The 282,627-nt window shown below is 44.6% G+C and overlaps 2 protein-coding genes across 2 annotated transcripts; both read left to right on the top strand.

The window, feature by feature from the left end:
* The first annotated feature begins 3,490 nt into the window (after positions 1-3,490).
* Positions 3,491-41,267, top strand: cabcoco1 (ciliary associated calcium binding coiled-coil 1). Its single transcript, XM_065022805.1, has 8 exons — positions 3,491-3,565; positions 3,728-3,822; positions 3,904-4,073; positions 5,191-5,329; positions 5,502-5,574; positions 13,518-13,625; positions 36,227-36,385; positions 41,062-41,267. Exons 1-8 carry the CDS (start codon positions 3,491-3,493, stop codon positions 41,143-41,145), a joined length of 903 nt encoding a protein of 300 aa, XP_064878877.1. The 3' UTR covers positions 41,146-41,267.
* A 65,116-nt stretch (positions 41,268-106,383) lies between these two features.
* On the top strand, positions 106,384-242,018 carry LOC135573631 (AT-rich interactive domain-containing protein 5B-like). Its single transcript, XM_065022913.1, is given in 14 exon segments — positions 106,384-106,427; positions 106,757-107,011; positions 139,146-139,389; positions 188,727-188,957; positions 196,326-196,444; positions 200,274-200,475; positions 207,535-207,587; positions 210,492-210,589; positions 223,004-223,217; positions 238,507-238,955; positions 239,282-239,517; positions 239,520-239,699; positions 239,702-239,839; positions 240,384-242,018. Coding segments are annotated over 14 exon segments (3,690 nt in total). The 5' UTR covers positions 106,384-106,406; the 3' UTR covers positions 241,634-242,018.
* The last annotated feature ends 40,609 nt before the right edge of the window (positions 242,019-282,627 follow it).

Raw genomic sequence — 282,627 nt, 5'->3', positions numbered from 1 at the left:
CGTTATTCCCCGGTCTCTGCGCCCTGAGATGTTGGCACGCGTGCACTCAAGTCACATAGGAGGTGAGGCCTGTTGCAGACAAGCACGTGACACACTGTATTGGCCAGGAATGCAGAGTGAAATCAAAGACTATGTCAGTAAATGCACAGTCTGCAATGAATATGCCATTGAGCAACAGAGAGAGACGATGATGTCCCCCGAGCTACCGATGCGCCCCTGGCAGATAATAAGTCTAGATCTCTTCCAGCACAGTGGCAAAGACTTTCTGCTGGTAGTCGATCATTACTCAGACTTTTGGGAGATCGACCTCCTCCCCGACCTCTCAGCAGAGACAACGATCAAACGCTGCAAGGCTCAGTTTGCCCGCTATGGCCAGCCAGATAGGGTCATTTCAGACAATGGACCCCAATTCTCCGGAGTTGAGTTCCGAAAATTTGTGCAGGATGGGAATTCGAGCACGTCACTTCATCACCATGACACCCAAAAGCTAATGGGAAGGCGGAGTCCGCAGTAAAAATCGCAAAGAACCTCTGCAAAAAGGCTCTGTGAGAGGGCAAAGATGCCTGGAAAGCAACCCTGCAGTGGCGCAATACCCCGACAGAAGGCATGGACAGCAGCCCGGCACAGCGCCTCATGGCACGGCGCTTAAAAGCAGCTCTGAGCTCAGGGTGGGTGAAACGGTGCGAATGAAGCCACTACCAGGTGACCGGACAGGCCTCTGGAGACTCAGATCCTGTGTACAGAAAGACTTACCTGAGCTCTGGGTGGGTGAAACGGTGCGAATGAAGCCACTACCAGGGGACCGGACAGGCCTCTGGAGACTCGGATCCTGTGTACAGAAAGACTTACCTGAGCTCAGGGTGGGTGAAACGGTGCGAATGAAGCCACTACCAGGGGACCGGACAGGCCTCTGGAGACTCGGATCCTGTGTACAGAAAGACTTACCTGAGCTCAGGGTGGGTGAAACGGTGCGAATGAAGCCACTACCAGGGGACCGGACAGGCCTCTGGAGACTCTGATCCTGTGTACAGAAAGTGGCACCACGCTCCTACATGGTCGAAGTGAATGGATCACTGTACCGTCGTAACAGGGTTGACCTTCGGATTGCTGAGCCAGCACCTATTCAGAACCCTGATGGCCAAAGGGGTCGCAAGACAAAAGACAGAACCCCAGCAAGTCACATGGGGCCTGAGGCACTGGGCAAAGAACCAGGGGATCACAGGTCGGCCGCTCCCTCGTCCATCAATTCTCCCCTTAGACATTCAGGTGACACGCCTGTGCAGGAACTCGCAGTCCTCGCAGACAAGCCCCCTGTTTTTTCACGCTGCGGGCGTCTGGGCCAGCCACTAAAAAGACTTAATCTGTATGTTTCCCATCAGGGATTGTTGACAGACAGAGATACAAGTGAAGAGAATATCAAAATGTGTTATTGTTACCTGAGAAAAATAAATAAATGATACTAAACTGTTAATGTTGGAAATTGTTACTAGGTTTGTTTTGTTAGTGAATTGACTCCTCCTGTCCTATTTTATTAAATGGAAGATGTTATGGGTGTAAGATGGCACAGTGATGCCATCTGTTGGTAAATGTTCCTTACTGCAACTCTTGTGTTTTACCGGGGTGCTTGAGATACCCGGATGTGTTGTCATGTACTGAACAAGACTGGTTACTCGCATCAATGTCTCGGTCTCGTCATTTAACGTTCAAACAGCCTCCGCACAACGAATACCCAATGGGTGCTGCCGGTGGCAAAATGCTGCGCTTGACGCGCGACATTGCAAAGCAATTAGTTGAGTAAAATTAAATGTTACATGTTTAAGGGAGTAGCATGTAGGAAGTATTATTATACGGTGCATTCGGAAAGTATTCAGACCCGTTTCTACATTTTGTTACGTTACAGCCTTATTCTAAAATTGATACAATTCTTTTTTTTCTCATCAATCTACACTATACCCCATGATGACAAATCGAAAACAAATGTATAAAAAATGAACACATAAATACCTTATTTACATTAGTATTCAGACCTTTGACTACGAGACTCAAAATTGAGCTCAGGTGCATCCTGTTTCCATTGATCATCCTTGAGATGTTTCTACAACTTGATTGTCCAACTGGTAAATTCAATTGATTGGTCATGATTTGGAAAGGCACACACCTGTCTATATAAGGTTCCACAGTTGACAGTGCAAGTCAGAGCAAACCTCCCCCCAATAATAATTTTAAACTACATTGTTGGCTAGAGGCTCGTAAGTAAGCATTTCACTGTAAGGTTGTATTCGGCGCATGTGACTTATACAATTTGATTTGATGGGGCAGTGTGATGGCGATTGCATTGTCTGTAATGCACGAACACGTCTCATAAAAGTCATGATGTTTTTGTTTGGTTAGCTTTTGGAAATTGTAGAAATAAAAAAATGTCCTTCTTCAGAAGTTCCAACTAGGCAGGCTAACGTTAGTTAATTTGTTAGGTATCATACAGTAGGCGTATATTAATAATGATATAGTTAATATAAGTAGACATGCAATCATAATTGACTGTAGCGTATGTAAAGCACCCATAAACTACCGGTGGATGAAAACACAATCGTCGCGGAACGAACGACTGACACCTTTCCCGGAAAGTCCGGTCCATTTAAAAATCATTCCTGCCTCCTTCGCCCTGCAAGTGTAAACTCGTCAGACGTCAAGAAACGTTATCAGAAGCGTCCACTTAATTTGAGGGCTGAGGGGACAAGGTGTGTCGTTTAAGTGTTTGGAAAACAACCCTAAAGCAAATACATTTGTACGAAGCTGAATCAGGAAATGAATGTCCACTCTTCATTGCAGATCCCGCCTTCATTCTTGTTTGATAATTTTTCTCGAAATCTAAAGGCACAACATAGATTTAAGCTAGTGTCTTAAGTAGCTGAACATGTTATTACTCCAACCAAGTGAAAGAGAGAAATTACACGTTTTAATTTTCATCAAAAACAAATGCCTTTGAGTTGACGGCTTGCGCAGTTCGGTGCGAGACAACCGTTAACCCGAAGACATGTCTCTACCCATGAGTTCAGCCAGACACCATGTCAACGCCTGGTTTTCTATTGGAGAAGCAGCTTCTGCCTGTCTTGATACTGTACTTTCATTGACTTTGTTTTATAGAGGAGACGGTATGCTATTCGGCCAAAATTAGAAGTACCAGTACGGCGCTCCGGACAGCACTGGTTACAGGTTGACTAGACAGATCTAACACAGAGTGTTGCCAACTCCTCAGTATGGAAAGTAGCTATTGGCGGTTCGTTTTTAAATGTATTTTTATTTGTCGCTAGAGGGGTCTGAATACTCGCTAAATATAACGACAAAGTCGCTAAGTTGACAACACTGCGATTCTAGAATCAGCTTTATCCATCTCGATAGACTAGACTGCCCGGAAGCTCATCACCCGGACCGGAAGCTCACCGCCCGTCCACTGTGGACTTGTTGCCATGGTAACGCCGGTGACTAAAACATGTCTGCAAAAGCGAAACAAAGCAACAAGTCAGCGGATAAAAATGCAAACGATAGGAATGACGTTGCGTCCAAAGTAGGAAGATATGTTAAAACCCTATTCATATTTAATATTATTTGAAATATTTACTACATTATTTGTCTGATTATTATTTGACAAACTGTTATCATAGCAAGAGCTAACCTAGTTTAGCCTGCTAACCAAACTCAACTTGTGTTCTGAATCCAATTAATACAGGAAAATGATGCTGAAAAAGCCAACCCTCAATGGAAACTTATTTCCCATGAACAAATCAACATGCTGTTGGATTTGACAGTGGAACAAGTGCAATTGTAAGTAACGAGGATAGATGGGCCTAGTGGCCAGTTTATTTGGAAGTGTTTCATGTATGCCAACCTTTTGTTTTACGACAGCCAGTTTGAAGAAATACTTGGTTTGAAGAACTACCAGACGTGTCTGAAGGAGGCTTCCCTGTTGGACTACTTTGTCTCTGGCTTCTGGTGGACCAGGGAGATGAACTACACCTGTCAACAGATCTCATTCATCATGGCTCTACTGCAATTGTTACTGGACAACATCAGTGGTAAGTCAGAGGATTTATAGGTAACAGACAGTATCCAATCAAATTTTATCGGTCACAGATCGAATCCCCGAGCTGACGAGGTACAAATCTGTCATTCTGCCCCTGAACAAGGCAGTTAACCCACTGTTCCGAGGCCATCATTGAAAATAAGAATTTGTTCTTAACTGACTTGCCTATTTAAATAAAGGTAAAATAAATACAATTAGCAGATGTTATTGCGGGTGTAGCGAAACGCTTGTGCTTCTAGCTCCGACAGTGCACTAATATCTAACAAATTACACAACATAAACCCAATACACACAAATCTAAGTAAAGGACAAGTGACGTCAGAGCGGAACGGACTAAGATAGAATACAGTATGTACATATGAGATGAGAAATGCAAGATGTGTAAACATTATTAGAGATGAGAAATGCAAGATATGTAAACATTATTAAGTGAATGAGATACCGTAGAATAGTATAGAATAAAGTATGAGATGAGTAATTTACTGTGCGACCTATTATTTTTTTATTTTTTGAATTTTACCCCATTTTTCAACCCCAATTTCGTGGTATCCAATTAGCAGTATCTTGTCTCATCGCTACAACTCCCGTACGGGCTCGGGAGAGACGAAGGTTGAAAGTCATGTGTCCTCTGATACACAATCCAAACCAAATTCAGAAGATTGAAATACTGCTAGTTTTTTTTAATGAAACTGCCATTTTGTCAGCATGCTAGGCTAGCTAATGCTATATACAATGCCCATTGAATTCCATTAAAATGCAATGCGTTGTGGTGAGTATCTAACGAAAGTGTTGTCGAATCTAATGGGTTGCTTTAGCATTAGCTAGCCTAGCATGCTGACAAATGGCAGTTTTATTAAAAACTAGCAGTATTTCAATCTTCTCGATTTGTCAGTTGGGATAATTAGGAATACAGCGCCATCTCCCATCCTTGGATTAAGGTATGTTTTCCCGAGACACATCTCACGCTCCTTGCTGTCCTGATCTTGGCATGGCACCGTTCCTGCCTCAGAGAGAGAAGTAATGAACGTCCAGTCAGATTCTTATGGCTAACGTCAATATGGACTGGCTGTGGCTAATATCTGTATTCATATCTGTCCTCAATGTCCCAGAGAAGCAGATGCCGTTTGTTGATAACCTGAATGAGTTTGCCAAGATGATATCAGGAACGCGCCGGTCTCCTTCTCCAGAGGTTGACTCACTGTTTGATGCTGAGCAGGCCATGTCCATCACGGACTACCTGAAGTGCAGGTAGCAAGACTCTTCTCTATTAGCCTTTTTTAGTAAGGCCTACATGATTAATATCACATGAACACTGTCCTTACTTACCTGGTGATAATCCATTCAGAGCAGTGACCCTCATAGGGGATGTTGAAGTTCTGGTCTGTTGGTTACTTATCTTGGTTCACCTGTTTTACGATAGTCTCTTTCAGAACTACCAACTCTATGAGTTTCTCTTCAGCCAACCTAGAGAGGAGCTGCTCCTTGGGAAGAAGGTGAGACTGCCTGCGTCATTGTGTCCCTATGTATGTTGAGGTTTCCTTAAGGAAGCTAGTGAGTAACTTGGAAGGGCAGTGACCATAAAGAGAGTCCTTTCCTGTCATTGTCCCTAACCATTTATCTGTCCTCTCTGTCTAACTCACCATCAGGAGACCATTTATCTGTCCTCTCTGTCTAACTAACTCACCATCAGGAGGCCATTTATCTGTCCTCTCTGTCTTACTAACTCACCATCAGGAGGCCATTTATCTGTCCTCTCTGTCTTACTAACTCACCACCAGGAGACCATTTATCTGTCATCTCTGTCTAACTCACCATCAGGAGGCCATTTATCTGTCATCTCTGTCTAACTAACTCACCATCAGGAGACCATTTATCTGTCATCTCTGTCTAACTAACTCACCATCAGGAGGCCATTTATCTGTCATCTCTGTCTAACTAACTCACCATCAGGAGGCCATTTATCTGTCATCTCTGACTAACTCACCATCAGGAGGCCATTTATCTGTTATCTCTGTCTAACTAACTCACCATCAGGAGGCCATTTATCTGTCATCTCTGTCTAACTAACTCACCACCAGGAGGCCATTTATCTGTCATCTCTGTCTAACTAACTCACCATCAGGAGGCCATTTATCTGTCATCTCTGTCTAACTCACCACCAGGAGACCATTTATCTGTCATCTCTGTCTAACTCACCATCAGGAGGCCATTTATCTGTCATCTCTGTCTAACTAACTCATCATCAGGAGGCCATTTATCTGTCATCTCTGACTAACTCACCATCAGGAGGCCATTTATCTGTCATCTCTGACTAACTAACTCACCATCAGGAGGCCATTTATCTGTCATCTCTGACTAACTAACTCACCATCAGGAGGCCATTTATCTGTCATCTCTGTCTAACTAACTCACCATCAGGAGGCCATTTATCTGTCATCACTGACTAACTCACCATCAGGAGGCCATTTATCTGTCATCTCTGACTAACTCACCATCAGGAGGCCATTTATCTGTCATCACTGACTAACTCACCATCAGGAGGCCATTTATCTGTCATCTCTGTCTAACTAACTCACCATCAGGAGGCCATTTATCTGTCATCACTGACTAACTCACCATCAGGAGGCCATTTATCTGTCATCTCTGACTAACTCACCATCAGGAGGCCATTTATCTGTCATCACTGACTAACTCACCATCAGGAGGCCATTTATCTGTCTGTCACCATCAGGAGACCATTTATCTGTCATCTCTAACTAACTCACCATCAGGAGGCCATTTATCTGTCATCTCTGTCTAACTAACTCACCACCAGGAGGCCATTTATCTGTCATCTCTGTCTAACTAACTCACCATCAGGAGACCATTTATCTGTCCTCTCTGACTAACTCACCATCAGGAGGCCATTTATCTGTCATCTCTGACTAACTCACCATCAGGAGGCCATTTATCTGTCATCACTGACTAACTCACCATCAGTAGGCCATTTATCTGTCATCTCTGTCTAACTAACTCACCATCAGGAGACCATTTATCTGTCATCTCTGTCTAACTAACTCACCATCAGGAGGCCATTTATCTGTCATCTCTGTCTAACTAACTTACCATCAGGAGACCATTTATCTGTCCTCTCTGACTAACTCACCATCAGGAGGCCATTTATCTGTCATCTCTGTCTAACTAACTCACCATCAGGAGGCCATTTATCTGTCATCTCTGTCTAACTCACCATCAGGAGATAATGTATCTGTCCTCTTTGTCTAACTCACCATCAGGAGATGTCAAACTAGTGGAACCACTTTACTGTAAATGTACTGGCCCTATACTGCATGTACTGTGCTGAAACAAAAGTCAATCACAACAGTTCACTCTGTTCCTCTCACAGCATGTATGGAGTCTATAATAACATTAGATCTCATTATCACAGCATGTATGGAGTCTATAATAACATCAGATCTCATTATCACAGCATGTATGGAGCCTATAATAACATTAGATCTCATTATCACAGCATGTATGGAGTCTATAATAACATCAGATCTCATTATCACAGCATGTATGGAGCCTATAATAACATTAGATCTCATTATCACAGCATGTATGGAGCCTATAATAACATCAGATCTCATTATCACAGCATGTATGGAGTCTATAATAACATCAGATCTCATTATCACAGCATGTATGGAGCCTATAATAACATCAGATCTCATTATCACAGCATGTATGGAGTCTATAATAACATTAGATCTCATTATCACAGCATGTATGGAGTCTATAATAAATTAGATCTCATTATCACAACATGTATGGAGCCTATAATAACATCAGATCTCATTATCACAACATGTATGGAGCCTATAATAACATCAGATCTCATTATCACAACATGTATGGAGCCTATAATAACATCAGATCTCATTATCACAACATGTATGGAGCCTATAATAACATTAGATCTCATTATCACAGCATGTATGGAGTCTATAATAACATTAGATCTCATTATCACAGCATGTATGGAGTCTATAATAACATCAGATCTCATTATCACAGCATGTATGGAGCCTATAATAACATCAGATCTCATTATCACAGCATGTATGGAGCCTATAATAACATTAGATCTCATTATCACAGCATGTATGGAGTCTATAATAAATTAGATCTCATTATCACAACATGTATGGAGCCTATAATAACATCAGATCTCATTATCACAACATGTATGGAGTCTATAATAACATCAGATCTCATTATCACAACATGTATGGAGCCTATAATAACATTAGATCTCATTATCACAACATGTATGGAGCCTATAATAACATTAGATCTCATTATCACAGCATGTATGGAGCCTATAATAACATCAGATCTCATTATCACAGCATGTATGGAGTCTAATAACATCAGATCTCATTATCACAGCATGTATGGAGTCTATAATAACATTAGATCTCATTATCACAGCATGTATGGAGTCTATAATAACATTAGATCTCATTATCACAGCATGTATGGAGCCTATAATAACATCAGATCTCATTATCACAACATGTATGGAGCCTATAATAACATCAGATCTCATTATCACAAGAATGTATGGAGTATAATAACAGCCAACATGTATGGAGCCTATAACATAGATCTCATTATCACAGCATGTATGGAGCCTATAATAACATTAGATCTCATTATCACAGCATGTATGGAGTCTATAATAACATTAGATCTCATTATCACAGCATGTATGGAGCCTATAATAAATCAGATCTCATTATCATGTATGGAGCCTATAATAACATTAGATCTCATTATCACAACATGTATGGAGTCTATAATAACATTAGATCTCATTATCACAACATGTATGGAGCCTATAATAACATCAGATCTCATTATCACAACATGTATGGAGCCTATAATAACATCAGATCTCATTATCACAACATGTATGGAGCCTATAATAACATTAGATCTCATTATCACAACATGTATGGAGCCTATAATAACATTAGATCTCATTATCACAGCATGTATGGATCTATAATAACATAACAGATCTCATTATCACAGCATGTATGGAGTCTATAATAACATCAGATCTCATTATCACAGCATGTATGGAGTCTATAATAACATTAGATCTCATTATCACAGCATGTATGGAGTCTATAATAACATCAGATCTCATTATCACAGCATGTATGGAGCCTATAATAACATTAGATCTCATTATCACAGCATGTATGGAGTCTATAATAACATTAGATCTCATTATCACAGCATGTATGGACTATAATAAACATGTATGGAGCCTATAATAACATCAGATCTCATTATCACAGCATGTATGGAGTCTATAATAACATTAGATCTCATTATCACAGCATGTATGGAGCCTATAATAACAGCATCTATGGAGCCTATAATAACATTAGATCTCATTATCACAACATGTATGGAGTCTATAATAACATCAGATCTCATTATCACAGCATGTATGGAGCCTATAATAACAGCATGTATGGAGCCTATAATAACATTAGATCTCATTATCACAGCATGTATGGAGCCTATAATAACATCAGATCTCATTATCACAGCATGTATGGAGTCTATAATAACATCAGATCTCATTATCACAGCATGTATGGAGTCTATAATAACATCAGATCTCATTATCACAGCATGTATGGAGTCTATAATAACATCAGATCTCATTATCACAGCATGTATGGAGCCTATAATAACATTAGATCTCATTATCACAGCATGTATGGAGTCTATAATAACATTAGATCTCATTATCACAACATGTATGGAGCCTATAATAACATTAGATCTCATTATCACAGCATGTATGGAGTCTATAATAACATTAGATCTCATTATCACAGCATGTATGGAGCCTATAATAACAGCATGTATGGAGCCTATAATAACATCAGATCTCATTATCACAGCATGTATGGAGTCTATAATAACATTAGATCTCATTATCACAGCATGTATGGAGCCTATAATAACAGCATCTATGGAGCCTATAATAACATTAGATCTCATTATCACAACATGTATGGAGTCTATAATAACATCAGATCTCATTATCACAGCATGTATGGAGCCTATAATAACAGCATGTATGGAGCCTATAATAACAGATCTCATTATCACAGCATGTATGGAGCCTATAATAACAGCATGTATGGAGCCTATAATAACATCAGATCTCATTATCACAGCATGTATGGAGTCTATAATAACATTAGATCTCATTATCACAGCATGTATGGAGCCTATAATAACAGCATCTATGGAGCCTATAATAACATTAGATCTCATTATCACAACATGTATGGAGTCTATAATAACATCAGATCTCATTATCACAGCATGTATGGAGTCTATAATAACATCAGATCTCATTATCACAGCATGTATGGAGTCTATAATAACATTAGATCTCATTATCACAGCATGTATGGAGTCTAATAACATCAGATCTCATTATCACAACATGTATGGAGCCTATAATAACATCATATCTCATTATCACAGCATGTATGGAGTCTATAATAACATTAGATCTCATTATCACAGCATGTATGGAGCCTATAATAACATTAGATCTCATTATCACAGCATGTATGGAGCCTATAATAACATCAGATCTCATTATCACAGCATGTATGGAGTCTATAATAACATCAGATCTCATCACAGCATGTATGGAGTCTATAATAACATCAGAGCCCATTAAATTGATTTGTTCAACCAGAGGTCTTTTCTAGGAGCTGCAACGTTCCAGGATGTGACGTAATAAACTCCTCATCATTTCCAGATCGAGCTGTAGTATAGTGATTCATCCCTGACAGTTTGGAGCTATAATGAATGAGTCTGATGTGACATATGTCACGAACCGGCTCAAAGCCCGTAACAAAGGGAGACAACGTGGAGATAAGGAGTAGCAAAATATATATTTATTAACTAAAGCAACTAAGGAAAATATACAATGGTGTGTGTAATCAGTAATCAGTAGTGTAAGTGAGTGTTTTGCATGCATGAATGTGATAATGCAGGGTGTTGAAAGGTGCCAAAACAAACAGCCACCAAGAACCACAACACAATCTACAAAGGTGTCTGCATGGAGAGAGTCTCTTCCATGAATGTGGAAGAGGTCTATTTATCCTGGGAGACACCTGGCCCAGGTGTTTCGAATGTAGCTGACGACCCTCTCAACTCCACCCACCGGCATCCTAATAAGGAAACAAGAACAAAGACAGAATACGGCAGACAGAGTGGAGGATCGTCACATTCCCCCCCATAAAACCGGGGACCAACAAGGACCCCGGAACAACATACCAGCCTCCCGCGTCCCAAATTGACACAGGCCTCTGCGTCCCAAATTGACACAGGCCTCTGCGTCCCAAATTGGTGAGGGGTTATGTGTTCACACCTCCACCTGCCCCAACCAACCTCCTCCTCCTCCTCCTACCTCAGCAACCTTTGCGCATAGGAAGCAATATTTAAGAGGAAAGAAGAACACAAGACCAGGAGGGAACAGACAGGAAAGATAGAACATGACAACCCGAAACAATGGTCAGTCACGTAAACATTCAGGAACATGGCACAAAAGACCAACAGCTACAAACTCCAACGAAAAGAACATCAGGGTCCTTCTTAATTTTTACAACTCCCAACGATTCATAGTCACTTCCAACGATTCATAGTCACTTCCAACGATTCATAGTCACTTCCAACGATTCATAGTCATTCTTCCAACATAGTCATTCATAGTCACTTCCAACGAAACAGAATTTCACTAATTTCAATCACTTAAGCTTGTAGTGTTCAGCGATCTTCAACAGCTGTTCTTAAGTACATAATTCTAACAGGTCCTCTGATGGAAAGCGAATGAACTTGTATACATGAAACACCATAGTCATAAGTAAGTAATCTTGCTCAACCCCTCTGCTGAGCACATCAGACCACAACCAGAGAACTGACAATCACCCTGAACACCACAGAAGAGAGATGAGATACGGAGCTTCCCCGAAACCTACAATAACTCAACCCTAGTCTTCGTGCAGATTTGCGGTGGGTATTTACGCACTGTAGCCCGCTGGCAAGGAAATAGAACTCCCCAGCATGCTGGCAAATTCCACCAAGCCACGGACGTGCCCCCGAGACAACTGCTCAGTCCACAGACACCACACAAAAATAACAAACATTTAACCATGCCCAACATGTCCAAAATTGAAACACGTCGCTAAGCCTATCAGGGGAAAAAGGCTATAGCTCCGGGTAGCAAGTTCCACTACCCTACACAAATCTCCTACCGAGGTACACAGCCGATTTACTCACCTCCTCAGACTGACTTCCCAACAGAAAGTAGAACAAGAGTTCAGGCTAGGCAGGGCCTGGAAACTAACCATTATACTCTCTCCAACGCAGCACACAAACCAAACAACAAAGGCAACCAATACTGGGCCGATCACACTCAAACACCATATTCAAACCAAACACGTACCTCCACGGTCTCCCAAACCAATACTGGGCCGATCACACTCAAACACCATATTCAAACCAAACACGTACCTCCACGGTCTCCCAAACCAATACTGGGCCGATCACACTCAAACACCATATTCAAACCAAACACGTACCTCCATGGTCTCCCAAACCAATAGTTCAAATATCCCGGATGAGCCCCCACTTGTCACGGACCTCCACGGTCTGAGATCACACTCAAACACCCCTCCATGGTCTCCCAAACCTAGTTCAAATACGGAACCGGCTCAAAGCCCATAACAAAGGGAGACAACGTGGAGATAAGGAGTAGCAAAATATGTATTTATTAACTAAAGCAACTAAGGAAAATATACAATGGTGTGTGTAATCAGTAATCAGTAGTGTAAGTGAGTGTTGTGCATGCATGAATGTGATAATGCAGGGTGTTGAAAGGTGCCAAAGCAAACAGCCACCAAGAACCACAACACAATCTACAAAGGTGTCTGCATGGAGAGAGTCTCTTCCATGAATGTGGAAGAGGTCTATTTATCCTGGGAGACACCTGGCCCAGGTGTTTCCCATGTAGCTGACGACCCTCTCAACTCCGCCCACCGGCATCCTAATAAGGAAACAAGAACAAAGACAGAATACGGCAGACAGAGTGGGAGGGTCGTCACACATAATAAACTCCTCATCATTTCCAGATCGAGCTGTAGTATAGTGGTTCATCCCTGACAGTTTGGAGCTATAATGAATGAGTCTGTTTGATTTCCCATTGATACCTTAACAAGGTCTGTTACCAGTTAATATGATCCTTTTCTTAATATATTCACAAATGTCAAGGCAAACATTCAACATATTCTACTGTAAGATCACGGGTGAGACTACAACCTCTGTTTCCTGACTTACTGTATTCCAGAGGACCATAGAGGTGATCAGCTCAGCAGACTTTGTAGCCCCGTTGGAAGAAGGAATGAATACTGATGACTACCTCCATTACATGACTCCTGTTGAACAGCAGGAAGAGGTACTGTACTGTAGGACTACTGATGACTACCTCCATTACATGACTCCTGTTGAACAGCAGGAAGAGGTACTGTACTGTAGGACTACTGATGACTACCTCCATTACATGACTCCTGTTGAACAGCAGGAAGAGGTACTGTACTGTAGGACTACTGATGAGGACTACTCCTGAACAGCAGGAAGAGGTACTGTACTGTAGGACTACTGATGACTACCTCATTACATGACTCCTGTTGAACAGCAGGAAGAGGTACTGTACTGTAGGACTACTGATGACTACCTCCATTACTCCTGTTGAACAGCAGGAAGAGGTACTGTACTGTAGGACTACTGATGACTACCTCATTACTCCTGTTGAACAGCAGGAAGAGGTACTGTACTGTAGGACTACTGATGACTACCTCCATTACATGACTCCTGTTGAACAGCAGGAAGAGGTACTGTACTGTAGGACTACTGATGACTACCTCATTACTCCTGTTGAACAGCAGGAAGAGGTACTGTACTGTAGGACTACTGATGACTACCTCATGACTCCTGTTGAACAGCAGGAAGAGGTACTGTACTGTAGGACTACTGATGACTACCTCCATGACTCCTGTTGAACAGCAGGAAGAGGTACTGTACTGTAGGACTACTGATGACTACTACTGATGACTACCTCCATGACTCCTGTTGAACAGCAGGAAGAGGTACTGTACTGTAGGACTACTGATGACTACCTCATTACTCCTGTTGAACAGCAGGAAGAGGTACTGTACTGTAGGACTACTGATGACTACCTCATGACTCCTGTTGAACAGCAGGAAGAGGTACTGTACTGTAGGACTACTGATGACTACCTCATTACTCCTGTTGAACAGCAGGAAGAGGTACTGTACTGTAGGACTACTGATGACTACCTCATTACTCCTGTTGAACAGCAGGAAGAGGTACTGTACTGTAGGACTACTGATGACTACCTCATTACTCCTGTTGAACAGCAGGAAGAGGTACTGTACTGTAGGACTACTGATGACTACCTCCATTACATGACTCCTGTTGAACAGCAGGAAGAGGTACTGTACTGTAGGACTACTGATGACTACCTCATTACTCCTGTTGAACAGCAGGAAGAGGTACTGTACTGTAGGACTACTGATGACTACCTCATTACTCCTGTTGAACAGCAGGAAGAGGTACTGTACTGTAGGACTACTGATGACTACCTCATTACATGACTCCTGTTGAACAGCAGGAAGAGGTACTGTACTGTAGGACTACTGATGACTACCTCATTACTCCTGTTGAACAGCAGGAAGAGGTACTGTACTGTAGGACTACTGATGACTACCTCATTACTCCTGTTGAACAGCAGGAAGAGGTACTGTACTGTAGGACTACTGATGACTACCTCTACTCCTGTTGAACAGCAGGAAGAGGTACTGTACTGGTAGGACTACTGATGACTACCTCATTACTCCTGTTGAACAGCAGGAAGAGGTACTGTACTGTAGGACTACTGATGACTACCTCCATTACATGACTCCTGTTGAACAGCAGGAAGAGGTACTGTACTGTAGGACTACTGATGACTACCTCCATGACTCCTGTTGAACAGCAGGAAGAGGTACTGTACTGTAGGACTACTGATGACTACCTCATTACTCCTGTTGAACAGCAGGAAGAGGTACTGTACTGTAGGACTACTGATGACTACCTCATTACTCCTGTTGAACAGCAGGAAGAGGTACTGTACTGTAGGACTACTGATGACTACCTCATTACTCCTGTTGAACAGCAGGAAGAGGTACTGTACTGTAGGACTACTGATGACTACCATGACTCCTGTTGAACAGCAGGAAGAGGTACTGTGGGACTACTGAAGACAACCTCATTACTCCTGTTGAACAGCAGGAAGAGGTACTGTACTGTAGGACTACTGATGACTACCTCATTACTCCTGTTGAACAGCAGGAAGAGGTACTGTACTGTAGGACTACTGATGACTACCTCCATTACATGACTCCTGTTGAACAGCAGGAAGAGGTACTGTACTGTAGGACTACTGATGACTACCTCATGACTCCTGTTGAACAGCAGGAAGAGGTACTGTACTGTAGGACTACTGATGACTACCTCATTACATGACTCCTGTTGAACAGCAGGAAGAGGTACTGTACTGTAGGACTACTGATGACTACCTCATTACTCCTGTTGAACAGCAGGAAGAGGTACTGTACTGTAGGACTACTGATGACTACCTCATGACTCCTGTTGAACAGCAGGAAGAGGTACTGTACTGTAGGACTACTGATGACTACCTCATTACATGACTCCTGTTGAACAGCAGGAAGAGGTACTGTACTGTACTGTAGGACTACTGATGACTACCTCATTACTCCTGTTGAACAGCAGGAAGAGGTACTGTACTGTAGGACTACTGATGACTACCTCATGACTCCTGTTGAACAGCAGGAAGAGGTACTGTACTGTAGGACTACTGATGACTACCTCATTACTCCTGTTGAACAGCAGGAAGAGGTACTGTACTGTAGGACTACTGATGACTACCTCATTACTCCTGTTGAACAGCAGGAAGAGGTACTGTACTGTAGGACTACTGATGACTACCTCATGACTCCTGTTGAACAGCAGGAAGAGGTACTGTACTGTAGGACTACTGATGACTACCTCATTACATGACTCCTGTTGAACAGCAGGAAGAGGTACTGTACTGTAGGACTACTGATGACTACCTCATTACTCCTGTTGAACAGCAGGAAGAGGTACTGTACTGTAGGACTACTGATGACTACCTCATTACTCCTGTTGAACAGCAGGAAGAGGTACTGTACTGTAGGACTACTGATGACTACCTCATTACATGACTCCTGTTGAACAGCAGGAAGAGGTACTGTACTGTAGGACTACTGATGACTACCTCATTACATGACTCCTGTTGAACAGCAGGAAGAGGTACTGTACTGTAGGACTACTGTCCTGTTGAACACTACTGATGACTGACCTACATTACATGACTCCTGTTGAACAGCAGGAAGAGGTACTGTACTGTAGGACTACTGATGACTACCTCACATACTCCTGTTGAACAGCAGGAAGAGGTACTGTACTGTAGGACTACTGATGACTACCTCATTACATGACTCCTGTTGAACAGCAGGAAGAGGTACTGTACTGTAGGACTACTGATGACTACCTCATTACTCCTGTTGAACAGCAGGAAGAGGTACTGTACTGTAGGACTACTGATGACTACCTCATTACTCCTGTTGAACAGCAGGAAGAGGTACTGTACTGTAGGACTACTGATGACTACCTCCATGACATGACTCCTGTTGAACAGCAGGAAGAGGTACTGTACTGTAGGACTACTGATGACTACCTCATTACTCCTGTTGAACAGCAGGAAGAGGTACTGTACTGTAGGACTACTGATGACTACCTCCATTACATGACTCCTGTTGACCAGCAGGAAGAGGTACTGTACTGTACTGTAGGACTACTGATGACTACCTCATTACTCCTGTTGAACAGCAGGAAGAGGTACTGTACTGTAGGACTACTGATGACTACCTCATTACTCCTGTTGAACAGCAGGAAGAGGTACTGTACTGTAGGACTACTGATGACTACCTCATTACATGACTCCTGTTGAACAGCAGGAAGAGGTACTGTACTGTAGGACTACTGATGACTACCTCATTACTCCTGTTGAACAGCAGGAAGAGGTACTGTACTGTAGGACTACTGATGACTACCTCATTACATGACTCCTGTTGAACAGCAGGAAGAGGTACTGTACTGTAGGACTACTGATGACTACCTCATTACTCCTGTTGAACAGCAGGAAGAGGTACTGTACTGTAGGACTACTGATGACTACCTCCATTACTCCTGTTGAACAGCAGGAAGAGGTACTGTACTGTAGGACTACTGATGACTACCTCCATGACTCCTGTTGAACAGCAGGAAGAGGTACTGTACTGTAGGACTACTGATGACTACCTCATTACATGACTCCTGTTGAACAGCAGGAAGAGGTACTGTACTGTAGGACTACTGATGACTACCTCCATGACTCCTGTTGAACAGCAGGAAGAGGTACTGTACTGTAGGACTACTGATGACTACCTCATTACTCCTGTTGAACAGCAGGAAGAGGTACTGTACTGTAGGACTACTGATGACTACCTCATTACATGACTCCTGTTGAACAGCAGGAAGAGGTACTGTACTGTAGGACTACTGATGACTACCTCATTACATGACTCCTGTTGAACAGCACTGTACTAGGACCTGTTGAACAGCAGGAAGAGGTACTGACTACCTCATTACTGTACTGTAGGACTACTGATGACTACCTCATTACATGACTCCTGTTGAACAGCAGGAAGAGGTACTGTACTGTAGGACTACTGATGACTACCTCATTACTCCTGTTGAACAGCAGGAAGAGGTACTGTACTGTAGGACTACTGATGACTACCTCCATTACTCCTGTTGAACAGCAGGAAGAGGTACTGTACTGTAGGACTACTGATGACTACCTCATTACTCCTGTTGAACAGCAGGAAGAGGTACTGTACTGTAGGACTACTGATGACTACCTCATTACATGACTCCTGTTGAACAGCAGGAAGAGGTACTGTACTGTAGGACTACTGATGACTACCTCATTACTCCTGTTGAACAGCAGGAAGAGGTACTGTACTGTAGGACTACTGATGACTACCTCCATTACATGACTCCTGTTGAACAGCAGGAAGAGGTACTGTACTGTAGGACTACTGATGACTACCTCATTACTCCTGTTGAACAGCAGGAAGAGGTACTGTACTGTACTGTAGGACTACTGATGACTACCTCATTACATGACTCCTGTTGAACAGCAGGAAGAGGTACTGTACTGTAGGACTACTGATGACTACCTCATTACTCCTGTTGAACAGCAGGAAGAGGTACTGTACTGTAGGACTACTGATGACTACCTCCATTACATGACTCCTGTTGAACAGCAGGTTGAACAGAGGAGGTACTGTACTGTAGGACTACTGATGACTACCTCATTACTCCTGTTGAACAGCAGGAAGAGGTACTGTACTGTAGGACTACTGATGACTACCTCATTACTCCTGTTGAACAGCAGGAAGAGGTACTGTACTGTAGGACTACTGATGACTACCTCATTACATGACTCCTGTTGAACAGCAGGAAGAGGTACTGTACTGTAGGACTACTGATGACTACCTCATTACTCCTGTTGAACAGCAGGAAGAGGTACTGTACTGTAGGACTACTGATGACTACCTCCATTACTCCTGTTGAACAGCAGGAAGAGGTACTGTACTGTAGGACTACTGATGACTACCTCCATGACTCCTGTTGAACAGCAGGAAGAGGTACTGTACTGTAGGACTACTGATGACTACCTAGGACTACACTACCTCATTACTCCTGTTGAACAGCAGGAAGAGGTACTGTACTGTAGGACTACTGATGACTACCTCATTACTCCTGTTGAACAGCAGGAAGAGGTACTGTACTGTAGGACTACTGATGACTACCTCATTACATACTCCTGTTGAACAGCAGGAAGAGGTACTGTACTGTAGGACTACTGATGACTACCTCATTACTCCTGTTGAACAGCAGGAAGAGGTACTGTACTGTAGGACTACTGATGACTACCTCATGACTCCTGTTGAACAGCAGGAAGAGGTACTGTACTGTAGGACTACTGATGACTACCTCATACATGACTCCTGTTGAACAGCAGGAAGAGGTACTGTACTGTAGGACTACTGATGACTACCTCATTACTCCTGTTGAACAGCAGGAAGAGGTACTGTACTGTAGGACTACTGATGACTACCTCATGACTGACTCCTGTTGAACAGCAGGAAGACTAGGTACTGTTGAACAGCAGGAAGAGGTACTGTACTGTAGGACTACTGATGACTACCTCATTACTCCTGTTGAACAGCAGGAAGAGGTACTGTACTGTAGGACTACTGATGACTACCTCATTACTCCTGTTGAACAGCAGGAAGAGGTACTGTACTGTAGGACTACTGATGACTACCATTACATGACTCCTGTTGAACAGCAGGAAGAGGTACTGTACTGTAGGACTACTGATGACTACCTCATTACTCCTGTTGAACAGCAGGAAGAGGTAGGTACTGTACTGTAGGACTACTGATGACTACCTCATTACTCCTGTTGAACAGCAGGAAGAGGTACTGTACTGTAGGACTACTGATGACTACCTCATTACATGACTCCTGTTGAACAGCAGGAAGAGGTACTGTACTGTAGGACTACTGATGACTACCTCATTACTCCTGTTGAACAGCAGGAAGAGGTACTGTACTGTAGGACTACTGATGACTACCTCATTACATGACTCCTGTTGAACAGCAGGAAGAGGTACTGTACTGTAGGACTACTGATGACTACCTCATTACTCCTGTTGAACAGCAGGAAGAGGTACTGTACTGTAGGACTACTGATGACTACCTCCATGACTCCTGTTGAACAGCAGGAAGAGGTACTGTACTGTAGGACTACTGATGACTACCTCATTACTCCTGTTGAACAGCAGGAAGAGGTACTGTACTGTAGGACTACTGATGACTACCTCATTACTCCTGTTGAACAGCAGGAAGAGGTACTGTACTGTAGGACTACTGATGACTACCTCCAGCAGGAAGAGGTACATGACTCCTGTTGAACAGCAGGAAGAGGTACTGTACTGTAGGACTACTGATGACTACCTCATTACTCCTGTTGAACAGCAGGAAGAGGTACTGTACTGTAGGACTACTGATGACTACCTCATTACTCCTGTTGAACAGCAGGAAGAGGTACTGTACTGTAGGACTACTGATGACTACCTCATTACTCCTGTTGAACAGCAGGAAGAGGTACTGTACTGTAGGACTACTGATGACTACCTCATTACATGAACACTCCTGTTGAACAGCAGGAAGAGGAAGAGGTACTGTACTGTAGGACTACTGATGACTACCTCATTACTCCTGTTGAACAGCAGGAAGAGGTACTGTACTGTAGGACTACTGATGACTACCTCATTACATGACTCCTGTTGAACAGCAGGAAGAGGTACTGTACTGTAGGACTACTGATGACTACCTCATTACTCCTGTTGAACAGCAGGAAGAGGTACTGTACTGTAGGACTACTGATGACTACCTCATTACATGACTCCTGTTGAACAGCAGGAAGAGGTACTGTACTGTAGGACTACTGATGACTACCTCATTACTCCTGTTGAACAGCAGGAAGAGGTACTGTACTGTAGGACTACTGATGACTACCTCATTACTCCTGTTGAACAGCAGGAAGAGGTACTGTACTGTAGGACTACTGATGACTACCTCATCATTACTCCTGTTGAACAGCAGGAAGAGGTACTGTACTGTAGGACTACTGATGACTACCTCATTACATGACTCCTGTTGAACAGCAGGAAGAGGTACTGTACTGTAGGACTACTGATGACTACCTCATTACACGACTCCTGTTGAACAGCAGGAAGAGGTACTGTACTGTAGGACTACTGATGACTACCTCATTACTCCTGTTGAACAGCAGGAAGAGGTACTGTACTGTAGGACTACTGATGACTACCTCATGACTCCTGTTGAACAGCAGGAAGAGGTACTGTACTGTAGGACTACTGATGACTACCTCATTACATTACTCCTGTTGAACAGCAGGAAAGGTACTGTACTGTACTGTAGGACTACTGATGACTACCTCATTACTCCTGTTGAACAGCAGGAAGAGGTACTGTACTGTAGGACTACTGATGACTACCTCATTACTCCTGTTGAACAGCAGGAAGAGGTACTGTACTGTAGGACTACTGATGACTACCTCCATTACATGACTCCTGTTGACCAGCAGGAAGAGGTACTGTACTGTACTGTAGGACTACTGATGACTACCTCATTACTCCTGTTGAACAGCAGGAAGAGGTACTGTACTGTAGGACTACTGATGACTACCTCATTACTCCTGTTGAACAGCAGGAAGAGGTACTGTACTGTAGGACTACTGATGACTACCTCCATTACTCCTGTTGAACAGCAGGAAGAGGTACTGTACTGTAGGACTACTGATGACTACCTCCATGACTCCTGTTGAACAGCAGGAAGAGGTACTGTACTGTAGGACTACTGATGACTACCTCATTACTCCTGTTGAACAGCAGGAAGAGGTACTGTACTGTAGGACTACTGATGACTACCTCATTACTCCTGTTGAACAGCAGGAAGAGGTACTGTACTGTAGGACTACTGATGACTACCTCATTACTCCTGTTGAACAGCAGGAAGAGGTACTGTACTGTAGGACTACTGATGACTACCTCATTACTCCTGTTGAACAGCAGGAAGAGGTACTGTACTGTAGGACTACTGATGACTACCTCATTACTCCTGTTGAACAGCAGGAAGAGGTACTGTACTGTAGGACTACTGATGACTACCTCATTACTCCTGTTGAACAGCAGGAAGAGGTACTGTACTGTAGGACTACTGATGACTACCTCATTACTCCTGTTGAACAGCAGGAAGAGGTACTGTACTGTAGGACTACTGATGACTACCTCATTACTCCTGTTGAACAGCAGGAAGAGGTACTGTACTGTAGGACTACTGATGACTACCTCATTACATGACTCCTGTTGAACAGCAGGAAGAGGTACTGTACTGTAGGACTACTGATGACTACCTCATTACTCCTGTTGAACAGCAGGAAGAGGTACTGTACTGTAGGACTACTGATGACTACCTCATTACATGACTCCTGTTGAACAGCAGGAAGAGGTACTGTACTGTAGGACTACTGATGACTACCTCATTACTCCTGTTGAACAGCAGGAAGAGGTACTGTACTGTGAACAGCAGGAAGAGGACTACTGATGACTACTGATGACTCCATTACTCCTGTTGAACAGCAGGAAGAGGTACTGTACTGTAGGACTACTGATGACTACCTCATTACTCCTGTTGAACAGCAGGAAGAGGTACTGTACTGTAGGACTACTGATGACTACCTCATTACATGACTCCTGTTGAACAGCAGGAAGAGGTACTGTACTGTAGGACTACTGATGACTACCTCATTACTCCTGTTGAACAGCAGGAAGAGGTACTGTACTGTAGGACTACTGATGACTACCTCATTACTCCTGTTGAACAGCAGGAAGAGGTACTGTACTGTAGGACTACTGATGACTACCTCATTGACTCCTGTTGAACAGCAGGAAGAGGTACTGTACTGTAGGACTACTGATGACTACCTCATTACTCCTGTTGAACAGCAGGAAGAGGTACTGTACTGTAGGACTACTGATGACTACCTCATTACTCCTGTTGAACAGCAGGAAGAGGTACTGTACTGTAGGACTACTGATGACTACCTCATGACTCCTGTTGAACAGCAGGAAGAGGTACTGTACTGTAGGACTACTGATGACTACCTCCATTACATGACTCCTGTTGAACAGCAGCAGGAAAGGACTACTGATGACTACCTCATTACTCCTGTTGAACAGCAGGAAGAGGTACTGTACTGTAGGACTACTGATGACTACCTCATTACTCCTGTTGAACAGCAGGAAGAAGAGGTACTGTACTGTAGGACTACTGATGACTACCTCATTACTCCTGTTGAACAGCAGGAAGAGGTACTGTACTGTAGGACTACTGATGACTACCCTCATTACTCCTGTTGAACAGCAGGAAGAGGTACTGTACTGTAGGACTACTGATGACTACCTCATTACTCCTGTTGAACAGCAGGAAGAGGTACTGTACTGTAGGACTACTGATGACTACCTCATTACTCCTGTTGAACAGCAGGAAGAGGTACTGTACTGTAGGACTACTGATGACTACCTCATTACATGACTCCTGTTGAACAGCAGGAAGAGGTACTGTACTGTAGGACTACTGATGACTACCTCATTACTCCTGTTGAACAGCAGGAAGAGGTACTGTACTGTAGGACTACTGATGACTACCTCCATTACTCCTGTTGAACAGCAGGAAGAGGTACTGTACTGTAGGACTACTGATGACTACCTCATTACTCCTGTTGAACAGCAGGAAGAGGTACTGTACTGTAGGACTACTGATGACTACCTCATGACTCCTGTTGAACAGCAGGAAGAGGTACTGTACTGTAGGACTACTGATGACTACCTCATTACTCCTGTTGAACAGCAGGAAGAGGTACTGTACTGTAGGACTACTGATGACTACCTCATTACTCCTGTTGAACAGCAGGAAGAGGTACTGTACTGTAGGACTACTGATGACTACCTCCATGACATGACTCCTGTTGAACAGCAGGAAGAGGTACTGTACTGTAGGACTACTGATGACTACCTCATTACTCCTGTTGAACAGCAGGAAGAGGTACTGTACTGTACTGTAGGACTACTGATGACTACCTCATTACTCCTGTTGAACAGCAGGAAGAGGTACTGTACTGTAGGACTACTGATGACTACCTCATTACTCCTGTTGAACAGCAGGAAGAGGTACTGTACTGTAGGACTACTGATGACTACCTCCATTACATGACTCCTGTTGACCAGCAGGAAGAGGTACTGTACTGTACTGTAGGACTACTGATGACTACCTCATTACTCCTGTTGAACAGCAGGAAGAGGTACTGTACTGTAGGACTACTGATGACTACCTCATTACTCCTGTTGAACAGCAGGAAGAGGTACTGTACTGTAGGACTACTGATGACTACCTCATTACTCCTGTTGAACAGCAGGAAGAGGTACTGTACTGTAGGACTACTGATGACTACCTCATTACACGACTCCTGTTGAACAGCAGGAAGAGGTACTGTACTGTAGAACTACTGATGACTACCTCATTACTCCTGTTGAACAGCAGGAAGAGGTACTGTACTGTACTGTAGGACTACTGATGACTACCTCATTACATGACTCCTGTTGAACAGCAGGAAGAGGTACTGTACTGTAGGACTACTGATGACTACCTCATTACTCCTGTTGAACAGCAGGAAGAGGTACTGTACTGTAGGACTACTGATGACTACCTCATTACTCCTGTTGAACAGCAGGAAGAGGTACTGTACTGTAGGACTACTGATGACTACCTCATTACTCCTGTTGAACAGCAGGAAGAGGTACTGTACTGTAGGACTACTGATGACTACCTCCATTACATGACTCCTGTTGACCAGCAGGAAGAGGTACTGTACTGTACTGTAGGACTACTGATGACTACCTCATTACTCCTGTTGAACAGCAGGAAGAGGTACTGTACTGTAGGACTACTGATGACTACCTCATTACTCCTGTTGAACAGCAGGAAGAGGTACTGTACTGTAGGACTACTGATGACTACCTCATTACTCCTGTTGAACAGCAGGAAGAGGTACTGTACTGTAGGACTACTGATGACTACCTCATTACTCCTGTTGAACAGCAGGAAGAGGTACTGTACTGTAGGACTACTGATGACTACCTCATTACTCCTGTTGAACAGCAGGAAGAGGTACTGTACTGTAGGACTACTGATGACTACCTCATTACATGACTCCTGTTGAACAGCAGGAAGAGGTACTGTACTGTAGGACTACTGATGACTACCTCATTACTCCTGTTGAACAGCAGGAAGAGGTACTGTACTGTAGGACTACTGATGACTACCTCATTACATGACTCCTGTTGAACAGCAGGAAGAGGTACTGTACTGTAGGACTACTGATGACTACCTCATTACTCCTGTTGAACAGCAGGAAGAGGTACTGTACTGTAGGACTACTGATGACTACCTCATTACATGACTCCTGTTGAACAGCAGGAAGAGGTACTGTACTGTAGGACTACTGATGACTACCTCATGACTCCTGTTGAACAGCAGGAAGAGGTACTGTACTGTAGGACTACTGATGACTACCTCATTACTCCTGTTGAACAGCAGGAAGAGGTACTGTACTGTAGGACTACTGATGACTACCTCATTACTCCTGTTGAACAGCAGGAAGAGGTACTGTACTGTAGGACTACTGATGACTACCTCATTACTCCTGTTGAACAGCAGGAAGAGGTACTGTACTGTAGGACTACTGATGACTACCTCATGACTCCTGTTGAACAGCAGGAAGAGGTACTGTACTGTACTGTAGGACTACTGATGACTACCTCATTACTCCTGTTGAACAGCAGGAAGAGGTACTGTACTGTAGGACTACTGATGACTACCTCCATTACATGACTCCTGTTGAACAGCAGGAAGAGGTACTGTACTGTAGGACTACTGATGACTACCTCATTACTCCTGTTGAACAGCAGGAAGAGGTACTGTACTGTAGGACTACTGATGACTACCTCCATGACTCCTGTTGAACAGCAGGAAGAGGTACTGTACTGTAGGACTACTGATGACTACCTCATGACTCCTGTTGAACAGCAGGAAGAGGTACTGTACTGTAGGACTACTGATGACTACCTCATTACTCCTGTTGAACAGCAGGAAGAGGTACTGTACTGTAGGACTACTGATGACTACCTCCATTACATGACTCCTGTTGAACAGCAGGAAGAGGTACTGTACTGTAGGACTACTGATGACTACCTCTCATGACTCCTGTTGAACAGCAGGAAGAGGTACTGTACTGTAGGACTACTGATGACTACCTCATTACTCCTGTTGAACAGCAGGAAGAGGTACTGTACTGTAGGACTACTGATGACTACCTCATTACTCCTGTTGAACAGCAGGAAGGAAGAGGTACTGTACTGTAGGACTACTGATGACTACCTCATTACTCCTGTTGAACAGCAGGAAGAGGTACTGTACTGTAGGACTACTGATGACTACCTCATTACTCCTGTTGAACAGCAGGAAGAGGTACTGTACTGTAGGACTACTGATGACTACCTCATTACATTACTCCTGTTGAACAGCAGGAAGAGGTACTGTACTGTAGGACTACTGATGACTACCTCATTACTCCTGTTGAACAGCAGGAAGAGGTACTGTACTGTAGGACTACTGATGACTACCTCATTACATGACTCCTGTTGAACAGCAGGAAGAGGTACTGTACTGTAGGACTACTGATGACTACCTCATTACTCCTGTTGAACAGCAGGAAGAGGTACTGTACTGTAGGACTACTGATGACTACCTCATTGACTCCTGTTGAACAGCAGGAAGAGGTACTGTACTGTAGGACTACTGATGACTACCTCATTACTCCTGTTGAACAGCAGGAAGAGGTACTGTACTGTAGGACTACTGATGACTACCTCATTACTCCTGTTGAACAGCAGGAAGAGGTACTGTACTGTAGACTACTGATGACTACATGATGACTACTGTAGGACTACTGATGACTACCTCCATACTCCTGTTGAACAGCAGGAAGAGGTACTGTACTGTAGGACTACTGATGACTACCTCATTACTCCTGTTGAACAGCAGGAAGAGGTACTGTACTGTAGGACTACTGATGACTACCTCCATTACACTCCTGTTGAACAGCAGGAAGAGGTACTGTACTGTAGGACTACTGATGACTACCTCATTACTCCTGTTGAACAGCAGGAAGAGGTACTGTACTGTAGGACTACTGATGACTACCTCATTGACTCCTGTTGAACAGGAAGCAGGAAGATGACTACCTCATTACTCCTGTGAACAGCTGTACTGTAGGACTACTGATGACTACCTCATTACTCCTGTTGAACAGCAGGAAGAGGTACTGTACTGTAGGACTACTGATGACTACCTCATTACTCCTGTTGAACAGCAGGAAGAGGTACTGTACTGTAGGACTACTGATGACTACCTCATTACTCCTGTTGAACAGCAGGAAGAGGTACTGTACTGTAGGACTACTGATGACTACCTCATTACATGACTCCTGTTGAACAGCAGGAAGAGGTACTGTACTGTAGGACTACTGATGACTACCTCATTACTCCTGTTGAACAGCAGGAAGAGGTACTGTACTGTAGGACTACTGATGACTACCTCATTACTCCTGTTGAACAGCAGGAAGAGGTACTGTACTGTAGGACTACTGATGACTACCTCCATTACTCCTGTTGAACAGCAGGAAGAGGTACTGTACTGTAGGACTACTGATGACTACCTCATTACTCCTGTTGAACAGCAGGAAGAGGTACTGTACTGTAGGACTACTGATGACTACCTCATTACTCCTGTTGAACAGCAGGAAGAGGTACTGTACTGTAGGACTACTGATGACTACCTCATTACTCCTGTTGAACAGCAGGAAGAGGTACTGTACTGTAGGACTACTGATGACTACCTCATTACATGACTCCTGTTGAACAGCAGGAAGAGGTACTGTACTGTAGGACTACTGATGACTACCTCATTACTCCTGTTGAACAGCAGGAAGAGGTACTGTACTGTAGGACTACTGATGACTACCTCATTACATGACTCCTGTTGAACAGCAGGAAGAGGTACTGTACTGTAGGACTACTGATGACTACCTCATTACTCCTGTTGAACAGCAGGAAGAGGTACTGTACTGTAGGACTACTGATGACTACCTCCATTACATGACTCCTGTTGAACAGCAGGAAGAGGTACTGTACTGTAGGACTACTGATGACTACCTCATGACTCCTGTTGAACAGCAGGAAGAGGTACTGTACTGTAGGACTACTGATGACTACCTCATTACTCCTGTTGAACAGCAGGAAGAGGTACTGTACTGTAGGACTACTGATGACTACCTCATTGACTCCTGTTGAACAGCAGGAAGAGGTACTGTACTGTAGGACTACTGATGACTACCTCATTACTCCTGTTGAACAGCAGGAAGAGTACTGTACTGTACTGTAGGACTACTGATGACTACTGATGACTACCTCATTACTCCTGTTGAACAGCAGGAAGAGGTACTGTACTGTAGGACTACTGATGACTACCCATTACATGACTCCTGTTGAACAGCAGGAAGAGGTACTGTACTGTAGGACTACTGATGACTACCTCCATTACATGACTCCTGTTGAACAGCAGGAAGAGGTACTGTAGGACTACTGATGACTACCTCATTACTCCTGTTGAACAGCAGGAAGAGGTACTGTACTGTAGGACTACTGATGACTACCTAATTACATGACTCCTGTTGAACAGACTACCTCATTGACTCCTGTTGAACAGCAGGAAGAGGTACTGTACTGTAGGACTACTGATGACTACCTCCATTACTCCTGTTGAACAGCAGGAAGAGGTACTGTACTGTAGGACTACTGATGACTACCTCCATTACATGACTCCTGTTGAACAGCAGGAAGAGGTACTGTACTGTAGGACTACTGATGACTACCTCATTACTCCTGTTGAACAGCAGGAAGAGGTACTGTACTGTAGGACTACTGATGACTACCTCATTACTCCTGTTGAACAGCAGGAAGAGGTACTGTACTGTAGGACTACTGATGACTACCTCATGACTCCTGTTGAACAGCAGGAAGAGGTACTGTACTGTAGGACTACTGATGACTACCTCATTACTCCTGTTGAACAGCAGGAAGAGGTACTGTACTGTAGGACTACTGATGACTACCTCATTACTCCTGTTGAACAGCAGGAAGAGGTACTGTACTGTAGGACTACTGATGACTACCTCATGACTCCTGTTGAACATCAGGAAGAGGTACTGTACTGTAGGACTACTGATGACTACCTCATTACTCCTGTTGAACAGCATGAAGAGGTACTGTACTGTACTATAGGACTACTGATGACTACCTCATGACTCCTGTTGAACAGCAGGAAGAGGTACTGTACTGTACTGTATGACTACCTCCATTACTCCTGTTGAACAGCAGGAAGAGGTACTGTACTGTAGGACTACTGATGACTACCTCATTACTCCTGTTGAACAGCAGGAAGAGGTACTGTACTGTAGGACTACTGATGACTACCTCATTACTCCTGTTGAACAGCAGGAAGAGGTACTGTACTGTAGGACTACTGATGACTACCTCATTACTCCTGTTGAACAGCAGGAAGAGGTACTGTACTGTAGGACTACTGATGACTACCTCATTACATGACTCCTGTTGAACAGCAGGAAGAGGTACTGTACTGTAGGACTACTGATGACTACCTCATTACTCCTGTTGAACAGCAGGAAGAGGTACTGTACTGTAGGACTACTGATGACTACCTCATTACATGACTCCTGTTGAACAGCAGGAAGAGGTACTGTACTGTAGGACTACTGATGACTACCTCATTACTCCTGTTGAACAGCAGGAAGAGGTACTGTACTGTAGGACTACTGATGACTACCTCCATTACATGACTCCTGTTGAACAGCAGGAAGAGGTACTGTACTGTAGGACTACTGATGACTACCTCATGACTCCTGTTGAACAGCAGGAAGAGGTACTGTACTGTAGGACTACTGATGACTACCTCATTACTCCTGTTGAACAGCAGGAAGAGGTACTGTACTGTAGGACTACTGATGACTACCTCATTACTCCTGTTGAACAGCAGGAAGAGGTACTGTACTGTAGGACTACTGATGACTACCTCATTACTCCTGTTGAACAGCAGGAAGAGGTACTGTACTGTAGGACTACTGATGACTACCTCCATTACTCCTGTTGAACAGCAGGAAGAGGTACTGTACTGTAGGACTACTGATGACTACCTCATTACATGACTCCTGTTGAACAGCAGGAAGAGGTACTGTACTGTAGGACTACTGATGACTACCTCATTACTCCTGTTGAACAGCAGGAAGAGGTACTGTACTGTAGGACTACTGATGACTACCTCATTACTCCTGTTGAACAGCAGGAAGAGGTACTGTACTGTAGAGGACTACTGATGACTACCTCATTACTCCTGTTGAACAGCAGGAAAGACTGTACTGTACTGTAGGACTACTGATGACTACCTCATTACATGACTCCTGTTGAACAGCAGGAAGAGGTACTGTACTGTAGGACTACTGATGACTACCTCATTACTCCTGTTGAACAGCAGGAAGAGGTACTGTACTGTAGGACTACTGATGACTACCTCCATTACATGACTCCTGTTGAACAGCAGGAAGAGGTACTGTACTGTAGGACTACTGATGACTACCTCATTACTCCTGTTGAACAGCAGGAAGAGGTACTGTACTGTAGGACTACTGATGACTACCTCATTACTCCTGTTGAACAGCAGGAAGAGGTACTGTACTGTAGGACTACTGATGACTACCTCATTACATGACTCCTGTTGAACAGCAGGAAGAGGTACTGTACTGTAGGACTACTGATGACTACCTCCATTACTCCTGTTGAACAGCAGGAAGAGGTACTGTACTGTAGGACTACTGATGACTACCTCATTACTCCTGTTGAACAGCAGGAAGAGGTACTGTACTGTACTGTAGGACTACTGATGACTACCTCATTACTCCTGTTGAACAGCAGGAAGAGGTACTGTACTGTAGGACTACTGATGACTACCTCCATTACATGACTCCTGTTGAACAGCAGGAAGAGGTACTGTACTGTAGGACTACTGATGACTACCTCATTACTCCTGTTGAACAGCAGGAAGAGGTACTGTACTGTAGGACTACTGATGACTACCTCATTACTCCTGTTGAACAGCAGGAAGAGGTACTGTACTGTAGGACTACTGATGACTACCTCATTACTCCTGTTGAACAGCAGGAAGAGGTACTGTACTGTACTGTAGGACTACTGATGACTACCTCCATTACTCCTGTTGAACAGCAGGAAGAGGTACTGTACTGTAGGACTACTGATGACTACCTCCATTACATGACTCCTGTTGAACAGCAGGAAGAGGTACTGTACTGTAGGACTACTGATGACTACCTCATTACTCCTGTTGAACAGCAGGAAGAGGTACTGTACTGTAGGACTACTGATGACTACCTCATTACTCCTGTTGAACAGCAGGAAGAGGTACTGTACTGTAGGACTACTGATGACTACCTCATTACTCCTGTTGAACAGCAGGAAGAGGTACTGTACTGTAGGACTACTGATGACTACCTAATTACATGACTCCTGTTGAACAGCAGGAAGAGGTACTGTACTGTACTGTAGGACTACTGATGACTACCTCCATTACTCCTGTTGAACAGCAGGAAGAGGTACTGTACTGTAGGACTACTGATGACTACCTCATTACATGACTCCTGTTGAACAGCAGGAAGAGGTACTGTACTGTAGGACTACTGATGACTACCAGGAAGAGGTACTGTACTGTAGGACTACTGATGATTACTCCTGTTGAACAGCAGGAAGAGGTACTGTACTGTAGGACTACTGATGACTACCTCATTACTCCTGTTGAACAGCAGGAAGAGGTACTGTACTGTAGGACTACTGATGACTACCTCATTACTCCTGTTGAACAGCAGGAAGAGGTACTGTACTGTAGGACTACTGATGACTACCTCATTACATGACTCCTGTTGAACAGCAGGAAGAGGTACTGTACTGTAGGACTACTGATGACTACCTCATTACATGACTCCTGTTGAACAGCAGGAAGTAGACTACTGATGTACTGTACTGAAGAACTACTGATGACTACCTCATTACTCCTGTTGAACAGCAGGAAGAGGTACTGTACTGTAGGACTACTGATGACTACCTCATTACATGACTCCTGTTGAACAGCAGGAAGAGATGTACTGTACTGTAGGACTACTGATGACTACCTCATTACTCCTGTTGAACAGCAGGAAGAGGTACTGTACTGTAGGACTACTGATGACTACCTCCATTACATTACATTTAACAGCAGGAAGAGTCATTTAGCTACTGATGCTCTTATCCAGAGCGACTTACAAATTGGTGCATTCACCTTATGACCTCCAGTGGAACAGTAGTCATCTAAATCTTTTCAGGGAAGAGGGGGTGAGAGGGATTACTTTATCCTATCCTAGGTATTCCTTAAAGAGGTGGGGTTTCAGGTGTCTACTGATGGTGGTGATTGACTCCTGTAGGACTACTGATGACTACACCTCATTACTAAGGAAGAGGTCCTGTTGAACAGCAGGGAAGCGTCGTGAGGAGTTTGTTCCACCATTGGGGGCCACAGCAGGAAGAGTTTTGACTGTAGGCTACCTCATTACTCCTGTTGAACAGCAGGAACTGTACTTGTAGGACTACAGTGGTAGGGAACAGCAGGAAGAGGTGGATGTACTGTAGGACTAGTGACTACCTCATTGGGTCCTAGGGTTGAACAGCAGGAAGAGGTACTGTAGGTAGGACTACTGATGACTACCTCCTCACATGACTCCGTAGAACAGCAGGAATGGTCTTGTACTGCGGACTACTGATGACAACTCAAGCCTGTGGAGGGAGCAGGGAGGAGCGGGGTACGTGACTACTGAGAACCTCATTGGGAAGGTTGAACACCAGAAGAGGAAGAGGTACGGCGTAGGACTACTGATGACTTCATTACTCCTTAATGGCACAGGCAGTAGGACTACTGCCCAGCCAACAGCAGGAAGTTGCAGTAATCCAGAACAGGGAGATGTACAAGTGCCTGGACAGCAGGAAGAGGACCTACGCTACTGATGCTTGACCTGTTGAACAGCAGGAAGAGGTACTGTACTGTAGGATGTTGATGAGAGCATGAACCTACAGTTGAACGCAGGAACCGTACTTAGGACTACTGAGGACTTACTTTTACTCCTGAGAACGAAGAGGGTGTTGAACCAGGATCACGCCAAGGTACTTAGCGCTCTGGGAGGAGGACACAATGGAGTCCTGTTGAACAGCAGGAATGGTACTGTACTGTAGATACTGGATGGCAGTCCTTACTCCTGTTGGCAGGAAGAGGCTACTGTCTTGCCATGACTCCTGTTGGTTCAGCTTGAGGTGGTGATCCGTCATCCACACGGATATGTCTGCCAGACTGTAGGACTGCAGACTACCTCATTACCACCTGGAACATCAGAAGAGGGGAAAGGACTGATGAAGATTAATTGTGTGATGACTACCTCATGTCTGCACAGCAATGAAGAGGACCTGTGAGGTTAGGACAGAGCCCTCAGTGACTTGGTGAACAGCAGGAATAGGAGAGGGCCTAGAACAGAGCCCTGGGGGACACCAGTGAAGAGAGTACGTGGTGTGGACTACTGATTCTCGCCACGCCACCTGAACAGTAGGAGCGTACCTGTCAGGTAGGACTCATTACTCCTGTTGAACCAAGCGTGGGACTACTGATGACTACGGAGATGCCCTGTTGAACAGCAGGAAGAGGGTGGACTGTAGGACTCTGATGGTTCACAGTATGAAAGCAGCCGATAGGACTCTAGAAGGATGAAGATGACTACTGATGACTACCTCCATGACTCCTGTTGAACAGCAGGAAGAGGTACTGTACTGTAGGACTACTGATGACTACCTCATGACTCCTGTTGAACAGCAGGAAGAGTACTGTACTGTACTGTGCCAACAGCAGGAAGGACTACTGATGACTACCTCATTACTCCTGTTGAACAGCAGGAAGAGGTACTGTACTGTAGGACTCCTGTTGATGACTACCTCATACATGACTCCTGTTGAACAGCAGGAAGAGGTACTGTACTGTAGGACTACTGATGACTACCTCATTACTCCTGTTGAACAGCAGGAAGAGGTACTGTACTGTAGGACTACTGATGACTACCTCATTACTCCTGTTGAACAGCAGGAAGAGGTACTGTACTGTAGGACTACTGATGACTACCTCATTACTCCTGTTGAACAGCAGGAAGAGGTACTACATGACTTAAATGTAAATGTAAATGTACTATAATTGACCATGGGCTCTGCTTAGGTTCCTGCTCACAGCTGATGTTTTTATATTTTCGTGTACTATCTAGATTTAAAAGACAAGTAGATTAATAAATGGTACATATTGTATTATTGTGTATTATTTCTGAGTTAGTGTCACTCCTATTCCAAGTCAGTGATTCTGCTATTTCCCATAAGACCACAGGTGGGTGCTGTCACACTGTTGAAGACCTCTTCACTGAGAACTGAAGCTTGACTTTATGCCTGATCAATGTGTTACCACTACTACTAGTACATACCATAACGGTTGATTTGAACATGTAGCAACAGAATGTCTGATACTGACCCAGGGACAGAGGACCAGCCTGTCTGATAGGTGGTGTTCTGTTGACCCAGGGACAGAGGACCAGCCTGTCTGATAGGTGTTAGGACCAGCCTGTTGACCCTGGGACAGAGGACCAGCCTGTCTGATAGGTGGTGTTCTGTTGACCCAGGGACAGAGGACCAGCCTGTCTGATAGGTGACCCAGAGGTGTTCTGTTGACCCAGAGGACCAGCCTGTCTGATAGGTGGTGTTCTGTTGACCCAGGGACAGAGGACCAGCCTGTCTGATAGGTGGTGTTCTGTTGACCCAGAGGACCAGCCTGTCTGATAGGTGGTGTTCTGTTGACCCAGAGGACCAGCCTGTCTGATAGGTGGTGTTCTGTTGACCCAGAGGACCAGCCTGTCTGATAGGTGGTGTTCTGTTGACCCAGGGACAGAGGACCAGCCTGTCTGATAGGTGGTGTTCTGTTGACCCAGAGGACCAGCCTGTCTGATAGGTGGTGTTCTGTTGACCCAGGGACAGAGGACCAGCCTGTCTGATAGGTGGTGTTCTGTTGACCCAGAGGACCAGCCTGTCTGATAGGTGGTGTTCTGTTGACCCAGGGACAGAGGACCAGCCTGTCTGATAGGTGGTGTTCTGTTGACCCAGAGGACCAGCCTGTCTGATAGGTGGTGTTCTGTTGACCCAGGGACAGAGGACCAGCCTGTCTGATAGGTGGTGTTCTGTTGACCCAGAGGACCAGCCTGTCTGATAGGTGGTGTTCTGTTGACCCAGAGGACCAGCCTGTCTGATAGGTGGTGGTTCTGTGACCCAGAGGACTGTCTGATAGGTGTTCTGTTGACCCAGGGACAGAGGACCAGCCTGTCTGATAGGTGGTGTTCTGTTGACCCAGAGGACCAGCCTGTCTGATAGGTGGTGTTCTGTTGACCCAGGGACAGAGGACCAGCCTGTCTGATAGGTGGTGTTCTGTTGACCCAGAGGACCAGCCTGTCTGATAGGTGGTGTTCTGTTGACCCAGAGGACCAGCCTGTCTGATAGGTGTTCTGTTGACCCAGGGACAGAGGACCAGCCTGTCTGATAGGTGGTGTTCTGTTGACCCAGAGGACCAGCCTGTCTGATAGGTGGTGTTCTGTTGACCCAGAGGACCAGCCTGTCTGATAGGTGGTGTTCTGTTGACCCAGGGACAGAGGACCAGCCTGTCTGTTAGGTGGGGTTATGTTGACCCAGAGGACCGGCCTGTCTGATAGGTGTTCTGTTGACCCAGGGACAGAGGACCAGCCTGTCTGATAGGTGGTGTTCTGTTGACCCAGAGGACCAGCCTGTCTGATAGGTGGTGTTCTGTTGGCCCAGAGGACCAGCCTGTCTGATAGGTGGGGTTATGTTGACCCAGAGGACCGGCCTGTCTGATAGGTGGTGTTCTGTTGACCCAGGGACAGAGGACCAGCCAGGAGGAGGATGGAGAGGTACCAGGTGAAACAGCTCTGGAGCAGGAGAAGGAGAACAAGGCTACAGGGTTGGAAGGATACAAGGTTCAGGATGTCAAAGACGTGCTGGGAGACCTGACCAAAGAGATGCTGGGAACCCTACAGGTAGGATTTCATGATGAATCTGAATCCTTTAAAGCTGTTGTTGTGTAGTTTTTATTGAAATAAACAACCTTCATGTATTCTGGTTTTCGTACAGTTTAATTTGATCATTGTTCCCGACCCACCCACCCACTGGCATACTGGCTGACTGTCTATGTTGTATACTGACTGACATACTGACATACTGACAGACATACTGACTGACATACTGACTGACATACTGACTGACATACTGACTGACTGACATACTGACATACTGACTGACATACTGACAGACATACTGACTGACATACTGACTGACTGACAGACATACTGACTGACATACTGACTGACTGACATACTGACAGACATACTGACTGACATACTGACTGACATACTGACTGACATACTGACTGACTGACATACTGACATACTGACTGACATACTGACTGACATACTGACATACTGACTGACTGACATACTGACTGACTGACTGACATACTGACTGACATACTGACTGACTGACAGACATACTGACTGACATACTGACTGACTGACATACTGACTGACTGACATACTGACTGACTGACTGACTGACATACTGACTGACTGACAGACATACTGACTGACATACTGACTGACATACTGACTGACTGACATACAGACATACTGACTGACATACTGACTGACTGACATACTGACATACTGACTGACTGACATACTGACTGACTGACATACTGACATACTGACATACTGACTGACTGACATACTGACTGACTGACTGACATACTGACTGACTGACATACTGACATACTGACTGACTGACATACTGACATACTGACTGACTGACATACTGACTGACTGACATACTGACATACTGACTGACATACTGACATACTGACTGACATACTGACATACTGACTGACATACTGACTGACTGACATACTGACTGACTGACATACTGACTGACATACTGACTGACTGACTGACATACTGACTGACATACTGACTGACATACTGACTGACATACTGACTGACTGATATACTGACATACTGACTGACTGACATACTGACATACTGACTGACATACTGACTGACATACTGACTGACATACTGACTGACTGACATACTGACTGACTGACTGACTGACTGACATACTGACATACTGACTGACATACTGACTGACTGACATACTGACATACTGACTGACATACTGACTGACATACTGACTGACATACTGACTGACATACTGACTGACTGACATACTGACATACTGACTGACATACTGACATACTGACTGACATACTGACAGACTGACATACTGACTGACATACTGACTGACTGACATACTGACATACTGACTGACATACTGACTGACATACTGACTGACATACTGACTGACATACTGACTGACTGACATACTGACATACTGACTGACATACTGACTGACATACTGACTGACATACTGACTGACATACTGACAGACTGACATACTGACTGACATACTGACTGACTGACATACTGACATACTGACATACTGACTGACATACTGACTGACATACTGACATACTGACTGACATACTGACAGACTGACATACTGACTGACTGACATACTGACTGACTGACATACTGACATACTGACATACTGACTGACTGACATACTGACTGACTGACATACTGACTGACATACTGACTGACATACTGACTGACATACTGACATACTGACTGACATACTGACATACTGACTGACATACTGACTGACTGACATACTGACTGACATACTGACTGACTGACATACTGACTGACTGACATACTGACTGACTGACATACTGACTGACATACTGACTGACTGACATACTGACTGACATACATACTGACTGACATACTGACTGACATACTGACTGACATACTGACTGACATACCGACATACTGACATACTGACTGACTGACTGACATACTGACTGACATACTGACATACTGACTGACATACTGATGCACTGACTGACATACTGACTGACTGACATACTGACTGACATACATACTGACTGACATACTGACTGACATACTGACTGACATACTGACATACTGACATACCGACATACTGACATACTGACTGACTGACTGACATACTGACTGACATACTGACATACTGACTGACATACTGACTGCACAACTGACATACTGACTGACTGACATACTGACTGACTGACTGACATACTGACTGACTGACATACTGACTGACATACTGACTGACATACTGACTGACATACTGACTGACTGACTGACTGACTGACTGACATACTGACTGACATACTGACTGACTGACATACTGACATACTTACTGACTGACATACTGACTGACATACTGACTGACTGACATACTGACTGACATACTGACTGACATACTGACTGACTGACTGACATACTGACTGACTGACAGACATACTGACTGATATACTGACCGACATACTGACTGACATACTGACTGACATACTGACTGACTGACTTACTGACTGACTGACATACTGACTGACTTACTGACTGACTGACATACTGACTGACATACTGACTGACACACTGACTGACATACTGACTGACTGACATACTGACTGACATACTGACTGACTGACATACTGACTGACATACTGACATACTGACTGACTGACTGACTGACTGACATACTGACTGACTGACATACTGACTGACATGACTGACTGACATACTGACTGACTGACATACTGACGACTGACTGCCATACTGGGGAATACTGACGGAGCCAGGGGAATACACGGAGCCAGGGGGAATACACGGAGCCAGGGGAATACACGGAGCCAGGGGAATACACGGAGCCAGGGGGAATACACGGAGCCAGGGGAATACACGGAGCCAGGGGAATACACGGAGCCAGGGGGAATACACGGAGCCAGGGGGAATACACGGAGCCAGGGGAATACACGGAGCCAGGGGGAATACACGGAGCCAGGGGGAATACACGGAGCCAGGGGGAATACACGGAGCCAGGGGAATACACGGAGCCAGGGGGAATACACGGAGCCAGGGGAATACACGGAGCCAGGGGGAATACACGGAGCCAGGGGAATACACGGAGCCAGGGGAATACACGGAGCCAGGGGAATACACGGAGCCAGGGGAATACACGGAGCCAGGGGAATACACGGAGCCAGGGGGAATACACGGAGCCAGGGGGAATACACGGAGCCAGGGGAATACACGGAGCCAGGGGAATACACGGAGCCAGGGGAATACACGGAGCCAGGGGAATACACGGAGCCAGGGGAATACACGGAGCCAGGGGAATACACGGAGCCAGGGGAATACACGGAGCCAGGGGAATACACGGAGCCAGGGGAATACACGGAGCCAGGGGGAATACACGGAGCCAGGGGAATACACGGAGCCAGGGGAATACACGGAGCCAGGGGAATACACGGAGCCAGGGGAATACACGGAGCCAGGGGAATACACGGAGCCAGGGGAATACACGGAGCCAGGGGAATACACGGAGCCAGGGGGAATACACGGAGCCAGGGGAATACACGGAGCCAGGGGAATACACGGAGCCAGGGGAATACACGGAGCCAGGGGAATACACGGAGCCAGGGGAATACACGGAGCCAGGGGGAATACACGGAGCCAGGGGAATACACGGAGCCAGGGGGAATACACGGAGCCAGGGGAATACACGGAGCCAGGGGAATACACGGAGCCAGGGGAATACACGGAGCCAGGGGAATACACGGAGCCAGGGGAATACACGGAGCCAGGGGGAATACACGGAGCCAGGGGGAATACACGGAGCCAGGGGAATACACGGAGCCAGGGGAATACACGGAGCCAGGGGAATACACGGAGCCAGGGGAATACACGGAGCCAGGGGAATACACGGAGCCAGGGAATACGGGCCAGGGGAGCCAGGGGGAATACACGGAGCCAGGGGGAATACACGGAGCCAGGGAATACACGGAGCCAGGGGAATACACGGAGCCAGGGGGAATACACGGAGCCAGGGGGGAATACACGGAGGGAATACACGGAGCCAGGGGGAATACACGGAGCCAGGGGGAATACACGGAGCCAGGGGAATACACGGAGCCAGGGGAATACACATAGCCAGGGGAATACACGGAGCCAGGGAATACACGGAGCCAGGGAATACACGGAGCCAGGGGAATACACGGAGCCACGGAGCCAGGAATACACGGAGCCAGGGGAATACACGGAGCCAGGGGAATACACGGAGCCAGGGGAATACACGGAGCCAGGGGAATACACGGAGCCAGGGAATACACGGAGCCAGGGGAATACACAGAGCCAGGGGGAATACACGGAGCCAGGGGGAATACACGGAGCCAGGGGGAATACACGGAGCCAGGGGAATACACGGAGCCAGGGGAATACACGGAGCCAGGGGGAATACACGGAGCCAGGGGGAATACACGGAGCCAGGGGGAATACACGGAGCCAGGGGGAATACACAGAGCCAGGGAATACACGGAGCCAGGGGGAATACACAGAGCCAGGGGAATACACGGAGCCAGGGAATACACGGAGCCAGGGAATACATGGAGCCAGGGGGAATACAATGGTCTTTTGGATGACAACGTTGAAACACTCTTCATGTGGTCAATAATGAGTCATTATCCAAACTATTATCAATGGCTTTCCTCTTGTTGTTACAGGCTGAATTCACAGAGCAGCTGAGAGTCCAGGAGGAGAGTTTCAGTACCAGACTAGAACCACTGAATCATTCTGCCTGCAAATAGCTACAATACACCTCATAGTATAACATATCCACTATGAACACAATCTATAATATATCCACAATACACCACACAGTCTATAACATATCCACTATGAACACAATACACCACACAGTCTATAATATATCCACAATACACCACACAGTCTATAATATATCCACAATACACCACACAGTCTATAACATATCCACTATGAACACAATACACCACACAGTCTATAACATATCCACAATACACCACACAGTCTATAATATATCCACTATGAACACAATACACCACACAGTCTATAATATATCCACAATACACCACACAGTCTATAATATATCCACAATACACCACACAGTCTATAATATATCCACAATACACCACACAGTCTATAATATATCCACTATGAACACAATACACCACACAGTCTATAATATATCCACTATGAACACAATACACCACACAGTCTATAACATATCCACAATACACCACACAGTCTATAATATATCCACTATGAACACAATACACCACACAGTCTATAATATATCCACAATACACCACACAGTCTATAATATATCCACAATACACCACACAGTCTATAATATATCCACAATACACCACACAGTCTATAATATATCCACTATGAACACAATACACCACACAGTCTATAATATATCCACAATACACCACACAGTCTATAATATATCCACAATACACCACACAGTCTATAATATATCCACAATACACCACACAGTCTATAATATATCCACTATAGAACACAATACACCACACAGTCTATAATATATCCACAATACACCACACAGTCTATAATATATCCACAATACACCACACAGTCTATAATATATCCACAATACACCACACAGTCTATAATATATCCACAATACACCACACAGTCTATAATATATCCACAATACACCACACAGTCTATAATATATCCTATGAACACAATACACCACACAGTCTATAATATATCCACAATACACCACACAGTCTATAATATATCCACAATACACCACACAGTCTATAACATATCCACAATACACCACACAGTCTATAATATATCCACAATACACCACACAGTCTATAATATATACACAATACACCACACAGTCTATAATCTATCCACAATACACCACACAGTCTATAATATATCCACAATACACCACACAGTCTATAATATATCCACAATACACCACACAGTCTATAATATATCCACAATACACCACACAGTCTATAACATATCCACAATACACCACACAGTCTATAATATATCCACTATGAACACAATACACCACACAGTCTATAATATATCCACAATACACCACACAGTCTATAATATATCCACAATACACCACACAGTCTATAATATATCCACAATACACCACACAGTCTATAATATATCCACAATACACCACACAGTTTATAATATATCCACTATGAACACAATACACCACACAGTCTATAATATATCCACAATACACCACACAGTCTATAATATATCCACTATGAACACAATACACCACACAGTCTATAATATATCCACAATACACCACACAGTCTATAATATATCCACTATGAACACAATAAACCACACAGTCTATAATATATCCACAATACACCACACAGTTTATAATATATCCACTATGAATACAATACACCACACAGTCTATAATATATCCACAATACACCACACAGTCTATAATATATCCACAATACACCACACAGTCTATAATATATCCACTATGAACACAATACACCACACAGTCTATAATATATCCACAATACACCACACAGTCTATAATATATCCACTATGAACACAATACTCCACACAGTCTATAATATATCCACAATACACCACACAGTCTATAATATATCCACAATACACCACACAGTCTATAATATATCCACTATGAACACAATACACCACACAGTCTATAATATATCCACAATACACCACACAGTCTATAATATATCCACTATGAACACAATACACCACACAGTCTATAATATATCCACTATGAACTCAATACACCACACAGTCTATAATATATCCACTATGAACACAATACACCACACAGTCTATAACATATCCACAATACACCACACAGTCTATAATATATCCACAATACACCACACAGTCTATAATATATCCACAATACACCACACAGTCTATAATATATCCACTATGAACACAATACACCACACAGTCTATAATATATCCACTATGAACACAATACACCACACAGTCTATAATATATCCACAATACACCACACAGTCTATAATATATCCACAATACACCACACAGTCTATAATATATCCACAATACACCACACAGTCTATAATATATCCACAATACACCACACAGTCTATAATATATCCACAATACACCACACAGTCTATAATATATCCACAATACACCACACAGTCTATAATATATCCACTATACACCACACAGTCTATAATATATCCACAATACACCACACAGTCTATAATATATCCACAATACACCACACAGTCTATAATATATCCACAATACACCACACAGTCTATAATATATCCACAATACACCACACAGTCTATAATATATCCACTATGAACACAATACACCACACAGTCTATAATATATCCACAATACACCACACAGTCTATAATATATCCACAATACACCACACAGTCTATAATATATCCACAATACACCACACAGTCTATAATATATCCACAATACACCACACAGTCTATAATATATCCACTATGAACACAATACACCACACAGTCTATAATATATCCACAATACACCACACAGTCTATAATATATCCACTATGAACACAATACACCACACAGTCTATAATATATCCACAATACACCACACAGTCTATAATATATCCACTATGAACACAATACACCACACAGTCTATAATATATCCACAATACACCACACAGTTTATAATATATCCACTATGAATACAATACACCACACAGTCTATAATATATCCACAATACACCACACAGTCTATAATATATCCACAATACACCACACAGTCTATAATATATCCACTATGAACACAATACACCACACAGTCTATAATATATCCACAATACACCACACAGTCTATAATATATCCACTATGAACACAATACACCACACAGTCTATAATATATCCACAATACACCACACAGTCTATAATATATCCAATACACCACACAGTCTATAATATATCCACTATGAACACAATACACCACACAGTCTATAATATATCCACAATACACCACACAGTCTATAATATATCCACTATGAACACAATACACCACACAGTCTATAATATATCACTATGAACAATACACCACACAGTCTATAATATATCCACTATGAACACAATACACCACACAGTCTATAATATATCCACAATACACCACACAGTCTATAATATATCCACAATACACCACACAGTCTATAATATATCCACAATACACCACACAGTCTATAATATATCCACTATGAACACAATACACCACACAGTCTATAATATATCCACAATACACCACACACTATAATATATCCACTATGAACACCACACAGTCTATAATATATCCACAATACACCACACAGTCTATAATATATCCACTATGAACACAATACACCACACAGTCTATAATATATCCACAATACACCACACAGTCTATAATATATCCACAATACACCACACAGTCTATAATATATCCACTATACACCACACAGTCTATAATATATCCACAATACACCACACAGTCTATAATATATATACACCACACAGTCTATAATATATCCACAATACACCACACAGTCTATAATATATCCACTATACACCACACAGTCTATAATATATCCACAATACACCACACAGTCTATAATATATCCACAATACACCACACAGTCTATAATATATCCACTATGAACACAATACACCACACAGTCTATAATATATCCACAATACACCACACAGTCTATAATATATCCACTATGAACACAATACACCACACAGTCTATAATATATCCACTATGAACACAATACACCACACAGTCTATAATATATCCACAATACACCACACAGTCTATAATATATCCACAATACACCACACAGTCTATAATATATCCACTATGAACACAATACACCACACAGTCTATAATATATCCACAATACACCACACAGTCTATAATATATCCACAATACACCACACAGTCTATAATATATCCACTATACCACACAGTCTATAATATATCCACTATGAACACAATACACCACACAGTCTATAATATATCCACAATACACCACACAGTCTATAATATATCCACAATACACCACACAGTCTATAATATATCCACTATGAACACAATACACCACACAGTCTATAATATATCCACTATGAACACAATACACCACACAGTCTATAATATATCCACAATACACCACACAGTCTATAATATATCCATGAACACAATACACCACACAGTCTATAATATATCCACAATACACCACACAGTCTATAATATATCCACACAATACACCACACAGTCTATAATATATCCACAATACACCACACAGTCTATATATCCACTATGAACACAATACACCACACAGTCTATAATATATCCACAATACACCACACAGTCTATAATATATCCACTATGAACACAATACACCACACAGTCTATAATATATCCACAATACACCACACAGTCTATAATATATCCACAATACACCACACAGTCTATAATATATCCACTATGAACACAATACACCACACAGTCTATAATATATCCACAATACACCACACAGTCTATAATATATCCACAATACACCACACAGTCTATAATATATCCACAATACACCACACAGTCTATAATATATCCACTATGAACACAATACACCACACAGTCTATAATATATCCACTATGAACACAATACACCACACAGTCTATAATATATCCCTATGAACAATACACCACACAGTCTATAATATATCCACTATGAACACAATACACCACACAGTCTATAACATATCCACAATACACCACACAGTCTATAATATATCCACAATACACCACACAGTCTATAATATATCCACAATACACCACACAGTCTATAATATATCCACTATGAACACAATACACCACACAGTCTATAATATATCCACTATGAACGCAATACACCACACAGACTATAATATATCCACAATACACCACACAGTCTATAACATATCCACAATACACCACACAGTCTATAATATATCCACTATGAACACAATACACCACACAGTCTATAATATATCCACAATACACCACACAGTCTATAATATATCCACAATACACCACACAGTCTATAATATATCCACTATACACCACACAGTCTATAATATATCCACAATACACCACACAGTCTATAATATATCCACAATACACCACACAGTCTATAATATATCCACTATGAACACAATACACCACACAGTCTATAATATATCCACAATACACCACACAGTCTATAATATATCCACTATGAACACAATACACCACACAGTCTATAATATATCCACTATGAACACAATACACCACACAGTCTATAATATATCCACAATACACCACACAGTCTATAATATATCCACAATACACCACACAGTCTATAACATATCCACTATGAACACAATACACCACACAGTCTATAATATATCCACAATACACCACACAGTCTATAATATATCCACAATACACCACACAGTCTATAATATATCCACAATACACCACACAGTCTATAATATATCCACAATACACCACACAGTCTATAATATATCCACTATGAACACAATACAACACACAGTCTATAATATATCCACAATACACCACACAGTCTATAATATATCCACAATACACCACACAGTCTATAATATATCCACAATACACCACACAGTCTATAATATATCCACTATGAACACAATACACCACACAGTCTATAATATATCCACAATACACCACACAGTCTATAATATATCCACAATACACCACACAGTCTATAATATATCCACTATGAACACAATACACCACACAGTCTATAATATATCCACTATGAACACAATACACCACACAGTCTATAATATATCCACAATACACCACACAGTCTATAATATATCCACAATACACCACACAGTCTATAACATATCCACTATGAACACAATACACCACACAGTCTATAATATATCCACAATACACCACACAGTCTATAATATATCCACAATACACCACACAGTCTATAATATATCCACTATGAACACAATACACCACACAGTCTATAATATATCCACAATACACCACACAGTCTATAATATATCCACAATACACCACACAGTCTATAATATATCCACTATACACCACACAGTCTATAATATATCCACAATACACCACACAGTCTATAATATATCCACAATACACCACACAGTCTATAATATATCCACTATGAACACAATACACCACACAGTCTATAATATATCCACAATACACCACACAGTCTATAATATATCCACTATGAACACAATACACCACACAGTCTATAATATATCCACTATGAACACAATACACCACACAGTCTATAATATATCCACAATACACCACACAGTCTATAATATATCCACAATACACCACACAGTCTATAATATATCCACTATGAACACAATACACCACACAGTCTATAATATATCCACAATACACCACACAGTCTATAATATATCCACAATACACCACACAGTCTATAATATATCCACAATACACCACACAGTCTATAATATATCCACAATACACCACACAGTCTATATATCCATATGAACACAATACACCACACAGTCTATAATATATCCACAATACACCACACAGTCTATAATATATCCACAATACACCACACAGTCTATAATATATCCACAATACACCACACAGTCTATAATATATCCACTATGAACACAATACACCACACAGTCTATAATATATCCACAATACACCACACAGTCTATAATATATCCACAATACACCACACAGTCTATAATATATCCACAATACACCACACAGTCTATAATATATCCACAATACACCACACAGTCTATAATATATCCACAATACACCACACAGTCTATAATATATCCACAATACACCACACAGTCTATAATATATCCACAATACACCACACAGTCTATAATATATCCACAATACACCACACAGTCTATAATATATCCACAATACACCACACAGTCTATATATATCCACTATGAACACAATACACCACACAGTCTATAATATATCCACTATGAACACAATACACCACACAGTCTATAATATATCCACAATACACCACACAGTCTATAATATATCCACAATACACCACACAGTCTATAATATATCCACTATGAACACAATACACCACACAGTCTATAATATATCCACAATACACCACACAGTCTATAATATATCCACAATACACCACACAGTCTATAATATATCCACAATACACCACACAGTCTATAATATATCCACAATACACCACACAGTCTATAATATATCCACTATGAACACAATACACCACACAGTCTATAATATATCCACAATACACCACACAGTCTATAATATATCCACTATGAACACAATACACCACACAGTCTATAATATATCCACTATACACCACACAGTCTATAATATATCCACTATGAACACAATACACCACACAGTCTATAATATATCCACAATACACCACACAGTCTATAATATATCCACAATACACCACACAGTCTATAACATATCCACTATGAACACAATACACCACACAGTCTATAATATATCCACAATACACCACACAGTCTATAATATATCCACAATACACCACACAGTCTATAATATATCCACTATGAACACAATACACCACACAGTCTATAATATATCCACAATACACCACACAGTCTATAATATATCCACAATACACCACACAGTCTATAATATATCCACTATGAACACAATACACCACACAGTCTATAATATATCCACTATGAACACAATACACCACACAGTCTATAATATATCCACAATACACCACACAGTCTATAATATATCCACAATACACCACACAGTCTATAATATATCCACAATACACCACACAGTCTATAATATATCCACAATACACCACACAGTCTATAATATATCCACAATACACCACACAGTCTATAATATATCCACAATACACCACACAGTCTATAATATATCCACAATACACCACACAGTCTATAATATATCCACTATGAACACAATACACCACACAGTCTATAATATATCCACAATACACCACACAGTCTATAATATATCCACTATGAACACAATACACCACACAGTCTATAATATATCCACTATGAACACAATACACCACACAGTCTATAATATATCCACAATACACCACACAGTCTATAATATATCCACAATACACCACACAGTCTATAATATATCCACTATACACCACACAGTCTATAATATATCCACTATGAACACAATACACCACACAGTCTATAATATATCCACAATACACCACACAGTCTATAATATATCCACAATACACCACACAGTCTATAATATATCCACTATACACCACACAGTCTATAATATATCCACTATGAACACAATACACCACACAGTCTATAATATATCCACAATACACCACACAGTCTATAATATATCCACAATACACCACACAGTCTATAATATATCCACAATACACACACAGTCTATAATATATCCACAATACACCACACAGTCTATAACATATCCACTATGAACACAATTCACCACACAGTCTATAATATATCCACAATACACCACACAGTCTATAACATATCCACAATACACCACACAGTCTATAATATATCCACTATGAACACAATACACCACACAGTCTATAATATATCCACAATACACCACACAGTCTATAATATATCCACAATACACCACACAGTCTATAATATATCCACTATACACCACACAGTCTATAATATATCCACAATACACCACACAGTCTATAATATATCCACAATACACCACACAGTCTATAATATATCCACTATGAACACAATACACCACACAGTCTATAATATATCCACAATACACCACACAGTCTATAATATATCCACTATGAACACAATACACCACACAGTCTATATATATATCACAGTCTATATATATATGAACACAATACACCACACAGTCTATAATATATCCACAATACACCACACAGTCTATAATATATCCACTATGAACACAATACACCACACAGTCTATAATATATCCACAATACACCACACAGTCTATAATATATCCACAATACACCACACAGTCTATAATATATCCACAATACACCACACAGTCTATAATATATCCACAATACACCACACAGTCTATATATCCACTATGAACACAATACAACACACAGTCTATAATATATCCACTATGAAATACACCACACAGTCTATAATATATCCACAATACACCACACAGTCTATAATATATCCACAATACACCACACAGTCTATAATATATCCACTATGAACACAATACACCACACAGTCTATAACATATCCACAATACACCACACAGTCTATAATATATCCACAATACACCACACAGTCTATATATATCCACTATGAACACAATACACCACACAGTCTATAATATATCCACTATGAACACAATACACCACACAGTCTATAATATATCCACAATACACCACACAGTCTATAATATATCCACAATACACCACACAGTCTATAACATATCCACTATGAACAATACACCACACAGACTATAATATATCCACAATACACCACACAGTCTATAATATATCCACAATACACCACACAGTCTATAATATATCCACTATGAACACAATACACCACACAGTCTATAATATATCCACAATACACCACACAGTCTATAATATATCCACAATACACCACACAGTCTATAATATATCCACAATACACCACACAGTCTATATATATATGAACACAATACACCACACAGTCTATAATATATCCACAATACACCACACAGTCTATAATATATCCACTATATACACCACACAGTCTATAATATATCCACAATACACCACACAGTCTATAATATATCCACTATGAACACAATACACCACACAGTCTATAATATATCCACTATGAACACAATACACCACACAGTCTATAATATATCCACAATACACCACACAGTCTATAATATATCCACAATACACCACACAGTCTATAACATATCCACTATGAACACAATACACCACACAGTCTATAATATATCCACAATACACCACACAGTCTATAATATATCCACAATACACCACACAGTCTATAATATATCCACAATACACCACACAGTCTATAATATATCCACAATACACCACACAGTCTATAATATATCCACTATGAACACAATACAACACACAGTCTATAATATATCCACAATACACCACACAGTCTATAATATATCCACAATACACCACACAGTCTATAATATATCCACAATACACCACACAGTCTATAATATATCCACTATGAACACAATACACCACACAGTCTATAATATATCCACAATACACCACACAGTCTATAATATATCCACAATACACCACACAGTCTATGATATATCCACAATACACCACACAGTCTATAACATATCCACAATACACCACACAGTCTATAATATATCCACAATACACCACACAGTCTATAATATATATACACCACACAGTCTATGATATATCCACAATACACCACACAGTCTATAACATATCCACAATACACCACACAGTCTATAATATATCCACAATACACCACACAGTCTATGATATATCCACTATGAACACAATACACCACACAGTCTATAATATATCCACTATGAACACAATACACCACACAGTCTATAATATATCCACAATACACCACACAGTCTATAATATATCCACAATACACCACACAGTCTATAACATATCCACTATGAACACAATACACCACACAGTCTATAATATATCCACAATACACCACACAGTCTATAATATATCCACAATACACCACACAGTCTATAATATATCCACAATACACCACACAGTCTATAATATATCCACAATACACCACACAGTCTATAATATATCCACTATGAACACAATACACCACACAGTCTATAATATATCCACAATACACCACACAGTCTATAACATATCCACTATGAACACAATACACCACACAGTCTATAATATATCCACTATACACCACACAGTCTATAATATATCCACTATGAACACAATACACCACACAGTCTATAATATATCCACAATACACCACACAGTCTATAATATATCCACAATACACCACACAGTCTATAACATATCCACTATGAACACAATACACCACACAGTCTATAATATATCCACAATACACCACACAGTCTATAATATATCCACAATACACCACACAGTCTATAACATATCCACTATGAACACAATTCATCACACAGTCTATAATATATCCACAATACACCACACAGTCTATAATATATCCACAATACACCACACAGTCTATAATATATCCACTATGAACACAATACACCACACAGTCTATAATATATCCACTATGAACACAATACACCACACAGTCTATAATATATCCACAATACACCACACAGTCTATAATATATCCACAATACACCACACAGTCTATAATATATCCACAATACACCACACAGTCTATAATATATCCACAATACACCACACAGTCTATAACATATCCACAATACACCACACAGTCTATAATATATCCACAATACACCACACAGTCTATAATATATCCACAATACACCACACAGTCTATAATATATCCACTATGAACACAATACACCACACAGTCTATAATATATCCACAATATACCACACAGTCTATAATATATCCACTATGAACACAATACACCACACAGTCTATAATATATCCACTATGAACACAATACACCACACAGTCTATAATATATCCACAATACACCACACAGTCTATAATATATCCACAATACACCACACAGTCTATAATATATCCACTATACACCACACAGTCTATAATATATCCACTATGAACACAATACACACACAGTCTATAATATATCCACAATACACCACACAGTCTATAATATATCCACAATACACCACACAGTCTATAATATATCCACTATACACCACACAGTCTATAATATATCCACTATGAACACAATACACCACACAGTCTATAATATATCCACAATACACCACACAGTCTGTAATATATCCACAATACACCACACAGTCTATAATATATCCACAATACACTACACAGTCTATAATATATCCACAATACACCACACAGTCTATAACATATCCACTATGAACACAATTCACCACACAGTCTATAATATATCCACAATACACCACACAGTCTATAACATATCCACAATACACCACACAGTCTATAATATATCCACTATGAACACAATACACCACACAGTCTATAATATATCCACAATACACCACACAGTCTATAATATATCCACTATGAACACAATACACCACACAGTCTATAATATATCCACAATACACCACACAGTCTATAATATATCCACTATGAACACAATACACCACACAGTCTATAATATATACACTATGAACACAATACACCACACAGTCTATAATATATCCACAATACACCACACAGTTTATAATATATCCACTATGAACACAATACACCACACAGTCTATAATATATCCACAATACACCACACAGTCTATAATATATCCACTATGAACACAATACACCACACAGTCTATAATATATCCACAATACACCACACAGTCTATAATATATCCACTATGAACACAATACACCACACAGTCTATAATATATCCACAATACACCACACAGTTTATAATATATCCACTATGAACACAATACACCACACAGTCTATAATATATCCACAATACACCACACAATCTATAATATATCCACAATACACCACACAGTCTATAATATATCCACTATGAACACAATACACCACACAGTCTATAATATATCCACAATACACCACACAGTCTATAATATATCCACAATACACCACACAGTCTATAATATATCCACAATACACCACACAGTCTATAATATATCCACTATGAACACAATACACCACACAGTCTATAATATATCCACTATGAACACAATACACCACACAGTCTATAATATATCCACTATGAACTCAATACACCACACAGTCTATAATATATCCACTATGAACACAATACACCACACAGTCTATAACATATCCACAATACACCACACAGTCTATAATATATCCACAATACACCACACAGTCTATAATATATCCACTATGAACACAATACACCACACAGTCTATAATATATACACTATGAACACAATACACCACACAGTCTATAATATATCCACAATACACCACACAGTTTATAATATATCCACTATGAACACAATACACCACACAGTCTATAATATATCCACAATACACCACACAGTCTATAATATATCCACTATGAACACAATACACCACACAGTCTATAATATATCCACAATACACCACACAGTCTATAATATATCCACTATGAACACAATACACCACACAGTCTATAATATATCCACAATACACCACACAGTTTATAATATATCCACTATGAACACAATACACCACACAGTCTATAATATATCCACAATACACCACACAATCTATAATATATCCACAATACACCACACAGTCTATAATATATCCACTATGAACACAATACACCACACAGTCTATAATATATCCACAATACTCCACACAGTCTATAATATATCCACAATACACCACACAGTCTATAATATATCCACAATACACCACACAGTCTATAATATATCCACTATGAACACAATACACCACACAGTCTATAATATATCCACTATGAACACAATACACCACACAGTCTATAATATATCCACTATGAACTCAATACACCACACAGTCTATAATATATCCACTATGAACACAATACACCACACAGTCTATAACATATCCACAATACACCACACAGTCTATAATATATCCACAATACACCACACAGTCTATAATATATCCACAATACACCACACAGTCTATAATATATCCACTATGAACACAATACACCACACAGTCTATAATATATCCACTATGAACGCAATACACCACACAGACTATAATATATCCACAATACACCACACAGTCTATAACATATCCACAATACACCACACAGTCTATAATATATCCACTATGAACACAATACACCACACAGTCTATAATATATCCACAATACACCACACAGTCTATAATATATCCACAATACACCACACAGTCTATAATATATCCACTATACACCACACAGTCTATAATATATCCACAATACACCACACAGTCTATAATATATCCACAATACACCACACAGTCTATAATATATCCACTATGAACACAATACACCACACAGTCTATAATATATCCACAATACACCACACAGTCTATAATATATCCACTATGAACACAATACACCACACAGTCTATAATATATCCACTATGAACACAATACACCACACAGTCTATAATATATCCACAATACACCACACAGTCTATAATATATCCACAATACACCACACAGTCTATAACATATCCACTATGAACACAATACACCACACAGTCTATAATATATCCACAATACACCACACAGTCTATAATATATCCACAATACACCACACAGTCTATAATATATCCACAATACACCACACAGTCTATAATATATCCACAATACACCACACAGTCTATAACATATCCACTATGAACACAATACAACACACAGTCTATAATATATCCACAATACACCACACAGTCTATAATATATCCACAATACACCACACAGTCTATAATATATCCACAATACACCACACAGTCTATAATATATCCACTATGAACACAATACACCACACAGTCTATAACATATCCACAATACACCACACAGTCTATAATATATCCACAATACACCACACAGTCTATGATATATCCACTATGAACACAATACACCACACAGTCTATAATATATCCACTATGAACACAATACACCACACAGTCTATAATATATCCACAATACACCACACAGTCTATAATATATCCACAATACACCACACAGTCTATAACATATCCACTATGAACGCAATACACCACACAGACTATAATATATCCACAATACACCACACAGTCTATAACATATCCACAATACACCACACAGTCTATAATATATCCACTATGAACACAATACACCACACAGTCTATAATATATCCACAATACACCACACAGTCTATAATATATCCACAATACACCACACAGTCTATAATATATCCACTATACACCACACAGTCTATAATATATCCACAATACACCACACAGTCTATAATATATCCACAATACACCACACAGTCTATAATATATCCACTATGAACACAATACACCACACAGTCTATAATATATCCACAATACACCACACAGTCTATAATATATCCACTATGAACACAATACACCACACAGTCTATAATATATCCACTATGAACACAATACACCACACAGTCTATAATATATCCACAATACACCACACAGTCTATAATATATCCACAATACACCACACAGTCTATAACATATCCACTATGAACACAATACACCACACAGTCTATAATATACAATACACCACACAGTCTATAATATATCCACAATACACCACACAGTCTATAATATATCCACAATACACCACACAGTCTATAACATATCCACTATGAACACAATACAACACACAGTCTATAATATATCCACAATACACCACACAGTCTATAATATATCCACAATACACCACACAGTCTATAATATATCCACAATACACCACACAGTCTATAATATATCCACTATGAACACAATACACCACACAGTCTATAACATATCCACAATACACCACACAGTCTATAATATATCCACAATACACCACACAGTCTATGATATATCCACAATACACCACACAGTCTATAACATATCCACAATACACCACACAGTCTATAATATATCCACAATACACCACACAGTCTATAATATATCCACAATACACCACACAGTCTATGATATATCCACAATACACCACACAGTCTATAACATATCCACAATACACCACACAGTCTATAATATATCCACAATACACCACACAGTCTATGATATATCCACTATGAACACAATACACCACACAGTCTATAATATATCCACTATGAACACAATACACCACACAGTCTATAATATATCCACAATACACCACACAGTCTATAATATATCCACAATACACCACACAGTCTATAACATATCCACTATGAACACAATACACCACACAGTCTATAATATATCCACAATACACCACACAGTCTATAATATATCCACAATACACCACACAGTCTATAATATATCCACAATACACCACACAGTCTATAATATATCCACAATACACCACACAGTCTATAATATATCCACTATGAACACAATACACCACACAGTCTATAATATATCCACAATACACCACACAGTCTATAACATATCCACTATGAACACAATACACCACACAGTCTATAATATATCCACTATACACCACACAGTCTATAATATATCCACTATGAACACAATACACCACACAGTCTATAATATATCCACAATACACCACACAGTCTATAATATATCCACAATACACCACACAGTCTATAACATATCCACTATGAACACAATACACCACACAGTCTATAATATATCCACAATACACCACACAGTCTATAATATATCCACAATACACCACACAGTCTATAACATATCCACTATGAACACAATTCATCACACAGTCTATAATATATCCACAATACACCACACAGTCTATAATATATCCACAATACACCACACAGTCTATAATATATCCACTATGAACACAATACACCACACAGTCTATAATATATCCACTATGAACACAATACACCACACAGTCTATAATATATCCACAATACACCACACAGTCTATAATATATCCACAATACACCACACAGTCTATAATATATCCACAATACACCACACAGTCTATAATATATCCACAATACACCACACAGTCTATAACATATCCACAATACACCACACAGTCTATAATATATCCACAATACACCACACAGTCTATAATATATCCACAATACACCACACAGTCTATAATATATCCACTATGAACACAATACACCACACAGTCTATAATATATCCACAATATACCACACAGTCTATAATATATCCACTATGAACACAATACACCACACAGTCTATAATATATCCACTATGAACACAATACACCACACAGTCTATAATATATCCACAATACACCACACAGTCTATAATATATCCACAATACACCACACAGTCTATAATATATCCACTATACACCACACAGTCTATAATATATCCACTATGAACACAATACACCACACAGTCTATAATATATCACACAATACACCACACAGTCTATAATATATCCACAATACACCACACAGTCTATAATATATCCACTATACACCACACAGTCTATAATATATCCACTATGAACACAATACACCACACAGTCTATAATATATCCACAATACACCACACAGTCTGTAATATATCCACAATACACCACACAGTCTATAATATATCCACAATACACTACACAGTCTATAATATATCCACAATACACCACACAGTCTATAACATATCCACTATGAACACAATTCACCACACAGTCTATAATATATCCACAATACACCACACAGTCTATAACATATCCACAATACACCACACAGTCTATAATATATCCACTATGAACACAATACACCACACAGTCTATAATATATCCACAATACACCACACAGTCTATAATATATCCACTATGAACACAATACACCACACAGTCTATAATATATCCACAATACACCACACAGTCTATAATATATCCACAATACACCACACAGTCTATAATATATCCACTATGAACACAATACAACACACAGTCTATAATATATCCACAATACACCACACAGTCTATAATATATCCACTATACACCACACAGTCTATAATATATCCACTATGAACACAATACACCACACAGTCTATAATATATCCACAATACACCACACAGTCTATAATATATCCACAATACACCACACAGTCTATAATATATCCACAATACACCACACAGTCTATAATATATCCACTATGAACACAATACACCACACAGTCTATAATATATCCACTATGAACACAATTCACCACACAGTCTATAATATATCCACAATACACCACACAGTCTATAATATATCCACAATACACCACACAGTCTATAATATATCCACTATGAACACAATACACCACACAGTCTATAATATATCCACAATATACCACACAGTCTATAATATATCCACTATGAACACAATACACCACACAGTCTATAATATATCCACTATGAACACAATACACCACACAGTCTATAATATATCCACAATACACCACACAGTCTATAATATATCCACAATACACCACACAGTCTATAATATATCCACTATACACCACACAGTCTATAATATATCCACTATGAACACAATACACCACACAGTCTATAATATATCCACAATACACCACACAGTCTATAATATATCCACAATACACCACACAGTCTATAATATATCCACTATACACCACACAGTCTATAATATATCCACTATGAACACAATACACCACACAGTCTATAATATATCCACAATACACCACACAGTCTGTAATATATCCACAATACACCACACAGTCTATAATATATCCACAATACACTACACAGTCTATAATATATCCACAATACACCACACAGTCTATAACATATCCACTATGAACACAATTCACCACACAGTCTATAATATATCCACAATACACCACACAGTCTATAACATATCCACAATACACCACACAGTCTATAATATATCCACTATGAACACAATACACCACACAGTCTATAATATATCCACAATACACCACACAGTCTATAATATATCCACTATGAACACAATACACCACACAGTCTATAATATATCCACAATACACCACACAGTCTATAATATATCCACAATACACCACACAGTCTATAATATATCCACTATGAACACAATACAACACACAGTCTATAATATATCCACAATACACCACACAGTCTATAATATATCCACTATACACCACACAGTCTATAATATATCCACTATGAACACAATACACCACACAGTCTATAATATATCCACAATACACCACACAGTCTATAATATATCCACAATACACCACACAGTCTATAATATATCCACAATACACCACACAGTCTATAATATATCCACTATGAACACAATACACCACACAGTCTATAATATATCCACTATGAACACAATTCACCACACAGTCTATAATATATCCACAATACACCACACAGTCTATAATATATCCACTATGAACACAATACACCACACAGTCTATAATATATCCACAATACACCACACAGTCTATAATATATCCACTATGAACACAATACACCACACAGTCTATAATATATCCACTATACACCACACAGTCTATAATATATCCACAATACACCACACAGTCTATAATATATCCACTATGAACACAATACACCACACAGTCTATAATATATCCACAATTCACCACACAGTCTATAACATATCCACTATGAACACAATACACCACACAGTCTATAATATATCCACAATACACCACACAGTCTATAATATATCCACAATACACCACACAGTCTATAACATATCCACTATGAACACAATTCATCACACAGTCTATAATATATCCACAATACACCACACAGTCTATAATATATCCACAATACACCACACAGTCTATAATATATCCACTATGAACACAATACACCACACAGTCTATAATATATCCACTATGAACACAATACACCACACAGTCTATAATATATCCACAATACACCACACAGTCTATAATATATCCACAATACACCACACAGTCTATAATATATCCACAATACACCACACAGTCTATAATATATCCACAATACACCACACAGTCTATAACATATCCACAATACACCACACAGTCTATAATATATCCACAATACACCACACAGTCTATAATATATCCACAATACACCACACAGTCTATAATATATCCACTATGAACACAATACACCACACAGTCTATAATATATCCACAATATACCACACAGTCTATAATATATCCACTATGAACACAATACACCACACAGTCTATAATATATCCACTATGAACACAATACACCACACAGTCTATAATATATCCACAATACACCACACAGTCTATAATATATCCACAATACACCACACAGTCTATAATATATCCACTATACACCACACAGTCTATAATATATCCACTATGAACACAATACACCACACAGTCTATAATATATCCACAATACACCACACAGTCTATAATATATCCACTATGAACACAATACACCACACAGTCTATAATATATCCACAATACACCACACAGTCTATAATATATCCACAATACACCACACAGTCTATAATATATCCACTATGAACACAATACAACACACAGTCTATAATATATCCACAATACACCACACAGTCTATAATATATCCACTATACACCACACAGTCTATAATATATCCACTATGAACACAATACACCACACAGTCTATAATATATCCACAATACACCACACAGTCTATAATATATCCACAATACACCACACAGTCTATAATATATCCACAATACACCACACAGTCTATAATATATCCACTATGAACACAATACACCACACAGTCTATAATATATCCACTATGAACACAATTCACCACACAGTCTATAATATATCCACAATACACCACACAGTCTATAATATATCCACAATACACCACACAGTCTATAATATATCCACTATGAACACAATACACCACACAGTCTATAATATATCCACAATATACCACACAGTCTATAATATATCCACTATGAACACAATACACCACACAGTCTATAATATATCCACTATGAACACAATACACCACACAGTCTATAATATATCCACAATACACCACACAGTCTATAATATATCCACAATACACCACACAGTCTATAATATATCCACTATACACCACACAGTCTATAATATATCCACTATGAACACAATACACCACACAGTCTATAATATATCCACAATACACCACACAGTCTATAATATATCCACAATACACCACACAGTCTATAATATATCCACTATACACCACACAGTCTATAATATATCCACTATGAACACAATACACCACACAGTCTATAATATATCCACAATACACCACACAGTCTGTAATATATCCACAATACACCACACAGTCTATAATATATCCACAATACACTACACAGTCTATAATATATCCACAATACACCACACAGTCTATAACATATCCACTATGAACACAATTCACCACACAGTCTATAATATATCCACAATACACCACACAGTCTATAACATATCCACAATACACCACACAGTCTATAATATATCCACTATGAACACAATACACCACACAGTCTATAATATATCCACAATACACCACACAGTCTATAATATATCCACTATGAACACAATACACCACACAGTCTATAATATATCCACAATACACCACACAGTCTATAATATATCCACAATACACCACACAGTCTATAATATATCCACTATGAACACAATACAACACACAGTCTATAATATATCCACAATACACCACACAGTCTATAATATATCCACTATACACCACACAGTCTATAATATATCCACTATGAACACAATACACCACACAGTCTATAATATATCCACAATACACCACACAGTCTATAATATATCCACAATACACCACACAGTCTATAATATATCCACAATACACCACACAGTCTATAATATATCCACTATGAACACAATACACCACACAGTCTATAATATATCCACTATGAACACAATTCACCACACAGTCTATAATATATCCACAATACACCACACAGTCTATAATATATCCACTATGAACACAATACACCACACAGTCTATAATATATCCACAATACACCACACAGTCTATAATATATCCACTATGAACACAATACACCACACAGTCTATAATATATCCACTATACACCACACAGTCTATAATATATCCACAATACACCACACAGTCTATAATATATCCACTATGAACACAATACACCACACAGTCTATAATATATCCACAATTCACCACACAGTCTATAACATATCCACTATGAACACAATACACCACACAGTCTATAATATATCCACAATACACCACACAGTCTATAATATATCCACAATACACCACACAGTCTATAACATATCCACTATGAACACAATTCATCACACAGTCTATAATATATCCACTATAATATATACACCACACAGTCTATAATATATCCACTATGAACACAATACACCACACAGTCTATAATATATCCACAATACACCACACAGTCTATAATATATCCACAATACACCACACAGTCTATAATATATCCACAATACACCACACAGTCTATAATATATCCACAATACACCACACAGTCTATAATATATCACACACCACACAGTCTATAACATATCCACAATACACCACACAGTCTATAATATATCCACAATACACCACACAGTCTATAATATATCCACAATACACCACACAGTCTATAATATATCCACTATGAACACAATACACCACACAGTCTATAATATATCCACAATATACCACACAGTCTATAATATATCCACTATGAACACAATACACCACACAGTCTATAATATATCCACTATGAACACAATACACCACACAGTCTATAATATATCCACAATACACCACACAGTCTATAATATATCCACAATACACCACACAGTCTATAATATATCCACTATACACCACACAGTCTATAATATATCCACTATGAACACAATACACCACACAGTCTATAATATATCCACAATACACCACACAGTCTATAATATATCCACAATACACCACACAGTCTATAATATATCCACTATACACCACACAGTCTATAATATATCCACTATGAACACAATACACCACACAGTCTATAATATATCCACAATACACCACACAGTCTGTAATATATCCACAATACACCACACAGTCTATAATATATCCACAATACACTACACAGTCTATAATATATCCACAATACACCACACAGTCTATAACATATCCACTATGAACACAATTCACCACACAGTCTATAATATATCCACAATACACCACACAGTCTATAACATATCCACAATACACCACACAGTCTATAATATATCCACTATGAACACAATACACCACACAGTCTATAATATATCCACAATACACCACACAGTCTATAATATATCCACTATGAACACAATACACCACACAGTCTATAATATATCCACAATACACCACACAGTCTATAATATATCCACAATACACCACACAGTCTATAATATATCCACTATGAACACAATACAACACACAGTCTATAATATATCCACAATACACCACACAGTCTATAATATATCCACTATACACCACACAGTCTATAATATATCCACTATGAACACAATACACCACACAGTCTATAATATATCCACAATACACCACACAGTCTATAATATATCCACAATACACCACACAGTCTATAATATATCCACAATACACCACACAGTCTATAATATATCCACTATGAACACAATACACCACACAGTCTATAATATATCCACTATGAACACAATTCACCACACAGTCTATAATATATCCACAATACACCACACAGTCTATAATATATCCACTATGAACACAATACACCACACAGTCTATAATATATCCACAATACACCACACAGTCTATAATATATCCACTATGAACACAATACACCACACAGTCTATAATATATCCACTATACACCACACAGTCTATAATATATCCACAATACACCACACAGTCTATAATATATCCACTATGAACACAATACACCACACAGTCTATAATATATCCACAATTCACCACACAGTCTATAACATATCCACTATGAACACAATACACCACACAGTCTATAATATATCCACAATACACCACACAGTCTATAATATATCCACAATACACCACACAGTCTATAACATATCCACTATGAACACAATTCACCACACAGTCTATAATATATCCACAATACACCACACAGTCTATAATATATCCACAATACACCACACAGTCTATAATATATCCACAATACACCACACAGTCTATAATATATCCACAATACACCACACAGTCTATAATATATCCACTATGAACACAATACACCACACAGTCTATAATATATCCACAATACACCACACAGTCTATAATATATCCACTATGAACACAATACACCACACAGTCTATAATATATCCACTATGAACACAATACACCACACAGTCTATAATATATCCACAATACACCACACAGTCTATAATATATCCACTATGAACACAATACACCACACAGTCTATAATATATCCACAATACACCACATAGTCTATAATATAGCCACTATGAACACAAACTCTCTGATCTTCCCTGAAGGGTTTACTAAATATACAGGACATCAACCACACAGACTTTGCCAAACTGAATTATTTTATTGGATAAAAGGACAGTGGATTGTAGTCAGGGTGGGAAATTTACTCATTTTTATCAGGAAAAATAAATAATGAAGATTAATCATTACGCTTTCAGCATGGTGGCATTGAGATTCTCTCTTAAAGGGTTAGATAAATCACAGAAAACACTGTTACCCTGCTTTCAGCATGGTGGTATTGAGATTCTCTCTTAAAGGGTTAGGGTTAGATAAATCACAGAAAACACTGTTACCCTGCTTTCAGCATGGTGGTATTGAGATTCTCTCTTAAAGGGTTAGGGTTAGATAAATCACAGAAAACACTGTTACCCTGCTTTCAGCATGGTGGTATTGAGATTCTCTCTTAAAGGGTTAGGGTTAGGGTTAGATAAATCACAGAAAACACTGTTACCCTGCTTTCAGCATGGTGGCATTGAGATTCTCTCTTAAAGGGTTAGATAAATCACAGAAAACACTGTTACCCTGCTTTCAGCATGGTGGCATTGATATTCTCTCTTAAAGGGTTAGGGTTAGATAAATCACAGAAAACACTGTTACCCTGCTTTCAGCATGGTGGCATTGAGATTCTCTCTTAAAGGGTTAGGGTTAGATAAATCACAGAAAACACTGTTACCCTGCTTTCAGCATGGTGGTATTGAGATTCTCTCTTAAAGGGTTAGATAAATCACAGAAAACACTGTTACCCTGCTTTCAGCATGGTGGCATTGAGATTCTCTCTTAAAGGGTTAGGGTTAGATAAATCACAGAAAACACTGTTACCCTGCTTTCAGCATGGTGGCATTGAGATTCTCTCTTAAAGGGTTAGGGTTAGATAAATCACAGAAAACACTGTTACCCTGCTTTCAGCATGGTGGTATTGAGATTCTCTCTTAAAGGGTTAGATAAATCACAGAAAACACTGTTACCCTGCTTTCAGCATGGTGGCATTGAGATTCTCTCTTAAAGGGTTAGGGTTAGATAAATCACAGAAAACACTGTTACCCTGCTTTCAGCATGGTGGCATTGAGATTCTCTCTTAAAGGGTTAGGGTTAGATAAATCACAGAAAACACTGTTACCCTGCTTTCAGCATGGTGGCATTGAGATTCTCTCTTAAAGGGTTAGGGTTAGATAAATCACAGAAAACACTGTTACCCTGCTTTCAGCATGGTGGCATTGAGATTCTCTCTTAAAGGGTTAGATAAATCACAGAAAACACTGTTACCCTGCTTTCAGCATGGTGGCATTGAGATTCTCTCTTAAAGGGTTAGATAAATCACAGAAAACACTGTTACCCTGCTTTCAGCATGGTGGCATTGAGATTCTCTCTTAAAGGGTTAGGGTTAGATAAATCACAGAAAACACTGTTACCCTGCTTTCAGCATGGTGGTATTGAGATTCTCTCTTAAAGGGTTAGATAAATCACAGAAAACACTGTTACCCTGCTTTCAGCATGGTGGTATTGAGATTCTCTCTTAAAGGGTTAGGGTTAGATAAATCACAGAAAACACATGTTATTCCCTGCTTAAATCAGCATGGTGGCATTGAGATTCTCTCTTAAAGGGTTAGATAAATCACAGAAAACACTGTTACCCTGCTTTCAGCATGGTGGTATTGAGATTCTCTCTTAAAGGGTTAGATAAATCACAGAAAACACTGTTACCCTGCTTTCAGCATGGTGGCATTGAGATTCTCTCTTAAAGGGTTAGATAAATCACAGAAAACACTGTTACCCTGCTTTCAGCATGGTGGCATTGAGATTGAGATTCTCTCTTAAAGGGTTAGGGTTAGATAAATCACAGAAAACACTGTTACCCTGCTTTCAGCATGGTGGTATTGAGATTCTCTCTTAAAGGGTTAGGGTTAGATAAATCACAGAAAACACTGTTACCCTGCTTTCAGCATGGTGGTATTGAGATTCTCTCTTAAAGGGTTAGATAAATCACAGAAAACACTGTTACCCTGCTTTCAGCATGGTGGCATTGAGATTCTCTCTTAAAGGGTTAGGGTTAGATAAATCACAGAAAACACTGTTACCCTGCTTTCAGCATGGTGGTATTGAGATTCTCTCTTAAAGGGTTAGGGTTAGATAAATCACAGAAAAACTGTTACCCTGCTTTCAGCATGGTGTATTACTCTTAAAGGGTTAGATAAATCACAGAAAACACTTTACCCTGCATGGTGGTATTGAGATTCTCTCTTAAAGGGTTAGATAAATCACAGAAAACACTGTTACCCTGCTTTCAGCATGGTGGTATTGAGATTCTCTCTTAAAGGGTTAGATAAATCACAGAAAACACTGTTACCCTGCTTTCAGCATGGTGGTATTGAGATTCTCAGCATGGTGGTATTGAGATTCACAGAAAAACACTGCTCTTAAAGGATTCTCTCTTAAAGGGTTAGATAAATCACAGAAAACACTGTTACCCTGCTTTCAGCATGGTGGTTAGATAAATCACAGAAAACACTGTTACCCTGCTTTCAGCATGGTGGTATTGAGATTCTCTCTTAAAGGGTTAGATAAATCACAGAAAACACTGTTACCCTGCTTTCAGCATGGTGGTATTGAGATTCTCTCTTAAAGGGTTAGATAAATCACAGAAAACACTGTTACCCTGCTTTCAGCATGGTGGTATTGAGATTCTCTCTTAAAGGGGTTAGATAAATCACAGAAAACACTGTTACCCTGCTTTCAGCATGGTGGCATTGAGATTCTCTCTTAAAGGGTTAGGGTTAGATAAATCACAGAAAACACTGTTACCCTGCTTTCAGCATGGTGGCATTGAGATTAAAGGGAGATAAATCTACCCTCTTTCAAAGGGTTAGATAAATCACAGAAAACACTGTTACCCTGCTTTCAGCATGGTGGCATTGAGATTCTCTCTTAAAGGGTTAGATAAATCACAGAAAACACTGTTACCCTGCTTTCAGCATGGTGGTATTGAGATTCTCTCTTAAAGGGTTAGATAAATCACAGAAAACACTGTTACCCTGCTTTCAGCATGGTGGCATTGAGATTCTCTCTTAAAGGGTTAGATAAATCACAGAAAACACTGTTACCCTGCTTTCAGCATGGTGGCATTGAGATTCTCTCTTAAAGGGTTAGATAAATCACAGAAAACACTGTTACCCTGCTTTCAGCATGGTGGTATTGAGATTCTCTCTTAAAGGGTTAGGGTTAGATAAATCACAGAAAACACTGTTACCCTGCTTTCAGCATGGTGGTATTGAGATTCTCTCTTAAAGGGTTAGATAAATCACAGAAAACACTGTTACCCTGCTTTCAGCATGGTGGTATTGAGATTCTCTCTTAAAGGGTTAGATAAATCACAGAAAACACTGTTACCCTGCTTTCAGCATGGTGGTATTGAGATTCTCTCTTAAAGGGTTAGATAAATCACAGAAAACACTGTTACCCTGCTTTCAGCATGGTGGTATTGAGATTCTCTCTTAAAGGGTTAGGGTTAGATAAATCACAGAAAACACTGTTACTTTCAGCATGGTGGTATTGAGATTCTCTCTTAAAGGGTTAGGTTAGATAAATCACAGAAAACACTGTTACCCTGCTTTCAGCATGGTGGTATTGAGATTCTCTCTTAAAGGGTTAGATAAATCACAGAAAACACTGTTACCCTGCTTTCAGCATGGTGGTATTGAGATTCTCTCTTAAAGGGTTAGGGTTAGATAAATCACAGAAAACACTGTTACCCTGCTTTCAGCATGGTGGTATTGAGATTCTCTCTTAAAGGGTAGGGTTAGATAAATAGATAAATCTTAAACAGATAAATCACACTGTTACCCTGCTTTCAGCATGGTGGTATTGAGATGACACACACATTCACACTCAAATATATATATTTTTATATATTTTTACATGTGGGCTTTGTTTTATGTGTTTAATGTTTTATTTTTTACATGTGGGCTTTGATAAAACAAATGTAACTGTTCCCAAATGCTCTGTGTGACCACCCGCCAATGTGGCCAGTAAGAATACACATTCTACCAGCCAATGCCAGAATCTAGCACCATTTGGCTGGTAATTCAAAACACTGTTACCCTCTGGCATTGGTGGCTGGTAACTGGTAACTGGTGGCTGGTAACTGGTAATTGGTGGCTGGTAACTGGTGGCTGGTAACTGGTGGCTGGTAACTGGTGGCTGGTAACTGGTGGCTGGTAACTGGTAACTGGTGGCTGGTAACTGGTGGCTGGTAACTGGTGGCTGGTAACTGGTGGCTGCTGACTGGTGACTGGTGGCTGCTGACTGGTGGCTGCTAACTGGTGGCTGGTAACTGGTGGCTGGTAACTGGTGGCTGGTAACTGGTGGCTGGTAACTGGTAACTGGTGGCTGGTAACTGGTAACTGGTGGCTGGTAACTGGTAACTGGTGGCTGGTAACTGGTGGCTGGTAACTGGCTGGCTGGTAACTGGTGGCTGCTGACTGGTGACTGGTGGCTGGTGACTGGTGGCTGCTAACTGGTGGCTGGTAACTGGTGGCTGGTAACTGGTGGCTGGTAACTGGTGGCTGGTAACTGGCTGGTAACTGGTGGCTGCTGACTGGTGGCTGCTAACTGGTGGCTGCTAACTGGTGGCTGCTGACTGGTGGCTGCTAACTGGTGGCTGCTAACTGGTGGCTGCTAACTGGTGGCTGCTAACTGGTGGCTGCTAACTGGTGGCTGCTAACTGGTGGCTGCTAACTGGGTGGCTGCTGGCTGGTGGCTGCTAACTGGTGGCTGCTAACTGGTGGCTGGTAACTGGTGGCTGGTAACTGGTGGCTGGTAACTGGTGGCTGGTTGAGAACACCTTTATTTAACCAGGTAGGCTAGTTGAGAACACCTTTATTTAACCAGGTAGGCTAGTTGAGAACACCTTTATTTAACCAGGTAGGCTAGTTGAGAACACCTTTATTTAACCAGGTAGGCTAGTTGAGAACAAGTTCTCATTTACAACTGCGACCTGGCCAAGATAAAGCATAGCAGTGTGAACAGACAACACAGAGTTACACATGGAGTAAAACAATTAACAAGTCAATAACACAGTAGAAAAAAATGGGCAGTCTATATACAATGTGTGCAAAAGGCATGAGGGGGTGGGCGAATAATTACAATTTTGCAGATTAACACTGGAGTGATAAATGATCAGATGGTCATGTGCAGGTAGAGATATTGGTGTGCAAAAGAGCAGAAAAGTAAATAAATAAAAAACAGTATGGGGATGAGGTAGGTAAATTGGTATTGTTCATCCTGATCAGACTGGTTTTTACCAGGTATTGTTCATCCTGATCAGACTGGTTTTTACCAGGTATTGTTCATCCTGATCAGACTGGTTTTTACCAGGTATTGTTCATCCTGATCAGACTGGTTTTACCAGGTATTGTTCATCCTGATCAGACAGGTTTTTTACGTGGACGATACATTGGAGATAATATACGACAACTACTGGAACCAACTGAACATTACGAAACATCTAAGGTACCAGGCCTGGTCTGCATAGCAGATTTTTAAAATGTGTTTGATAAAGTACAACAAAAATTTATATACATAACGTTCAGAAAGTATTCAGACCACTTTTCCCACATTTTGTTATGTTAAAGCTTTATTCTAAAATGTATTAAATTGTTTTTTCCCCCTCATCGATCTACACACAATACCCCATAATACCAAAGCATAAACAGGTTTTAAGAAAATTTTGCAAATGTATAAAAAATACAAAACTGAAATATCACATTTACATAATATTTACATAATTTACATAATATCACATTTACATAATATTTACATAATTTACATAATATTACATTTACATAATTTACATAATATCACATTTACATAATATTTACATAATTTACATAATATCACATTTACATAAGTATTCAGACCCTTCACTCAGTACTTTGTTAAAATACCTTGCCTCGAGTCTTGGGTATGTCGCTAAAACACCTGTAATTTAGGGATTTCTCCCATTCTTCTCTGCATAACCTCTCAAGCTCTGTCAGGTTGGATGGGGAGCGTCGCTGCACAGCTATTTTCAGGTCTCCAGAGATGTTTGATTGTCTGGGCTCCCCAGTCTGAGGTCCTGAGTTCCCTGGAGCAAATTTTCATCAAGGATCTCTCTGTACTTTGCTTCGTTCATCTTTCCCTCGAGCCTGACCAGTCTCCCAGTCCCTGCCGCTGAAAAACATCCGCACAGCATGATGCTGCCACCACCATGCTTCACCGTAGGGATGGTGCCAGGTTTTCTCCAGATGTGACGCTTGGCATTCAGGCCAAAGAGTTCAATCTGGGTTTCATTAGACCAGAGAATCTTGTTTCTCATGGTCTGAGAGTCCTATAGCAAAACTGTTATGTGGCTTCTGTCTGGCCACTCCACCATAAAGGCCTGATTGGTGGAGTGGTGCAGAAATGGTTGTCCTTCTGGAAGGTTCTCTCATCTCCACAGAGGAACTCTGGAGGTCTGTCAGAGGGACCATCGGGTTCTTGGTCACCTCTTTGACCAAGGCCCTTCTCCCCTGATTGCTTAGTTTGCCCGGGCGGCCAGCTCTAGGAAGAGTCTTGGTGGTACCAAACTTCTTCCATTTAAGAATGATGGAGGCCAATGTGTTCTTGGGGACATTCAATGCTGCAGAAATGTTTTGGTACCCTTCCCCAGATCTGTGCCTCGACACAGTCCTTTCTCTGAGCTCTACGGACAATTCCTTCGATCTCATGGCTTGGTTTTTGCTCTGACATGCACTGTCAACTGTGGGACTTTATATAGACAGGTGTGTGCCTTTCCAAATCATGTCCAATCAATTGAATTTACCAGAAATGCACTCCAACCAAGTTGTAGAAACATCTCAAGGATGATCAATGGAAACAGGATGCACATGAGCTCAATTTCAAGTCTCATAGCAAAGGGTCTGAATACAGTACTTATGTAAATAAGGTTTTTTAGTTTTTTTAATTTGCAAACATTTCTAAAAATCTGTTTTCACTTTGTCATGACGGGGTTTTGTGTGTAGATTGATGATGAGTTTTAAAATATGTATAGTCAAGCTTTTGATGAGTTTTAAAATATGTATAGTCAAGCTTTTGATGAGTTTTAAAATATGTATAGTCAAGCTTTTGATGAGTTTTAAAATATGTATAGTCAAGCTTTTGATGGTTTTCTGTAGTCAAGCTTTTGATGGTTTTCTGTATGTGAAGGAGAGTCAGACCAAAATGTGGCGTGGAGAGTCAGACCAAAGTAAACACGAATCAAATACAAAAACAATAAATGTAACACCAAACCCGAAACAGCCTAATACTGGTGCAAAGTAACACAGAGACAGTAACAAGGACAATCACCCACAAAACCCAACACCAAACAGGCTACCTAAATATGGTTCCCAATCAGAGACAATGACGAACACCTGCCTCTGATTGAGAACCATATCAGGCCAAACATAGAACTAGACAAACTAGACATGTAACATAGAATGCCCACTCAGCTCACACCCTGACCAACCAAAACATAGAAACATACAAAGCAAACTATGGTCAGGGTGTGACAAGAATAGGGCTGTGACATTACAAAATGTGGAAAAAGTCAAGGGGTCTGAATAATTTCCGAATGCAGTGTAAATGCCTGGATAACTTTGGTGATTGTCTTATACAATATGTTAAAGTTATGTACAGCAACCCCAGGTGTAAAATAGTAAATAATGGCTACTTCTCAGAAAGTCTTCAGCTTATTAAGAGGAGTCCAACCAGGTTGTCTGTCTCCATATCTGTTTAGTATCTCCTTTTTGAATTTCTAGCTACTGATTCTACAAGAACATCAAGGGGTTGGAAATCCAGGGTTTAGAAACTAAAGTGGTACGTTTTTTCTTAAGTCAGCAATCTGGATGCCTTCTCATTGAACATCTTGGTTACTTTTCTAGCCTCTCTGGACTGAAACCTAACAAGGGTACCATATTATATCTTGGTTACTTTTCTAGCCTCTCTGGACTGAAACCTAACAAGGGTACCATATTATATCTTGGTTACTTTTCTAGCCTCTCTGGACTGAAACCTAACAAGGGTACCATATTACGTATTGGATCGTTAAAAATACAGTGTTTACACTAACTTGTAATTGACCAATAAAATGGACAGATGGTAGAGTAGACAGATTTGGTATTCACATCTCTATAAATATAAATGAACTTACCACAATTCATTTCAGTAGAAAGTTTGCAAAAATAGATAAGATTCTGCAACCATGGAGAGGTGAATACTTGTCTATTTATGGAAAAATCACATTGACTCTTTGGTCCTGTCACAGTTACTAGTGGACTAGTGGCTCTGCCTATTCCAGACATCTCGTTTTGAAATCATATTGATTAACTCTGGTCCTGTTACAGTTACTAGTGGACTAGTGGCTCTGCCTAGTCCAGACATCTCGTTTTGAAATCATATTGATTAACTCTGGTCCTGTTACAGTTACTAGTGGACTAGTGGCTCTGCCTATTCCAGACATCTCGTTTTGAAATCATATTGATTAACTCTGGTCCTGTTACAGTTACTAGTGGACTAGTGGCTCTGCCTACTCCAGACATCTCGTTTTGGAAATCATATGAGCAAAAAAAAATATGTAACTTTATTTGGAATGCTAAACCAGATCAAATCTCGTTTGGAAATATATTGATTAACTTTGGTCCTGTTAAAGTTATTAAAAATTAAAGCTTTAATCACTATTCCAGCTTCACTGAAACCCCAAATGGTTCTCCAGTAGGTTATTAATGAAACCCCAAATGGTTCTCCAGTAGATTATTAATGAAACCCCAAATGGTTCTGAGGTTATTAAAAAAAATGGTTTCCAGTAGTTATTAATGAAACCCCAAATGGTTCTCCAGTGAAATCATAATGAAAAAATGGTTCTCCAGTAGGTTATTAATGAAACTTTAAATGGTTCTCCAGTAGGTTATTAATGAAACCCCAAATGGTTCTCCAGTAGGTTATTAATGAAACCCCAAATGGTTCTCCAGTAGGTTATTAATGAAACCCCAAATGGTTCTCCAGTAGGTTATTAATGAAACCCCAAATGGTTCTCCAGTAGGTTATTAATGAAACCCCAAATGGTTCTCCAGTAGGTTATTAATGAAACCCCAAATGGTTCTCCAGTAGGTTATTAATGAAACCCCAAATGGTTCTCCAGTAGGTTATTAATGAAACCCCAAATGGTTCTCCAGTAGGTTATTAATGAAACCCCAAATGGTTCTCCAGTAGGTTATTAATGAAACCCCAAATGGTTCTCCAGTAGTTTTAACTGAAACCCCAAATGGTTCTCCAGTAGGTTATTAATGAAACCCCAAATGGTTCTCCAGTAGGTTATTAATGAAACCCCAAATGGTTCTCCAGTAGGTTATTAATGAAACCCCAAATGGTTCTCCAGTAGGTTTAATGAAACCCCAAATGGTTCTCCAGTAGGTTATTAATGAAACCCCAAATGGTTCTCCAGTAGTTTAATGAAACCCCAAATGGTTCTCCAGTAGGTTATTAATGAAACCCCAAATGGTTCTCCAGTAGGTTATTAATGAAACCCCAAATGGTTCTCCAGTAGGTTATTAATGAAACCCCAAATGGTTCTCCAGTTTAACTGAAACCCCAAATGGTTCTTATTAATGAAACCCCAAATGGTTCTCCAGTAGGTTATTAATGAAACCCCAAATGGTTCTCCAGTAGGTTATTAATGAAACCCCAAATGGTTCTCCAGTAGGTTATTAATGAAACCCCAAATGGTTCTCCAGTAGGTTATTAATGAAACCCCAAATGGTTCTCCAGTAGGTTATTAATGAAACCCCAAATGGTTCTCCAGTAGGTTATTAATGAAACCCCAAATGGTTCTCCAGTAGGTTATTAATGAAACCCCAAATGGTTCTCCAGTAGGTTATTAATGAAACCCCAAATGGTTCTCCAGTAGGTTATTAATGAAACCCCAAATGGTTCTCCAGTAGGTTATTAATGAAACCCCAAATGGTTCTCCAGTAGTTTAACTGAAACCCCAAATGGTTCTCCAGTATGAAACCCCAAATGGTTCTCCAGATTATTAATGAAACCCCAAATGGTTCTCCAGTAGGTTATTAATGAAACCCCAAATGGTTCTCCAGTAGTTTAACTGAAACCCCAAATGGTTCTCCAGTAGTTTAACTGAAACCCCAAATGGTTCTCCAGTAGTTTAACTGAAACCCCAAATGGTTCTCCAGTAGTTTAACTGAAACCCCAAATGGTTCTCCAGTAGGTTATTAATGAAACCCCAAATGGTTCTCCAGTAGGTTATTAATGAAACCCCAAATGGTTCTCCAGTAGTTTAACTGAAACCCCAAATGGTTCTCCAGTAGTTTAACTGAAACCCCAAATGGTTCTCCAGTAGATTATTAATGAAACCCCAAATGGTTCTCCAGTAGGTTATTAATGAAACCCCAAATGGTTCTCCAGTAGTTTAACTGAAACCCCAAATGGTTCTCCAGTAGGTTATTAATGAAACCCCAAATGGTTCTCCAGTAGGTTATTAATGAAACCCCAAATGGTTCTCCAGTAGATTATTAATGAAACCCCAAATGGTTCTCCAGTAGGTTATTAATGAAACCCCAAATGGTTCTCCAGTAGGTTATTAATGAAACCCCAAATGGTTCTCCAGTAGTTTAACTGAAACCCCAAATGGTTCTCCAGTAGGTTATTAATGAAACCCCAAATGGTTCTCCAGTAGGTTATTAATGAAACCCCAAATGGTTCTCCAGTAGGTTATTAATGAAACCCCAAATGGTTCTCCAGTAGGTTATTAATGAAACCCCAAATGGTTCTCCAGTAGGTTATTAATGAAACCCCAAATGGTTCTCCAGTAGGTTATTAATGAAACCCCAAATGGTTCTCAGTAGGTTATTAATGAAACCCCATGGTTCTCCAGTAGGTTATTAATGAAACCCCAAATGGTTCTCCAGTAGGTTATTAATGAAACCCCAAATGGTTCTCCAGTAGGTTATTAATGAAACCCCAAATGGTTCTCCAGTAGGTTATTAATGAAACCCCAAATGGTTCTCCAGTAGGTTATTAATGAAACCCCAAATGGTTCTCCAGTAGGTTATTAATGAAACCCCAAATGGTTCTCCAGTAGGTTATTAATGAAACCCCAAATGGTTCTCCAGTAGATTATTAATCCATGGTTCTCCAGAGGTTATTAATGAAACCCCAAATGGTTCTCCAGTAGGTTATTAATGAAACCCCAAATGGTTCTCCAGTAGGTTATTAATGAAACCCCAAATGGTTCTCCAGTAGGTTATTAATGAAACCCCAAATGGTTCTCCAGTAGGTTATTAATGAAACCCCAAATGGTTCTCCAGTAGGTTATTAATGAAACCCCAAATGGTTCTCCAGTAGATTATTAATGAAACCCCAAATGGTTCTCCAGTAGGTTATTAATGAAACCCCAAATGGTTCTCCAGTAGGTTATTAATGAAACCCCAAATGGTTCTCCAGTAGGTTATTAATGAAACCCCAAATGGTTCTCCAGTAGATTATTAATGAAACCCCAAATGGTTCTCCAGTAGATTATTAATGAAACCCCAAATGGTTCTCCAGTAGGTTATTAATGAAACCCCAAATGGTTCTCCAGTAGGTTATTAATGAAACCCCAAATGGTTCTCCAGTAGGTTATTAATGAAACCCCAAATGGTTCTCCAGTAGGTTATTAATGAAACCCCAAATGGTTCTCCAGTAGGTTATTAATGAAACCCCAAATGGTTCTCCAGTAGGTTATTAATGAAACCCCAAATGGTTCTCCAGTAGGTTATTAATGAAACCCCAAATGGTTCTCCAGTAGGTTATTAATGAAACCCCAAATGGTTCTCCAGTAGGTTATTAATGAAACCCCAAATGGTTCTCCAGTAGGTTATTAATGAAACCCCAAATGGTTCTCCAGTAGGTTATTAATGAAACCCCAAATGGTTCTCCAGTAGGTTATTAATGAAACCCCAAATGGTTCTCCAGTAGATTATTAATGAAACCCCAAATGGTTCTCCAGTAGGATTATTAATGAAACCCCAAATGGTTCTCCAGTAGATTATTAATGAAACCCCAAATGGTTCTCCAGTAGATTATTAATGAAACCCCAAATGGTTCTCCAGTAGATTATTAATGAAACCCCAAATGGTTCTCCAGTAGATTATTAATGAAACCCCAAATGGTTCTCCAGTAGGTTATTAATGAAACCCCAAATGGTTCTCCAGTAGGTTATTAATGAAACCCCAAATGGTTCTCCAGTAGGTTATTAATGAAACCCCAAATGGTTCTCCAGTAGGTTATTAATGAAACCCCAAATGGTTCCAGTAAATTAATGAAACCCCAAATGGTTCTCCAGTAGGTTATTAATGAAACCCCAAATGGTTCTCCAGTAGGTTATTAATGAAACCCCAAATGGTTCTCCAGTAGGTTATTAATGAAACCCCAAATGGTTCTCCAGTAGGTTATTAATGAAACCCCAAATGGTTCTCCAGTAGGTTATTAATGAAACCCCAAATGGTTCTCCAGTAGATTATTAATGAAACCCCAAATGGTTATTAATGAAACCCCAAATGGTTCTCCAGTAGGTTATTAATGAAACCCCAAATGGTTCTCCAGTAGATTATTAATGAAACCCCAAATGGTTCTCCAGTAGGTTATTAATGAAACCCCAAATGGTTCTCCAGTAGGTTATTAATGAAACCCCAAATGGTTCTCCAGTAGGTTATTAATGAAACCCCAAATGGTTCTCCAGTAGGTTATTAATGAAACCCCAAATGGTTCTCCAGTAGGTTATTAAAGGAAGACTCCTCTGTTAAAATGGCCGTTTTGCCCTCATACAGATTACAACATCTCATTTCCCACTAATTAAAAATGACATTTTGTTTAAAGTGTCACCCTTTCTTACACAAGCCATACAATGCTGGTTACAATTTTCCAGTTTTATCCTCCAAAAAAAGTATTTAGTCAGCCACCAATTGTGCAAGTTCTCCCACTTAAACAGATGAGAGAGGCCTGTAATTTTCATCATAGGTACACTTCAACTATGACAGAGAAAACGAGAAAAAAAATCCAGAAAATCACATTGTCGGGATTTTTAATGAAATTATTTGCAAATTATGGTGGAAAATAAGTATTTACAGGCGCCTCTCATCTTTTTAAGTGGCTGACTAAATACTTTTTTGCCCCACTGTATATTAATAATAATAGCAGGTAGTGAGTACCAAGCTTCCTGCCATCCAGGACCTATATAGAGGGTAGTGAGTACGGCCCGGTACATCACTGGGGCCAAGCTTCCTGCCATCCAGGACCTATATAGAGGGTAGTGAGTACGGCCCGGTACATCACTGGGGCCAAGCTTCCTGCCATCCAGGACCTATATAGAGGGTAGTGAGTACGGCCCGGTACATCACTGGGGCCAAGCTTCCTGCCATCCAGGACCTATATAGAGGGTAGTGAGTACGGCCCGGTACATCACTGGGGCCAAGCTTCCTGCCATCCAGGACTCTATACAGAGGGTAGTGAGTACGGCCCGGTACATCACTGGGGCCAAGCTTCCTGCCATCCAGGACCTATATAGAGGGTAGTGAGTACGGCCCGGTACATCACTGGGGCCAAGCTTCCTGCCATCCAGGACCTATATAGAGGGTAGTGAGTACGGCCCGGTACATCACTGGGGCCAAGCTTCCTGCCATCCAGGACCTATATAGAGGGTAGTGAGTACGGCCCGGTACATCACTGGGGCCAAGCTTCCTGCCATCCAGGACCTATATAGAGGGTAGTGAGTACGGCCCGGTACATCACTGGGGCCAAGCTTCCTGCCATCCAGGACCTATACAGAGGGTAGTGAGTACGGCCCGGTACATCACTGGGGCCAAGCTTCCTGCCATCCAGGACTCTATACAGAGGGTAGTGAGTACGGCCCGGTACATCACTGGGGCCAAGCTTCCTGCCATCCAGGACCTCCTATCCAGAGGGTAGTGAGTACGGCCCGGTACATCACTGGGGCCAAGCTTCCTGCCATCCAGGACCTATACAGAGGGTAGTGAGTACGGCCCGGTACATCACTGGGGCCAAGCTTCCTGCCATCCAGGACCTATACAGAGGGTAGTGAGTACGGCCCGGTACATCACTGGGGCCAAGCTTCCTGCCATCCAGGACCTATATAGAGGGTAGTGAGTACGGCCCGGTACATCACTGGGGCCAAGCTTCCTGCCATCCAGGACCTATACAGAGGGGTAGTGAGTACGGCCCGGTACATCACTGGGGCCAAGCTTCCTGCCATCCAGGACCTATAGAGGGTAGTGAGTACGGCCCGGTACATCACTGGGGCCAAGCTTCCTGCCATCCAGGACCTATACAGAGGGTAGTGAGTACGGCCCGGTACATCACTGGGGCCAAGCTTCCTGCCATCCAGGACCTATACAGAGGGTAGTGAGTACGGCCCGGTACATCACTGGGGCCAAGCTTCCTGCCATCCAGGACCTATATAGAGGGTAGTGAGTACGGCCCGGTACATCACTGGGGCCAAGCTTCCTGCCATCCAGGACCTATATAGAGGGTAGTGAGTACGGCCCGGTACATCACTGGGGCCAAGCTTCCTGCCATCCAGGACCTATATAGAGGGTAGTGAGTACGGCCCGGTACATCACTGGGGCCAAGCTTCCTGCCATCCAGGACCTATACAGAGGGTAGTGAGTACGGCCCGGTACATCACTGGGGCCAAGCTTCCTGCCATCCAGGACTCTATACAGAGGGTAGTGAGTACGGCCCGGTACATCACTGGGGCCAAGCTTCCTGCCATCCAGGACCTATATAGAGGGTAGTGAGTACGGCCCGGTACATCACTGGGGCCAAGCTTCCTGCCATCCAGGACTCTATACAGAGGGTAGTGAGTACAGCCCTGTACATCACTGGGGCCAAGCTTCCTGCCATCCAGGACCTATATAGAGGGTAGTGAGTACGGCCCGGTACATCACTGGGGCCAAGCTTCCTGCCATCCAGGACCTATATAGAGGGTAGTGAGTACGGCCCGGTACATCACTGGGGCCAAGCTTCCTGCCATCCAGGACCTATACAGAGGGTAGTGAGTACGGCCCGGTACATCACTGGGGCCAAGCTTCCTGCCATCCAGGACCTATATAGAGGGTAGTGAGTACGGCCCGGTACATCACTGGGGCCAAGCTTCCTGCCATCCAGGACTCTATATAGAGGGTAGTGAGTACGGCCCGGTACATCACTGGGGCCAAGCTTCCTGCCATCCAGGACCTATACAGAGGGTAGTGAGTACGGCCCGGTACATCACTGGGGCCAAGCTTCCTGCCATCCAGGACCTATACAGAGGGTAGTGAGTACGGCCCGGTACATCACTGGGGCCAAGCTTCCTGCCATCCAGGACTCTATACAGAGGGTAGTGAGTACGGCCCGGTACATCACTGGGGCCAAGCTTCCTGCCATCCAGGACCTATACAGAGGGTAGTGAGTACGGCCCGGTACATCACTGGGGCCAAGCTTCCTGCCATCCAGGACCTATACAGAGGGTAGTGAGTACGGCCCGGTACATCACTGGGGCCAAGCTTCCTGCCATCCAGGACCTATATAGAGGGTAGTGAGTACGGCCCGGTACATCACTGGGGCCAAGCTTCCTGCCATCCAGGACCTATACAGAGGGTAGTGAGTACGGCCCGGTACATCACTGGGGCCAAGCTTCCTGCCATCCAGGACCTATACAGAGGGTAGTGAGTACGGCCCGGTACATCACTGGGGCCAAGCTTCCTGCCATCCAGGACCTATATAGAGGGTAGTGAGTACGGCCCGGTACATCACTGGGGCCAAGCTTCCTGCCATCCAGGACCTATACAGAGGGTAGTGAGTACGGCCCGGTACATCACTGGGGCCAAGCTTCCTGCCATCCAGGACTCTATACAGAGGGTAGTGAGTACGGCCCGGTACATCACTGGGGCCAAGCTTCCTGCCATCCAGGACTCTATACAGAGGGTAGTGAGTACGGCCCGGTACATCACTCACTGGGCCAAGCTTCCTGCCATCCAGGACCTATACAGAGGGTAGTGAGTACGGCCCGGTACATCACTGGGGCCAAGCTTCCTGCCATCCAGGACTCTATACAGAGGGTAGTGAGTACGGCCCGGTACATCACTGGGGCCAAGCTTCCTGCCATCCAGGACCTATACAGAGGGTAGTGAGTACGGCCCGGTACATCACTGGGGCCAAGCTTCCTGCCATCCAGGACCTATACAGAGGGTAGTGAGTACGGCCCGGTACATCACTGGGGCCAAGCTTCCTGCCATCCAGGACCTATACAGAGGGTAGTGAGTACGGCCCGGTACATCACTGGGGCCAAGCTTCCTGCCATCCAGGACCTATATAGAGGGTAGTGAGTACGGCCCGGTACATCACTGGGGCCAAGCTTCCTGCCATCCAGGACCTATACAGAGGGTAGTGAGTACGGCCCGGTACATCACTGGGGCCAAGCTTCCTGCCATCCAGGACCTATACAGAGGGTAGTGAGTACGGCCCGGTACATCACTGGGGCCAAGCTTCCTGCCATCCAGGACCTATACAGAGGGTAGTGAGTACGGCCCGGTACATCACTGGGGCCAAGCTTCCTGCCATCCAGGACTCTATACAGAGGGTAGTGAGTACGGCCCGGTACATCACTGGGGCCAAGCTTCCTGCCATCCAGGACCTATACAGAGGGTAGTGAGTACGGCCCGGTACATCACTGGGGCCAAGCTTCCTGCCATCCAGGACCTATACAGAGGGTAGTGAGTACGGCCCGGTACATCACTGGGGCCAAGCTTCCTGCCATCCAGGACCTATACAGAGGGTAGTGAGTACGGCCCGGTACATCACTGGGGCCAAGCTTCCTGCCATCCAGGACCTATATAGAGGGTAGTGAGTACGGCCCGGTACATCACTGGGGCCAAGCTTCCTGCCATCCAGGACCTATACAGAGGGTAGTGAGTACGGCCCGGTACATCACTGGGGCCAAGCTTCCTGCCATCCAGGACCTATACAGAGGGTAGTGAGTACGGCCCGGTACATCACTGGGGCCAAGCTTCCTGCCATCCAGGACCTATATAGAGGGTAGTGAGTACGGCCCGGTACATCACTGGGGCCAAGCTTCCTGCCATCCAGGACCTATACAGAGGGTAGTGAGTACGGCCCGGTACATCACTGGGGCCAAGCTTCCTGCCATCCAGGACTCTATACAGAGGGTAGTGAGTACGGCCCGGTACATCACTGGGGCCAAGCTTCCTGCCATCCAGGACCTATACAGAGGGTAGTGAGTACGGCCCGGTACATCACTGGGGCCAAGCTTCCTGCCATCCAGGACTCTATACAGAGGGTAGTGAGTACGGCCCGGTACATCACTGGGGCCAAGCTTCCTGCCATCCAGGACTCTATACAGAGGGTAGTGAGTACGGCCCGGTACATCACTGGGGCCAAGCTTCCTGCCATCCAGGACTCTATACAGAGGGTAGTGAGTACGGCCCGGTACATCACTGGGGCCAAGCTTCCTGCCATCCAGGACTCTATACAGAGGGTAGTGAGTACGGCCCGGTACATCACTGGGGCCAAGCTTCCTGCCATCCAGGACTCTATACAGAGGGTAGTGAGTACGGCCCGGTACATCACTGGGGCCAAGCTTCCTGCCATCCAGGACTCTATACAGAGGGTAGTGAGTACGGCCCGGTACATCACTGGGGCCAAGCTTCCTGCCATCCAGGACTCTATACAGAGGGTAGTGAGTACGGCCCGGTACATCACTGGGGCCAAGCTTCCTGCCATCCAGGACCTATATAGAGAGGGTAGTGAGTACGGCCCGGTACATCACTGGGGCCAAGCTTCCTGCCATCCAGGACCTATACAGAGGGTAGTGAGTACGGCCCGGTACATCACTGGGGCCAAGCTTCCTGCCATCCAGGACCTATACAGAGGGTAGTGAGTACGGCCCGGTACATCACTGGGGCCAAGCTTCCTGCCATCCAGGACTCTATACAGAGGGTAGTGAGTACGGCCCGGTACATCACTGGGGCCAAGCTTCCTGCCATCCAGGACCTATATAGAGGGTAGTGAGTACGGCCCGGTACATCACTGGGGCCAAGCTTCCTGCCATCCAGGACCTATATAGAGGGTAGTGAGTACGGCCCGGTACATCACTGGGGCCAAGCTTCCTGCCATCCAGGACCTATATAGAGGGTAGTGAGTACGGCCCGGTACATCACTGGGGCCAAGCTTCCTGCCATCCAGGACCTATACAGAGGGTAGTGAGTACGGCCCGGTACATCACTGGGGCCAAGCTTCCTGCCATCCAGGACTCTATATAGAGGGTAGTGAGTACGGCCCGGTACATCACTGGGGCCAAGCTTCCTGCCCTCCAGGACCTATATAGAGGGTAGTGAGTACGGCCCGGTACATCACTGGGGCCAAGCTTCCTGCCATCCAGGACCTATATAGAGGGTAGTGAGTACGGCCCGGTACATCACTGGGGCCAAGCTTCCTGCCATCCAGGACCTATATAGAGGGTAGTGAGTACGGCCCGGTACATCACTGGGGCCAAGCTTCCTGCCATCCAGGACCTATACAGAGGGTAGTGAGTACGGCCCGGTACATCACTGGGGCCAAGCTTCCTGCCATCCAGGACCTATATAGAGGGTAGTGAGTACGGCCCGGTACATCACTGGGGCCAAGCTTCCTGCCATCCAGGACCTATATAGAGGGTAGTGAGTACGGCCCGGTACATCACTGGGGCCAAGCTTCCTGCCATCCAGGACTCTATACAGAGGGTAGTGAGTACGGCCCGGTACATCACTGGGGCCAAGCTTCCTGCCATCCAGGACTCTATACAGAGGGTAGTGAGTACGGCCCGGTACATCACTGGGGCCAAGCTTCCTGCCATCCAGGACCTATATAGAGGGTAGTGAGTACGGCCCGGTACATCACTGGGGCCAAGCTTCCTGCCATCCAGGACCTATATAGAGGGTAGTGAGTACGGCCCGGTACATCACTGGGGCCAAGCTTCCTGCCATCCAGGACCTATATAGAGGGTAGTGAGTACGGCCCGGTACATCACTGGGGCCAAGCTTCCTGCCATCCAGGACCTATATAGAGGGTAGTGAGTACGGCCCGGTACATCACTGGGGCCAAGCTTCCTGCCATCCAGGACTCTATACAGAGGGTAGTGAGTACGGCCCGGTACATCACTGGGGCCAAGCTTCCTGCCATCCAGGACTCTATACAGAGGGTAGTGAGTACGGCCCGGTACATCACTGGGGCCAAGCTTCCTGCCATCCAGGACTCTATATAGAGGGTAGTGAGTACGGCCCGGTACATCACTGGGGCCAAGCTTCCTGCCCTCCAGGACCTATATAGAGGGTAGTGAGCCAACGGCCCGGTACATCACTGGGGCCAAGCTTCCTGCCATCCAGGACCTATAGAGGGTAGTGAGTACGGCCCGGTACATCACTGGGGCCAAGCTTCCTGCCATCCAGGACCTATATAGAGGGTAGTGAGTACGGCCCGGTACATCACTGGGGCCAAGCTTCCTGCCATCCAGGACTCTATATAGAGGGTAGTGAGTACGGCCCGGTACATCACTGGGGCCAAGCTTCCTGCCCTCCAGGACCTATATAGAGGGTAGTGAGTACGGCCATGTACATCACTGGGGCCAAGCTTCCTGCCATCCAGGACCTATATAGAGGGTAGTGAGTACGGCCCGGTACATCACTGGGGCCAAGCTTCCTGCCATCCAGGACCTATATAGAGGGTAGTGAGTACGGCCCGGTACATCACTGGGGCCAAGCTTCCTGCCATCCAGGACCTATATAGAGGGTAGTGAGTACGGCCCGGTACATCACTGGGGCCAAGCTTCCTGCCATCCAGGACCTATATAGAGGGTAGTGAGTACGGCCCGGTACATCACTGGGGCCAAGCTTCCTGCCATCCAGGACCTATATAGAGGGTAGTGAGTACGGCCCGGTACATCACTGGGGCCAAGCTTCCTGCCCTCCAGGACCTATATAGAGGGTAGTGAGTACGGCCATGTACATCACTGGGGCCAAGCTTCCTGCCATCCAGGACCTATATAGAGGGTAGTGAGTACGGCCCGGTACATCACTGGGGCCAAGCTTCCTGCCATCCAGGACCTATACAGAGGGTAGTGAGTACGGCCCGGTACATCACTGGGGCCAAGCTTCCTGCCATCCAGGACCTATATAGAGGGTAGTGAGTACGGCCCGGTACATCACTGGGGCCAAGCTTCCTGCCATCCAGGACCTATATAGAGGGTAGTGAGTACGGCCCGGTACATCACTGGGGCCAAGCTTCCTGCCATCCAGGACTCTATACAGAGGGTAGTGAGTACGGCCCGGTACATCACTGGGGCCAAGCTTCCTGCCATCCAGGACCTATAGAGAGTGGTAGTGAGTCACTGGGGCCTTCCGCCATCCAGGTACATCACTGGGGCCAAGCTTCCTGCCATCCAGGACTCTATATAGAGGGTAGTGAGTACGGCCCGGTACATCACTGGGGCCAAGCTTCCTGCCATCCAGGACCTATATAGAGGGTAGTGAGTACGGCCCGGTACATCACTGGGGCCAAGCTTCCTGCCATCCAGGACCTATATAGAGGGTAGTGAGTACGGCCCGGTACATCACTGGGGCCAAGCTTCCTGCCATCCAGGACCTATATAGAGGGTAGTGAGTACGGCCCGGTACATCACTGGGGCCAAGCTTCCTGCCATTCAGGACCTATACTAGGTGGTGTCAGAGGAAGGCCCAAAAAGTCTACAGTCACCAAAGTCAGAGACTGTTCCCTCTGCTACGCACGGAAAGTGGTACCGGAGAGCCAATTCCAAGAGGCTTCTTAACAGTTTCTACCCCCAAGCTATAAGACTGCTGAACAATTAATCAAATGACCACCCAGCCTATTGGCATTGAGCCCCCCCCACTTTGTTTTTACACTGCTGCTATTCACTGTTTATTATCTATGCATATTCACTTCACCCCTACCTACATGTACAAACTACCTGGACTAACCTGTACCCCCCACGCTGACTCTTCACCCCTACCTACATGTACAAACTACCTGGACTAACCTGTACCCCCCACGCTGACTCTTCACCCCTATCTACATGTACAAACTACCTGGACTAACCTGTACCCCCCCCACGCTGACTCTTCACCCCTACCTACATGTACAAACTACCTGGACTAACCTGTACCCCCACGCTGACTCTTCACCCCTATCTACATGTACAAACTACCTGGACTAACCTGTACCCCCACGCTGACTCTTCACCCCTACCTACATGTACAAACTACCTGGACTAACCTGTACCCCCCACGCTGACTCTTCACCCCTACCTACATGTACAAACTACCTGGACTAACCTGTACCCCCACGCTGACTCTTCACCCCTACCTACATGTACAAACTACCTGGACTAACCTGTACCCCCCACGCTGACTCTTCACCCCTACCTACATGTACAAACAAACTACCTGGACTCTTCAACCATGTACAAACCCCTGGACACACTGACTCTTCACCCCTACCTACATGTACAAACTACCTGGACTAACCTGTACCCCGCACGCTGACTCTTCACCCCTACCTACATGTACAAAACTACCTGGACTAACATTGACTCTTCACCCCCCCTACCTGGACTAACCTACCCCCCACGCTGACTCTTCACCCCTACCTACATGTACAAACTACCTGGACTAACCTGTACCCCGCACGCTGACTCTTCACCCCTACCTACATGTACAAACTACCTGGACTAACCTGTACCCCCCACGCTGACTCTTCACCCCTACCTACATGTACAAACTACCTGGACTAACCTGTACTGACTCTTCCTGGACTAACCTGTACCCCCCACGCTGACTCTTCACCCCTACCTACATGTACAAACTACCTGGACTAACCTGTACCCCCCACGCTGACTCTTCACCCCTACCTACATGTACAAACTACCTGGACTAACCTGTACCCCCCCCCACGCTGACTCTTCACCCCTACCTACATGTACAAACTACCTGGACTAACCTGTACCCCCACGCTGACTCTTCACCCCTACCTACATGTACAAACTACCTGGACTAACCTGTACCCCCCACGCTGACTCTTCACCCCTACCTACATGTACAAACTACCTGGACTAACCTGTACCCCCCACGCTGACTCTTCACCCCTACCTACATGTACAAACTACCTGGACTAACCTGTACCCCCCCACGCTGACTCTTCACCCCTACCTACATGTACAAACTACCTGGACTAACCTGTACCCCCCACGCTGACTCTTCACCCCTACCTACATGTACAAACTACCTGGACTAACCTGTACCCCCACGCTGACTCTTCACCCCTACCTACATGTACAAACTACCTGGACTAACCTGTACCCCCCACGCTGACTCTTCACCCCTACCTACATGTACAAACTACCTGGACTAACCTACCTACATTCACCCCTACAACTACTACCCCCTCATTGACTTAACCTGTACCCTGGACTAACCTTTACCCCCACGCTGACTCTTCACCCCTACCTATCATGTTTACCTCCTCAGCAGATATCATGTTTACCCCCTCAGCAGATATCATGTTTACCTCCTCAGCAGATATCTTGTTTACCTCAGCAGATATACCCCCATGTTTACCCCTCTCAGCAGATACCTCATGTTTACCCCTCAGCAGATATCATGTTTACCTCCTCAGCAGATATCATGTTTACCTCCTCAGCAGATATCATGTTATCATGTTTACTCCTGGATATCATGTTTACCCCTCAGCAGATATCATGTTTACCTCCTCAGCAGATATCATGTTTACCCTCAGCAGATATCAGCAGATATCATGTTTACCTCAGCTCAGCAGATATCATGTTTACCTACCCTCAGCAGATATCATGTTTACCCCCTCAGCAGATATCATGTTTACCCCCTCAGCAGATATCATGTTTACCTCCTCAGCAGATATCATGTTTACAGATGACTCCCCTCAGCAGATATCATGTTTACCCCCTCAGCAGATATCATGTTTACTACCTCAGCAGATATCATGTTTACCCCCTCAGCAGATATCATGTTTACCTCCTCAGCAGATATCATGTTTACCTCCTCAGCAGATATCATGTTTACCCCCTCAGCAGATATCATGTTTACCCCCTCAGCAGATATCATGTTTACCTCCTCAGCAGATATCATGTTTACCCCTCAGCAGATATCATGTTTACCCCCTCAGCAGATATCATGTTTACCCCCTCAGCAGATATCATGTTTACCCCCTCAGCAGATATCATGTTTACCCCCTCAGCAGATATCATGTTTACTTGATGAATAAAAACCATACAGCTTTTCAAGTCATTATTGGTTTACACTTTACCAGCGTTAACATGGATGGAACACTATATATTATACTATATATATTATACTATATACACTATACATTATAGAACATTATTGGTTTACACTTTACCAGCGTTAACATGGATGGAACACTATATATTATACTATATATATTATACTATATACACTATACATTATAGAACAGCTGCAGTTTGATAACTACTATGTCAAACATGATCTAATTAACTGAGTTGCTACATCTGCCCCATTTCAGGGACTTCCCCCGTTGTGGGTTTGATTGAATGGCACTTGGGCCGTTCACGAGGCCAGATGTCGACCTTTCCTTTTAAGCTGGAAGTTATGAGGCTTCGTGGTTTAGGATGCCTCTTCGCTCTCTCTCCACACATTCCCTAATTACCATGTCACTCTTGACCTTGTTTCTCATTGCAAAATACCGGAATGCTGCATTCAATTCTGAGCGGTCGCAGTCGTGTCATAGGAAACACTAAACTAATATGTTAGATGAAAACCCAGTAACGTATGGTGTATGGTGGGTTAAAAATAATTGACTTCATGTGGTGAAAATCAAAAGGAGTCTAAAGGATTGTAGAACTGAACATGACAAGGGTGTGTTTAAATCAATGTAAAGTCAGGAAGATAAACACTAAGCTCATAACTCCACGTCTGCCAGCTGTTCTGGCTGTCACATGAACATCAGGAGAAACCAGAGAAATGTAACCGCTAACATTCAATATGTTTCTTCTCTCTCAACAAACCAGATGAAATAAAAACCCAGCCCCTGGTTCAGACCATTACCATATTCATGTAAAGACCTGGTAGGATACCATGTTTACTGCTCCTTGTAGAAATCATGCTCAGACATATCATGCCTTTAGAAATCAGTCTCTCTATCTGTAGGGCTCCTTGTAGAAATCATTCATTCAGTCTCTCTCTGTAGGGCTCCTTGTAGAAATCATCCATTCAGTCTCTCTCTGTAGGGCTCCTTGTAGAAATCATTCATTCAGTCTCTCTCTGTAGGGCTCCTTGTAGAAATCATTCATTCAGTCTCTCTCTGTAGGGCTCCTTGTAGAAATCATTCATTCTCTCAGAACACTGGGCAGTAAATCAACCTTCCTGTTCTTCTCATTTGTTTGTCTGGTTTTAATGTCTGGCTAAATGTAATCTTATCATGTAAAGATAAGCTGCTGTATCCCCTTCTGTAGTGAAGGTAGCAGCGAGGGGGATATAGTAGTGGTCCATATAGACTGTTACAAAGCTCCATTCTTCTTGACATACCAGAAGCACTTTGCAGACATGTGGATACACAGAACACAACATTTCAAAACATTTGTAATCGTCTGCAACTGTTGTTTCTGATGTGATTTCTAGTCTTCTGAATTGTCATAATAATGTTTATCTTTCTAGGTCAAAGTATTGTATGATCATGGACAGGACTGCATCGTAAGCATTGTGGTAATATGTACAGCATAGCATTGTGGTAATATGTATAGCATAGCATTCTGGTAATATGTACAGCATAGCATTGTGGTAATATGTACAGCATAGCATTGTGGTAATATGTATAGCATAGCATTGTGGTAATATGTACAACATAGCATTGTGGTAATATGTACAGCATAGCATTGTGGTAATATGTACAACATAGCATTGTGGTAATATGTATAGCATAGCATTGTGGTAATATGTACAGCATAGCATTGTGGTAATATGTATAGCATAGCATTGTGGTAATATGTACAACATAGCATTCTGGTAATATGTACAACATAGCATTGTGGTAATATGTACAGCATAGCATTGTGGTAATATGTATAGCATAGCATTGTGGTAATATGTATAGCATAGCATTGTGGTAATATGTCAGCATAGCATTCTGGTAATATGTACAACATAGCATTCTGGTAATATGTACAGCATAGCATTGTGGTAATATGTATAGCATAGCATTGTGGTAATATGTATAGCATAGCATTGTGGTAATATGTATAGCATAGCATTGTGGTAAGATGTACAACATAGCATTCTGGTAATATGTACAGCATAGCATTGTGGTAATATGTATAGCATAGCATTGTGGTAATATGTATAGCATAGCATTGTGGTAATATGTATATAGCATAGCATTCTGGTAATATGTATAGCATAGCATTGTGGTAATATGTACAACATAGCATTGTGGTAATATGTACAGCATAGCATTGTGGTAATATGTCCCTCAGCATAGCATTGTGTACAACATATTGTATGTGTATAGCATAGCATTGTGGTAATATGTACAGCATAGCATTGTGGTAATATGTACAGCATAGCATTGTGGTAATATGTATAGCATAGCATATGTACAACATAGCATTGTGGTAAGATGTACAGCATAGCATTGTGGTAAGATGTATAGCATAGCATGGTAATATGTATAGCATAGCATTGTGGTAATATGTATAGCATAGCATTGTGGTAATATGTACAGCATAGCATTGTGGTAAGATGTATAGCATAGCATTGTGGTAATATGTATAGCATAGCATTGTGGTAATATGTATAGCATAGCATTGTGGTAATATGTATAGCATAGCATTGTGGTAAGATGTACAGCATAGCATTGTGGTAAGATGTATAGCATAGCATTGTGGTAATATGTACAACATAGCATTGTGGTAATATGTACAGCATAGCATTGTGGTAATATGTACAGCATAGCATTGTGGTAATATGTACAACATAGCATTGTGGTAATATGTACAGCATAGCATTGTGGTAATATGTACAACATAGCATTGTGGTAATATGTACAGCATAGCATTGTGGTAATATGTACAACATAGCATTGTGGTAATATGTATAGCATAGCATTGTGGTAATATGTACAGCATAGCATTGTGGTAATATGTACAACATAGCATTGTGGTAATATGTACAGTAATAGCATTGTGGTAATATGTACAGCATAGCATTGTGGTAATATGTATAACATAGCATTGTGGTAATATGTACAACATAGCATTGTGGTAATATGTATAGCATAGCATTCTGGTAATATGTACAGCATAGCATTGTGGTAATATGTACAGCATAGCATTCTGGTAATATGTACAGCATAGCATTGTGGTAATATGTACAGCATAGCATTCTGGTAATATGTACAACATAGCATTGTGGTAATATGTACAACATAGCATTGTGGTAATATGTACAGCATAGCATTGTGGTAATATGTATAGCATAGCATTGTGGTAATATGTATAGCATAGCATTGTGGTAAATGTATGTATAGCATAGCATTGTGGTAAGATGTACAACATAGCATTGTGGTAAGATGTATAGCATAGCATTGTGGTAAGATGTATAGCATAGCATTGTGGTAATATGTATAGCATAGCATTGTGGTAATATGTATAGCATAGCATTGTGGTAATATGTACAGCATAGCATTGTGGTAATATGTACAACATAGCATTGTGGTAATATGTATAGCATAGCATTGTGGTAATATGTACAACATAGCATTGTGGTAATATGTACAACATAGCATTCTGGTAATATGTACAGCATAGCATTGTGGTAATATGTACAACATAGCATTGTGGTAATATGTACAACATAGCATTGTGGTAATATGTACAGCATAGCATTGTGGTAATATGTACAGCATAGCATTCTGGTAATATGTATAGCATAGCATTGTGGTAATATGTACAGCATAGCATTGTGGTAATATGTACAACATAGCATTGTGGTAATATGTACAACATAGCATTGTGGTAATATGTATAGCATAGCATTGTGGTAATATGTACAACATAGCATTGTGGTAATATGTACAGCATAGCATTGTGGTAATATGTACAGCATAGCATTGTGGTAATATGTACAACATAGCATTGTGGTAATATGTACAGCATAGCATTGTGTAATATGTACATAGCATGTATATCCCCAACATAGCATTGTGGTAATATGTACAGCATAGCATTGTGGTAATATGTACAACATAGCATTGTGGTAAGATGTATAGCATAGCATTGTGGTAATATGTATAACATAGCATTGTGGTAATATGTATAGCATAGCATTGTGGTAATATGTACAACATAGCATTGTGGTAATATGTACAACATAGCATTGTGGTAATATGTACAACATAGCATTGTGGTAATATGTATAGCATAGCATTGTGGTAATATGTATAGCATAGCATTGTGGTAATATGTATAGCATAGCATTGTGGTAATATGTACAACATAGCATTGTGGTAATATGTACAACATAGCATTGTGGTAATATAGCATTGTGGTAATATGTATAGCATAGCATTGTGGTAATATGTACAGCATAGCATTGTGCATTGTAATATGTACAACATAGCATTGTGGTAATATGTACAACATAGCATTGTGGTAATATGTACAGCATAGCATTGTGGTAATATGTATAGCATAGCATTGTGGTAATATGTATAGCATAGCATTGTGGTAATATGTACAACATAGCATTGTGGTAATATGTACAGCATAGCATTGTGGTAATATGTACAACATAGCATTGTGGTAATATGTAGACATAGCATTGTGGTAATATGTACAACATAGCATTGTGGTAATATGTACAGCATAGCATTGTGGTAATATGTATAGCATAGCATTGTGGTAATATGTATAGCATAGCATTGTGGTAATATGTACAAGCATAGCATTGTGGTAATATGTCATAGCATTGTGGTAATAGCATAGACTGGTAATATGTACAGCATAGCATTGTGTCAATGTCATTCTGTGTTTGACTTCAATCAGCAGTAGACTGTTAGATGTTAACGTGGCTAAATGCCATTAGGCTGAACTTCCACTCAGCAGTAGACTGTTAGATGTTAACGTGGCTAAATGCCATTAGGCTGAACTTCCACTCAGCAGTAGACTGTTAGATGTTAACGTGGCTAAATGCCATTAGGCTGAACTTCCACTCAGCAGTAGACTGTTAGATGTTAACGTGGCTAAATGCCATTAGGCTGAACTTCCACTCAGCAGTAGACTGTTAGATGTTAACGTGGCTAAATGCCATTAGGCTGAACTTCCACTCAGCAGTAGACTGTTAGATGTTAACGTGGCTAAATGCCATTAGGCTGAACTTCCACTCAGCAGTAGACTGTTAGATGTTAACGTGGCTAAATGCCATTAGGCTGAACTTCCACTCAGCAGTAGACTGTTAGATGTTCTCCCTGGCTAAATGCCATTAGGCTGAACTTCCACTCAGCAGTAGTCTGTCTAGATGTTCTCCCTGTCTAAATGCCATTAGGCTGAACTTCCACTGTCTTCTCCCTGTCTCTCCCTGTCTCTCCCTGTCTTCTCCCTGTCTCCCTCTCCCTGTCTTCTCCCTGTCTCTCCCTGTCTCTCTCCTGTCTTCTCCCTGTCTGTTCCTCTCTCCCTGTCTTCTCCCTGTCTCTCCCTGTCTCTCTCCCTGTCTTCTCCCTGTTCTCTCCCTGTCTTCTCTCTCCCTGTCTGTCTTCTCCTGTTCTCTCCCTGTCTTCTCCCTGTCTTCTCCCTGTCTTCTCCCTGTTCTCTCCCTGTCTTCTCTCCCTGTCTTCTCCCTGTTCTCCCTGTCTTCTCCCTCTCCCTGTCTCTCCCTGTTCTCTCCCTGTCTTCTCCCTGTTCTCTCCCTGTCTTCTCCCTGTTCTCTCCCTGTCTTCTCCCTGTTCTCTCTGTCTTCTCCCTGTCTTCTCCCTGTCTTCTCCCTGTCTCTCTCCCTGTCTTCTCCCTGTTCTCTCCTGTCTTCTCCCTGTCCTCTCCCTGTCTTCTCTGTTCTCCCTGTCTTCTCCCTGTCTTCTCCCTGTCCTGTTCCCTGTCTTCTCCCTGTTCTCCCCTCCCTGTCCTCTCCCTGTCTTCTCCCTGTTCTCTCCCTCTTCTCCCTGTTCTCTCCCTGTTCTCTCCCTGTCTTCTCCCTGTCTTCTCCCTGTCTTCTCCCTGTTCTCTCCCTCTTCTCCCTGTTCTCTCCCTGTCTTCTCCCTGTCCTCTCCCTGTTCTCTCCCTGTCCTCTCCCTGTTGCATGGGACTCTGGTCTGCAGTGTGATTGGCTGGGCTGCATGGGACTCTGGTCTGTGGTGTGATTGACTGGGCTGCATGGGACTCTGGTCTGCAGTGTGATTGGCTGGGCTGCATGGGACTCTGGTCTGCAGTGTGATTGGCTGGGCTGCATGGGACTCTGGTCTGCAGTGTGATTGGCTGGGCTGTATGGGACTCTGGTCTGCAGTGTGATTGGCTGGGCTGCATGGGACTCTGGTCTGCAGTGTGATTGGCTGGGCTGCATGAGACTCTGGTCTGCAGTGTGATTGGCTGGGCTTTTCTTATCGACCTCTATTACCCCTCTGTGCGTCACATTACAATGTCTAATCACTGCACGTCAAAGCAGCTCTTCAATCTGCAACTACAATAACATTTGATTTGATTTGAAACTGGTTGCTTCCGCATTCAAATCGCTGTTAACATTTTTGTCTTGTATCTTCTGTGCAAAATTATTTAAAAAAACATTGCAACTGTATAAGAATTATTCACATAACTTTACGAATATTCAAACATGTTGCACATTGTAATTAACAACAGTATATAAAGTTGCACATTGTAATTAACAACAGTATATAAAGTTGGCTATTATTTTCCCTTTGTTTACAACGGAGAAGATTACATGCCTGAAGCTAATTATCTGTCTGTTGGGAGGGGTGGGGTCTGTTGGGAGGGGGTGGAGTCTGTTGGGAGGGGTGGAGTCTGTTGGGAGGGGGTGGAGTCTGTTAGGAGGGGTTGTCTTCTGTCTTTGTGTTTATGCACCAGATAGGACTGTCTGTTGGGAGGGGTGGGGTCTGTTGGGAGGGGGTGGAGTCTGTTAGGAGGGGTTGTCTTCTTTCTTTGTGTTTATGCACCCAGATAGGACTGTCTGTTGGGAGGGGTGGGGTCTGTTGGGAGGGGTGGGGTCTGTTGGGAGGGGTGGAGTCTGTTAGGAGGGGTTGTCTTCTGTCTTTGTGTTTATGCACCAGATAGGACTGTCTGTTGGGAGGGGTGGGGTCTGTTGGGAGGGGTGGGGTCTGTTGGGAGGGGGTGGAGTCTGTTGGGAGGGGTGGAGTCTGTTAGGAGGGGTTGTCTTCTGTCTTTGTGTCTATGCACCAGATAGGACTGTCTGTTGGGAGGGGTGGGGTCTGTTGGGAGGGGGTGGGGTCTGTTGGGAGGGGGTGGGGTCTGTCTTTGTGTCTATGCACCAGATAGGACTGTCTGTTGGGAGGGGTGGGGTCTGTTGGGAGGGGGTGGAGTCTGTTGGGAGGGGTGGAGTCTGTTAGGAGGGGTTGTCTTCTGTCTTTGTGTTTATGCACCAGATAGGACTGTCTGTTGGGAGGGGTGGGGTCTGTTGGGAGGGGTGGAGTCTGTTGGGAGGGGTGGAGTCTGTTAGGAGGGGTTGTCTTCTGTCTTTGTGTCTATGCACCAGATAGGACTGTCTGTTGGGAGGGGTGGGGTCTGTTGGGAGGGGTGGGGTCTGTTGGGGGGGTGGGGTCTGTTAGGAGGGGTTGTCTTCTGTCTTTGTGTCTATGCACCAGATAGGACTGTCTGTTGGGAGGGGTGGGGTCTGTTGGGAGGGGTGGAGTCTGTTGGGAGGGGGTGGAGTCTGTTAGGAGGGGTTGTCTTCTGTCTTTGTGTTTATGCACCAGATAGGACTGTCTGTTGGGAGGGGTGGGGTCTGTTGGGAGGGGGTGGAGTCTGTTAGGAGGGGTTGTCTTCTGTCTTTGTGTCTATGCACCAGATAGGACTGTCTGTTGGGAGGGTGGGGTCTGTTGGGAGGGGTGGAGTCTGTTGGGAGGGGGTGGAGTCTGTTAGGAGGGGTTGTCTTCTGTCTTTGTGTTTATGCATCAGATAGGACTGTCTGTTGGGAGGGGTGGGGTCTGTTGGGAGGGGTGGGGTCTGTTGGGAGGGGTGGGGTCTGTTGGGAGGGGTGGAGTCTGTTGGGAGGGGTGGAGTCTGTTAGGAGGGGTTGTCTTCTGTCTTTGTGTTTATGCACCAGATAGGACTGTCTGTTGGGAGGACTGGGGTCTGTTGGGAGGGGTGGGGTCTGTTGGGAGGGTGGAGTCTGTTGGGAGGGGGTGGAGTCTGTTAGGAGGGGTTGTCTTCTGTCTTTGTGTCTATGCACCAGATAGGACTGTCTGTTGGGAGGGGTGGGGTCTGTTGGGAGGGGTGGGGTCTGTTGGGAGGGGGTGGAGTCTGTTGGGAGGGGGTGGAGTCTGTTAGGAGGTGTTGTCTTCTGTCTTTGTGTCTATGCACCAGATAGGACTGTCTGTTGGGAGGGGTGGGGTCTGTTGGGAGGGGGTGGGGTCTGTTGGGAGGGGTGGGGTCTGTTAGGAGGGGTTGTCTTCTGTCTTTGTGTCTATGCACCAGATAGGACTGTCTGTTGGGAGGGTGGGGTCTGTTGGGAGGGGTGGGGTCTGTTGGGAGGGGTGGGGTCTGTTAGGAGGGGTTGTCTTCTGTCTTTGTGTCTATGCACCAGATAGGACTGTCTGTTGGGAGGGGTGGGGTCTGTTGGGAGGGGGTGGAGTCTGTTGGGAGGGGGTGGAGTCTGTTAGGAGGGGTTGTCTTCTGTCTTTGTGTTTATGCATCAGATAGGACTGTCTGTTGGGAGGGGTGGGGTCTGTTGGGAGGGTGGGGTCTGTTGGGGGGTGGGGTCTGTTGGGAGGGTGTGGAGTCTGTTGGGAGGGGTGGAGTCTGTTAGGAGGGGTTGTCTTCTGTCTTTGTGTTTATGCACCAGATAGGACTGTCTGTTGGGAGGGGTGGGGTCTGTTGGGAGGGTGGGGTCTGTTGGGGGGGGTGGAGTCTGTTGGGAGGGGTGGAGTCTGTTAGGAGGGGTTGTCTTCTGTCTTTGTGTCTATGCACCAGATAGGACTGTCTGTTGGGAGGGGTGGGGTCTGTTGTTGGGGTCTGTTGGGAGGGGTGGGGTCTGTTGGGAGGGGGGGAGTCTGTTGGGGGTGGAGTCTGTTAGGAGGGGTTGTCTTCTGTCTTTGTGTTTATGCACCAGATAGGACTGTCTGTTGGGAGGGGTGGGGTCTGTTGGGAGGGGTGGAGTCTGTTAGGAGGGGTTGTCTTCTGTCTTTGTGTCTATGCACCAGATAGGACTGTCTGTTGGGAGGGGTGGGGTCTCTGTGGGGTCTGTTGGGAGGGGTGGGGTCTGTTAGGAGGGGTTGTCTTCTGTCTTTGTGTCTATGCACCAGATAGGACTGTCTGTTGGGAGGGGTGGGGTCTGTTGGGAGGGGTGGGGTCTGTTGGGAGGGGTGGGGTCTGTTAGGAGGGGTTGTCTTCTGTCTTTGTGTCTATGCACCAGATAGGACTGTCTGTTGGGAGGGGTGGGGTCTGTTGGGAGGGGTGGGGTCTTTGGGAGGGGTGGGGTCTGTTGGGAGGGGGGTCTTGGAGTCTGTTGGGAAGACTAACTGTCTGTTCCACATTTGTTGATCCTTCATCCTTTGAGTTTTACATGCACCAGATAGGACTGTCATGTTGGAGGGGTGGGGTCTGTTGGGAGGGGTGGGGTGCCTGAAGCCAAAATAAAGTCTATTTTTGTCAGAAGCTGGAGTCTGTTAACAGGTTGTCTTCTGTCTTTGTTATACACCAGATAAAGGATCTTTCTGCCTAATGTTGTTAACAGGGAGGGGTCAAGGCTTTTGGGAGCAGCAGGGGTCTGTTGGGAGGGTGGAGGCATTTTGATACAGCAACAGGGGCCTAATGTTGTTAACAGGCTGCAACTTCAAGGCATTTTGATACAGCAGCAGGGGCCTAATGTTGTTAACAGGCTGCAACGTCAAGGTATTTTGATACAGCAGCAGGGGCCTAATGTTGTTAACAGGCTGCAACGTCAAGGCATTTTGATACAGCAGCAGGTCTAGCCTAATGTTGTTAACAGGCTGCAACGTCAAGGCATTTGATACAGCAGCAGGGGCCTAATGTTGTTAACAGGCTGCAACGTCAAGGCATTTTGATACAAACTAATGTTGTTAACAGGCTGCAACCACTCAAGGTTTTTGATACCTTCAGGGGCCTAATGTTGATAACAGGCTGCAACGCCAAGGCATTAAAATATATTAGGCTATTATTTGATCTATATATGTTTAGCCTTTTGATACAGCACAGGGGCCTAATGTTGTTAAAATAAATCCATCTATTTTTGATCAGTAGCCTAATGTTGTTAACAGGCTGCAACGTCAAGGCATTTTGATACAGCAGCAGGGGCCTAATGTTGTTAACAGGCTGCAACGTCAAGGCATTTTGATACAGCAGCAGGGGCCTAATGTTGTTAACAGGCTGCAACGTCAAGGCATTTTGATACAGCAGCAGGGGCCTAATGTTGTTAACAGGCTGCAACGTCAAGGCATTTTGATACAGCAGCAGGGGCCTAATGTTGTTAACAGGCTGCAACGTCAAGGCATTTTGATACAGCAGCAGGGGCCTAATGTTGTTAACAGGCTGCAACGTCAAGGCATTTTGATACAGCAGCAGGGGCCTAATGTTGTTAACAGGCTGCAACGTCAAGGCATTTTGATACAGCAGCAGGGGCCTAATGTTGTTAACAGGCTGCAACGTCAAGGCATTTTGATACAGCAGCAGGGCCTAATGTTGTTAACAGGCTGCAACGTCAAGGCATTTTGATACAGCAGCAGGGGCCTAATGTTGTTAACAGGCTGCAACGTCAAGGCATTTTGATACAGCAGCAGGGGCCTAATGTTGTTAACAGGCTGCAACGTCAAGGCATTTTGATACAGCAGCAGGTCTGTAGCCTAATGTTGTTAACAGGCTGCAACGTCAAGGCATTTTGATACAGCAGCAGGGGCCTAATGTTGTTAACAGGCTGCAACGCCAAGGCATTTTGATACAGCAGCAGGGGCCTAATGTTGTTAACAGGCTGCAACGTCAAGGCATTTTGATACAGCAGCAGGGGCCTAATGTTGTTAACAGGCTGCAACGTCAAGGCATTTTGATACAGCAGCAGGGGCCTAATGTTGTTAACAGGCTGCAACGTCAAGGCATTTTGATACAGCAGCAGGCCTGTGTAATTCACTCATTCCTGTCATGCATGCCTCCTTTTAGCTCCGCCTACAACCAAAATCCCCTTCATCTATACAACCAATGACCAACAGATCTATGTTTACAGATATTATGAAGTGTCATTGATAAAATAGTCGGTGGAACAAATATAGCAATATCCTTTGACAAATCAATAGTTCTATTTAAAAAAAAAATATATATATCGTGTCCATTGTGTCCGATTACCCTCCGTGACTGTTAAACATTGTATAACGTAGCCTATAAAAAAGATCTGACTGCCGTTTTTAATCAGGTTAAGCAGCGTTTATTAGGCAGGAGACCCAATTCCACATGAATAACGTCTGACTTCAGAGACAAGCTGCAGATAACTTCCCTTATTGTTCCTTTATTTAGCAACATTGCCTAATCCGCTGTCTTTCTTTCTCCTCGTGTTCAGGCTTAAATCTTTAAAAACGGTATATATGTCGGCATATATAGGGCGCTGCGTTTTAGATCGGGTTACCATTCACGACCCGTAGAGTCTAATGGCATTGCCAATAGGCTGCACCAAATGAGTTGCATTTAGCCTAGATGACATCCGTAGAGTCTAATGGCATTGCCAATAGGCTGCACCAAATGAGTTGCATTTAGCCTAGATGACATCCGTAGAGTCTAATGGCATTGCCAATAGGCTGCACCAAATGAGTTGCATTTAGATGACACCCGTAGAGTCTAATGGCATTGCCAATAGGCTGCACCAAATGAGTTGCATTTAGCCTAGATGACATCCGTAGAGTCTAATGGCATTGCCAATAGGCTGCACCAAATGAGTTGCATTTAGCCTAGATGACATCCGTAGAGTCTAATGGCATTGCCAATAGGCTGCACCAAATGAGTTGCATTTAGCCTAGATGACACCCGTAGAGTCTAATGGCATTGCCAATAGGCTGCACCAAATGAGTTGCATTTAGCCTAGATGACACCCGTAGAGTCTAATGGCATTGCCAATAGGCTGCACCAAATGAGTTGCATTTAGATGACATGATTAAAACATGTGGTATTAAAACATGGATATTACTTCGTCATCTTGCTGCCAGCAGCGGTGAAAAGCTTGTTCCGTCCCCATGATTCAGTTCACAGACTCTCTCAACCTCTGTACAGTATAGCCGACCTAATGAAAATAGAAACAGGAAACCACCCGGCGGGCAGCAGGCTCGGCTGTAAAGCCTCGGATAAATTCTAAAAGCTTGTCAACAGCAGTCATGTTCATGTTCGGCAGGATAAAGCCTACAGTCAAAGCTGCCTTACTGTTGCCTTACTGTTGCCTTTCAGTCTTTAGAACATCACACTGTTTGGTTGTGGAGCATCCGATGGAAAAAAGCAAAATATTAACGGTTAAAAACAATATATTAACGGTTAAAAACAATATATTAACGGTTAAAAAACAATATATTAACGGTTAAAAACAATGTAACAGCTAATTAACTGATATAGAAACAATGTAACAACTAATTAACTGATATAGACACAATGTAACAGCTAATTAACTGATATAGAAACAATGTAACAACGAATTAACTGATATAGACACAATGTAACAGCTAATTAACTGATATAGAAACAATGTAACAACGAATTAACTGATATAGACACAATGTAACAGCTAATTAACTGATATAGAAACAATGTAACAACGAATTAACTGATATAGACACAATGTAACAGCTAATTAACTGGTATAGAAACAATGTAACAACGAATTAACTGGTATAGAAACAATGTAACAACGAATTAACTGGTATAGAAACAATGTAACAACGAATTAACTGGTATAGACACAATGTAACAACTAATTAACTGGTATAGACACAATGTAACGACTAATTAACTGGTATAGACACAATGTAACAACTAATTAACTGGTATAGACACAATGTAACAACTAATTAATGGGCATAGACACAATGTAACAACTAATTAACTGGTATAGACACAATGTAACAACTAATTAACTGGTATAGACACAATGTAACAACTAATTAATGGGCATAGACACAATGTAACAACTAATTAATGGGTATAGACACAATGTAACAACTAATTAACGGGTATAGACACAATGTAACAACTAATTAACTGGTATAGACACAATGTAACAACTAATTAACGGGTATAGACACAATGTAACAACTAATTAACTGGTATAGACACAATGTAACAACTAATTAACGGGTATAGACACAATGTAACAACTAATTAACTGGTATAGACACAATGTAACAACTAATTAACTGGTATAGACACAATGTAACAACTAATTAACGGGTATAGACACAATGTAACAACTAATTAACTGGTATAGACACAATGTAATAACTAATTAACTGGTATAGACACAATGTAACAACTAATTAACTGGTATAGACACAATGTAACAACTAATTAACTGGTATAGACACAATGTAACAACTAATTAACTGGTATAGACACAATGTAACAACTAATTAACGGGTATAGACACAATGTAACAACTAATTAACTGATATAGACACAATGTAACAACTAATTAACTGGTATAGACACAATGTAACAACTAATTAACTGGTATAGACACAATGTAACAACTAATTAACGGGTATAGACACAATGTAACAACTAATTAACGGGTATAGACACAATGTAACAACTAATTAACGGGTATAGACACAATGTAACAGCTAATTAACGGTTATAGACACAATGTAACAGCTAATTAACTGGTATAGACACAATGTAACAGCTAATTAACTGGTATAGACACAATGTAACGACTCTGGAACTGCCCCCATCTGTCTCCGGCAGAAAGCGAGATTTCACAGGTGGCGAACGTGAGCAGAAGTACATACAGTTTAGCTGATGCATTCTAGAAATAAGAAGAGTGAGAGGGAACAGACATAGCGAGAGAGACATAGCGAGAGAGACATAGAGAGAGAGAGAGAGAGGGAAGAGAGAGACAGAGAGAGACATAGACAGAGAGAGAGAGGGAAGAGAGAGACATAGAGAGAGACAGAGAGAGACATAGCGAGAGAGAGGGAAGAGAGAGACAGAGAGAGACATAGAGAGAGACATGAAGAGAGAGAAAGAGAGAGGGAAGAGAGAGACAGAGAGAGAGAGAGAGACATGAAGAGAGAGAAAGAGAGAGGGAAGAGAGAGACAGAGAGAGAGAGAGAGAGAGAAAGAGAGAGACATAGAGAGAGAGAGGGAAGAGAGAGACATAGAGAGACATGAAGAGAGAGACAGAGAGAGAAAGAGACAGAGAGAGACATAGAGAGAGAGACATAGAGAGAGACAGAGAGAGAGAGAGAGAGAGAAGAGAGAGACATAGCGAGAGAGAGGGAAGAGAGAGAGAGGGAAGAGAGAGACATGGAGAGACAGAAAGAGACAGAGAGAGACATGGAGAGAGAGACATGGAGAGAGAGACATAGAGAGAGAGACAGGGAGAGAGAGACAGAGAGAGACAGCGAGAGAGACATAGCGAGAGAGACATAGAGAGAGAGAGGGAAGAGAGAGACATAGAGAGACATGAAGAGAGAGACATAGAGAGAGAAAGAGAGAGACATAGAGAGAGACAGAGAGAGACATAGAGAGAGAGAGGGAAGAGAGAGACATAGAGAGAGACATAGAGAGACATGAAGAGAGAGACAGAGAGAGAGACATAGAGAGAGAGACATAGAGAGAGAGACATAGAGAGTGAGACATAGAGAGAGAGACAGAGAGAGAGACAGAGAGAAAGAGAGAGACAGAGAGAGAGGGAAGAGAGAGACATAGAGATACATGAAGAGAGAGACATAGAGAGAGAAGAGACAGAGAGAGACATAGAGAGAGAGAGGGAAGAGAGAGACATAGAGAGACATGAAGAGAGAGACAGAGAGAGACATAGAGAGAGAAAGAGACATAGAGAGAGAGACATAGCGAGAGAGACAGAGAGAGAGAGACATAGCGAGAGAGACATAGAGAGAGACATAGAGAGAGAGACATAGCGAGAGACATAGAGAGAGAGAGGGAAGAGAGAGACATATAGAGAGACATGAAGAGAGAGACATAGAGAGAGACATAGAGAGAATCATAGAGAGAGACATAGAGAGAATGAAAGAGAGAGACAGAGAGAGACATGAAGAGAGAGACAGAGAGAGACATAGAGAGAGAAAGAGACCGAGAGAGACAGAGAGAGACATAGAGAGAGAGACATAGAGAGAGAAAGAGAGAGACAGAGAGAGACATAGAGAGAGACAGAGTGAGACATAGCGAGAGAGACAGAGAGAGACAGAGAGAGAGACATAGAGAGAGAGACATAGAGAGAGAGACAGAGAGAGAGGGAAGAGAGAGAGACATAGAGAGAGAGACAGAGAGAGAGAGACAGAGAGAGACATAGAGAGAGAGAGGGAAGAGAGAGACATAGAGAGACATGAAGAGAGAGACAGAGAGAGACATAGAGAGAGAAAGAGACAGAGAGAGACATAGAGAGAGAGACATAGAGAGAGACATAGAGAGAGAGCGGGAAGAGAGAGACATAGAGAGAGACATAGAGAGACATGAAGAGAGAGACAGAGAGAGACATGAAGAGAGAGACATAGAGAGCCAGAGAGAGACATAGAGAGAGAGACATAGAGAGTGAGACATAGAGAGAGAGACAGAGAGAGAGACAGAGAGAAAGAGAGAGACATAGAGAGAGAGGGAAGAGAGAGACATAGAGATACATGAAGAGAGAGACAGAGAGAGACATAGAGAGAGAAAGAGACAGAGATAGACATAGAGAGAGAGAGAGGGAAGAGAGAGACATAGAGAGAGACATAGAGAGACATGAAGAGAGAGACAGAGAGAGACATAGAGAGAGAAAGAGACCGAGAGAGACATAGAGAGAGAGACAGAGAGAGACAGAGAGAGAGAGACATAGAGAGAGAGAGGGAAGAGAGAGACATAGAGAGAGACAAGAGAGAGACATAGAGAGACATGAAGAGAGAGACATAGAGAGAGAGAGGTTAGAGAGAGAAAGAGAGAGACAGAGAGAGACATAGAGAGACATGAAGAGAGAGACAGAGAGAGACATAGAGAGAGAAAGAGACCGAGAGAGACAGAGAGAGACATAGAGAGAGAAAGAGAGAGACAGAGAGAGAGACATAGAGAGAGAGACATAGCGAGAGAGACAGAGAGAGACAGAGAGACCGAGAGAGAGACATAGAGAGAGAGGGAAGAGAGAGACATAGAGAGAGAGACAGAGAGAGACATAGAGAGAGAGAGGGAAGAGAGAGACAGAGAGAGAGAAAGAGAGAGACATGAAGAGAGAGACATAGAGAGAGACATAGCAAGAGAGACAGAGACATAGCGAGAGAGACATAGCGAGAGAGACACAGAGAGACATAGAGAGAGAAAGAGACCTTTGCATCTCTGCAGGAAATGATATTTTTTATTATTACATATTCAAACGTCCTCGCTTCAGGTCCTGACAGAGACATAACTGTGTTATTACACATATTGGATGATTATAGGCTGAAATCGTTTTGAATAAATATAGTTTGTATCGCAGCATCACCGGTATGTGGATATTGTCCTGTCGGCGAGAGCAGATCCCAATAATTACATCATCCAGATGTTTTAATGAATATGGATTTCACATCAGCCTCTCTATGAGGGCATGCACCCAGGCCTTTTGGAATTTATCATGGCTATTTCCTTTTGCAATTCTACAACAAAAATGTACATTTGAAATAAAGTACACTGAAGAAATATTAGACGACATTTTCATACATTTTGGGTGTACTAGATCGCTAATATTTTGATTTCATATTGACGCAGGACTCAATATTGCGTGCGCATATATTGCTCCCTTCCAGGACCGTTTAGCAGTCCATTCAAGCGGACAGTTTTGGAGTGAATGTTGAGAGCGTCGAGATGGAGCCCAACTCACTCACGGTATTTATCATTATCTACCCCGATTCTCTTTTATCGCATTTAATTTCTTAGTGATGGAAGCCAAAGTTACGGATATTGTGTTATATATAATAATAATGCATGAATACAGGAAACTTTTTAACAACATTTTATAGGCTATTTTATAAATCATTATGTTGTTCTATCAGACCATTTGTTTAAAAAAAAGTACCCTTTAAATCATATTGCGATCGTTATACGGTTTTAATGTCTCAATTCAATCAAGAGCATGTTTCATTTGATTTGTGCTTGTTTTATATGCCTGGTACTGGGTAATCTGTGAAATGAATGACTTATCGCTGTTTCCGCAGTGGGTCGGCTCACCTTGCGGTTTTCACGGACCTTACATTTTCTACAAGGCTTTTAGGTTTGACATTGAAGCCAATCCTCGGACCCTGTCTCTGGGAGACTTTTTCCTAGTGAGGTGTAGACCCGGGGAACCGCTCTGCATAGCGGAGCTACAGCTGTTATGGGAAGAAAGAAGCAGAAAACAACTTTTATCCAGCTCCAAACTCTATTTTCTCCCCGAAGACACCCCTCAGGGACGGACTGTCAGTCACGGAGAGGTGATTACACCTTTTCTTTCTGCCTTTATACTCTGTGTGTTCAATTATAGACTGCATTCTTCTGCGAATAACATTTAAAATAATGTCTGTGTCGGTGGTATGACCAAAATGGAGCTGCTATCTCGATTCCGCTTTCTGTGTGACACAAAAACGGATAACACCTCGTATTTCCTCTAGTGAGATGCGGTTATTCATGTCACATAGGCTACTAAATGGGGCCTGAAATTACCTGCTGTCCTCTCTACACAATCCCCTGGCTCTAGCGCTGACTAGTCATGTTGTTTTGTCGCTTATGTTAGTTTGATGAAATAGGCCTATATATATATATATATATATATATATTATAAATTATTTATATTATATATTATTAATATATATTGGCCATCTGTGTGAAAGCGTCGATTGTGATGTTATAAAGTTGTTAGATCTCTACTTTTCATGTTTCATATCCCCGTTTAGAAGAACCGTGCGGATATCCTAAGCACGAGACCATGAATCAAAAGCCGTATTTTGTCAGTGTCGAGTTGATTGCCTCATGACTGGTTGTCAATATGATGAATTGGAATTCTTGATTGTCATGGGCGTTTTGTAAAAGCTACATGAACAACCTATAGAGCGGGAAGGACCGCGGCAGCCGGTCTGTGAATGTGATCTGTCACGTTTATTAGACAGCTCCAAATGTTAAGCAATGCCTTTATTATAGACCTGAATCAGCTGCGTTCACACACTAGACTACAAGTATTGTAAGCGGACATTTTCTCCATACCCTCTCCGGGCTTGTTGGGAATTGATTTACAAGCAGATAAAAGCACCAAGCTGGGATGCCTTAACGGGTTGGCTGACATTTGTGAAGGTTATTACGGAAAAGTGATGCAGCTTCATTCCGTATCGCTGATAGGGGCATCTGCTATCGGGGCAATTTGTGAGAAAGAAAAATGCATGAAAACTTAACCCTTTAAGTGCCGCATCGACTTGACGAGTTGCGCTGCGCGCATTCTTATCTGCGCTATTTTAAGAATGTAATGCATTATGGAACAAGGCAATGGAGTGGAAACGCCCAGCCACATCCCTAATGTAGCGTAGTAAAGGATGAATGTATTTTATGTTGTTATGCTGTTGTAATCAGTCAGACACATTACAAAGAAAACAACTCTCACTGTTGAACCCCCCGAGGAGCGGAAGATCACATTTCCTTCTCATAATAAAGCAACAGGTTTTCTGTATCTCTGCTGCTCCGGAGAATGTCATGGTCTCACTGCAGAAAGATGAACGATGGGGGATATTATAGAAACTTCAGCCCGAATAGAGCTGGATGTTTAGTCAATGTAACAAGGTGGAAAAGAGTCAAACCAGAGTTAACCTGCTGTTAGTTCAGTTAACTAGACCCATATTCAGACCCTCTAACTAACTTGTCATCTGTTAGAGCTACCCTCTTCCCACCCCTCCTCTCCTCCTCCTCTCCTACCTGCCTCCTCTCTTCCTCCTCTCCTACCCGCGTCCTCTCCTCCTCCTTCCCTGTCTCCACCCTAACCCTCTCCTGTTAAAGATACACTCTACTACCCTCCTCCTCCTTCCCTCCTCCCACCCCCTCCACCTCCTCTCCTCGTCCTCCCAAGCTCCTATCTTCCCATCCCTCTCCTCCTCCTCCCATCCTACCCCCTCCACCTCCTCCACCCCTCCCTTCTCCTCTCCCTCTCCTCCCCTCCCTCCCATCCTCCCCCATCCTCCTCCCTCCTCCACCTCCTCCACCCCTCCCATCCTCCTCCTCCTCCCACCCCACCCCTCCCCTCTCCCTCCTCCTCCTCCTCCCATCCTCCCACCCCCTCCTCCCCCTCCATCTCCTCCACCCCTCCACCTCCTCCACCCCTCCTTCTCCTCTCCACCTCCTCCTCCACCTCCTCCTCCCATTCCCCTTCACCCCCTCTCCTCCTCCTCCCACAAGCATGGTGAATTATTTTCTTTCAAATGTGTTGAGTACATTTTTTATAATTACATTTTTATTGACCCTTTATTTAACTAGGCCCATGACAATAAATAATTACAGTTAACATGATAGGTGTTCCAGAGACAGCAAGGTGGATAGGATTACCAGCCCAAGGATAACACTTTATTCAAAACAAGTTCAGTATAATTAAGGCACGAGCGGGTGTGGTATATAGCCAACTCGGAGTGCATGGACTCAGCCCTTAGCCGTGGTATATTGGCCGTATATCACAAACCCCCAAGGTGCCTTATTGCTGTTATAAACTGGTTACCAATACATTTACATTTACATTTAAGTCATTTAGCAGACGCTCTTATCCAGAGCGACTTACAATATAATAAGAGCAGTAAAAATACATGTTTTGTCATACCCGTGGTATTCAGCCAATCAGCATTCAGGTCTCGAACCACCCAGTTTATAATTTAGGATAACCGATGCTAGGGTTATTGTATGTTTTATTGATCAGTTCTAATCAATGATTAGTCACGTAACCTGATAACGTTAAACTGTGTGTGTGTGTCAGCCAGTAGTTCCTGAGGCGGGGCGGCAGGGTAGCCTAGTGGTTAGAGCGTTGGACTAGTAACCGGAAGGTTGCAAGTTCAAACCCCCGAGCTGACAAGGTACACATCTGTCGTTCTGCCCCTGAACAGGCAGTTAACCCGCTGTTCCTAGGCCGTCATTGAAAATAAGAATTTGTTCTTAACTGACTTGCCTGGTAAAATAAAAAAAATGTTTTAAGAGCTGTAGGAAAATTAGCCCCATATGGAGAATCTAAACAACAATGTGATTGAGTGTGAACCTGGCCACCAGTAATTTGACAGCCACAATGCCCCTCGCTGCCACAACATTTATACTGCCCTCAGCACATTGGAAAACTGAATTACATTAGTACAGAATAACTCACATCCATCAAATAAAATGGAAATTAGGTTTTGGTTTGAGAGGCACTCGATGTAAGGTATTTTTTTTTAAATGTAGGCCAGATATTTTCCGTACTCCGTTGTTTATAATTCAAGAGAGCTTTATCCTGAAGGTTCTGACTTTATCTGATGAGAGAGAGAGAGAGAGAGAGAGAGAGAGAGAGAGAGAGAGAGAGAGAGAGAGAGAGAGAGAGAGAGAGAGAGAGAGTATTACCTGGTAGCACAGTGTAATGTAGCCCATGTTATTACCTGGTTGCACAGTGTAATGTAGCCCATGTGTGATGTCATCAGTTGTTGTGTATTTATTAATCAGATGGAAGGCCGTGGTGATGTCATCAGTTGTTGTGTATTTATTAATCAGATGGAAGGCCGTGGTGATGTCATCAGTTGTTGTGTATTTATTAATCAGATGAAAGGCCGTGGTGATGTCATCAGTTGTTGTGTATTTATTAATCAGATGAAAGGCCGTGGTGATGTCATCAGTTGTTGTGTATTTATTAATCAGATGGAAGGCCGTGGTGTTATTATGTGTGATGTCATCAGTTGTTGTGTATTTATTAATCAGATGGAAGGCCGTGGTGATGTCATCAGTTGGGACAGAACAGAAACTAGAATAGGTTAGGCCATGGTGTTGTTTTGTGTGATGTCATCAGTTGGGACAGAACAGAAACTAGAATAGGTTAGGCCATGGTGTTATTATGTGTGATGTCATCAGTTGGGACAGAACAGAAACTAGAATAGGTTAGGCCGTGGTCTTAAATGACATCCTGTTCCCCAGTGCACTATGGGGACCAATGGGCTCTGGTCAAAAGTAGTGCAATAAGAAGGGAATAGGGTGTCATTTGGGATGCACCCCTGGGAGCTAAACTTAAGTATATCGTCCTCATGGTTTCCATGATATTGGAGCCAGTTGTTGGACAGCTTTTCTCCTCTCTGTGAATATCAGCAGCACACTGCCGGCGCTGTGACCGTCCTGGCAACCCCGTCCTGGCAACCCCGTCCTGGCAACCCCCCGTCCTGGCAACCCCCGTCCCGTCCTGGCAACCCCGTCCCGTCCTGGCAACCCCGTCCCGTCCCTGGCAACCCCGTCCCGTCCTGGCAACCCCGTCCCGTCCTGGCAACCCCGTCCCGTCCTGGCAACCCCGTCCCGTCCTGGCAACCCCCCGTCCTGGCAACCCCCAGGAATAATGCTTTTAGTCAGGCAGAAGTAAAACAGCTTTCTATAAATAGATCAGTATCTGAATCCATCAGCAGTTTGACTATGTATGTTACTCTACCTAGCTGTCGTAACACTAAGCTCCCTCAACTGTATGTTACTCTACCTAGCTGTTGTAACACTAAGCTCCCTCAACTGTATGTTACTCTGCCCAGCTGTTGTAACACTAAGCTCCCTCAACTGTATGTTACTCTGCCTAGCTGTTGTAACACTAAGCTCCCTCAACTGTATGTTACTCTGCCCAGCTGTTGTAACACTAAGCTCCCTCAACTGTATGTTACTCTGCCCAGCTGTCGTAACACTAAGCTCCCTCAACTGTATGTTACTCTGCCCAGCTGTTGTAACACTAAGCTCCCTCAACTGTATGTTACTCTGCCCAGCTGTTGTAACACTAAGCTCCCTCAACTGTATGTTACTCTGCCTAGCTGTTGTAACACTAAGCTCCCTCAACTGTATGTTACTCTGCCTAGCTGTTGTAACACTAAGCTCCCTCAACTGTATATTACTCTGCCCAGCTGTTGTAACACTACACACCAACACTAAGCTCCCTCAACTGTATGTTACTCTGCCTAGCTGTTGTAACACTAAGCTCCCTCAACTGTATGTTACTCTGCCTAGCTGTTGTAACACTAAGCTCCCTCAACTGTATGTTACTCTGCCTAGCTGTTGTAACACTACACATCAACACTAAGCTCCCTCAACTGTATGTTACTCTGCCTAGCTGTTGTAACACTAAGCTCCCTCAACTGTATGTTACTCTGCCTAGCTGTTGTAACACTAAGCTCCCTCAACTGTATGTTACTCTGCCTAGCTGTTGTAACACTAAGCTCCCTCAACTGTATGTTACTCTGCCTAGCTGTTGTAACACTAAGCTCCCTCAACTGTATGTTACTCTGCCTAGCTGTTGTAACACTAAGCTCCCTCAACTGTATGTTACTCTGCCTAGCTGTTGTAACACTAAGCTCCCTCAACTGTATGTTACTCTGCCCAGCTGTTGTAACACTAAGCTCCCTCAACTGTATGTTACTCTGCCTAGCTGTTGTAACACTAAGCTCCCTCAACTGTATGTTACTCTGCCTAGCTGTTGTAACACTAAGCTCCCTCAACTGTATGTTACTCTGCCTAGCTGTTGTAACACTAAGCTCCCTCAACTGTATGTTACTCTGCCTAGCTGTTGTAACACTAAGCTCCCTCAACTGTATGTTACTCTGCCTAGCTGTTGTAACACTAAGCTCCCTCAACTGTATGTTACTCTGCCTAGCTGTTGTAACACTAAGCTCCCTCAACTGTATGTTACTCTGCCTAGCTGTTGTAACACTAAGCTCCCTCAACTGTATGTTACTCTGCCCAGCTGTTGTAACACTAAGCTCCCTCAACTGTATGTTACTCTGCCTAGCTGTTGTAACACTAAGCTCCCTCAACTGTATGTTACTCTGCCTAGCTGTTGTAACACTAAGCTCCCTCAACTGTATGTTACTCTGCCTAGCTGTTGTAACACTAAGCTCCCTCAACTGTATGTTACTCTGCCTAGCTGTTGTAACACTAAGCTCCCTCAACTGTATGTTACTCTGCCCAGCTGTTGTAACACTAAGCTCCCTCAACTGTATGTTACTCTGCCCAGCTGTTGTAACACTAAGCTCCCTCAACTGTATGTTACTCTGCCCAGCTGACACTAAGCTCCCTCAACTGTATGTTACTCTGCCTAGCTGTTGTAACACTAAGCTCCCTCAACTGTATGTTACTCTGCCTAGCTGTTGTAACACTAAGCTCCCTCAACTGTATGTTACTCTGCCTAGCTGTTGTAACACTAAGCTCCCTCAACTGTATGTTACTCTGCCCAGCTGTTGTAACACTAAGCTCCCTCAACTGTATGTTACTCTGCCCAGCTGTCGTAACACTAAGCTCCCTCAACTGTATGTTACTCTGCCCAGCTGTTGTAACACTAAGCTCCCTCAACTGTATGTTACTCTGCCCAGCTGACACTAAGCTCCCTCAACTGTATGTTACTCTGCCCAGCTGTTGTAACACTAAGCTCCCTCAACTGTATGTTACTCTGCCTAGCTGTTGTAACACTAAGCTCCCTCAACTGTATGTTACTCTGCCTAGCTGTTGTAACACTAAGCTCCCTCAACTGTATGTTACTCTGCCTAGCTGTTGTAACACTAAGCTCCCTCAACTGTATGTTACTCTGCCTAGCTGTTGTAACACTAAGCTCCCTCAACTGTATGTTACTCTGCCTAGCTGTTGTAACACTAAGCTCCCTCAACTGTATGTTACTCTGCCTAGCTGTTGTAACACTAAGCTCCCTCAACTGTATGTTACTCTGCCCAGCTGTTGTAACACTAAGCTCCCTCAACTGTATGTTACTCTGCCTAGCTGTTGTAACACTAAGCTCCCTCAACTGTATGTTACTCTGCCTAGCTGTTGTAACACTAAGCTCCCTCAACTGTATGTTACTCTGCCTAGCTGTCGTAACACTAAGCTCCCTCAACTGTATGTTACTCTGCCTAGCTGTTGTAACACTAAGCTCCCTCAACTGTATGTTACTCTGCCTAGCTGTTGTAACACTAAGCTCCCTCAACTGTATGTTACTCTGCCTAGCTGTTGTAACACTAAGCTCCCTCAACTGTATGTTACTCTACCTAGCTGTTGTAACACTAAGCTCCCTCAACTGTATGTTACTCTGCCTAGCTGTTGTAACACTAAGCTCCCTCAACTGTATGTTACTCTGCCTAGCTGTTGTAACACTAAGCTCCCTCAACTGTATGTTACTCTGCCTAGCTGTTGTAACACTAAGCTCCCTCAACTGTATGTTACTCTGCCTAGCTGTTGTAACACTAAGCTCCCTCAACTGTATGTTACTCTGCCTAGCTGTTGTAACACTAAGCTCCCTCAACTGTATGTTACTCTGCCTAGCTGTTGTAACACTAAGCTCCCTCAACTGTATGTTACTCTGCCCAGCTGTTGTAACACTAAGCTCCCCAACTGTATGTTACTCTGCCCAGCTGTTGTAACACTAAGCTCCCTCAACTGTATGTTACTCTGCCTAGCTGTTGTAACACTAAGCTCCCTCAACTGTATGTTACTCTGCCCAGCTGTTGTAACACTAAGCTCCCTCAACTGTATGTTACTCTGCCTAGCTGTTGTAACACTAAGCTCCCTCAACTGTATGTTACTCTGCCCAGCTGTTGTAACACTAAGCTCCCTCAACTGTATGTTACTCTGCCCAGCTGACACTAAGCTCCCTCAACTGTATGTTACTCTGCCCAGCTGTTGTAACACTAAGCTCCCTCAACTGTATGTTACTCTGCCTAGCTGTTGTAACACTAAGCTCCCTCAACTGTATGTTACTCTGCCTAGCTGTTGTAACACTAAGCTCCCTCAACTGTATGTTACTCTGCCTAGCTGTTGTAACACTGCACATCAACACTAAGCTCCCTCAACTGTATGTTACTCTGCCTAGCTGTTGTAACACTAAGCTCCCTCAACTGTATGTTACTCTGCCTAGCTGTTGTAACACTAAGCTCCCTCAACTGTATGTTACTCTGCCTAGCTGTTGTAACACTAAGCTCCCTCAACTGTATGTTACTCTGCCTAGCTGTTGTAACACTGCACATCAACACTAAGCTCCCTCAACTGTATGTTATTACCTAGCTGACACTAAGCTCCCTCAACTGTTGTAACTCTGCCACATCAACACTAAGCTCCCTCAACTGTATATTACTCTGCCTAGCTGTTGTAACACATAAGCTCCCTCAACTGTATGTTACTCTACCTAGCTGTTGTAACACTAAGCTCCCTCAACTGTATGTTACTCTGCCTAGCTGTTGTAACACTACACATCAACACTAAGCTCCCTCAACTGTATGTTACTCTGCCTAGCTGTTGTAACACTACACATCAACACTAAGCTCCCTCAACTGTATGTTACTCTGCCTAGCTGTAGCTGTTGTAACACTAAGCTCCCTCAACTGTATGTTACTCTGCCTAGCTGTTTGTCAACACTAAGCTCCCTCAACTGTATGTTACTCTGCCTAGCTGTTGTAACACTACACACCAAACTAAGCCCTCAACTGTATGTTACTCTGCATAGCTGTTGTAACACTACACATCAACACTAAGCTCCCTCAACTGTATGTTACTCTGCCTAGCTGTTGTAACACTAAGCTCCCTCAACTGTATGTTACTCTGCCTAGCTGTTGTAACACTAAGCTCCCTCAACTGTATGTTACTCTGCCTAGCTGTTGTAACACTACACATCAACACTAAGCTCCCTCAACTGTATGTTACTCTGCCTAGCTGTTGTAACACTACACATCAACACTAAGCTCCCTCAACTGTATGTTACTCTGCCTAGCTGTTGTAACACTAAGCTCCCTCAACTGTATGTTACTCTGCCTAGCTGTTGTAACACTAAGCTCCCTCAACTGTATGTTATCAACACTAAGCTCCCTCAACTGTATGTTACTCTGCCTAGCTGTTGTAACACTACACATCAACACTAAGCTCCCTCAACTGCATGTTACTCTACCTAGCTGACACTAAGCTCCCTCAACTGTATGTTACTCTGCCTAGCTGTTGTAACACTACACATCAACACTAAGCTCCCTCAACTGTATGTTACTCTGCATAGCTGTTGTAACACTACACACCAACACTAAGCTCCCTCAACTGTATGTTACTCTGCATAGCTGTTGTAACACTACACATCAACACTAAGCTCCCTCAACTGTATGTTACTCTGCATAGCTGTTGTAACACTACACATCAACACTAAGCTCCCTCAACTGTATGTTACTCTGCCTAGCTGTTGTAACACTAAGCTCCCTCAACTGTATGTTACTCTGCCTAGCTGTTGTAACACTACACATCAACACAAAGCTCCCTCAACTGTATGTTACTCTGCCTAGCTGTTGTAACACTAAGCTCCCTCAACTGTATGTTACTCACCTAGCTGTTGTAACAGCTCCCTCAACACTAAGCTCCCTCAACTGTATGTTACTCTGCCTAGCTGTTGTAACCTACACATGACACTAAGCTCCCTCAACTGTATGTTACTCTGCCTAGCTGTTGTAACACTAAGCTCCCTCAACTGTATGTTACTCTACCTAGCTGTTGTAACACTAAGCTCCCTCAACTGTATGTTACTCTGCCTAGCTGTTGTAACACTAAGCTCCCTCAACTGTATGTTACTCTGCCTTGCTGTTGTAACACTAAGCTCCCTCAACTGTATGTTACTCTGCCTAGCTGTTGTAACACTGCACATCAACACTAAGCTCCCTCAACTGTATATTACTCTGCCTAGCTGTTGTAACACTACACATCAACACTAAGCTCCCTCAACTGCATGTTACTCTGCCTAGCTGTTGTAACACTAAGCTCCCTCAACTGTATGTTACTCTGCCTAGCTGTTGTAACACTACACATCAACACTAAGCTCCCTCAACTGTATGTTACTCTGCATAGCTGTTGTAACACTACACACCAACACTAAGCTCCCTCAACTGTATGTTACTCTGCATAGCTGTTGTAACACTACACATCAACACTAAGCTCCCTCAACTGTATGTTACTCTGCATAGCTGTTGTAACACTACACATCAACACTAAGCTCCCTCAACTGTATGTTACTCTGCCTAGCTGTTGTAACACTAAGCTCCCTCAACTGTATGTTACTCTGCCTAGCTGTCGTAACACTACACATCAACACTAAGCTCCCTCAACTGTATGTTACTCTGCCTAGCTGTTGTAACACTAAGCTCCCTCAACTGTATGTTACTCTACCTAGCTGTTGTAACACTAAGCTCCCTCAACTGTATGTTACTCTGCCTAGCTGTTGTAACACTACACATCAACACAAAGCTCCCTCAACTGTATGTTACTCTGCCTAGCTGTTGTAACACTACACATCAACACTAAGCTCCCTCAACTGTATGTTACTCTACCTAGCTGACACTAAGCTCCCTCAACTGTATGTTACTCTGCCTAGCTGTTGTAACACTAAGCTCCCTCAACTGTATGTTACTCTGCCCAGCTGTTGTAACACTAAGCTCCCTCAACTGTATGTTACTCTGCCTAGCTGTTGTAACACTAAGCTCCCTCAACTGTATGTTACTCTGCCTAGCTGTTGTAACACTAAGCTCCCTCAACTGTATGTTACTCTGCCTAGCTGTTGTAACACTGCACATCAACACTAAGCTCCCTCAACTGTATATTACTCTGCCTAGCTGTTGTAACACTACACATCAACACTAAGCTCCCTCAACTGTATATTACTCTACCTAGCTGTCGTAACACTAAGCTCCCTCAACTGTATGTTACTCTACCTAGCTGTTGTAACACTAAGCTCCCTCAACTGTATGTTACTCTGCCTAGCTGTTGTAACACTACACACCAACACTAAGCTCCCTCAACTGTATGTTACTCTGCCTAGCTGTTGTAACACTACACATCAACACTAAGCTCCCTCAACTGTATGTTACTCTGCCTAGCTGTTGTAACACTAAGCTCCTCAACTGCTCCCTCAACTGTATGTTACTCTGCCTAGCTGTTGTAACACTACACATCAACACTAGCTCCCTCAACTGTATGTTACTCTGCCTAGCTGTTGTAACACTAAGCTCCCTCAACTGTATATTACTCTGCCTAGCTGTTGTAACACTAAGCTCCCTCAACTGTATGTTACTCTGCCTAGCTGTTGTAACACTACACATCAACACTAAGCTCCCTCAACTGCATGTTACTCTACCTAGCTGACACTAAGCTCCCTCAACTGTATGTTACTCTGCCTAGCTGTTGTAACACTACACATCAACACAAAGCTCCCTCAACTGTATGTTACTCTGCATAGCTGTTGTAACACTACACATCAACACTAAGCTCCCTCAACTGTATGTTACTCTGCCTAGCTGTTGTAACACTAAGCTCCCTCAACTGTATGTTACTCTACCTAGCTGTTGTAACACTAAGCTCCCTCAACTGTATGTTACTCTGCCTAGCTGTCGTAACACTAAGCTCCCTCAACTGTATGTTACTCTGCCTAGCTGTTGTAACACTAACAACATCAACACTAAGCTCCCTCAACTGTATATTACTCTGCCCAGCTGTTCGTAACACTCAACACACCAACACTAAGCTCCCTCAACTGTATGTTACTCTGCATAGCTGTTGTAACACTCAACACTCTCAACACTAAGCTCCCTCAACTGTATGTTACTCTGCATAGCTGTTGTAACACTAAGCTCCCTCAACTGTATGTTACTCTGCCTAGCTGTTGTAACACTAAGCTCCCTCAACTGTATGTTACTCTGCCTAGCTGTTGTAACACTAAGCTCCCTCAACTGTATGTTACTCTGCCTAGCTGTTGTAACACTACACATCAACACTAAGCTCCCTCAACTGTATGTTACTCTACCTAGCTGTTGTAACACTAAGCTCCCTCAACTGTATGTTACTCTACCTAGCTGTTGTAACACTAAGCTCCCTCAACTGTATGTTACTCTGCCTAGCTGTTGTAACACTACACATCAACACAAAGCTCCCTCAACTGTATGTTACTCTGCCTAGCTGTTGTAACACTACACATCAACACTAAGCTCCCTCAACTGTATGTTACTCTACCTAGCTGACACTAAGCTCCCTCAAATGTATGTTACTCTGCCTAGCTGTCGTAACACTAAGCCCCCTCAACTGTATGTTACTCTGCCTAGCTGTTGTAACACTATGCTCCCTCAACTGTATGTTACTCTGCCTAGCTGTTGTAACACTGCAACTGTATGTTACTCTGCCTAGCTGTTGTAACACTAAGCTCCCTCAACTGTATGTTACTCTGCCTAGCTGTTGTAACACTGCACATCAACACTAAGCTCCCTCAACTGTATGTTACTCTGCCTAGCTGTTGTAACACTAAGCACCTCAACTGTATGTTAGCTCCCTCAACTGTATGTAACACTACCTAGCCAACACTAAGCTCCCTCAACTGTATGTTACTCTGCCTAGCTGTTGTAACACTAAGCTCCCTCAACTGTATGTTACTCTGCCTAGCTGTTGTAACACTACACACCAACACTAAGCTCCCTCAACTGTATGTTACTCTGCCTAGCTGTTGTAACACTGCACATCAACACTAAGCTCCCTCAACTGTATGTTACTCTGCCTAGCTGTTGTCAACACTAAGCTCCCTCAACTGTATGTTACTCTGCCTAGCAACACTAAGCTCCCTCAACTGTATATTACTCTACCTAGCTGTTGTAACACTAAGCTCCCTCAACTGTATGTTACTCTGCCTAGCTGTTGTCAACACTAAGCTCCCTCAACTGTATGTTACTCTGCCTAGCTGACACTGTAACATGTTACTCACAGCCAACACTAAGCTCCCTCAACTGTATGTTACTCTGCCTAGCTGTTGTAACACTAAGCTCCCTCAACTGTATGTTACTCTGCCTAGCTGTTGTAACACACTAAGCTCCCTCAACTGTATGTTACTCTGCCTAGCTGTTGTAAACACACCAACACTAAGCTCCCTCAACTGTATGTTACTCTGCCTAGCTGTTGTAACACTACACATCAACACTAAGCTCCCTCAACTGTATGTTACTCTGCCTAGCTGTTGTAACACTAAGCTCCCTCAACTGTATGTTACTCTGCCTAGCTGTTGTAACACTACATCAACCCTCAACTGTATGTTACTCTGCCTAGCTGTTGTAACACTACACATCAACACTAAGCTCCCTCAACTGCATGTTACTCTACCTAGCTGACACTAAGCTCCCTCAACTGTATGTTACTCTGCCTAGCTGTTGTAACACTACACATCAACACTAAGCTCCCTCAACTGTATGTTACTCTGCATAGCTGTTGTAACACTACACATCAACACTAAGCTCCCTCAACTGTATGTTACTCTGCCTAGCTGTTGTACATCACTAAGCTCCCTCAACTGTATGTTACTCTGCCTAGCTGTTGTAACACTACACATCAACACTAAGCTCCCTCAACTGTATGTTACTCTGCCTAGCTGTTGTAACACTAAGCTCCCTCAACTGTATGTTACTCTGCCTAGCTGTTGTAACACTACACATCAACACTAAGCTCCCTCAACTGTATGTTACTCTGCCTAGCTGTTGTAACACTACACATCAACACTAAGCTCCCTCAACTGTATGTTACTCTACCTAGCTGTTGTAACACTAAGCTCCCTCAACTGTATGTTACTCTGCCTAGCAACACTAAGCTCCCTCAACTGTATGTTACTCTGCCTAGCTGTTGTAACACTAAGCTCCCTCAACTGTATGTTACTCTGCCTAGCTGTTGTAACACTAAGCTCCCTCAACTGTATGTTACTCTGCCTAGCTGTTGTAACACTAAGCTCCCTCAACTGTATGTTACTCTGCCTAGCTGTTGTAACACTACACATCAACACTAAGCTCCCTCAACTGTATGTTACTCTGCTACCTAGCTGTTGTAACACTACACACTAAGCTCCCTCAACTGTATGTTACTCTGCCTAGCTGTTGTAACACTACACATCAACACAAAGCTCCCTCAACTGTATGTTACTCTGCCTAGCTGTTGTAACACTACACATCAACACTAAGCTCCCTCAACTGTATGTTACTCTGCCTAGCTGTTGTAACACTAAGCTCCCTCAAATGTATGTTACTCTGCCTAGCTGTCGTAACACTACACATCAACACTAAGCCCCCTCAACTGTATGTTACTCTGCCTAGTAACACTGCTCCCTCAACTGTAACACCTAGCTGTTGTAACACTAAGCTCCCTCAACTGTATGTTACTCTGCCTAGCTGTTGTAACACTGCACATCAACACTAAGCTCCCTCAACTGTATGTTACTCTGCCTAGCTGTTGTAACACTACACATCAACACTAAGCTCCCTCAACTGTATGTTACTCTGCCTAGCTGACACTAAGCTCCCTCAACTGTATGTTACTCTGCCTAGCTGTTGTAACACTAAGCTCCCTCAACTGTATGTTACTCTGCCCAGCTGTTGTAACACTAAGCTCCCTCAACTGTATGTTACTCTGCCTAGCTGTTGTAACACTAAGCTCCCTCAACTGTATGTTACTCTGCCTAGCTGTTGTAACACTAAGCTCCCTCAACTGTATGTTACTCTGCCTAGCTGTTGTAACACTGCACATCAACACTAAGCTCCCTCAACTGTATATTACTCTGCCTAGCTGTTGTAACACTACACATCAACACTAAGCTCCCTCAACTGTATATTACTCTACCTAGCTGTCGTAACACTAAGCTCCCTCAACTGTATGTTACTCTACCTAGCTGTTGTAACACTAAGCTCCCTCAACTGTATGTTACTCTGCCTAGCTGTTGTAACACTACACACCAACACTAAGCTCCCTCAACTGTATGTTACTCTGCCTAGCTGTTGTAACACTACACATCAACACTAAGCTCCCTCAACTGTATGTTACTCTGCCTAGCTGTTGTAACACTACACAAGCTAAGCTCCCTCAACTGTATGTTACTCTGCCTAGCTGTTGTAACACTAAGCTCCCTCAACTGTATATTACTCTGCCTAGCTGTTGTAACACTAAGCTCCCTCAACTGTATGTTACTCTGCCTAGCTGTTGTAACACATCAACAAGCTCCCTCAACTGTATGTTACTCTGCCTAGCTGTTGTAACACTAAGCTCCCTCAACTGTATGTTACTCTGCCTAGCTGTTGTAACACTACACATCAACACAAAGCTCCCTCAACTGTATGTTACTCTGCCTAGCTGACACACACACCAACACTAAGCACCCTCAACTGTATGTTACTCTGCCTAGCTGTTGTAACACTACACATCAACACAAAGCTCCCTCAACTGTATGTTACTCTGCATAGCTGTTGTAACACTACACATCAACACTAAGCTCCCTCAACTGTATGTTACTCTGCCTAGCTGTTGTAACACTAAGCTCCCTCAACTGTATGTTACTCTACCTAGCTGTTGTAACACTAAGCTCCCTCAACTGTATGTTACTCTGCCTAGCTGTCGTAACACTAAGCTCCCTCAACTGTATGTTACTCTGCCTAGCTGTTGTAACACTACACATCAACACTAAGCTCCCTCAACTGTATATTACTCTGCCCAGCTGTCGTAACACTACACACCAACACTAAGCTCCCTCAACTGTATGTTACTCTGCATAGCTGTTGTAACACTACACATCAACACTAAGCTCCCTCAACTGTATGTTACTCTGCATAGCTGTTGTAACACTAAGCTCCCTCAACTGTATGTTACTCTGCCTAGCTGTTGTAACACTAAGCTCCCTCAACTGTATGTTACTCTGCCTAGCTGTTGTAACACTAAGCTCCCTCAACTGTATGTTACTCTGCCTAGCTGTTGTAACACTACACATCAACACTAAGCTCCCTCAACTGTATGTTACTCTACCTAGCTGTTGTAACACTAAGCTCCCTCAACTGTATGTTACTCTGCCTAGCTGTTGTAACACTAAGCTCCCTCAACTGTATGTTACTCTGCCTAGCTGTTGTAACACTACACATCAACACAAAGCTCCCTCAACTGTATGTTACTCTGCCTAGCTGTTGTAACACTACACATCAACACTAAGCTCCCTCAACTGTATGTTACTCTACCTAGCTGACACTAAGCTCCCTCAACTGTATGTTACTCTGCCTAGCTGTTGTAACACTAAGCTCCCTCAACTGTATGTTACTCTGCCTAGCTGTTGTAACACTAAGCTCCCTCAACTGTATGTTACTCTGCCTAGCTGTTGTAACACTACACATCAACACTAAGCTCCCTCAACTGTATGTTACTCTGCCTAGCTGTTGTAACACTACACATCAACACTAAGCTCCCTCAACTGTATGTTACTCTGCCTAGCTGTTGTAACACTACACACCAACACTAAGCTCCCTCAACTGTATGTTACTCTGCCTAGCTGACACTAAGCTCCCTCAACTGTATGTTACTCTGCCTAGCTGTTGTAACACTACACACCAACACTAAGCTCCCTCAACTGTATGTTACTCTGCCTAGCTGTTGTAACACTAAGCTCCCTCAACTGTATGTTACTCTGCCTAGCTGTTGTAACACTAAGCTCCCTCAACTGTATGTTACTCTGCCTAGCTGTTGTAACACTACACATCAACACTAAGCTCCCTCAACTGTATGTTACTCTGCCTAGCTGTTGTAACACTACACACCAACACTAAGCTCCCTCAACTGTATGTTACTCTGCCTAGCTGTTGTAACACTACACATCAACACTAAGCTCCTTCAACTGTATGTTACTCTGCCTAGCTGTCGTAACACTAAGCTCCCTCAACTGTATGTTACTCTGCCTAGCTGTCGTAACACTACACATCAACACAAAGCTCTAGTGTAGCTGAGACGATGTCCCCTACTGCTCCAGCCAAGTGGTTTGACAGGCATGTCATACACTATATGGACACCCCTTTAAATTAGTCGATTCTGGCTATTTCATCTACACCCGTTGCTGACAGGTGTATAAAACCGAGCACATGGCCATGCATTCTCCATAGACAAACGTTGTCAGTAGAATGGCCTGTACTGAAGAGCTCAGTGACTTTCAACGTGGCACCGTCATAGGATGCCACCTTTCCAACAAGTCAGTTTTCTGCCCTGCTAGAGCTGCCCTGGTCAACTGTAAGTGCTGTTATTGTGAACAGGAAACATCTAGGAGCAACAACGGCTCAGCCACCAAGTGGTAGGCCACACAAGCTCATAGAACGGGACTGCCGAGTGATTTAACAATCACTACATTTACATTTACATTTAAGTCATTTAGCAGACGCTCTTATCCAGAGCGACTTACAAATTGGTGCATTCACCTTATGACATCCAGTGGAGCAGCCACTTTACAATAGTGCATCTAAATCTTTTAAGGGGGGTGAGAAGGATTACTTTATCCTATCCTAGGTATTCCTTAAAGAGGTGGGGTTTCAGGTGTCTCCGGAAGGTGGTGATTGACTCCGCTGTCCTGGCGTCGTGAGGGAGTTTGTTCCACCATTGGGGGGCCAGAGCAGCGAACAGTTTTGACTGGGCTGAGCGGGAACTGTACTTCCTCAGTGGTAGGGAGGCGAGCAGGCCAGTGGTGGATGAACGCAGTGCCCTTGTTTGGGTGTAGGGCCTGATCAGAGCCTGGAGGTACTGAGGTGCCGTTCCCCTCACAGCTCTGTAGGCAAGCACCATGGTCTTGTAGCGGATGCGAGCTTCAACTGGAAGCCAGTGGAGAGAGCGGAGGAGCGGGGTGACGTGAGAGAACCAAACTGCCCTTGCTTCCAAACTGCCCTGGAAGCAACGTCAGCACAATAACTGTTCGTCGGGAGCTTCATGAAATGGGTTTCCATGGCCAAGCAGCCGCACACAAGTCTAAGATCACCATGCGCAATGCCAAGCGTCGGCTGGAGAGGTGTAAAGCTCACCGCCATTGGACTCTGGAGCAGTGGAAACACGTTGTCTGGAGTGATGAATCACACTTCACCATCTGGTAGTCCGACTGACGAATCTGGGTTTGACAGATGCCAGAAGAACGCTACCTGGCCGAATGCATAGTGCCAACTGCAAATTTGGTGGAGGAGGAATAATGGTCTGGGGCTGTTTTTCCTTAGTTCCTGTGAAGGGAAATCTTAACGCTACAACATACAACGACATTCTAGACGATTCTGTGCTTCCAACTTTGTGGCAACAGTTTGGGGAAAGCCCTTTCCTGTTTCAGCATGACAATGTCCCCGTGCACAAAGCGATGTCCATACAGAAATGGTTTGTCAAGATCACTGTGGAAGAACTTTACTGGCCTGCACATAGCCCTGACCTCAACCCCATTGAACACCTTTGGGATGAATTGGAACGCTGACTGCGAGCCAGGCCTAATCGCCCAACATCGGTGGCAAGTCCCCTCAGCAATGTTCCCACATCTAGTGGAAAGCCTCTCCAGAAGAGTGGAGACTGTTATCTTCTTATGATATAGGGGACGGTTGCGTCCCAAAAAAACAGGGAAAATGCAGCGCGGCAAATATATTTTTTTATATAAAAATCAAACATTCATTAAATCACACATGTAAGATACTCAATTAAAGCTACACTCGTTGTGAATCCAGCCAACATGTCAGATTTTTAAAAGGCTTTTCGGCGAACGCATAAGAAGCTATTATCTGATGATAGCACAACAGTAAACAAAGAGAGAGAAGCATATTTCAACCCTCCAGGCGCGACACAAAACACAGAAATAAAATATAAATCATTCCTTACCTTTGACGAGCTTCTTCTGTTGGCACTCCAATATGTCCCATAAACATCACAATTGGTCCTTTTGTTCGATTAATTCCGTCCATATATATCCAAATGTCTATTTATTTGACGCGTTTGATCCAGAAAAAAGCAGCTTCCAAAAAACGCAACGTCACTACAAAATATTTCAAAAGTTGCCTATAAACTTTGCCAAAATATTTCAAACTACTTTTGTAATACAACTTTAGGTATTTTTAAACGTTAATAATTGAACAAATTGTAGACGGTCTATCTGTGTTCAATACAGGAAGACAACAAACCAACGCTACTTTTCACATCTTGCGCAACTCTCAACAGTGTTACCCAGTTCCTAGATGGCCTACTTCTTCATTGCACAAATTAATAACCTCAACCAAATTCCAAAGACTGGTGACATCCAGTGGAAGCGGTAGGAACTGAAAACAGGTTCCTAAGAAATATCATTTGCCAATGAGATCTCAGTGAACAGACAGAGACCAAAAAACAAAACAATTCTGAATGGTTAGTCCTCGGGGTTTTGCCTGCTACATAATTTCTGTTATACTCACAGACATGATTCAAACAGTTTTCGAAACTTCAGAGTGTTTTCTATCCAAATCTACTAATAATATGCATATCTTATATTGCTGGCATGAGTAGCAGGAAGTTGAAATTGGGCACGCTATTTATCCAAAAGTGAAAATGCTGCCCCCTATGCCTTATGAAGTTATAGCAGCAAAGGGGAGACAAAATCCATATTAATGCCCATGATTTTGGAATGAGATTTTCGACAAGTAGGGTCCTACATATTTTTGGTCATATAGTCTCTAGTCTCTCTCTCTCTTGTTATTGAGAGGACTAAACAGTCAGCCCTGTGACTTGGGACTATTCAGTCAGCCCTGTGACTTGGGACTAAACAGTCAGCCCTGTGACTTGGGACTATTCAGTCAGCCCTGTGACTTGGGACTACTTGGGACTCTTTCAGTCAGCCCTGTGACTTGGGACTAACTAAACAGTCAGCCCTGTGACTTGGGACTAAACAGTCAGCCCTGTGACTTGGGACTATTCAGTCAGCCCTGTGACCTGGGACTATTCAGTCAGCCCTGCGACTTGGGACTAAACAGGCAGCCCTGCGACTTGGGACTAAACAGGCAGCCCTGCGACTTGGGACTAAACAGGCAGCCCTGCGACTTGGGACTAAACAGGCAGCCCCTTGGGACTAAACAGTCAGCCCTGTGACTTGGGACTCTTCAGTCAACTTGGGACAGTCAGCCCTGTGACTTCAGTCAGCCCTGCGACTTGGGACTCTTCAGTCAGCCCTGCGACTTGGGACTCTTCAGTCAGCCCTGCGACTTGGGACTCTTCAGTCAGCCCTGCGACTTGGGACTCTTCAGTCACTTGGGCCCTGCCCTGCGACTTGGGACTCAGCCCTTCAGTCAGCCCTGCGACTTGGGACTCTTCAGTCAGCCCTGCGACTTGGGACTCTTCAGTCAGCCCTGCGACTTGGGACTCTTCAGTCAGCCCTGCGACTTGGGACTCTTCAGTCAGCCCTGCGACTTGGGACTCTTCAGTCAGCCCTGCGACTTGGGACTCTTCAGTCAGCCCTGCGACTTGGGACTCTTCAGTCAGCCCTGTGACTTGGGACTCTTCAGTCAGCCCTGCGACTTGGGACTCTTCAGTCAGCCCTGCGACTTGGGACTCTTCAGTCAGCCCTGTGACTTGGGACTCTTCAGTCAGCCCTGCGACTTGGGACTCTTCAGTCAGCCCTGCGACTTGGGACTCTTCAGTCAGCCCTGCAGTCAGACTTGGGACTCTTCAGTCAGCCCTGTGACTTGGGACTCTTCAGTCAGCCCTGCGACTTGGGACTCTTCAGGGACTGGGGACAGTCAGCCCTGTGACTTGGGACTCTTCAGTCAGCCCTGCGACTTGGGACTCTTCAGTCAGCCCTGCGACTTGGGACTCTTCAGTCAGCCCTGCGACTTGGGACTCTTCAGTCAGCCCTGCGACTTGGGACTCTTCAGTCAGCCCTGCGACTTGGGACTCTTCAGTCAGCCCTGCGACTTGGACTAAACAGGCAGCCCTGCGACTTGGGACTCTTCAGTCAGCCCTGCGACTTGGGACTCTTCAGTCAGCCCTGCGACTTGGGACTCTTCAGTCAGCCCTGCGACTTGGGACTCTTCAGTCAGCCCTGTGACTTGGGACTCTTCAGTCAGCCCTGTGACTTGGGACTAAACAGGCACTCTTCAGTCAGCCCTGTGACTTGGGGGAGCCCTGACTTCAGTCAGCCCTGTGACTTGGGACTCTTCAGTCAGCCCTGTGACTTGGGACTAAACAGTCAGCCCTGACTTCAGTCAGCCCTGTGACTTGGGACTCTTGGGACTCTTCAGTCAGCCCTGTGACTTGGGCCCTCAGTGACTTGGGACTCTTCAGTCAGCCCTGTGACTTGGGACTCTAAACAGTCAGCCCTGTGACTTGGGACCCAGTCAGCCCTGACTTGGGACTCTTCAGTCAGCCCTCAGACCCTGTGACTTGGGACTCTTCAGTCAGCCCTGTGACTTGGGACTCTTCAGTCAGCCCTGTGACTTGGGACTCTTCAGTCAGCCCTGTGACTTGGGACTCTTCAGTCAGCCCTGTGACTTGGGACTCTTCAGTCAGCCCTGTGACTTGGGACTCTTCAGTCAGCCCTGTGACTTGGGACTCTCAGCCCAGTCAGCCCTGTGACTTGGGACTCTTCAGTCAGCCCTGTGACTTGGGACTCTTCAGTCAGCCCTGTGACTTGGGACTCTTCAGTCAGCCCTGTGACTTGGGACTCTTCAGTCAGCCCTGTGACTTGGGACTATCCAGTCAGCCCTGTGACTTGGGACTCATCAGCCCAGGCAGCCCTGTGACTTGGGACTAGTCCAGGCAGCCCTGTGACTTGGGACTAAAGCCCACTTGGGGCAGCCCTGTGACTTGGGGACTATTCAGTCAGCCCTGTGACTTGGGACTATTCAGTCAGCCCCTGTGACTTGGACTAAACAGTCAGCCCTGAAACAGTCAGCCCAGTGACTTGGGACTAAACAGTCAGCCCTGTGACTTGGGAAACCAGTGACTTGGGACTAAGCCCTGTGACTTGGGAGTCAGCCCAGCCCTGTGACTTGGGACTAAACAGTCAGCCCTGTGACTTGGGACTAAACAGTCAGCCCCGTGACTTGGGACTAAACAGTCAGCCCCGTGACTTGGGACTAAACAGTCAGCCCTGTGACTTGGGACTAAACAGTCAGCCCTGTGACTTGGGACTAAACAGTCAGCCCTGTGACTTGGGACTATTCAGTCAGCCCTGTGACTTGGGACTAAACAGTCAGCCCTGTGACTTGGGACTAAACAGTCAGCCCTGTGACTTGGGACTATTCAGTCAGCCCTGTGACTTGGGCTGGGGGTGCAGAGAGAGGAGAGGGAATGTGTGGCAGACTTCCAGACATATCTCTGCTGCTTGGCACACAGACATGTTTGTTATGCCTGGAACATATGTATTAGATCATCAGCTTGTTTCTATGTAAAGTAATATTGTTCTGTGTGACATTCACAGAGCCTGTCAGAATAGGTTCCTGAACTGAACACGCTGGTGTCCCCAGACATTCACAGTGCCTGTCAGAATAGGTTCCTGAACTGAACACGCTGGTGTCCCCAGACATTCACAGTGCCTGTCAGAATAGGTTCCTGAACTGAACACGCTGGTGTCCCAGACATTCACAGTGCCTGTCAGAATAGGTTCCTGAACTGAACACGCTGGTGTCCCCAGACATTCACAGTGCCTGTCAGAATAGGTTCCTGAACTGAACACGCTGGTGTCCCAGACATTCACAGTGCCTGTCAGAATAGGTTCCTGAACTGAACACGCTGGTGTCCCCAGACATTAACAGTGCTAGTCAGAATAGGTTTCTGAACTGAACACGCTGGTGTCCCCAGACATTCACAGTGCCTGTCAGAATAGGTTCCTGAACTGAACACGCTGGTGTCCCCAGACATTCACAGTGCCTGTCAGAATAGGTTCCTGAACTGAACACGCTGGTGTCCCAGACATTCACAGTGCCTGTCAGAATCACAGTGTTCCTGAACTGAACACGCTGGTGTCCCCAGACATTCACAGTGCCTGTCAGAATAGGTTCCTGAACTGAACACGCTGGTGTCCCAGACATTCACAGTGCCTGTCAGAATAGGTTCCTGAACTGAACACGCTGGTGTCCCAGACATTCACAGTGCCTGTCAGAATAGGTTCCTGAACTGAACACGCTGGTGTCCCCAGACATTCACAGTGCCTAGTCAGAATAGGTTCCTGAACTGAACACGCTGGTGTCCCCAGACATTCACAGTGCCTGTCAGAATAGGTTCCTGAACTGAACACGCTGGTGTCCCCAGACATTCACAGTGCCTGTCAGAATAGGTTCCTGAACTGAACACGCTGGTGTCCCAGACATTCACAGTGCCTGTCAGAATAGGTTCCTGAACTGAACACGCTGGTGTCCCCAGACATTCACAGTGCCTGTCAGAATAGGTTCCTGAACTGAACACGCTGGTGTCCCCAGACATTCACAGTGCCTGTCAGAATAGGTTCCTGAACTGAACACGCTGGTGTCCCCAGACATTCACAGTGCCTAGTCAGAATAGGTTCCTGAACTGAACACGCTGGTGTCCCCAGACATTCACAGTGCCTGTCAGAATAGGTTCCTGAACTGAACACGCTGGTGTCCCAGACATTCACAGTGCCTGTCAGAATAGGTTCCTGAACTGAACACGCTGGTGTCCCCAGACATTCACAGTGCCTGTCAGAATAGGTTCCTGAACTGAACACGCTGGTGTCCCCAGACATTCACAGTGCCTGTCAGAATAGGTTCCTGAACTGAACACGCTGGTGTCCCAGACATTCACAGTGCCTGTCAGAATAGTTTCCTGAACTGAACACGCTGGTGTCCCAGACATTCACAGTGCCTGTCAGAATAGGTTCCTGAACTGAACACGCTGGTGTCCCCAGACATTCACAGTGCCTGTCAGAATAGGTTCCTGAACTGAACACGCTGGTGTCCCCAGACATTCACAGTGCCTGTCAGAATCAGAATAGGTTCCTGAACTGAACACGCTGGTGTCCCCAGACATTCACAGTGCCTGTCAGAATAGGTTCCTGAACTGAACACGCTGGTGTCCCCAGACATTCACAGTGCCTGTCAGAATAGGTTCCTGAACTGAACACGCTGGTGTCCCCAGACATTCACAGTGCCTGTCAGAATAGGTTTCTGAACTGAACACGCTGGTGTCCCCAGACATTCACAGTGCCTGTCAGAATAGGTTTCTGAACTGAACACGCTGGTGTCCCCAGACATTCACAGTGCCTGTCAGAATAGGTTTCTGAACTGAACACGCTGGTGTCCCAGACATTCACAGTGCCTGTCAGAATAGTTTTCCTGAACTGAACACGCTGGTGTCCCCAGACATTCACAGTGCCTGTCAGAATAGGTTCCTGAACTGAACACGCTGGTGACATTCCCCAGACATTAACAGTGGTAGTCAGAATAGTTTCCTGAACTGAACATGCTGGTGTCCCCAGACATTCACAGTGCCTGTCAGAATAGTTTCCTGAACTGAACACGCTGGTGTCCCAGACATTCACAGTGGTAGTCAGAATAGTTTCCTGAACTGAACACGCTGGTGTCCCCAGACATTCACAGTGCCTGTCAGAATAGTTTCCTGAACTGAACACGCTGGTGTCCCCAGACATTAACAGTGGTAGTCAGAATAGTTTCCTGAACTGAACATGCTGGTGTCCCCAGACATTCACAGTGCCTGTCAGAATAGTTTCCTGAACTGAACACGCTGGTGTCCCAGACATTCACAGTGCCTGTCAGAATAGTTTCCTGAACTGAACACGCTGGTGTCCCAGACATTCACAGTGCCTGTCAGAATAGTTTCCTGAACTGAACACGCTGGTGTCCCAGACATTCACAGTGCCTGTCAGAATAGTTTCCTGAACTGAACACGCTGGTGTCCCAGACATTCACAGTGGTAGTCAGAATAGGTTTCTGAACTGAACACACTGGTGTCCCCAGACATTCACAGTGCTAGTCAGAATAGGTTCCTGAACTGAACATGCTGGTGTCCCAGACATTCACAGTGCCTGTCAGAATAGTTTCCTGAACTGAACACGCTGGTGTCCCAGACATTCACAGTGGTAGTCAGAATAGGTTCCTGAACTGAACACTCTGGTGTCCCCACACATTCACAGTGCCTGTCAGAATAGTTTCCTGAACTGAACCCGCTGGTGTCCCAGACATTCACAGTGGTAGTCAGAATAGGTTCCTGAACTGAACACGCTGGTGTCCCCACACATTCACAGTGCCTGTCAGAATAGTTTCCTGAACTGAACACGCTGGTGTCCCAGACATTCACAGTGGTAGTCAGAATAGGTTCCTGAACTGAACATGCTGGTGTCCCCACACATTCACAGTGCCTGTCAGAATAGTTTCCTGAACTGAACATGCTGGTGTCCCAGACATTCACAGTGGTAGTCAGAATAGGTTCCTGAACTGAACATGCTGGTGTCCCAGACATTCACAGTGGTAGTCAGAATAGGTTCCTGAACTGAACACGCTGGTGTCCCAGACATTCACAGTGGTAGTCAGAATAGGTTCCTGATCTGAACACGCTGGTGTCCCAGACATTAACAGTGCCTGTCAGAATAGTTTCCTGAACTGAACACGCTGGTGTCCCAGACATTCACAGTGCTAGTCAGTCAGAATAGGTTTCTGAACTGAACACGCTGGTGTCCCCAGACATTCACAGTGCTAGTCAGAATAGGTTTCTGAACTGAACACGCTGGTGTCCCCAGACATTCACAGTGCTAGTCAGAATAGGTTTCTGAACTGAACACGCTGGTGTCCCAGACATTCACAGTGCTAGTCAGAATAGTTTCCTGAACTGAACATGCTGGTGTCCCAGACATTCACAGTGGTAGTCAGAATAGGTTCCTGATCTGAACACGCTGGTGTCCCAGACATTCCCAGTGCTAGTCAGAATAGGTTTCTGAACTGAACACGCTGGTGTCCCCAGACATTCTTATCTTTCTCATGGAGCTCAGAGGAAATCACACTGCTGTTTAGAGAGACGGGGATAGGAAGTAAAAAGACTTCTTTTAATAATAATAACGATACATCACAATATCAGCAATGTGGAATATCAACGCTTCAAATGTGAGGCAGCCATGTTGTTTTGTCATACTGAGATCCACAGGCAGATTAGCAGTCTGATCCTCAACAGTTTGGATTCTTCCAGCGGCCTAATATGACAGATGTATTTTCTGATATAAAGGCTTTATTTCAGATCCCACCATGTAATTAACTCAGGCTTTGAACTAGATCAATTATTGAAAGAAACTATTGTTCATTTAACTTTTAACTGCAAGCAAAGCTTTCCCTCTGTGTCTGCTGAGCACATTGTTCATGGTAGCAGGTCAATAACTCAATAGGCGTGCAAGCAGGTGGACAAATCTGCAGTGACCTGGGGAATTCTTGGCCTGACCCCTGAAGCACTGGAGTGAAACTTTCTGTGTAAAACTGTTAGTGGGGTTCTCAACATTACTGCTGCTTCACTTTGAGGCTCTGTTACCGCTCTGCTCAAAGCTCTGGGGCTTCCTTTCTCTCTCTCTGCCTTCTCCCCCTCTCTCTCTGCCTTCTCTCTCCCCCTCTCCCTCTCTCTCTCCCTCCCTCTCTGCCTTCTCCCTCTCTCTCCCCCTCTCTCTCTGCCTTCTCCCCATCTCTCTCTCTGCCTTCTCCCGCTCTCCCCGCCTCTCTCTCTGCCTTCTCCCCATCTCTCTCTGCCTTCTCTCTCTCTCTCTCTCTGCCTTCTCCCTCTCTCTCCCCTCTCTCTGTCTTCTCCCCCTCTCTCTGTCTTCTCCCCCTCTCTATCTGCCTTCTCCCTCTCTCTCCCCTCTCTCTCTGCCTTTTCCCTCTCTCTCCCCCTCTCTCTCTGCCTTCTCTCTCTCTCGCTCTCTCTCTGCACCTCTCCCTCTCTCTCTGCACCTCTCCCTCTCTCTCTGCCCTCTCTCTGCGCCTCTCCTCTCTCTGCCCTCTCCCTTTCTCTCTGCTCTCTCCCCTCTCTCTCTGCCCTCTCCCTTTCTCTCTGCCCTCTCCCCCGCTCTCTCTGCCCTCTCCCTCTCTCTCTGCGCCTCTCTCTCTCTGCCCTCTCCCTCTCTCTCTGCGCCTCTCCCTCTCTCTCTGCCTTCTCCCTCTCTCTCCCCCTCTCTCTCTGCACTCTCTCTGCCTCTCTCCCTCTCTCTCTCTCTCTGCCCTCTCCCTCTCTCTCTGCCCTCTCCCTTTCTCTCTGCCCTCTCTCCCCTCTCTCTCTGCGCCTCTCCCCTCCCCTCTCTCTCTGCCCTCTCCCCTCTCTCTCTGCGCCTCTCCCCCTCTCTCTGCGCCTCTCCCCCTCTCTCTGCGCTCTCCCTTTCTCTCTGCCCTCTCCCTTTCTCTCTGCCCTCTCCCTTTCTCTCTGCCCTCTCCCTTTCTCTCTCTGCCCTCTCCCTTTCTCTGCCCTCTCCCCCCTCTCTCTCTGCCCTCTCCCTTTCTCTCTGCCCTCTCCCTCTCTCTCTGCCCTCTCCCTCTCTCTCTGCCCTCTCCCCCTCTCTCTCTGCCCTCCCTCTCTCTCTCTGCCTCTCTCCCTCTCTCTCTGCACCTCTCCCTCTCTCTCTGCGCCTCCTCTCTCTCTGCCCTCTCCCTCTCTCTGCTGCCTCTCCTCTCTCTGCACCTCTCCTCTCTCTCTGCTTCCTCTCCCTCTCCCTCTCTGCCTCTCCCTCTCTCTGCCTCTCCTCTCTCTGCCCTCTCCCTTTCTCTCTCTCTCTCCCCCTCTCTCTCTGCCCTCTCCCTCTCTCTCTCCCCCTCTCCCCCTCTCTCTCTGCCCTCTCCCCCTCTCTCTGCGCCTCTCCCTCTCTCTCTGCCTTCTCCCTCTCTCTCCCCCTACTCTCTCTGCACCTCTCTCTGCCCTCTCTCCCCTCTCTCTCTGCGCCTCTCTCTCTCTCTCTCTGCCCTCTCCCTTTCTCTCTGCCCTCTCCCCTCTCTCTCTGCCCTCTCCCCTCTCTCTCTGCCCTCTCTCCCTCTCTCTCTGCCCTCTCCCCCTCTCTCTGCCCTCTCCCCTTTCTCTCTGCCCTCTCTGCGCCCCTCTCTCTCTGCTGCCCTCTCCTTCTCTCTCTGCCCTCTCCCTTTCTCTCTGCCCTCTCCCCTCTCTCTCTGCCTCTCTCCTCTCTCTCTCTGCGCCTCTCTCCTCTCTCTGCCCTCTCCCCTCTCTCTGCGCCTCTCTCTCTCTGCCCTCTCCCTCTCTCTCTGCGCCTCCCCTCTCTCTCTGCCTCTCCCCCTCTCTCTCTGCCCTCTCCCTCTGCCCTCTCTCTCTGCCCTCTCCCTCTCTCTCTGCCCTCTCCCTCTCTCTCTCTCTCTCTCTCTCTCTCTGTTGCTTTACAGCTCTCCCCTCTGAGCGGCTAATTCCTCCGTTCCCCCTGAAGTGTCATTACCAAGAGCCAATTGTTTTGCAGAGCTTCAAATCTAAAACATGGAAACCTTTAAACCATTAGAATGGATTCTTTGAATGTTTCTCAGAACACGGTTTACAACCACAAGGTAAACAAACTGAACTATCAGGAAGAAGAGTTATTCTCATATTGTCCAGATCAGCCACAAGGTAAACAAACTGAACTATCAGGAAGAAGAGTTATTCTCATATTGTCCAGATCAGCCAATAAGGAGGTAAAGTTTGCTGCGTCGCCATTAGGTTTAATAATGTTGGACCCACTTGGTTTTATAGGAGCATGAAAACAGATGCCTCCAGTCCCTCCCTCCACACTGGAATGATTATTGTGCAGAGCGCTGGAGCAGGTCTGAAAGCTGTTACTTATACTAGAGGACTATAGTCAGAACTGTTACTTATAATAGAGGACTATAGTCAGAACTGTTACTTATAATAGAGGACTATAGTCAGAACTGTTACTTATAGTAGAGGACTATAGTCAGAACTGTTACTTATAATAGAGGACTATAGTCAGAACTGTTACTTATAATAGAGGACTATAGTCAGAACTGTTACTTATAATAGAGGACTATAGTCAGAACTGTTACTTATAGTAGAGGACTATAGTCAGAACTGTTACTTATAGTAGAGGACTATAGTCAGAACTGTTACTTATAGTAGAGGACTATAGTTAGAACTGTTACTTATAATAGAGGACTATAGTTAGAACTGTTACTTATAATAGAGGACTATAGTCAGAACTGTTACTTATAGTAGAGGGCTATAGTCAGAACTGTTACTTATAATAGAGGACTATAGTCAGAACTGTTACTTATAGTAGAGGACTATAGTCAGAACTGTTACTTATAGTAGAGGACTATAGTCAGAACTGTTACTTATAGTAGAGGGCTATAGTCAGAACTGTTACTTATAATAGAGGACTATAGTCAGAACTGTTACTTATAGTAGAGGACTATAGTCAGAACTGTTACTTATAGTAGAGGACTATAGTCAGAACTGTTACTTATAGTAGAGGACTATAGTCAGAACTGTTACTTATAGTAGAGGACTATAGTCAGAACTGTTACTTATAGTAGAGGACTATAGTCAGAACTGTTATTTATATAGAGGACTATAGTCAGAACTGTTACTTATAATAGAGGACTATAGTCAGAACTGTTACTTATAGTAGAGGACTATAGTCAGAAACTGTTACTTATAATAGAGGACTATAGTCAGAACTGTTACTTATAGTAGAGGACTATAGTTAGAACTGTTACTTATAATAGAGGACTATAGTCAGAACTGTTTTAGTAGAGGACTATAGTCAGAACTGTTACTTATAATAGAGGACTATAGTCAGAACTGTTACTTATAGTAGAGGACTATAGTCAGAATTATACTAGAGGACTATAGTCAGAACTCTACTTATGAAGTAGGAACTATAGTCAGAACTGGGCTGCTGTTCTTATTAGAGGACTATAGTCAGAACTGGGCTGCTTTACTTATAGTAGAGGACTATAGTCAGAACTGGGCAGAACATGAACTTATAGATTAACTCTGTGAATCAGAACTCATTCCATGTTACTTATAGTAGAAGGACTATTAACTCTGTGAATAGGAACACATTCCATTACTTATAGTAGAGGACTTTAGTTAGAACTGTTATTTATAAAGAATGTATCAGAACTCTGCTGTTTTTTGGAAAAGTCTGTTCATTCCTAAGGAATTAACATTTTGAGGTTCTGTGAATAGGAACATTCATTCCATGTTCACCTCTACAGAACATAGAATTTAACACGATTAACTCTGTGAATAGGAACATTCATTCCATGTTCACCTCTACGGAACATAGAATTTAACACGATTAACTCTGTGAATAGGAACATTCTTATAGATATAGAAAATATAGAACACGAAAAATGGATAATAACACAATAATACAAGTACATAGATTGGTGCAATGCAAATTATCATGGAGCATTGAAAACGGAAAAATACTAAATGTAGGTTTGTAATGGGAGACTGAGCTATATAGGATGGTTCTATAGTAATGGAGCTATATAGGATGACTCTATAGTAATGGAGCTATATAGGATGGTTCTATAGTAATGGAGCTATATAGGATGGTTCTATAGTAATGGAGCTATATAGGATGACTCTATAGTAATGGAGCTATATAGGATGATCCGTAACACTTAGGAAGACAAACTCTCTCTCTCTCTCTCTCTATGTGATGGAGCTGGTCTGACTCAGGAAGTCGAGCTCTCTCTCTCTGTGATGGAGCTGGTCTGACTCAGGAAGTCGAGCTCTCTCTCTCTGTGATGGAGCTGGTCTGACTCAGGAAGTCGAGCTCTCTCTCTCTGTGATGGAGCTGGTCTGACTCAGGAAGACATCCTCTCTCTCTCTCTGTGATGGAGCTGGTCTGACTCAGGAAGACATCCTCTCTCTCTCTCTGTGATGGAGCTGGTCTGACTCAGGAAGACATCCTCTCTCTCTGTGATGGAGCTGGTCTGACTCAGGAAGACATCCTCTCTCTCTGTGATGGAGCTGGTCTGACTCAGGAAGTCGAGCTCTCTCTCTCTGTGATGGAGCTGGTCTGACTCAGGAAGACAAGCTCTCTCTCTCTGTGATGGAGCTGGTCTGACTCAGGAAGACATACTCTCTCTCTCTCTGTGATGGAGCTGGTCTGACTCAGGAAGACATCCTCTCTCTCTCTCTCTGTGATGGAGCTGGTCTGACTCAGGAAGACATCCTCTCTCTCTCTGTGATGGAGCTGGTCTGACTCAGGAAGTCGAGCTCTCTCTCTCTGTGATGGAGCTGGTCTGACTCAGGAAGTCGAGCTCTCTCTCTGTGATGGAGCTGGTCTGACTCAGGAAGTCGAGCTCTCTCTCTCTGTGATGGAGCTGGTCTGACTCAGGAAGACATCCTCGCTCTCTCTGTGATGGAGCTGGTCTGACTCAGGAAGACATCCTCTCTCTCTGTGATGGAGCTGGTCTGACTCAGGAAGACATCCCTCTCTCTGTGATGGAGCGGGTCTGACTCAGGAAGACATCCTCTCTCTCTGTGATGGAGCTGGTCTGACTCAGGAAGACATCCTCTCTCTCTCTGTGATGGAGCTGGTCTGACTCAGGAAGACATCCTCTCTCTCTGTGATGGAGCTGGTCTGACTCAGGAAGACATCCTCTCTCTCTGTGATGGAGCTGGTCTGACTCAGGAAGACATCCTCTCTCTCTGTGATGGAGCTGGTCTGACTCAGGAAGACATCCTCTCTCTCTGTGATGGAGCTGGTCTGACTCAGGAAGACATCCTCTCTCTCTCTGTGATGGAGCTGGTCTGACTCAGGAAGACATCCTCTCTCTCTCTGTGATGGAGCTGGTCTGACTCAGGAAGACATCCTCTCTCTCTCTCTCTCTCTGTGATGGAGCTGGTCTGACTCAGGAAGACATCCTCTCTCTCTGTGATGGAGCTGGTCTGACTCAGGAAGACAAGCTCTCTCTCTCTGTGATGGAGCTGGTCTGACTCAGGAAGACAAGCTCTCTCTCTGTGTGATGGAGCTGGTCTGACTCAGGAAGACATCCTCTCTCTCTGTGATGGAGCTGGTCTGACTCAGGAAGACAAGCTCTCTCTCTGTGATGGAGCTGGTCTGACTCAGGAAGACATACTCTCTCTCTCTCTGTGATGGAGCTGGTCTGACTCAGGAAGACATCCTCTCTCTCTCTGTGATGGAGCTGGTCTGACTCAGGAAGACATCCTCCCTCTCTCTGTGATGGAGCTGGTCTGACTCAGGAAGACATCCTCTCTCTCTCTGTGATGGTGCTGGTCTGACTCAGGAAGACATCCTCTCTCTCTCTGTGATGGAGCTGGTCTGACTCAGGAAGACATCCTCTCTCTCTCTGTGATGGAGCTGGTCTGACTCAGGAAGACATCCTCTCGCTCTCTGTGATGGAGCTGGTCTGACTCAGGAAGACATCCTCTCTCTCTCTGTGATGGAGCTGGTCTGACTCAGGACGACATCCTCTCTCTCTCTGTGATGGAGCTGGTCTGACTCAGGAAGACATCCTCTCTCTCTCTGTGATGGAGCTGGTCTGACTCAGGAAGACATCCTCTCTCTCTCTGTGATGGAGCTGGTCTGACTCAGGACGACATCCTCTCTCTCTGTGTGATGGTGCTGTTGTGTTTAATATTATATTATATATCTCTTATATATCTCCCCCCTGTCTGCAGGATGAGGTCCTGGCTGTGTCTGAGAAGGTGGTGGTGAAGTTACAGGACCTGGTCAGATGGACTGTATGGGACTCTTCAGGCTGGAGCAGGGGCCTGAAGGCTGCACCTCTAAAGCCCAGTGAGATGCTCCAAGAGCTGGAGAAGAATGGACAGAGAGACACCCCCGTCCTCCACCGGTACAGAGAGTCAACACTCAACAGAGGCCTCAACTTCAAAGACCTTTTAAAGGACAAGACTCAACTAGGTAACACTGGCATTAGGTAACAACTAGGTAACATTACATTTACATTACATTTAAGTCATTTAGCAGACGCTCTTATCCAGAGCGACTTACAAATTGGTGCTTTCACCTTATGACATCCAGTGGAACAGCCACTTTACAATAGTGCATCTAGGTCTTTTAAGGGGGGAGGGGAGAAGGATTACTTTATCCTATCCTAGGTATTCCTTAAAGAGGTGGGGTTTCAGGTGTCTCCGGAAGGTGGTGATTGACTCCGCTGTCCTGGCGTCGTGAGGGAGTTTGTTCCACCATTGGGGGGCCAGAGCAGCGAACAGTTTTGACTGGGCTGAGCGGGAACTGTACTTCCTCAGTGGTAGGGAGGCGAGCAGGCCAGAGGTGGATGAACGCAGTGCCCTTGTTTGGGTGTAGGGCCTGATCAGAGCCTGGAGGTAGTGAGGTGCCGTTCCCCTCACAGCTCCGTAGGCAAGCACCATGGTCTTGTAGCGGATGCGAGCTTCAACTGGAAGCCAGTGGAGAGAGCGGAGGAGCGGGGTGACGTGAGAGAACTTGGGAAGGTTGAACACCAGACGGGCTGCGGCGTTCTGGATGAGTTGTAGGGGTTTAATGGCACAGGCAGGGAGCCTGTAGAGGCAGGGAGCCTGTAGAGCATGAACCTACAGGAACGGGCCACCGCCTTGATGTTATTTGAGAACGACAGGGTGTTGTCCAGGATCACGCCAAGGTTCTTAGCGCTCTGGGACGAGGACACAATGGAGTTGTCAACCGTGATGGCGAGATCATGGAACGGGCAGTCCTTCCCCGGGAGGAAGAGCAGCTCCGTCTTGCCGAGGTTCAGCTTGAGGTGATGATCCGTCATCCACACTGATATGTCTGCCAGACATGCAGAGATGCGATTCGCCACCTGGTCGTCAGAAGGGGGAAAGGAGAAGATTAATTGTGTGTCGTCTGCATAGCAATGATAGGAGAGACCATGTGAGGTTATGACAGAGCCAAGTGACTTGGTGTATAGCGAGAATAGGAGAGGGCCTAGAACAGAGCCCTGGGGACACCAGTGGTGAGAGCACGTGGTGAGGAGACGGATTCTCGCCACGACACCTGGTAGGAGCGACCTGTCAGGTAGGACGCAATCCAAGCGTGGGCCGCGCCGGAGATGCCCAACTCGGAGAGGGTGGAGAGGAGGATCTGATGGTTCACAGTATCGAAGGCAGCCGATAGGTCTAGAAGGATGAGAGCAGAGGAGAGAGAGTTAGCTTTAGCAGTGCGGAGCGCCTCCGTGATACAGAGAAGAGCAGTCTCAGTTGAATGACTAGTCTTGAAACCTGACTGATTTGGATCAAGAAGGTCATTCTGAGAGAGATAGCGGGAGAGCTGGCCAAGGACGGCACGTTCAAGGGTTTTGGAGAGAAAAGAAAGAAGGGATACTGGTCTGTAGTTGTTGACATCGGAGGGATCGAGTGTAGGTTTTTTCAGAAGGGGTGCAACTCTCGCTCTCTTGAAGACGGGAGGGACGAGCCAGCGGTCAGGGATGAGTTGATGAGCGAGGTGAGGTAAGGGAGAAGGTCACCGGAGATGGTCTGGAGAAGAGAGGAGGGGATAGGGTCAAGCGGGCAGGTTGTTGGGCGGCCGGCCGTCACAAGACGCGAGATGTCATCTGGAGAGAGAGGGGAGAAAGAGGTCAGAGCACAGGGTAGGGCAGTGTGAGCAGAACCAGCGGTGTCGTTTGACTTAGCAAACGAGGATCGGATGTCGTCGACCTTCTTTTCAAAATGGTTGACGAAGTCATCTGCAGAGAGGGAGGAGGGGGGGGGGAGGAGGATTCAAGAGGGAGGAGAAGGTGGCAAAGAGCTTCCTAGGGTTAGAGGCAGATGCTTGGAATTTAGAGTGGTAGAAAGTGGCTTTAGCAGCAGAGACAGAGGAGGAAAATGTAGAGAGGAGGGAGTGAAAGGATGCCAGGTCTGCAGGGAGGCGAGTTTTCCTCCATTTCCGCTCGGCTGCCCGGAGCCCTGTTCTGTGAGCTCGCAATGAGTCGTCGAGCCACGGAGCGGGAGGGGAGGACCGAGCCGGCCTGGAGGATAGGGGACATAGAGAGTCAAAGGATGCAGAAAGGGAGGAGAGGAGGGTTGAGGAGGCAGAATCAGGAGATAGGTTGGAGAAGGTTTGAGCAGAGGGAAGAGATGATAGGATGGAAGAGGAGAGAGTAGCGGGGAGAGAGAGCGAAGGTTGGGACGGCGCGATACCATCCGAGTAGGGGCAGTGTGGGAAGTGTTGGATGAGAGCGAGAGGGAAAAGGATACAAGGTAGTGGTCGGAGACTTGGAGGGGAGTTGCAATGAGGTTAGTGGAGGAACAGCATCTAGTAAAGATGAGGTCGAGCGTATTGCCTGCCTTGTGAGTAGGGGGAAGGTGAGAGGGTGAGGTCAAAAGAGGAGAGGAGTGGAAAGAAGGAGGCAGAGAGGAATGAGTCAAAGGTAGACGTGGGGAGGTTAAAGTCGCCCAGAACTGTGAGAGGTGAGCCGTCCTCAGGAAAGGAGCTTATCAAGGCATCAAGCTCATTGATGAACTCTCCGAGGGAACCTGGAGGGCGATAAATGATAAGGATGTTAAGCTTGAAAGGGCTGGTAACTGTGACAGCATGGAATTCAAAGGAGGCGATAGACAGATGGGTAAGGGGAGAAAGAGAGAATGACCACTTGGGAGAGATGAGGATCCCGGTGCCACCACCCCGCTGACCAGAAGCTCTCGGGGTGTGCGAGAGCACGTGGGCGGACGAAGAGAGAGCAGTAGGAGTAGCGGTGTTGTCTGTGGTGATCCATGTTTCCGTCAGAGCCAAGAAGTCGAGGGACTGGAGGGAGACATAGGCTGAGATGAACTCTGCCTTGTTGGCCGCAGATCGGCAGTTCCAGAGGCTACCGGAGACCTGGAACTCCACGTGGGTCGTGCGCGCTGGGACCACCAGATTAGGGTGGCTGCGGCCATGCGGTGTGGAGCGTTTGTATGGTCTGTGCAGAGAGGAGAGAACAGGGATAGACAGACACATAGTTGACAGGCTAGAGAAGAGGCTACGCTAATGCAGAGGAGATTGGAATGACAAGTGGACTACACGTCTCGAATGTTCAGAAAGTTAAGCTTACGTAGCAAGAATCTAATTGACTAAAATGATTAAAATGATAGAGTACTGCTGGGGTAGGCTAGCTGCGTTGTTGACACTACCCTAATCAAGTCGTACCGTTGAGTGTGAAGTTTCTACAATGCTGCTTATCGGGAGCTAGCTGGCTAGCTAGCAGTGTTGGTTACGTTACGTTGCGTAGGAGAACGACAATAGCTGGCTAGCTAACCTAGAAAATCGCTCTAGACTACACAATTATCTTTGAAACAAAGACGGCTATGTAGCTAGCTATGTAGCTAGCTACGATCAAACAAATCACACCGTTGGGACTGTAATGAAATGAAGTGAAAAAGTGATACTACCTGTGGAGCGACGCGGAATGCGACCGGAATGCGAAAGTTCTATTCAGGTAACACTGGCATTAGGTAACACTGGCATTAGGTAACAACTAGGTAACACTGGCATTAGGTAACAACTAGGTAACAACTAGGTAACACTGGCATTAGGTAACAACTAGGTAACAACTAGGTAACACTGACATTAGGTAACAACTAGGTAACACTGGCATTAGGTAACAACTAGGTAACACTGGCACTAGGTAACAACTAGGTAACGCTGGCACTAGGTAACAACTAGGTAACGCTGGCATTAGGTAACAACTAGGTAACACTGGCATTAGGTAACAACTAGGTAACACTGGCATTAGGTAACAACTAGGTAACAACTAGGTAACACTGGCATTAGGTAACAACTAGGTAACAACTAGGTAACACTGGCATTAGGTAACAACTAGGTAACACTGGCATTAGGTAACACTGGCATTAGGTAACAACTAGGTAACACTGGCATTAGGTAACAACTAGGTAACACTGGCATTAGGTAACAACTAGGTAACACTGGCATTAGGTAACAACTAGGTAACAACTAGGTAACGCTGGCATTAGGTAACAACTAGGTAACACTGGCATTAGGTAACAACTAGGTAACACTGGCATTAGGTAACAACTAGGTAACAACTAGGTAACAACTAGGTAACACTGGCATTAGGTAACAACTAGGTAACGCTGGCACTAGGTAACAACTAGGTAACAACTAGGTAACACTGGCATTAGGTAACAACTAGGTAACGCTGGCATTAGGTAACAACTAGGTAACAACTAGGTAACAACTAGGTAACACTGGCATTAGGTAACAACTAGGTAACAACTAGGTAACACTGGCATTAGGTAACAACTAGGTAACACTGGCATTAGGTAACAACTAGGTAACACTGGCATTAGGTAACAACTAGGTTACAACTAGGTAACACTGGCATTAGGTAACACTGGCATTAGGTAACAACTAGGTAACGCTGGCATTAGGTAACAACTAGGTAACGCTGGCATTAGGTAACAACTAGGTAACACTGGCATTAGGTAACAACTAGGTAACACTGGCATTAGGTAACAACTAGGTAACACTGGCATTAGGTAACAACTAGGTAACACTGGCATTAGGTAACAACTAGGTAACACTGGCATTAGGTAACAACTAGGTAACACTGGCATTAGGTAACAACTAGGTAACACTGGCATTAGGTAACACTGGCATTAGGTAACAACTAGGTAACAACTAGGTAACACTGGCATTAGGTAACAACTAGGTAACACTGGCATTAGGTAACTAGGTAACAACTAGGTAACGCTGGCATTAGGTAACAACTAGGTAACAACTAGGTAACACTGGCATTAGGTAACAACTAGGTAACACTGGCATTAGGTAACAACTAGGTAACACTGGCATTAGGTAACAACTAGGTAACGCTGGCATTAGGTAACAACTAGGTAACACTGGCATTAGGTAACACTGGCATTAGGTAACACTGGCATTAGGTAACAACTAGGTAACAACTAGGTAACAACTAGGTAACACTGGCATTAGGTAACAACTAGGTAACGCTGGCACTAGGTAACAACTAGGTAACAACTAGGTAACAACTAGGTAACACTGGCATTAGGTAACAACTAGGTAACGCTGGCATTAGGTAACAACTAGGTAACAACTAGGTAACAACTAGGTAACACTGGCATTAGGTAACAACTAGGTAACAACTAGGTAACACTGGCATTAGGTAACAACTAGGTAACACTGGCATTAGGTAACAACTAGGTAACACTGGCATTAGGTAACAACTAGGTTACAACTAGGTAACACTGGCATTAGGTAACACTGGCATTAGGTAACAACTAGGTAACACTGGCATTAGGTAACAACTAGGTAACACTGGCATTAGGTAACAACTAGGTAACACTGGCATTAGGTAACAACTAGGTAACACTGGCATTAGGTAACAACTAGGTAACACTGGCATTAGGTAACAACTAGGTAACACTGGCATTAGGTAACAACTAGGTAACACTGGCATTAGGTAACAACTAGGTAACGCTGGCATTAGGTAACAACTAGGTAACACTGGCATTAGGTAACAACTAGGTAACACTGGCATTAGGTAACAACTAGGTAACACTGGCATTAGGTAACACTGGCATTAGGTAACAACTAGGTAACAACTAGGTAACACTGGCATTAGGTAACAACTAGGTAACACTGGCATTAGGTAACTAGGTAACAACTAGGTAACGCTGGCATTAGGTAACAACTAGGTAACAACTAGGTAACACTGGCATTAGGTAACAACTAGGTAACACTGGCATTAGGTAACAACTAGGTAACACTGGCATTAGGTAACAACTAGGTAACACTGGCATTAGGTAACAACTAGGTAACACTGGCATTAGGTAACACTGGCATTAGGTAACACTGGCATTAGGTAACAACTAGGTAACACTGGCATTAGGTAACAACTAGGTAACCCTGGCATTAGGTAACAACTAGGTAACAACTAGGTAACAACTAGGTAACACTGGCATTAGGTAACACTGGCATTAGGTAACAACTAGGTAACACTGGCATTAGGTAACAACTAGGTAACAACTAGGTAACACTGGCATTAGGTAACAACTAGGTAACACTGGCATTAGGTAACACTGGCATTAGGTAACAACTAGGTAACAACTAGGTAACACTGGCATTAGGTAACAACTAGGTAACACTGGCATTAGGTAACAACTAGGTAACACTGGCATTAGGTAACAACTAGGTAACAACTAGGTAACAACTAGGTAACACTGGCATTAGGTAACAACTAGGTAACACTGGCATTAGGTAACAACTAGGTAACGCTGGCATTAGGTAACAACTAGGTAACACTGGCATTAGGTAACAACTAGGTAACACTGGCATTAGGTAACAACTAGGTAACACTGGCATTAGGTAACAACTAGGTAACACTGGCATTAGGTAACAACTAGGTAACAACTAGGTAACACTGGCATTAGGTAACAACTAGGTAACACTGGCATTAGGTAACAACTAGGTAACACTGGCATTAGGTAACAACTAGGTAACACTGGCATTAGGTAACAACTAGGTAACACTGGCATTAGGTAACACTGGCATTAGGTAACAACTAGGTAACACTGGCATTAGGTAACACTGGCATTAGGTAACAACTAGGTAACACTGGCATTAGGTAACAACTAGGTAACACTGGCATTAGGTAACAACTAGGTAACACTGGCATTAGGTAACAACTAGGTAACACTGGCATTAGGTAACAACTAGGTAACGCTGGCATTAGGTAACAACTAGGTAACGCTGGCATTAGGTAACAACTAGGTAACGCTGGCATTAGGTAACAACTAGGTAACACTGGCATTAGGTAACAACTAGGTAACACTGGCATTAGGTAACAACTAGGTAACACTGGCATTAGGTAACAACTAGGTAACACTGGCATTAGGTAACAACTAGGTAACACTGGCATTAGGTAACAACTAGGTAACGCTGGCATTAGGTAACAACTAGGTAACGCTGGCATTAGGTAACAACTAGGTAACACTGGCATTAGGTAACAACTAGGTAACACTGGCATTAGGTAACAACTAGGTAACACTGGCATTAGGTAACAACTAGGTAACACTGGCATTAGGTAACAACTAGGTAACGCTGGCATTAGGTAACAACTAGGTAACACTGGCATTAGGTAACACTGGCATTAGGTAACAACTAGGTAACAACTAGGTAACACTGGCATTAGGTAACAACTAGGTAACGCTGGCATTAGGTAACAACTAGGTAACACTGGCATTAGGTAACACTGGCATTAGGTAACAACTAGGTAACACTGGCATTAGTTAACAACTAGGTAACAACTAGGTAACACTGGCATTAGGTAACAACTAGGTAACACTGGCATTAGGTAACAACTAGGTAACGCTGGCATTAGGTAACAACTAGGTAACGCTGGCATTAGGTAACAACTAGGTAACGCTGGCATTAGGTAACAACTAGGTAACACTGGCATTAGGTAACAACTAGGTAACGCTGGCATTAGGTAACAACTAGGTAACGCTGGCATTAGGTAACAACTAGGTAACGCTGGCATTAGGTAACAACTAGGTAACAACTAGGTAACACTGGCATTAGGTAACACTGGCATTAGGTAACAACTAGGTAACACTGGCATTAGGTAACAACTAGGTAACACTGGCATTAGGTAACAACTAGGTAACACTGGCATTAGGTAACAACTAGGTAACACTGGCATTAGGTAACAACTAGGTAACACATTAGGCATTAGGTAACACTAGGTAACACTGGCATTAGGTAACAACTAGGTAACACTGGCATTAGGTAACACTGGCATTAGGTAACAACTAGGTAACAACTAGGTAACACTGGCATTAGGTAACAACTAGGTAACACTGGCATTAGGTAACTAGGTAACAACTAGGTAACGCTGGCATTAGGTAACAACTAGGTAACAACTAGGTAACACTGGCATTAGGTAACAACTAGGTAACACTGGCATTAGGTAACAACTAGGTAACACTGGCATTAGGTAACAACTAGGTAACACTGGCATTAGGTAAACAACTGGCATTAGGTAACACTGGCATTAGGTAACAACTAGGTAACACTGGCATTAGGTAACACTGGCATTAGGTAACACTGGCATTAGGTAACAACTAGGTAACACTGGCATTAGGTAACAACTAGGTAACCCTGGCATTAGGTAACAACTAGGTAACAACTAGGTAACAACTAGGTAACACTGGCATTAGGTAACACTGGCATTAGGTAACAACTAGGTAACACTGGTAACACTGGTAACATTAGGTAACAACTAGGTAACACTGGCATTAGGTAACAACTAGGTAACACTGGCATTAGGTAACACTGGCATTAGGTAACAACTAGGTAACAACTAGGTAACACTGGCATTAGGTAACAACTAGGTAACACTGGCATTAGGTAACAACTAGGTAACACTGGCATTAGGTAACAACTAGGTAACAACTAGGTAACAACTAGGTAACACTGGCATTAGGTAACAACTAGGTAACACTGGCATTAGGTAACAACTAGGTAACACTGGCATTAGGTAACAACTAGGTAACACTGGCATTAGGTAACAACTGGCATTAGGTAACACTGGCATTAGGTAACAACTAGGTAACACTGGCATTAGGTAACAACTAGGTAAACAATTAGGTAACAACTAGGTAACACTGGCATTAGGTAACAACTAGGTAACACTGGCATTAGGTAACAACTAGGTAACACTGGCATTAGGTAACAACTAGGTAACAACTAGGTAACACTGGCATTAGGTAACAACTAGGTAACACTGGCATTAGGTAACAACTAGGTAACACTGGCATTAGGTAACACTGGCATTAGGTAACAACTAGGTAACACTGGCATTAGGTAACAACTAGGTAACACTGGCATTAGGTAACAACTAGGTAACACTGGCATTAGGTAACAACTAGGTAACACTGGTATTAGGTAACACTGGCATTAGGTAACACTGGCATTAGGTAACAACTAGGTAACACTGGCATTAGGTAACAACTAGGTAACGCTGGCATTAGGTAACAACTAGGTAACACTGGCATTAGGTAACAACTAGGTAACACTGGCATTAGGTAACAACTAGGTAACAACTAGGTAACAACTAGGTAACACTGGCATTAGGTAACAACTAGGTAACACTGGCATTAGGTAACAACTAGGTAACACTGGCATTAGGTAACACTGGCATTAGGTAACAACTAGGTAACACTGGCATTAGGTAACAACTAGGTAACAACTAGGTAACACTGGCATTAGGTAACAACTAGGTAACACTGGCATTAGGTAACAACTAGGTAACACTGGCATTAGGTAACAACTAGGTAACACTGGCATTAGGTAACAACTAGGTAACAACTAGGTAACACTGGCATTAGGTAACAACTAGGTAACACTGGCATTAGGTAACAACTAGGTAACACTGGCATTAGGTAACAACTAGGTAACACTGGCATTAGGTAACAACTAGGTAACACTGGCATTAGGTAACAACTAGGTAACACTGGCATTAGGTAACAACTAGGTAACACTGGCATTAGGTAACAACTAGGTAACACTGGCATTAGGTAACAACTAGGTAACACTGGCATTAGGTAACAACTAGGTAACACTGGCATTAGGTAACAACTAGGTAACGCTGGCATTAGGTAACAACTAGGTAACACTGGCATTAGGTAACACTGGCATTAGGTAACAACTAGGTAACAACTAGGTAACACTGGCATTAGGTAACAACTAGGTAACGCTGGCATTAGGTAACAACTAGGTAACACTGGCATTAGGTAACACTGGCATTAGGTAACAACTAGGTAACACTGGCATTAGTTAACAACTAGGTAACAACTAGGTAACACTGGCATTAGGTAACAACTAGGTAACGCATTAGGTAACAACTAGGTAACACTGGCATTAGGTAACAACTAGGTAACGCTGGCATTAGGTAACAACTAGGTAACGCTGGCATTAGGTAACAACTAGGTAACACTGGCATTAGGTAACAACTAGGTAACACTGGCATTAGGTAACAACTAGGTAACAACTAGGTAACACTGGCATTAGGTAACACTGGCATTAGGTAACAACTAGGTAACACTGGCATTAGGTAACAACTAGGTAACACTGGCATTAGGTAACAACTAGGTAACACTGGCATTAGGTAACAACTAGGTAACACTGGCATTAGGTAACAACTAGGTAACACTGGCATTAGGTAACAACTAGGTAACACTGGCATTAGGTAACAACTAGGTAACACTGGCATTAGGTAACAACTAGGTAACACTGGCATTAGGTAACAACTAGGTAACACTGGCATTAGGTAACACTGGCATTAGATAACAACTAGGTAACACTGGCATTAGGTAACACTGGCATTAGATAACAACTAGGTAACACTGGCATTAGGTAACAACTAGGTAACACTGGCATTAGGTAACAACTAGGTAACACTGGCATTAGGTAACAACTAGGTAACACTGGCATTAGGTAACAACTAGGTAACACTGGCATTAGGTAACAACTAGGTAACACTGGCATTAGGTAACAACTAGGTAACACTGGCATTAGGTAACAACTAGGTAACACTGGCATTAGGTAACAACTAGGTAACACTGGCATTAGGTAACAACTAGGTAACACTGGCATTAGGTAACAACTAGGTAACACTGGCATTAGGTAACAACTAGGTAACACTGGCATTAGGTAACAACTAGGTAACAACTAGGTAACACTGGCATTAGGTAACACTGGCATTAGGTAACAACTAGGTAACACTGGCATTAGGTAACAACTAGGTAACACTGGCATTAGGTAACAACTAGGTAACACTGGCATTAGGTAACAACTAGGTAACACTGGCATTAGGTAACAACTAGGTAACACTGGCATTAGGTAACAACTAGGTAACACTGGCATTAGGTAACAACTAGGTAACACTGGCATTAGGTAACAACTAGGTAACACTGGCATTAGGTAACAACTAGGTAACACTGGCATTAGGTAACAACTAGGTAACACTGGCATTAGGTAACAACTAGGTAACACTGGCATTAGGTAACACTGGCACTAGGTAACAACTAGGTAACACTGGCATTAGGTAACACTGGCATTAGGTAACAACTAGGTAACACTGGCATTAGGTAACAACTAGGTAACACTGGCATTAGGTAACACTGGCATTAGGTAACACTGGCATTAGGTAACAACTAGGTAACACTGGCATTAGGTAACAACTAGGTAACACTGGCATTAGGTAACAACTAGGTAACACTGGCATTAGGTAACAACTAGGTAACACTGGCATTAGGTAACAACTAGGTAACACTGGCATTAGGTAACACTGGCATTAGGTAACAACTAGGTAACACTGGCATTAGGTAACAACTAGGTAACACTGGCATTAGGTAACAACTAGGTAACACTGGCATTAGGTAACAACTAGGTAACACTGGCATTAGGTAACAACTAGGTAACACTGGCATTAGGTAACAACTAGGTAACACTGGCATTAGGTAACAACTAGGTAACACTGGCATTAGGTAACAACTAGGTAACACTGGCATTAGGTAACAACTAGGTAACACTGGCATTAGGTAACACTGGCATTGGGTAACAACTAGGTAACAACTAGGTAACACTGGCATTAGGTAACAACTAGGTAACACTGGCATTAGGTAACAACTAGGTAACACTGGCATTAGGTAACACTGGCATTAGATAACAACTAGGTAACACTGGCATTAGGTAACAACTAGGTAACACTGGCATTAGGTAACAACTAGGTAACACTGGCATTAGGTAACAACTAGGTAACACTGGCATTAGGTAACAACTAGGTAACACTGGCATTAGGTAACAACTAGGTAACACTGGCATTAGGTAACAACTAGGTAACACTGGCATTAGGTAACAACTAGGTAACACTGGCATTAGGTAACAACTAGGTAACACTGGCATTAGGGTAACAACTAGGTAACACTGGCATTAGGTAACAACTAGGTAACACTGGCATTAGGTAACACTGGCATTGGGTAACAACTAGGTAACAACTAGGTAACACTGGCATTAGGTAACAACTAGGTAACACTGGCATTAGGTAACACTGGCATTAGGTAACAACTAGGTAACAACTAGGTAACACTGGCATTAAGAAACAACTAGGTAACACTGGCATTAGGTAATCAACTAGGGTGGCATTAGGTAACAACTAGGTAACACTGGCATTAGGTAACAACTAGGTAACACTGTCATTAGGTAACAACTAGGTAACACTGGCATTAGGTAACAACTAGGTAACAACTAGGTAACACTGGCATTAGGTAACAACTAGGTAACACTGGCATTAGGTAACAACTAGGTAACACTGGCATTAGGTAACACTGGCATTAGGTAACAACTAGGTAACACTGGTATTAGGTAACACTGGCATTAGGTAACACTGGCATTAGGTAACAACTAGGTAACACTGGCATTAGGTAACAACTAGGTAACACTGGCATTAGGTAACAACTAGGTAACACTGGCATTAGGTAACAACTAGGTAACACTGGCATTAGGTAACACTGGCATTAGGTAACAACTAGGTAACAACTAGGTAACACTGGCATTAGGTAACAACTAGGTAACACTGGCATTAGGTAACAACTAGGTAACACTGGCATTAGGTAACAACTAGGTAACACTGGCATTAGGTAACAACTAGGTAACAACTAGGTAACACTGGCATTAGGTAACAACTAGGTAACAACTAGGTAACACTGGCATTAGGTAACAACTAGGTAACACTGGCATTAGGTAACAACTAGGTAACACTGGTATTAGGTAACACTAGGTAACAACTAGGTAACACTGGCATTAGGTAACAACTAGGTAAACATTGGCAATTAGGTAACAACTAGGTAACGCTGGCATTAGGTAACAACTAGGTAACACTGGCATTAGGTAACAACTGGTAACATAACAACTAGGTAACAACTAGGTAACAACTAGGTAACACTGGCATTAGGTAACAACTAGGTAACACTGGCATTAGGTAACAACTAGGTAACACTGGCATTAGGTAACAACTAGGTAACACTGGCATTAGGTAACAACTAGGTAACAACTAGGTAACACTGGCATTAGGTAACAACTAGGTAACAACTAGGTAACACTGGCATTAGGTAACAACTAGGTAACACTGGCATTAGGTAACAACTAGGTAACACTGGCATTAGGTAACCTGTATATAACATTAGGTAACAACTAGGTAACACTGGCATTAGGTAACTAGGTAACAACTAGGTAACACTGGCATTAGGTAACAACTAGGTAACACTGGCATTAGGTAACAACTAGGTAACACTGGCATTAGGTAACAACTAGGTAACACTGGCATTAGGTAACAACTAGGTAACACTGGCATTAGGTAACAACTAGGTAACACTGGCATTAGGTAACTAGGTAACACTGGCATTAGGTAACACTGGCATTAGGTAACAACTAGGTAACAACTAGGTAACACTGGCATTAGGTAACAACTAGGTAACATTAATTAGGTAACACTGGCATTAGGTAACACTGGCATTAGGTAAACTGGCATTAGGTAACAACTAGGTAACACTGGCATTAGGTAACAACTAGGTAACACTGGCATTAGGTAACAACTAGGTAACACTGGCATTAGGTAACAACTAGGTAACACTGGCATTAGGTAACAACTAGGTAACACTGGCATTAGGTAACAACTAGGTAACACTGGCATTAGGTAACAACTAGGTAACACTGGCATTAGGTAACTAGGTAAACATGTTAGGTAACACTGGCATTAGGTAACAACTAGGTAACACTGGCATTAGGTAACACTGGCATTAGATAACAACTAGGTAACACTGGCATTAGGTAACAACTAGGTAACACTGGCATTAGGTAACAACTAGGTAACACTGGCATTAGGTAACAACTAGGTAACACTGGCATTAGGTAACAACTAGGTAACACTGGCATTAGGTAACAACTAGGTAACACTGGCATTAGGTAACACTGGTACTCCATTAGATAACAACTAGGTAACACTGGCATTAGGTAACAACTAGGTAACACTGGCATTAGGTAACAACTAGGTAACACTGGCATTAGGTAACAACTAGGTAACACTGGCATTAGGTAACAACTAGGTAACACTGGCATTAGGTAACAACTAGGTAACACTGGCATTAGGTAACAACTAGGTAACACTGGCATTAGGTAACAACTAGGTAACACTGGCATTAGGTAACTCCCTAGGTAACACTGGCATTAGGTAACAACTAGGTAACACTGGCATTATTAGGTAACACTGGCATTGGGTAACAACTAGGTAACAACTAGGTAACACTGGCATTAGGTAACAACTAGGTAACACTGGCATTAGGTAACAACTAGGTAACAATTAGGTAACACTGGCATACCTGGTAGGTAACAACTAGGTAACACTGGCATTAGGTAACAACTAGGTAACACTGGCATTATAACAACTAGGTAACACTGGCATTAGGTAACAACTAGGTAACAACTAGGTAACACTGGCATTGTAACAACTAGGTAACAACATTAGGTAACAACTAGGTAACACTGGCATTAGGTAACAACAGGTAACACTGGCATTAGGTAACAACTAGGTAACACTGGCATTAGGTAACAACTAGGTAACAATTAGGTAACACTGGCATTAGGTAACAACTAGGTAACACTGGCATTAGGTAACAACTAGGTAACACTGGCATTAGGTAACAACTAGGTAACACTGGCATTAGGTAACAACTAGGTAACACTGGCATTAGGTAACAATTACCTAACACTGGCATTAGGTAACACTGGCATTAGGTAACACTGGCATTAGGTAACAACTAGGTAACACTGGCATTAGGTAACAACTAGGTAACAACTAGGTAACACTGGCATTAGGTAACAACTAGGTAACAACTAGGTAACACTGGCATTAGGTAACACTGGCATTAGGTAACAACTAGGTAACACTGGCATTAGGTAACAACTAGGTAACACTGGCATTAGGTAACAACTAGGTAACACTGGCATTAGGTAACAACTAGGTAACACTGGCATTAGGTAACAACTAGGTAACACTGGCATTAGGTAACAACTAGGTAACACTGGCATTAGGTAACAACTAGGTAACACTGGCATTAGGTAACAACTAGGTAACACTGGCATTAGGTAACAACTAGGTAACACTGGTAACACTGGCATTAGGTAACACTGGCATTAGATAACAACTAGGTAACACTGGCATTAGGTAACAACTAGGTAACACTGGCATTAGGTAACAACTAGGTAACACTGGCATTAGGTAACAACTAGGTAACACTGGCATTAGGTAACACTGGCATTAGATAACAACTAGGTAACACTGGCATTAGGTAACAACTAGGTAACACTGGCATTAGGTAACAACTAGGTAACACTGGCATTAGGTAACAACTAGGTAACACTAGGTAACACTGGCATTAGGTTAGGTAACAACTAGGTAACACTGGCATTAGGTAACAACTAGGTAACACTGGCATTAGGTAACAACTAGGTAACACTGGCATTAGGTAACAACTAGGTAACACTGGCATATATTAGGTAACAACTAGGTAACACTGGCTGGCTAGGTAACAACTAGGTAACACTGGCATTAGGTAACACTGGCATTAGGTAACAACTAGGTAACAACTAGGTAACACTGGCATTAGGTAACAACTAGGTAACACTGGCATTAGGTAACAACTAGGTAACACTAGGTAACATTAGGTAACACTGGCATTAGATAACAACTAGGTAACACTGGCATTAGGTAACAACTAGGTAACACTGGCATTAGGTAACAACTAGGTAACACTGGCATTAGGTAACAACTAGGTAACACTGGCATTAGGTAACAACTAGGTAACACTGGCATTAGGTAACAACTAGGTAACACTGGCATTAGGTAACAACTAGGTAACACTGGCATTAGGTAACAACTAGGTAACACTGGCATTAGGTAACAACTAGGTAACACTGGCATTAGGTAACACTGGCATTGGGTAACAACTAGGTAACAACTAGGTAACACTGGCATTAGGTAACAACTAGGTAACACTGGCATTAGGTAACACTGGCATTAGGTAACAACTAGGTAACAACTAGGTAACACTGGCATTAAGAAACAACTAGGTAACACTGGCATTAGGTAACAACTAGGTAACACTGGCATTAGGTAACAACTAGGTAACACTGTCATTAGGTAACAACTAGGTAACACTGGCATTAGGTAACAACTAGGTAACAACTAGGTAACACTGGCATTAGGTAACAACTAGGTAACACTGGCATTAGGTAACAACTAGGTAACACTGGCATTAGGTAACAACTAGGTAACAACTAGGTAACACTGGCATTAGGTAACAACTAGGTAACACTGGCATTAGGTAACAACTAGGTAACAACTAGGTAACACTGGCATTAGGTAACAACTAGGTAACACTGGCATTTCTCTTTCTCTCTGACTTTACGCTCTTACAGCTCAGCTGTTCATGTCTATAGCATGCAGTATGATGAAGTAGATGTCAGGTCTGTAGCATGCAGTATGATGAGGTAGAGGTCTGTAGCATGCAGTATGACGAAGTAGATGTCAGGTCTGTAGCATGCAGTAGGATGAGGTAGAGGTCATGTCTGTAGCATGCAGTATGAGGAAGTAGAGGTCAGGTCTGTAGCATGCAGTATGAGGAAGGAGAGGTCAGGTCTGTAGCATGCAGTATGAGGAAGTAGAGGTCAGGTCTGTAGCATGCAGTATGATGAGGTAGATGTCATGTCTGTAGCATGCAGTATGAGGAAGTAGATGTCATGTCTGAAGCATGCAGTATGAGGAAGTAGAGGTCATGTCTGTAGCATGCAGTATGATGAGGTAGAGGTCTGTAGCATGCAGTATGACGAAGTAGAGGTCAGGTCTGTAGCATGCAGTATGATGAGGTAGAGGTCTGTAGCATGCAGTATGATGAAGTAGAGGTCAGGTCTGTAGCATGCAGTATGATGAGGTAGAGGTCTGTAGCATGCAGTATGATGAGGTAGAGGTCTGTAGCATGCAGTATGACGAAGTAGAGGTCAGGTCTGTAGCATGCAGTATGATGAGGTAGAGGTCTGTAGCATGCAGTATGACGAAGTAGAGGTCAGGTCTGTAGCATGCAGTATGATGAGGTAGAGGTCTGTAGCATGCAGTATGATGAAGTAGAGGTCATGTCTGTAGCATAACCATGTTATTACCTGGTACCCCTGCACATCAACTCAGTACTGGTACCCCGTGTATATAACCATGTTATTACCTGGTACCCTGTGTATATAACCATGTTATTACCTGGTACCCTGTGTATATAGCCAAGTTATTACCTGGTACCCCTGCACATCAACTCAGTATTGGTACCCCGTGTATATAGCCATGCTATTACCTGGTACTCCCTGTATATAACCATGTTATTACCTGGTACTCCCTGTATATAACCATGTTATTACCTGGTACCCCGTGTATATAAACATGTTATTACCTGGTACCCTGTGTATATAGCCATGTTATTACCTGGTACCCTGTGTATATAGCCATGTTATTCCCTGGTACCCCTGCACATCGTCTCAGTATTGGTACCCCGTGTATATAACCATGTTATTACCTGGTACCCCTGCACATCAACTCAGTACTGGTACCCTGTGTATATAACCATGTTATTACCTGGTACCCTGTGTATATAACCATGTTATTACCTGGTACCCCTGCACATCAACTCAGTACTGGTACCCCGTGTATATAACCATGTTATTACCTGGTACCCTGTGTATATAACCATGTTATTACCTGGTACCCCGTGTATATAGCCATGTTATTACCTGGTACCCCGTGTATGTAGCTATGTTATTACCTCCCTGTATATAGCCATGTTATTACCTCCCTGTATATAGCCATGTTATTACCTGGTACTCCCTGTATATAGCCATGTTATTACCTGGTGCTCCCTGTATATAGCCATGTTATTACCTGGTACTCCCTGTATATAGCCATGTTATTACCTCCCTGTATATAGCCATGTTATTACCTGGTACTCCCTGTATATAGCCATGTTATTACCTCCCTGTATATAGCCATGTTATTACCTGGTACTCCCTGTATATAGTCATGTTATTACCTCCCTGTATATAGCCATGTTATGACCTGGTACTTCCTGTATATAACCATGTTATTACCTGGTACTTCCTGTATATAACCATGTTATTACCTGGTACTCCCTGTACATAGCCATGTTATTACCTGGTACTCCCTGTATATAGCCATGTTATTACCTCCCTGTATATAGCCATGTTATTACCTGGTACTCCCTGTACATAGCCATGTTATTACCTGGTACTCCCTGTACATAGCCATGTTATTACCTGGTACTCCCTCCCTGTACATAGCCATGTTATTACCTGGTACTCCCTGTATATAGCCATGTTGTTACCTGGTACTCCCTGTATATAGCCATGTTGTTACCTGGTACTCCCTGTATATAGCCATGTTATTACCTGGTACCCCGTGTATATTGCCATGTTATTACCTCCCTGTATATAGCCATGTTATTACCTGGTACCCCGTGTATATAACCATGTTATTACCTGGTACTCCCTGTATATAGCCATGTTGTTACCTGGTACTCCCTGTATATAGCCATGTTGTTACCTGGTACTCCCTGTATATAGCCATGTTATTACCTGGTACCCCGTGTATATAACCATGTTATTACCTGGTACTCCCTGTATATAGCCATGTTATTACCAGGTACTCCCTGTATATAGCCATGTTATTACCTGGTACTTCCTGTATATAACCATGTTTTTACCTGGTACTCCCTGTATATAGCCATGTTATTACCTCCCTGTATATAGCCATGTTATTACCTGGTACTCCCTGTATATAACCATGTTATTACCTGGTACTCCCTGTATATAACCATGTTATTACCTGGTACTGTATATAACCCCTGGTACTCCCTGTATAACCATGTTATTACCTGGTACTCCTGTATATAGCCATGTTATTACCTGGTACTCCTGTATATAACCATGTTATTACCTGGTACTCCTGTATATAGCCTGTTATATAGCCATGTTATTACCTGGTACTCCCTGTATATAACCATGTTATTACCTGGTACTCCCTGTATATAGCCATGTTATTACCTGGTACTCCCTGTATATAACCATGTTATTACCTGGTACTCCCTGTATATAACCATGTTATTACCTGGTACTCCCTGTATATACCATGTTATTACCTGGTACTCCCTGTATATAACCATGTTATTACCTGGTACTTCCTGTATATAACCATGTTATTACCTCCCTGTATATAACCATGTTATTACCTGGTACTCCCTGTATATAACCATGTTATTACCTGGTACTCCCTGTATATAACCATGTTATTACCTGGTACTCCCTGTATATAGCCATGTTATTACCTGGTACTCCTGTATATAACCATGTTATTACCTGGTACTCCCTGTATATAACCATGTTATTACCCTACTCCTGTATATAACCATGTTATTACCTGGTACTCCCTGTATATAGCCATGTTATTACCTGGTACTCCTGTATATAGCCATGTTATTACCTGTTACTTCCTGTATATAACCATGTTATTACCTGGTACTCCGTGTATATAGCCATGTTATTACCTGGTACTCCGTGTATATAGCCATGTTATTACCTGGTACTCCCTGTATATAACCATGTTATTACCTGGTACTTCCTGTATATAACCATGTTATTACCTGGTACTTCCTGTATATAGCCATGTTATTACCTGGTACTCCCTGTATATAACCATGTTATTACCTGGTACTCCCTGTATATAACCACGTTATTACCTGGTACCCTGCACATCAACTCAGTACTGGTACCCCCTGTATATAGTCATGTTATTACCTGGTACTCCCTGTATATAGCCATGTTGTTACCTGGTACTCCCTGTATATAGCCATGTTATTACCTGGTACTTCCTGTATATAGTCATGTTATTACCTGGTACTCCCTGTATATAACCATGTTATTACCTCCCTGTATATAGCCATGTTATTACCTGGTACTCCCTGTATATAACCATGTTATTACCTCCCTGTATATAACCATGTTATTACCTCCCTGTATATAACCATGTTATTACCTCCCTGTATATAGCCATGTTATTACCTGGTACTTCCTGTATATAGCCATGTTATTACCTGGTACTCCCTGTATATAACCACGTTATTACCTGGTACTCCCTGTATATAACCATGTTATTACCTGGTACTCCCTGTATATAACCATGTTATTACCTGGTACTTCCTGTATATAGCCATGTTATTACCTGGTACTCCCTGTATATAACCATGTTATTACCTGGTACTTCCTGTATATAACCATGTTATTACCTGGTACTTCCATGTTATTATATAACCATGTTATTACCTGGTACTTCCTGTATATAACCATGTTATTACCTGGTACTTCCTGTATATAACCATGTTATTACCTGGTACTTCCTGTATATAGCCATGTTATTACCTGGTACTTCCTGTATATAACCATGTTATTACCTGGTACTTCCTGTATATAACCACGTTATTACCTGGTACCCTGCACATCAACTCAGTACTGGTACCCCCTGTATATAGCCATGTTATTACCTGGTACTTCCTGTATATAACCATGTTATTACCTGGTACTCCCTGTATATAACCACGTTATTACCTGGTACCCTGCACATCAACTCAGTACTGGTACCCCCTGTCATATAACCACGTTATTACCTGGTACCCTGCACATCAACTCAGTACTGGTACCCCCTGTATATAACCACGTTATTACCTGGTACCCTGCACATCAACTCAGTACTGGTACCCCCTGTATATAACCACGTTATTACCTGGTACCCTGCACATCAACTCAGTACTGGTACCCCCTGTATATAACCACGTTATTACCTGGTACCCTGCACATCAACTCAGTACTGGTACCCCCTGTATATAACCATGTTATTACCTGGTACCCCCTGTATATAACCATGTTATTACCTGGTACCCCCTGTATATAACCACGTTATTACCTGGTACCCTGCACATCAACTCAGTACTGGTACCCCCTGTATATAACCACGTTATTACCTGGTACTCCCTGTATATAACCATGTTATTACCTGGTACTCCCTGTATATAACCATGTTATTACCTCCCTGTATATAACCATGTTATTACCTGGTACTCCCTGTATATAACCATGTTATTACCTCCCTGTATATAACCATGTTATTACCTGGTACTCCCTGTATATAGTCATGTTATGACCTGGTACTCCCTGTATATAACCACGTTATCATTATTCATTGTGTATTTATTCCTCATGATATTATTTTTCTATTTCAAAAAAATATATCTCTACATTGTTGGTATTGTTGGCCCGTCAGTCAGCATTTAGTATGTATCTCTACACTGTTAGTCAGCATTTAGTATGTATCTCTACACTGTTAGTCAGCATTTAGTATGTATCTCTACACTGTCAGTCAGCATTTAGTATGTATCTCTACACTGTCAGTCAGCATTTAGTATGTATCTCTACACTGTCAGTCAGCATTTAGTATGTATCTCTACACTGTCAGTCAGCATTTAGTATGTATCTCTACACTGTCAGTCAGCATTTAGTATGTATCTCTACACTGTCAGTCAGCATTTAGTATGTATCTCTACACTGTCAGTCAGCATTTAGTATGTATCTCTACACTGTTAGTCAGCATTTAGTATGTATCTCTACACTGTTAGTCAGCATTTAGTATGTATCTCTACACTGTTAGTCAGCATTTAGTATGTATCTCTACACTTTCACTGTTAGTCCCTGTATATAACCATGTCCGTCAGTCTGTATGTATCTCTACACTGTTAGTCGTCGTAGAGGGGAGACCAAAGCACACTGGTACTCCCTGTATATAACCATGTTATTACCTCCCTGTATATAACCATGTTATTACCTCCCTGTATATAACCATGCCCGTCAGTCAGCATTTCACTGTTAGTCGTCGTAGAGACCAAAGCACACTGGTACTTCCTGTATATAGCCACGCCCGTCAGTCAGCATTTCACTGTTAGTCGTCGTAGAGGGGAGACCAAAGCACACTGGTACTCCCTGTATATAACCATGTTATATATCTCTACATTGCATTTCACTGTTAGTCGTCGTAGAGGGGAGACCAAAGCACACTGGTACTCCCTGTATATAACCATGCCCGTCAGTCAGCATTTCACTGTTAGTCGTCGTAGAGGGGAGACCAAAGCACACTGGTACTCCCTGTATATAACCATGTTATTACCTCCCTGTATATAACCATGCCCGTCAGTCAGCATTTCACTGTTAGTCGTCGTAGAGGGGAGACCAAAGCACAGCGTGATTAGAATACATTCTTCTCTCATTGGAGGACGAACACGGAGAACAGTTCAACAAACACAACAAGACGCTATGACCAACTACACATAGACACTAACCCACGGACCACAATACAAACACAACGCTATGACCAACGAGACACAGGCAACTACACATAGACAATAACCCACGGACCACAATACAACACAACGCTATGACCAACGAGACACAGGCAACTACACATAGACACTAACCCACGGACCACAATACAAACACAACGCTATGACCAACGAGACACAGGCAACTACACATAGACACTAACCCACGGACCACAATACAACACAACGCTATGACCAACGAGACACAGGCAACTACACATAGACAATAACCCAGGGACCACAATACAACACAACGCTATGACCAACGAGACACAGGCAACTACACATAGACACTAACCCACGGACCACAATACAACACAACGCTATGACCAACGAGACACAGGCAACTACACATAGACACTAACCCACGGACCACAATACAAACACAACGCTATGACCAACGAGACACAGGCAACTACACATAGACACTAACCCACGGACCACAATACAAACACAACGCTATGACCAACGAGACACAGGCCACTACACATAGACACTAACCCACGGACCACAATACAACACAACGCTATGACCAACGAGACAGGCAACTACACATAGACAATAACCCACGGATCACAACACAAACACAACAAGACGCTATGACCAACACAACAAGGCAACGCACATAGAGATACACAGACAACTACACATAGACACTAACCCACGGACCACAATACAAACACAACAAGACGCTATGACCAACGAGACACAGGCAACTACACATAGACACTAACCCACGGACCACAATACAAAACAACAACGCTATGACCAACGAGACACAGGCAACTACACATAGACACTAACCCACGGACCACAATACAACACAACACAACGCTATGACCAACGAGACACAGGCAACTACACATAGACACTAACCCAGGGACCACAATACAAACACAACGCTATGACCAACGAGACACAGGCAACTACACATAGACACTAACCCACGGACCACAATACAACACAACGCTATGACCAACGAGACACAGGCAACTACACATAGACAATAACCCACGGACCACAATACAACACAACGCTATGACCAACGAGACACAGGCCACTACACATAGACACTAACCCACAGACCACAATACAACACAACGCTATGACCAACGAGACACAGGCAACTACACATAGACACTAACCCACAGACCACAATACAAACACAACAAGACGCTATGACCAACGAGACACAGGCAACTACACATAGACAATAACCCACGGACCACAATACAACACAACGCTATGACCAACGAGACACAGGCAACTACACAGACACTAACCCACGGACCACAATACAAACACAACAAGACGCTATGACCAACGAGACACAGGCCACTACACATAGACACTAACCCACGGACCACAATACAAACACAACGCTATGACCAACGAGACACAGGCAACTACACATAGACACTAACCCAGGGACCACAATACAAACACAACGCTATGACCAACGAGACACAGGCAACTACACATAGACACTAACCCACGGACCACAATACAACACAACGCTATGACCAACGAGACACAGGCAACTACACATAGACACTAACCCACGGACCACAATACAACAAGACGCTATGACCAACGAGACACAGGCCACTACACATAGACACTAACCCAGGGACCACAATACAAACACAACGCTATGACCAACGAGACACAGGCAACTACACATAGACATAACCCAGGGAGACAGACTAACCCACGGACCACAATACAACACAACAAACGCTATGACCAACGAGACACAGGCAACTACACATAGACACTAACCCCACGGACCACAATACAACACAACGCTATGACCAACGAGACACAGGCAACTACACATAGACACTAACCCACGGACCACAATACAACACAACGCTATGACCAACGAGACACAGGCAACTACACATAGACAATAACCCACGGACCACAATACAACACAACGCTATGACCAACGAGACACAGGCAACTACACATAGACAATAACCCACGGACCACAATACAACACAACAAGACGCTATGACCAACGAGACACAGGCCACTACACATAGACACTAACCCACAGACCACAATACAACACAACGCTATGACCAACGAGACACAGGCAACTACACATAGACACTAACCCACAGACCACAATACAAACACAACAAGACGCTATGACCAACGAGACACAGGCAACTACACATAGACAATAACCCACGGACCACAATACAACACAACGCTATGACCAACGAGACACAGGCAACTACACAGACACTAACCCACGGACCACAATACAAACACAACAAGACGCTATGACCAACGAGACACAGGCCACTACACATAGACACTAACCCACTGACCACAATACAAACACAACGCTATGACCAACGAGACACAGGCAACTACACATAGACACTAACCCACGGACCACAATACAAACACAACAAGACGCTATGACCAACGAGACACAGACAACTACACATAGACAATAACCCACGGACCACAATACAACACAACGCTATGACCAACGAGACACAGGCAACTACACATAGACACTAACCCACGGACCACAATACAACACAACGCTATGACCAACGAGACACAGACAACTACACATAGACACTAACCCACGGACCACAATACAACAAGACGCTATGACCAACGAGACACAGGCAACTACACATAGACAATAACCCACGGACCACAATACAACACAACGCAATGACCAACGAGACAGACAACTACACATAGACACTAACCCACGGACCACAATACAACACAACGCTATGACCAACGAGACACAGGCAACTACACATAGACAATAACCCACGGACCACAATACAACACAACAAGACGCTATGACCAACGAGACACAGGCAACTACACATAGACAATAACCCACGGACCACAATACAACACAACGCTATGACCAACGAGACACAGGCAACTACACATAGACAATAACCCACGGACCACAATACAAACACAACAAGACGCTATGACCAACGAGACACAGGCAACTACACATAGACACTAACCCACGGACCACAATACAACACAACGCTATGACCAACGAGACACAGGCAACTACACATAGACACTAACCCACGGACCACAATACAACACAACGCTATGACCAACGAGACACAGGCAACTACACATAGACAATAACCCACGGACCACAATACAAACACAACAAGACGCTATGACCAACGAGACACAGGCAACTACACATAGACACTAACCCACGGACCACAATACAAACACAACAAGACGCTATGACCAACGAGACACAGGCAACTACACATAGACAATAACCCACGGACCACAATACAAACACAACAAGACGCTATGACCAACGAGACACAGGCAACTACACAGGCAACTACACATAGACAATAACCCACGGACCACAATACAACACAACGCTATGACCAACGAGACACAGGCAACTACACATAGACACTAACCCACGGACCACAATACAACACAACGCTATGACCAACGAGACACAGGCAACTACACATAGACACTAACCCACGGACCACAATACAACACAACGCTATGACCAACGAGACACAGGCCACTACACATAGACAATAACCCACGGACCACAATACAACACAACGCTATGACCAACGAGACACAGGCAACTACACATAGACAATAACCCACGGACCACAATACAAACACAACAAGACGCTATGACCAACGAGACACAGGCAACTACACATAGACAATAACCCACGGACCACAATACAAACACAACGCTATGACCAACGAGACACAGGCAACTACACAGACACTAACCCACGGACCACAATACAAACACAACAAGACGCTATGACCAACGAGACACAGGCAACTACACATAGACAATAACCCACGGACCACAATACAACACAACGCTATGACCAACGAGACACAGGCAACTACACATAGACACTAACCCACGGACCACAATACAAACACAACAAGACGCTATGACCAACGAGACACAGGCAACTACACATAGACAATAACCCACGGACCACAATACAACACAACGCTATGACCAACGAGACACAGGCAACTACACATAGACACTAACCCACGGACCACAATACAAACACAACAAGACGCTATGACCAACGAGACACAGGCAACTACACATAGACAATAACCCACGGACCACAATACAACACAACGCTATGACCAACGAGACACAGGCAACTACACATAGACACTAACCCACGGACCACAATACAAACACAACAAGACGCTATGACCAATGAGACACAGACAACTACACATAGACACTAACCCACGGACCACAACACAACAAGACGCTATGACCAACGAGACACAGGCAACTACACATAGACAATAACCCACGGACCACAATACAACACAACAAGACGCTATGACCAACGAGACACAGGCAACTACACATAGACACTAACCCACGGACCACAATACAAACACAACAAGACGCTATGACCAACGAGACACAGGCAACTACACATAGACAATAACCCACGGACCACAATACAACACAACGCTATGACCAACGAGACACAGGCAACTACACATAGACACTAACCCACGGACCACAATACAACACAACGCAATGACCAACGAGACAGACAACTACACATAGACACTAACCCACGGACCACAATACAACACAACGCTATGACCAACGAGACACAGGCAACTACACATAGACAATAACCCACGGACCACAATACAACACAACAAGACGCTATGACCAACGAGACACAGGCAACTACACATAGACAATAACCCACGGACCACAATACAACACAACGCTATGACCAACGAGACACAGACAACTACACATAGACAATAACCCACGGACCACAATACAACACAACGCTATGACCAACGAGACACAGGCAACTACACATAGACAATAACCCACGGACCACAATACAACACAACGCTATGACCAACGAGACACAGGCAACTACACACATAGACACTAACCCACGGACCACAATACAAACACAACAAGACGCTATGACCAACGAGACACAGGCAACTACACATAGACAATAACCCACGGACCACAATACAACACAACAAGACGCTATGACCAACGAGACACAGGCAACTACACATAGACACTAACCCACGGACCACAATACAAACACAACAAGACGCTATGACCAACGAGACACAGGCAACTACACATAGACACTAACCCACGGACCACAATACAACACAACGCTATGACCAACGAGACACAGGCAACTACACATAGACACTAACCCACGGACCACAATACAACACAACGCTATGACCAACGAGACACAGGCAACTACACATAGACAATAACCCACGGACCACAATACAACACAACGCTATGACCAACGAGACACAGGCAACTACACATAGACAATAACCCACGGACCACAATACAACACAACGCTATGACCAACGAGACACAGGCAACTACACATAGACAATAACCCACGGACCACAATACAACACAACGCTATGACCAACGAGACACAGGCAACTACACATAGACACTAACCCACGGACCACAATACAACACAACAAGACGCTATGACCAACGAGACACAGACAACTACACATAGACAATAACCCACGGACCACAATACAACACAACGCTATGACCAACGAGACACAGACAACTACACATAGACACTAACCCACGGACCACAATACAACAACAACAAGACGCTATGACCAACGAGACACAGACGAGACACAGGCAACTACACATAGACAATAACCCACGGACCACAATACAACACAACGCTATGACCAACGAGACACAGGCAACTACACATAGACACTAACCCACGGACCACAATACAACACAACGCTATGACCAACGAGACACAGGCAACTACACATAGACAATAACCCACGGACCACAATACAACACAACACGACGCTATGACCAACGAGACACAGACAACTACACATAGACAATAACCCACGGACCACAATACAACACAACGCTATGACCAACGAGACAGACAACTACATAGACAATAACCCACGGACCACAATACAAACACAACGCTATGACCAACGAGACACAGACAACTACACATAGACACTAACCCACGGACCACAATACAACACAACGCTATGACCAACGAGACACAGGCAACTACACATAGACACTAACCCACGGACCACAATACAACACAACGCTATGACCAACGAGACACAGACAACTACACATAGACACTAACCCACGGACCACAATACAACGCTATGACCAACGAGACACAGGCAACTACACATAGACACTAACCCACGGACCACAATACAACACACCGCTATGACCAACGAGACACAGGCAACTACACATAGACAATAACCCACGGACCACAATACAAAACAGGTTACCTAAATATGGTTCCCAATCAGAGACAACGACCAACACCTGCCCCTGATTGAGAACCACATCAGGCCAAAACACATAGAAACAGACAAACTAGACATGCAACATAGAATGACCAACTCACATCACACTCTGACCAAACAAAACATAGAAACAAACTAACTAGACATGCAACATAGAATGTCCACACAATATCACACTCTGACCAAACAAAACATAGAAACAAACTAACTAGACATGCAACATAGAATGTCCACTCATATCACACTCTGACCAAACAAAACATAGAAACAAACTAACTAGACATGCAACATAGAATGTCCACTCATATCACACTCTGACCAAACAAAACATAGAAACAAACTAACTAGACATGCAACATAGAATGTCCACTCATATCACACTCTGACCAAACAAAACATAGAAACAAACTAACTAGACATGCAACATAGAATGTCCACTCATATCACACTCTGACCAAACAAAACATAGAAACAAACAACTCAAATGATGGTCAGAGTGTGACAGTCTACTACACCTGTTGTTTACTAAGCATGTGACAAATCATATTCGATTTGATTAATATAGAAAATATTTAGATAAAGCAAATCTTTCCCCTTATACGATTCTTTAAATGTTTTATATTTAATTTTTTTATCTCAAATAATATACCTAAATAAAAAATGTTCAACTATAAAAATGACATTTCTGTGCCAGATGATTGTCCCAACTTTCAACAATCCCTGTACTAAGAGATCAGGAGAGGGCCTCAATCAGTTTGGAGCCCCACCTGTTCAGCTATTTTTTTTTTATAACAAAATAATAATAATTGGCCTATTTTAGTTATTTTTAGTTATTTCATGTCACATATCAGTCAGTTTGCAAACAATGTAAAAAAAGAAAGAAAAAAGCCTCATACAAACATGGTTTCCTTCTTGAGCAGCTACATAGACACTAAATGCAGGTGTTTCAGCTCAGTGCTTTCTGTGGTGGAGGGGTAGCCAGTGAAATTACAGAGCGTAGAGGTTGGTAATCTCCTCTAGTTGTGCCGTGATTGGCTCAGTGTTCTGTCACTCATGGAGACACTACGTCATAGATTTACTGTAGAAGTGCCTATGACCCAAGAAGACTCAAGGTCATTGGCCACAGATAGAACATTCTTTGACGACAATTTTTGACACATTTTTTCAACATCATACTTTCAAAATCTTAGCTAGACAAGCAGTCTAGACTTCACGGTTTAATAAGGGAAATAGACAAGCAGTCTACTACGTTTAATAAGGGAAATAGACAAGCAGTCTACACGTTTAATAAGGGAAATAGACAAGCAGTCTACTTCGTTTAATAAGGGAAATAGACAAGCAGTCTAACCCACGGTTTAATAAGGGAAATAGACAAGCAGTCTACTTCGTTTAATAAGGGAAATAGACAAGCAGTCTAGTTTAATAAACGGAAATAGACAAGCAGTCTACTAACCCACGGTTTAATAAGGGAAATAGACAAGCAGTCTTCTTCGTTTAATAAGGAAATAGACAAGCAGTCTACTTCGTTTAATAAGGGAAATAGACAAGCAGTCTTCGAGACACAGGTTTAATAAGGGAAATAGACAAGCAGTCTTCGTTTACCAACGGGAAATAGACAAGCAGTAGACTTAACGTTTAATAAGGGAAATAGACAAGCAGTCTAACACGTTTAATAAGGGAAATAGACACAGGCAGTCTAGACACTAACCCACGTTTAATACAAAAGGGAAATAGACAAGACACAGTCTAGACTAACCCACGGACCACAATTAATAAGGAAATAGACAAGCAGTCTACCCACGGTTTAATGACCAACGAGAAATAGACAAGCAGTCTACTTGTTTAATAAGGACAATAGACAAGCAGTCTACTTCGTTTAATAACGGGAAATAGACACAACAGTCTTGACCAACGAGACAGACAACTTTAATAACCCACGGACCACAATAATAGACAAGCTATGAGTCAACGAGTTTAATAAGGGAAATAGACACAGCAGTCTTCATAGTTTAATAAGGGACCAAATAGACACAGTCTATCGAGACACAGGTACACATTAACTAACCCACGGAAATAGACAAAGTCTTCTTCGTTTAATAAGGGAAATAGACCAGCAGTCTTAATGACACAGGTTTAATAAGGGAAATAGACAAGCAGTCTTGACCAACGAGACACGTTTAATAAGGGAAATACAAGACAAGCAGTCTTCTTCGTTTAATAAGGGAAATAGACAAGCAGTCTTCTTCGTTTAATACAGGAAATAGACAAGCAGTCTTCTTAGACAATAAAGGGAAATAGACAAGCAGTCTTCTTCGTTTAATAAGGGAAATAGACAAGCAGTCTTCAAACAACGTTTAATAAGGAAATAGACAATAAAGACCACAGTCTTCTTCGCTTAATAAGGGAAATAGACAAGCAGTCTTCACAACGTTTAATAAGGGAAATAGACAAGCAGTCTTCTTCGTTTAATAAGGGAAATAACAAGCAGTCTTCTTCAGGTTTAATAAGGGAAATAGACAACAGTCTTCTTCGCAACTTTAATAACCCAGGAAATAGACCAAGCAGTCTACTTGTTTAATAAAGGGAAATAGACAAAGCAGTCTTCACATAGTTTAATAAGGGAAATAGACAAGCAGTCTAGACTAACCCACGTTTAATAAGGGAAATAGACACAGGCAGTCACATAGTTTAATGGGAAATAGACAAGCAGTCTTCTTGACCGTTTAATACAGGGAAATAGACAATAAACGGCAGTCTTCTTCGTTTAATAACGAGAAATAGACAAGCAGTCTTCTTCGTTTAATAAGGCTATGAAATAGACAAGCAGTCTTCTTCGGTTTAATAAGGGAAATAGACAAGCAGTCTTCTTCGTTTAATAAGGAAATAGACAACAGTCTTCTTCGTTTAATAAGGGAAATAGACAAGCAGTCTTCAACGCTTAATAAGGAAATAGACAAGCAGTCTTCTTCGTTTAATAAGGGAAATAGACAAGCAGTCTTCTTCGTTTAATAAGGAAATAGACAAGCAGTCTTCTTCGTTTAATAAGGGAAATAGACAAGCAGTCTTCTTCGGTTTAATAAGGGAAATAGACAAGCAGTCTTAACCCACGGTTTAATAAGGAAATAGACAAGCAGTCTTCTTCGTTTAATAAGGGAAATAGACAAGCAGTCTTCTACACGTTTACATAAGGGAAATAGACAAGCAGTCTTCTGAGACACAGGCAACGTTTAATAAGGGAAATAGACAAGCAGTCTACTTGTTTAATAAGGGAAATAGACAAGCAGTCTTCTTCGTTTAATAAGGGAAATAGACAACAGTCTACCAAACGTTTAACTAGAGAAAGGAAATAGACATGCAACAAGAATGTCTTCTTCACACTCTGACCAAACAAAATAAGAAACAAAAACTCAAATGATGGTCAGCAGTCTTCTTCGTTTAATAAGGGAAATAGACAAGCAGTCTTCTTGATTAATATAGAAAATATTTAATAAGGGAAATAGACTTAAGCAGTCTTATTTTATTTTTTTTTAATAAGGAAATAGACAAGCAGTCTTCCTTAATAACAGGAAATAGACAAGCATCTTTTTAATAAGGGAAATAGACAAGCAGTCTTCTTCAGATGATTTAATAAGTACTAAGGAAATAGACAAGCAGTCTTCTTTTTTTAATAAACAAAATAGACAAGCAGTCTTTTTAGTTTAATAGTTAAATAGACATATCAGTCTTCTTCGTTTAATAAGGGAAATAGACAAGCAGTCTTCTTCGTTTAATAAGGGAAATAGACAAGCAGTCTTCTGTGGTTTAATAAGGAAATAGACAAGCAGTCTTCTTCGATTTAATAAGGGAAAAGACAGGTCATTGGCCACAGTAGAACTTCTTCGTAATTTTTGACACATTTTTTAATATAGGGAAATAGACAAGCAGTCTTCTTCGTTTAATAAGGGAAATAGACAAGCAGTCTTCTTCGTTTAATAAGGGAAATAGACAAGCAGTCTTCTTCGTTTAATAAGGGAAATAGACAAGCAGTCTTCTTCGTTTAATAACGGAAATAGACAAGCAGTCTTCTTCGTTTAATAAGGGAAATAGACAAGCAGTCTTCTTCGTTTAATAAGGGAAATAGACAAGCAGTCTTCTTCGTTTAATAAGGGAAATAGACAAGCAGTCTTCTTCGTTTTAATAAGGAAATAGACAAGCAGTCTTCTTCGTTTAATAAGGGAAATAGACAAGCAGTCTTCTTCGTTTAATAAGGGAAATAGACAAGCAGTCTTCTTCGTTTAATAAGGGAAATAGACAAGCAGTCTACTTCGTTTAATAAGGGAAATAGACAAGCAGTCTTCTTCGTTTAATTAGCTAGCAGTCTTCTTCGTTTAATGAGGGAAATATACGTTTCCAGCTTCAGCGATTTTTGCAATCCGTTCCAGTCTTTGGCAGCAGAGAACTGTAAGGAAAGGCAGCCAAAGGAGGTGTTGGCTTTGGGGATGACCAGTGAGATGTTCCTGCTGGAGCACGTGCCACTGGTGGGTGTTGTTATCGTGACCAGTGAGCCGAGATAAGGTGGAGCTTTACCTAGCATAGACTTATAGATGACCTGGAGCCAATGGGTCTGGCGACGAATATGTAGCGAGGGCCAGCCAACTAGAGCATACAGGTCGCAGTGGTGGGTGGTACAGTGGGGCAAAAAAAGTATTTAGTCAGCCACCAATTGTGCAAGTTCTCTCACTTAAAAAGATGAGAGAGGCCTGTAATTTTCATCACAGGTTCACCTCAACTATGACAGAGAAAATGAGAAGAAAATAAATCCAGAAAATCACATTGTCGGATTTATAATGAATTTATTTGGAAATTATGGTGGAAAATAAGTATTTGGTCACCTACAAACAAGCTTTCTGGCTCTCACAGACCTGTAACTTCTTCTTTAAGAGCCTCCCTTGTCCTCCACTCGTTACCTGTATTAATGGTACCTGTTTGAACTTGTTATCAGTATAAAAGACACCTGTCCACAACCTCAGTCAGTCACACTCCATACTCCACTATGGCCAAGACCAAAGAGCTAGGTAAGCAGCTTGGTTTGAAGAAATTAACTGTCGGAGCAATTATTAGGAAATTGAAAACATACAAGACCACTGATAATCTCCCTCGATCTGTGGCTCCACGCAAGATGATCACAAAAATCCCAGAACCACACCCCTCGTTTGACCTAGTGAATGACCTGCAGAGAGCTGGGACCAAATTAACAAAGCCTACCATTAGTAACACACTACGCCGCCAGGGACTCAAATCCTGCAGTGCCAGACGTGTCCCCCTGCTTAAGCCAGTACATGTCCAGGCCCATCTAAAGTTTGCCAGAGAGCATTTGGATGATCCAGAAGAAGATTGGGAGAATGTCATATGGTCTGATGAAACCAAAATATAACTTTTTGGTAAAAACTCAACTCGTCGTGTTTGGAGGACAAAGAATGCTGAGTTGCATCCAAAGAACACCATACCTACTGTGAAGCATGGGGGTGGAAACATCATGCTTTGGGGCTGTTTTTCTGCAAAGGGACCAGGACGACTGATCAGTGTAAAGGAAAGAATGAATGGGGACATGTATCGTGAGATTTTGAGTGAAAACCTCCTTCCATCAGCAAGGGCATTGAAGATGAAACGTGGCTGGGTCTTTCAGCATGACAATGATCCCAAAAATCTGTGTTGCCAGCAACAGCCCCAAAACATCACTGCTCTAGAGGAGATCTGCATGGAGGAATGGGCCAAAATACCAGCAACAGTGTGTGAAAACCTTGTGAAGACTTACAGAAAACGTTTGACCTCTGTCATTGCCAACAAAGGGTATATAAAAAAGTATTGAGAAACTTTTGTTATTGACCAAATACTTATTTTCCACCATAATTTGCAAATAATTTCATAAAAAATCCGACAATGTGATTTTCTGGATTTTTTTTTCTCATTTTGTCTCTCATAGTTGAAGTGTACCTATGATGAAAATTACAGGCCTCTCTCATCTTTTTAAGTGGAGAACTTGCACAATTGGTGGCTGACTAAATACTTTTTTGCCCCACAGTATATGGGGCTTTGGTGACAAAACAGATGGCACTGTGATAGACTGCATCCAGTTTTCTGAGTAGAGTGTTGGAGGCTATTTTGTAAATGACATCGCCAAAGTTGAGGATCGGTAGGATAGTCAGTTTTACGAGGGTATGTTTGGCGACGTGAGTGAAGGAGGCTTTGTTGCGAAATAGAAAGCCGATTCTAGATTTAATTTTGGATTGGAGATGTTTAATATGAGTAGAACACTACTGTTGACCAGGGCCCTATTCCCTATAGAACACTACTGTTGAACACTACTGTTGACCAGAGTCCTATTCAGAGCCCTATTCACTATATAGTACACTACTGTTGACCAGAGCCCTATTCCCTATATAGAACACTACTGTTGACCAGAGCCCTATTCCTATATAGAACACTACTGTTGATCAGAGCCCTATTCACTATATAGAACACTACTGTTGACCAGAGCCCTATTCCTATATAGAACACTACTGTTGACCAGAGCCCTATTCCTATATGGACCAGAACACTACTGTTGACCAGAGCCCTATTCTATTCCCTATATAGAACACTACTGTTGACCAGAGTCCTATTGACCAGAGCCCTTCCTATATAGAACACTAGAGCCCTATTCCTATAGAACACTACTGTTGACCAGAGCCCTATTCCCTATATAGACTATATAGAGACACTACTGTTGACTATTGTCTATATAGAACACTACTGTTGACTATTCCCTATATAGAACACTACTGTTGACCAGAGCCCTATTCCCTATGACCAGAGCCCCCTATATAGAACACTACTGTTGACCAGAGCCCTATTCCCTATATAGAACACTACTGTTGAACACTACTGTTGACCAGAGCTATATAGAACCTACTGTTGACCAGAGCCCTATTCCCTATAGAAACTACTACTCCCTATTAGAACACTACTGACCAGAGCCCTATTCCCTATATAGAACCTACTATTCCCTATATAGAACACTACTGTTGACCAGAGCCCTATTCCCCTATTGACCAGAGCCCTATATAGAACACTACTGTTGACCTATATAGAACACTACTGTTGACCCCTATTCCCTATATAGAACACTACTGTTGACCAGAGCCCTATTCCCTATATAGAACACTACTGTTGACATGAGCCCTATTCCATATAGAACACTACTGTTGACCAGAGCCCTATCCCCTATATAGAACACTACTGTTGACCAGGACCATAGAACCCTAATCCCTATAGAACATAGTGCCCTGCTATGGACCAGAGCCCTAATGAGCCCCCTATATAGTGCCCTGCTATGGACCAGAGCCCTAATCCCTATATAGTGCCCTGCTATGGACCAGAGCTCTAATCCCTATATAGGCCCTGCTATGGACCAGATGGTACCCTGAGCTCCAGAGCCCTATTCCCTATATAGTGCCCTGCTATGGACCAGAGCTCTGCACTGTGACGGGAATAGGGTTTCATTAGGGACACACCCTCTGTGTCCTCTGGTCTCTCAGAGTTGTTTTACAAGACATGATGTTTTCATTATTGTCACCAGGGCTGTTCAGGCTGGAAGTTTACTGGTCTTATTGTCCATTATAACACTCTGATATGCTCATAACTCCCCGTGTGAGTCCAAATGGACGCGGGCCAGCACATCGAAATCTGGGAGTCAGAGTATTGTGAGAGCAGGAGTGGAAAGAAAAACTCTACAGTTTTTTGTTACTTTATTTCAAAGTCCGTCCTCTAGTTGTTAGTTCTCCCTCTATATGAAGTGTTGTGGTACTGTTCTGTCCTCTATATGAAGTGTTGTGGTACTGTTCTGTCCTCTATGAAGTGTTGTGGGTACTGTACTGTTCTGTCCTCTAGTGCTGTGGTACTGTTCTGTCCTCTAGTGTTGTGGTACTGTTCTGTCCTCTGTCCTCTAGTGTTGTGGTACTGTTCTGTCCTCTAGTGTTGTGGTACTGTTCTGTCCTCTAGTGTTGTGGTACTGTCCTCTGGTACTGTGTCCTCTAGTGTTGTGGTCTGTCCTCTAGTGTTGTGGTACTAGTGTTGTGTTCTGTCCTCTAGTGTTGTGGTACTGTTCTGTCCTCTAGTGCTGTGGTACTGTTCTGTCCTCTAGTGCTGTGGTACTGTTCTGTCCTCTAGTGTTGTGGTACTGTTCTGTCCTCTAGTGTTGTGGTACTGTTCTGTCCTCTAGTGTTGTGGTACTGTTCTGTCCTCTACTGTTCTGTCCTCTAGTGTTGTGGTACTGCTCTGTCCTCTATATGAAGTGTTGTGGTACTGTTCTGTCCTCTAGTGTTGTGGTACTGTTCTGTCCTCTAGTGTTGTGGTACTGTTCTGTCCTCTAGTGCTGTGGTACTGTTCTGTCCCCTATATGAAGTGTTGTGGTACTGTTCTGTCCTCTAGTGTTGTGGTACTGTTCTGTCCTCTATATGAAGTGTTGTGGTACTGTTCTGTCCTCTATATGAAGTGTTGTGGTACTGTTCTGTCCTCTATATGAAGTGTTGTGGTACTGTTCTGTCCTCTATATGAAGTGCTGTGGTACTGTTCTGTCCTCTAGTGTTGTGGTACTGTTCTGTTCTCTAGTGTTGTGGTACTGTTCTGTCCTCTAGTGTTGTGGTACTGCTCTGTCCTCTAGTGTTGTGGTACTGCTCTGTCCTCTATGGTACTGTTCTGTCCTCTGAAGTGTTGTGGTACTGTTCTGTCCTCTAGTGTTGTGGTACTGTTCTGTCCTCTGTCCTCTAGTGTTGTGGTACTATGAAGTGTTGTGGTACTGTTCTGTCCTCTAGTAGTGTTGTGGTACTGTTCTGTCCTCTGTTCTGTCCTCTAGTGTATGAAGTGTCCTCTAGTGGTACTGTTCTGTCCTCTAGTGTTGTGGTACTGTTCTGTCCTGTAGTGTTGTGGTACTGTTCTGTCCTCTAGTGTTGTGGTACTGTTCTGTCCTCTAGTGTTGTGGTACTGTTCTGTCCTCTAGTGTTGTGGTACTGTACTCTGTCCTCTAGTGTTGTGGTACTGTTCTGTCCTCTAGTGTTGTGGTACTGTTCTGTCCTCTAGTGTTGTGGTACTGTTCTGTCCTCTAGTGTTGTGGTACTGTTCTGTCCTCTAGTGTTGTGGTACTGTTACTAGTGTTGTGGTACTGTTCCTCTAGTGTGTGTACTGTTCTGTCCTCTAGTGTTGTGGTACTGTTCTGTCCTCTAGTGTTTGTGGTACTGTTCTGTCCTCTAGTGTTGTGGTACTGTTCTGTCCTCTAGTGTTGTGGTACTGTTCTGTCCTCTAGTGTTGTGGTACTGTTCTGTCCTCTAGTGTTGTGGTACTGTTCTGTCCTCTAGTGTTGTGGTACTGCTCTGTCCTCTAGTGTTGTGGTACTGTTCTGTCCTCTAGTGTTGTGGTACTGTTCTGTCCTCTAGTGTTGTGGTACTGTTCTGTCCTCTAGTGTTGTGGTACTGTTCTGTCCTCTAGTGTTGTGGTACTGTTCTGTCCTCTAGTGTTGTGGTACTGTTCTGTCCTCTATATGAAGTACTGTTCTGTGGTACTGTTCTGTCCTCTAGTGTTGTGGTACTGTTCTGTCCTCTAGTGTTGTGGTACTGTTCTGTCCTCTAGTGTTGTGGTACTGTTCTGTCCTCTAGTGTTGTGGTACTGCTCTGTCCTCTAGTGTGTTACTGGTACTGTGGTACTGTTCTGTCCTCTAGTGTTGTGGTACTGTTCTGTCCTCTAGTGTTGTGGTCTGTTCTGTCCTCTAGTGTTGTGGTACTGTTCTGTCCTCTAGTGTTGTGGTACTGTTCTGTCCTCTAGTGTTGTGGTACTGTTCTGTCCTCTAGTGTTGTGGTACTGTTCTGTCCTCTAGTGTTGTGGTACTGTTCTAGTGTTGTGGTACTGTTCTGTCCTCTAGTGTTGTGGTACTGTTCTGTCCTCTAGTGTTGTGGTACTGTTCTGTCCTCTAGTGTTGTGGTACTGTCCTCTACTGTTCTGTCCTCTATATGAAGTGTTGTGGTACTGCTCTGTCCTCTAGTGTTGTGGTACTGTTCTGTCCTCTAGTGTTGTGGTACTGCTCTGTCCTCTAGTGTTGGGGTACTGTTCTGTCCTCTAGTGTTGTGGTAATGTTCTGTCCTCTAGTGTTGTGGTACTGTTCTGTTCTAGTGTTGTGGTACTGTTCTGTCCTCTAGTGTTGTGGTACTGCTCTGTCCTCTAGTGTTGTGGTACTGCTCTGTCCTCTATATGAAGTGTTGTGGTACTGCTCTGTCCTCTAGTGTTGTGGTACTGCTCTGTCCTCTAGTGTTGTGGTATGAAGTGCTGTGGTACTGTTCTGTCCTCTAGTGTTGTGGTACTGTTCTGTCCTCTAGTGTTGTGGTAATGCTCTGTCTGTCCTCTATATGAAGTGCTGTGGTACTGTTCTGTCCTCTAGTGTTGTGGTACTGTTCTGTCCTCTAGTGTTGTGGTAATGTTCTGTCCTCTAGTGTGTTGGTACTGTGCTGTGGTACTGTTCTGTCCTCTAGTGTTGTGGTACTGCTCTGTCCTCTAGTGTTGTGGTACTTCTCTGTCCTCTAGTGTTGTGGTACTTCTGTTCTGTCCTCTAGTGTTATGAAGTGCCGTGGGACTGTTCTGTCCTCTAGTGTTGTGGTACTGTTCTGTCCTCTATATGAAGTGCCGTGGGACCTCGGCTGCTCTATATGAAGTGCCGTTGGGACCTCGTAATGCTGCTCTATATGAAGTGCCGTGGGACCTCGGCTGCTCTATATGTCTGTCCTCTATATGAAGTGCCGTGGGACCTCGGCTGCTCTATATGAAGTGCCGTGGGACCTCGGCTGCTCTATATGAAGTGCCGTGGGACCTCGGCTGCTCTATATGAAGTGCCGTGGGACCTCGGCTGCTCTATATGAAGTGCCGTGGGACCGCGGCTGCTCTATATGAAGTGCCGTGGGACCGCGGCTGCTCTATATGAAGTGCCGTGGGACCGCGGCTGCTCTATCTACCGTCTAAAATGGTCTACCGCTGCTCTCTGAGGCCTTGCTGACCTTAAAGGAAATGTATTGACTGTCTGTTATTGCTGTGAGACAACACTGGGTTAATTAATGTGTATGATGTTATATTCTTTCAAGAAGTATCTCACCTCCATCCAAGCAGCCATACTTGAGTTAGTCATCATATCCTGAGGACTCTCATATTGTTTTTCACCAAATAATACAACGTCTTTTTACATGCTGAGTGTTGCCAAATCCCGCCCCCTTGCCGATCAGGACGCCAAGCCCCGCCCACAGCCAGTCAAGATGATGACTAATGTGTTATTGTGGCCAGACAATCATGTCACTGCAAGCTGGGGGCAAACATTTCCTTAAATATGAAACATTTTGGAAGTTCCACAGTTACTGCTCTGAGGCGAATAAATCCATGGTTTGGCACCGGCCCTTTAAAAGCAGCCCCTGTGCTAATTCTAAATCATTAGATTGAGTCATGGGAAAGGAGCTGCTGACAGGACCAGAACTGTACTGCAGGTCATTAGTCACTAACTGAAGAACCCTTGAAAGCCTCACTGAGTGTTGATACCCTGTCACCAACCCAAATCCCACTGTCACCCCCCACACTCCCTGTCACCAACCCAAATCCCACTGTCACCCCCCACACTCCCTGTCACCCCCAAATCCCACTGTCACCCCCCACACTCCCTGTCACCCCCCACACTCCCTGTCACCCCCAAATCCCACTGTCACCCCCCACACTACCTGTCACCCCCAAATCCCACTGTCACCCCCCACACTCCCTGTCACCCCCCACACTCCCTGTCACCCCCAAATCCCACTGTCACCCCCCACATTTTTGTATATATTAGAGACAACACACTGTTATACATAATATATGTTAGAGACAACACTGTTAGAGACAACACTGTTATACATAATATATATTAGAGACAACACTGTTATACATAATATATATTAGAGACAACACTGTTAGAGACAACACTGTTATACATAATATATATTAGAGACAACACTGTTAGAGACAACACTGTTATACATAATATATATTAGAGACAACACTGTTAGAGACAACACACTGTTATACATAATATATATTAGAGACAACACTGTTATACATAACATATATTAGAGACAACACTGTTAGAGACAACACACTGTTAGAGACAACACTGTTATACATAACATATATTAGAGACAACACTGTTATACATAATATATATTAGAGACAACACTGTTATACATAATATATATTAGAGACAACACTGTTAGAGACAACACTGTTATACATAATATATATTAGAGACAACACTGTTAGAGACAACACTGTTAGAGACAACACTGTTAGAGACAACACTGTTATACATAATATATATTAGAGACAACACTGTTATACATAATATATATTAGAGACAACACTGTTAGAGACAACACTGTTATACATAATATATATTAGAGACAACACTGTCAGAGACAACACTGTTATACATAACATATATTAGAGACAACACTGTTAGAGACAACACTGTTATACATAATATATATTAGAGACAACACTGTTATACATAATATATATTAGACAACACTGTCAGAGACAACACTGTTATACATAATATATATTAGACAACACTGTCAGAGACAACACTGTTAGAGACAACACTGTTAGAGACAACACTGTTATACATAATATATATTAGAGACAACACTGTTATACATAATATATATTAGAGACAACACTGTCAGAGACAACACTGTTATACATAATATATATTAGAGACAACACTGTTAGAGACAACACTGTTATACATAATATATATTAGAGACAACACTGTTATACATAATATATATTAGAGACAACACTGTTATACATAATATATATTAGAGACAACACTGTTAGAGACAACACTGTTAGAGACAACACTGTTATACATAATATATATTAGAGACAACACTGTCAGAGACAACACTGTTATACATAATATATATTAGAGACAACACTGTTATACATAATATATATTAGAGACAACACTGTTATACATAACATATATTAGAGACAACACTGTTAGAGACAACACTGTTATACATAATATATATTAGAGACAACACTGTTATACATAACATATATTAGAGACAACACTGTTAGAGACAACACTGTTATACATAATATATATTAGAGACAACACTGTTATACATAATATATATTAGAGACAACACTGTCAGAGACAACACTGTTATACATAATATATATTAGAGACAACACTGTTAGAGACAACACTGTTATACATAATATATATTAGAGACAACACACTGTTATACATAACATATATTAGAGACAACACTGTTATAAGTTGAGAAGTATTTTATCGGGTGCCGTTTGGAATGAATGACCACCAGGAGAGAGAGGAGTTGAGAGTTTAGACCTCAAGTAGTGCACTATGAAGTGCACTATGAAGGGAACAGGGTTCTATAGGACCCTGGTCTAAAGTAGTGCACTATGTAGGGAACAGGGTTCTATAAGACCCTGGTCTAAAGTAGTGCACTATGAATAGGGAATAGGGTTCTATAGGACCCTGGTCTAAAGTAGTGCACTATGTAGGGAACAGGGTTCTATAAGACCCTGGTCTAAAGTAGTGCACTATGAATAGGGAATAGGGTTCTATAGGACCCTGGTCTAAAGTAGGGCACTATGTAGGGAACAGGGTTCTATAGGACCCTGGTCTAAAGTAGGGCACTATGAAGGGAACAGGGTTCTATAGGACCCTGGTCTAAAGTAGTGCACTATGTAGGGAATAGGGTGCCGTTTGGAATGAATGACCACCAGGAGAGAGAGGAGTTGACAGAGTTTAGACCTCAAGTCCATTCAATCTGATGAGACATGCAAACTGACTCAGAATGATTTCATGGCTGGTTTCGGAACCAATCAGAGCCTCCCATTTTTTCCCGTCTTGACAAAGGCTTCTTGTATCAACTATTAAAGGGAAATTGCATAATTTGATTCCACAACTCTTATGGTAGTGCTGCCCAATGACATACCACAGATAATAAAATCTAACCTTTTCTAAACAAAGGAGTAATGATCCAGCATGGTGGGGTTGTACTTTCTTCTCCGTCCTCTGGAATTATTATCTTCACGTTGACAAAACATCATCTTCCCGCAATAACTTCAAATGAAGACTGGAGGTCAGCCTGATGAGCCAAACTACTCAGTAATCTCCTCCATGAAGACTGGGGATCAGCCTGATGAACCAAACTACTCAGTAATCTCCTCCATGAAGACTGGGGGTCAGCCTGATGAACCAAACTACTCAGTAATCTCCTCCATGAAGACTGGAGGTCAACCTGATGAGCCAAACTACTCAGTAATCTCCTCCATGAAGACTGGGGATCAGCCTGATGAACCATGAAGACTGGAGGTCAGCCTGATGAGCCAAACTACTCAGTAATCTCCTCCATGAAGACTGGGGATCAGCCTGATGAACCAAACTACTCAGTAATCTCCTCCATGAAGACTGGAGGTCAACCTGATGAACCATGAAGACTGGGGGTCAGCCTGATGAACCAAACTGCTCAGTAATCTCCATGAAGACTGGTGGTCAGCCTGATGAACCAAACTGCTCAGTAATCTCCATGAAGACTGGTGGTCAGCCTGATGAACCAAACTACTCAGTAATCTCCTCCATGAAGACTGGAGGTCAACCTGATGAACCATGAAGACTGGGGGTCAGCCTGATGAACCAAACTGCTCAGTAATCTCCATGAAGACTGGGGGTCAGCCTGATGAGCCAAACTACTCAGTAATCTCCATGAAGACTGGAGGTCAGCCTGATGAACCATGAAGACTGGAGGTCAGCCTGATGAACCATGAAGACTGGGGTCAGCCTGATGAACCATGAAGACTGGGGTCAGCCTGATGAACCAAACTACTCAGTAATCTCCTCCATGAAGACTGGAGGTCAGCCTGATGAACCAAACTACTCAGTAATCTCCTCCATGAAGACTGGGGGTCAGCCTGATGAACCAAACTACTCAGTAATCTCCTCCATGAAGACTGGGGGTCAGCCTGATGAACCAGGAAGACTGGGGGTCAGCCTGATGAACCAAACTACTCAGTAATATCCATGGAGACTGGAGGTCAGCCTGATGAACCAAACTACTCAGTAATCTCCATGGAGACTGGTGGTCAGCCTGATGAACCAAACTACTCAGTAATCTCCTCTATGAAGACTGGGGATCAGCCTGATGAACCAAACTACTCAGTAATCTCCTCCATGAAGACTGGGGGTCTGCCTGATGAACCAAACTACTCAGTAATCTCCATGAAGACTGGGGATCAGCCTGATGAACCAAACTACTCAGTAATCTCCTCCATGAAGACTGGAGGTCAACCTGATGAACCATGAAGACTGGGGGTCAGCCTGATGAACCAAACTACTCAGTAATCTCCTCCATGAAGACTGGGGGTCAGCCTGATGAACCAAACTACTCAGTAATCTCCTCCATGAAGACTGGGGGTCAGCCTGATGAACCAAACTACTCAGTAATCTCCTCCATGAAGACTGGGGGTCAGCCTGATGAACCATGAAGACTGGGGGTCAGCCTGATGAACCAAACTACTCAGTAATCTCCATGGAGACTGGAGGTCAGCCTGATGAACCAAACTACTCAGTAATCTCCTCCATGAAGACTGGGGGTCTGCCTGATGAACCAAACTACTCAGTAATCTCCTCCATGAAGACTGGAGGTCAGCCTGATGAACCAAACTACTCAGTAATCTCCTCCATGAAGACTGGGGATCAGCCTGATGAACCAAACTACTCAGTAATCTGGAGACTGGAGGTCAGCCTGATGGAGACTGAAGACTGGTCAGCCTGATGAACCAAACTACTCAGTAATCTCCTCTATGAAGACTGGGGATCAGCCTGATGAACCAAACTGAAGACTGGGGGTCTCAGTAATCTCCTCCATGAAGACTGGAGGTCAACCTGATGAACCATGATGAACCAAACTACTCAGTAACATGAAGACTGGGGTCAGCCTGATGAACCAAACTACTCAGTAATCTCCTCCATGAAGACTGGGGGGGGTCAGCCTGATGAACCAAACTACTCAGTAATCTCCTCCATGAAGACTGGAGGTCAGCCTGATGAACCATGAAGACTGGAGGTCAGCCTGATGAACCATGAAGACTGGGGTCAGCCTGATGAACCATGAAGACTGGGGGTCAGCCTGATGAACCAAACTACTCAGTAATCTCCTCTATGAAGACTGGAGGTCAGCCTGATGAACCAAACTACTCAGTAATCTCCTCCATGAAGACTGGAGGTCAGCCTGATGAACCATGAAGACTGGAGGTCAGCCTGATGAACCAAACTACTCAGTAATCTCATGGAGACTCAGCCTGATGTAGCCTGGAGGTCAGCCTGATGAACCATGAAGACTGGGGGTCAGCCTGAACCATGAACCATGAAGACTGGGGTCAGCCTGTGAACCAAATCTCAGTAATCTCCATGAAGACTGGGGGTCAGCCTGATGAACCAGTAATCTCCTCCATGAAGACTGGGGGTCAGCCTGATGAGTAATCTCCTCCATGAAGACTGGAGGTCAGCCTGATGAACCATACTACTCAGTAATCTCCTCCATGAAGACTGGGGGTCAGCCTGATGAACCAAACTACTCAGTAATCTCCTCCATGAAGACTGGAGGTCAGCCTGATGAACCATACTACTCAGTAATCTCCTCCATGAAGACTGGGGGTCAGCCTGATGAACCAAACTACTCAGTAATCTCCTCCATGAAGACTGGAGGTCAGCCTGATGAACCAAACTACTCAGTAATCTCCTCCATGAAGACTGGGGTCAGCCTGATGAACCAAACTACAGGTGCTCCATGAAGACTGGAGGTCAGCCTGATGAACCAAACTACTCAGTAATCTCCTCCATGAAGACTGGGGTCAGCCTGTGCTGCTCTGTGTGTGAACAGCACTTCCCCAGAGGTGCTGCTCTGTGTGTGAACAGCATTTCCCCAGAACAGGTGCTGCTCTTTGTGTGAACAGCACTTCCCCAGAACAGGTGCTGCTCTGTGTGTGAACAGCACTTCCCCAGAACAGGTGCTGCTCTGTGTGTGAACAGCACTTCCCCAGAACAGGTGCTGCTCTGTGTGTGAACAGCACTTCTCCAGAACAGGTGCTGCTCTGTGTGTGAACAGCACTTCTCCAGAACAGGTGCTGCTCTGTGTGTGAACAGCACTTCCCCAGAACAGGTGCTGCTCTGTGTGTGAACAGCACTTCCCCAGAACAGGGGCTGCTCTGTGTGTGAACAGCACTTCCCCAGAACAGGTGCTCCTCTGTGTGTGAACAGCACTTCCCCAGAACAGGTGCTCCTCTGTGTGTGAACAGCACTTCCCCAGAACAGGTGCTCCTCTGTGTGTGAACAGCACTTCCCCAGAACAGGTGCTCCTCTGTGTGTGAACAGCACTTCCCCAGAACAGGTGCTGCTCTGTGTGTGACTATTATCATGATCACCAACCAGGAGGAAATAGATGAACATGTTTCTGTCTGTCTCTGAGCAGTGATAAATACTGATTATTTTTCCCTGACTGACTGGCTGATAGGCTGACTGACTGGCTAACTAACTGAACGGCTGGCTGCCTGACTAACTGACTGACTGGCTGGCTGACTGGCTGACTTACTGGCTGGCTGACTGACTGGTTGACTGGCTGGCTTGCTGACTGACTGACTGGCTGACTGGTTGACTGGCTAACATCACCTGATAGAACATCACCTGGTAGAACATCTCCTGGTAGAACATCTCCTGGTAGAACATCTCCTGGTAGAACATCTCCTGGTAGAACATCTCCTGGTAGAACATCACCTGGTAGAACATCACCTGGTAGAACATCTCCTGGTAGAACATCTCCTGGTAGAACATCTCCTGGTAGAACATCTCCTGGTAGAACATCTCCTGGTAGAACATCTCCTGGTAGAACATCACCTGGTAGAACATCTCCTGGTAGAACATCACCTGGTAGAACATCTCCTGGTAGAACAGATATTGTGGTTAATTTGGGATCTGGGTGCCATGATGGTGATTGAGCAGAAGGATCTGTGTAAATCAGCAGAGTGAGATGTATCAACGTTGAACCATCTGGCTCTCGTTATATCGCAACAGTTTATATCACAACGGTTTATATCACAACGGTTTATATCACAACGGTTTATATCACAACAGTTTATATCACAACGGAACGGTTTATATCACAACGGTTTATATCACAACGGAACGGTTTATATCACAACGGATTATATCACAACGGTTTATATCACAACGGAACGGTTTATATCACAACAGTTTATATCACAACGGAACGGTTTATATCACAACGGTTTATATCACAACGGTTTATATCACAACGGATTATATCACAACGGTTTATATCACAACGGTTTATATCACAACGGATTATATCACAACGGTTTATATCACAACGGTTTAGGTCTCAACGGTTTATATCACAATGGTTTATATCACAACGGTTTATATCACAACGGTTTATATCACAACGGTTTATATCACAACACTCAGTTTATATCACAACGGATTATATCACAACGGATTATATCACAACGGAACGGTTTATATCACAACGGATTATATCACAACGGTTTATATCACAACGGTTTATATCACAACGGTTTATATCACAACGGTTTATATCACAACACTCGGTTTATATCACAACGGATTATATCACAACGGTTTATATCACAACGGTTTATATCACAACGGTTTATGTCACAACACTCAGTTTATATCACAACGGTTTATATCACAACGGATTATATCACAACGGTTTATATCACAACGGTTTATATCACAACGGTTTATATCACAACACTCAGTTTATATCACAACGGATTATATCACAACGGTTTATATCACAACGGTTTATATCACAAAGGTGTATATCACAACGGATTATATCACAACACTCAGTTTATATCACAACGGTTTATATCACAACGGAACGGTTTATATCACAACGGTTTATATCACAACGGTTTATATCACAACGGATTATATCTCAACGGTTTATATCACAACGGTTTATGTCACAACACTCAGTTTATATCACAACGGTTTATATCACAACGGATTATATCACAACGGTTTATATCACAACGGTTTATATCACAACGGATTATATCACAACGGTTTATATCACAACGGTTTATATCACAACGGTTTATATCACAACGGATTATATCACAACGGTTTATATCACAACGGATTATATCACAACGGATTATATCACAACGGTTTATGTCACAACACTCAGTTTATATCACAACGGTTTATATCACAACGGATTATATCACAACGGTTTATATCACAACAGTTTATATCACAACGGATTATATCACAACGGTTTATATCACAACGGTTTATATCACAACGGATTATGTCACAACGGATTATATCACAACGGTTTATATCACAACGGTTTATATCACAACGGATTATGTCACAACGGATTATATCACAACGGTTTATATCACAACGGTTTATATCACAACACTCAGTTTATGTGAACCATCCTGGCTGAGAAGTGTCATGTTAAAACAGCAGTTTGGCTCTGTAGTAAAACCTCATATGATTCTCATATCCCACAGAACTGGACTGGAACACAGAGACACTGTATCATTATATTAGCATTGTAGTGTCTCTAAACTAGGCTCCAGCCTCTGCATTACAGCCTGAGTGGAACAGCCTGAATGCCGTCCAGCAGTATGGAGGGATGAACTCATTAAAACACTGTCTGTATTGTGGGTCAGGTTAATCAAAGCATTGGGTGACTGAAGAGCAGTATAGAAAACAGTGAAGCTGGTTCAGAACCCCAGTGTCTGTGTCAGCTGAGATTGCACCAATCAGATGTTAAAAACATTTCCTACCTTAATGTGGCAGCCTAGTCAAGCTGACCGGTTCTGCTCACACTTCCTCTGCTGTCACTTCCTGCTACTGCTAGTATGTTCTGCTCACACTTCCTCTGCTGTCACTTCCTGCTACTGCTAGTATGTTCTGCTCACACTTCCTCTGCTGTCACTTCCTGCTACTGCTAGTATGTTCTGCTCACACTTCCTCTGCTGTCCCTTCCTGCTACTGCTAGTATGTTCTGCTCACACTTCCTCTGCTGTCACTTCCTGCTACTGCTAGTATGTTTTTTCTTGCTCCCCGCCTCCAGCTGTTGGACCTCTCTCTCTGTTAAAGAACATGTCTCTCCTCTGTCCCTCTAGGTGATGACGGGGACCAGAAGCGTGTGTCGGTGCTGTCTTACCCCCAGTATTGTCGCTACCGTTCCCTATTGGCCCGGCTGAAAGAAAGACCCGCCTCCCTCCTCACCTCACAGGTGGTTCTGGCCCTGGGGGGCGTGACCTCACTCACAGACCACACCCACATCCTGTACTGCAGGGACACCTTTGAACACCCCACCCTCATCGACAACGACAATGTCTGTGATGAGTTCGGTGAGTGCCTGAAATATTACTACTGTACTGAAATACCCCTGTTCTGAAATACCCCTGTTCTGAAATACCCCTGTACTGAACCCTGTTGCACTGATATGCTCTGTCCTGTCGAGTGGTGACACTGTTCTCCACACTGACCCTGCTTGTCACTTCCTGCTTTGAGTAGGCAAATCACCAATGTTAACATGGGCTGATGTTTCCATGGCACTGAGCCCAATGCCACTGAATGTTACGGATGGTCCACATGATGGGGATGATAGTACACTAAATAGGGAATAGGGTGCCATTTGGGACGCAACTCCCCTTAAGGGCTGATTAGCACAGCCTGCCTGGTCTCCTTCAGGTCCTCCTGCCTCAACATTCTATAATTCCTTGAGGGCTGATAAACACAGCCTGCCTGCTCTCCTTCAGGTCCTCCTGCCTCCACATTCTATAATGACATCACACAGCTAATGACCTTTAACCTCCAGAACTAAAAAATTCAAACTGCCGTCAGCATAGTTACCAGGAGACTAACGGTTTAACCAGGAGACTAAAGGTTTAACCAGGAGACTAAAGGTTTAACCAGGAGACTAAAGGTTTAACCAGGAGAATAAAGGGTTAACCAGGAGACTAACGGTTTAACCAGGAGACTAAAGGGTTAACCAGGAGACTAACGGTTTAACCAGGAGACTAAAGGTTTAACCAGAAGACTAAAGGGTTAACCAGGAGACTAAAGGGTTAACCAGAAGACTAAAGGGTTAACCAGGAGACTAACGGTTTAACCAGGAGACTAAAGGGTTAACCAGGAGACTAACGGTTTAACCAGGAGACTAAAGGGTTAACCAGGAGACTAACGGTTTAACCAGGAGACTAACGGGTTAACCAGGAGACTAACGGTTTAACCAGGAGACTAAAGGGTTAACCAGGAGACTAACGGTTTAACCAGGAGACTAAAGGTTTAACCAGAACATCCTCTGGTTAGGTACAGGAGACTAACGGTTTAACCAGAACATCCTCTGGTTAGGTACAGGAGACTAACGGTTTAACCAGAACATCCTCTGGTTAGGTACAGGAGACTAAAGGTTTAACCAGAACATCCTCTGGTTAGGTACAGGAGACTAACAGTTTAACCAGGACATCCTCTGGTTAGGTACAGGAGACTAACGGTTGAATGCTACTGCAGCAGCTGCTGCTGCCTATAGCTGGTCCTCAGACTGGGATCCCAATCAGACAAGATGAATAAGAAACAACTGTACAGCACACACAATGGAAATGGATGTCAGAGTGTGTACATGAAGACAGGAACATTTCTGGACCGGGTCCATATTCTGTTTGGAACATCTTCAGTAGGACTTTGTTGTCATGATAAAGGGAGATGTCAGCAGGGCTTGACAGGCATCTGCATGTTAACTGTCCCGATTGTCCCGATGGACTCCCTCCTGAGGGGTTTAACTTCATAGTCCGCCCCACCCCGTATGCGGGTTCGTGACTACAGCCTCAAGCTCATTACCATAACGCAACGTTAGCGATTTCTAAAAATCGCAAATGAAATGAAATAAATATGCCTGCTCTCAAGCTTATCCTTTTCTTAACAACACTGTCATCTCAGATTTTCAAAATATGCTTTTGAACCAGAGAAAATCAATCATTTGTGTAAGAGTGTTGATAGCTAGCTTAGCATTTAGCGTAGCATTTAGCACGCAACATATTCACAAAAACCAGCAAAGGAATCAAATAAAATAATTTACCTTTGAAGAACTTCAGATGTTTCAATGAGGAGACTCAGTTACATAGCAGATGTCCAGTTTTTCCTGAAAGATTCTTTGTGTAGGACAAATCGCTCCGTTTTGTTACTATGCATTTGGCTACCGAAACTAACCGAAAATTCAGTCACCTACACGTCGAACTTTTTTCCGAATTAACTCCATAATATCGACTGAAACATGGCAAACGTTGTTTGAATCAATCCTCAAGGTGTTTTGTCATATATCTCTTCATTGAAATGCCGTTCGTGGAAGCATGCTTTCTTCTCAGAATCGCATGGAAAAATACCAGTAGCTGAGTTTTGCGCACCAATTTCCACGCAGGACACCGTGCGGACACTTGGCAATTGTAGTCTCTTATGGTCAATCTTCCAATGATATGCCTGCAAATACGTCACAATGCTGCAGACACCTTGGGGAAACGACAGAAAGTGCAGGCTCATTCCTGGCGCATTCACAGCCATATAAGGAGATCATGGAAAACGTAGCTTCGGAAATCCTGTTCATTTCCTGGTTGCTGAAACATCTTGGTTTTGCCTGAAGGTTTTGTTCTAGGGCACTCACAGTGAAAATCTTTGCAGTTCTGGAAACGTCAGAGTGTTTTCTTTCCAAAGCTATCAATTCCATGCATAGTCGAGCATCTTTTCGTGACAAAATATTGCGCTTAAAACGGGCACGTCTTTTTATCCAAAAATGAAATACTGCCCCTAGAGTCTTAAGAGGTTTTAAACAGTGTTTGGCTAGGGGGAACAACTGTGTAAGGACTGATCTCAGCAGCGTGAAGTCATTGTTCATGTTACAGAACTTCACCACACGCTGGGGTTCCAAAGAACACATTTCATTCTGGAACACATCAGAGACACCCTGAGGGAATCTCCTTTACAGTCTATTGGCTTGGGGGTAGAAGCTGTTCATCAGTCTGATGGCTTGGGGGTAGAAGCTGTTCATCAGTCTATTGGCTTGGGGGTAGAAGCTGTTCAGCAGTCTGATGGCTTGGAGGTAGAACCTGTTCATCACTCATATGGCTTGGGGGTAGAAGCTGTTCATCAGTCTAATGGCTTGGAGGTAGAAGCTGTTCATCAGTCTAATGGCTTGGGGTAGAAGCTGTTAAGAAGCCTTTTGGACCTAGACTTGGCGCTCAGGTACAACTTGCCATATGATAGCAGAGAGAACAGTCTGTGACTTGGGTGACCGGAGTGTTTGACAATTTTTTTGGGCCTTCCTCTCTGACACCGTCTAGTATATAGGTCCTGGATGGCAAAAAGCTTGGCCGCGGTGATGTACTGGGCTGTACGCACTACCCTCTGTAGCACCTTTTGGTCAGATGCCGAACGAATTGCCTTTCCATGCAGTGATGCAACCAGTCAGGATGCTCTCGATGGTTCAGCTGTAGAACGTTTTGAGGATCAGAGGACCCAAATCTTTGTTGTGCCCTCTTCATGACTTTCTTTGTGTGTTTGGACCATGATAGTTTGTTGGTGAACTTGAAACTCTCGGCCCTGTCAATGTGAATGGGGGTGTTTGGCCGTCGATGAGAATGGGGGGTGTTTGGCCGTCGATGTGAATGGGGGGGTGTTTGGCCGTCGATGTGAATGGGGGGTGTTTGGCCGTCGATGAGAATGGAGGGGGTGTTTGGCCGTCGATGTGAATGGGGGGTGTTTGGCCGTCGATGAGAATGGGGGTGTTTGGCCGTCGATGAGAATGGGGGGGGGGTGTTTGGCCGTCGATGTGAATGGGGGGGGGTGTTTGGCCCTCCTTTTCCTGTAGTCCATGATCATCTCCTTTGTCTTGCTCATGTTGTGTGAGAGGTTGTTGTCCTGGCACCACATCAGGTGTCTGACGTCCTAGTCCCAGGGTCCTTAGCTTAGCTTCTCTGGGATATGTGGGGCGGTAGCGTCCCACCTCGCCAACATCCTGTGAAATTGCAGGGTGCCAAATTCAAAACAACAGAAATCCCAATCCCTGAAGGAGAGGAGGACCAAAATGCAGCGTGGTTAGTGTTCAACATCTTCAACTTGTAGTGACGCCCAGCCTGTGAACGGGACCGTTATCATCTGACACTAATTAGCATAACGCAACGGACATAAATCTTCCTAGAAAATATTCATATTCATGAAAATCACAAGTGAAATATATTGGAACACAGCTTAGCCTTTTGTTAATCACCCTGTCATCTCAGATTTTCAAAATATGCTTTACAGCCAAGGTTAGACAAGCATTTGTGTAAATTTATCATAGCCTAGCATAGCATTATGCCTTGCTAGCAGCAGGCAAACTTGTCACGGAAATCAGAAAAGCAATCAAATGAAATCGTTTACCTTTGATTAACTTCGGATGTTTTCACTCACGAGACTCCCAGGTAGACAGCCAAAGTTAATTTTTTCCCCAAAAGATTATTTTTGTAGGCGAAATAGCTCCGTTTGTTCTTCACGTTTGGCTGAGAAATCACCCGGAACTTGCGGTCACCACAACGGTGAAAAATATTCCAAATTAGCTCCATAATATCGACAGAAACATGGCAAACGTTGTTTATAATCCATCCTCAAGGTGTTTTTCTATTATCTATTCGATAATATATCCGTCGGGACAATTCCTTTTTCTCTAGGACCGATTGTAGTAATGGCTACCTCTGCACTTTACGCGAGAATCTCTCTCGGAGCCACCATGTGACCACTTACGCAATGTGCCCCCATACGGCTATTCTTTAACAGAAATGCGTAAAACTACGTCACAATGTTGTAGACACCTTGGGGAATACGTAGAAAGCATATAAGCTCGTTGATGGTACATTCACAGCCATATAGGGAGTCATTGGAACGCAGCGCTTTCAAAACCTGGGGCACTTCCGGATTGGATTTTTCTCAGGCTTTCGCCTGCAACATCAGTTCTGTTATACTCACAGACAATATCTTTACAGTTTTGGAAACGTTAGAGTGTTTTCTATCCAAAGCCGTCAATTATATGCATATTCTAGCATCTTTTCCTGACAAAATATCCCATTTAAAACGGGAACGTTTTTTTTTCTCCAAAAAAGAAAATACTGCCCCCTAACACCAAGAGGTTAATATAGACGATCAACGAGAACACTGCAAAATACAAAACAATACATGTGAAAACCGAAACAGTCCTATCTGGTGCAATGACACAAAGACAGAAGACAACCACCCACAAACCCCAACACAAAACAAGCTACCTAAATATGGTTCCCAATCAGAGGCAATGACTAACACCTGCCTTTGATTGAGAACCATAACAGGCCATACATAGAAACGGAAAAACTAGACACACAACATAGAATGCCCACCCAGCTCACGTCCTGACCAACACTAAAACAAGAAAAACACAAAAGAACTATGGTCAGAACGTGACAAAATCCAGCCACAGTGTCCGATTTCAAATAGGCTTTACGGCGAAAGCACACCAAACGATTATGTTAGGTCAGCACCTAGTCACAGAAAACCATACAGCCATTTTCCAGCCAAGGAGAGAGCTCACAAAAATCAGAAATAGCGATTAAATGAATCACTAACCTTTGATGATCTTCATCAGATGGCACTCACAGGGCTTCATGTTACACAGTAAATGTGTATTTTGTTTGATAAAGTTAATCTTTATGTCCAAAAACAGAAACTGATGTGTTATGATCCGAAATGCATTGTCTCAAACAAACATCCGGTGAAAGTGCAGAGAGCCACATCAAATACCAGAAATACTCATCATAAACATTGATAAAAGATACAAGTGTTATGCATGGAAATATAGATAAACTTCTCCTTAATGCAACCTTAATGCATCCGCTGCTTTTTAGTTAGCTTTGTGACAGTATCAAAAATACATTTTGGATTGTTCTTATTCTCCTGAAATAAGTTGGATGAATAGGATGATGGAGCAGCAGTAAGGGCTCTTCGATACGGCACGGTACTGTCTTTCCAAGCTAGTCAGAAGACTTCCAGTTTGGTGGAGCAGCAGTGAGGGCTCTTCGATACTGCACGGTACTGTCTTTCCAAGCTAGTCGGAAGACTTCCAGTTTGGTGGAGCAGCAGTGAGGGCTCTTCGATACTGCACGGTACTGTCTTTCCAAGCTAGTCAGAAGACTTCCAGTTTGGTGGAGCAGCAATGAGCGGTACTGTCTTTCCAAGCTAGTCGGAAGACTTCCAGTTTGGTGGAGCAGCAGTGAGGGCTCTTCGATACTGGATGGTACTGTCTTTCCAAGATAGTCAGAAGACTTCCAGTTTGGTGGAGCAGCAATGAGGGCTCTTCGATACGGTACTGTCTTTCCAAGCTAGTCGGAAGACTTCCAGTTTGGTGGAGCAGCAATGAGGGCTCTTCGATACTACACGGTACTGTCTTTCCAAGCTAGTCGGAAGACTTCCAGTTTGGTGGAGCAGCAGTGAGGGCTCTTCGATACTGGATGGTACTGTCTTTCCAAGCTAGTCGGAACACTTCCAGTTTGGTGGAGCAAGCAGTGAGGGCTCTTCGGTACGGCACGGTACTGTCTTTCCAAGCTAGTCGGAAGACTTCCAGTTTGCTGTAAATGGTGGTCCGATCGATTCCTCCACGATTATGAGGAAAAACATTAATAAGATCCACAATATTTATTCCACAGGACAAAACTAGGTCCAGAGTATGACCGTGGCAGTGAGTAGGTCTGGAGAGATGTTGGCTCCAAAAGCCTTTTGGAGTGAGTCTGTGGACTTTTCCATGTCAATATTATAGTCACCAAAAATGTGAATATTATCTGCTCAACGCAGTCTTGAAATGTGTGGACAGAGTCCAGGAGCCAAGATGATTTGGTTGGACTCCGTCATTCCTGTAGAGCAACTTCTGTTCCCAGGAGGTGTGAAAGTTCTCTACAAAAATTATGAATCTTAGGGTAGGGGGGAGACAGAATGGTTATTTATATATATATATATAAGAGAGAGAGAGAGCGAGCGAGAGCGAGAGCGAGAGCGAGAGAGAGAGCGAGAGAGAGAGAGAGAGATCTGCTGTATTGTGGTGCAGCTGGGAGGGTTGACATGATATCAGGTCCATCCAGGTCAAAGAGTGTGTTTCTGTCTCCTCAGTGTGTTTCTGTCCCCCTGCCTCCTCAGTGTGTTTCTGCCTCCTCAGTGTGTTTCTGTCTCCTCAGTGTGTTTCTGTCTCAGTGTGTTTCTGTCCCCCTGCCTCCTCAGTGTGTTTCTGTCTCCTCAGTGTGTTTCTGTCTCCTCAGTGTGTTTCTGTCCCCCTGTCTCAGTGTGTTTCTGTCTCCCCAGAGTGTTTCTGTCTCCTCAGTGTGTTTCTGTCCCCCTGTCTCCTCAGTGTTTCTCTGTGTCTCTGACTCCTCTGTGTCTCTGACTCCTCTGTGTCTCTGACTCCTCTGTGCCTCTTTGTCTCTGCATTTCTGACTCCTCTGTGTCTCTGATTCTATATTGTCTCTGACTCCTCTGTGTCTCTGACTCCACAGTGTCTCTTTGTCTCTGACTCTATATAGTCTCTGACTCCATATTGTCTCTGACTCCTCTGTGTCTCTCACTCTATATGGTCTCTGACTCCACAGTGTCTCTGACTCCACAGTGTCTCTGTGTCTCTCACTCCATTGTGACTCCACTCTGTTGACAACAGTGTTTCTCTCTCTCTCCTCTAGCTCCCAACCTGAAGGGCCGGCCTCGGAAAAAGAAGCTGTCCGTCTCGCAACGCTGCGACTCCCAGAATACACCAGCAGGCAAGGAGACGTGCAACACAGAGGGCAAGGCCCCTGCCAAGGTACAACATCTGATAGCAATAGCATTAGCACTGGTCTCTCCTCTGGGCCCCCAGGTACAGCATCTGATAGCAATAGCATTAGCACTGGTCTCTCCTCTGGGCCCCCAGGTACAGCATCTGATAGCAATAGCATTAGCACTGGTCTCTCCTCTGGGCCCCCAGGTAGCATCTGATAGCAATACATTAGGTCTCTCCTCTGGGCCCCCAGGTACAGCATCTGGATAGCAATAGCATTAGCACTGGTCTCTCCTCTGGGCCCCCAGGTACAGCATCTGATAGCAATAGCATTAGCACTGGTCTCTCCTCTGGGCCCACAGGTACAGCATCTGATAGCAATAGCATTAGCACTGATCTCTCCTCTGGGCCCACAGGTACAGCATCTGATAGCAATAGCATTAGCACTGGTCTCTCCTCTGGGCCCCCAGGTACAGCATCTGATAGCAATAGCATTAGCACTGGTCTCTCCTCTGGGCCCCCAGGTACAGCATCTGATAGCAATAGCATTAGCACTGGTCTCTCCTCTGGGCCCACAGGTACAGCATCTGATAGCAATAGCATTAGCACTGGTCTCTCCTCTGGGCCCCCAGGTACAGCATCTGATAGCAATAGCATTAGCACTGGTCTCTCCTCTGGGCCCCCAGGTACAGCATCTGATAGCAATAGCATTAGCACTGGTCTCTCCTCTGGGCCCACAGGTACGGCATCTGGTCTCTCCTCTGGGCCCACAGGTACGGCATCTGATAGCAATAGCATTAGCACTGATCTCTCCTCTGGGCCCACAGGTATTGCATTCATTACTATTTAGTAATTGATTAGGATCCCCAAGACTACTAACGCAGCAGCTACTCTTCCTGGGGTCCACACAAAACATAGAACATGACATAATACAGACCATTGGTAGACACTAACTCTGGGACTGAACTACATAGAACATGACATAATACAGACCATTGGTAGACACTAACTCTGGGACTGAACTACATAGAACATGACATAATACAGACCATTGGTATATACTGACTCTGGGACTGAACTACATAGGTTTAAAATGATATGTTCACACCGACACACACCTTGACATTCAGCCCTCTCACAGATACAGTTCCACATTCAGCCGGCTCACAGATACAGTTCCACATTCAGCCGGCTCACAGATACAGTTCCACATTCAGCCGGCTCACAGATACAGTTCCACATTCAGCCGGCTCACAGATACAGTTCCACATTCAGCCGGCTCACAGATACAGTTCCACATTCAGCCGGCTCACAGATACAGTTCCACATTCAGCCGGCTCACAGATACAGTTCCACATTCAGCCGGCTCACAGATACAGTTCCACATTCAGCCGGCTCACAGATACAGTTCCACATTCAGCCGGCTCACAGATACAGTTCCACATTCAGCCGGCTCACAGATACAGTTCCACATTCATAAAATGAACTAAACTATCAGCCGGCTGGCCTTCACTTCACCTCCTTCACCCCTGCTCATAAACAGTGTACCGGAGGAGCTTCACATATTGTCCTTCACTCCCATTCAGCTCCCAAGCAAAAAGGCAATTGCTCATAGCGTGGAACTGAGAAAAATGGCTTTTATTTACCTTGGTTTCACAGTAGCTCTATGCAGTTACTGCTAACATGACCTCCATTTTCTCCTGAACACAAGACAAAAGAGGCAGGATACTTGTCCACATGATTAAGCATGTATTTAATGTAGCAAAAAAGATATGAACTCATTTTCGACCAAATGAGCAGTTACTGCCTTTTTGCTTGGTAGGGTAGAATACTGATACCGATAATGATAGTAATATCGTAAACCATAGCAATACGAACAGCGATAGCAACAGCGATAGCATTAGCGCTAGTGATAGCTTTATCAATAGCGATAGTATAAGCAATAGCATTAGCGTTAGCGATAGATTTAGCCTCTATTGGGGCTCCAGGTATAGTATTAGTTCGCGATAGCATTATCCTTTTCAGTGGGCCTCTCTCTCCCTCCTCTCTACTCCACAGAGGCTGGTCTCCAGACTATCTCTCTCCTCTTGGCCCAGACCCAAAGTTGCCGTAGATACTTGTACTGTTTGCTCTCAGATATTTTGGTTTCTCAAATGACTGCCTCGCCTGGTTTACCAACTACTTCTCAGATAGAGTTCAGTATGTCAAATCGGAGGACCTGTTGTCCGGTGCCACAGGGTTCAATTCTCGGGCCGACTCTTTTCTCTGTATACATCAATGATGTCGCTCTTGCTGCTGGTGATTCTCTGATCCACCTCTACGCAGACGACACCATTCTGTATACATCTGGCCCTTCTTTGGACACCTTGATAAAAACCTGTTGTGACTAGGGGGCAGTATTTTCATTTTTGGGAAAAAAACGTTCCCGTAGTAAACGGGATATTTTGTCAGGACAAGATGCTAGAATATGCATATAATTGACAACTTAGGATAGAAAACACTCTAAAGTTTCCAAAACTGTAAAAATATTGTCTGTGAGTATAACAGAACTGATGTTGCAGGCGAAAGCCTGAGAAAAATCCAACCCGGAAGTGCCTCATGTTTTGAAAGCGCTGAGTTCCTATGCATCCCTATTGAGCAGTGAATGGGCTATCAACCAGATTACTCTTTCTCCGTATTCCCGAATGTGTCTACAGCATTGTGATGTAGTGTTACGCATTTATGTTGAAGAATACCCGTAAGCGGCTACATTGCGCAAGTGGTCACCTGATGCTCCTAGAGAGATTCTCGCGTAAAATACAGAGGTAGCCATTACTCCAATCGGTCCTACTGAAAAACTAATTGTCCCTGTTGATATATTATCGAATAGATATTTGAAAAACACCTTGAGGATTGATTATAAACAACGTTTGCCATGTTTCTGTAGATATTATGGAGCTAATGTGGAAAAAAGTTTGGCGTTTCGCTATTTCGCCAACAAAAATAATATTTTGGGAAAAAAAAGGAACATTTGCTATCTAACTGGGAGTCTCGTGAGTGAAAACATCCGGAGCTCATCAAAGGTAAACGATTTAATTTGATTGCTTTTCTGATTTCCGTGACCAAGTTACCTGCTGCTAGCTGGACAAAATGCTATGCTAGGCTATCGATAAACTTACACAAATGATTGTCTAGCTTTGGCTGTAAAGCATATTTTGAAAATCTGAGATGACAGGGTGATAAACAAAAGGCTAAGCTGTGTCTCAATATATTTAATTTGTGATTTTCATGAATAGGAATATTTTCTAGGAATATTTATGTCCGTTGCGTTATGCTAATTAGTGTCAGGCGATGATTGCGCTCCCTCATGCGGGATGGGGAGTCATTAGAGGTTAACTAAATTTGCAGGTTTAAATTGTTTTGTTGCTATAACAGCCTCCACTCTTTCCGCTAGATGCTGGAACATTGCTGAGGGGACTGTCTTCCATTCAGAGCATTAGTGAAGTCGGGCACTGATGTCCGTTGCTCTAATGTCCATCTCTGCCCCCATCTCTGCCCTCATGTCCATTTCTGCCCTCATGTCCATCTCTGCCCTCATGTCCATCTCTGCCCTCATGTCCATCTCTGCCCTCATGTCCATCTCTGCCCTCATGTCCATCTCTGCCCTCATGTCCATCTCTGCCCTCATGTCCATCTCTGCCCTCATGTCCATCTCTGCCCTCATGTCCATCTCTGCCCTCATGTCCATCTCTGCCCTCATGTCCATCTCTGCCCTCATGTTCATCTCTGCCCTCATGTCCATCTCTGCCCTCATGTCCATCTCTGCCCTCATGTCCATCTCTGCCCTCATGTCCTTCTCTGTTCTCATGTCCTTCTCTATCCTCTGTGTCTTCAGGTGAAGCCTGAGTTCAAGGCAGTGCTGTCCAGGTGGCCTAAAGGAATCAGTAGAGGCAGCAGCTGCTGTAAGAGGGTCTCCCCTAAAGGAGGAGGTGAGGAGTGTCCTCCTGATGGACAGGCCTTCCTAGTAGCTCTGTATAAATACATGAAGGAGAGGAGGACGCCCATAGAGCGGATCCCCTACCTGGGCTTCAAACAGAGTACGTAGAAGCCTCCTTCTTTTACTGCCTCTATCTTTCTGGAGCCAACACCTCTGTTTTCTCACTAGATGCTGTCAGTCTGTCTGTCAGGCCACCAGGGTCAGGTGCTGCTGTGTCAACATGGTATCAGCCCTGCATTGAGTCCAGGAACAACGATGCTAACATGTGGCAGCACAGCAGAACAGAGCAGAACACAGCAGAACAGAACACAGCAGAGCAGAACACAGCAGAGCAGAACACAGCAGAACACAGCAGAGCAGAACAGAGCAGAACACAGCAGAGCAGAACAGGGCAGAACACAGCAGAGCAGAACACAGCAGAGCAGAACAGAGCAGAGCAGAACAGAGCAGAACACAGAACACAGCAGAACACAGCAGATCAGAGCAGAACACAGCAGAGCAGATCAGAGCAGAACACAGCAGAACACAGCAGAACAGAGCAGAACACAGCAGAACACAGCAGAACACAGCAGAGCAGAACACAGCAGAGCAGAACACAGCAGAGCAGAACAGAGCAGAACAGAGCAGAACACAGCTGAGAAGAACAGAGCAGAACAGAGCTGAGCAGAACACAGCTGAGCAGAACACAGCTGAGCAGAACACAGCTGAGCAGAACACAGCTGAGCAGAACAGAGCAGAGCAGAACAGAGCAGAGCAGAACACAGCTGAGCAGAACACAGCTGCGCAGAACACAGCTGAGCAGAACACAGCTGAGCAGAACACAGCTGAGCAGAACACAGCTGAGCAGAACACAGCTGAGCAGAACAGAGCAGAACACAGCTGAGCAGAACAGAGCAGAACACAGCTGAGCAGAACAGAGCAGAACACAGCTGAGCAGAACATAGCAGAACACAGCTGAGCAGAACAACAGAACAGAACAGAGCTGAACAGAACAGAGCTGAACAGAACAGGAGGATATGGGGGTAGAATAAGAGAGAGGAGGAGATTGGAGAGAGAGAGGAGGATAGGAGGACATGGGGGTAGAATAGGGGAGAGGAAGAAAGGAGGATGGAGAGAAAGCGGAGGAGAGGAGGATATGGGGATACAATAGGGGAGAAGAGGATATGATTGAAGGATATGGGGGTAGAATAGAGGAGAGGAGGAGGAGGAGGATATGGGGTAGAATAGAGGAGAGGAGGAGAGGAGGGTGGAGAGGAGGATATGGGGTAGAATAGAGGAGAGGAGGAGAGGAGGATGGAGAGAAGGATATGGGGTAGAATAGAGGAGAGGAGGAGGAGGAGGATATGGGGTAGAATAGGGGAGAGGAGGAGAGGAGGGTGGAGAGAAGGATATGGGGTAGAATAGGGGAGAGGAGGAGAGGAGGGTGGAGAGAAGGATATGGGGTAGAATAGGGGGAGAGGAGGAGAGGAGGGTGGAGAGAAGGATATGGGGTAGAATAGGAGGGTGGAGAGAAGGATATGGGGTAGAATAGGGAGAGGAGGAGAGCAAGGGTGGAGAGAAGGATATGGGGTGGAATAGGGGAGAGGAGGAGAGGAGGGTGGAGAGAAGGATATGGGGTAGAATAGGGGAGAGGAGGAGAGGAGGATGGAGAGAAAGAGGAGAGAATGATATGGGGTAGAATAGAGGAGAGGAGGAGGATGGAGAGAAAGAGGAGAGGATGATATGGTGGTAGAATAGGGGGAGAGGAGGAGGAGGAGAATATGGGGTAGAATAGGGAGAGGAGGAGAGGAGGGTGGAGAGAAGGATATGGGGGTAGAATAGGGGAGAGGAGGAGGAGGAGGATATAGGGTAGAATAGGGGAGAGGAGGAGAGGAGGGTGGAGAGAAGGATATGGGGTAGAATAGGGGAGAGGAGGAGAGGAGGATGGAGAGAAAGATATGGGGTAGAATAGGGGAGAGGAGGAGAGGAGGGTGGAGAGAAGGATATGGGGTAGAATAGGGGAGAGGAGGATATGGGGTAGAATAGAAGGAGGGGAGAGGAGGAGGAGAGGAGGGTGGAGAGAAGGATATGGGGTAGAATAGGGAGAGGAGGAGAGGAGGGTGGAGAGAAGGATATGGGGTAGAATAGGGGAGAGGAGGAGAGGAGGATGGAGAGAAAGATATGGGGTAGAATAGGGGAGAGGAGGAGAGGAGGGTGGAGAGAAGGATATGGGGTAGAATAGGGAGAGGAGGATATGGGGTAGAATAGGGGAGAGGAGGAGAGGAGGGTGGAGAGAAGGATATGGGGTAGAATAGGGAGAGGAGGAGAGGAGGGTGGAGAGAAGGATATGGGGTAGAATAGGGAGAGGAGGAGAGGAGGATATGGGGTAGAATAGGGAGAGGAGGAGAGGAGGATATGGGGTAGAATAGGGGAGAGGAGGAGAGGAGGGTGGAGAGAAGGATATGGGGTAGAATAGGGGAGAGGAGGAGAGGAGGATGGAGAGAAAGATATGGGGTAGAATAGGGGAGAGGAGGAGAGGAGGGTGGAGAGAAGGATATGGGGTAGAATAGGGAGAGGAGGAGAGGAGGATGGAGAGAAAGAGGAGAGGAGGATATGGGGGTAGAATGGGGAGAGGAGGAGAGGAGGATATGGGGTAGAATAGGGGAGAGGAAGATATGGGGAGAGGAGGAGAGGAGGATGGAGAGAAAGAGGAGAGGAGGATATGGGGGTAGAATAGAGGAGAGGAGGAGAGGAGGATATGGGGTAGAATAGGGGAGAGGAAAATATGGGGAGAGGAGGATGGAGAGAAAGAGGAGAAGAGGATATGGGGTAGAATAGGGGGAGAGGAGGAGAGGAGGATGGAGAGAAAGAGGAGAGGAGGATATGGGGGTAGAATGGGGAGAGGAGGAGAGGAGGGTGGAGAGAAAGAGGAGAGGAGGATATGGGGGTAGAATGGGGAGAGGAGGATATGGGGTAGAATAGGGGAGAGGAGGAGAGGAGGATGGAGAGAAAGAGGAGAGGAGGATATGGGGGTAGAATGGGGAGAGGAGGATATGGGGGTAGAATAGGGAGAGGAGGAGAGGAGGATAAGGGGGTAGAATAGGGAGAGGAGGAGAAGAGGATATGGGGTAGAATGGGGAGAGGAGGAGAGGAGGGTGGAGAGAAGGATATGGGGTAGAATAGGGAGAGGAGGAGAGGAGGATGGAGAGAAAGAGGAGAGGAGGATATGGGGGTAGAATAGGGAGAGGAGGAGAGGAGGATATGGGGATAGAATAGGGAGAGGAGGAGAAGAGGATGGAGAGAAAGAGGAGAGGAGGATATGGGGGTAGAATAGGGGAGAAGAGGAGAGGAGGATATGGGGGTAGAATAGGGAGAGGAGGAGAAGAGGATGGAGAGAAAGAGGAGAGGAGGATATGGGGGTAGAATAGGGAGAGGAGGAGAGGAGGATATGGGGGTAGAATAGGGAGAGGAGGAGGAGGATATGGGGGTAGATAGGGAGGGGGAGAGAATATGGGGGAGAGGAGAGGAGGAGAGGAGGATATGGGGGTAGAATAGGGAGAGGAGGAGAGGAGGATATGGGGGTAGAATAGGGAGAGGAGGAGAAGAGGATGGAGAGAAAGAGGAGAGGAGGATATGGGGGTAGAATAGGGAGAGGAGGAGAGGAGGATATGGGGGTAGAATAGGGAGAGGAGGAGAGGAGGATATGGGGGTAGAATAGGGAGAGGAGGAGAGGAGGATATGGGGGTAGAATAGGGAGAGGAGGAGAAGAGGATGGAGAGAAAGAGGAGAGGAGGATATGGGGGTAGAATAGGGAGAGGAGGAGAGGAGGATATGGGGGTAGAATAGGGAGAGGAGGAGAGGAGGATATGGGGGTAGAATAGGGAGAGGGAGGAGAGGAGGATATGGGGTAGAATAGGGAGAGGAGGAGAAGAGGATGGAGAGAAAGAGGAGAGGAGGATATGGGGGTAGAATAGGGGAGAGGAGGAGAAGAGGATATGGGGTAGAATAGGGAGAGGAGGAGAGGAGGATGGAGAGAAGGATATTGGGGTAGAATAGGAGAGAGATGGGGGAGGAGAGGATAATATGGGGATACAATAGGGGAGAGAAAGAGGAGAGGAGGATATGGGGGTAGAATAGGGAGAGGAGGAGAAGAGGATGGAGAGAAAGAGGAGAGGAGGATATGGGGGTAGAATGGGAGAGAGGAGAGGAGGAGAGGAGGATGGAGAGAAAGATGGGGAGAAGAGAAGAGGATGGGGGTAGAATGGGGAGAGGAGAAGGAGGAGGATATGGGGGTAGAATAGGGAGAGGAGAGAGGAGGATATGGGGGTAGAATAGGGAGAGGAGGGGAGAGGAGGATATGGGGGTAGAATAGGAGAGAGGAGGAGAGGAGGATATGGGGTAGAATAGGGAGAGAGGAGGAGAAGAGGATGGAGAGAAAGAGGAGAGGAGGATATGGGGGTAGAATAGGGGAGAGGAGGAGAAGAGGATATGGGGTAGAATAGGGAGAGGAGGAGAGGAGGATGGAGAGAAGGATATGGGGGTAGAATAGGGAGAGGAGGAGAGGAGGATATGGGGGTAGAATAGGGAGAGGAGGAGAAGAGGATGGAGAGAAAGAGGAGAGGAGGATATGGGGGTAGAATAGGGAGAGGAGGATATGGGGGTATGGGGGTAGAATAGGGAGAGGAGGAGAAGAGGATGGAGAGAAAGAGGAGAGGAGGATATGGGGGTAGAATAGGGAGAGGAGGAGAGGAGGATATGGGGGTAGAATAGGGAGAGGAGGAGAGGAGGATATGGGGGTAGAATAGGGAGAGGAGGAGAGGAGGATATGGGGGTAGAATAGGGAGAGAGGAGGATATGGGGGTAGAATAGGGAGAGGAGGAGAAGAGGATGGAGAGAAAGAGGAGAGGAGGATATGGGTGTAGAATAGGGGAGAGGAGGAGAAGAGGATATGGGGTAGAATAGGGAGAGGAGGAGAGAGGAGGATGGAGAGAAGGATATGGGGGTAGAATAGGGAGAGGAGGAGAAGAGGATGGAGAGAAAGAGGAGAGGAGGATATGGGGGTAGAATAGGGGAGAGGAGGAGAGGGGGATATGGGGGTAGAATAGGGAGAGGAGGAGAGGAGGATATGGGGGTAGAATAGGAGAGGAGGAGAGGAGGATATGGGGGTAGAATAGGGAGAGGAGGAGAAGAGGATGGAGAGAAAGAGGAGAGGAGGATATGGGGGTAGAATAGGGGAGAGGAGGAGAAGAGGATATGGGGTAGAATAGGGAGAGGAGGAGAGGAGGATATGGGGGTAGAATAGGGAGAAGAGGAGAGGAGGATATGGGGGTAGAATAGGGAGAGGAGGAGAGGAGGATATGGGGGTAGAATAGGGAGAGGAGGAGAAGAGGATGGAGAGAAAGAGGAGAGGAGGATATGGGGGTAGAATAGGGAGAGGAGGATATGGGGGTAGAATAGGGAGAGGAGGAGAGGAGGATATGGGGGTAGAATAGGGAGAAGAGGATGGAGAGAAAGAGGAGAGGAGGATATGGGGGTAGAATAGGGAGAGGAGGAGAAGAGGATATGGGGTAGAATAGGGAGAGGAGGAGGAGAGGATATGGGGGTAGAATAGGGAGAGGAGGAGGAGAGGATATGGGGGTAGAATAGGGAGCGGAGGAGAAGAGGATGGAGAGAAAGAGGAGAGGAGGATATGGGGGTAGAATAGGGGAGAGGAGGAGAAGAGGATATGGGGTAAAATAGGGAGAGGAGGAGAGGAGGATGGAGAGAAGGATATGGGGGTAGAATAAGAGAGAGGAGGAGAGGATAATATGGGGATACAATAGGGGAGAGGAAGGGAGGAGGTTTGAGAGAGAGGAGGAGAGCAGGATATGGGGGTATAATAAGGGAGAGAGAAGGCCATCATGACAAATGCATGGAATCCTGATGAAAGCCAGATTGATCCTCTGGAATCTATCAGTAATATTCCTTTTAGAGAATGTCATTGACAGACACTACAGTATGGAATTGCCCTGTACATTGTAATTAATATGTTATTAATACTGTATTAAAAACAGGTTGTCTTTTTCATGTAAGAAGTATTGATATTTCAATAACACCTTCAATCCCTTTTGTTGTAGGTATGACTGACTGACTGACTGACTGACTGACTGACTGATTGTATTGCATAGACAGAACATTACAACTGGGTTTGTCTTGGTGTTATTGATCGTTGTATAGACAGAACATTACAACTGGGTTTGTCTTGGTGTTATTGATCGTTGTATAGACAGACCATTACAACTGGGTTTGTCTTGGTGTTATTGATCGTTGTATAGACAGACCATTACAACTGGGTTTGTCTTGGTGTTATTGATCGTTGTATAGACAGAACATTACAACTGGGTTTGTCTTGGTGTTATTGATCGTTGTATAGACAGAACATTACAACTGGGTTTGTCTTGGTGTTATTGTCTTATTGATCGTTGTATAGACAGACCATTACAACTGGGTTTGTCTTGGTGTTATTGATCGTTGTATAGACAGACCATTACAACTGGGTTTGTCTTGGTGTTATTGATCGTTGTATAGACAGAACATTACAACTGGGTTTGTCTTGGTGTTATTGATCGTTGTATAGACAGACCATTACAACTGGGTTTGTCTTGGTGTTATTGATCGTTGTATAGACAGAACATTACAACTGGGTTTGTCTTGGTGTTATTGATCGTTGTATAGACAGACCATTACAACTGGGTTTGTCTTGGTGTTATTGATCGTTGTATAGACAGACTGGGTTTGTCATTACAGACCATTACAACTGGGTTTGTCTTGGTGTTATTGATCGTTGTATAGACAGAACATTACAACTGGGTTTGTCTTGGTGTTATTGATCGTTGTATAGACAGAACATTACAACAACTGGGTTTGTCTTGGTGTTATTGATCGTTATTGATCGTTGTATAGACAGACCATTACAATAGACAGACAACATTACAACTGGGTTTGTCTTGGTGTTATTGATCGTTGTATAGACAGAACATTACAACTGGGTTTGTCTTGGTGTTATTGATCGTTGTATAGACAGAACATTACAACTGGGTTTGTCTTGGTGTTATTGATCGTTGTATAGACAGAACATTACAACTGGGTTTGTCTTGGTGTTATTGTCTTATTGATCTCACTATTATTGTCCCTCTAACAGTAAACCTTTGGAGCATGTTTCAAGCAGCAGAGACCCTTGGAGGATATGAGCTGGTAAGTGATTTCTCCGTCTAAATCATTGTGAAATAAAGGTTTTGTATAGCTTTACGTTTGTCCCTCAGCGTTTCCTCTGACACTGTCATCGCCACGCCTATCTCTGACCTTTTTAACCTGTCTCTCCTTTCTGAGGAGGTTCCCATTGCTTGGAAGGCAGACACAGTTCGTCCTTTATTTAAATGGGGATATCAAGCTGATCCTAACTGTTATAGGCCTATTTCTATTTTGCCCTGTTTATCAAAAGTGTTGGAGAAACTTAATCAACAATCAACTGACTGGCTTTCTTGATGTCTATAGTATTCTCTTGGGTATGCAATCTGGTTTCCACTCAGGTTATGGATGCGTCACTGCAACTTTAAAGGTCCTCAATGATTTCACCATTGCCCTTGATTTTAAGCAATATTGCGCTGCTATTTTTATTGACTTAGCCAAAGCTTTTGATACGGTAGACCATTCCATTCTGGGGGGCTGGCTAAGGAATATTGGTGTCTGAGGGGTCTTTGGCCTGGTTTGCTAACTACCACTCTCAAAGAGTGCAGTGTATAAAGTCAGAAAATCTGCTGTCTCAGCCACTGCCTGTGACCAGGGGAGTACCCAAAGGCTCAATGCTGGGCCCCACACTCTTCTCAATTTACATCAACAACATAGCTCAGGCAGTAGGAAGCTCTCTCATCCATTTATATGCAGATGAAACAGTCTTATACTCAGCTGGCCCCTCCCTGGATTTAGTGGTAAACACTCTACAACAAAGCTTTCTTAGTGTCCAACAAGCTTTCTCTACCCTTAACCTCTGAACCACCCATACCGGATCCGGGATAATTGTCATCAGCAACCGCTGAATAGCATAGCATCACAGTCAAATAATATTACTAGAAAATATTCATATTCATGAAATCACAAGTGCAATATTGCAAAACACAGCTTAGCCTTTTGTTAATCCACCTGTCGTCTCAGATTTCGAAATTATGCTTTACAGCTAAAGCAATCCAAGCGTGTGTAAGTTTATCGATCGCTCGACAAAACAATAAGTACACTTAGCATCAGGTAACTTGGACACGAAAATCAATCAAAAAAAATTTCACTAGGACCGGGAGTAACAATGGCCGCCTTTCTCTTTTGCGCACAACTCATCCACTTACGCAATGTGGTCGTTCACGCACTAGGAGTAACAATGGCCGCCTTTCTCTTTCGCGCACAACTCATCCACTTACGCAATGTGGTCGTTCACGCTCATTCTTCAAAATAAAAGCCTGAAACTATGTCTGAAGACTGTTGACACCTTGAGGAAGCGATAGGAAAAGGAATATGGTTGATATCCCTTTAAATGGAGCAATGGGTTAAATAGCAAATGTTCCTTTTTTCCAAAAATATTATTTTTGTAGGCGAAATAGCTCAGTTTGTTTTTCACATTTGGCTGAGAAATCGACCGGAAAATGCGGTCACTACAACGCCAAACTTTTTTCCACATTAGCTCCATAATATCTACAGAAACATGGCAAACGTTGTTTAGAATCAATCCTCACATCTATTCCATAATATATCCACCGGGACAATTGGTTTCTCATTAGAAGCGATTGGAATAATGGCTACCTCTGTACTTTACGCAAGATTTTCTGCGGGAGCCTGTTACTCACGCCTCTATGAAGAGGGAACGCAACACCCTGCTACAACTAAACTCTCCGTGAAGTAAAAAAAGGTATGGACTGTAGGTGCGAGTAAGGATGACAACAGACAGAATGTGGTACCGTTTACAAGGACTTTATTCCTTTACACGGTAATATGGGGAAAAGGGGCTGGACGGAACCAAAGCAAATAAAGTAAATCTCAAAGCCCCCCCTCTCCTATCTTACCTGCCTAACCACTACTTACCTAATTTAGCACCACCTGGTGCACTAACCAAAATACAGGGGGTGGTCCGCCCAGGTCTTACCTATTGTGCATAGCCAATGAATATACTACGGGTATATGTATGCCCGCGGGCCTCTTACCTAAGCACTCCCTAGGTGCCTTCCCCTTCCCCCCTGGGAACAAATGAAACAGAATATTAAACAATTTTCACAAACAAACTAAGAAACAAAGGACATCAAATAAGCTCTATCTGAGCAACAAACTCACAAAACATACCAACTCTCAGCAATGAACTCCCAGCAAAATCAACCTCTATCAAAATCTCTGCAATGACCTCCCAGCAAATCTCTAGCAAATCTACCTCCAGCAAAATCTCTCTCCTGAACAGAACACTGGCTTTTATATAGCTTCAGAATGAATGTGTAACTGGAGACAGCTGCGTCTTGACGAGGGGGCGGGGTCAGCTCTCCAATTAGCCATGGAGTCGACCAATCAGCTGCTTGAGGGATTTCAGGAAGCCATTTCTTGAAATAAACACATACAAATACACAACTACAACACATAAACTGGGGAACGTAACAGAGCCATCATGTGACCACTTGCTCAATGTGGTCCCTTAAGGCTATTCTTCAACATAAATGCGTAAAAATAAGTCACAATGCTGTAGACACCTTGGGGAATACGTAGAAAGCTTAAGCTCATTCGTAGCCCATTAACAGCAATATAAGGAGTCATTGGCATGCAGCGCTTTCAAAATATGGGGCACTTCCTGATTGGATTTTTATCTGGGTTTCACCTGTAACATCAGTTGTGTTGCACTCACATACAATATCTTTGCAGTTTTGGAAACGTTAGTGTTTTCTATCCAAAGCTGTCAGTTATATGCATAGTCAGGCATCTTGTTGGGACAAAATATCCTGTTTAAAACGGGAACGTTTTTTATCCAAAAATGAAATACCGCCCCCAGAGTTTTAAGAGTTTCAATATGCTAATATGCTATATGTTAGTGTCCAACTGTTTTCTAACCCTGTCATTGTCCCCCTGTGTCATCAGATCACATCGCGCCGACAGTGGAAACATGTTTATGACGAGTTAGGAGGAAACCCAGGAAGCACCAGCGCTGCAACCTGCACCAGACGACACTATGAAAGGTCTTAAACATGTCCCCTACTATACCTGTATACATAGACACTATGAAAGGTCTCTATATTAAACATGTCCCCTACTATACCTGTATACATAGACACTATGAAAGGTCTCTATATTAAACATGTCCCCTACTATACCTGTATACATAGACACTATGAAAGGTCTCTATATTAAACATGTCCCCTACTATACCTGTATACATAGACACTATGAAAGGTCACTGTATCTGACTGATACATCTGACCCCAATAACTCAACCAATCACAACACTGTATCTGACTGAAACACCTGAACCCAATAACTCAACCAATCACAACACTGTATCTGACTGAAACAAGAAGCACCTGAACCCAATAACTCAACCACAATTTAACAACATGGTCCCGGGAGGACCACATACTGGACCCACAGACTGGACCGACATACTGGACCCACATACTGGACCCACATACTGGACCCACATACTGGACCCACAGACTGGACCCACATACTGGACCCACATACTGGACCCACATACTGGAACCATATACTGGAACCACACACTGGACCCATATACTGGAACCACACACTGGAACGACATACTGGACCCATATACTGGACCCACACACTGGACCCATATACTGGAACCACACACTGGACCCACACACTGGACCCACATACTGGAACCATATACTGGACCCACACACTGGACCCATATACTGGAACCACACACTGGACCGACATACTGGACCCATATACTGGACCCACACACTGGACCCACACACTGGACCCATATACTGGAACCACACACTGGACCGACATACTGGACACACAGACTGGAACCACACACTGGACCCACAGACTGGACCCACAGACTGGAACCACACACTGGACCCATATACTGGAACCATATACTGGACCCACATACTGGAACCACATACTGGACCCATATACTGGAACCACACACTGGACCGACATACTGGACCCACAGACTGGAACCACACACTGGACCCACAGACTGGACCCACACACTGGACCCACACACTGGACCCACACACTGGAACCACAAACTGGACCCACACACTGGACCCACAGACTGAACCCACACACTGGACCCACACACTGGACCCACACACTGGACCCACATACTGGACCCACACACTGAACCCACACACTGGACCCACACACTGAAACAACACACTGGACCCACACACTGGACCCACACACTGGACCCACAGACTGGACCCACACGGGACCCACACACTGGACCCACACACTGGACCCACAGACTGGACCCACAGACTGGACCCACAGACTGAACCCACAGACTGAACCCACACACTAGACCCACAGACTGGACCCACACACTGGACCCACACACTGGACCCACACACTGGACCCACAGACTGAACCAACACACTGAACCCACACACGGAACCCACACACGGAACCAACACACTGGACCCACAGTCTGAACCAACACACTGGACCCACAGACTGAACCAACAGACTGGAACCACACACTGGACCCACAAACTGGACCCACACACTGAACCCACAGACTGAACCCACAGACTGGAACCACACACTGGACCCACACACTGGACCCTCACACTGGACCCACAGACTGGACCCACAGACTGAACCCACAGACTGGACCCACACACTGGACCCACAGACTGAACCAACACACTGGACCCACATACTGGACCCACACACTGGAACCAAACACTGGACCCACATACTGGACCCACACACTGGAACCAAACACTGGACCCACATACTGGACCCACAGACTGGAACCACACACTGGACCCACAAACTGAAACAACACACTGGACCCAAACACTGGACCTACACACTGGATCCACACACTGGACCCACAGACTGGAACCACACACTGGAACCACACACTGGACCCACACACTGGACCCACACACTGGAACCACACACTGGACCCACAGACTGAACCCACAGACTGAACCCACAGACTGAACCCACAGACTGGACCCACACACTGGAACCACACACTGGACCCACAGACTAAACCAACACACTGAACCCACACACGGAACCCACACAAGGAACCCACACACTGGACCCACAGTCTGAAACAACACACTGGACCCACAGACTGAACCCACATACTGGACCCACCACTGGACCCACAGACTGAACCCACAGACTGGACCCCCACTGGACCCACACTGGACCCACATACTGGACCCACACACTGGACCCACACACTGGACCCACACACTGGACCCACACACTGGACCCACAGACTGGACCCACACACTGGACCCACACACTGACCCACACACTGGACCCACACACTGGACCCACACACTGGACCCACACACTGAACCCACACACTGGACTGGACCAACACACTGGACCCACACACTGGAACCCACACACTGGACCCACTGGACCCACAGACTGAACCCACAGACTGAACCCACACTGAACCACACAGACTGGAACCCACACTGGAACCACACACACTGGACCCACACTGAACCAACACACTGGACCCCACACTGGACCCACACACTGGACCCACACACTGGACCCACAGACTGGAACCCACACTGGACCTGACTGAACCCACACACTGAACCCACACACTGGACAGACTGGACCCACAGACTGGACCCACTGGACCCACAGACTGGAACCCACACTGGACCCACACACTGGACCCACAGACTGGACCCACCACTGGACCCACACACTGGACCCCACACTGGACCCACACACTGGAAACACTGGACACACTGGACCCACACACTGGACCCACACACTGGACCCACACACTGGACCCACAGACTGAACCCACACACTGGACCCACACTGGACCACACACTGGACCCACACACTGGACCCACTGGACCCACACACTGGACCCACACACTGGACCCACACACTGAACCCACAGACCACACACTGGACCCACAGACTGGACCCACCACAGACTGGAACCCACACACTGGAACCACACACTGGACCCACAGACTGGACCCACACACTGAACCCACACACTGGACCCACACACTGGACCCACAGACTGGACCACACACTGGACCCACAGACTGAACCCACAGACTGAACCCACACACTGGACCCACACTGGACCCACACACTGGACCCACACACTGGACCCACACTGAACCCACACTGGACCCACACACTGAACCCACACACTGGAACCCACACACTGGAACCACACACTGGACCCACAGACTGGACCACACACTGGACCCACACACTGGACCCACACACTGGACCCACACACTGGACCCACACACTGGACCCACACACTGGACCCACAGACTGAACCCACACACTGGACCCACAGACTGGACCCACACACTGGACCCACACACTGGACCCACACACTGACTGGAACCACACACTGGACCCACACACTGAACCCACACACTGAAACCCACACACTGGAACCACACACTGGACCCACAGTCTGAACCAACACACTGGACCCACAGACTGAACCCACACACTGGACCCACACTGGACACACTGGACCCACAGACTGAACCCACACACTGGACCCACAGACTGGACCCCACACTGGACCCACACACTGGACCCACACACTGGACCCACACTGGACTGGACCCACAGACTGGAACCCACACACTGGACCCACACACTGGACCCACACACTGGAACCACACACTGGACCCACAGACTGGACCCACCACTGGAACCAAACACTGGACCCACATACTGGACCCACAGACTGGAACCACACACTGGACCCACAACTGAAACACACACTGGACCCACACACTGGACCCACTGGACCCACACACTGGACCCACACACTGGAACCACACACTGGAACCCACACACTGAACCACACACTGGACCCACAGACTGAACCACACTGGAACCACACACTGGACCCACACACTGGACCCACACACTGGAACCCACACTGGACCCACAGACTGAACCCACACTGGACTGGACCAACAGACTGGACCCACAGACTGAACCCACACTGACCCACACACTGGACCCACACACTGGACCCACAGACTGAACCCACACACTGGACCCACACACTGGACCCACAGACTGGACCCACACACTGGACCAAACACTGGACCCACACACTGGACCCACAGACTGGACCCACACACTGGACCCCCACACTGGACCCAAACACTGGACCCACCTGGACCCACACTCTGGACACACACACACTGGACCCACACACTGGAACCACACACTGGACCACAGACTGGACCCACACACTGGACCCACACACTGGAACCACACACTGGACCCACAGACTGAACCCACAGACTGGACCCACAGACTGGAACCACACACTGGACCCACAGACTGGACAACCCACAGACTGGACCCACACACTGGACCCACACACTGGAACCACACACTGGACCCACAGACTGACTGGACCCCACACTGGACTGAACCCACACTGGACCCACACACTGGAACCCACACACTGGACCCCACACTGGACCCACACACTGGACCCACACACTGGACCCACAGACTGAACCCACACACTGGACCACACACTGCACCCACAGACTGAACCCACACACTGGACCCACACACTGGACCTACACAATGGACTCACAGACTGAACCCACACACTGGACCCCACACTGGACCCACACACTGGAACCACACACTGGACCCACACACTGGACCCCAGACACCACACACTGGACCCACAGACTGAACCACATACTGGACTGAACCACACACTGGACCCACACACTGGACCCACACACTGGAACCACTGGACACTGACCCACAGACTGGACCCACAGACTGGACCCACAGACTGGAACCACACACTGGACCCACATACTGGACCCACACACTGGAACCACACACTGGACCCACACACTGTACCCACAGACTGGAACCACACACTGAACCCACAGACTGGAACCCACACACTGAACCCACACACTGGACCCACACACTGGACCCAGAGTCTGAACCAACACACTGGACCCACACACTGGACCCACACACTGGACCCACAGACTGGAACCCACAGACTGGAACCCACAGACTGGACCCACACACTGGACCCACAGACTGGAACCACACACTGGACCCACACACTGGACCCACCTACTGGACCCACATACTGGACCCACACACTGGACCCACACTGGACCCACACACTGGACCCCACACTGGAACCAAACACTGGACCCCCACTGGACCCACAGAGAACCCACACTGGACCCACAGACTGAACCCACAGACTGGACCCACACACTGGACCCACAGACTGAACCACACACTGGACCCACACACTGGACCCACACACTGGACCCACAGACTGGAACCACACACTGGACCCACAGACTGAACCCACAGACTGAACCCACACACTGGACCCACAGACTGGAACCACAGACTCTGAACCCAACTGGAACACACACTGGACCCACACACTGGACCCACACACTGGACCCACACACTGGACCCACAGACTGAACCCACAGACTGAACCCACAGACTGAACCCACAGACTGGACCCACACACTGGACCCACAGACTGAACCCACAGACTGAATCCACAGACTGAACCCACACACTGGACCCACACACTGGACCCACATACTGGACCCACATACTGGACCCACACACTGGACCCACACACTGGAACCACACACTGGACCACCACACTGGACCCACAGACTGAACCCACACACTGGACCCACACACTGGACCCACAGACTAGACCCACACACTGGACCCACAGACTGAACCCACACTGGAACCACACACTGGTCCCACAGACTGAACCAACACACTGGACCCACACACTGGACCCACATACTGGACCCACACTACTGGACCCACACACTGGACCCACCTACTGGACCCACACTACACTGGACCCACACACTGGACCACACACACTGGACCCCACACTGGACCCACAGACTGGACCCACAGACTGGACCCACAGACTGGACCCACAGACTGGACCCACAGACTGAACCAACACACTGGACCCACAGACTGGAACCACACACTGGAACCACACACTGAACCCACACACTGAACCCACACACTGGACCCAGAGTCTGAACCAACACACTGGACCCACACACTGGACCCACACACTGGACCCACACACTGGACCCACAGACTGAACCCACAGACTGAACCCACAGACTGAACCCACAGACTGGACCCACACACTGGACCCACAGACTGAACCCACAGACTGAATCCACAGACTGAACCCACACACTGGACCCACACACTGGACCCACATACTGGACCCACATACTGGACACACTGGACCCACACTGGAACCACACACTGGACCACCACACTGGACCCACAGACTGGAACCACACACTGGACCCACAGACTGAACCCACACACTGGACCCACAGACTAGACCCACACACTGGACCCACAGACACACACTGGAACCCACACTGGTCCCACAGACTGACCAACACACTGGACCCACACACTGGACCCACACACTGGACCCACACACTGGACCCACACACTGGACCCACACTGGACCCACACACTGGACCCACAGACTGGAACCACAGACTGGACCCACACTGACTGGACCCACACTGGACTGGACCCACACCCACAGACTGGACCCACAGACTGGAACAGACTGAACCACACAGGACCCACAGACTGGAACCCACACTGGAACCCACTGGACCACACACTGGACCCACACACTGGACCCAGAGACCCACAGAACCCACTGGACCCACACACTGGACCCACACACTGGACCCACACACTGGACCCACACACTGGAACCACCCACAGACTGAACCCACAGACTGAACCCACAGACTGGAACCCACACACTGGACCCACAGACTGAACCCACAGACTGAACCCACAGACTAAACCCACACACTGGACCCACACACTGGACCCACAGACTGGACCCACAATCCACTGGACCCACACTGGACCCACACACTGGACCCACACACTGGACCCACACACTGGACCACACACTGGACCCACACACTGGAACCACACACTGGACCACCACACTGGACCCACAGACTGAACCCACACACTGGACCCACACACTGGACCCACAGACTAGACCCACACACTGGACCCACAGACTGAACCCACACTGGAACCACACACTGGTCCCACAGACTGAACCAACACACTGGACCCACACACTGGACCCACATACTGGACCCACACACTAGACCCACACACTGGACCCACATACTGGACCCACACACTGGAACCACACACTGGACCCACACACTGGACCCACACACTGGAGCCACAGACTGAACCCACACACTGAACCCACACTGGACCCAGACTGAACCACACACTGGACCCACACACTGGACCCACACACTGGACCCACAGACTGGACCCACAGACTGGACCCACAGACTGAACCCACACACTGGACCCACAGAGACTGAACCCACACTGGAACCACACACACAGACTGAACCAACACACTGGACCCACTGGACCCACACTGGACCCACAGACTGGACCCACATACTGGACCCACTGGACCCACACACTGGACAGACTGAACCCACACACTGGACCCACAGACTGGACCCACAGACTGAACCCACACACTGGACACTGGACCCAGACTGAACCCACACACTGGAACCACAGACTGGACCCACAGACTGAACCCTGGACCCAGACACTGGACCCACACACTGGACCCACACACTGGACCCACAGACTGAACCCACAGACTGGACCCACAGACACACTGGACCCACAGACTGGATAGACTGACCCACACTGGACCCACAGAACCCACACACTGGAACCACAGACTGGACCCACAGACTGACTGGACACACTGGACCCACAGACTGAACCACACACACTGGACCCACACACTGGAACCCAATACTGGACCCACATACTGGAACCACACACAGGACCCACAGACTGGACCCACATACTGTACCCACACACTGGAACCAAACACTGGACCCACATACTTGACCCACACACTGGAACCACACACTGGACCCACACACACTGGACCCATACTGGACAGTTCCTAGATACTGTAGTGATGACAGACAGTTCCTAGATACTGTAGTGATGACAGACAGTTCCTAGATACTGTAGTGATGACAGACAGTCCCTAGATACTGTAGTGATGACAGACAGTTCCTAGATACTGTAGTGATGACAGACAGTTCCTAGATACTGTAGTGATGACAGACAGTTCCTAGATACTGTAGTGATGACAGACAGTCCCTAGATACTGTAGTGATGACAGACAGTTCCTAGATACTGTAGTGATGACAGACAGTTCCTAGATACTGTAGTGATGACAGACAGTTCCTAGATACTGTAGTGATGACAGACAGTTCCTAGATACTGTAGTGATGACAGATTGGAACACTGCGAATGTTCCATTGTGAATTAATTACATTCTCATCGTTTTGTAAAGCAATTACAGCCACACACACACACACACACACACACACACACACACCAACACACAAATACAAGGCGATCAGACTTAAATAGTCACAACTAGCTCAGTACCCTGCCTTTAACTTTAGTGACTGTTACTAGCCGGTTACCACCCAGTACTCAACCCTGCAATTTAGAGACTACTGTCCTATGCACATAGTCATGGAACACTGGTCTCCCTCTCTAGGTTATAATGACTACCTGTCTCCCTCTCTAGGTTATAATGATTACCTGTCTCCCTCTCTAGGTTATAATGATGACCTGTCTCCCTCTCCAGGTGATAATGATTACCTGTCTCCCTCTACTCCTCTCCAGGTTATAATGATTACCTGTCTCCCTCTACTCCTCTCCAGGTTATAATGATTACCTGTCTCCCTCTCCTCCTCTCCAGGTTATAATGATTACCTGTCTCCCTCTCCAGGTTATAATGATTACCTGTCTCCCTCTCCAGGTTATAATGATTACCTGTCTCCCTCTCCAGGTTATAATGATTACCTGTCTCCCTCTCCAGGTTATAATGATTACCTGTCTCCCTCTCCAGGTTATAATGATTACATGTCTCCCTCTCCAGGTTATAATGATTACCTGTCTCCCTCTCCAGGTTATAATGATTACCTGTCTCCCTCTCCAGGTTATAATGATTACCTGTCTCCCTCTCCAGGTTATAATGATTACCTGTCTCCCTCTCCTCCTCTCCAGGTTATAATGATTACCTGTCTCCCTCTACTCCTCTCCAGGTTATAATGATTACCTGTCTCCCTCTACTCCTCTCCAGGTTATAATGATTACCTGTCTCCCTCTCCAGGTTATAATGATTACCTGTCTCCCTCTCCAGGTTATAATGATTACCTGTCTCCCTCTCCAGGTTATAATGATTACCTGTCTCCCTCTCCTCCTCTCCAGGTTATAATGATTACCTGTCTCCCTCTACTCCTCTCCAGGTTATAATGATTACCTGTCTCCCTCTCCAGGTTATAATGATTACCTGTCTCCCTCTCCAGGTTATAATGATTACCTGTCTCCCTCTCCAGGTTATAATGATTACCTGTCTCCCTCTCCTCCTCTCCAGGTTATAATGATTACCTGTCTCCCTCTACTCCTCTCCAGGTTATAATGATTACCTGTCTCCCTCTCCAGGTTATAATGATTACCTGTCTCCCTCTCCAGGTTATAATGATTACCTGTCTCCCTCTCCTCCTCTCCAGGTTATAATGATTACCTGTCTCCCTCTACTCCTCTCCAGGTTATAATGATTACCTGTCTCCCTCTCCAGGTTATAATGATTACCTGTCTCCCTCTCCAGGTTATAATGATTACCTGTCTCCCTCTCTAGGTTATAATGATTACCTGTCTCCCTCTCCTCCTCTCCAGGTTATAATGATTACCTGTCTCCCTCTCCAGGTTATAATGACTACCTGTCTCCATCTCTAGGTTATAATGATTACCTGTCTCCCTCTACTGCTCTCTAGGTTATAATGATTACCTGTCTCCCTCTACTCCTCTCCAGGTTATAATGATTACCTGTCTCCCTCTCCAGGTTATAATGATTACCTGTCTCCCTCTCCAGGTTATAATGATTACCTGTCTCCCTCTCCAGGTTATAATGATTACCTGTCTCCCTCTACTCCTCTCCAGGTTATAATGATTACCTGTCTCCCTCTCCAGGTTATAATGATTACCTGTCTCCCTCTCCAGGTTATAATGATTACCTGTCTCCCTCTCTGGGTTATAATGATTACCTGTCTCCCTCTCCTCCTCTCCAGGTTATAATGATTACCTGTCTCCCTCTCCAGGTTATAATGACTACCTGTCTCCCTCTCTAGGTTATAATGATTACCTGTCTCCCTCTACTCCTCTCTAGGTTATAATGATTACCTGTCTCCCTCTACTCCTCTCCAGGTTATAATGATTACCTGTCTCCCTCTCCAGGTTATAATGATTACCTGTCTCCCTCTCCAGGTTATAATGAATACCTGTCTCCCTCTCCAGGTTATAATGATTACCTGTCTCCCTCTCCAGGTTATAATGATTACCTGTCTCCCTCTCCAGGTTATAATGATTACCTGTCTCCCTCTCCAGGTTATAATGATTACCTGTCTCCCTCTACTCCTCTCCAGGTTATAATGATTACCTGTCTCCCTCTACTCCTCTCCAGGTTATAATGATTACCTGTCTCCCTCTCCAGGTTATAATGATTACCTGTCTCCCTCTCCAGGTTATAATGATTACCTGTCTCCCTCTCCAGGTTATAATGATTACCTGTCTCCCTCTACTCCTCTCCAGGTTATAATGATTACCTGTCTCCCTCTCCAGGTTATAATGAATACCTGTCTCCTTCTACTCCTCTCCAGGTTATAATGATTACCTGTCTCCCTCTCCAGGTTATAATGATTACCTGTCTCCCTCTCCAGGTTATAATGATTACCTGTCTCCCTCTCCAGGTTATAATGAATACCTGTCTCCTTCTACTCCTCTCCAGGTTATAATGATTACCTGTCTCCCTCTCCAGGTTATAATGACTACCTGTCTCCCTCTACTCCTCTCCAGGTTATAATGATTACCTGTCTCCCTCTCCAGGTTATAATGATTACCTGTCTCCCTCTCCTCCTCTCCAGGTTATAATGATTACCTGTCTCCCTCTCCAGGTTATAATGATTACCTGTCTCCCTCTCCAGGTTATAATGATTACCTGTCTCCCTCTTCAGGTTATAATGATGACCTGATTCTGATTTCTCGTCAGGGGGCTGGGTTGTCTGGGTTATCTGGGTCATCTGGGTCATCTGGGTCATCTGGGTCATCTGGGTCATCTGGGTTATCTGGGTTATCTGGGTCATCTGGGTCATCTGGGTCATCTGGGTCGTCTGGGTCGTCTGGGTCGTCTGGGTTGTCTGGGTTATCTGGGTTATCTGGGTTAACTGGGTTATCTGGGTTATCTGGGTCATCTGGGTCATCTGGGTCATCTGGGTTATCTCTGGGTTGTCTGGGTTATCTGGGTCATCTGGGTCATCTGGGTCATCTGGGTCGTCTGGGTTCTCTGGGTCATCTGGGTCATCTGGGTCATCTGGGTTCTCTGGGTTCTCTGGGTCATCTGGGTCATCTGGGTCGTCTGGGTCATCTGGGTCATCTGGGTTATCTGGGTTATCTGGGTTGTCTGGGTCATCTGGGTTATGGGTTATCTGGGTCATCTGGGTCATCTGGGTTATGGGTTATCTGGGTTATCTGGGTTATGGGTTATCTGAGTCATCTGGGTTATGGGTTATCTGGGTTATCTGGGTTGTCTGGGTTGTCTGGGTCATCTGGGTTATGGGTTATCTGGGTCATCTGGGTTATCTGGGTTGTCTGGGTCATCTGGGTTATGGGTTATCTGGGTCATCTGGGTTATCTGGGTCATCTGGGTTATCTGGGTTATCTGGGTCATCTGGGTTATGGGTTATCTGGGTTCTCTGGGTTCTCTGGGTTATCTGGGTTAACTGGGTTATCTGGGTTAACTGGGTTATCTGGGTCATCTGGGTTATCTGGGTTGTCTGGGTCATCTGGGTTATGGGTTATCTGGGTCATCTGGGTTATCTGGGTCATCTGGGTTATCTGGGTTATCTGGGTCATCTGGGTTATGGGTTATCTGGGTTATCTGGGTCATCTGGGTTATCTGGGTCATCTGGGTTATGGGTTATCTGGGTTATCTGGGTCATCTGGGTTGTCTGGGTCATCTGGGTTATGGGTTATCTGGGTCATCTGGGTTATCTGGGTCATCTGGGTTATCTGGGTCATCTGGGTCATCTGGGTTATGGGTTCTCTGGGTTCTCTGGGTTCTCTGGGTTATCTGGGTTAACTGGGTTCTCTGTATAATAACTGTTGATGTTTAATGGCTGTTATTTATGAATTGATGGATTGATAATACTTGTCTCTCTCCCCAGGCTTATCCTGCCTTATGAGAGGTTCACTAAAGGAGAGGAAGATAAGCCCCTCCCCCTATCCAAACCCCGTAAAGACCTCACCACCCAGCAGGAGGTCCCCAAGACCAAGGTTCCCACGGTGACGCGGTGCCCCAAAGAGGAGCAACACCCACAAAACCCCCAACCCCCCAGGACTGAACAGGACCCCTGTGCTAAAGGCCTGGAACTCTCACCAGTCAGTCCCATTCTCTGTCTCTCTCTCTCTCTCTGTCTCTCTCTCTCTCTCTCTCTCTCTGTCTCTCTCTTTCTCTGTCTCTCCCTCTCTCTCTCTCTCTGTCTCTCTCTGTCTCTCTCTTTCTCTGTCTCTCCCTCTCTCTCTCTCTGTCTCTCTCTTTCTCTGTGTCCCTCTCTCTCCTCCCAGTCAGTCTAATTCTCTCTCTTTCTCTCTCTCCTCCCAGTCAGTGTGGTGGTTAATTTCTGTATTTACCAAATGAGGAGAGAGACAAACTTCACACACCAGTCAGAGTTATACTTAAACTACATCTTTAATAATAAGAGCCTTGCAATAGCATTTGACTTTCAATGATGCACCATTTCTAATGAACCATTGAAAAGTAACAACACAAAAGTACAAAGATCCTTTATAGCCGAGATACACCCCTCTCAACCTATATGACGAACAACAGATACATAGAATGGGTCACAAGGTTAAGATTTGTATGAAAGGTATCTATAATACATAGCAGACAGCATCTGCTGTGTCAACAGTTTTCATTGTATAGACCAGTGTCTGGTTCTCTGACTCCAAACTGGAACCATCTCACCCTGCTACGGTATAGAACAGAAACATTACCTCATTCTCTGGAATGCTCAGCAGCAGCTACTCTTCCTGGGGTTTATTATGAATCCCCATTAGTTCCTGCTAAGGCAGCAGCTACTCTTCCTGGGGTTTATTATGGATCCCCATTAGTTCCTGCCAAGGTAGCAGCTACTCTTCCTGGGGTTTATTATGGATCCCCATTAGTTCCTGCCAAGGCAGCAGCTACTCTTCCTGGGGTTTATTATGGATCCCCATTAGTTCCTGCCAAGGCAGCAGCTACTCTTCCTGGGGTTTATTATGGATCCCCATTAGTTCCTGCCAAGGCAGCAGCTACTCTTCCTGGGGTTTATTATGGATCCCCATTAGTTCCTGCCAAGGCAGCAGCTACTCTTCCTGGGGTTTATTATGGATCCCCATTAGTTCCTGCCAAGGCAGCAGCTACTCTTCCTGGGGTTTAGTATGGATCCCCATTAGTTCCTGCCAAGGCAGCAGCTACTCTTCCTGGGGTTTATTATGGATCCCCATTAGTTCCTGCCAAGGCAGCAGCTACTCTTCCTGGGGTTTATTATGGATCCCCATTAGTTCCTGCCAAGGCAGCAGCTACTCTTCCTGGGGTTTATTATGGATCCCCATTAGTTCCTGCCAAGGCAGCAGCTACTCTTCCTGGGGTTTATTATGGATCCCCATTAGTTCCTGCCAAGGCAGCAGCTACTCTTCCTGGGGTTTAGTATGGATCCCCATTAGTTCCTGTCAAGGCAGCAGTTACTCTTCCTGGGGTTTATTATGGATCCCCATTAGTTCCTGCCAAGTCAGCAGCTACTCTTCCTGGGGTTTATTATGGATCCCCATTAGTTCCTGCCAAGTCAGCAGCTACTCTTCCTGGGGTTTATTACGGATCCCATTAGAACAGAAACATTACCTCATTCTCTGGAATGCTCAGCAGCAGCTACTCTTCCTGGGGTTTATTATGGATCCCCATTAGTTCCTGCCAAGGCAGCAGCTACTCTTCCTGGGGTTTATTATGGATCCCCATTAGTACCTGCCAAGGCAGCAGCTACTCTTCCTGGGGTTTATTATGGATCCCCATTAGTTCCTGCCAAGGCAGCAGCTACTCTTCCTGGGGTTTATTATGGATCCCCATTAGTTCCTGCCAAGGCAGCAGCTACTCTTCCTGGGGTTTATTATGGATCCCCATTAGTTCCTGCCAAGGCAGCAGCTACTCTTCCTGGGGTTTATTATGGATCCCCATTAGTTCCTGCCAAGGCAGCAGCTACTCTTCCTGGGGTTTATTATGGATCCCCATTAGTACCTGCCAAGGCAGCAGCTACTCTTCCTGGGGTTTATTATGGATCCCCATTAGTACCTGCCAAGGCAGCAGCTACTCTTCCTGGGGTTTATTATGGATCCCCATTAGTTCCTGCCAAGGTAGCAGCTACTCTTCCTGGGGTTTATTATGGATCCCCATTAGTTCCTGCCAAGGCAGCAGCTACTCTTCCTGGGGTTTATTATGGATCCCCATTAGTTCCTGCCAAGGCAGCAGCTACTCTTCCTGGGGTTTATTATGGATCCCCATTAGTTCCTGCCAAGGCAGCAGCTACTCTTCCTGGGGTTTATTATGGATCCCCATTAGTTCCTGCCAAGGCAGCTGCTACTCTTCCTGGGGTTTATTATGGATCCCCATTAGTTCCTGCCAAGGCAGCAGCTACTCTTCCTGGGGTTTATTATGGATCCCCATTAGTTCCTGCCAAGGCAGCTGCTACTCTTCCTGGGGTTTAGTATGGATCCCCATTAGTTCCTGCCAAGGCAGCAGCTACTCTTCCTGGGGTTTATTATGGATCCCCATTAGTTCCTGCCAAGTCAGCAGCTACTCTTCCTGGGGTTTATTATGGATCCCCATTAGTTCCTGCCAAGGCAGCAGCTACTCTTCCTGGGGTTTATTATGGATCCCCATTAGTTCCTGCCAAGGCAGCAGCTACTCTTCCTGGGGTTTATTATGGATCCCCATTAGTTCCTGCCAAGGCAGCTGCTACTCTTCCTGGGGTTTATTATGGATCCCCATTAGTTCCTGCCAAGACAGCAGCTACTCTTCCTGGGGTTTATTATGGATCCCCATTAGTTCCTGCCAAGGCAGCAGCTACTCTTCCTGGGGTTTAGTATGGATCCCCATTAGTTCCTGTCAAGGCAGCAGTTACTCTTCCTGGGGTTTATTATGGATCCCCATTAGTTCCTGCCAAGTCAGCAGCTACTCTTCCTGGGGTTTATTATGGATCCCCATTAGTTCCTGCCAAGTCAGCAGCTACTCACCCTGCTACGGTATAGAACAGAAACATTACCTCATTCTCTGGAATGCTCAGCAGCAGCTACTCTTCCTGGGGTTTATTATGGATCCCCATTAGTTCCTGCCAAGGCAGCAGCTACTCTTCCTGGGGTTTATTATGGATCCCCATTAGTTCCTGCCAAGGCAGCTGCTACTCTTCCTGGGGTTTATTATGGATCCCCATTAGTTCCTGCCAAGGCAGCAGCTACTCTTCCTGGGGTTTATTATGGATCCCCATTAGTTCCTGCCAAGGCAGCAGCTACTCTTCCTGGGGTTTATTATGGATCCCCATTAGTTCCTGCCAAGGCAGCAGCTACTCTTCCTGGGGTTTATTATGGATCCCCATTAGTACCTGCCAAGGCAGCAGCTACTCTTCCTGGGGTTTATTATGGATCCCCATTAGTTCCTGCCAAGGCAGCAGCTACTCTTCCTGGGGTTTATTATGGATCCCCATTAGTTCCTGCCAAGGCAGCAGCTACTCTTCCTGGGGTTTATTATGGATCCCCATTAGTTCCTGCCAAGGCAGCAGCTACTCTTCCTGGGGTTTATTATGGATCCCCATTAGTTCCTGCCAAGGCAGCAGCTACTCTTCCTGGGGTTTATTATGGATCCCCATTAGTTCCTGCCAAGGCAGCAGCTACTCTTCCTGGGGTTTATTATGGATCCCCATTAGTTCCTGCCAAGGCAGCAGCTACTCTTCCTGGGGTTTATTATGGATCCCCATTAGTTCCTGCCAAGGCAGCAGCTACTCTTCCTGGGGTTTATTATGGATCCCCATTAGTTCCTGCCAAGGCAGCAGCTACTCTTCCTGGGGTTTATTATGGATCCCCATTAGTTCCTGCCAAGGCAGCAGCTACTCTTCCTGGGGTTTATTATGGATCCCCATTAGTTCCTGCCAAGGCAGCAGCTACTCTTCCTGGGGTTTATTATGGATCCCCATTAGTTCCTGCCAAGGCAGCAGCTACTCTTCCTGGGGTTTATTATGGATCCCCATTAGTTCCTGCCAAGGCAGCTGCTACTCTTCCTGGGGTTTATTATGGATCCCCATTAGTACCTGCCAAGGCAGCAGCTACTCTTCCTGGGGTTTATTATGGATCCCCATTAGTTCCTGCCAAGGCAGCAGCTACTCTTCCTGGGGTTTATTATGGATCCCCATTAGTTCCTGCCAAGGCAGCAGCTACTCTTCCTGGGGTTTATTATGGATCCCCATTAGTTCCTGCCAAGGCAGCAGCTACTCTTCCTGGGGTTTATTATGGATCCCCATTAGTTCCTGCCAAGGCAGCAGCTACTCTTCCTGGGGTTTATTATGGATCCCCATTAGTTCCTGCCAAGGCAGCAGCTACTCTTCCTGGGGTTTATTATGGATCCCCCAGTTCCTGCCAAGGCAGCTGCTACTCTTCCTGGGGTTTATTATGGATCCCCATTAGTTCCTGCCAAGGCAGCAGCTACTCTTCCTGGGGTTTATTATGGATCCCCATTAGTTCCTGCCAAGGCAGCAGCTACTCTTCCTGGGGTTTATTATGGATCCCCATTAGTTCCTGCCAAGGCAGCAGCTACTCTTCCTGGGGTTTATTATGGATCCCCATTAGTTCCTGCCAAGGCAGCAGCTACTCTTCCTGGGGTTTATTATGGATCCCCATTAGTTCCTGCCAAGGCAGCAGCTACTCTTCCTGGGGTTTATTATGGATCCCCATTAGTTCCTGCCAAGGCAGCAGCTACTCTTCCTGGGGTTTATTATGGATCCCCATTAGTTCCTGCCAAGGCAGCAGCTACTCTTCCTGGGGTTTATTATGGATCCCCATTAGTTCCTGCCAAGGCAGCAGCTACTCTTCCTGGGGTTTATTATGGATCCCCATTAGTTCCTGCCAAGGCAGCAGCTACTCTTCCTGGGGTTTATTATGGATCCCCATTAGTTCCTGCCAAGGCAGCAGCTACTCTTCCTGGGGTTTATTATGGATCCCCATTAGTTCCTGCCAAGGCAGCAGCTACTCTTCCTGGGGTTTATTATGGATCCCCATTAGTTCCTGCCAAGGCAGCAGCTACTCTTCCTGGGGTTTATTATGGATCCCCATTAGTTCCTGCCAAGGCAGCAGCTACTCTTCCTGGGGTTTATTATGGATCCCCATTAGTTCCTGCCAAGGCAGCAGCTACTCTTCCTGGGGTTTTATTATGGATCCCCATTAGTTCCTGCCAAGGCAGCAGCTACTCTTCCTGGGGTTTATTATGGATCCCCATTAGTACCTGCCAAGGCAGCAGCTACTCTTCCTGGGGTTTATTATGGATCCCCATTAGTTCCTGCCAAGGCAGCTGCTACTCTTCCTGGGGTTTATTATGGATCCCCATTAGTTCCTGCCAAGGCAGCAGCTACTCTTCCTGGGGTTTATTATGGATCCCCATTAGTTCCTGCCAAGGCAGCAGCTACTCTTCCTGGGGTTTATTATGGATCCCCATTAGTTCCTGCCAAGGCAGCAGCTACTCTTCCTGGGGTTTATTATGGATCCCCATTAGTTCCTGCCAAGGCAGCTGCTACTCTTCCTGGGGTTTATTATGGATCCCCATTAGTTCCTGCCAAGGCAGCAGCTACTCTTCCTGGGGTTTATTATGGATCCCCATTAGTTCCTGCCAAGGCAGCAGCTACTCTTCCTGGGGTTTATTATGGATCCCCATTAGTTCCTGCCAAGGCAGCAGCTACTCTTCCTGGGGTTTATTATGGATCCCCATTAGTTCCTGCCAAGGCAGCAGCTACTCTTCCTGGGGTTTATTATGGATCCCCATTAGTTCCTGCCAAGGCAGCAGCTACTCTTCCTGGGGTTTATTATGGATCCCCATTAGTTCCTGCCAAGGCAGCAGCTACTCTTCCTGGGGTTTATTATGGATCCCCATTAGTTCCTGCCAAGGCAGCAGCTACTCTTCCTGGGGTTTATTATGGATCCCCATTAGTTCCTGCCAAGGCAGCAGCTACTCTTCCTGGGGTTTATTATGGATCCCCATTAGTTCCTGCCAAGGCAGCAGCTACTCTTCCTGGGGTTTATTATGGATCCCCATTAGTTCCTGTCTCTCTGTTTAGAATCAGGAATCTGTAGGGGTTGTAAGGCTGTAAGAATAGTTCAGGAGGAGCAGTTGAGCCTGTTGAGTGATTCAGGTGTTTAGCCCCATAGCGCCAGAGCCAATAGACACACCTACTGCTGCAGAAGCCCTGTCTGTATAGTGGTCCCCAGCTAAGCCCTTACCCTGGACATGTGTGTGTCTGTGTGTGAGTGTCTGGATGGGTGGAGGATGTATTCCTGAAGTTAGCAACATAGTCCTGTCACTTTGAGTGACGCCAGAGACGATGGCTGCTGTTTTCCTAACAGATTGAGTGTGTTTTTTCACGTTATTTGTAACATATGTTGTACATAATGCTACTGCCACATTCTCTTATGACCGAAAAGAGCTTCTGGATATCAGAACAACGATTACTCACCTCGTACTGGACGAGTCGAGACGCGAAGGATTTACCTCAGACACCAGACAAGGCCCAAATCCCCGTCATTCACATGAAGAAGAGAAGTGGACATGTAGGTTTGGGTGCCTTGTAAGGATCTGACGGCGAGTGGGTAATCCGCCTCTACCATCCGTCCTATTAGCCAATGTGCAATCACTGGAGAATAAACTGGATGAGCTCTGATCAACACTATCATTAAACTAATATCTTATGTTTCACAGAGGGCTGAACAACAACATGGATAACATACAGTGTCACGAGAATTATGTTCTCAATGTTCATAAATTCAATTAACTACTCAGCCTGAAACCCAGAATTTGTAAGAAACTGGTTGAAATGAATCAGACGGAGGCCCAGCTACGATAGTCAGAAAGTTTATTTACGAGAGCGCTCCTCTGTTGTACAAGACAATTCATTTAATACTGGCTTCTCACGCACCCACATTCACACTAACATACGCACACACATTCACACTAACATTAGCACACAATGTCCTGTTACCCAGCCGACAAAGATTAGGGACCGTGAGAATCACCTCCTGTCCTTTCCCAAATCTCTCAGTGGCCCCTAGCCAAGGTCGGCACCGAATTCTGGCGCTCCTCTGTTTTTAAGACACTATAAAGACATAAACATTAGCTATATTGTTTTACCCTAATTCTAACTAGAACTACACATTTATTGATTATAATTTTATACATTCAATTTGATTGTTTCAGGGTGGAATGTTCTAATCATTCAATTAACTGATAAATCCCATTAACATCCTATCAATCACTGGAGAATAAACTGGATGAGCTCCGATCAAAACTATCCTACCAACTGGCCATTAAATTAAATCAAATCAAATCAAATTTTATTTGTCACATACACATGGTTAGCAGATGTTAATGCGAGTGTAGCGAAATGCTTGTGCTTCTAATTCCGACAATGCAGTGATAACCAACAAGTAATCTAACTAACAATTCCAAAACTACTGTCTTATACACAGTGTAAGGGGATAAGGAATATGTACATAAGGATATATGAATGAGTGATGGTACAGAGCAGCATACAGTAGATGGTATCGAGTACAGTATATACATATGAGATGAGTATGTAGACAAAGTAAACAAAGTGGCATAGTTAAAGTGGCTAGTGACATAAGAATGCAGTCGATGATCTAGAGTACAGTATATACATATGCATATGAGATGAATAATGTAGGGTAAGTAACATTATATAAGGTAGCATTGTTTAAAGTGGCTAGTGATATATTTACATCATTTCCCATCAATTCCCATTATTAAAGTGGCTGGAGTTGGGTCAGTGTCAATGACAGTGTGTTGGCAGCAGCCACTCAATGTTAGTGGTGGCTGTTTAACAGTCTGATGGCCTTGAGATAGAAGCTGTTTTTCAGTCTCTCGGTCCCAGCTTTGATGCACCTGTACTGACCTCGCCTTCTGGATGATAGCGGGGTGAACAGGCAGTGGTTCGGGTGGTTGATGTCCTTGATGATCTTTATGGCCTTCCTGTAATATCGGGTGGTGTAGGTGTCCTGGAGGGCAGGTAGTTTGCCCCCGGTGATGCGTTGTGCAGACCTCACTACCCTCTGGAGAGCCTTATGGTTAAGGGCGGAGCAGTTGCCGTACCAGGCGGTGATACAGCCCGCCAGGATGCTCTCGATTGTGCATCTGTAGAAGTTTGTGAGTGCTTTTGGTGACAAGCCGAATTTCTTCAGCCTCCTGAGGTTGAAGAGGCGCTGCTGCGCCTTCTTCACGACGCTGTCAGTGTGAGTGGACCAATTCAGTTTGTCTGTGATGTGTATGCCGAGGAACTTAAAACTTGCTACCCTCTCCACTACTGATCCATCGATGTGGATAGGGGGGTGTTCCCTCTGCTGTTTCCTGAAGTCCACAATCATCTCCTTAGTTTTGTTGACGTTGAGTGTGAGGTTATTTTCCTGTGAGGTTATTTTCCTTAAACTAATATGTTGTGTTTCACCGAGTCGGGGCTGAACAACAACATGGATAACATACAGCTGGCTGGATTTACGCTGCATCGGCAAGACAGAACAGCTGCCTCCGTCCGGTAAGACAAGGGGTGGAGGTCTGTGTCTATTTGTAAGTAACAGCTGCTGCACAAAATCTAATATTAAGGAAGTCTCGAGGTTTTGCTCTCCTGAGGTAGAGGATCTTATGATAAGATGTAGACCACACTATTTACCAAGAGAGTTTTCATCTATATTTTTGTAGCTGTCTATTTACCATCACAAACCGATGCTGGCACTAAGACGGCACTCAACGAGTGTCACGATCGTCATAATAAGTGGACCAAAGCGCAGTGTGATCTGGGTTCCACATCTTTCATTGACTGAGTGAAACTCACAGCAAAACAAAACAATAAATCTCAAACGAAACGTGAAGCTAACAGTAGTTCTAACAGGCAACTATCCATAGTCAAGATCCCACAAAGCACAATGGGGAAATGGCTGCCTAGATATGATCCCCAATAGGGGAGGGTCAAGGGTGGGCATCTACCGTCGGGGACGGCTCCGGTGCGGGCGAGTATCCACTCCGCTCGCGGACAAGTTATCCTCAATGGCGGCTCTGGTGCGGGGATCGTCACCGGATGCTCCGGACCGTGGATTATCGCTGGGGACTCCAAACTGTAGATCGTCGCTGGGGACTCCGGACCGTAGATCGTTGCTGGGGACGCCGGACCATTGTTAGTCGCCGGGGACTCAGGACCATAGACCGTCGCTGGAGGCTCTGGACCGCAAAACCGTCTCTGGAGGTTCCGGACCGTGGACCGTCACTGGAGGTTCCGGACCGTGGACCGTCACCTCCTCACTGGAGGTTCCGGACCGTGGACCGTCACTGGAGGTTCCGGACCGTGGACCGTCACTGGAGGTTCCGGACCGTGGACCGTCACTGGAGGTTCCGGACCGTGGACCGTGTCTGGAGGTTCCGGACCGTGGACCGTGTCTGGAGGTTCCGGACCGTGGACCGTGTCTGGAGGTTCCGGACCGTGGACCGTGTCTGGAGGTTCCGGACCGTGTCTGAAGGTTCCGGACCGTGTCTGGAGGTTCCGGACCGTGTCTGGAGGTTCCGGACCGTGGACCGTGTCTGGAGGTTCCGGACCGTGGACCGTCACTGGAGGTTCCGGACCGTGGACCGTCACTGGAGGTTCCGGACCGTGGACCGTCTCTGGAGGTTCCGGACCGTGGACAGTCTCTGGAGGTTCCGGACCGTGGACCGTCTCTGGAGGTTCCGGACCGTGGACAGTCTCTGGAGGTTCCGGACCGTGGACCGTCTCTGGAGGTTCCGGACCGTGGACCGTGTCTGGAGGTTCCGGACCGTGGACCTGATTCATGGGCCTGATTCATGGGACCGGTACAGGCACCGGGCTGGTGATACGCACCGCAGGGCGAGTGCGGGGAGGAGGTACACGACGCACTGGACTGGGAATACAGCGCGTAGAGCCCGCACAGGCTTTCCTGGACCGAGGCGGCGCACTGGAGACCAGGCGCGCTGAGCCGGCACAACCCGTCCTGGACGACAAGTGGCACAGAACGCACCGGGCTGTGAATCCGCACTGGAGACACAGTGCGTATCACCACAAAACATGGTGCCTGCCAGGTCAAACGCTCCCCACGGTGAGTACGGAGAGTTGGCTCTGGCTCAATCCCCTCAACTTTCGCTGCCAACTTCTCGCTCAATCTGTCCCAAGCCTACCAGACGAGCCAAATGACTTCTATGCTCGCCGAGGCAAGTAACACTGAAGTCTGTATGAGAGCACCAGCTGTTCCGGACGACTGTGTGATAACGCTCTCCTTAGCTGATGTGAGTAAGACCTTTAAACAGGTCAACATTGACAAGGCCGCAGGGCCAGACGGATTACCAGGATCTGTACTCCGAGCATGCGCTGACCAAATGGCAAGTGTCTTCACTGACATTTTCAACCTGTCCCTGACTGAGTCTGTAATACCAACATGTTTCAAGCAAACCACCATAATCCCAGTGCCTTAAAACACCAAGGTAACCTGCCTAAATGACTACCGACCCGTAGCTCTCGCAGTCATGAAGTGCATTGAAAGGCTGGTAATGACTCACATTAACACCATTATCCCAGAAACCCTAGACCCACTCCAATTTGCATACCGCCCCAACAGATCCACAAATGATGCAATATCTATTGCATGCCGGACTGCCATTTCCCACCTGGACAAAAGGAACACCTACAGTTGAAGTTTACATTCCACCTTCGCCAAATACATTTAAACTCAGTTTTTCACAATGCCTGACATTTAATCCTAGTAAAAATTCACTGTCTTAGGTCAGTTAGGATCACCACTTTATTTTAAGAATTTGAAATGTCAGAATAATAGTAGAGAGAAGGATTTATTTAAGCTTTTATTTATTTCATCACATTCCCAGTGGGTCAGAAGTTTACATACACTCAATTAGTATTTGGTAGCATTGCCTTTAAATCGTTTCGGGTAGCCTTCCACAAGCTTCCCACAAACGTTGGGTGAATTTTGGCCCATTCCTCCTGACAGAGCTGGTGTAACTGAGTCAGGTTTGTAGGCCTCCTTGCTCGCACACGCCTTTTCAGTTCTGCCCATACATTTTCTGTTGGATTGAGGTCAGGGCTTTGTGATGGCCTCTCCAATACCTGGACTTTGTTATCCTTAAGACATTTTGCCACAACTTTGGAATTATGCTTGGAGTCATTGTCCGTTTGGAAGACCCATTTGCGACCAAGCTTTAAATTCCTGACTGATGTTTTGAGATGTTGCTTCAATATATCCACATAATTGTTCCACCTCATGATGCCATCTATTTTGTGAAGTGCACCAGTCCCTAACACAGCAAAGAACCCCCACAACATGATGCTGCCACCCCGTGCTTCACGGTTGGGATGGTGTTCTTCGGCTTGCAAATCTCCCCTTTTTCCTCCGAACACAACGATGGTCATTATGGCCAAACATTTTTTCATCAGACCAGAGGACATTTCTCCAAAAAGTACGATATTTGTCCCCATGTGCAGTTGCAAACCGTAGTCTGGATTTTTTATGGCGGGTTTGGAGCAGTGGCTTCTTCCTTGCTGAGCAGCCTTTCAGGTTATGTCGATATAGGACTCATTGTATTGTGGATATAGATACTTTTGTACCTGTTTCCTCCAGCATCTTCACAAGGTCCTTTGCTGTTGCTCTGGGATTGATTTGCACTTTTCGCACCAAAGTATGTTCATTTCAAGGAGACAGAACGCGTCTCCTTCCTGAGCGGTATGACGGCTGTGTGGTCCCATGGTGTTTATACTTGCACACTATTGTTTGTACAGATGAACATGATACCTTCAGGCGTTTGGAAATTGCTACCGAGGATGAACCAGACTTGTGGAGGTCTACAATTTTTTTTTCTGACGTCTTGGCTGATTTCGTTTGATTGTCCCATGATGTCAAGCAAAGAGGCACTGAGTTTGAAGGTAGACCTTGAAATACATCCACAGGTACACCTCCAATTGACTCAAATGATGTCAATTAGCCTATCAGAAGCTTCTAAAGCCATGACATAATTTTCTGGAATTTTCCGAGCTTTGTAAAGACACAGTCAACTTAGTGTATGTAAACTTCTGACCTACTGGAATTGTGATACAGTGAATTATAAGTGAAATAATCTGTCTGTAAACAGGTGTTGGAAAAATTACTTGTGTCATGCACAAATTTGTGGAGTGGTTGAAAAATGAGTTTTAATGACTCCAACCTAAGTGTATGTAAACTTCCGACTTCAACTGTATGTAAGAATGCTATTCATTGACTACATCTGTGTTCAATACCATAGTGCCCTCAAGGCTCATCACTAAGCTAAGGACCCTGGTTCTAAACACCTCCCTCTGCAACTGGATCCTGGACTTCCTGACAGGCCGCCCCCGGGTGTTAAGGGTAGGTAACAACACATCCACCACGCTGATCCTCAACACTGGGGCCCCTCAGGGTTCGTGCTCAGTCCCCTCAAGCACGACTCCAACAACATCATTAAGTTTTCCGATGACACAACAGTGGTAGGCCTGATCACCAACAACGATGAGAGCCTATAGGGAGGAGGTCAGAGACCTGACAGTGTGGTGCCAGGATAAAATCCTCTCCCTCAACGCGATCAAGACAAAGGAGATGATTGTGGACTACAGGAAAAGGAGGGCCGAGGACGCCCCCATTCTCATAGACAGGGCTGTAGTGGATCAGGTTGAGAGCTTCAAGTTCCTTGGTGTCCACATCCCCAACAAATGTTCATGGTCCAAACACACCAAGACAGTCGTGGAGGGCACGACAACGCCTATTCCCTCAGGAGACTGAAAAGATTTGGCATCGGCCCTCAGATCCTCAAAAAGGTCTAGATCTACACCATCGAGAGCTTCCTGACTGATTGCATCACCGCCTGGTATTGCACCTGCTCAGCCTCCGACCGCAGCCTCTACATTGACTATGTACCAGTACCCCCTGTATATAGCCTCCACATGGACTCTGTATCGGTACCCCATGTATATAGCCTCCACATTGACTCTGTACCGGTACCCCTGTATATAGCCTCCACATGGACTCTGTACCAGTACACCCTGTATATAGCCTCCACATTGACTCTGTACCAGTACACCCTGTATATAGCCTCCACATTGACTCTGTACCAGTACCCCCTGTATATAGCCTCCACATTGACTCTGTACCGGTACCCCTGTATATAGCCTCCACATGGACTCTGTACCTGTACCCCATGTATATAGCCTCCACATTGACTCTGTACCGGTACCCCTGTATATAGCCTCCACATGGACTCTGTACCTGTACCCCCTGTATATAGCCTCCACATTAACTCTGTACCGGTACCCCTGTATATAGCCTCCACATGGACTCTGTACCTGTACCCCATGTATATAGCCTCATCATTGACATGGTACCGGTACCCCCTGTACTGTATATAGCCTCCACATTGACTCTGTACCGGTACCCCCTGTATATAGCCTCCACATGGACTCTGTACCTGTACCCCCTGTATATAGCCTCCACATGGACTCTGTACCTGTACCCCATGTATATAGCCTCATCATTGACATGGTACCGGTACCCCCTGTACTGTATATAGCCTCCACATTGACTCTGTACCGGTACCACCTGTATATAGCCTCCACATTGACTCTGTACCGGTACCCCCTGTATATAGCCTCCACATGGACTCTGTACCTGCACCCCATGTATATAGTCTCCACATTACGTTATTCAGTACTACCTCTGTAGTGTGTATTGGTGGTCTGGTGATGGAAACAGTTCATTAGAGAGGAGAAGAGGGAGGCTGGTGGATTGGACTGTGCATGTAAACGTTATTCAGTACTACCTCTGTAGTGTGTATTGGTGGTCTGGTGATGGAAACAGTTCATTAGAGAGGAGAAGAGGGAGGCTGGTGGATTGGACTGTGCAGGTGGTCTGTTGATGGAAACAGTTCATTAGAGAGGAGAAGAGGGAGGCTGGTGGATTGGACTGTGCATGTAACCGTTATTCAGTACTACCTCTGAAGTGTGTATTGGTGGTCTGGTTCCTATTTTATTTATTTGATTTATTTCACCTTTATTTAACCAGGTAGGTTAGTTGAGAACAAGTTCTCATTTGCAACTGCGACCTGGCCATGATAAAGCATAGCAGTGTGAACAGACAACACAGAGTTACACATGGAGTAAACAATTAACAAGTCAATAACACAGTAGGAACAAAAAGAGGGTCTATATACATTGTGTGCAAAAGGCATGAGGAGGTAGGCGAATAATTACAATTTTGCAGATTAACACTGGAGTGATAAATGATCAGATGGTCATGTACAGGTAGAGATATTGGTGTGCAAAAGAGCAGAAAAGTAAATAAATAAAAACAGTATGGGGATGAGGTAGGTAAAATTGGGTGTTCTATTTACCGATGGACTATGTACAGCTGCAGCGATCGGTTAGCTGCTCAGATAGCAGATGTTTGAAGTTGGTGAGGGAGATAAAAGTCTCCAACTTCAGCGATTTTTGCAATTCGTTCCAGTCACAGGCAGCAGAGAACTGGAACGAAAGGCGGCCAAATGAGGTGTTGGCTTTAGGGATGATCAGTGAGATACACCTGCTAGACCGCGTGCTACGGGTGGGTGTTGCCATCGTGACCAGTGAACTGAGATAAGGCGGAGCTTTACCTAGCATGGACTTGTAGATGACCTGGAGCCAGTGGGTCTGGCGACGAATATGTAGCAAGGTTCAGCCGACTAGAGCATACAGGTCGCAGTGGTGGGTGATATAAGGTGATTTGGTGACAAAACGGATGGCACTGTGATAGACTGCATCCAGTTTGCTGAGTAGAGTGTTGGAAGCTATTTTGTAGATGACATCGGAGTTTTACTAGGGTAAGTTTGGCGGCGTGAGTGAAGGAGGCTTTGTTGCAGAATAGAAAGCCGACTAGATTTGATTTTAGATTGGAGATGTTTGATATGAGTCTGGAAGGAGAGTTTACAGTCTAGCCAGACACCTAGGTACTTATAGATGTCCACATATTCTAGGTCGGAACCATCCAGGGTGGTGATGCTAGTCGGGCGTGCGGGTGCAGACAGCGAACGGTTGAAAAGCATGCATTTGGTTTTACTAGCGTTTAAGAGCAGTTGGAGGCCACGGAAGGAGTGTTGTATGGCATTGAAGCTCGTTTGGAGGTTAGATAGCACAGTGTCCAAGGACGGGCTGGAAGTATACAGAATGGTGTCCACCCGTCTGGTTCCTAACTGTCCTCTGTGTCTGTTGTCTGTCTGGTTCCTAACTGTCCTCTGTGTCTGTTGTCTGTCTGGTTCCTAACTGTCCTCTGTGTCTGTTGTCTGTCTGGTTCCTAACTGACCTCTGTGTCTGTTGTGTTGCAGGAGTGTGAGGAGAAGGAAAGTAGTCCGGAGGAGGAGGGAGTCAAGGTGAAGCAGGAGGTGCCCCTGCCGGCTGGTGAGGTGAGCAGGAGCACCAGTGAAGAGGAGGAGGAGGAGCCAGTAGCGGTCTGCATCAAGGAGAGGGTTCTACACCAAGGAGTTTCCTGGGAGAACAACGAGAAGCCACCTTCAGACACCACTACACTCCACTTCTTCCCTGTAGACACTCCCACTCCAATAAACCACTCCCACCCTCAGGACCAATGGCAAAAGGAGCTGCCTGACTATGCCAACCCATGTCCCCAGGCCAGGCTGGACCAGTCTGGGTTGACTGAGGAGCCCCAGGGCCCTAACCCTGGCATGGTGGGCATAGTGGAGGTGGTGCTCCCCATTCGGCAGAGGTCCCTACAGTCCCCCAGGGCTCCAGAGGACACCACCGACAGAGCACAGCTCCTGGACAGGACCACTCCTGTTACAGATACTCTACTATACTCTACCCAGGCAGAGCCCATCCTGGACCTGGCATCAACCATCCAGGCACCAACCCTGGCATCAACCATCCAGGCACCAACCATCCAGGCACCAACCCTGGCATCAACCATCCAGGCACCAACCCTGGCACCAACCATCCAGGCACCAACCCTGGCATCAACCATCCAGGCACCAACCATCCAGGCACCAACCATCCAGGCACCAACTCTGGCACCAACCATCCAGGCACCAACCCTGGCACCAACCATCCAGGCACCAACTATGGCACCAACCATCCAGGCACCAACCCTGGCACCAACCATCCAGGCACCAACCATCCAGGCACCAACCATCCTGGCACCAACCATCCAGGCACCAACCATCCAGGCACCAACCATCCAGGCACCAACCATCCTGGCACCAACCCTGGCACCAACTCTGGCACCATGTCTGATCTAGCCAAGAAGAAGCTGCTCTCTCAGGTCAATGGAACCACCCCTGGGCCATCTCTGCCCAATCACTACGCCATTGGCCCGCCCCCACCCTCATCAACACAAGCCTGGCTATTTGCAACGCAGAGGAGTCGGCCAGTCAGCCAATAGCAGGCTGTCAGGGTTCCTGCAGCACAGGCACAGCTGTGGTCAAACGTCCGTCTGTCATCCAGCATGCCCAGAGCTTCAAGCCCCTGTTCTGCGAGACAGGGGACAGGAGGGAGGGGAGGGCCGGAACAGGAACATGTATAAACCAGGGGAACCCTGCTCTCCCTGTGACCTGACCCAGCACCACCCTAACTCTCCCTATGACCTGACCCAGCCCCACCCTAACTCTCCCTATGGCCTGACCCAGCCCCATCCCCAGCCCCACCCTAACTCTCCCTGTGACCTGACCCAGCACCATCCCTATCCCATCTACCCCCAAGACTATACACCATCCCCAGCCCCACCCTAACTCTCCCTGTGACCTGACCCAGCACCATCCTAACTCTCCCTGTGACCTGACCCAGCACCATCCTAACTCTCCCTGTGACCTGACCCAGCCCCACCCTAACTCTACCTATGACCTGACCCAGCCCAACCCTAACTCTCCCTGTGACCTGACCCAGCACCACCCTAACTCTCCCTGTGACCTGACCCAGCCCCACCCTAACTCTCCCTGTGACCTGACCCAGCCCCACCCTAACTCTCCCTATGACCTGACCCAGCCCCACCCTAACTCTACCTATGACCTTACACAGCCCCACCCTAACTCTACCTATGACCTGACCCAGCACCACCCTAACTCTACCTATGACCTGACCCAGCCCCACCCTAACTCTACCTATGACCTGACCCAGCACCACCCTAACTCTACCTATGACCTGACCCAGCCCCACCCTAACTCTCCCTATGACCTTTACCTACGGAGTATTGAGACGCCCCAACCTGGCCACATTACCAGATTCCTGCCTGACTTCTCTCCCCCCCTCCACTCCCAGAACCTCCACAGTTTGTACAACCATACAGAGACACACGTCAGCCAGTTCATCAGCAGCAGGGAGAGGGAGACCGCCTTACTCAGGGACTGTGAGGCAGCGCCTGGCCCGGGAGGGCCGCAGTTCCCCTCCTCTAAACACCCTGACACAATGGGTCTGGGGGGCTACTGTGCCCGTATAAACCTCCTGACCCCCAACCTGACCCCTCACACACTAAGAGACATGACGTCTCTCGTACAGACAAGTTCAGAAGACCAACCCACAGACTTAAGTCTTCCCAAGTCCTCTCCTCACAAACCTACCCCCTCCACTGCCACCCCCTCCCTTCACAACAACCCCCACCCCCTCATGCCCCTCCAGGATACTGGGAGGTTCTGTAGAGTCCCCCCCATGACCATGTCCTCCAGCCCCAGACATCCTGCAGACCCCCAGCCTAACCACAGGGGGAAGACCCTGAATGGCCAGAGTGGAGGATGGGAGGACCAGGGGCTGGGACACAAGATGGAGGAGCTAAACAGACCCATCCTAGGCACCAAGAATACGTCCAGACCCCAGAACAACGTGTGCACGGCACGCCCACTGAAGAGGAGTCTGGAGGAGCGGGAGAACGGGGCCCCAGAGAGGAAGATCAGAGCTGTCACTCCCATGCACTCCTCCTCTTCCTCCTCATCCTGTACAATCAGGGACAGAGACAGGGAGGGCCACTCGGAGTGGAAGGTCAGGACCCCAGCGCTGGAGGGGGTGGTACCAGCCGACCCCCAGCCAGCCCCGGCCCACAGCCTCCACCTACACATCAACTCCTTCGTGGAAGGACACAAGTTCCCCTTCCTCTCCTCCCCCCTGTTCCCCGGGGGCCTCTACCCAGAGGCCTTCATTTCTCAGATCCAGGATATGTGTGAGGGCCTGGGCCCCCACAGGCCCCTGGGGTACCACCCCCTACAGTACCTGAAGAACCAGGCCGGCCTCTCTCCTCTGGTCCCGCCCTTCGCTTTCCACTCCTTCATGATGCAAAGACAGGCTCACAGCCCCGCCCACATGTACCGGCACCCTATGGGAGCCTCGTATGGGGAACTGTTGCATCATGGTCTACACCCCATGTCTTCCATGTCTGCCCTCAACACACAGCAACACCCAGACATCAGCCCCTCACAGCTCTCCTCTGTCAAACCAAACACCAAACTATCATAACCCTAACCCTCCCTTCAGAGCCTCACAGCTCTCCTCTGTCCAACCCAACACCAAACTATCATAACCCTAACCCTCCCTTCAGAGCCTCACAGCTCTCCTCTGTCCACCCCAACACCAAACTATCATAATCCTAACCCTCCCTTCAGAGCCTCACAGCTCTCCTCTGTCCACCCCAACACCAAACTATCCTAACCCTAACCCTCCCTTCAGAGCCTCACAGCTCTCCTCTGTCCACCCCAACACCAAACTATCATAACCCTAACCCTCCCTTCAGAGCCTCACAGCTCTCCTCTGTCCACCCCAACACCAAACTATCATAACCCTAACCCTCCCTTCAGAGCCTCACAGCTCTCCTCTGTCCACCCCAACACCAAACTATCATAACCCTAACCTCCCTTCAGAGCCTCACAGCTCTCCTCTGTCACCCCAACACCAAACTATCATAACCCTAACCCTCCCTTCAGAGCCCCTCACAGCTCTCCTCTGTCCACCCCAACACCAAACTATCATAACCCTAACCCTCCCTTCAGAGCCTCACAGCTCTCCTCTGTCCACCCCAACACCAAACTATCATAACCCTAACCCTCCCTTCAGAGCCTCACAGCTCTCCTCTGTCCACCCCAACACCAAACTATCATAACCCTAACCCTCCCTTCAGAGCCTCACAGCTCTCCTCTGTCCACCCCAACACCAAACTATCATAACCCTAACCCTCCCTTCAGAGCCTCACAGCTCTCCTCTGTCCACCCCAACACCAAACTATCATAACCCTAACCCTCCCTTCAGAGCCTCACAGCTCTCCTCTGTCCACCCCAACACCAAACTATCATAACCCTAACCCTCCCTTCAGAGCCTCACAGCTCTCCTCTGTCCACCCCAACACCAAACTATCATAACCCTAACCCTCCCTTCAGAGCCTCACAGCTCTCCTCTGTCCACCCCAACACCAAACTATCATAACCCTAACCCTCCCTTCAGAGCCCTCACAGCTCTCCTCTGTCCACCCCAACACCAAACTATCATAACCCTAACCCTCCCTTCAGAGCCTCACAGCTCTCCTCTGTCCACCCCAACACCAAACTATCATAACCCTAACCCTCCCTTCAGAGCCTCACAGCTCTCCTCTGTCCACCCCAACACCAAACTATCATAACCCTAACCCTCCCTTCAGAGCCTCACAGCTCTCCTCTGTCCACCCCAACACCAAACTATCATAACCCTAACCCTCCCTTCAGAGCCTCACAGCTCTCCTCTGTCCACCCCAACACCAAACTATCATAACCCTAACCCTCCCTTCAGAGCCTCACAGCTCTCCTCTGTCCACCCCAACACCAAACTATCATAACCCTAACCCTCCCTTCAGAGCCTCACAGCTCTCCTCTGTCCACCCCAACACCAAACTATCATAACCCTAACCCTCCCTTCAGAGCCTCACAGCTCTCCTCTGTCCACCCCAACACCAAACTATCATAACCCTAACCCTCCCTTCAGAGCCTCACAGCTCTCCTCTGTCCACCCCAACACCAAACTATCATAACCCTAACCCTCCCTTCAGAGCCTCACAGCTCTCCTCTGTCCACCCCAACACCAAACTATCATAACCCTAACCCTCCCTTCAGAGCCTCACAGCTCTCCTCTGTCCACCCCAACACCAAACTATCAAACTATCATAACCCTAACCCTCCTTCAGAGCCTCACAGCTCTCCTCTGTCCACCCCAACACCAAACTATCATAACCCTAACCCTCCCTTCAGAGCCTCACAGCTCTCCTCTGTCCACCCCAACACCAAACTATCATAACCCTAACCCTCCCTTCAGAGCCTCACAGCTCTCCTCTGTCCACCCCAACACCAAACTATCATAACCCTAACCCTCCCTTCAGAGCCTCACAGCTCTCCTCTGTCCACCCCAACACCAAACTATCATAACCCTAACCCTCCCTTCAGAGCCTCACAGCTCTCCTCTGTCCACCCCAACACCAAACTATCATAACCCTAACCCTCCCTTCAGAGCCTCACAGCTCTCCTCTGTCCACCCCAACACCAAACTATCATAACCCTAACCCTCCCTTCAGAGCCTCACAGCTCTCCTCTGTCCACCCCAACACCAAACTATCATAACCCTAACCCTCCCTTCAGAGCCTCACAGCTCTCCTCTGTCCACCCCAACACCAAACTATCATAACCCTAACCCTCCCTTCAGAGCCTCACAGCTCTCCTCTGTCCACCCCAACACCAAACTATCATAACCCTAACCCTCCTTCAGAGCCTCACAGCTCTCCTCTGTCCACCCCAACACCAAACTATCATAACCCTAACCCTCCCTTCAGAGCCTCACAGCTCTCCTCTGTCCACCCCAACACCAAACTATCATAACCCTAACCCTCCCTTCAGAGCCTCACAGCTCTCCTCTGTCCACCCCAACACCAAACTATCATAACCCTAACCCTCCTTCAGAGCCTCACAGCTCTCCTCTGTCCACCCCAACACCAAACTATCATAACCCTAACCCTCCTTCAGAGCCCACAGCTCTCCTCTGTCCACCCCAACACCAAACTATCATAACCCTAACCTTCCCTTCAGAGCCTTCACAGCTCTCCTCTGTCCACCCCAACACCAAACTATCATAACCCTAACCCTCCCTTCAGAGCCTCACAGCTCTCCTCTGTCCACCCCAACACCAAACTATCATAACCCTAACCCTCCCTTCAGAGCCTCACAGCTCTCCTCTGTCCACCCCAACACCAAACTATCATAACCCTAACCCTCCCTTCAGAGCCTCACAGCTCTCCTCTGTCCACCCCAACACCAAACTATCATAACCCTAACCCTCCCTTCAGAGCCTCACAGCTCTCCTCTGTCCACCCCAACACCAAACTATCCCAACCCTCCTTCAGAGCCTCACAGCTCTCCTCTGTCCACCCCAACACCAAACTATCATAACCCTAACCCTCCCTTCAGAGCCTCACAGCTCTCCTCTGTCCACCCCAACACCAAACTATCATAACCCTAACCCTCCCTTCAGAGCCTCACAGCTCTCCTCTGTCCACCCCAACACCAAACTATCCTAACCCTAACCCTCCCTTCAGAGCCTCACAGCTCTCCTCTGTCCACCCCAACACCAAACTATCATAACCCTAACCCTCCCTTCAGAGCCTCACAGCTCTCCTCTGTCCACCCCAACACCAAACTATCATAACCCTAACCCTCCCTTCAGAGCCTCACAGCTCTCCTCTGTCCACCCCAACACCAAACTATCATAACCCTAACCCTCCCTTCAGAGCCTCACAGCTCTCCTCTGTCCACCCCAACACCAAACTATCATAACCCTAACCCTCCCTTCAGAGCCTCACAGCTCTCCTCTGTCCAACCCAACACCAAACTATCATAACCCTAACCCTCCCTTCAGAGCCTCACAGCTCTCCTCTGTTCACCCCAACACCAAACTATCATAACCCTAACCCTCCCTTCAGAGCCTCACAGCTCTCCTCTGTCCACCCCAACACCAAACTATCATAACCCTAACCTCCCTTCAGAGCCTCACAGCTCTCCTCTGTCCACCCCAACACCAAACTATCATAAACCTAACCCTCCCTTCAGAGCCTCACAGCTCTCCTCTGTCCACCCCAACACCAAACTATCATAACCCTAACCCTCCCTTCAGAGCCTCACAGCTCTCCTCTGTCCACCCCAACACCAAACTATCATAACCCTAACCCTCCCTTCAGAGCCTCACAGCTCTCCTCCTGTCCACCCCAACACCAAACTATCAGAACCCTAACCCTCCCTTCAGAGCCTCACAGCTCTCCTCTGTCCACCCAACACCAAACTATCATAACCCTAACCCTCCTTCAGAGCCTACACCTCTGTCCACCCCAACACCAAACTATCATAACCCTAACCCTCCCTTCAGAGCCTCACAGCTCTCCTCTGTCCACCCCAACACCAAACTATCATAACCCTAACCCTCCCTTCAGAGCCTCACAGCTTTCCTCTGTCCACCCCAACACCAAACTATCATAACCCTAACCCTCCCCTTCAGAGCCTCACAGCTCTCCTCTGTCCACCCCAACACCAAACTATCATAACCCTAACCCTCCCTTCAGCCCCTCACAGCTCCTCTGTCCACCCCAACACCAAACTATCCTAACCCTAACCCTCCTTCAGAGCCTCACAGCTCTCCTCTGTCCACCCCAACACCAAACTATCATAACCCTAACCCTCCCTTCAGAGCCTCACAGCTCTCCTCTGTCCACCCCAACACCAAACTATCATAACCCTAACCCTCCCTTCAGAGCCTCACAGCTCTCCTCTGTCCACCCCAACACCAAACTATCATAACCCTAACCCTCCTTCAGAGCCTCACAGCTCTCCTCTGTCCACCCCAACACCAAACTATCATAACCCTAACCCTCCCTTCAGAGCCTCACAGCTCTCCTCTGTCCACCCCAACACCAAACTATCATAACCCTAACCCTCCCTTCAGAACCTCACAGCTCTCCTCTGTCCACCCCAACACCAAACTATCATAACCCTAACCTTCCCTTCAGCCCCTCACAGCTCTCCTCTGTCCAACCCAACACCAAACTATCATAATCCTAAACCCCCCTTCAGAGCCTCACAGCTCTCCTCTGTCCACCCCAACACCAAACTATCATAACCCTAACCCTCCCTTCAGAGCCTCACAGCTCTCCTCTGTCCACCCCAACACCAAACTATCATAACCCTAACCCTCCCTTCAGAGCCTCACAGCTCTCCTCTGTCCACCCCAACACCAAACTATCATAACCCTAACCTTCCCTTCAGCCCCTCACAGCTCTCCTCTGTCCACCCCAACACCAAACTATCCTAACTCAACCATTCTCTACAGACAAGTCGGAAGTTTACATACACCTTAGCCAACTACATTTAAACTCAGTTTTTCACAATTCCTGACGTTTAATCCTAGTAAAAATTCCCTGTTTTAGGTCAGTTAGAATCACCCCTTTATTTTAAGAATGTGAAATCTCAGAATAATAGTAGAGAGAATTATTTATTTAACCTTTTCTTTCTTTCATCACATTCCCAGTGGGTCAGAAGTATATATACACTCAATGAGTATTTGGTAGCATTGCTTTTAAATTGTTTAATCTTGGGGCAAACGTTTCGGGTAGCCTTCCACATGCTTCCCACAAAAAGTTGGGTGAATTTTGGCCCATTCCTCCTAACAGAGCTGGTGTAACTGAGTCAGGTTTGTAGGCCTCCTAACAGAGCTGGTGTAACTGAGTCAGGTTTGTAGGCCTCCTGACAGAGCTGGTGTAACTGAGTCAGGTTTGTAGACCTCCTGACAGAGCTGGTGTAACTGAGTCAGGTTTGTAGACCTTCTGACAGAGCTGGTGTAACTGAGTCAGGTTTGTAGGCCTCCTGACAGAGCTGGTGTAACTGAGTCAGGTTTGTAGGCCTCCTAACATAGCTGGTGTAACTGAGTCAGGTTTGTAGGTCTCCTGACAGAGCTGGTGTAACTGAGTCAGGTTTGTAGGCCTCCTAACAGAGCTGGTGTAACTGAGTCAGGTTTGTAGGCCTCCTGGCAGAGCTGGTGTAACTGAGTCAGGTTTGTAGGTCTCCTAACAGAGCTGGTGTAACTGAGTCAGGTTTGTAGGTCTCCTAACAGAGCTGGTGTAACTGAGTCAGGTTTGTAGGTCTCCTGACAGAGCTGGTGTAACTGAGTCAGGTTTGTAGGTCTCCTGACAGAGCTGGTGTAACTGAGTCAGGTTTGTAGGTCTCCTGACAGAGCTGGTGTAACTGAGTCAGGTTTGTAGGCCTCCTGACAGAGCTGGTGTAACTGAGTCAGGTTTGTAGGCCTCCTGACAGAGCTGGTGTAACTGAGTCAGGTTTGTAGGTCTCCTAACAGAGCTGGTGTAACTGAGTCAGGTTTGTAGGTCTCCTGACAGAGCTGGTGTAACTGAGTCAGGTTTGTAGGTCTCCTAACAGAGCTGGTGTAACTGAGTCAGGTTTGTAGGTCTCCTTGCTCGCACCCACCTTTTCAGATCTGCCCACAACATTTCTATTCAGGGCTTTATGATGGCCGCTCCAATACCTTGACTTTGTTGTCCTTAAGCCATTTTGCCAAAACTTTGGAAGTATGTTTGGGGTCATTGTTCATTTGGAAGACCCATTTGCGACCAAGCTTTAACTTCCTGACTGATGTCTTAAGATGTTGCTTCAATATATCCACATCATTTTCCATCCTCATGATTTAATCTATTTTGTGAAGTGCACCAGTCCCTCCTGCAGCAAAACACCCCCACAACGTGATGCTGCTTCAGGGTTGGGATGGTGTTCTTTGGCTTGCAAATCTCCCCCTTTTTCCTCCAAACACAACAATGGTCATTATGGCCAAACAGTTCTATTTTTGTTTCATCAGACCAGAGGACATTTCTCCAAAAAGTACGATCTTTGTCCCCATGCGCAGTTGCAAACCATAGTCTGGATTTTTTATGGTGGTTTTGGAGCAGTGGCTTCTTCCTTCTTCCTTATGTCGATATAGGATTTGTTTTATTGTGGATATAGATACTTTTGCACCTGTTTCCTCCAGCATCTTCACAAGGTCCTTTGCTGTTGATCTGGCATTGATTTGCACTTTTCACACCAAAGTACGTTCATCTCTAGGAGACAGAACGCATCTCCTTCCTGAGCGGTATAACGGCTGCGTGGTCCCATGGTGTTTAAACTTGCGTACTATTGTTTGTACAGAGGAACGTGGTACCTTCAGGTGTTTGGAAATTTCTGCCAAGGATGAACCAGACTTGTGGAGGTCTACCATTTTTTTTCTGAGGTCTTGGCTAATTTCTCTTGATCTTCCCATGATGTCAAGTGAAGAGGCACTGAGTTTGAAGGTAGGCCTTGAAATACATCCACAGATACACCTCCAATTGACTCAAATGACGTCAATTAGCCTATCAGAAGCTTCTAAAGCCATGACATCATTTTCTGGAATTGTCCAAGTTGTTTAAAGGCATGTAAACTTCTGACCCACTGGAATTGTGATACAGTGAATTATAAATGAAATAATCTCTGTTAACAATTGTTGGAAACATTTACTTGTGTTATGCAGAAAGTAGATGTCCTAACCGACTTGCCAAAACTATAGTTTGTTAAACAAGAAATGTGTGGAGTGGTTGAGAAACGAGTTTTAATGACTCCAACCTAAGTGTATGTAAACTAGTGTTAATGACTCCAACCTAAGTGTATGTAAACTAGTTTTAATGACTCCAACCTAAGTGTATGTAAACTTCCGACTTCAACTGTGTTCCTACAAACTATCCTAACTCAACCATTCCCTAAAGACACAGGTATCCCAGCTGATGCAATTAGATAACAGATACCAAGGTTTACTCCCTAGTGTTTCTTAGACCTGGGAACCATCTAAATATTTTTCCAAGTTTACCATTTGCACATATTTCTGAAAATGGGCCAACTGGGTTAACTGGGCCAACTGGGTTAACTGGGCCAACTGGGTTAACTGTGTCTAGGCCAATGCAGTGTGGAATGTGTTAAAAAGATGACAGAGGTGCTTGTACAGAAACAAAAAGGATTATTAGCTGCAACACTTTGTTATATTCACTGGCTATTATAAGTTGAGGGGTGAGGAGGAGGAGGAAGGGAGAGAGGAGGAGGAGGAGGGGGAGGCGGGGGAGAGGAGGAGGGGAGGCGGGAGAGGAGAAGGGGAGAGGGGGGAGGGAGGAGGAGGAGGAGGGAGAGGAGGGGAGGGATGAGGAGGAAGAGGAGGAGGGAGAGGAGGAGGATAAAAGTGGAGGAGCAAGAGGAGGAGGAGGAGGAGGAAGAGGGTTGAGGAGGAGGATATGGTGCAATATCAAGGACTACTTTCAGAGTCAGAAACAGACTTTATTTTCTGCAGGTATTTAATTGTGATCTATGTAAACTCAGAGGAAATATTTTAGGAGCTTGACCACAGTTATTAAAGACTCAGCCAGAACACATTAAGACTTGAGGAGCACTTAGTTAAGCACACAAACCAAGTCCTTACTGACTGGTTCTTACTGACTGGTCCTTACTGATTGGTTCTTACTGACTGGTCCTTACTGACTGGTTCAACCAGAGGACGCCTTGTACTCTGAATCTGTTTAATGAAGACTGCGAAGACGACAATCATTTGAAACTGTTTTTCTGAAATTATGCAAAACATTTTGAAAAAATGTTGCCAGCATAAAAGGTTGGGTTTGAAAATAACGGAGGACAGTAAATTAAATCAAAACCTGTAACTGGATTTCCGTACATCAAAAACAAAAAGGAATCCATAAATCAAACAATCCAATCCAAGACTTCAATAAACCCATGAAACAAAATGAAAATGTATGTTTTAGACTTTCCTTGAAAATGTGGTGACCAGTTTTGATTGAATATTTCCCTAGCAACACAATCTCACCATGGGTAGTCCATATTTCAGATGTGTGTTGGGAATGAAAACCAAGTTTTTGGGGGACTATGGATTGTATATTTGCTCCAACAGTGTTTGGAGTAACACTCAAGGTTGCTATGTAACGTTTCTTAAATGACTAATAAACTATTTTATAACATAACAAAAGGCTACAGTCTTTTATTCAAATAAAATAATTCATGTGATCACATTTTTATTTCCACATTTAGCCGTGACTAGAACACTTAGTCTGCATCCCAAACGGCTTCCTGTTCCCTATAGTGCCTTCAGAGGTACTGACTTATTCCACATTTAGCCGTGACTAGAACACTTAGTCTGCATCCCAAATGGCTTCCTGTTCCCTATTTAGTCTGCATCCCAAACGGCTTCCTGTTCCCTATAGTGCCTTCAGAGGTACTGACTTATTCCACATTTAGCCGTGACTAGAACACTTAGTCTGCATCCCAAATGGCTTCCTGTTCCCTATAGTGCCTTCAGAAGTACTGACTTATTCCACATTTAGCCGTGACTAGAACACTTAGTCTGCGTCCCAAATGGCTTCCTGTTCCCTATAGTGCCTTCAGAAGTACTGACTTATTCCACATTTAGCCGTGACTAGAACACTTAGTCTGCATCCCAAATGGCTTCCTGTTCCCTATAGTTCCTTCAGAAGTACTGACTAGCCTATTCCACATTTAGCCCAGTGACTAGAACACTTAGTCTGCGTCCCAAATGGCTTCCTGTTCCCTATAGTGCCTTCAGAAGTACTGACTTATTCCACATTTAGCCGTGACTAGAACACTTAGTCTGCATCCCAAACGGCTTCCTGTTCCCTATAGTGCCTTCAGAGGTACTGACTTATTCCACATTTAGCCGTGACTAGAACACTTAGTTTGCATCCCAAATGGCTTCCTGTTCCCTATAGTGCCTTCAGAGGTACTGACTTATTCCACATTTAGCCGTGACTAGAACACTTAGGCTGCATCCCAAATGGCTTCCTGTTCCCTATAGTTGTCAGGATTTGGCCAGGGTTGTTCCGGTTTTTGGTCACTAGATGCCCCCATTGTGCCTTTTGACCTTTTGTTTTCCCTTGATCCCCATTATTATTTGCACCTGTGCCTCGTTTCCCCTGATTGTATTTAAACCCTTTGTTTTCCTCAGTCCTTTGCTCTGTGTTTGTATGTTAGCACCCAGCCCTAGTATTCTGTTAACTCTTGTTGATCCCGGTGGACGCTCTTGTGGAATTCTGTTTTTTGTTCTTGTTTATTTATTTTTGAGTATCTTTTGAGGCTTTTTGTGCTATACCTACCACCTTGTGGATTTACCTTTTTTGTCTTGGAGGATTACCTTTGTTCTTGTGGAATTCCTTTTGAGGTTGTGGAGTTACATGTGTTCCTGAAGGACTTCACTTTTTACTACATTAAATACACCGTCTCAAGTACTGCTGTGTCTGCCTCATCTTCTGGGTTCTGCCGACTATTCGTGGCTGCCGACTTCCCAAGTTCTCTCACGTCACCCCGCTCCTCCGCTCTCTCCACTGGCTTCCAGTTGAAGCTCGCATCCGCTACAAGACCATGGTGCTTGCCTACGGAGCTGTGAGGGGAACGGCACCTCAGTACCTCCAGGCTCTGATCAGGCCCTACACCCAAACAAGGGCACTGCGTTCATCCACCTCTGGCCTGCTCGCCTCCCTACCACTGAGGAAGTACAGTTCCCGCTCAGCCCAGTCAAAACTGTTCGCTGCTCTGGCCCTCCAATGGTGGAACAAACTCCCTCACGACGCCAGGACAGCGGAGTCAATCACCACCTTCCGGAGACACCTGAAACCCCACCTCTTTAAGGAATACCTAGGATAGGATAAAGTAATCCTTCTCACCCCCTTAAAAGACCTAGATGCACTATTGTAAAGTGGCTGTTCCACTGGATGTCATAAGGTGAAAGCACCAATTTGTAAGTCGCTCTGGATAAGAGCGTCTGCTAAATGACGTAAATGTAAAATGTAAATGTTAAGTGACTGTTTCTCACTCCGGAGACCCGGGTTCGTAACCGGGTCCTGACAGAAACACAGAGCCAAAAATGAACCCAGAGGCAGCCAGTTCCCAGGACCTTGTTGCCATGCTGTCCCACCACCAGGAGACTGTCCACGCCACGAAGCCGCCCTGGTTCAGCAAGAGGCCTTAATGGCTAGACATTCTCATCTTCTGTCGGAGATGCTGACTTCCATAAAGCAGATATCTGATCGACTTACCTCGCTGCAAGCAGTTCCCGTCCCAGTACCTCAGATTCACGTACCCATGGCAGTTAACCCTCTGGCTGAACCTCGTCTTCCACCTCCCCAACGGTTCTCAGGTGATCCAAGTGCTTGTAAAGGGTTTCTCACCCAATGTTCTCTCTCCTTCGAGCTGCAACCTCGTCGTTCCCCACCGACCGGTCTAAGATCGCATATATCATCACCCTGCTGTCGGAAAAGCCCTGGCCTGGGCTACTGCTGTGTGGGATGCCCATAGTTCCTGCTGTGCCAGCTACTCTGCCTTTGCTGAGGAATTCAAACGAGTGTTTCAAGGCCCAAGCAGTGGTCCTGACTCAGCCAAACAGCTCCTGACTCTCCACCAAGGTCGGCGCAGCGTGACGGACTATGCCATCCAGTTCAGCACGGTGGCAGCAGCGAGTGGTTGGAACAACGAGGCGCTCACTGTGTGCTTTCTGAAAGGCCTTTCCGACACTATCCAAGATGAACTGGCCACTCGGGAACCACCGGACAATCTCGAGTCCCTGATCAAGTTGGCCTCACGCATTGACCAGCGTCTGAGAGAGAGAGAACTCAACCGTAGACCTCTAGCCCCTATCAGTCCCAGCTCCGAGTCCCCACCTTTATCCTCGCTGGCTCCACCGAACCCATGCATATTGGACGCATCTCCCAGGCTGAGAGACCGCCGGATGAGGGAGCGACGCTGTCTATATTGCGGCAAACCGGGCCATTTCCGTTCCACGTGTCCCGGGCTTCAGGGAAACGCTCTGTCCCGTACAGGCCGGGGGGAACTGTAACGGGAAACATAACCTCCTCCCATCCGTCCAACTCCCGTCTGCTCATTCCAGTCACCCTTTCCTGGGACAACCACAAGCTTCACCTTCAAGCCTTGGTAGACTCTGGAGCCGCAGGTAACTTCATGGATGGTGTCTGGGCGAAGGAGAATGGCGTTCCCTTTGAACCTCTAAGTGACCCCATGAGGGTTACTACATTGGATGGAAGCCCTTTGGGATCTGGACTTGTCACTCATGTCACTACCTCCTTGCGACTTTCAGTTTCACAACACAAGGAATTGATGAACTTTCATTTGATCTCCTGTTCCGAGTTCGATCTCGTCCTTGGATACCCCTGGCTTCACAGCCATAACCCTCACATCGACTGGTCTGTGGGCACTATCAAGCAGTGGGGTCCTACGTGCCAAGCTACATGTATTTTCCGAATTCCCGAGTTCTACCCGAGTCTTTAGAATCCATCGACCTGACCCGAGTTCCGAGTGTTACCATGACCTCAAACTGGTATTTAGCAAACAGAGGGCCACCATGCTACCACCCCATAGACCTTATGATTGCCCCATCGAACTGTTTCCGGGCACTTGCCCCCAGGGGTCGGATCTTTTCCCTATCTCCACCCGAACGAGCTGCTATGGATACCTACATCAAGGACGCTCTGGAAGCAGGCCTCATGCGTCCATCCACCTCCCGGCGGGAGCAGGGTTTTTCTTTGTGGCCAAGAAAGACGGTGGATTACGTCCTTGCATCGACTACCGGGGACTCAATGCCATAACCGTCCGTAACCGTTACCCGCTACCCTTATGGCCACAGCCTTCGAGCTGCTCCAGGAAGCAGTTGTTTTCACTAAGCTTGACCTGCGGAACGCATACCATCTTGTGCGGATCAGACCTGGTGACGAGTGGAAGACCGCGTTCAACACGCCTACTGGTCACTATGAATACTTGGTGATGCCCTTCGGCCTGACCAACGCCCCCAGCGGTGTTCCAAGCGCTCATCCTAAGGAAGTTCAGCAAGTACTCAAACGCTCCTAGACAGGGACTTCCATTATCCGCAATTCCTGGGATTCATCAAGAATCCCAGCTAAGCGACCCTCATAAGGAAGTTCAGCTTCCTGGGCTTCACAAACTTTTACCGCAAGTTCATCAAGAACTTCAGCTTGGTGGCAGCCCTCTCTCAGCTTTAACCAAGGGTGGCAATGCAAGGTTTTTGTGGGGAAGAGAAGCTGAGACGGCCTTCCAAGGACTCAAGCAGCGCGTCCTCTCTGCTCCCATCCTGATACTACCGACTACGGATGAACCGTTTGTGGTGGAGGTAGACGCCTCAGAGGTTGGTGTTGGAGCTGTCCTGTCTCAGAGGGGTGAAGACAAGAAGCTTCATCCGTGCGCTTTCTTCTCACACCGGCTTACCCCGGCTGAGAGGAACTACGATGTGGGGGATCGTGAACTCCTAGCGGTTAAGATGGCATTGAAGGAATGGAGACACTGGCTCGAGGGGGCTTCTCACCCGTTTCAAGTGCTTACGGACCACAAAAATCTGGAGTATATCCAGCAGGCGAGCGGTTGAACTCTAGACAAGCTAGATGGTCTCTTTTCTTCAATCGATTCCAGTTTATCCTCACCTATCGGCCCGGGTCGAAGAATCTCAAACCGGATGCCCTGTCCCGAGTCTACGCTCCTGCCATTCGAGATGACACGGACATGCCTGTCCTTCCTGCTGCTAAGATCGTGGCTCCGATTTCGTGGCAAGTTGAGGATACCGTGAGACGAGCTCAAGCTATCGAACCGGACCCGAAAGGGGGTCCTGCCAATCGGTTGTTTGTCCCCAAGGCAGTGAGGACTCAGGTCCTTCTGTGGGGGCACTCCTCCCGCCTCACCTGTCACCCGGGCGTAGGGTCGCACCTTGGAGTTCATCCAGCGTAAGTTCTGGTGGCCTACCATAAGAGAAGACGTTGCCTCTTTCGTCAACGCCTGCCCCGTGTGCTGCCAGGGAAAATCTTCTCACCTCCGCCCTCAAGGACTCCTTCACCCTTTACCTATTCCCCACAGACCCTGGTCCCATATCTCGTTGGACTTTATTACTGGCCTTCCTCCATCCCATGGCAATACTACTATCCTAGTCATAATCGACAGGTTTTCAAAGGCGGCCAGGTTCGTCCCTCTGACTAAGTTACCTTCTGCCAAGGAGACGGCTGAGTTGGTAATTAATCATGTGTTCCGAGTCTTCGGCATTCCTCAAGATATGGTTTCTGACAGAGGTCCCCAGTTCGCCTCAAGGTTTTGGAAGGCCTTCTGCCAACTCATGGGTGCTTCTGCCAGTCTATCTTCAGGGTACCATCCTGAGTCCAACGGCCAAACAGAGAGGATGAATCAAGAGCTGGAAGCCACCCTCCGATGTATGACTCGTAACAACCCGTCCACATGGTCGTCCTTCATTGTTTGGGCCGAATACGCGCACAACACCTTGCGCTCCTCCTCCACTGGTATTTCCCCGCACGAGTGTCAGTTTGGCTATGCCCCTCCATTGTTCCCGGACCAGGAGGCAGAAGTCAGAGTGCCTTCAGCCTTGAAGTTCGTCAGACGCTGTCGGCTTATGTGGAGGAAGACCCGTCTTAATCTTATGCCTTCCTCACAGAGGTACCAACAACAAGCCAACAGACGTCGCCGTCCCGGGCCTACCCTGCGCCCCGGCCAGAGAGTCTGGCTCTCCACAAGAGACTTACCACTACGGGTGGAGTCTCGCAAGCTGTCCCAAAAATACATCGGTCCCTTTAAGGTTGCCAGGAGAGTTAACCCAGTTTCTTATCGCCTACACTTACCCAGATCCCTTAAGATTAATCCCACATTTCACATTTCCTTATTAAAACCTGTTGTTTTTTCTCCCCCTTGTCCCGGCAGACAGACCTCCCCCCTCCGCCTCGTGTCATTGGAGGCCAGCCGGCTTATACCGTCCATCGGATACTGGATTCCCGCCGGGTGCAGCGGTCCTGGCAGTATCTGGTGGACTGGGAAGGCTACGGTCCCGAGGAGCGCTCCTGGGTTCCTGTTCCGGTTTTTGGTCACTAGATGCCCCCATTGTGCCTTTTGACCTTTTGTTTTCCCTTGATCCCCATTATTATTTGCACCTGTGCCTCGTTTCCCTTGATTGTATTTAAACCCTTTGTTTTCCTCAGTCCTTTGCTCTGTGTTTGTATGTTAGCACCCAGCCCTAGTATTCTGTTAACTCTTGTTGATCCCGGTGGACGCTCTTGTGGAATTCTGTTTTTTGTTCTTGTTTATTTATTTTTGAGTATCTTTTGAGGCTTTTTGTGCTATACCTACCACCTTGTGGATTTACCTTTTTTGTCTTGGAGGATTACCTTTGTTCTTGTGGAATTCCTTTTGAGGTTGTGGAGTTACATGTGTTCCTGAAGGACTTCACTTTTTACTACATTAAATACACCGTCTCAAGTACTGCTGTGTCTGCCTCATCTTCTGGGTTCTGCCGACTATTCGTGGCTCAGTTGGTTAAGTGACTGTTTCTCACTCCGGAGACCCGGGTTCGTAACCGGGTCCTGACAATAGTGCCTTCAGAAGTACTGACTTATTCCACATTTAGCCGTGACTAGAACACTTAGTCTGCATCCCAAATGGCTTCCTGTTCCCTATAGTGCCGTGACTAGAACTCAGGACTCACTAAACAGAGAACATCCCTGGTCATCCCTACTGCCTCTGGTCTGGAGGACTCACTAAACAGAGAACATTCCTGGTCATCCCTACTGCCTCTGGTCTGGAGGACTCACTAAACAGAGAACATTCCTGGTCATCCCTACTGCCTCTGATCTGGAGGACTCACTAAACAGAGAACATTCCTGGTCATCCCTACTGCCTCTGACCTGGAGGACTCACTAAACAGAGAACATTCCTGGTCATCCCTACTGCCTCTGGTCTGGAGGACTCACTAAACAGAGAACATTCCTGGTCATCCCTACTGCCTCTGATCTGGAGGACTCACTAAACAGAGAACATCCCTGGTCATCCCTACTGCCTCTGATCTGGAGGACTCACTAAACAGAGAACATCCCTGGTCATCCCTACTGCCTCTGATCTGGAGGACTCACTAAACAGAACATTCCTGGTCATCCCTACTGCCTCTGATCTGGAGGACTCACTAAACAGAGAACATCCCTGGTCATCCCTACTGCCTCTGATCTGGAGGACTCACTAAACACATTGTTTATAAATTATGTCTGAGTTGGATCATGCCCCTGGCTGTCCATAAATAAATAAAAAACTAGAAAATGATGCCGTCTGGTTAATTTTAAGAATTTGAAATGATTTATACTTGTACATTTACTTTTGAAACTTAAGTATTTTTCAAACCAAATACTTTTAGACATTTACTCAAGAAGTATTTCACTAGGCGACTTCCACTTTTACTTGAGTCATTTTCTAGTAAGGTATCTGTACTTTTAAAGATATGACAATTTGGTTCTTTTTCCACCACTGAGGAGGTGGAGCCTCCTACTGGCTGGTCTCTATAGGACACTGAGGAGGTGGAGCCTCCTACTGGCTGGTCTCTATAGGACACTGAGGAGGTGGAGTCTCCTACTGGCTGGTCTCTATAGGACACTGAGGAGGTGGAGCCTCCTACTGGCTGGTCTCTATAGGACACTGAGGAGGTGGAGCCTCCTACTGGCTGGTCTCTATAGGACACTGAGGAGGTGGAGCCTCCTACTGGCTGGTCTCTATAGGACACTGAGGAGGTGGAGTCTCCTACTGGCTGGTCTCTATAGGACACTGAGGAGGTGGAGCCTCCTACTGGCTGGTCTCTATAGGACACTGAGGAGGTGGAGTCTCCTACTGGCTGGTCTCTATAGGACACTGAGGAGGTGGAGCCTCCTACTGGCTGGTCTCTATAGGACACTGAGGAGGTGGAGTCTCCTACTGGCTGGTCTCTATAGGACACTGAGGAGGTGGAGCTCCTACTGGCTGGTCTCTATAGGACACTGAGGAGGTGGAGCCTCCTACTGGCTGGTCTCTATAGGACACTGAGGAGGTGGAGCCTCCTACTGGCTGGTCTCTATAGGACACTGAGGAGGTGGAGTCTCCTACTGGCTGGTCTCTATAGGACACTGAGGAGGTGGAGCCTCCTACTGGCTGGTCTCTATAGGACACTGAGGAGGTGGAGCCTCCTACTGGCTGGTCTCTATAGGACACTGAGGAGGTGGAGCCTCCTACTGGCTGGTCTCTATAGGACACTGAGGAGGTGGAGCCTCCTACTGGCTGGTCTCTAATAGGACACTGAGGAGGTGGAGCCTCCTACTGGCTGGTCTCTATAGGACACTGAGGAGGTGGAGCCTCCTACTGGCTGGTCTCTAATAGGACACTGAGGAGGTGGAGCCTCCTACTGGCTGGTCTCTATAGGACACTGAGGAGGTGGAGCCTCCTACTGGCTGGTCTCTATAGGACACTGAGGAGGTGGAGTCTCCTACTGGCTGGTCTCTAATAGGACACTGAGGAGGTGGAGCCTCCTACTGGCTGGTGTCTATAGGACACTGAGGAGGTGGAGCCTCCTACTGGCTGGTCTCTATAGGACACTGAGGAGGTGGAGCCTCCTACTGGCTGGTCTCTATAGGACACTGAGGAGGTGGAGCCTCCTACTGGCTGGTGTCTATAGGACATTGAGGAGGTGGTGTCCCCTACTGGCTGGTCTCTAGTAGGACACTCAGGACAGACAGCAGAGAGCCAGAGTAGGGCTCCCCTTGGAGGCTCAGTCTGGTCACTACCAGTATAGTTACTCTTCCAATCCTGACAGTGATAACTGGAAAACAAAGCCTTTGGCTGGGACTGGACAGGAGAGGAGGGAACGGAGCGGAGAGGGATATGTTTAGTCTCTATGAAGTCATTCATTAAACAGAGATGATTAGATCAGCATGTTGTCAGGGGAGAGGCTGGAATGTGTTCTATCATGATTAAACCTCATGTACTGTAATGCACTGTCAGCTACGTGGTCTCACAGTCAGCTATGGAGTCTCACTGTCAGCTACGTAGTCTCACTGTCAGCTATGGGGACTCACAGTCAGCTATGGGGACTCAGTCAGCTATGGAGTCTCACTGTCAGCTATGGAGTCTCACTGTCAGCTATGGGGACTCACAGTCAGCTATGGGGACTCACAGTCAGCTATGGGGACTCACTGTCAGCTACGTGGTCTCACAGTCAGCTATGGGGACTCACAGTCAGCTATGGGGACTCAGTCAGCTATGGGGACTCACTGTCAGCTACAGAGTCTCACTGTCAGCTATGGGGACTCAGTCAGCTATGGAGTCTCACTGTCAGCTACGTGGTCTCACAGTCAGCTATGGGGACTCACAGTCAGCTATGGGGACTCAGTCAGCTATGGGGACTCACTGTCAGCTACAGAGTCTCACTGTCAGCTATGGGGACTCAGTCAGCTATGGAGTCTCACTGTCAGCTACGTGGTCTCTCAGTCAGCTATGGGGACTCAGTCAGCTATGGAGTCTCACTGTCAGCTACAGAGTCTCACTGTCAGCTATGGGGACTCAGTCAGCTATGGAGTCTCACTGTCAGCTATGGGGACTCAGTCAGCTATGGAGTCTCACTGTCAGCTATGGGGACTCAGTCAGCTATGGAGTCTCACTGTCAGCTATGGGGACTCAGTCAGCTATGGAGTCTCACTGTCAGCTACGGAGTCTCACTGTCAGCTATGGGGACTCACAGTCAGCTATGGAGTCTCACTGTCAGCTATGGGGACTCAGTCAGCTATGGAGTCTCACTGTCAGCTACGGAGTCTCACTGTCAGTTATGGGGACTCACAGTCAGCTATGGAGTCTCACTGTCAGCTACGGAGTCTCACTGTCAGCTATGGAGTCTCACTTTCAGCTCTGGAGTCTCACTGTCAGCTATGGAGTCTCACTGTCAGCTATGGAGTCTCACAGTCAGCTATGGAGTCTCACTGTCAGCTATGGGGACTCACAGTCAGCTATGGAGTCTCACTGTCAGCTATGGGGACTCAGTCAGCTATGGAGTCTCACTGTCAGCTATGGGGACTCAGTCAGCTATGGAGTCTCACTGTCAGCTACGGAGTCTCACTGTCAGCTATGGGGACTCAGTCAGCTATGGAGTCTCACTGTCAGCTATGGGGACTCACAGTCATCTATGGAGTCTCACTGTCAGCTACAGAGTCTCACTGTCAGCTACAGAGTCTCACTGTCAGCTATGGAGTCTCACTGTCAGCTATGGGGACTCAGTCAGCTATGGAGTCTCACTGTCAGCTATGGGGACTCAGTCAGCTATGGAGTCTCACTGTCAGCTATGGGGACTCAGTCAGCTATGGAGTCTCACTGTCAGCTATGGGGACTCAGTCAGCTACGGAGTCTCACTGTCAGCTATGGGGACTCACAGTCAGCTATGGGGACTCACAGTCAGCTATGGAGTCTCACTGTCAGCTATGGGGACCCACAGTCAGCTATGGAGTCTCACAGTCAGCTATGGGGACTCACAGTCAGCTATGGAGTCTCACTGTCAGCTATGGGGACTCACAGTCAGCTATGGAGTCTCACAGTCAGCTATGGAGTCTCACTGTCAGCTATGGGGACTCACAGTCAGCTATGGAGTCTCACTCTCAGCTACGTTGTCTCACTCTCAGCTACGTTGTCTCACTCTCAGCTACGTTGTCTCACTCTCAGCTACGTTGTCTCACTCAGCTACGTTGTCTCACTCTCAGCTACGTTGTCTCACTGTCAGCTACGTTGTTTCACTGTAAGCTACGGAGTCTGACTGTCAGCTATGGAGTCTCACTGTAACAATACAGCCTGCTGATCATAGTGTACTGTAACAATACAGCCTGTTGATCATAGTGTACTGTAACAATACAGCCTGCTGATCATAGTGTAACAATACAGCCTACTGATCATAGTGTACTGTAACAATACAGCCTGCTGATCATAGTGTAACAATACAGCCTGCTGATCATAGTGTACTGTAACAATACAGCCTGCTGATCATAGTGTACTGTAACAATACAGCCTGCTGATCATAGTGTACTGTAACAATACAGCCTGCTGATCATAGTGTACTGTAACAATACAGCCTGCTGATCATAGTGTACTGTAACAATACAGCCTGCTGATCATAGTGTACTGTAACAATACAGCCTGCTGATCATAGTGTACTGTAACACAGCCTGCTGATCATAGTGTACTGTAACAATACAGCCTGCTGATCATAGTGTACTGTAACAATACAGCCTGCTGATCATAGTGTACTGTAACAATACAGCCTGCTGATCATAGTGTACTGAAACAATACAGCCTGCAGATCATAGTGTAACAATACAGCCTACTGATCATAGTGTACTGTAACAATACAGCCTGCTGATCATAGTGTAACAATACAGCCTGCTGATCATATTGTAACAATACAGCCTGCTGATCATAGTGTAACAATACAGCCTGCTGATTATAGTGTAACAATACAGCCTGCTGATCATAGTGTAACAATACAGCCTACTGATCATAGTGTAACAATACAGCCTGCTGATCATAGTGTACTGTAACAATACAGCCTGCTGATCATAGTGTAACAATACAGCCTGCTGATCATAGTGTACTGTAACAATACAGCCTACTGATCATAGTGTACTGTAACAATACAGCCTGCTGATCATAGTGTAACAATACAGCCTGCTGATCATAGTGTAACAATACAGCCTGCTGATCATAGTGTAACAATACAGCCTGCTGATCATAGTGTACTGTAACAATACAGCCTACTGATCATAGTGTACTGTAACAATACAGCCTGCTGATCATAGTGTACTGTAACAATACAACCTGCTGATCATAGTGTAACAATACAGCCTGCTGAACATAGTGTACTGTAACAATACAGCCTGCCGATCATAGTGTACTGTAACAATACAGCCTGCTGATCATAGTGTACTGCCACAATACAGCCTGCTGATCATAGTGTACTGTAACAATACAGCCTGCTGATCATAGTGTACTGCCACAATACAGCCTACTGATCATAGTGTACTGTAACAATACAGCCTGCTGATCATAGTGTACTGTAACAATACAGCCTGCTGATCACTGTAACAATACAGCCTGCTGATCATAGTGTACTGTAACAATACAGCCTACTGATCATAGTGTACTGTAACAATACAGCCTGCTGATCATAGTGTACTGTAACAATACAGCCTGCTGATCATAGTGTACTGTAACAATACAGCCTGCTGATCATAGTGTACTGTAACAATACAGCCTGCTGATCATAGTGTACTGTAACAATACAGCCTGCTGATCATAGTGTAACAATACAGCCTGCTGATCATAGTGTAACAATACAGCCTGCTGATCATAGTGTACTGTAACAATACAGCCTGCTGATCATAGTGTAACAATACAGCCTGCTGATCATAGTGTAACAATACAGCCTGCTGATCATAGTGTACTGTAACAATACAGCCTGCTGATCATAGTGTACTGTAACAATACAGCCTGCTGATCATAGTGTAACAATACAGCCTGCTGATCATAGTGTAACAATACAGCCTACTGATCATAGTGTACTGTAACAATACAGCCTACTGATCATAGTGTACTGCCACAATACAGCCTGCTGATCATAGTGTACAGTAACAATACAGCCTGCTGATCATAGTGTACTGTAACAATACAGCCTGCTGATCATAGTGTACTGTAACAATACAGCCTGCTGATCATAGTGTACTGTAACAATACAGCCTGCTGATCATAGTGTACTGTAACAATACAGCCTGCTGATCATAGTGTACTGTAACAATACAGCCTACTGATCATAGTGTACTGTAACAATACAGCCTGCTGATCATAGTGTACTGTAACAATACAGCCTGCTGATCATAGTGTACTGTAACAATACAGCCTACTGATCATAGTGTACTGCCACAATACAGCCTGCTGATCATAGTGTACTGTCACAATACAGCCTGCTGATCATAGTGTACTGCCACAATACAGCCTGCTGATCATAGTGTACTGTAACAATACAGCCTGCTGATCATAGTGTAACAATACAGCCTGCTGATCATAGTGTACTGTAACAATACAGCCTGCTGATCATATTGTACTGCCACAATACAGCCTGCTGATCATAGTGTAACAATACAGCCTGCTGATCATAGTGTACTGTAACAATACAGCCTGCTGATCATAGTGTACTGTAACAATACAGCCTGCTGATCATAGTGTAACAATACAGCCTGCTGATCATAGTGTACTGTAACAATACAGCCTGCTGATCATAGTGTACTGTAACAATACAGCCTGCTGATCATAGTGTACTGCCACAATACAGCCTGCTGATCATAGTGTACTGTAACAATACAGCCTGCTGATCATAGTGTACTGTAACAATACAGCCTACTGATCATAGTGTAACAATACAGCCTGCTGATCATAGTGTACTGTAACAATACAGCCTGCTGATCATAGTGTACTGTAACAATACAGCCTGCTGATCATAGTGTACTGTAACAATACAGCCTACTGATCATAGTGTACTGTAACAATACAGCCTGCTGATCATAGTGTACTGTAACAATACAGCCTGCTGATCATAGTACTGTAACAATACAGCCTGCTGATCATAGTGTACTGTAACAATACAGCCTGCTGATCATAGTGTACTGTAACAATACAGCCTGCTGATCATAGTGTAACAATACAGCCTGCTGATCATAGTGTAACAATACAGCCTGCTGATCATAGTGTAACAATACAGCCTGCTGATCATAGTGTAACAATACAGCCTGCTGATCATAGTGTAACAATACAGCCTGCTGATCATAGTGTACTGTAACAATACAGCCTGCTGATCATAGTGTACTGTAACAATACAGCCTGCTGATCATAGTGTAAACAATACAGCCTGCTGATAACAATACAGCCTGCTGATCATAGTGTACTGTAACAATACAGCCTGCTGATCATAGTACTGCCACAATACAGCCTGCTGATCAAGTGTAATACAGCCTGCTGATCATAGTGTACTGTAACAATACAGCCTGCTGATCATAGTGTACTGTAACAATACAGCCTGCTGATCATAGTGTACTGTAACAATACAGCCTGCTGATCATAGTGTACTGTAACAATACAGCCTGCTGATCATAGTGTACTGTAACAATACAGCCTACTGATCATAGTGTACTGTAACAATACAGCCTGCTGATCATAGTGTACTGTAACAATACAGCCTGCTGATCATAGTGTACTGTAACAATACAGCCTACTGATCATAGTGTACTGCCACAATACAGCCTGCTGATCATAGTGTACTGTAACAATACAGCCTGCTGATCATAGTGTACTGCCACAATAGCCTGTGATCATAGTGTAACAATACAGCCTGCTGATCATAGTGTACTGTAACAATACAGCCTGCTGATCATAGTGTACTGCCACAATACAGCCTGCTGATCATAGTGTAACAATACAGCCTGCTGATCATAGTGTACTGTAACAATACAGCCTGCTGATCATAGTGTACTGTAACAATACAGCCTGCTGATCATAGTGTAACAATACAGCCTGCTGATCATAGTGTACTGTAACAATACAGCCTGCTGATCATAGTGTACTGCCACAATACAGCCTGCTGATCATAGTGTAACAATACAGCCTGCTGATCATAGTGTACTGAAACAATACAGCCTGCTGATCATAGTGTACTGTAACAATACAGCCTGCTGATCATAGTGTACTGTAACAATACAGCCTACTGATCATAGTGTACTGTAACAATACAGCCTGCCGATCATAGTGTACTGAAACAATACAGCCTGCTGATCATAGTGTACTGTAACAATACAGCCTGCTGATCATAGTGTACTGAAACAATACAGCCTGCTGATCATAGTGTACTGTAACAATACAGCCTGCTGATCATAGTGTAACAATACAGCCTGCTGATCATAGTGTAACAATACAGCCTGCTGATCATAGTGTACTGTAACAATACAGCCTGCTGATCATAGTGTAACAATACAGCCTGCTGATCATAGTGTAACAATACAGCCTGCTGATCATAGTGTACTGTAACAATACAGCCTGCTGATCATAGTGTGTAACAATACAGCCTGCTGATCATAGTGTAACAATACAGCCTGATCATAGTGTAACAATACAGCCTACTGATCATAGTGTACTGTAACAATACAGCCTACTGATCATAGTGTACTGCCACAATACAGCCTGCTGATCATAGTGTACAGTAACAATACAGCCTGCTGATCATAGTGTACTGTAACAATACAGCCTGCTGATCATAGTGTACTGTAACAATACAGCCTGCTGATCATAGTGTACTGTAACAATACAGCCTGCTGATCATAGTGTACTGTAACAATACAGCCTGCTGATCATAGTGTACTGTAACAATACAGCCTACTGATCATAGTGTACTGTAACAATACAGCCTGCTGATCATAGTGTACTGTAACAATACAGCCTGCTGATCATAGTGTACTGTAACAATACAGCCTACTGATCATAGTGTACTGTCACAATACAGCCTGCTGATCATAGTGTACTGCCACAATACAGCCTGCTGATCATAGTGTACTGCCACAATACAGCCTGCTGATCATAGTGTACTGTAACAATACAGCCTGCTGATCATAGTGTAACAATACAGCCTGCTGATCATAGTGTACTGTAACAATACAGCCTGCTGATCATAGTGTACTGCCACAATACAGCCTGCTGATCATAGTGTAACAATACAGCCTGCTGATCATAGTGTACTGTAACAATACAGCCTGCTGATCTGCTGATCATAGTGTAACAATACAGCCTGCTGATCATAGTGTACTGTAACAATACAGCCTGCTGATCATAGTGTACTGCCACAATACAGCCTGCTGATCATAGTGTAACAATACAGCCTGCTGATCATAGTGTACTGAAACAATACAGCCTGCTGATCATAGTGTACTGTAACAATACAGCCTGCTGATCATAGTGTACTGTAACAATACAGCCTACTGATCATAGTGTACTGTAACAATACAGCCTGCCGATCATAGTGTACTGAAACAATACAGCCTGCTGATCATAGTGTACTGTAACAATACAGCCTGCTGATCATAGTGTACTGAAACAATACAGCCTGCTGATCATAGTGTACTGTAACAATACAGCCTGCTGATCATAGTGTACTGTAACAATACAGCCTGCTGATCATAGTGTACTGCCACAATAAAGCCTACTGATCATAGTGTACTGTAAAATACAGCCTGCTGATCATAGTGTACTGTAACAATACAGCCTGCTGATCATACAGCCTGTGATCATAGTAACAATACAGCCTGCTGATCATAGTGTACTGTAACAATACAGCCTGCTGATCATAGTGTAACAATACAGCCTGCTGATCATAGTGTACTGTAACAATACAGCCTGCTGATCATAGTGTACTGTAACAATACAGCCTGCTGATCATAGTGTAACAATACAGCCTGCTGATCATAGTGTACTGTAACAATACAGCCTACTGATCATAGTGTACTGTAACAATCCAGCCTGCTGATCATAGTGTAACAATACAGCCTGCTGATCATAGTGTAACAACACAGCCTGCTGATCATAGTGTAACAATACAGCCTGCTGATCATAGTGTAACAACACAGCCTGCTGATCATAGTGTACTGTAACAATACAGCCTGCTGATCATAGTGTAACAATACAGCCTGCTGATCATAGTGTAACAATACAGCCTGCTGATCATAGTGTACTGTAACAATACAGCCTGCTGATCATAGTGTAACAATACAGCCTGCTGATCATAGTGTAACAATACAGCCTGCTGATCATAGTGTAACAATACAGCCTGCTGATCATAGTGTACTGTAACAATACAGCCTGCTGATCATAGTGTAACAATACAGCCTGCTGATCATAGTGTACTGTAACAATACAGCCTGCTGATCATAGTGTAACAATACAGCCTGCTGATCATAGTGTAACAATACAGCCTGCTGATCATCGTGTAACAACACAGCCTGCTGATCATAGTGTACTGTAACAATACAGCCTGCTGATCATAGTGTAACAATACAGCCTGCTGATCATAGTGTAACAATACAGCCTGCTGATCATAGTGTACTGAAACAATACAGCCTGCTGATCATAGTGTACTGTAACAATACAGCCTGCTGATCATAGTGTACTGTAACAATACAGCCTGCTGATCATAGTGTAACAATACAGCCTGCTGATCATAGTGTACTGTAACAATACAGCCTGCTGATCATAGTGTAACAATACAGCCTGCTGATCATAGTGTACTGTAACAATACAGCCTGCTGATCATAGTGTACTGTAACAATACAGCCTGCTGATCATAGTGTAACAATACAGCCTGCTGATCATAGTGTAACAATCCAGCCTGCTGATCATATTGTACTGTAACAATACAGCCAGCTGATCATAGTGTACTGTAACAATCCAGCCTGCTGATCATAGTGTAACAATAGAGCCTGCTGATCATAGTGTAACAATACAGCCTGCTTATCATAGTGTAACAATACAGCCTGCTGATCATAGTGTACTGTAACAATACAGCCTGCTGATCATAGTGTACTGTAACAATACAGCCTGCTGATCATAGTGTACTGTAACAATACAGCCTGCTGATCATAGTGTACTGAAACAATACAGCCTGCTGATCATAGTGTAACAATACAGCCTGCTGATCATAGTGTAACAATACAGCCTGCTGATCATAGTGTAACAATACAGCCTGCTGATCATAGTGTAACAATACAGCCAGCTGATCATAGTGTACTGTAACAATACAGCCTGCTGATCATAGTGTACTGTAACAATACAGCCTGCTGATCATAGTGTACAGTAACAATACAGCCTGCTGATCATAGTGTAACAATACAGCCTGCTGATCATAGTGTAACAATACAGCCTGCTGATCATAGTGTAACAATACAGCCTGCTGATCATAGTGTAACAATACAGCCTGCTGATCATAGTGTAACAATACAGCCAGCTGATCATAGTGTACTGCCACAATAAAGCCTACTGATCATAGTGTACTGTAACAATACAGCCTGCTGATCATAGTGTACTGTAACAATACAGCCTGCTGATCATAGTGTACTGTAACAATACAGCCTGCTGATCATAGTGTAACAGTACAGCCTGCTGATCATAGTGTAACAATACAGCCTGCTGATCATAGTGTAAACAATACACTGCAGATCATAGTGTAAACAATAGAGCCTGCTGATCATAGTGTAACAATAGAGCCTGCTGATCATAGTAACAATACAGCCTGCTGATCATAGTGTAACAATACAGCCTACTGATCATAGTGTACTGTAACAATACAGCCTGCTGATCATAGTGTAACAATACAGCCTGCTGATCATAGTGTAACAATACAGCCTGCTGATCATAGTGTACTGTAACAATACAGCCTGCTGATCATAGTAACAATACAGCCTGCTGATCATAGTGTAACAATACAGCCTGCTGATCATAGTGTACTGTAACAATACAGCCTACTGATCATAGTGTACTGTAACAATACAGCCTGTTGATCATAGTGTACAGTAACAATACAGCCTGCTGATCATAGTGTACTGTAACAATACAGCCTGCTGATCATAGTGTACTGTAAACAATACAGCCTGCTGATCATAGTGTACTGTAACAATACAGCCTGCTGATCATAGTGTACTGTAACAATACAGCCTGCTGATCATAGTGTACTGTAACAATACAGCCTGCTGATCATAGTGTACTGTAACAATACAGCCTGCTGATCATAGTGTACTGTAACAATACAGCCTACTGATCATAGTGTACTGTAACAATACAGCCTGCTGATCATAGTGTACTGTAACAATACAGCCTGCTGATCATAGTGTACTGTAACAATACAGCCTGCTGATCATAGTGTACTGTAACAATACAGCCTGCTGATCATAGTACTGTAACAATACAGCCTGCTGATCATAGTGTAACAATACAGCCTGCTGATCATAGTGTACTGTAACAATACAGCCTGCTGAACATAGTGTACTGCCACAATACAGCCTGCTGATCATAGTGTGTAACAATACAGCCTGCTGATCATAGTGTACTGTAACAATACAGCCTGCTGATCATAGTGTACTGTAACAATACAGCCTGCTGATCATAGTGTAACAATACAGCCTGCTGATCATAGTGTACTGTAACAATACAGCCTGCTGATCATAGTGTACTAACAATACAGCCTGCTGATCATAGTGTAACAATACAGCCTGCTGATCATAGTGTACTGAAACAATACAGCCTGCTGATCATAGTGTACTGTAACAATACAGCCTACTGATCATAGTGTACTGTAACAATACAGCCTACTGATCATAGTGTACTGTAACAATACAGCCTGCCGATCATAGTGTACTGAAACAATACAGCCTGCTGATCATAGTGTACTGTAACAATACAGCCTGCTGATCATAGTGTACTGAAACAATACAGCCTGCTGATCATAGTGTACTGTAACAATACAGCCTGCTGATCATAGTGTACTGCCACAATAAAGCCTACTGATCATAGTGTACTGTAAAAATACAGCCTGCTGATCATAGTGTACTGTAACAATACAGCCTGCTGATCATAGTGTAACAATACAGCCTGCTGATCATAGTGTAACAATACAGCCTGCTGATCATAGTGTACTGTAACAATACAGCCTGCTGATCATAGTGTAACAATACAGCCTGCTGATCATAGTGTACTGTAACAATACAGCCTGCTGATCATAGTGTACTGTAACAATACAGCCTGCTGATCATAGTGTAACAATACAGCCTGCTGATCATAGTGTACTGTAACAATACAGCCTACTGATCATAGTGTACTGTAACAATCCAGCCTGCTGATCATAGTTTAACAATACAGCCTGCTGATCATAGTGTAACAACACAGCCTGCTGATCATAGTGTAACAATACAGCCTGCTGATCATAGTGTAACAACACAGCCTGCTGATCATAGTGTACTGTAACAATACAGCCTGCTGATCATAGTGTAACAATACAGCCTGCTGATCATAGTGTAACAATACAGCCTGCTGATCATAGTGTACTGTAACAATACAGCCTGCTGATCATAGTGTAACAATACAGCCTGCTGATCATAGTGTAACAATACAGCCTGCTGATCATAGTGTAACAATACAGCCTGCTGATCATAGTGTAACAATACAGCCTGCTGATCATAGTGTACTGTAACAATACAGCCTGCTGATCATAGTGTAACAATACAGCCTGCTGATCATAGTGTAACAATACAGCCTGCTGATCATCGTGTAACAACACAGCCTGATCATAGTGTACTGTAACAATACAGCCTGTGACTGTAACAATACAGCCTGCTGATCATAGTGTAACAATACAGCCTGCTGATCATAGTGTACTGACAATACAGCCTGCTGATCATAGTGTACTGTAACAATACAGCCTGCTGATCATAGTGTAACAATACAGCCTGCTGATCATAGTGTACTGTAACAATACAGCCTGCTGATCATAGTGTAACAATACAGCCTACTGATCATAGTACTGTAACAATACAGCCTGCTGATCATAGTGTACTGTAACAATACAGCCTGCTGATCATAGTGTAACAATACAGCCTGCTGATCATAGTGTAACAATACAGCCTGCTGATCATAGTGTACTGTAACAATACAGCCTGCTGATCATAGTGTAACAACACAGCCTGCTGATCATAGTGTACTGTAACAATACAGCCTGCTGATCATAGTGTAACAATACAGCCTGCTGATCATAGTGTAACAATACAGCCTGCTGATCATAGTGTACTGTAACAATACAGCCTGCTGATCATAGTGTAACAATACAGCCTGCTGATCATAGTGTAACAATACAGCCTGCTGATCATCGTGTAACAACACAGCCTGCTGATCATAGTGTACTGTAACAATACAGCCTGCTGATCATAGTGTAACAATACAGCCTGCTGATCATAGTGTAACAATACAGCCTGCTGATCATAGTGTAACAATACAGCCTGCTGATCATAGTGTACTGTAACAATACAGCCTGCTGATCATAGTGTACTGTAACAATACAGCCTGCTGATCATAGTGTAACAATACAGCCTGCTGATCATAGTGTACTGTAACAATACAGCCTGCTGATCATAGTGTAACAATACAGCCTGCTGATCATAGTGTACTGTAACAATACAGCCTGCTGATCATAGTGTACTGTAACAATACAGCCTGCTGATCATAGTGTAACAATACAGCCTGCTGATCATAGTGTAACAACACAGCCTGCTGATCATAGTGTAACAATACAGCCTGCTGATCATAGTGTAACAACACAGCCTGCTGATCATAGTGTACTGTAACAATACAGCCTGCTGATCATAGTGTAACAATACAGCCTGCTGATCATAGTGTAACAATACAGCCAGCTGATCATAGTGTACTGTAACAATACAGCCTGCTGATCATAGTGTAACAATACAGCCTGCTGATCATAGTGTCATAGTGCTTATCTGTAACAATACAGCCTGCTGATCATAGTGTACTGTAACAATACAGCCTGCTGATCATAGTGTACTGTAACAATACAGCCTACTGATCATAGTACTGTAACAATACAGCCTGCTGATCATAGTGTACTGTAACAATACAGCCTGCTGATCATAGTGTACTGTAACAATACAGCCTGCTGATCATAGTGTAACAATACAGCCTGCTGATCATAGTGTAACAATACAGCCTGCTGATCATATAGTGTGACTGTAACAATACAGCCTGCTGATCATAGTGTCACTGTAACAATACAGCCTGCTGATCATAGTAACAATAACTGATCATAATACTGTAACAATACAGCCTGCTGATCATAGTGTAACAATACAGCCAGCTGATAACAATACAGCCTGCTGATCATAGTGTAACAATACAGCCTGCTGATCATGTAATCATAGTACTGTAACAATACAGCCTACTGATCATAGTGTACTGTAACAATACAGCCTACTGATCATAGTGTACTGTAACAATACAGCCTGCTGATCATAGTGTACTGAAACAATACAGCCTGCTGATCATAGTGTACTGTAACAATACAGCCAGCTGATCATAGTGTACAATGTAACAATACAGCCTGCTGATCATAGTGTAACAATACAGCCTGCTGATCATAGTGTAACAATACAGCCAGCTGATCATAGTGTACTGTGAAACAATACAGCCTGCTGATCATAGTGTACTGTAACAATACAGCCTGCTGATCATAGTGTACTGTAAACAATACAGCCTGCTGATCATAGTGTAACAATACAGCCTGCTGATCATAGTGTACTGTAACAATACAGCCTGCTGATCATAGTGTAACAATACAGCCTGCTGATCATAGTGTACTGTAACAATACAGCCTGCTGATCATAGTGTACTGTAACAATACAGCCTACTGATCATAGTGTAACAATACAGCCTGCTGATCATAGTGTAACAACACAGCCTGCTGATCTGTGTAACAATACAGCCACATCACTGTAACAACACAGCCTACTGATCATAGTACTGTAACAATACAGCCTGCTGATCATAGTGTAACAATACAGCCTGCTGATCATAGTGTACTGTAACAATCCAGCCAGCTGATCATAGTGTACTGTAACAATAGAGCCTGCTGATCACAGTGTAACAATACAGCCTGCTGATCATAGTGTACTGTAACAATACAGCCTGCTGATCATAGTGTACTGTAACAATACAGCCTGCTGATCATAGTGTACTGTAACAATACAGCCTGCTGATCATAGTGTAACAATACAGCCTGCTGATCATAGTGTGTAACAATACAGCCTGCTGATCATAGTGTAACAATACAGCCTGCTGATCATACAGCCTGTGACTGTAACAATACAGCCTGCTGATCATAGTGTACTGTAACAATACAGCCTGCTGATCATAGTGTAACAATACAGCCTGCTGATCATAGTGTACTGTAACATCATATACAGCCTGCTGATCATAGTGTAACAATACAGCCTGCTGATCATAGTGTAACAATACAGCCTACTGATCATAGTGTAACAATACACTGCTGATCATAATACAGCCTGCTGATCATAGTGTAACAATACAGCCTGCTGATCATAGTGTACTGTAACAATACAGCCTGCTGATCATAGTGTACTGTAACAATACAGCCTACTGATCATAGTGTACTTTAACAATACAGCCTGCTGATCATAGTACAGTAACAATACAGCCTGCTGATCATAGTGTACTGTAACAAGGCAGCCTGCTGATCATAGTGTACTGTAACAATACAGCCAGCTGATCATAGTGTACTGTAACAATACAGCCTGCTGATCATAGTGTACTGTAACAATACAGCCTGCTGATCATAGTGTACTGTAACAATACAGCCTGCTGATCATAGTGTAACAATACAGCCTGCTGATCATAGTGTAACAATACAGCCTGCTGATCATAGTGTAGACTGCCACAATACAGCCTGCTGATCATAGTGTAACAATACAGCCTGCTGATCATAGTGTACAAGTGTAACAATACAGCCTGCTGATCATAGTGTAACAATACAGCCTGCTGATCATAGTAACACAGTACTGTAACAATACAGCCTGCCTGATCATAGTGTAACAATACAGCCTGCTGATCATAGTGTACTACAGTAACAACACAGCCTGCTGATCTAGTGTACTGTAACAATACAGCCTGCTGATCATAGCCTGTAACAATACAGCCTGCTGATCATAGTGTAACAATACAGCCTGCTGATCATAGTGAAACAATACAGCCTGCTGATCATAGTGTACTGTAACAATACAGCCTGCTGATCATAGTGTACTGTAACAATACAGCCTACTGATCATAGTGTAACAATACAGCCTGCTGATCATAGTGTAACAATACAGCCTGCTGATCATAGTGTAACAATACAGCCTACTGATCATAGTGTAACAATCCAGCCTGCTGATCATAGTGTACTGTAACAATACAGCCAGCTGATCATAGTGTGTAACAATACAGCCTGCTGATCATAGTGTAACAATACAGCCTGCTGATCATAGTGTAACAATACAGCCTGCTGATCATAGTGTACTGTAACAATACAGCCTGCTGATCATAGTGTAACAATACAGCCTGCTGATCATAGTGTACTGTAACAATACAGCCTGCTGATCATAGTGTAACAATACAGCCTGCTGATCATAGTACTGTAACAATACAGCCTGCTGATCATAGTGTACTGTAACAATACAGCCTGCTGATCATAACAACAGTGTGATCTGTAACAATACAGCCTGCTGATCATAGTAACAATACAGCCTACTGATCATAGTGTACTGTAACAATACAGCCTGCTGATCATAGTGTGTAACAATACAGCCTGCTGATCATAGTGTACTGTAACAATACAGCCTGCTGATCATAGTGTAACAATACAGCCTGCTGATCATAGTGTACTGTAACAATACAGCCTGCTGATCATAGTGTACTGTAACTACAGCCTACTGATCAAGTGTACTGTAACAATACAGCCTGCTGATCATAGTGTAACAATACAGCCTGCTGATCATAGTGTAACAATACAGCCTGCTGATCATAGTGTAACAATACAGCCTGCTGATCATAGTGTACTGTAACAATACAGCCTGCTGATCAACAATACAGCCTGCTGATCATAGTGTAACAATACAGCCTGCTGATCATAGTGTAACAATACAGCCTGCTGATCATAGTGTACTGTAACAATACAGCCTGCTGATCATAGTGTACTGTAACAATACAGCCTGCTGATCATAGTGTAACAATACAGCCTGCTGATCATAGTGTACTGTAACAATACAGCCTGCTGATCATAGTGTGTAACAATACAGCCTGCTGATCATAGTGTAACAATACAGCCTGCTGATCATAGTAACAATACAGCCTGCTGATCATAGTAACAATACAGCCTGCTGATCATAGTGTAACAATACAGCCTGCTGATCATAGTGTACTGTAACAATACAGATCATACTGTAACTGCTGATCATAGTGTAACAATACAGCCTGCTGATCATAGTGTACTGTAACAATACAGCCTGCTGATCATAGTGTAACAATACAGCCTGCTGATCATAGTGTAACAATACAGCCTGCTGATCAATACAGCCTGCTGATCATACTGTAACAATACAGCCTGCTGATCATAGTGTAACAATACAGCCTGCTGATCATAGTGTAACAATACAGCCTGCTGATCATAGTGTACTGTAACAATACAGCCTGCTGATCATAGTGTAACAATACAGCCTGCTGATCATATCATACAGCCTGCTGATCTGTAACAATACAGCCTGCTGATCATAGTGTACTGTAACAATACAGCCTGCTGATCATAGTGCTAACAATACAGCCTGCTGATCATAGTGTAACAATACAGCCTGCTGATCATAGTGTACTGTAACAATACAGCCTGCTGATCATAGTGTAACAATACAGCCTGCTGATCATAGTGTACTGTAACAATACAGCCTGCTGATCATAGTGTACTGTAACAATACAGCCTGCTGATCATAGTGTAACAATACAGCCTGCTGATCATAGTGTACTGTAACAATACAGTGTAACAATCCCAGCCTGCTGATCATAGTACTGTAACAATACAGCCTGCTGATCATAGTGTAACAATACAGCCTGCTGATCATAGTACTGTAACAATACAGCCTGCTGATCATAGTGTACTGTAACAATACAGCCTGCTGATCAATACAGCCTGCTGATCTGTAACAATACAGCCTGCTGATCATAGTGTACTGTAACAATACAGCCTGCTGATCATAGTGTAACAATACAGCCTGCTGATCATAGTGTACTGTAACAATACAGCCTGCTGATCATAGTGTAACAATACAGCCTACTGATCATAGTGTAACAATACAGCCTGCTGATCATAGTGTACTGTAACAATACAGCCTACTGATCATAGTGTACTGTAACAATACAGCCTGCAGCCTGCTGATCATAGTGTAACAATACAGCCTGCTGATCATAGTGTACTGTAACAATACAGCCTGCTGATCATAGTGTAACAATACAGCCTGCTGATCATAGTGTAACAATACAGCCTGCTGATCATAGTGTACTGTAACAATACAGCCTGCTGATCATAGTGTACTGTAACAATACAGCCTGCTGATCATAGTGTACTGTAACAATACAGCCTGCTGATCATAGTGTAACAATACAGCCTGCTGATCATAGTGTAACAATACAGCCTGCTGATCATAGTGTACTGTAACAATACAGCCTGCTGATCATAGTGTAACAATACAGCCTGCTGATCATAGTGTACTGTAACAATACAGCCTGCTGATCATAGTGTACTGTAACAATACAGCCTGCTGATCATAGTGTACTGTAACAATACAGCCTGCTGATCATAGTGTACTGTAACAATACAGCCTGCTGATCATAGTGTAACAATACAGCCTGCTGATCATAGTGTACTGTAACAATACAGCCTGCTGATCATAGTGTAACAATACAGCCTGCTGATCAGTGTACTGTAACAATACAGCCTGCTGATCATAGTGTAACAATACAGCCTGCTGATCATAGTGTAACAATACAGCCTGCTGATCATAGTGTACTGTAACAATACAGCCTGCTGATCATAGTGTACTGTAACAATACAGCCTGCTGATCAGTGTAGTGTAACAATACAGCCTGCTGATCAGTGTACTGTAACAATACAGCCTGCTGATCATACTGTAACAATACAGCCTGCTGATCATAGTGTACTGTAACAATACAGCCTGCTGATCATAGTGTAACAATACAGCCTGCTGATCATAGTGGTAACCACAGCCTGCTGATCTGTAACAATACAGCCTGCTGATCATAGTGTACTGTAACAATACAGCCTGCTGATCATAGTGTACTGTAACAATACAGCCTGCTGATCATAGTGTAACAATACAGCCTGCTGATCATAGTGTAACAATACAGCCTGCTGATCATAGTGTGTAACAATACAGCCTGCTGATCATAGTGTAACAATACAGCCTGCTGATCATAGTGTAACAATACAGCCTGCTGATCATACAGCCTGCTGATCTGTAACAATACAGCCTGCTGATCATAGTGTAACAATACAGCCTGCTGATCATAGTGTACTGTAACAATACAGCCTGCTGATCATAGTGTACTGTAACAATACAGCCTGCTGATCATAGTGTACTGTAACAATACAGCCTGCTGATCATAGTGTAACAATACAGCCTGCTGATCATAGTGTACTGTAACAATACAGCCAGCTGATCATAGTGTACTGTAACAATACAGCCTGCTGATCATAGTAACAATAGAGCCTGCTGATCATAGTGTAACAATACAGCCTGTGTAACAATACAGCCTGCTGATCATAGTGTACTGTAACAATACAGCCTGCTGATCATAGTGTACTGTAACAATACAGCCTGCTGATCATAGTGTACTGTAACAATACAGCCTGCTGATCATAGTGTACTGTAACAATACAGCCTGCTGATCATAGTGTAACAATACAGCCTACTGATCATAGTGTAACAATACAGCCTGCTGATCATAGTGTAACAATACAGCCTGCTGATCATAGTGTAACAATACAGCCTGCTGATCATACTGTAACAATACAGCCTACTGATCATAGTGTAACAATACAGCCTACTGATCATAGTGTAACAATACAGCCTGCTGATCATAGTGTACTGTAACAATACAGCCTACTGATCATAGTGTACTGTAACAATACAGCCTGCTGATCATAGTGTACTGCCACAATACAGCCTGCTGATCATAGTGTAACAATACAGCCTACTGATCATAGTGTATTGTAACAATACAGCCTACTGATCATAGTGTATTGTAACAATACAGCCTACTGATCATAGTGTATTGTAACAATACAGCCTGCTGATCATAGTGTACTGTAACAATACAGCCAGCTGATCATAGTGTACTGAAACAATACAGCCTGCTGATCATAGTGTAACAATAGAGCCTGCTGATCTGTAACAATACAGCCTGCTGATCATAGTGTAACAATACAGCCTGCTGATCATAGTACTGTAACAATACAGCCTGCTGATCATAGTACAGCCTACTGATCATGTACTGTAACAATACAGCCTGCTGATCATAGTGTAACAATACAGCCTGCTGATCATAGTGTAACAATACAGCCTGCTGATCATAGTGTGTAACAATACAGCCTGCTGATCATAGTGTAACAATACAGCCTGCTGATCATAGTGTACTGAAACAATACAGCCTGCTGATCATAGTGTAACAATACAGCCTGCTGATCATAGTACTGTAACAATACAGCCTGCTGATCATAGTGTACTGTAACAATACAGCCTGCTGATCATAGTGTAACAATACAGCCTGCTGATCATAGTGTAACAATACAGCCTGCTGATCATAGTGTACTGTAACAATACAGCCTGCTGATCATAGTGTAACAATACAGCCTGCTGATCATAGTGTACTGTAACAATACAGCCTGCTGATCATAGTGTAACAATACAGCCTGCTGATCATAGTGTAACAATACAGCCTACTGATCATAGTGTAACAATACAGCCTGCTGATCATAGTGTACTGTAACAATACAGCCTGCTGATCATAGTGTACTGTAACAATACAGCCAGCTGATCATAGTGTAACAATACAGCCTGCTGATCATAGTGTAACAATACAGCCTGCTGATCATAGTGTAACAATACAGCCTACTGATCATAGTGTAACAATACAGCCTGCTGATCATAGTGTACTGTAACAATACAGCCTGCTGATCATAGTACTGTAACAATACAGCCTGCTGATCATAGTGTACTGTAACAATACAGCCTGCTGATCATAGTGTACTGTAACAATACAGCCTGCTGATCATAGTGTACTGTAACAATACAGCCTGCTGATCATAGTGTACTGTAACAATACAGCCTGCTGATCATAGTGTAACAATAGAGCCTGCTGATCATAGTGTAACAATACAGCCTGCTTATCATAGTGTAACAATACAGCCTGCTGATCATAGTGTACTGTAACAATACAGCCTGCTGATCATAGTGTACTGTAACAATACAGCCTGCTGATCATAGTGTACTGTAACAATACAGCCTGCTGATCATAGTGTACTGAAACAATACAGCCTGCTGATCATAGTGTACTGTAACAATACAGCCTGCTGATCATATACTGTAACAATACAGCCTGCTGATCATAGTGTAACAATACAGCCTGCTGATCATAGTGTAACAATACAGCCTGCTGATCATACTGTAACAATACAGCCTACTGATCATAGTGTAACAATACAGCCTACTGATCATAGTGTAACAATACAGCCTGCTGATCATAGTGTACTGTAACAATACAGCCTACTGATCATAGTGTACTGTAACAATACAGCCTGCTGATCATAGTGTACTGCCACAATACAGCCTGCTGATCATAGTGTAACAATACAGCCTACTGATCATAGTGTATTGTAACAATACAGCCTACTGATCATAGTGTATTGTAACAATACAGCCTACTGATCATAGTGTATTGTAACAATACAGCCTGCTGATCATAGTGTACTGTAACAATACAGCCAGCTGATCATAGTGTACTGAAACAATACAGCCTACTGATCATAGTGTAACAATAGAGCCTGCTGATCATAGTGTAACAATACAGCCTGCTGATCATAGTGTAACAATACAGCCTGCTGATCATAGTGTACTGTAACAATACAGCCTGCTAATCATAGTGTAACAATACAGCCTACTGATCATAGTGTACTGTAACAATACAGCCTGCTGATCATAGTGTAACAATACAGCCTGCTGATCATAGTGTAACAATACAGCCTGCTGATCATAGTGTAACAATACAGCCTGCTGATCATAGTGTAACAATACAGCCTGCTGATCATAGTGTACTGAAACAATACAGCCTGCTGATCATAGTGTAACAATACAGCCTGCTGATCATAGTGTACTGTAACAATACAGCCTGCTGATCATAGTGTACTGTAACAATACAGCCTGCTGATCATAGTGTAACAATACAGCCTGCTGATCATAGTGTAACAATACAGCCTGCTGATCATAGTGTAACAATACAGCCTGCTGATCATAGTGTACTGTAACAATACAGCCTGCTGATCATAGTGTAACAATACAGCCTGCTGATCATAGTGTACTATCACAATACAGCCTGCTGATCATAGTGTAACAATACAGCCTGCTGATCATAGTGTAACAATACAGCCTACTGATCATAGTGTAACAATACAGCCTGCTGATCATAGTGTACTGTAACAATACAGCCTGCTGATCATAGTGTACTGTAACAATACAGCCAGCTGATCATAGTGTAACAATACAGCCAGCTGATCATAGTGTAACAATAGAGCCTGCTGATCATAGTGTAACAATACAGCCTACTGATCATAGTGTAACAATACAGCCTGCTGATCATAGTGTACTGTAACAATACAGCCCGCTGATCATAGTGTACTGTAACAATACAGCCTGCTGATCATAGTGTACTGTAACAATACAGCCAGCTGATCATAGTGTACTATCACAATACAGCCTGCTGATCATAGTGTACTGTAACAATACAGCCAGCTGATCATAGTGTACTGTAACAATCCAGCCTGCTGATCATAGTGTAACAATAGAGCCTGCTGATCATAGTGTAACAATACAGCCTGCTTATCATAGTGTAACAATACAGCCTGCTGATCATAGTGTACTGTAACAATACAGCCTGCTGATCATAGTGTACTGCCACAATACAGCCTGCTGATCATAGTGTACTGTAACAATACAGCCTACTGATCATAGTGTACTGAAACAACACAGCCTGCTGATCATAGTGTACTGTAACAATACAGCCTACTGATCATAGTGTAACAATACAGCCTGCTGATCATAGTGTAACAATACAGCCTGCTGATCATAGTGTAACAATACAGCCTGCTGATCATACTGTAACAATACAGCCTACTGATCATAGTGTAACAATACAGCCTACTGATCATAGTGTAACAATACAGCCTGCTGATCATAGTGTACTGTAACAATACAGCCTACTGATCATAGTGTACTGTAACAATACAGCCTGCTGATCATAGTGTACTGCCACAATACAGCCTGCTGATCATAGTGTAACAATACAGCCTACTGATCATAGTGTATTGTAACAATACAGCCTACTGATCATAGTGTATTGTAACAATACAGCCTACTGATCATAGTGTATTGTAACAATACAGCCTGCTGATCATAGTGTACTGTAACAATACAGCCAGCTGATCATAGTGTACTGAAACAATACAGCCTGCTGATCATAGTGTAACAATAGAGCCTGCTGATCATAGTGTAACAATACAGCCTGCTGATCATAGTGTAACAATACAGCCTGCTGATCATAGTGTACTGTAACAATACAGCCTGCTAATCATAGTGTAACAATACAGCCTACTGATCATAGTGTACTGTAACAATACAGCCTGCTGATCATAGTGTAACAATACAGCCTGCTGATCATAGTGTAACAATACAGCCTGCTGATCATAGTGTAACAATACAGCCTGCTGATCATAGTGTAACAATACAGCCTGCTGATCATAGTGTACTGAAACAATACAGCCTGCTGATCATAGTGTAACAATACAGCCTGCTGATCATAGTGTACTGTAACAATACAGCCTGCTGATCATAGTGTAACAATACAGCCTGCTGATCATAGTGTAACAATACAGCCTGCTGATCATAGTGTAACAATACAGCCTGCTGATCATAGTGTAACAATACAGCCTGCTGATCATAGTGTACTGTAACAATACAGCCTGCTGATCATAGTGTAACAATACAGCCTGCTGATCATAGTGTACTAACAATACAGCCTGCTGATCATAGTGTAACAATACAGCCTGCTGATCATAGTGTAACAATACAGCCTACTGATCATAGTGTAACAATACAGCCTGCTGATCATTGTGTACTGTAACAATACAGCCTGCTGATCATAGTGTACTGTAACAATACAGCCAGCTGATCATAGTGTAACAATACAGCCAGCTGATCATAGTGTAACAATAGAGCCTGCTGATCATAGTGTAACAATACAGCCTACTGATCATAGTGTAACAATACAGCCTGCTGATCATAGTGTACTGTAACAATACGGCCCGCTGATCATAGTGTACTGTAACAATACAGCCTGCTGATCATAGTGTACTGTAACAATACAGCCAGCTGATCATAGTGTACTGCCACAATACAGCCTGCTGATCATAGTGTAACAATACAGCCTGCTGATCATAGTGTAACAATACAGCCTGCTGATCATAGTGTAACAATACAGCCTGCTGATCATAGTGTAACAATACAGCCTGCTGATCATAGTGTAACAATACAGCCTGCTGATCATAGTGTA

The sequence above is a fragment of the Oncorhynchus nerka genome, linkage group LG10, assembly GCF_034236695.1.
Source record: "Oncorhynchus nerka isolate Pitt River linkage group LG10, Oner_Uvic_2.0, whole genome shotgun sequence".
Lineage (NCBI taxonomy): Eukaryota > Metazoa > Chordata > Actinopteri > Salmoniformes > Salmonidae > Oncorhynchus > Oncorhynchus nerka.
Note: the sequence above shows the minus strand (reverse complement) of the source record. Positions and strands in the feature narration are given on the sequence as shown.

Bases quoted from the DNA above. Each gene is read 5' to 3' on its own strand.
- cabcoco1 (XM_065022805.1), top strand. From the start codon at position 3,491: ATGTCTGCAAAAGCGAAACAAAGCAACAAGTCAGCGGATAAAAATGCA. The intron at 5,330-5,501 runs GTAGCAAGACTC...GTTTTACGATAG, and splicing joins ACGGACTACCTGAAGTGCAG to TCTCTTTCAGAACTACCAAC. The intron at 5,575-13,517 runs GTGAGACTGCCT...ACTGTATTCCAG, and splicing joins AGCTGCTCCTTGGGAAGAAG to AGGACCATAGAGGTGATCAG.